The sequence below is a fragment of the Eretmochelys imbricata genome, chromosome 1 (genome assembly GCF_965152235.1).
Source record: "Eretmochelys imbricata isolate rEreImb1 chromosome 1, rEreImb1.hap1, whole genome shotgun sequence".
Classification (NCBI taxonomy): domain Eukaryota; kingdom Metazoa; phylum Chordata; order Testudines; family Cheloniidae; genus Eretmochelys; species Eretmochelys imbricata.
Window position 1 is genome coordinate 225,949,275 of NC_135572.1, and position 284,088 is coordinate 226,233,362.

The 284,088-nt window shown below is 47.6% G+C and overlaps 9 protein-coding genes, 1 long non-coding RNA gene, 1 other non-coding gene and 1 pseudogene across 16 annotated transcripts in view; 6 read left to right on the plus strand and 6 right to left on the minus strand.

Moving 5' to 3' along the window:
• The first annotated feature begins 34,722 nt into the window (after positions 1-34,722).
• On the plus strand, positions 34,723-34,794 carry TRNAE-UUC (transfer RNA glutamic acid (anticodon UUC)). Its single transcript has one exon. It is a non-coding gene; the product is annotated as a tRNA-Glu (tRNA).
• A 4,155-nt stretch (positions 34,795-38,949) lies between these two features.
• LOC144270562 (protein mono-ADP-ribosyltransferase TIPARP-like) lies at positions 38,950-42,156 on the minus strand. The gene is made up of 5 exons (XM_077827155.1): positions 41,855-42,156; positions 41,167-41,341; positions 40,494-40,681; positions 40,139-40,408; positions 38,950-39,394 (listed from the first exon to the last, which is right to left on the minus strand). Exons 1-5 carry the CDS (start codon positions 42,154-42,156, stop codon positions 38,950-38,952), a joined length of 1,380 nt encoding a protein of 459 aa, XP_077683281.1.
• An 11,245-nt stretch (positions 42,157-53,401) lies between these two features.
• On the minus strand, positions 53,402-59,936 carry LOC144270627 (TRPM8 channel-associated factor 2 pseudogene; annotated as a pseudogene).
• A 3,392-nt stretch (positions 59,937-63,328) lies between these two features.
• On the minus strand, positions 63,329-85,885 carry LOC144269299 (TRPM8 channel-associated factor 2-like). 2 transcript variants are annotated; one of them, XM_077824901.1, is made up of 8 exons: positions 85,770-85,885; positions 79,663-80,296; positions 75,231-76,222; positions 74,182-74,276; positions 73,012-73,225; positions 71,751-71,990; positions 68,041-68,378; positions 63,329-66,130 (listed from the first exon to the last, which is right to left on the minus strand). In XM_077824901.1, the coding sequence occupies exons 2-8, from the start codon at positions 80,277-80,279 to the stop codon at positions 65,876-65,878; spliced, it is 2,751 nt and encodes a 916-aa protein (XP_077681027.1). In that variant the 5' UTR covers positions 80,280-80,296; positions 85,770-85,885; the 3' UTR covers positions 63,329-65,875. The 2 variants fall into 2 exon arrangements, with proteins under 2 accessions (XP_077681027.1, XP_077681018.1); XM_077824892.1 differs by lacking the exon at positions 85,770-85,885 and having other exon boundaries at positions 80,163-80,298.
• A 12,321-nt stretch (positions 85,886-98,206) lies between these two features.
• FKBP4 (FKBP prolyl isomerase 4) lies at positions 98,207-124,545 on the plus strand. The gene is made up of 10 exons (XM_077824914.1): positions 98,207-98,404; positions 104,351-104,495; positions 106,202-106,344; positions 116,968-117,088; positions 117,576-117,732; positions 119,780-119,870; positions 121,336-121,419; positions 122,324-122,509; positions 123,045-123,284; positions 123,851-124,545. Exons 1-10 carry the CDS (start codon positions 98,321-98,323, stop codon positions 123,959-123,961), a joined length of 1,362 nt encoding a protein of 453 aa, XP_077681040.1. The 5' UTR covers positions 98,207-98,320; the 3' UTR covers positions 123,962-124,545.
• Positions 124,546-128,081: 3,536 nt separating this feature from the next.
• Positions 128,082-150,658, plus strand: ITFG2 (integrin alpha FG-GAP repeat containing 2). Its single transcript, XM_077807403.1, has 12 exons — positions 128,082-128,254; positions 131,933-132,028; positions 132,529-132,570; positions 134,654-134,831; positions 135,209-135,348; positions 136,006-136,154; positions 137,905-137,999; positions 142,858-142,911; positions 147,213-147,304; positions 148,803-148,920; positions 149,650-149,823; positions 149,990-150,658. Exons 1-12 carry the CDS (start codon positions 128,144-128,146, stop codon positions 150,139-150,141), a joined length of 1,401 nt encoding a protein of 466 aa, XP_077663529.1. The 5' UTR covers positions 128,082-128,143; the 3' UTR covers positions 150,142-150,658.
• Positions 150,659-161,832: 11,174 nt separating this feature from the next.
• On the minus strand, positions 161,833-185,220 carry NRIP2 (nuclear receptor interacting protein 2). The gene is made up of 6 exons (XM_077824995.1): positions 184,990-185,220; positions 173,097-173,276; positions 165,553-165,635; positions 164,941-165,068; positions 163,667-163,719; positions 161,833-161,925 (listed from the first exon to the last, which is right to left on the minus strand). Exons 1-6 carry the CDS (start codon positions 185,218-185,220, stop codon positions 161,833-161,835), a joined length of 768 nt encoding a protein of 255 aa, XP_077681121.1.
• Positions 185,221-196,653: 11,433 nt separating this feature from the next.
• Positions 196,654-202,800, minus strand: TEX52 (testis expressed 52). Its single transcript, XM_077827367.1, has 2 exons — positions 202,283-202,800; positions 196,654-196,912 (listed from the first exon to the last, which is right to left on the minus strand). The coding sequence occupies exons 1-2, from the start codon at positions 202,798-202,800 to the stop codon at positions 196,654-196,656; spliced, it is 777 nt and encodes a 258-aa protein (XP_077683493.1).
• Positions 202,801-207,873: 5,073 nt separating this feature from the next.
• Positions 207,874-215,674, minus strand: FOXM1 (forkhead box M1). The gene is made up of 8 exons (XM_077824925.1): positions 215,097-215,674; positions 214,296-214,444; positions 213,865-214,071; positions 213,070-213,198; positions 212,374-212,418; positions 211,341-211,419; positions 210,609-210,790; positions 207,874-209,868 (listed from the first exon to the last, which is right to left on the minus strand). Exons 1-8 carry the CDS (start codon positions 215,650-215,652, stop codon positions 208,807-208,809), a joined length of 2,409 nt encoding a protein of 802 aa, XP_077681051.1. The 5' UTR covers positions 215,653-215,674; the 3' UTR covers positions 207,874-208,806.
• On the plus strand, positions 213,211-227,677 carry RHNO1 (RAD9-HUS1-RAD1 interacting nuclear orphan 1). 4 transcript variants are annotated; one of them, XM_077824983.1, is made up of 3 exons: positions 213,211-213,244; positions 223,003-223,261; positions 226,962-227,677. In XM_077824983.1, exons 2-3 carry the CDS (start codon positions 223,094-223,096, stop codon positions 227,628-227,630), a joined length of 837 nt encoding a protein of 278 aa, XP_077681109.1. In that variant the 5' UTR covers positions 213,211-213,244; positions 223,003-223,093; the 3' UTR covers positions 227,631-227,677. The 4 variants fall into 4 exon arrangements, with proteins under 4 accessions (XP_077681109.1, XP_077681085.1, XP_077681101.1 ...); XM_077824959.1 differs by lacking the exon at positions 213,211-213,244 and adding an exon at positions 217,552-217,972; XM_077824975.1 differs by lacking the exon at positions 213,211-213,244 and adding an exon at positions 217,943-217,968.
• Positions 227,678-227,760: 83 nt separating this feature from the next.
• The window catches only part of TULP3 (TUB like protein 3), a 79,929-nt gene continuing 23,601 nt past the window's right edge, over positions 227,761-284,088 (plus strand). The window contains exons 1-3 of one of the 2 annotated variants that reach the window (XM_077824938.1): positions 227,761-228,415; positions 263,492-263,543; positions 278,055-278,217. In XM_077824938.1, the coding sequence (XP_077681064.1) occupies positions 228,375-228,415; positions 263,492-263,543; positions 278,055-278,217 (256 nt within the window). In that variant the 5' untranslated portion in view covers positions 227,761-228,374. Of the gene's footprint in view, positions 228,416-263,491; positions 263,544-275,094; positions 275,177-278,054; positions 278,218-284,088 lie in introns of those variants that run through there. The other variant, XM_077824945.1, reaches the window with a different exon arrangement.
• On the plus strand, positions 280,205-282,329 carry LOC144269370 (uncharacterized). Its single transcript, XR_013346909.1, has 2 exons — positions 280,205-281,085; positions 281,677-282,329. It is a non-coding gene; the product is annotated as an uncharacterized LOC144269370 (long non-coding RNA).

Genomic DNA, 284,088 nt, shown 5'->3' on the forward strand with positions numbered 1-284,088 from the left:
GGAGCGTGTGCGGTGGGCATGGAAACTGGGTAGTTTCTGCTGCAGAGAAGGGGTCACACTGGCTTATGTCTTAGCTGTGCGGGGAGTGAGCACCGAGTAGATTCTCCAGCTGGAAGAGGGACTTGTGGCATGATATGCTTGGAAGGAGGGGGTGGGAATTGATCAGTTCTCCTTTATTGGAGAGATGAGCTACATTGGGGCTGGATACCTTGGAGTGGGAGATGGGGGATCTCAGCTATAATGGTGGTTTACAAGTCTCTATTATGAATATTCATGGGCAGGGGGGCTATGCACATCCTGCCCCAGAGCACAGTGTGAAAACAGGCCCCTTAGCAAATAGTCAGGTCTTTGCTATCAGCCGTGGCTTTGCCTAGAGGGCATTTTACAGTATGGACTGGCTTTTAAACATGACTGTAGTTGTGTTACCCAATTCCTTGACCTTGAATCCAGCACAGGGAAGCAATAAGCACTGGCGAGCATAGGGGTCTTTTCTTCAAAGGATTCAAGGGAGTTTGTTGATATTTTATAGATCTATTAAGCTGTTGAGAGTCCAAACGAACTCCAGGTTGGCCCATTAGTGGGTGGGGGTCAGGGGTTCCAGGTGATGAAGAAAGGGTAGCCTAGGCCCTCTTGAAATGTCACATGTTTTGTGAGAAAATCAGCGTTCATATTCTTGGGTGGGTCAATGCAGCATGAGTTCCCAGGGGGCGGGTAAAGGTGTGTCAGTTTTTGGGATGGGAGGGAGGGACAGTTCTGGAGTCGGTTCTCATTTCATCCATTTGGGCTGGCCCAGCCCTTTCTTTGTGTCCCCAACAAATCAGAAGAAAGCAAAGGACCAGTTGCTACCATTTTTGTGGTCTCAGCATCTCAGGTACTAGCCACTTCTGACTTTAACTTTTTATTGTGTTGATGGAGCTGTAGTTAGAGCACTTTTTGCAGAAGGCTGCAGGTGTGGGGCGGGGGGGAGTGAGAATTGGGTAGTGTCCATAGGAGAGAGTGGAGATAAGACACGGTGGGAACTGGGTGGATTAAACAGCAGAAATCAGGGGTCACACTGGCCATGTTGCTTGTCCTTTGGCCGTGGAAGGGTCAATGGGGGATATCCGAGCTCTGTGTTTTCTCTCCTGAAGTTTGAGCACAGCCCCCACTAGTGGCAGAACATGGAATCTGACTCTGTAGCAGACACGAGCTGGAGAGAGCAGGTGCATCCCCAAGGATCAGGTCTGAGCCATTAGAATCAGGATTTCTGCTCCCCAAGGCAGGGACACATGCCCTGGGACCTTCTCTGGTCACATGCTGCTCAGGTGCCTACTTTCCTCCTTCCCCCACAAATCTGTAACTTGTGATGAAATAACCTCAAAGGATTTGTGGGGAAAGTTAAAAGGCTGAATCAAAAATTACCTGAGCACTCCAAGTCCCCCCCACCCCCAATCCTTCCCAAAGTCCCCCAGCTGTCTACTTCCAGTGGCACTCTCTCCCCAATGGGCCCTGGCTCCTTCCTTCCCCCTGACTAAATTCCTCCCCCCTACCCTGCTATCTGTGCCAACCATTCATAGGCTCACTGGCTCCTTGAAAGTGGTGGAATCTGCAGGCTGGTCTTGGATCCTAGGCCAGCTGGCTCCTCCTGCTGATGCCAGCACAACATGAAGCCCTGACACCTCCTATCCAGGCTCTCTCTACCCTCCAGAGGCTGTACCAGGACCAGAAGGCAACTGGAGCTCAGGCCTGGAGTGGGGGAGTGGTGGGGTAGAGTTAGGTACCTCAACCCATGGAAGGGACTGAGTTGAGGGGAGTTTCCAACCACAGCCCAGAATCACTCTGTGGGAGGGCATGAAACAGAGAGACAGTGGAGTGACAGTTATGGCAATGTCCTGCAATATTCTGGTCAAACCTTTTGGGATTAAACATAAGTATTTTGGAGGAGATGGGGCAGAGAAAGGAATGTGGCTATGGGGGAGGTTTGCAGATGCTCCCTTGCCCAACTCCGGTGTTAAGTGCAGTGCAGGGTTGAGAGCACTGATATATTTGAGAGCACTGATATACTCCCGATATATTTCACCCTTCGGTCCACAGAATGGCTGCTTGTAATATTCCCAGGGTTTGGGGAACCTCCACCCATTGTTGGGGCAGCTGACCTGTTGGGAAATGAAGGGACACCACACACACTCCCTAGAAACTGAATGGGAGGTGGGAGTGGGAGAACCAGGTTGTAAGTTTACACCCAAATGTTCTGGGATAACAAGGATAAAAAGGGGCATGGGAGAGTTCAGCCACAGGGGTTCCAAGGAGAGAAATTACGCAGGATGGTTGACAAACAACCCTGTGTGGATTTTTAACAGGTGTAGGCTGGCTGGCTTGCAGAAAGTTTATTATACGCATGGCTGAAATATAAAATTATAAAAGGTAATGGGAAAGCTGCTACTCAGGAAATAACCCTGTCCAGCACCCTAGTAAAACCCACTTCTTTAAGGGGGAGATCTGACAGTTGTGGCAATTTCCAGCAATATCTTAGAGCAGTGGTTCTCAACCGGGAGTCCACAGGCCCATGGAGGGGCCACAAGCCAGTTTCAGGGGTCCGCAAGCCCCGAGCCCCACAGGGCAGAAGCCCCTAGCCCATGGGTGGAGTTGGAGAGGCGCAGTGTGGGCATTGCTCCCCCAAACTGCAGTGCCTTAACCAGAGCAGGGTGGTCCCGGAGGAAGCTCCACACACCCCTCCTCTGCTCCCACCCAACCAGCTGGCCAGGTCAGAGGCAGGAAGCTGGAGCCAGGTAATGCAGGGCTGCTGCTGCTCTAGCTGGTACCATGGAGCGGGTGGCTGCAGTGCTCCCCCATCTCCTGCTGCTGCTTGTGGTGCCCTGGGCTGTGGCTGCAGCTGCCCATCAGCTCCCAGCCCCCTTTACTCCTGGGGAAATTCTGCAACAAAAAATTAAAAATTTTGTGCACAATATTTTACAATTCTGCAAATTCCTGCACATTTTATTTGTCAAAATAACACAATATAATCACGCCCGTTTCAATTATTTTTGGTCGTTTATTTCAAAATATCTGTCAGCAAGTACGTCTGTAACAATACAGACAACAAAAAAGATTAAGGAAATGTTTTTTGACAAATAGATTCCTTACTAGGCATATTAATACAGAACTCGGAGTAATAATTCATTTAAACTGCAGTACAGAACCATATTTCCCGCACCCCTCAGAAGCAGTGCAAAGGTTTGGGGGAGTCAGGAGTAATGTAGGAGCTGAGGGAGAGGGAAGTAATTGCTGGGAAGGAGACTGGGTGTGAACTTGGAGGGTTGTTGAGTATGCGTGGGAAAAGTATGGAACAGGCTTTTTGGGGCCACAGAGAGAGACTGTTAGGGAGCTTCCCCGATGCAGACCTTGGCTGACCCCTAGCCTCTCTGTGACAGGTTTCAATCGGTCCTCTGAGCCCCTAGGGGGCGATGGAGAGCTATGGTCCCACTGGCGGGCCTTAGTCACACCTTTCGGGCACTGGGGAATTAGCGGGAAAGGCGTGCTGGCCGGAGTCTGCAGCGCACCCCTCCGGCAGGGGGAGCACCAGCACGAGTCTGCAGCGCACCCCTCCGGCAGGGGGAGCACCAGCATGAGTCTGCAGCGCACCCCTCCGGCAGGGGGAGCACCAGCATGAGTCTGCAGCGCACCCCTCCGGCAGGGGGAGCACCAGCACGAGTCTGCAGCGCACCCCTCCGGCAGGGGGAGCACCAGCATGAGTCTGCAGCGCACCCCTCCGGCAGGGGGAGCACCAGCACGAGTCTGCAGCACACAGTTCTGCTACCCAAGGCAGGTTGGCCGGGGTAGGGGAACGCAGGCCCACCCAACTCCACTGCGTTCCAGCCCAGGGCCCTGACAGTGGCAGGAGCTGAAGGTCCCGCTGCTCGGTCAGCGGGGGGCTATCCGCACCTGCTGACCAAACACACCCAACCCACGGTGCAGTTCTGCCCCTGGGCTACTTCCTACCCGGTCTCTCAAGCGGGTCTCTCCGGTCCCTCCAGCTCGTCCGGGTATTCCGCTGCTGGTAGCTCCAGCTCCCGCTCTGTGTCGGGCTCACGCTGGCCCGGGCTACAGCCGGCCCCTCCAGGTCCTCCGGGTACTCAGCGGCTGGCAGTCCTGGTTGCCGCACGCCTTCCTCCTGGTCAGGTTCCTCCTGGCCCAGGGCCTCCCCTGGGTCGGCAGCAGGATCGCGAGGGAGCAGCCAGCAACCTGTGTCTGTCTCCCTCCCTGGTGCTCTCCTCACTGGGCAAAGGAACCCGCCATTTGTACTTCCTGTCCCACCCCTCCCCTTCCGGGGATTGGCGTAAGCTTGGTCTGGCCCTCCCTCTCAGGCTGAGAGGGTGGCTCTTTACCCTCTGGTTCAGAGGGAAGCCACCCTGGTTCCCTATACTCTCCCATTCAGTCAGGCACACCTGCTCCTGCTCCCATGTGTCCCTAAATCCCATGTATCCTTGCCCCCTGTGTCCACATGTTCCTTCACCCCCATTCCCCCTTCCCCATGTGTCCTTGCACCCCCTGTTCATATGTGTCCCTCCACCTCCATTTGTCACAGTCACAGTAAAATTGCCCCCCATGGGGTTCCCTGGGTAAGCACCAGCATTGTATGTCGCTAACGCCTATATATGCATATACATGGGAAAGGCTTTTGGGAGGGGTTGAAGGTGTGAGTGTGGAGTGAAAGATTCCTTTGCAGGTTGCAAGAGGCCACAGAGGGAGGAAGGGAGAAAGAAACAAGTAAACTCGACGATCCATCTAGATCCAAAGATAAGAAGCTGGCTCCAGCCACCCAAGGCCAATGCACACAAGCAGACTCTCTGATGCCAAGAGAGATGAAAGCCTGAATTCTAATCCCGACCAGCCATGAGAAAGGAGAATTAAGCTGAACAGAATTGCAGGGGCCGCAAAACCTAGTAAAACAGCGAAGGTCAGCGAGTGGGGAAAACAACAATCTTGTGTCCCTGAAGCCAGTGTGTTTTGGGAAAGCTGAGGAAGCCGCGAAAAGCTGGTTTAAACTGGTACAAAGAGCATGGGAAACAAAGGTCCCTGAACGAAATGCCCCCAGAAGAACCCAGGACTTAAAAATCCTCCCAAGAGCCAAAGCAAGTCGGAGATCAACAGCGAACCCTGGACGGCCTGTGCACAGGACAAAATTCTCGTCCATCCTTCCCCCTATTCTTCTTACATTACACCTGGACTTGGCCAGCCTTGGGTTGTGAGTGTGTGAGTATGAAAGCGGGTGAGGGCTCAGGCACTAACGCTTTCTTCCTTCCTTTGAGTGATGTGGAGAGAATCCAGCACTCACCGCTGTTATTTTATTAGTAAAGCTTTAAAACTTAGTCACTTGGTGTGCTCCTTCATCTCCTCCCCTAAAGATCCTGTGTCCTCAGCCTGATCACCTAAAGCCCCAGGCCAATTGGTAACTTAAATCTGTCACACACTCAGACACCATCTCCCATGTGGCCCTGCATCCACCCCATCCCCATGTGTCTCTGTGACCCCACTCAGCCATCCCCTGTCCCTATGTGGCCCTGCACCCCCTCCCTATTCCCGTGTGTCTCTGTGCCCCCACTAAGCCACTCCGCCATAATCATGTGGCCCTGAGCCTCCCTCCCCCTTTTGGCTCTGCACCTCCACTCCCATTCAGCCCCTTCCCCAATCTGTCCTCCCCCACCATCCCTTATGAGCCTCTGTCTGACCCCCCCCAGTAGCCCCAGACTGGCTGTCTCCCCATAGCCCCTGTCTCCTGACCTGGCCCAATAGGTGCTGTGAAGAAGGCTCTGCAGGCTCTTCCTCTTTCCTAGCTTGCTGGGAGAGGCTGCTGTGTTCGTTCATCACAGCGCCCTCTAGTGGGCCAAAGGTGGAACTGCAGATGTTATTTTCTGCTGAGAGCTGTTGCTGTGTTCTATTGCCACAGCACCATCTGGTGGGCAAAAGGTGGAACTGCAGCAAATTTTCAGCAGGTTTTTTCTGCATAAAAAATTTAAAATGTGCACTGCTCATTAATTATGTGCACGTGCAAGTGGTGCAGAATTCCCCCCCCCCAGGAGTACCCCTTTCACTGCTCACACAGCCAGTAAGAGTTGTCTGGGTGGGAGGGCCCGGTTCTGAGGCCAACAAAGCCCTCAAGGAGCAAATACTACAGGGGGGAGCCTCCCTTGGCACACAACCCCAAGCTATCCCTGTCCCTGCACCTGAGCTACCTCCTGCCCACACACAGCTACCAGCTACTCCCTGGCTGCACCCTGAGCTAACTCCTGCCCACACACAACCCCTAGCTACCACTTGCCTGCATGCTGAGCTACCCCCTGCCTGCACACAGCCCCTAGCTACCACCCTGCCTGCACCCTGAGTGGTTTTCAAACTTTTTGAACTGAGTTATAATTTTGGTTGCACTCCCCCCAACCCAGAGAGTCTGGGTGGCCTGCTGAGGTGAGTCGGGGCTGGAGATGGCACTCCCTCCTGGGGCTCTGCCATGCAGAACTGGCCTGAACCCCACTGGGCCCTGCCCCCTGCCATAGAAGTCAAACTACACCTGTGCCTGAAACCCCACCCCAGCCCACCTGGTGGCAGAAGCCCAGAGCCCTGAACTCCAGCATCCTGCAGGGCTAAAGTCCCAAACCTCCCCCTCACTGGTGGCTGAAGCCTGGAGCCCTGAGCTGTTCCCCACCCCTGCTGGACCATGGAATTTTTATAGCATGTTGGCGGGCGGGACTCAGAAAGAAAAAGGTTGAGAATTCCTGTCCTAGACAAATCTTATTTTTAAACCTTACTGAATAAAGTTTCCGCATGTTAGGTGTTCAATGTATAATAAAGGGCAAATAGTCATGTATTATTGTGAGATTGGCTGGAACTTCTTTAGGAGGAAGACAGAATTAATGCATTCTCTGGGAAGTACTGTGGGCTTCAAAAGATGATGCTGAACAATGTAGCAGATGCAACTGATCTTTTGGGAAATTATGTGTGAAGAGGAATGCCTAGGGAGTACTGGGGAGGAGGGGATTGCAACTAGCACTTAAGGACTCAGCCTTCAAAGCTTTGCCCTGAGAGGGGACCTTTTGTCTGCTTTGCACCTGTTACATGAGATCAGTTCAAAGACAAACTTTAAAGGAGTAACTAATTTACTTATGGAAATGCTGTTTCTGAGCAAAAGCTGTTATGAACTTGTGGCCACCAGGAAAACCCTGGGTGGGGTTTGGAGGACTGTTCACTGGCCACAGCCCTTGTTGGAGTTGAGGGTGATCTCTGGTAAGGTTCTTAGTATGTGTTTAGGTTCTTCTGTTGTTTTAAAATGTTTTCTCTGTGATGCTTTTACCTTAGGAATACATGTGCTTGCTTAGAAATAGCTGTGTGGTAGCTTAACTGTGACAATTACACTGTTTACCATCTCTGGGGATAAAAGTAAAGCAGACCAGATTAGGCAGCCCTGAATTTTCTGAGAAGGTCACAGTGTAGGCTGGGAGCTGTGCAGCCTGGAAAAGCCATGGTCAGGAAGGAGAGAGATATGGGTCCCCACCCAAGAGAGGTGATGGTTGAGGTGCCGGAGCAGGTGCCCTTACTGGCCATAGAAGGGAAACACAGGAGCCATTGCCCTGAATTGTGACAAGTGGCTCACACCTCTGTCAGATGTCAGTGCAATGACACTGCATAGATCATGGTGCTACTCCTCTACTTAATGTCAGCACTAAAGTGGTGCAACCAGCTACTGCACTGATGTCAAGGTGATTGCATGTCTGTGTGATGTCAGCACAGTGTTGCTGTAATAGCACAATGGGGTGTTGGGTCACTGTCATGGTAGTGCAACAGGGCTGTGTCAAAACATGACAGGATTACACTCTGGGATGCCAGCGCTATGATGCTGAGACAGAATATAGCTCATACTGTTCCTGACAGCTATGCAATGTAATGATGATGTACAAAATGGCCCTGCTGTCACTCCTCTGTGACACAGCAAACCGAAATATGTTGTCATCTCCACAATGCCAGTGTGGTACTGAACTGGCTGAGCAGTTTCACAGGTATCCTGGTGTTTGACAAAGCAGCTGTTCCTTAGTTGTAGATCTTTCCTGGCACATCGTAAATGTTCCTGGACTAGCAAAATGCCTTCCCCATTCTCCATGTTAACCCCCAATTTCAGTTGTAGGGAATATTTGGAGACATAGGACAAAAGGCTGTGTCATATTTCTCGAAGCTATGCTAAAGGCTTCCCCATACCATGATAACCTCAGCACACAAGGAGTTAGTTATGAGAGATAATGCTGCTTTTTTTAATTAACAAAATAACCACATAACTCCAGACATTCCCACTATGTATGATATTTTTTCTTTTGGCAATCGGTAATTTTTAAGCTACATGAGTCCAAAACATTGAAACTAACAATGTGAACTTTAACACCAAAATTTATTTCATTCTCAAGTTTTAATTCATTTATATCTACCTAAAGAGGAATTATGACAGTTCATCTCCTCAAACATGCTCCGGTATCCTTGTTTCATATGCTGGTCCATCTACTGGCCTCCCACAGACGGAATTTGGTGGCTTATCCACCTGTTGAGGCTCATTTTCAGGTTGTGCAGCTCAGTGGTCTTTCTGCAGAGGAAAAGAAGGGGCAGTCTGGTGTTGGTATTAGCAGACCCACCACAATTGCCTCCAATAGCTCATATACAATCAGCATGGGGCTGTGTTACCAGCAAATAAGCATGAGACAGTCCTTTGAAATAAGGAGACAAGAGATTTCCATTATCATTACTAGTTGTATTGCAGTAGCACCGATGGAGATCAGGGCCCCATTGGGCTGGGAAATGTACATACCCAAAATAAGAGGCAGTCTGTTCCCCAGAGAGCTTACAAACTAAATAGACAAAGAATATAGTGAAATAAAAGTTATTCCAGTTGTGTGGAGGGTAAATGGAGGGATTAAGTGATTTGTCCAAGATCTAAAGATACACATTGATAAGAAAGACACCACCCCCACAAAACTGTCCATTCACCACTGATAACACACTTTCCCGTCCATTGTAAGTTCCTGGTAATTGTTCTTGACCCTGCTAAAGTGTCTCTGTGCTTTTTTTCCAGTTATTGCAATAGTCTTTTTGGTTCACTCATATGGTAAAAACAGTCTCGATTTCCCTTTCATTTTCACCTGCATTTTGGAAGGATGTCCAAGTGTTATACCTTGGACTTCTTCACTTCACCTCCCCAAAAAGTTTTCATTTAGTAGGAGCTGTACTGAAATGAAGAAAGAATATGCAGTGTACAGGTGCTTGAAAGTTAAAAAATGCCAGAAAACCTTGTGTGAATATATAGAGACAAGGTGGGTGAGGTAATAGCTTTTATTGGACCAACTTCTGTTGATGAGAGAGACAAGCTTTTGATCCACACAGAGCTCTTTAGGTCTCATGCACCTTGTCTCACTAATATCCTAGGACCAACACAGCTGCAACTACACTGCTTATATCTGAACAGTCAGTTTTGAACTCACCCTTTTCTTGATATAACTGTGCTGGTGGAGGGGGTTAGGACTGGATTTCTCATCTTACTGAAATTAATTAGGAGGCAGAGTTAACACTGCATTAAGGTGAATGTGAGACAAGTTATCACCTTTCCTGCTCCTATTTTCAGCCAGAGACAGTTTCTGCAAGGCTGAATAAACCCTGCAATACACAGCTGTTTCCAAAGTGAAAAATCTACATTTCATTTTTAATGGAAGTTTAAATTTGGCAGAATCAGAGAGAATCCAATGTTGCAGAGACAATAAACACTCTGTGCAATTTGCTCCTTTTGATATTCTCCATCTGCTGATCCTCAAACAGGAATTTGTTGATTTGTTTGGTTTTTGCCTTTTTAAAAATTGTTTGAAGATTTTGCTATGTCAGTTTCGGGGCAATGTTATCAGGCTCCCAGGTACAGCCCCAAAGTAGCAGCCCCTGGCTATAGGGGAATGCATAGTGCAGAGTCAACAGAGTGCATTTCTCTTCTGAAAAATGAGACAGCAGTAAAGGCTCAGCCTTACTCCACAGATGCTGCTCTAAAATAGATCTGTACAAACTCCAGAGAAACTTCAATGGCGATTCATTTACACTTTGTTCATTTATTAGACCAGAATCAGGAGCAGAGTCATATCTGATAGCTTCAGGATGAGATTTTTGAAAGGTTCAAGTTACTTAGGAAAAAGAGGCTCATAGACAGTCAATAGGACTTGCTCTGCCAAGTCTCTTCAGTGGTTTAGAAAATCCCAGCCTTAATGACTAAAATAAATGTGTTCAGTCAAAAAGAGGGTGGCACCAAAGCTGGTTATGACTATTCAGATTTATGCACAGAAGAGGTTTTCCTTTTTCTCCCAATTTTTCTTATCTAAGTAAATAAATGCTGGGCTGTTTTGATTTATATTTAACCACATAATAAAGAGAAATGTACCAAACAACATAAAGAACAGGAAACACATTTTAATTTATATCGCTGAGCTATTGCTGAAGAAGCCAGAAGTTTTCCATTGCCTATGTTGATTTTCTGTCTCTCTGTCCATGGTTTTATCCCATATCATTGTGATGTCTGAACTCCTTTTAACTGTGTGACCTCAACACTACAAACAATATGGCCTAAGGTTAGAAACTTACTAGTGATATTATGAACCTCATAATTTGTGTACCCAACTTGAGACATCTTAATGGGGCCAGATTTTCAGTTGAATAGTTTTTAGGTCTGACTGGGCAAACTGTTAATAGATAGCTAGATATGTGGGGAGCTGTGGGTGGGTTGGGGGAAAAGAGTGAGTGTGGGAGATCAGGTAAAAAATGCTATTGAGGTGTTGTGGGGGTGTCCATGAATCATGAAACCCACCCCCAAAGTTAACTACAATGCAAGTTTAGGGGGCTCAGCATCTCACTGAATTGAATCCTTAAACTGAAGGGGGGACAGTAGTTCCATAGTTAAGGTGCAACCCAGTTCTCAATATGCACCCTAGTATCACTACCCAACAAAACAGACAAATAAAGGTCAATGGGGCTCAAAATTAGTCAGGAGCTTCCAGGTCCAAGATAGAATTTTTCTCTTAGGTTTTGTGCAAACTCTCTATTGCTCATTTCACCTGCAGATCGCACAGTGCTTTACAGAGGAAGGTGCCATGACCCTGGTTTTACAGATGGCGAAGTGAAGCAATGACGTGACCCAAGGTTTCATAGAGTGACAGTCGCTGAACCAGGATTCAGATTTGTGCCTTAACCACAGTGCGTCCTTCTCATACGGCATTCCCATCCATTCCCAAAGACATTCTCAGCTCCCTTTCCCTTGGTCCATTGCGCAGTTGCTTCATTCCACAGGTGTCCATGGAGCCTGTGCAGATGCCTGATTTTCAGAGGTGCTGACCTGAACTCAGAGCAAGTTGTGGATGCCCAGGGCCTGTGGCAGGGCAGGTAGCCCAGAGGAATGAGTTCCAAACCTGGTGCCATTACTGATTCACTGTGTGGCCTGGCGCAAGTCACTTTGTCTTTCTGCTTCAGTCTCCTCACCTATAAAATAGGGATGGTAATATTGGCCCTGCATCTCTCCAGGATTAATTAGTTCGTATCTGTACAGTGCTTTGGTGTAAAAAGTGATATCAGATGCCAAGTATTCTGAAAAAACAGGCTGTAGGTGTTTCGGGTTAGGCACTTAATATTAGGAGAGACATTTATAAATTCTGGCCTCCCTTTGCCTCTGTTCCCATCTATAAAATGGAATAATGATACACTGCTGCTCATAGGGGAGTTGTGAGGGTAAATCCCTCAGGCCTGGTCTACACTACGAGTTTATGTTGAATTTAGCAGCCTTAAATCAAATTAACCCTGCACCGTCCACACAACAAAGCCATTTTTGTCGACATAAAGGGCTCTTAAAATCGATTTCTGTACTCCTCCCCGATGAGGGGATTAGTGCTGAAATCAACATCGCCGTTTCGAATTAGGGTTAGTGCGGACACAATTTGACAGTATTGGCCTCCGGGAGTGTCAAGGTTCCTTCCCCACTCTGAACTCTAGGGTACAGATGTGGCGACCTGCATGAAAACCTCCTAAGCTTAGTTTTACCTGCTTAGGTTAAAACTTCCCCAAGGTACAAACTATTTTACCCTTTGCCCTTGGACTTCCACTGCCACCACCAAACTTTATCTGGGTTCCTGAAAAAACATAGTTTGGAAACGTCTTTCCCCCGCAGAATCCTCCCAACCCTTGCACCCCACTTCCTGAGGAAGGTTTGGTAAAAATCCTCACCAATTTGCATAGGTGACCGCAGACCCAAACCCTTGGATCTTAGAACAATGAAAAAGCATTCAGTTTCCTTACAAGAAGACTTTTAATAGAAGTAAAAAAAGAATCACCTCTGTAAAATCAGGATGGTGAATACCTTACAGGGTAATTAGATTCAAAACATAGAGAATCCCTCTAGGCAAAACCTTAAGTTACAAAAAAGACACACAGACAGAAATATTCATTCTATTCAACACAGCTATTTTCTCAGCCATTTAAAGAAATCATAATCTAACACATACCTAGCTAGATTACTTACTAAGTTCTAAGACTCCACTCCTGTTCTGTCCCCGGCAAAAGCATCACACAGACAGACACAGACCCTTTGTTTTTCTCCCTCCTCCCAGCTTTTGAAAGTATCTTGTCTCCTCATTGGTCATTTTGGTCAGGTGCCAGCGAGGTTACCTTTAGCTTCTTAACCCTTTACAGGTGAGAGGATTTTTCCTCTGGCCAGGAGGGATTTTAAAGGGGTTTACCCTTCCCTTTATATTTATGACACGCCCCCCAAATCTCAGCTAGGGTGAAACGCTGGCTGGGATTTCTTCCTGGAGCTCTAGGAAAAACAGAGTTAATAAGGCACATGCACCTCTAAATATACTACCAAGTACATAAAGACTAACAATATTTTCCACATCTCAAGGACGATTTTAACCAGTTGATTCTGGGAAACTTTCACGGGAGAGTGCATCAGCCACTTTGTTAGAAGCTCCTGAGATGTGTTGGATGTCGAAATCAAAATCTTGGAGAGCTAAACTCCACCGAATAAGTTTTTTGTTATTTTCCCATGGCGGTATGAAGCCACTGTAGCGCAACATGGTCGGTTTGCAGGTGGAAACACCGTCCCCAAACATATGGGCGTAGCTTTTCCAGGGCGTAGACAATGGCGTAACATTCTTTTTCACTGACTGACCAGTTGCTTTCCCTCTCAGACAGTTTTTTGCTGAGAAACACTACAGGGTGGAATTCTTGATCAGGTCCTTTCTGCATTAAAACTGCTCCCACACCACGCTCGGACGCATTTGTGATTACTAGAAACTGTTTGTCAAAGTCTGGGGCCCTTAGTACAGGGTCAGACATGAGTGTCGCTTTAAACTGGTTAAAGGCCTTCTGACACTCTTTGGTGCACTGAACGGCATTTGGCTGTTTCTTTTTGGTTAGGTCTGTCAGTGGGGAAGCAATCTGGCTGTACTGTGGTACAAATCGTCTGTAATAACCGGCCAAGCCTAAGAAGGATTGAACCTGTTTCTTTCACTTTGGGACAGGCCACTTTTGGATAGCATCCACTTTGGCCTGTAGGGGGTTGATAGTTCCTTGACCCACCTGGTGTCCAAGGTAAGTCTCTCTGTTTAGGCCTATTTGACACTTCTTAGCCTTAACAGTTAGTCCTGCCTCCCTTATGCACTCAAAGACTTTTTGTAGATGTTCCAGGTGTTCTGCCCAGGAATCCGAAAATATGGCCACATTGTCAAGGTAGGCGACTGCATATTCTCCTAATCCCGCTAGGAGACCATCTACAAGTCTTTGGAAGGTGGCGGATGCATTTCACAGCCTGAAAGGGAGTACATTAAATTCATACAGCCTGACATGTGTGGTGAAGGCTGACCTTTCCTTGGTGGATTCATCTAGCGGTACCTGCCAGTACCCCTTGGTTAAGTCCAAGGTAGAACTGGGCCCGTCCTAGTTTCTCTAATAGTTCATCTCTGCATGGCATTGGATAGTTGTCTGGGTGAGTTACAGGATTTAGCTTATGGTAGTCCATGCAAAAACGTATCTCCCCATCTGGTTTGGGAACTAGAACCACTAGAGATGCCCATGCACTGCGGGAGGGGTGGATTACACCCATCTGTAACATATCCTGGATCTCCCGTTCTATAGCAGTTTTAGCTTGAGGAGACACCCAGTAAGGTTGGACTTTAATTGGGCGAGCATTACCTGTGTCAATGGAGTGGTATGCCCGTTCAGTCAGTCCTGGGGTGGCTGAGAACGTCAGCGCGTAGCTAGTGCACAGCTCCTTGATCTGCTGTCGCTGCATACGCCCAAGGATCATGGAGAGGTTCACCTCTTCCACACCACCAGCACTTTTCCCTTCATAGTAGACACCTTCAGGCCACTCAGCGTCATCTCCTCCCTGGGCTGTAAACTGACAAACCTTTAAATCTCTGGAATAAAAGGGCTTTAGAGAATGAATATGGTACACCTTAGGCTTTCGGTTGGAGGTGGGGAATGCTATGAGATAATTAACAGCTCCCAGGCACTCCTGGACCGTGAATGGCCCTTCCCAGAATGCTTCCATTTTATGGGCCTGAAGCGCCTTTAAGACCATGACCTGGTCCCCTACTTTGAAGGAACGCTTTCTGGCATGTTTATCATACCAGACTTTTTGCTCTTTTTGAGCATCCTGTAAGTTTTCTTTAGCAAGGGCTAAAGAGGTTTGGAGGGTGTTTTGTAGGTTGGTTACAAAGTCCAGAATGTTAGTTCCTGGAGAAGGTGTAAATCCCTCCCATTGCTGCTTCACCAACTGTAATGGCCCCTTAACCTCACGGCCATATACAAGTTCAAATGGTGAAAACCCTAAACTGGGATGTGGTACAGCTCTGTAAGCAAAGAGCAACTGCTGCAACACTAGGTCCCAATCATTGGAGTGCTCATTTACGAATTTACGTATCATGGCCCCCAAAATTCCATTAAACTTCTCCACCACGCCATTTGTTTGATGGTGGTAAGGAATGGCAACCAAGTGATTTACCCCATGAGCTTCCCAGAGGTTTTCCATAGTTCCTGCCAGGAAATTAGTCCCTGCATCTGTGAGGATGTTGGAGGGCTAACCTACCCTGGCAAAAATGTCTGCTAGTGCTTGGCACACACTTTTAGCCCTGGTGTTGCTTAGAGCTACTGCTTCTGGCCATCGGATAGCAAAATCCATGAAAGTCAGTATGTACTGCTTTCCTCTGGGTGTCTTTTTCGGAAAAGGACCCAGAATATCCACAGCTACTCGCTGAAATGGAACTTCAATGATGGGGAGTGGCTGGAGAGGGGCTTTGACCTGGTCTTGGGGTTTTCCCACTCCTTGGCATACTTCACAAGACCGGACTTAGGTAGAAACATCCTTGGCCATTCCCTCCCAGTGGAATGACCCCCCCAAACGGTCTTTGGTCCTGTTCACCCCAGCATGGCCACTAGGATGATCGTGGGCTAAGCTCAAGAGCTTGCCCCAGTATTTAGTTGGAACTACCAACTGTGTCTAAGGATGCCAGTCTTCCTGGTGTCCACCAGAAAGAGTTTCCTTGTATAAAAGTCCTTTTTCTACAACAAACCTGGATCGATTAGAAAAGCTGAGAGGCAGTGGGTTGCTCAGTGCCGCCGTTCAAGCTCTCTGGAAGCTTTCATCTGCTTCCTGTTCGATCTGGAACTGTTCCCTTGATGCTGGAGACATCAGTTCCTCATTGGATTGTGGACCTATGCTTGGTCCCTCTGGAAGCGATGTAGAGGATGGGGCTGTTTCCATTGACTGTGAACCACTCTCCGCTGGGACACTATGTTGGGGTTCAGGCTCCAGCTGAGCCTCTTGTCTAGGGTTATGGGCTGCTGCTGGTTCAGGTTCGGTGGGGCCCTCTGGTGTTGAGGTTGCAAGTACTGGATTCAGTGCTGGCAATAGGTCATAGAATCATAGAATATCAGGGTTGGAAGGGACCTCAGGAGGTCATCTAGTCCAACCCCCTGCTCAAAAGCAGGACCAATCCCCAATTAAATCATCCCAGCCAGGGCTTTGTCAGGCCTGACCTTAAAAACTTCTAAGGAAGGAGATTCCACCACCTCCCTAGGCAACGCATTCCAGTGTTTCACCACCCTCCTAGTGAAAAAGTTTTTCCTAATATCCAACCTAAACCTCCCCCACTGCAACTTGAGACCATTACTCCTTGTCCTGTCCTCTTCTACCACTGAGAATAGTCTAGAACCATCCTCTCTGGAACCACCTCTCAGGTAGTTGAAAGTAGCTATCAAATCCCCCCTCATTCTTCTCTTCTGCAGACTAAACAATCCCAGTTCCCTCAGCCTCTCCTCATAAGTCATGTGTTCCAGACCCCTAATCATTTTTGTTGCCCTTCGCTGGACTCTTTCCAATTTATCCACATCCTTCTTGTAGTGTGGGGCCCAAAACTGGACACAGTACTCCAGATGAGGCCTCACCAATGTCGAATAGAGGGGGATGATCACGTCCCTCGATCTGCTCGCTATGCCCTACTTATACATCCCAAAATGCCATTGGCCTTCTTGGCAACAAGGGCACACTGCTGACTCATATCCAGCTTCTCGTCCACTGTCACCCCTAGGTCCTTTTCCGCAGAACTGCTGCCGAGCCATTCGGTCCCTAGTCTGTAGCTGTGCATTGGGTTCTTCCGTCCTAAGTGCAGGACCCTGCACTTATCCTTATTGAACCTCATCAGATTTCTTTTGGCCGAATCCTCCAATTTGTCTAGGTCCCTCTGTATCCTATCCCTGCCCTCCGCGTATCTACCACTCCTCCCAGTTTAGTATCATCCACAAATTTGCTGAGAGTGCAATCCACACCATCCTCCAGATCATTTATGGTGCTGGTTGTTCCGCTGGTTCCGCTTCTGGGACTGGTTCCGTCTGGGTCTCTGGGACTGGATCCACTACTGCTGTTGCAGACATTGGCCTGGGGTCTAGGTCCATCACTTCTGACCGGGTCCTGATAGAAGTTTCCGGAACAGAGCTAGGCGTCACGGCTTGTTTATTCCCACCCCCTTGGCCCGCTTCACATGATTGGCCAAGTCTTCCCCCAACAGCATGGGGATGGGCTAATCATCATAGACTGCAAAAGTCCACGTTCCTGACCAGCCCTGGTACTGGACAGGCAACTTGGCTATAGGCAAATTGAAAGAGTTGGACTTGAAGGGTTGAATCATCACTTGGATCTCTGGGTTGATTAAATTGGGGTCCACTAAGGAAGCATGGATAGCTGACACTTGTGCTCCGGTGTCCCTCCATGCGGTGACCTTCTTCCCGCCCACACTCACAGTTTCCCTCCACTCCAAGGGTATCTGGGAGGTATCTGGGCCTGCGGATCTCTGGTGTGATTCCGGTGCAATGAACTGTAATCTCTTGGGGTTCTTGGGACAGTTGGCCTTTACATGCCCCAGCTCGTTACATTTAAAACATCGTCCAGCTGACAGGTCACTGGGGCGAGGCAGGTTGCTGGAGAACGGGGTGGTGGGACGATAAGGTGTCTGGAGGGTTCTTTGGGAGGTAGGTGGGGCCTTGGGCGGCCCCCGGTAATATGGTGTGGTCTGGGGTTGTCCCTTCTGGTCTCCGCTCCAACTGCGACCAGTTTTCTTCTTCTCTGCCAACTCCACCCATCTGGCTCCAATCTCTCCTGCCTCGATTACAGTTTTGGGCTTCCCATCTAGGATGTATCTTTCTATTTCCTCAGGAACACCCTCTAAGAATTGTTCCATTTGCATTAGGAAGGGCAAATTTACAGGAGATTCAACACTTGCTCCTGATATCCAGGCATCCCAATGTTTCACAATGTGGTAGGCATGTCGGGTAAATGACACATCTGGTTTCCACCTTAGGGCTCTGAACCTCCAACGAGAATGCTCGGGTGTTATCCCCATTCTGACTCTCACCTTGGATTTAAACAGTGCATACTTGTTCATGTGTTCTTTAGGCATTTCAGCCGCCACCTCAGCTAAGGGTCCACTGAGCTGCAGCCTCAGCTCCACCATGTATTGGTCGGTAGAGATGCGGTACCCAAGGCAGGCCCTTTCGAAGTTTTCTAAGAAGGCCTCAGTATCATCGCCTGCCTTGTATGTGGGGAACTTTCTGGGATGGGAAGTGGTACCTGGAGAAGGATTGCTAGGGTTTGTTGGTATATTCTGCTGAGCCTTTACCTTCTCCATCTCCAGTTCATGCTTCCTCTCTTTTTCCTTCTCCTCCTCCACATGCTTCCTTGCCTCCATTTCCCTCCTGTGGGCAGCCTCCTGTACATCCTTCTCCATCCGCATGAGTTCTATCTGTCTTTCATGTTCCTTTTGTTTTTCATCAGCCTGAAATCTGGCTAATTCCAGCTTTTGTTGAGCCGTGGAGTCTGTCATCCTAACCTCTCTGTTTTTAACTAACTTTACACCCGAGGTTTAGAAATAAAACAAACAAAACTTGGCTTGTAAAATTTTGTTGTGCTGGAATAGGATACCTATTCTCTGATAGTGATTGTCAGAAAAAGACAATTCCCTTTTGTCTCTGCTCTGGCCCCAAATCAAAGCAAAAAACCTCCAGCTACTTGGAAACCTGCTTTCCAGCAGCCCAAAGGAAAAAAATTTCCTTTTCAAATCTGTACTCCTTGTAAAAAAAAAAAAAAAAATCAAAATCCTAAAAAAAAAAAAATAACCCTACCACTTTTGTCTCCGGGCAAATGGGTAGAACACTCCCCTATTTACTTTTAGGGGAAAAAAAACCTCAGGTTTGTGAAGACTTTGAATTTCCCTGCAGGAGGTTAACTACTCTGCCTCCAAGCAAAGAAAACCTGCAATTCACAAAGATAATCCCCTTTTGTCTCTGCTCTGGCCCCAAAGCAGAGAAAAAACTAGCTGCTTTCAGTTGGACCTCCTTTCCAGCAGCCCCAAACGAAAAAAAAATATTTCCTTTTTAAAATCTATTTTTCTGGTTCAAAAAATCTCAAATTGATCTCAAAAGGATTTCAGGTTAATCCCACCACTCTGCCACCATGTCAAGGTTCCTTCCCCACTCTGAACTCTAGGGTACAGATGTGGGGACCTGCATGAAAACCTCCTAAACTTACTTTTACCTGCTTAGGTTAAAACTTCCCCAAGGTACAAACTATTTTACCCTTTGCCCTTGGGCTTCCACTGCCACCACCAAACTTTATCTGGGTTCCTGAAAAAACATAGTTTGGAAACGTCTTTCCCCCCAAAATCCTCCTAACCCTTGCACCCCACTTCCTGGGGAAGGTTTGGTAAAAATCCTCACCAATTTGCACCGGTGACCACAGACCCAAACCCTTAGATCTTAGAACAATGAAAAAGCATTCAGTTTCCTTACAAGAAGACTTTTAATAAAAGTAAAAAAAGAATCACTTCTGTAAAATCAGGATGGTGAATACCTTACAGGGTAATTAGATTCAAAACGTAGAGAATCCCTCTAGGCAAAACCTTAAGTTACAAAAAAGACGCACAGACAGAAATATTCATTCTATTCAGCACAGCTATTTTCTCAGCCATTTAAAGAAATCATAATCTAACACATACCTAGCTAGATTACTTACTAAGTTCTAAGACTCCATTCCTGTTCTGTCCCCGGCAAAAGCATCACAGACCCTTTGTTTTTCTCCCTCCTCCCAGCTTTTGAAAGTATCTTGTCTCCTCATTGGTCATTTTGGTCAGGTGCCAGCGAGGTTACCTTTAGCTTCTTAACCCTTTACAGGTGAGAAGATTTTTCCTCTGGCCAGGAGGGATTTTAAAGGGGTGTAGCCTTCCCTTTATATTTCTGACAGGGAGCTATCCCACAGTGCACCATTGTGACCGCTCTGGACAGCACTCTGAACTCGGATGCACTGGCCAGGTGTACAGGAAAAGCCCCGGGAACTTTTGAATCTCATTTCCTGTTTGGCCAGGTGAGCTCATCAGCACAGGTAACCATGCGGTCCCAGAATTGAAAAAGAGCTCCAGCATGGACTGAATGGGAGGTACTGGATCTGAGCGCTGTATGGGGAGATGAATCCATGCTATCAGAACTATGTTCCAAAAGACAAAATGCCAAAACATTTCAAAAAATCTCCGAGGCCATGAGGATCAGAAGCTACAGCAGGGACGCAACACAGTGATGTGTGAAACTTAAGGAGCTCAGACAAGCATACCAGAAAACCAAAGAATCAAACGGACGCTCTGGGACAGAGCCCCAGGCATGCCGCTTCTACACTGGGCTGCATGCAATTCTAGGGGGGGCCACCAACACTACCCCACCCCTGTCCATGGACTCCGAGGATGGGGTACCCTCCGCCATGCCTGAGGATTTTGCGGAGGGGAAGATGAGGAGGAGGAGGAGCTTGGGGAGAGCACACAGCACACCGTTCTCCCCGACAGCCAGGATCTTTTTATCACCCTGACTGAAATACCGTCCCAACCCAACCAAGCCAGAGAAGGGACTTCTGGTGAGTGTACCTTTTTAAATATAATACATGTTTTAAAAGCAAACATTTTTTAATGATTAATTTGCCCTGAGGATTTGGGATGCATTCGTGGCCAGTACAGCTACTGGAAAAGTCTGTTAACGTGTCTGGGGATGGAGCGGAAATCCTCCAGGGACATCTCCATGAAACTCTCCTGGAGGTACTCTAAAAGCCTTTGCAGAAGGTTTCTGGGGAGAGCAGCCTTATCCCGTTCTCCATGGTAGGACACTTTACCACGCCATACTAGTAGCAAGTAATCTGGTATCATTGCATGACAAAGCCTGGCAGCGTATAGTCCCAGTGTTTGCTGGCATTCAAGCAACATCCATTCTTTATCTCTCTGTGTTATCCTTATATCGTTCATAGTAACCTGGTTGAAATACAGGAATTTAATTAAAGGGACATTCAGAGGTGGCTGTTCCTACTGGGCTGTTTGCCTGTGTCTGAAAAGAAATCCTCCCCGCAGTCAGCCAAGCGGTGGGGGGGGAGGCATTGGCACTAAGCAGTTCACGTTTGGCTAGCAGGGATCTTCCCTGATACCAGCCATGCAGTGGGGGAAGGGGTAAAACAATCATCCCAGAGAATTGGATGGGGGGGAGTTAGTTTGGTTTCTGCTGCTGCATGTTAACACGAAAACCGCAGCACTAAATGGCCAAGTCAGCGTGCTTTGCTTGGTATGGGAAAGGAGGGGGCTGCTGTTATGAAGGTTGCAGAAGCCGAAAGACTATGGCTTACCATGGCCGCCTGCAAGCCGAATTCCGTTGCCCGGCCCTGCGTGTGTGATCTCTAACACCAAAGCTGCAGACACTCAATATAAGATGCAAAATGTGACCTTGTACCAAAACCACACGTGCTATGTAATGTGAATAGTGTTGTTCACCGTGAAAGAGTATAGCCACTGTTCTGTAAAATGGATCTTTTTAAATACTTCACACCCTTTTTTTCCTCCAGCAGCTGCCAATGTTTCAAGCCTCCCTCCTCCGTCCCAAAGGCTATTTCAGATAAGGCGGCAAAAAAAACGAACACGTGATGAAATGTTCTCTGAACTCATGCAGTCGTCCGACACGGACAGAGCTCAGCAGAATGTGGGAGGGACACAGTAGCACAGTACAGGAAAGTGGCCAATGAACATGAGGACAGGAGGGACGATCGAGATGAGAGGTGTTGGCAGAGGAGGCATGAAGCAACGCTGGTGCTACTGCGGGATCAAATGGACATGCTCCGGCGTCTGATGGAGGTTCAGGAACAGGAGCAGGATCACAGACCGCTGCTGCAGCCCCTGTTTAACCACTCTCCCTCCTCCCCAAGTTCCATAGCCTCCTCACCCAGACGCCCAAGAACGCGGGGGGGGGGGGAGTTCCGGGGACCCAACCACTCCACCCCAGTGGACAGCCCAAGCAACTGGCATTCAACAAGTTTTGAAGTGGCCTTTTCCTTCCCTCCTACCCTCCTCCCACACCCCACCTGGGCTACATTGTGAGTTATCTCCCTATTTTTATTATCAATTAATAAAGAAAACATGTTTTTTAAATGATAGTGAATTTATTTCCTTTGCAAGCAAGCTGTGATCGAAGGGGGGCGGGGGGTGGCTTACAGGGAATTAGAGTCAACCAAGTGGGTGGGTTTTCATCAAGGAGAAACAAACAGAAGTGTCACACAGTACCCTGGCCAGTCATGAAACTGGTTTTCAAAGCTTCTCTGATGCGCAGCACTTCCTGCTGTGCTCTTCTAATCGCCCTGGTGTCTGGCTTTGCATATTCAGCCTCCAGGCGATTTGCCTCAACCTCCCACCCCGCCATAAACATCTCCCCCTTACTCTCACAGAGATTGTGGAGCACACAGCAAGCAGTAATAACAATGGGAATATTGGTTTCGCTGAGGTCTGAGCAAGTCAGTAAACTGCACCAGCATGCTTTTAAATGTCCAAATGCACACTCTTCCACCATTCTGCAGTTGCGCAGCCGATAATTGAACAGCTCCTTACTACTGTCCAGGGTGCCTGTGTACGGCTTCATGAGACAGGGCATTAAGGGGTAGGCTGGGTCCCAAAGGATAACTATAGGCATTTCAACATCCCCAACAGTTATTTTCTGGTCTGGGAAGTAAATCCCTTCCTGCAGCCATTTAAACAGACCAGAGTTCCTGAGGACGCGAGCACCATGAACCTTTCCCGGCCATCCCACGTTGATGTTGGTGAAACATCCCTTGTGATCCACCAGCGCTTGCAGCACCATTGACAAGTGCCCCTTGCGGTTTATGTACCGGTTGCCCTGTTGGTCTGGTCCCAGGATAGGAATATGCGTTCCTTCTATAGCCTCACCACAGTTAGGGAATCTCATTGCAGCAAAGCCATCTACTATGACCTTCACATTTCCCTGAGTCACTACCTTTGATAGCAGCAGCTCAATGATTGCATTGGCTACTTGCATCACAGCAACTCCCACAGTAGATTTGCCCACTCCAAATTGATTCCCAACTGCCCAGTAGCTGTCTGGCATTGCGAGGTTCCACAGGGCTATCGCCACTCGCTTCTCAACTGTGAGGGCTGTTCTCATCTTGGTATTCTTGCGCTTCAGGGCTGGGGAAAGCAAGTCACAAAGTTCCATGAAAGTGCCCTTACACATGCAAAAGTTTCAGAGCCACTGGGAATCATCCCAAACCTGCAACACTATGTGGTCCCACCAGCCTGTGCTTGTTTCCCGGGCCCAGAATTGGCATGCCACAGTATGAGTCTGCCCCATTAACACCATGATCTCCAAATTGCTGGGGACAATTCTCCAAATTGTTTTAGAGAAATCTGTGCCCATGTCCTCATCACTCTTGTCACCGTGCTGCTGTCACCTCCTCGCCTGGTTTTTCAGGTTCTGGTTCTGCATAAACTGCATGATAATGTGTGAGGTGTTTACAATGGTCATAACTGCTGTGGTGAGCTGAACGGGCTCCATGCTTACCGTGCTATGGCGTCTGCTCAGGCAATCCAGGGAAAAGGGTGTGAAATGATTGTCTGCCGTTGCTTTCATGGAGGGAGGGTTGACTGATGACATTTACCCATAACCACCTGTGACAAATTTTTGGCCCCATCAGGCATTGTGAGCTCAGCCCAGAATTCCCATGGGCAGTGGGAACTGTGGGATAGCTACTCACAGTGCACTGCTTGGAATGTCGACGCTTGCCACGGTCCTGTGGACGCACCCCGCCGAGTTAATGTGCTTAGTGTGGACACATGCACTCGACTTTATACAATCTGTTCCCAAAAATTGACTTCTGTAAAATCGGAGTAATTTCATAGGGTAGACCTACCCTTAATAGCTGTAAGGCTCGGATATTCCAACGGTTAGTCTGAATAAGATTTGCGGGCACACATTGGATTATGTGGCTCACAAGAAATATTGCACTGTTGTCTAATTGCCTGAGCACCGTCCACCCAGTGCACTGAGGTATCTAGTAAGTAATGTTGAACTGTGTGATCTTAACAAACAGAAAGCCTGGTCTACGTTTAATAAATTTACTTGTGGGTCCCAGTGTGGGGAAAATGGTGGGATCAAACAAAGACTGTATCATAATGCATATGCCCAAAGGAACTAAATTAAGGTTGCACAGTCAACCACAAGTCCTGCATTTAGTAAATTTCCAGTACTTGATTCGGCAACCTAAATACCTTCCTAGTAAGGTGGGGGGTCTTTAGGTGTAAAAATAGCTTCCACTGGAATGTGCTCAGGCCTGTGTGTGATTGGATCAATGATCAGTTCATGCCCAGGCCCAGTTCAACAAAACCTGTAACGGACATCGAGCGGGTGATTCGTTTAACTGCTAATGTGATTGTCCTTCTGTCCAGGAATAACGGCCAGTGGGATGAAAGGGAAGCTGCATTGCTAGAGAAGGGATCTTGGGTTCAGAACACTGAACTGCACAGAAAAATAAAGACGTCGTTTAATGCATTTATTTCCGACGTAATGTCAAATGTAATGGCTATTGCAGAGGTTTATCCGTTGCTGAAATGAGGATTACATTAAGTTCCCTTCCTGCACGATAGCCCTGGTGTTCTCCTGGAACCAAATGGGAGCTGCATTCCCTGAGCTCTGACCATCCCCAGCATGGCAGGACAGCCCCCTCTGGACACATTTTCAAAATCCGTGGCAGTCGGTATGTGAATGCACTGCTCTCCGCCTGCCGCCCGCCAGCCAGCAGGTAACAGACCCAGACCTGAGTACGGGACAGTGGCCTCTGGCGGTGAGATGAAGGGATGGGGGTGGCCGCCTAGGGGTGCGGGGAGAGCCTGGCCCGCAGGGACACCGGGGCGGGGGGCCCGCTGCGCAGCGCGGAGGCGCAGGGGCTCCGCCGCCTGGCGAGACCCACCAGGTCCCGGCCCGGAGCCACGGTGCCCGGGCGACGCGGGCCGAGCCGCGCTCTGGGGACCTCCCCGTGGCCCGGCCCAGGGACCCTCCCGCGCGCAGCCCCGGCCGCGGTGCTGAGGGGCGCCGGCAGGCTCGGGCGCATCCCGGCAGAGGGCGACGTAGCCCGTCGCCCGCCCGCCGGCTCCGTGCGCGCCCGGGGGGAGACCGGCCCCGCCGCGTGTGCTCGGGTCACCAGCGCGGCCGGGGCCTGCGATTGGAGCCCCCTGGCTCCGCAGCCGCGCGCGGTGGCCCTGGGCACCCGGGGCTCCCTGCCCACGGCTCGTCTCGCCCCTGAAAGGATGAAGAATGAAGGGCTGAGAAGTGGGGGGTGGGAACTGGAGCCGGGGACCCCCCTTGGCGGCCTCCAACCCCCTGAAATCCCAGCCCCCGGGAGGGACCCGGGCCAGGGCTTGGCGAGGGGCTGCCCCACCTCTTCCCTGGGATGGCTCCCCGCCGGGCTGGGGTGACTCAGCCTTCCCAGCCAGGGGCCCTTGGAGAAGCCCTTTGAACTGGAGCTTTGATGGGGCCCCTTGGCCCCTCCCCGGCGAGGAGCACAATGGCCTGAGCTCCGGGTATAAGAGGCCCGCGAAGCGGGGAAGCAGAGAGCAGCAGGGAGCCCGAGAGGGAACATGGACTCTGCCCCGGAGCTGCAGGAAGCCTTTGCAGCCATGACCCCAGAGCTGTGGGAACTCATCCCACTCGCGCTCCACCCAGCACAGCGCGACAGCAGCGGCGGGGGCGGCCAGCCCCTCTGCACGGGGCCTGCTGGCTCCACGGGTGGACTGGTGGCGAGAGCGGGACCAGGCCGGCATGGTTCAGGTGAGCCCTCCAAGGGCTGGTTGTCAGGAGGGGAGCTGGGGGCCAATGCACCGGGCCTGGCTCAGGGCAGTTCTGGCAGCATCGCTCTGCGGGGCTGAGGCTCAGTCTGCTCTGCAGGGCTTTGCCCTGTCCTCCCTCCAGCTGACTGGACAATGGGGCTGCCACCACTTCCCCCAGGGACTCTGTTCCTCAGTCGCATAGATGCCCACTGGGAGGGAAGGATTCCTGACCCCCAGCCTGGAATGAGAGCTCAGCTCCATCCCCCTTCACCCCGAGCTCTCTCAGCCTCTTCAAGCCCCCCAGGCAGTGCCTCTACCTTCCTGGGGTTTGCGCCTTCCTCTGACCCTTCTCCTCTCTTCTCCCTTTGGATTTACAGCAGGGATCGACTCCAGAGAGGGATGCATGGCTTTGCCCCAGGTCCCGTCCATTGCTGCTGGGCCCCATGTGGTAGCTGCTGCCCCCAGCAGGGATCCCCCCCACAGTCAGTGGGGAGGGCAAGAGAGGAAGAAGAGGAAGAGGAACTTGTACAGCAGGAATCAGCTGCACATCCTGGAGTCCTTCTTCCATCGAGAGAAATATCCCAACCTGCCTGAGGCTGAAATGCTGGCGGGGATGACGGGACTTACCTACCAACAGGTACATCCAGCCCCTCACTCTGGGGCTCTGGTTTCTCCTCTCTCTGCTTAAGGGACAATTTGCGTTCTGCGGTTTCTACAGCCAGGGCACCATAGGGAGCCATAGCAGAGGGTTGGGAGAGCAGAGTGGTGCTGGGGTCTCTGTCACTCAGAAAGGTGCTGACAGTGGGTCTGGAGGTACTGAGGCTGGGAGGACAGTTTCTGTGACCTGGACGGAGCAGGGGAAGGGGGGGGGGCATGTGAGAATCTTTCATCCAACTGGAAAGCAGTGAAGGATCCTTCCCTCTGTCCCTGCCTCCCATTCTTCATTCAGGGCCACAGAGATCTGCTGTTGGACACAGGACTCCTCCCTTCTTCTCAAGGCCTGGGGAGGGGAACAGGTTATTTCAAAGCCTCTCAGGAGGAGGGCAGAAGGGAGGATAAAAGGGACAGACATTGAGGGGTCCCTGAGGTTCCTTCTCTGCCAGCAGCTTCTTCAGCCCCTCTTCTCTCCAATTCCAGATCCGGATTTGGTTCCAGAATAGAAGGGGGAAGCACCGGAGACTTTACACTGGAGATGGGACACCTGGGAGCAGCCTCTGTACCCTGCAGGTGAGAGCTTGAGAGCTACACACACACACAAACACACTCCCAATCACCCCCTCAGACACACGCTGAGTGTCCCCCAACCACACCTCCACTCATCCACAGAGACACTCAGACAGCGAGACACCCCAAGGAGCAGACACCCGCTCACACCTGCCAACAGACACACGGGCACTCTGGGCCTTTTCCACAAGGGTTATTCCCTGGTATCTGGCCAGCACTTCAGTGACACAGGGCCAGATCCCCAGCGTGTGTAAAGCCGGGCAGCTCCAGCGAGTACAGTGCAGCTACACTGAGCACCAGGAGTTGGGGCCTGGCCTGTGAAGTGCTGGGAACCTGCTGAGATCTTAGCATTACACTGATCTCCCTCTGGGCTGTTCCTTTCCTGCCCTGTCAGGTTTGTTGGGGGCTGGTTTATGGGCCATTGGAACCCGTTGAAGAGTCAGATTTCTCCCCTCAAAGCATCCCAGGTGCAAGTAGATTCACCACCTGCAAGTCCCCTTGGGATCCTCTGGGACAGAAGAGCCTACAGAAATATCCAGGACAGGGCTATTAGTGCTGCTAGCAGTGAAGAGAGCTGAGCCCTGGGGATCAATGCAGGGCTCTGGGCTCTCTGGGTTGTGATGAAATGTTCTGCTTTCTCTTCCCTACAGACCCAGTGCTGTGCACGCTCCTGCAATGATCCATTCTCCCTGTTTCATTGGCCAGCACTTCCTGGATCCCCAGGACCTGATCCAGGGATGCAATGGGCTCTGCAGGGACCAGAAAGCTCTGCCTTTGACTCCAGAATTAACCTGCCTCCCCTCCAGTCCCCTTCCACGCCTACGGACTTCCAAGCCTACAACACATGGGCCCCACAGACCAGCATAGGAACCTCTCCCACTGCTGTGCACCCTGTGACCATCAACTCCAGCTTCCTCCACTTCTCTCAGATTCAGTCCATGGAGTCTCTGGAGCTGTCACAGTTGATCAATGCCGGTGACTCTCTGTTCTCTTCATTCTGTATGGATTCCCAAGGGAATTCGCAGTGGGGGCCCAACCATGGGGATAGCCAGCCCTGGTGACACAGAGGGAATAACTTCAGCCCCTTTGTCTGGACTCCCCACTGGCTGTTTCCCAGCCTGAGTCATGGAGTTCTCAGGCTCATCCACTCCCGAGGAATATCTGACACTCTTCACTAGTGAGACCACCAAGACTTCTTCAGACTGGAAGATGAGATCTGGACAGAGGGAGAGGGACAGAGATGTGGTTTCAGAGTTTGTACAATGCTGTGCATACGTGCATTTCTTCAGTGATATTTTCCTGGTGTGACAATGAACCCATTATGTTAATTTGGTTTTGTTATTTTCCAGTAAAACAGTTTTAAATAATCAGGTAGTGGTTCTGGTTCTATTCCTGAGCTGTAAACAGGTCCAACTTCCAGAACTGCTAATCACCATGAAAAATTAAAATTCACACTCCTGCTACCCCCAGAAAGGACAATATAATTTGTGTGGGTTTCCGAAGACTGCAGTGTCATGAACCTATCCAATCTCCTAGCCACTGGCTAAGGTTGGGTTCTGTGAGAATGGGGGGAGTGGGTGTATTTTTGAGAGTCTGTCATAGTGACTCAGGTGTATAATCTCCAGACATTTACTGATCATAATAACGCCATCTGAGGGCCATCTGAGCTAGGCTCCTTTGCTAAGGCCCTGAATCAAAAACTTCACAGAGGCAGCATCACTGGGGCTTGGAGCAGAAGTTCTGAACCATTGAAGGGTCTCTCTAATATCTCTTCCTGCCCATTCCCAATGTCTTTTCCATGATCTAAGTGCTGCCGCCTTCTTGTTTCCCGGTGGGTCTCCCTGTTCTGGGCTGGGGGAGAGGGGCTTTGACTTTCTCCCCCAGAGATAAACTTTCAAGGATGGCAGCTGAAGCCCCCACGGATGAGAAGGAAGATGGGATTAAGGTCCTTTCTGCACTGGGATCAGAGCCAGACCAGCCACAGCCTGTGTGAAATTTGGCTTCAGCTAGAACCACGTTGCGGCCAAGTCCTTATGGCGGTATAGGCAGAGGTAGAGGACTGTCTACTCTGTAAATGTGTCCCCCACCCCAAACACAAGCCCTCCCTGATCCTGCAGACATGTGCTCCACGCTCACCTGCTTCCCTCGTGCCTGCTTCACATTCCAAATTCCGTGTCAGGTTCGGGGAGGCTGGGGCCTGGTGGGATACCTGGCTCTGGTCATTTGGATGCAGTGGGATATTGTGGTTAGAGCAAAAAAGGAGGGCGTGGATCTTAGTGAGAGAAGGAAGCCGTCACCATGAGACACTCCAATTAGTCCCCGTGTGGGTTCCCAGCTTCTGCCCTGTATTTCCCTAACAGCGAGCTAGGAGCCAGGGGCGGTCTTTGCATCCCACATAAAAGAAAGACACATTCCCCCTGAGCCTCTCTCCATGGTCCTGACGCGGCGCAGACAGAGAGACCTCGGGGAACGTGCTTTGCCAAACACCTCCGGTCTCTGCTTCTTTCTCTGTCTGCGGGAGAACTCACACACAACCTGTCTCAGGCATTAGCGGGGCCCATGCTCGTCCTGCCCTGCCCCCAGAAGCACGGGAAATACCCACAGACTGCCCGAGGAAGGAAGGTGCAGTGGGAGACAGGGAGTTAGGTGCAGAAGTTCAACAAGTGGAAAGGATCGTAGAATATCAGTTCGGACAGGGCACAGGGTAGCTATGTGCTGCAGAGGAATCTGGAAAAGCCGCTCTACTCTGGTGCTACCCTTCATACTGGCCATTCTCCCCCTCCCTGTGTCCAGTCAGTAGCTCTTCCCATGCAACGGCAATCAAGCGCTGCACTGTACCTAGGGGAACTCTAATATGGTCCTCCTTCGACATAGATCCCCCCCGCGCCCCAGCTTCAGCCCACAGCACGATTTCTGCTGCCCGGGAGTGAGAAAAATACCTTCTTCCCCAGCTCAGTGTTACACTGCCAGAACCAGACTGCCAGATGCTGTGTGTAAACCTGAAAGGAATTAGCTGCTTAAATCATTGCTTTACTATGAACCATTTATATTACAGTAGATGCCTACGGGCTTAGGCTCTGTAGTGCTGGGATCTGACCAAACAGAAAATGAGACAGTCCCAGCCCCAGAGAGTTTACAATCTGATTCCATAGGGACACAAAATATGAGACCCTCTAACATGGGACTCTAATTCAGGGGTGCTCACAACAATTCTTTTGGTGGCCTCAGAGTGCAGCCACCAACTCTTGCGGGTGGCTGTTGTGACAATTCTTCCTAAAATACTTAATTAACTTTCGGAAAAACAAATCAAAATGCACAGATACACCTCCAAATCATTGTAATTTATTTATGTACAGCTTTTTTGGGGGGGGGTTGAAAACTCAATAATACAAATAATGTACAGTTGTCTCTATTCTTTACTGGACCCAAAAAGAATAGACACAAAAATAAGGGTTTTTGCATATTCTTGTCTTTTGTTGTTCTTGCTTTTGCTTTTTTGGTTGCTTTTTGTAGACTTGCTAGCTAGTAAGTCTGCTGCTATGAAAAATGATGTTTGTATGTTGTTAATATCACTTTTCACTGCCTCCCAGCTTGCTAGCAAGTCTGCTGCTATGAAAAGTGATATTAACAAGCATACAAATATAACTTTTCACAGCAAATTTACAAAGCTCTGGCAAGTTGTAGGACAAATTAAGCTCTAGATGGGGAGGTGGGTAGCGACGCAGCAGGGGCCAGGGTGATGGTTGGGGGGGAGGGGCTGGAGGAGGCAGTAGGGCCAGGGGCAATGGGCTGGGGGAGGCAGTGGGGCCCAGCCAGTCCAGACTGAAGCCCTTTGACTAGGGACCAGAGCCTGCTGCCCCATGGCTGGAGCCTGCCGCCCACAACCTGCCACTGCAGGCCTGAAGCCAGAAGCCCGCGCTCCACCAGCCCCAGGAAGGTGGGGAACTCACACCGACTGCCTGCTCCTCCAGCATTTCTGGCTCCAGAGCGGGGCAGGACCCGACCCCTGCTGGTGGCCCTTGGGGAGGGTCACTGCTTCCCTCCCCTCCTCCACCAATCACTGCCCAGGAGCCTGTGGCTGCAAGCCTGTGGCTGTGGCTGTCTCTTAAGCAGAGAGAGGAGAATCCAGAGCCCCAGAGAGAGGGGTTGGATGTACCTGGTGGCAGGTGAGTCCCATCATCCCCAACAGCATTTCAGCCTCAGGCAGGTTGAGATATTTCTTTCCATGGATGCGCAGCTGATTCCAGTGAACGTCAAAAAGTTGTTGATCCTTTCTGCTTAGTGTTTCTGCAATGTTGGATTCCTTCTGATTCTGCCAAGCCTGAACTTTCATTACCAAAGGAAATGTAGAGTTTCGGCCACCACTTTGAAAGCAGCTGTGTGTTGCATGGTTTATTCAGCCTTGCAGAAATTGCAAACAGCAGCCGGAAAGGTGACAGTTTGTCTCATCTTCCACCCAATGCACTGTTAACTCTGCCTCCTAATTCATTTCGATGAGGTGAGAATTCCAGCGGCGCCCCCTCCCCAGCGCAGTCCTGTCAAGAAGGGGGTAGTTCAAAGGTGGCTGTGATGAATCCCAGGTATTCACAGACCAGATTTTCTGGCATTTTTAATCTTTCCAGCGCTTGATCTGGCAACCTGAATATCTGACGGGTAAGGCGGGTTTTTTGATGTACTAACAGCTTCCCTTGGAAAGGTCTCAGGTGTGATGCGATTAGCTCCGTGCTCATCTGATGCCCCGGCTGAGTTCAGCAAAGCCTGTCACAGAAGTTGAAGGGGTGATTCATTTCGCGGCTGATGTGATTGTCCTTCCCCCCAGGACTAAGGGCCAGTGGAAGGGAAGGCCGGCTGCGGGGAGAAGGGGAAAATAAAGGAGGAGCTCAAGGCATCGATTGCACGTGTGACGTACAAACGTGGTGGCATGTGCGGAGGTAAAAGCCGCCGGCACAAGAATGGGAAGCGGCCTTAGCGCCGCGTGGCCTGGGGGCTCTCAGGCGGGAGCTGCCCTCCCTGGGCCTCGCCCGTCACGCCACGTGCAGCCTTTGGGACCGGGCCCATTTTCCAGGCGCTACGTCATTCCTCTTCGCATGTCCCGCCGTGTTTCCGAGCCCTGGCAGCCAGCCTCCTCAGGGGCCGAGCGCAGGGGAGGGCCACACCGCCCCGCCAGGGTGACAGCGCGGGAGAGGGCTCAGACCGCAGCCTGGCCCGCAGGGACACCGGGGCGGGGGGCCCGGTGCGCAGCGCGGAGGCGCAGGGGCTCCGCCGCCTGGCGAGACCCACCAGGTCCCGGCCCGGAGCCACGGTGCCCGGGCGACGCGGGCCGAGCCGCGCTCTGGGGACCTCCCCGTGGCCCGGCCCAGGGACCCTCCCGCGCGCAGCCCCGGCCGCGGTGCTGAGGGGCGCCGGCAGGCTCGGGCGCATCCCGGCAGAGGGCGACGTAGCCCGTCGCCCGCCCGCCGGCTCCGTGCGCGCCCGGGGGGAGACCGGCCCCGCCGCGTGTGCTCGGGTCACCAGCGCGGGCTCCCGTAACCTGGGGGACCCGGGTCTCTGCCGGGTGCCCTGGGGAGGGGGTTCCCGGCCTCATCCTCCCCGGGGGGCGGCTGTCCCCACCCCAGCACGTGGGGCTTTCTCGGCGCAGGGTCGGTGCAGCAGCCGCGGCAGGCTCCATTCTTGCGCCAGGCCACGTTGTGTCTGGCGTTGCTGGGGAGATGGCGCCAGGACCGCCAGTTGCAGCTGAGCATTTTGACCTTCGCCTTTGGGAGGCCGGCTGTCGGAGACCCCAGGGCATGGCCACGAGTTAAGTCCAGGGGATGGAAGGCCGTAAGGGTGAGGAGGTCTCCCTGCTGTAGGCCTAAGGGCTTCTTTTCAACCCCCCCTTAACAGAACTCAGGCCTGGCTGGTTTGAGTAAGCTCTTTTGCTCTTAAAACAATGTTGCAGCGGCAGAGCATGCCTCATAGTGTAAGGTTTGCTGATGCCAAGTTAAAGATAACAGGAGAGACAGCTACAAGGCCAGGCAGGATGTGCTGGTTGTTTAAGTTGCTAGGAATGCTTGTTAGAGGTTGCGGGAAATAAACATTGTTGTAACCCCTATAAGGAAGGCAGAGCATTTGTGCAAAGCTTCGATTGGCTGATGTGTAGTGCAGCAGCATTAAGGAATATAAAAGTGTGTGTAATGACCTGCTCTGATGTGCAGGATTTGAGATTCTATTCTCCCTGTACCTTGGTTGCAGCTGCAAATAAACTTTTTTGCTTCTCCACCCCGTTGTGATTATTGGGTGACACACACCGGGCAACGAACCCCTGCAGTTGTTTGCCTCTGGCGCTGGGTGCCGGCAACAAGGCAGACCCCGACTACAGTGCGATTGCTGTGCTGGCCTGGCCCCTGGCCCTCACTGAGAAGCGGGTGAAATCAGCCTCTCCTGCTGGGGCGTCTCCCTCCTCTGTCTCCACCTCCCAAAGTCAGGACAAACTGATGCCGTAGCGGTTCCTCTGAAGAAGATCAGAGGGAGGGAAATGGGGACCAGAGGGGTCATTACCCAGGCTTGCAGATGTGGTAGGTGTCAGGTAACCATTCTCTCAACCCAGAAAGGGACTTGGCTTAGGGAGATTTCTGGCCAGCGGGGGTGTGGGGAACCTCTCCATCATTCTCTTCGTCTTGTACTTTACTCTTTTGCGTACTTGCCTCCTAGTCTAAAACACACTATACAATATGACACTGTCCCTGTGGGGAAGAGGAGGGAGTGCAGTGGGCAGAGGGGATTGGCTCCCACTTCCATCAGCATCTCCTTCATCCCTTTCCTTCTGCCCTTCCAGGTGACCATGTGGTTCCACAATCAGCCAGAGCAGCACAGGAAGTGCTGATGGAGACGAAGCCTCTGAGGGGTGCTTCTCTATGGGGCAGCTGAGTCTGAGGGCTCTAGACCTACAAACTCCCCAGCACAGGCTCGCATGCCCACACCTGAAAGCACAAGGGCCTGATCACTTCACAGTACCGAGCTGTGAGAGTGACACATTTCTGCTTGTCACTAGGGCCTGAATGCCAATGTTCACAAGTGTCTGATGGACAGTCTAGCCTCTGCCCATAACCCCTATGGAGGGAGATCTCTGGAGCAAGGGAGCTGGGCAGTGAGACACCAAATAGGGGGATCTGACTTTGTGTTAGCCTATTAGTGGATATTGGCAGAGGGACAAATGGTGAAAGGGTACAAGGGGTGAGAGGGAACATTTAATACAGCTGTCCCCAGGCAGTTGTTGGTGCTCTTAGAAAGCTGTGGCCAATCTATTCCATGTTAATGCTGGGTTTTGAAATGAGCTGAATGAACCTGGGACAATGCCTGGCATTCACTAAATATCTATTAGTTAGATATGGGCATGTGTGTCTGAGATTGTTAGAGATCAGGCATTGCTTCAGCATCCGGCAAGGTGGTGCTGGGCTGCTGGACACTGCACTGATCACCAGCAGGTCAGTTCCAGGGTACTTTGTACAAGAATAAACCCAATGTTTTGCCCAAATGCCTCCTCACAGGTATTTCCATTTTGTCCCCCTGCAGTTCCATTCCTCCCTTCCTATGGCCCTTCACCAGAGTGACACTGGGGCAGAGTGGCTGCCATGTCCTGCCCCAGAAGTGGCTGCATTTCCGCAGATGCCACATTCATCACTGGGGCCTCTTCCTTGTGGGATGAGGCTCAGATCTGCCCAGCTTCTGATTCAGTCTCTTCTTGTCTCATCAGGTGTGATGAAGTTCTAAATGCAAAGCATGATCTGGGTTTATTTTTTTAAATACCTCCCATATGGTCTAGCGGTTAGGATTCCTGGTTTTCACCCAGGCGGCCTGGGTTCAACTCCCAGTATGGGAAGTTTCACTTTTGATTTATTTGGGGATTGGTCCTGCTTTGAGCAGGGGGTTGGACTAGATGACCGTCTGAGGTCCCTTCCAACCCTGAGATTCTATGATCTCATCCCCTGCCCCACCAGCCCTGCACTTCCAGGCATGATCAAGAGATGCAACAGCCTCCCCAGAGAGCAGCAAGCACCAGGAATACCTGGGTGGTGGGCAATGACCATCCTCATCCAGAGGTTCAGCAACCAGCTTCCTACACTGACCATCCCCACGGGCAGCCCCTGCGATAACACTCAGAGGGCTCTCAGCAACCTATGAGCTATTGCCAGAATGAGATGCGGGGGAGCTGTCACTGCCACTGGATCCTGGTCTGATCACAACTGAGCTCTAAAACTGCTACTGTGACTATTCGATCTCATGACTTTTACCCTCCTGTTACTCTCTTTTTCTCCACAGCCCTGTCTAAGGGCCATAGGTTCTCTTGAGGTTTGGGGTCACAGCCCCTGTCAGTGAGGTAGACACAGAAAAGACACAGACATTTTAAAAAAATCCTGCCTTGGCCAGAGAAAAAATAACACAGACCCAGGGCAGCTTCCACTGGGTTACCATATTTAAGAGGGGGTCTTATGCTGTACCCCTATGGCATAAGACTATAAACTCTCTGAGGCTGGGACTGTCTCCTTTTCAGTGCTTGTTCAGAGCTCAGCACCATACGGCCTTAGGCATCCACCATAATATGATTGTTTAATAATCAGCAAACAGTTTGAACTGCAACACACAGCAGCTGGCAGCCTGGTTCTATCAGAGTTACTGCTTTAGTGAAGTTACTACTACGCCAACAGGAGAGCATGAATTGTGCTGTGGGCTGAACTTTGTGGGGCCTATGTAATGGAAGAACCATATTAGAATCCCAGAGGGAAGGCATTCCCTGTCTATATCAGTGAGACCAGTTGCACTGGGTGTCAAGCTGCCTGCAGTGGCTCAAAAGCATGAGTACCAATGTCAGGGCAGACTGTTAGGAAGCAGGGCACAAACCCCAAACTGGTTGTGAGTTTATACTTAGATTACCCCAACCAATTATTAAGTGTAAACTCCTCAGGCACTGTAACAGCCTAATCATGGAGTCACAGACAGTCCCCTTCAGTACTCCAATGTATTTTGGCACCCTTGTGAGCGTACTTTTGTGGTAGATCGTCCCTTACACCAAGAACCACAGCAATATTCAGGCCACTCCCAGTCCCAAAGGACTAGTCATTTACCCCAGGTCAATTAGATCTCACACCGAAGACAGCACTTGTAACCAATCTGATAATAAACTGTCTCAAGATTCATTAAATAGGAACAGGAAATAAGAGAGTTATTTCCAAGGTTAAAGCAGGTAAACAAAGAAACACAAATTCATTCTAATCTTGAGTTTCAAAAGGTAATAGGGCCCTAAAGCCCAGGCTTCCGCCCAAGCCTGGAAGTGTACACATCATGAAACAGCCCCACAGCCCAAGCCCCATGAGCCCGAGTCAGGTAGCATGGGCCAGCCACGAGTATCTAGGTGCTGTGTAGACAGATCCTTAGAATCAAAGACAGTTTCCCTGGCTATTAAGTTAACATGAACTACAATCACTATTGGACATCTCTACACACCCAGCACATTCAGTGTCTGAGCTGCACCCCTAACTGTGGCAGTGCTCAGTGAGTGTCACTCCAGAGGACTGGGCTGAGAGCCAATCCCGAGGAGATCCTGCATCTACAACAACAGGGATGGCTGCTGCACTCAGCATGGAGTTAAAACTCCATTAGGGAACACATGGCTCATTGGCCAATCCAACTTTTAGATCCACTGGGATTTGTAGGAAAAAATATTCAAAAAAGATCGAGATCTAGACAGAAAATCCCCATTGTGACGGTAAGGAAATAACCCAACAGGAAAAGTCTCCCACTCCAATATTAGTCTCAGTTGTACCTGGTCAGGCCCCAAGAAAGGTGGGGTGTCAGGTGGTATCAGTGTCTTGTAGAAGCAGCATGTCTTTGGTGACACATCAGACTGACAATTGGCCTGCCTTGCCTTCAGGTACGCCTGCCTCAGCTCCTTGATCTTAGCACGGCACCGCTCTGTGTTCCTTTCTTGCCCCTTCTCCTCCAGGCCATGAGAAATCTGTCCAGAGGAATCAAAGTTCCTACAGCTGGAGCGGAGCTGCAACTGCACAACCTTCTCTCCCCACAGAGCCAGTAGATCCAACAACTCCGGTGTACACCAAGCACAAGAGTGTTTGCTGCAGGGAGCCAGCACTGTCAGCTGGGAAGACAGCTGCGATGTGAGCTGTTCACGAGGAGCAAACAGGAAGTGGAATTTCAAAAATTCTCAAGCCTTTAAAGGGGGGAGAGGCATATGCCTGTGTAAACTGGCTGCAGGGCAGCGGAGTTCAAAATGATGACCAAAGTGGTCAAGATGGGCATTCTGAGACGCCTCCTAGCGCCCTCTTGTGGCGACATAAGAAACACAGAGTCCATTGCTCTAACTACATCACAAAAAGCTCTATGCCGCTCGTCGAGGTGGTTTTATGATATCGGCGGAGCAGGAGACCTAGATCAGCGGGAGAAGCATTTCAGCGTGTACCTCCACTGTTTTGTTGACGAAAGCTGACTTTTCTCGACAAAACTGTATAGTATCCTAAGTGTGTTAGCTTTGAGGTACCTGACTTGACACTTTAAGAGGATGCTGACTTTCCAAAAGTGCTGAGCCACTGCTCTGTGAAAATCAGGCCTTTTTGAAAAAACGTGTCACCTGCAGAGCACCTCAGGTCAGTCCCTTTTGAAAATGTAGGCCCCAAATCCATGTTTTGGCACTTAATCGTGATAGGAGAATTTTTAGAGGTACCGAGTACCCACAACTTACCTTGAACTCCCAGTCACTTGGTCCTGCTCAGCGTGTGTTGAGGTGGAGGTGGGGGACACTGGGCTGGACTAGATGACTTCTGGAGGTTCCTTCCAGCCATATATTTCTATAATTCTACATAGCGTAACTTCCTAGACTACATTAATTGTGATTGCTGGGGTATTAAATCAAATTAAGTAACAGGTTTAATGAACCAAGTGTTAGATAATGTAGCTCACACTGATATCATGCAGTAAACAACATTCTTAGCTCTTTAATTTTAAAGACAAGAAAATAATGTAAAGTATAAGGCAAGTGATCGCAAATTATGAAGGCAAGGAAACTTGGCAAAGAAAGTAATTATGTTAATAGTACAGTGTGAATTAAAGAGTTATTGCTTACATGAATAAATGAGCAATCCACAGGTTCTCAGGCATTAGGACATATTAACTCACTAACGACTGGCCAACTCCTAGGTCCCAAAAACTGAGGATCACAGGAGGTTTCCTGCAGGGGCAGGTGACATGTTATCATTGGGAGCAAGGCCTGAGCAGCCAGAAACGTTCCCTGATCCTTGACATTGGGGGGTTTCATGCAACAGACTAAACACAGCAGATGCTTACAGCCACTCTGCCTTTGTATAACGAACCTATATGTTAAATAATTACAAACACATGAGAGCACTCTGACCCATGGTGAATATTCTAACAGTACTTCTAAATTAGTCTTACACCAGAAAACTTAGCAAACACTACAGCAAGCCACTGTGCAAACAACTGTTGACAAACCAATTACCCGCAGGCTGAAGGCCCCTTTAGAAGGTGGAAGAGAAGGTGAGTCATGAACAAAGTGGTGACTTTTTGTGAATCACATACTGCAGTCTACAAAAGCAGTGAGAGGTCACGGAGGGTGATGGATCGTATGGTGTAATAGAGCAGCTTCCAGGCCAGAGCTTGGAGCAGTGTCTGATGGCACAGCCTCCCGGGATGTTTGCATTTGGACAGATAGTGAAGGTGACAGGGGTGAAGTTGAACACAGGGTGGGTAAATCTGCTGGAGATTGAATAGGATGGGATGGGACAGAGCTCTTTTGAAACTAGATGGCCTTGTTTTCCACATACACTGGGAGGGTCACAGCTGCTGCTCAGAGTGGATGTAGAGTGGGTTTTACAGAGCAGGTTGCATAGGAAGGCTGTAGGTGACAACAAAAAGTGACCCCTGTCCCCACAGGGGGAAGTGGAGCCTGATCAGAAAAGCTGCGTCAGCAATCTTTCCTAATGAGCCGTTCCTCCCCCTTGCACTATCAACCATCCACTGCTACGGGGTCAGAGAGCATCTTGTAGCTGATCAGGAAGTAGGGGTAGCACTGGCAGTTGTCAGAGATCACATACACTTGGGTATTGCTTTTGCTGTTGACCCAGGAGTTGAAGAGCTGCCCACCAGGCACCACGGGCAGGGGGTGGCGGAAAAGTTTATGCCCAACAGCAGTCTTGCCCACCAGCACCTTGGCCAGGAACATGTAGCGTAGCCCGGCCTTGCTCGCCTGGCCGTGGCGGTGTGAATAGATGGCACTCTTGGAGAAATAGCAGCCCCTGCCGTAGATTGGGGCATGCAGCCTTGAGAAGCTGGGGTCAAAGTTGTTCTGGCAGATGGGCTCCAGGAAGTCAGCAGCACTCCCATAGAAGAGGTGCTTCTCCAGCTGGTGTTTCTCCTGCAGTGAACATGCATGGGACATGATGGCCTTCTTCCTGAAGGAGACACAAAGGGAAAAAAAGCAGGCTTAGATCCTGCCCAGAGGGGATGTTTGGGGAAACTTAGAGGCCTAACTCCCCCCAACTCCCTCCATCTCCACTTACTCAATAGATAAAGGCCAAAAGCTTGAATGGGAAAGACTTAGGGGGTCAGTCTTCCCCAGCCCTCAAGGATCCATCCAACAATGACACAAGTGCATCCAATACTTGAGCAGATTAGGATCTGCCCACCACTGCACAAATAGTCACATTCAAGTGCACTATCTGCACCAGTGCACATGCATGGACCCTGCAAACAACCCAGTGCACTAGGATCCATGCACCCATTCCCGAGGATGCATCCAAATATGCAAACTCCAGTGCAGCTGAATCTACCTACACTCCAGCACAAGGAATTGCCAAATGAGAAGCAGTCATGCTCACGCTGGTGTGCTAAAATCCCACCTGAGGAAACGAGCACTAATATTCACACCCTCGCACACTAGCTCCTTCAGTCATACTCCTATGAGTGCACACCTTAGCGCACTAGCTCCAGGGCTCATGCTCCTAGGCTTCCAGCGCCATGGGTTCTGCACCCTAAAGCACTGACATTAGGTTTTACACTTCCTGCCGTGAGCATGGTGAGCTCCACACGTATAGGCACTAGCTCCAGCATTCCCCCTCTGGCACTCGGGCTAGGACTCTCATGCTCACATATGTACGCATACAAGCACAATCTCCCCACAACATTTCTCTTTATACCTGGTATATTTTTCCCAGAGATCATCGTTCCGGATTCGGTAAATCCCCAGCACCAGTGCCTTTTCCTCTGAGACAGACTGATGGAAGAGAGCACAAACTCTGTGGTATGCAACCTCTGTTGGTAGCACCTCCATCTTCAGGAAAGCCTGGCCATCTGGTGGCTTCGGGACCCAGGCAACAGGATAGGATCCACAGTAGCCATCCTTTGGATTCTCCCCGAGGACGTCAGAAGTGGAAGGAACTGTTCCCCAGGGTCTTCTTGGGAGTGTCCTAGGGAGATAGTGAGACAAGAATTAATCTCCTCTGAATGCTGTTATATTCCTTTAGGACCATGGTTGCCAGGGGAGTCACTTACATCAGATGTGGCACCATACTGAGGAGGGGACGGTAGGAAGGTCGGCGCTGGACCAGGCGGACGTATCCCTTATCCCGGTTCCATTGCACACGGCGCTTCAGATCCACAATGAAGAAGTGGCCCTGGCGTTCAAAGGTGTAGCTGTCCTTGTCTTGCTCATAGGCAGCAAGGAGACCTTGGGAGATGGGCTGAGGGGGAAAGGAAGAGAAGGGTGTACAGGGAGAGTGCTCCAAAAAGGAAAGCCAAGGACCCACACACACACTGCTCCTTAGGCTGCCACCTTCATCAATAAATCTTTAGCTATCTGGGGAAGCCAGAGGCAAAGATCTGCCAGTATCCAGCCTGTCTTCATCTTGACTAACTATGACCTGGTTTTAAACCTTTCCTTTCCCTACAGCATCCTTTAGCCTTTTCAGCCTGGTTTTCCCTCAGGCCATAGCAGAGAAACTCCTTTCTCTTCCTGCCGATGAAAGCTCCTTCCCCATCCTCAGTATCTCCCCTCCACAAACCTTCTCTCCTCTGTCTGTGCCCCTCAGTGTGTCTCCCCCTTTGCTGTTGTTTCTGCTTTAACTACAGTATGTAATTCCCTTGCATACCTCAGTGAGGCATTGTTGGGGAAACGCACTGTATGATATACATGACGCAGGTTGGATTGCCGTTCCCTTTTCCTCACCTCCTCATACTTCTTCCAATTGTCATTGCTCTTCCAATAGGCCGCCCACTCTGTGGGGAAGTGGGGATTCTCCTTTGGATCAGAGGTGTTGGAAAGTCGCCGCACTTTGTCATAGGGTCCGATGAAGCAAACCAGCTTCATGGAGTGCAGAAAAATGCTCCCAACAGCACCGCCTCTGTGAGCGGGAAAAGGATACAGTAAACAATAATTCCTCCATTACCTCCTACTAGGAGAGGCCAGGACTGGAGGAGCTAGCAGCTTCCCGTGCACCCAGTGCTCCTGCCCAGTTCTCTACAGCACCTCCTGCTGGGTGAAGCCAGGACAGCAGTAGGGTGGGAGCTCCTGGCAGCCAGCACTGTGGCCTACACCGTAGCTCTCAATTTGGGATCCACACTTCTAGTGCAAATTACCCCTTCTGTAACCTTAGTTTCTTGAGTCTATTTCTGATGTAAAATAATTTTCAACAAGAAAAGTGAGGGGAGTCCCACACATGTGGGACATAAGGGACCTGGGGAGTGGAATGAATGAAAGTGGGGAAACGTGCGAGGTATTCCCTATGCTGCATCCCAGATTGGGGCAGGGACTTGAGACACCATGAGCTCCCTATACTCAGCACCTCTCCCACTGTTTCCTACAGCTCTTCCTGCTGGTCGATTCCAGGACTGGAGTTTGGCTTCCCATCACTTACTTGTCCACAAACTTAATCTGCTCTTTTCCAGTGTCGCAGTAAAGTTTCTCTAGGTGCCGCTGAGCTGACTCGCTAACACTCTGCCAGGCTTTGCTGTCCCTCCGCCTAATCTGCCAATGGTAGGGATAGTGGGTGTGGTGGAGGGGGCAGCTGTCCCCCTGGGTGCAGCCCCCCAGCAGGAAGCGGTCACAAATCTTAATTTCATCTCTTGGATGAATGTGAAATCTGACCCCATTGTCACCACCCAGATACTCGGAGGCCTCCTCGGGGCTCTGGGAGCTCTCTCCCTTGGCCGTGCGCATGCGTTTTTGGGGTGGGCTGTTGGGAATGGTACTTTCACTGGCTGAAGAAGCAGATGTCTGAGGGGAGCCAGAGCGCTCTTCATGGAAGGAATCCAACTCCTGGGAGAAAGAGTAATTTTGAAATGTAACACTGAGGCACAGAGTAGCTCAATGCAGGGCCTCTAGCTTGAACCCCCCACTCCTACTCTGCATGCACCGATGCCACAATGGGGCCTCTCCTCTGATATATCGCAATAAACCACACACACACAGTCCTCCCCAGGGACCCCAACTCCTGTTCACACCTCTAACTCACACACACAGTGCTCTACAGTGGATCCCTATCCCGATATACATAAAGGTAACTTGGCCCTAAATCCACAGGATGGGTCACCCCTATCTGGGACTTTAACCTCCCTTTCAGCACAAATGTAGCTCCCTCCCGTGGGACCCCAACCCTGCCCCCCAGAGATCTTTTCGTCTCCTGGGGGAACCAATTCCCAGCATGGCACAGCCTCTGCCAGCCCCTGTTCCCCACAGAGATTCCCATTGGCAAACACCTGCTGGGGCTGACTGGGGGAGGCACTTCTTGTCCTCAGTTGGCCTGGTAGCCCTGTGGAATTATTCTGCCCCATCCCTCTCCCTGTGGCTCAGGCTGTAGCCACCCCTCCCAAACGCCTGGCCAGCGTCTTGCTGCGTCTCTTTGAATATGGGAATTCCGCACTGTGCAGGAACAAGGGGTTTAGAACATTGGAACATGTTCTGCTCTGATTGGTGGGAATGGGGGGGGGTCCTCTGCTCTGATTGGTGGTTTACGATTAGTGTTTAATAGGTGTAAAAAAGGATAGGAGAAAAACTTGATCCCACTTTTCTTGTGACTGGGCAGGAGGGTAAAGTCCAGCTCTACCTTAGGTATATTAAAATGAAGTGTAGAGTCTAAAGAGGCATTACATGCCTCTCTCTGTTACATATCAAAAGGTATAATACAGTCCCATGTGTATATTAATGAAGGGAGGAGCATGAGCAAGCATCTCTCTTCCCTTCTGCTGAGTATTCAGTGGGCTAGTATAATCTACACGTCCCAACTACTGCCATCGCCACCAAATATTAAGGAGTCTGGTAAAATACTTTTTCCCATTGGGACATATTGTCTGGGGATTGTATAGTACTCCAGACCCCTGAAGAATAACTAGGATGGGTAATGCTAGAACGCAAAAGGGAAGAGACCCGGGGTGGAAATGGGATTTGAGGATGAAACAGTCAGTAGTTTCAGCCCTAAAAGGTAGGTTTTTGTAGAGCTAGATTGTATTTTGATATAAAAATGGATGTAGGGAATTGTAAAAGGGAGGAAGGAGAAGAGTTTTACAAAAACCAATATGAACAAAATTAAAACACAAGTAATGAGAAGAGAGAATACTTTCTTTTACTTTAAATGTGTGGTTAACGCCAGATGACCAGAGAGTGAAACTGACCCAGAGCAGAAATGAAATTGACCTCATGTAGGGTCATTCTCCAAGATGAGTGAGGGGCAAAGGGTAAATAAACAGCATAAAGAGGGACAAGAGAAATACATTAATTTTTCTTACATTTCTTTCAGAGTTAATAGCCTAAGGGGGTAGTTATAACATAAGGAACAATTATTTTTATCCTGATACCATCCCTTTAAACAATGCATTGACTGTCAGAGCCTTATTTAACTGCTTCCTGTTTGCTTTTTTAGGCCTCAGCTCTGTTTGTTGTGTAAAGTTCTAATAAAATATTCTGTAACCCTTTGCTAATTTGTGTCTCTCTGTCACCTTGATGGACCAGCAAAATGGGGAGAAGTTGTTTAACTGGTTCTTTTCTTCAAACCAGAGGATTCTGATAACAGTGATGTTACAATTCAGGGTAATGACCTCATGTGGAATTTGTGATGGCATTGGTGCTATAAGGCAACTCAAATTCTTACTCACAGTTTCCCCAGTGCTTGGCGTTTCCAGAAAATTTTGCTGCAATTATCATTTTTATCATGGAAATGTGAAGAAACAAATCAAAGTTGCTCTGAGTTTATTGAGCGTTTTGTACTTTCAAATCAGTGCATTTAAAAGAGGGGTTCATCCAAGGAGGCATGGAGAGCGCTCTGTGAAAACTGAGTCTGTAGATGCTAATTACCGGTTAGGCAGGCACCGGTTTGAGGTCGGGATATCTGCAGTGGGTACCATGGTGTATGGCAACACATAATATGCTGCAGGGCTCTGTGATCAAGGTGTCGAGTGTACTCAAGCTCACTGAGGGATTTGAAAAGAAATGATTCCCAAACCGTGCTGGACACTTAAATGGTATGAACAGGCTCATTCTGTACTCATGCCACCAGCACAATGAGTTAGTTAAGAGAAATTCTGCTGCTTCATTGTGGTGCAAGCTGTGGTGGACCATTGCAGACAGTTCTTGGATGTCTGTAAGGGTTGAGCCGGAAAAGGGTATGATGTCAGAACTTTTTAAGTCTGATTTTTTTTTAGGCATGGACATAATGGCACATTCTTCTCTCCTCACAACATTGACATCCACAGTGTACCCAACCCTACCGGTATTTTGGGGACCCTGCATACTCTCTGCTTTCTTGGTAACAAAGCCATACATAGACTCAACAAAGCCAGATGAACAAAGGCTTCACCACAGCGTTAACACCTCCTTATGCCCACCTACACATGTTGATATTGGTGTTACAATAACTGCATGCTGCAGTCTCTACAATATCTGTGAAGGTGGGGCAATACAGTTGACCACATATGGGTTGAGGTGGCTGCATTCCTTGCTGCAAATGTTCAGCAGCTAGACAGACAGACTAGGGCACCTGACACTGCAAGTTCTGCATTCCAAGCACTCATGGGAGAGTCTGTATGAACAACCCTTTCTGATGGGCTCTCTTCCCCACAACCCTGACTCCTGGAGAAGAACAGCCGGTCAAAGCTGCTGAAGAAGGCAAGCAGAGCTCTCCCCCTCACCACTCCGGAGCCAGAGGAGTTTTCAAGATGGGAGGGAGCAGCTGTCACCTTCCTCACAGGAGGGGAGCTGGGGGCAGAACTAGCTGATCAGCGCGATTCACCGCTGGGCTGGGGGAGCACAGAATTAATTGATTAGAATGTTGGCTTTTTTGGGAAGCTGGAAGCTCTGAACCATCAGGCAGCCAGAGAGCTCCTGCAGCAAGGCCAGAATCACCTTCCTGTATGAATCTGGGGGAGTTGGCAGCACCACACCTGTCACACACACGGAGGAGGCGAATGCAAAAATCAAAAGACCAACAATTATGATATCCTTTTTTTTTTCAAAAATCCCATCGTTTTGGGGGCCAGGCATGATTTTTCACCTTGTGGGGTTGGCAATGCTGGCATCTGGTCACCCTCTTTCCTCTCACTGCCTGTGACATCTGCCCAGCACCGTTTTTTAAATCAAACAGATTTTTTTAGTTTAACAAACTGTCATTTCTATAAGAGGAGAGAAACCTGTTTCAAAATAACAAAAAGCAAGCATGTTTGGCCTACCCATTTTACCAGGAAAGTCTCAATTTCATCTTTGAATTTCCATCCTGGTGATAAATTGTATAGTCAATTGCTTGATCACACTTTGATTCATTATGAAATATATTCAAGTCCCCTAATGACCAATGTCAGTCAGGTTTATTGCTCTAAGCCAAAAATAATATAGTGCAGGGAAAAGGTTCAATAAGAAAGCAGGCTCCAGGAAGCTGTCTTGTGCGGCATTGTTACTCTCACAGCCTGCTCCCCAAGTTGCACATTTCAGCTAGGGGTACTTATATGATGATTTTACAAGTTACAGAACTTTTTGCCTGTCACTAAAATCCAGCCCATCAGTTTGTCCCACTTCCTTCTCTTGTTCTGTTCCTTTTCTCATCTTTCTTTTGGGTACTAGCGCTGCAGGTACCAGTCCGTGAAGATACCGTCCCCAGCAGCTTGTACCGAGACAGAGAACAAATGTATCTTGATTTTGACAAGTTTCCTAGCAGCGTATGCCAAATGCTGAGTTGTGCTATTGCAGGGAATTGTGGGATGTAGCTCAGCATGAGTGAACAGAACTCTGGGAAAAACAAAGGCAATTCAGCTCTTAGAACTTGCAGGCATTTGTAGAATGTGGTATTTTCTAACATAACATAAATGTGTTGGCCACCAATCCTTATTCTTAGGACTATTTTAGCCATAATTTCACCCTTACAGTTATATTAATGCCTATTTGTATTATTCCTGACATCCTCCTGGTTTTGTATTTATCATCTTTTTCCTCCCTGTCTCCATTCTTCATCCGATCATTTTCAGTAACAAACTCTACTTTTTCCAACCACAAATTAAATACAGACCCCATAGTCATTTAGAGTAAAGGCCAGAGAGGAAGAGAAGAGGGGAAATTATTGTGGTGTTTGGTTCCCTAAGCTTTAAAAGGGGGAATGTCTTTCCCTCTTCCATGGCTAAAGAGAGGGAATTGATGCAGGGCTACAGTTCAAGGTGGTGGGGGAGGACAAGCTAAGCAGAGGGTGCCTATATCCCCTGTGTGATGCAGAGCCATCACTCAGATTCATTCTCTACCATTCAGATGCCAATTAAAACAATTGCAGAATCTTGGATCAGTCATAAAGTGGAATTATAGAATCATAGACTTGTAGCAATGTTGGGCTGGAAGGAACCTTGAGAGGTCAACTATTACATCCCCCTGCGCTGTGCTTATCTTCTTTTCCTTTACGTTTGTAACTGGTCGCTTACTGGGAAAGATACTGCTCCATTGGATTCTCTGGCCATTTTGGGAATGATATGGCCAGCTGCTGGGAAAGCTCTTCCTTAATAGGCCACCCCCAGGCCTTAAAAAAAAGGAGCCAATTTTTTCTGCACCTGCTGAGAAAACTTTGCTGCCCATAGATTCACTTTGAGTCATTGTCTGCTGGGACGTGGCACAATGTTTGGTACTCAGAAAAGATTTGAATGAAGGATTCCCATCCAAAGGCCTTTTCCAGCTGAAGGTCAGAAAAGAAACAAAACAAAAACATAATTTAAAATACAATTCCCTTCCCTAGTATTTTAGAAAAAATTTCCTGAACAATGAGTAAGTCTTTCGCTGCTGGGTGGAGCAGGCCCTGATCTTCACTTGGAATATTTTTCTTTTCTTTTTTACAAATGTGGCTGTCTGAAAAAGTCTAAGTACATGTACAAAAATAAAAATAACTCTTTAGCACTATTAAACTAGTTTGCAAACACTTCTTTAAAGAGCTTTCTATTTTCTGCTTTAATTCTATATATTCATATGAAAACACACACATAGACAGCTTGTTTATATAACATCTTTCATCTGGAAGGATCTCACAGCACTTTAGAAAATACCTACCCGTCCCTCTTTGCACACACATCCATCCCTCTATGCACACACACACAGAGTCATGGAGGAATCCCTTCTCCTGTCACTGAAATGCAGGCATCTGGAACACATCTGTTTGTACAGCATCACTCCAGTTCATACTTTAGGCCAGAAAAAGATGCAGAAGACTGTTTACACTGCAGGGTGAATGACAGCAGAACAGGAGGTTGGCAAGGATAATCAGAGCTAACATACTCTTGCAAAGACAGCCATAGTAGGCTTAGGGCATGATTTTAAAACCTTCTGACTTTGTGGGTTACTGTTAATGTTTACACATCTGTTGGGTAGTCACAACACCGACTGGTTTTGCATGTAAATTTGATACTTCGCACTCACCAGAAAGAATGGGCACAAATGTATGTAATATTGCAGCAGTAAAATTGGAGGTCAGGTTTAATTAATTACCCAGGGTCCCAGGCTTGTATTGCCTGCACTGAAGACTATGCTGCTGTGGCTTCACTGCTACCGGTACCCACGCTAAATAAATTAAAGCTAGCTCAGGTATGTCTTTGTGTGCTGCAATCACACAACCTGATGCAATGTAGACATGCACATTGTATTAGCTGACAAGCTGTGCTAACTCAGGCTGTATGGGTATGTCTACCCAGCAACTAGACCATCATGGCTGACCCATGCCAGCCAACCTGGCTCACGGGATTAGGGCTGCAGGGCTGTTTCACTGCTGTGTAGATGTCTGGGCTTGAGTTGGCGCTTGGATTCTAGGACCCTGCAGGGTGGGAAGGTGCCAAAGCCCCGGGCTGGAGCCACGGGCATCTAGCTGTTCTGTAAACATGCCCTATACCTCCTGACAGGCCAGCCAAATCAAGCGAAAAGCACCACCACACTTGAGGAAAGGGGTTGTGTGTGTGGCTGCATGGAAGGGATGCAAGTTAGGGGCAACACTTGGGTTATCACTCGAGACAATTCTGCAGTGAAGACAAGCCCTCAGCATATCTGACCCCTGTCTACCTTTGAGTTAAAGCTGTTTGCTTTCCAAACCAGAACATCTTTTCAGGTTTTGTTCATACGGGAGAACAGGGATCAAGCAGCTTGTTTGAGCGCAGCGCTGCAAATAATAAGAGACAGTGGTCATCTTTCCTCGGGCAACATCTCTTCCGCCTGCGGAGATTGTGGAGATACGGAGATCAGCCTAGTTGAGAGTAGCTTAGCTTCAAACCCACTGAAACTGCCATCTTTCATAAAGTTAGAGATGACTGCCATCTTTCATAAAGAAACAAACTGTGAGATTGTAGCAGCTTCTTTTGTGATCAGATTAAAACAGATCCCCTAAAACAGGTACAACTATGAAAATTGGCAAGTTTTGGTCTCAGAGGGCTTCTACTACCTATTACCAACGCTTCAGTTAGAGCACAGAGCCATTAGGACCTACTTTCTAACAGGTGTTTCATTAGTGAACTGTCATAAAGCTGCATTTGCTTTCTAAACAACTGAAAGCAGCATTTTGCTGATACACAACACACCACTTTCCATCCTGCTTTAAGAGCTTTTGTGCATGCATATCTCCAGAGCCACATTATCTACCAAACTACCTAAAGCTTGACTGAATGCCCTAATTTAACATAAGGTCCCAATGGACCAGCTCTATTCTTTCCGTCCCCATTCACCATGGTTCACTCCCACAGCAGTAGGTGCAATGATGCATAGGTTAACTGTTATCCTACATCTGCCTGCCACTCTCTCTCTCTAAAAAACTACTGTATTCTTCCCCTGAGCTGGCTGCATTTCAGTATCAGGTGATGTGACATGTATAGAGGAAAATCTGAGTCACACAAGTAATCCTTACTCACATGGCTAGTCCTCTGAAGTCAATGGAATGATGCATATAAATAAGGATCTTCAAGATCGGGTTGTAACTTTAATGCACTAGGGTCCCTTTAGAAATATTGATCGTAGAGAAAGGTAAAATGTTATGATTATTATTCTTGCCCGTAGCTATTTGAACATCTGCCACAATCCTCTCTGGCCTTGGAAAAGTTGCTGGTTTGACTGCCAGTTTGGCTATGGCTGTCAAGATCTGCTCCCAGAGGAAAAGCAGAGTCTCTTGGTTCTCTATATTGCGGGTGTCATCAGCAGGTACTGTCAGGATGATGTTCCAACTAGCCAGTTCAGCCCACGGAGCAGGGTAGTGACGGGCGGTGTCCTGCCAGGCAGATATGCTGGTTTCCCCTAATTCAGCATTTAAAGCCAAATGTCATTGGCTGAAAAGATTTTTTATACATAAATAAAAGAAGGACGGCTCCACCAAAACCCACCCAATAGAATCATCCTAACTTCATAGTCCCTCTGGATAGGGTTGTTTCTATCACACCAACTGGTAGACTTCGTGGAGATGTATTATAAAACGTGCTGGGGACTGATTAGCTCCAATGACACCCTCATGTATGACACCCACTGTTTGGCTGAAGAGTGGAAACATTTTTAATACCAAGCCACTTCAAGTGAGGCTAGGAAGCTCAGATACGCAGATGGTGATGATGTCACAGAGGTGGGGGGTAGACAGACCGATAAAATAGAACTCCAGGCTAGGAACAGAACACTTTCTGCAATGAGTTTATGGGCAATTCCCCTGGTGCAACATTTATCCCTAGGACTATGCTGTCTTCAGCTGCAGACGATATAACATGCGACCGTGGAAAATGCAGGAAAATGTGGCCAAGTCAGCAGCATGGAAATATGTCTTTATTCTTTTGTCTTCAGTTAGGAATAGTGTCCACTTATTAAGCCTGAAAAAGAAGCCTGCATAGCCCCTTCTGTGGTGACAGATATTTGGCCCAGTGTTCATTTCTCTGTCACTAGGACGTAGATGAGGCCACCCCACCGACTAGGGACTTCCATCTTTGCAGTTTCAATGTTAAACTTCTGATGACCACAGGAGGGCGCTTCAGCTCCTCTGCATCCCCGAGGTCATCAGAGTGACAGCCAATCTGCACCTGGAAAAGTTAGGGTTCAGCTAAAGGCACCAGAGAGGCAACAGATTGGAATGGTTCATCCCTGAACCAGGGGTGTAGACAGGGGTGGGTCTGGGTGGGTCGCAGCCCATGCCACTTAGCATCCAGGCCCACGCAAATCACGCCCTGACCCCACTCCCCAGCAGGTGCACCGGTGGGGCAGAGCAGGGCAAGACCCCGCTCACGGATCCTGCTCTCCAGCAGGAGTGGGGGCGGGGGGGATCGGGGCATCTCCACACCCTGACCGCATTTCTCCAGCAGGAGGGGGTCCTGCAGGCAGAAGGAGTGGGGAGGAACCCCCACTTGTCCTGGCCCAGGACCCCACAAAACCTCTGTGAGGGGAAGCGGCCCCCCGTCATTGCCCACCCACCCAAAAGCCGGGGCCCACCCAGTTTTCCTATCCTAGATATGCCACTGCCCTGAATTTAATATATATTTACCCAACTCCCATAAGCAACACACTCTTCTTTCCATTGGCTAGTGCCAATATTACACAGCACAGGACCTGGTTACGCCTTGGGATAGGCGAGGACACTTCACGTTGACTCAGATGAGAGCAGCATGGAGGAGTTTGAAGGCAGAACTGAGCCCCAAGCATCTAAACCGAACATTCCAACTAGGTTTCCACAGAGGAAGCAGAATCCTCCTTCCCTGTGCTGATTTACAGGAGGCTTTTCCCTTTGGGGGTGCTTCCAATGTGACTAGGCTTTTGTCTACAGTGGTCATTTGCCCCACCTGTGCCCCCTCACCGGCATCACTGCACTGATGCAAACACTTCATGTGGATAGGCAAAGCCACTATTTGGACCGGTGGAGCTTACCCCTGCTGGAAACAGGGGTAAACTGCACCAGGGCAAATGACTGCAAAATCTGCCGCAGATTACCCTATCTACACTAGGAGTATGCAACCTCGAGGACTGGCCATTGATGGCTGAAACTGGGGCAAATCCCCAAGGCCTAAGAGAACACGGGATCAAATATTATGCGATCCGTGATCTTTTTTTCTTCAGAACCACAGTATTCCCATCTTGTGACTATGCTGTCACCTGTGTGCAAGGAATGTGACTGTGATTGTCAGAGTGGAGTGGGAAGGCTCCTTGTACATCCACTCAGGGACAGGCACAATCTGTTCCATAGTTCCTCCTATTGCTGTCCCCTTAAAGGAATGGAATTGCCTGCCACAGTATAGCATTATGTGGGTTTTATACCTTTCCCTTTACCATTCGGTATGGGCCACTATCGGAGAGCGTTAGACTAGGTGGAACATGGATTGAGTCTGGTGCAGTTACTCTTATGTCCTAATAACAAAGTCCAATAAATCCTGAAGGAAAACAAGTTATTAGAATTAGGAGGCCTGGAGATAAGAGAGGATGGAAGCAGAAGACAGAGATAGACATTTTCAAATGTGAGGGGGAGGCTATAGATTTATGACTGGCAGTGGTAGCTACATCTCTTCCATTCATAGAGACACAAGAGTTTCTGCAGAGAAAGCAGCCTGAAGAGGAGGAAAGACTTGGTCAGAAGTGAAGTGCCAGATCTATGTGGCCTGGTGGGAGTAGTCTAGAGCAGATGAAGGAGATCATAGATGATGTGCTGGGTTTGCATATTTTGGTGGAGTAACTTTTGAAAGGAAGAAGCACGGCAGCGTGGCCTCAGGCAATGGAAAGAGCCACCTTCCAGGATTTTGATGGCATAAACATGAGAAGCAATTGCTCATGTATCTGGTGTCAGTACAGCAAAAGACAAAGTGCAAGTGTAACGCCAACAGACCCCAGTCGTCAGTGAGCAGGATCAACCCTAGGATCTCTGGAGTTTAGTGCATGGGCCTCTACCGCATGAGCTAAAAGCCAGCTGCGTGGTAGCTAAGGCTGTGGAGCAGACTCATTTTCTCTCTCTAAGTGGTCTCAGTGCCACTAGATGGGATAGAACACCACACCCACGAGGTCTGTGGGTTACACAAGGAAATGAGAATGGTTTGTCTGATTGTAATTCAGAGCAATGGAAAGTACTCACCATCAGATTAGCCCTGATGGCAGTGGAGGGGAATAGCAGAATGGCTTTTTTTCCTGGAGGAATATAGAGTCCAGTGCTTCTCCATGCCGTCATGCCTATAAGAAATCACAGCAGCTGACATGACAGAAACACAGGTAGATCATATGATAGGGGTCATGACCTTCAGAGTTAAGGATGAATAACAGTTTCCATCCAGATTTACGGATTTTGCATGCGCTTATTTTTCTGAAGCTTTTACTTTGGGTGGGTGAAACTTTCCAAGCGTGGTCTATGGCTGAAGTTGAATTTTTCTGATATGTTTGAGCAAAATCCCTTTTGCCTCTTTTGAGTTATGAGAGAATGAAAACTGTACACGGGCTCTTCAAATTACACCCTCAACACCCATGCGACCCTGTTGCTTTGCACAGGTGTAACTAATGGCATAATTTACAGACCAGGTGGCCCTGCAGTTAGAACTGAAATAACAAATCTGTCTGTGACACAGAAGGCAGAAAAGAGCCCAGGCCTAAATCTTCAAAAGTGACTAGTGATTTGGGATGCCTCAGTGCCCAACCTGAGACACCTCAACTGGGCCTTATGTCCCTAGAGCAGGTGCTGAGCATGCCAGCCAAAGCACCCAACTCCATCCAGAGGCACTGCAGAGACAATCTGATGAAATACAAAGAAAGAAAGAAAGAAAGAAAGAAAGAAAGAAAGAAAGAAAGAAAGAAAGAAAGAAAGAAAGAAAGAAAGAAAGAAAGAAAGAAAGATGTGTCCTACCTTCATTTCTTCCATCTATCTGAACAGTCACAGGATAGGCCAGGGGAGTTTCTAAAGGATTTTGACTCAGGGGAGGTGCTTATTTTTGGAATTCAGGGAAGATATTGTACAGCTCTGCAGCTAAGTGGGTTAAAACTGCTTCCTCAAACTTCCCTTTGATGGGGTTTCTGCACTGACATGGGGGACTCCACCAGCCAGGACCAGCTCAGCTGGCTCCTTCTGAATGGAGAATAAAGGTGGAGAGTCCTGAGCTGGGATCTTTATGAATGCTGTCGAATCCTCCCCCAGCTTCTTGATCCATGAGAAAGATGGGGTTTTAGAGCCTCTTTTTTCTTAAGGTATTGCTGAAATTGAAAGAGTACCCAGCGAAAGTGGTAATGGGAGGAAACATCTTCAAAGCATACAGCCGGGTATTTCAATACCGCAAGGATTTTCTCCAGGATTGCAATTCCAAACTTGTTCAATATTTGGTTGCTGGGATACTCAGCAATGGCATGATGGCCAGTATTGCCTGTAGCCCATGACCAGGCCTGTCCCCTGATCAGCAGTCTACCTCCTTCTGCAACAAACTTCTGCATCTTTTCTGCCCCTCTGTCACTATTGGCTGTGCAGCAATACACACACAGGTTGTCCTCCAGGTCTGCTAGCTCACACAAGATCTTCTCCTGACTTAGCAGAGGGCAAAGGTTTTGCATGTTGTTTCCAAGGCCAACTTTCCCTCCCTTTTCTGCTTCCAGCCAGTGGATAGCGTTGAGGATAAAAGTTTTCATTGCTGGTGCATAGAGCTGTTTCTCGTGACTGGCTACCACAGCACGACCCCTTCCATAGTGAGCAGCTGCAAGAAATGACTGATGGGAGTCATCTAATCCGACAGGGAATGCTAAAGATCCATGGATCAGCAGGTGAGAGGGGACATTGCTTTCTTCCACCTTTAATTCAGTCATTCCTTTCAGAAGACCCTCTAAATCATTTTTTCTATTTAATCCATGCCTGGAAAAACCAGAGACATCCTTGTCATCGAGAGTGATTTATAATCAAATAATAATACCTAGCTAGTATCTTGCCCTTTCCATCAGTAGATCTCAAAGCACTTCACAAAGAAACTCAATGTCATTATCCCCATTTTACAGATGGGGAAACTGAGGTGCAGAGAGGGGAAGTGACTTCCCGAAGGTCACCCAGCAGCAGAGCTGGGAATAGAATCAAGGTCTTCTGAGCCTTAGTCCAGGGATCTATCCACTAGGCAACACTGCCTCTCCTCTGCCTCTTCCTAAAGGGTGAAAGTAATACTCAATCGTGTATTTTTTTGTCCGATGTATAATTAACTTCTATGATTCACTGTTTCAGGATATAACTGAGACAAATACCTTGATCTCTTTTTAAAACATTTGAATATTACCCTAGCTAGTGTTAATATTAGGAACAGCATCTGCAGTGATATTAGCAATGTTAAAATGATGAGGGCTATCAACTGCCATGGTGCATAGCATAAACTGACCACTAGCTGGTATCAGGAAGGAAATTCTCACATACACAGGCAAGGATATCACTGCACAACTATGTGACCTATTTCCTATTCCATCATACTCTGAAGCATGTGCTTTAATCCACAGTCTGTCTGGCTATCCAGCTTATTTATACATCTAGATTTTTATAAAGTCTCCCATCACCATGGTATCTGAATAGCTTCCATAAAAAGGCAGCCTCATTAGAGGCCAAGCTCTGAATGAGCATGGATACCCTGTAAACCCCATAGATGATCCCTTCAGCTATGATGTGGAGCACGCTGGTGAAAGGTGCTGTTTGAGAGACCCTTGTACTGCTGCTGTGTGGGCTCCCCAACAAGCACCACTCCTCGGCTGTACATTCACTTGAAGCGTGGTTTTGCCCTGAAAAGTGACTGCAAAAATAGCACCTTTTTACTCAGCAAATCTGCTCCTGGAGCATAACCAGAGGCCAATCTACTTATTGTAATGACACCGCTCTCAACTCGTGTTCACCCTGCTGAGCCAACACAGCTCCACGAGAGGGAGCAGGAGTCTCTTCTTCCTTGTGACTCATGAGCAGAGTCACTAGCTGCTGTAAGCTCTGACAGCAGGGTCAAATTCCACCCTCATGTACACGTGTGTCCTCCGTACTGACTACAGCTGGGCTCCACGGGGTCACTGAAGGTAGAATTTACCTGTGGACTCTTGATTACTGCTAATGATGGTTGAGAAGGAAAAAGCCCAGCTTGACTCTCAGATCCCAGGCTGAGTATGTGAGGCAGTTGTTTTACCGGTAAAGTGATCAAGCACCTTTGCTCTGGATTCACGAAGGGTCAATAAAGATGGGGCTCAGTGGTTTGCACATTAGCCTCATAAACCCAGGGTTGTGAGTTCAATCCTTGAGGGGGCCATTTAGGGAGCTGGGCCAAAAATGGGGGATTGGTCCTGCTTTGAGCAGGGGGTTGGACTAGATGACCTCCTGAGGTCCCTCCCAATCAGTGGTGAGCTGGAACTGGTTGTTAAATTTAGAAGCCTTTTTAGATCCAGTTGTCCTGCGTGGGACAACTAGTTCTAAAAGGGCTTCTAAATTTAACAACCCGCCAAAAGTGGCTCCTTAGGCGCCGACTCCGTGGGTGCTCCGGCGCTGGAATACCCACAGGGAAAATTTGGTGGGTGCAGAGCATCCACTGGCAGCTCCCCTCATCCCCGTCCCAAGCTCACCTCCGCTCCGCCTCCGCCCTTGAGTTACGCTCCGCCCCGCTCTGCTTCTCCGTCCCCGGTTTCCCGCGAATCAGCCGTTCGCGCAGGAAGCCTGGGAGGGCTGAGAAGCAAGCAGCAGCTTCGTGCTCAGGCCCAAGGAGGTGGAGAGGAGGTGAGCTGGGGCGGGGGGGGCGCGAGAAGGTCCGCCCGTGCCGCAGCAGGTAACCTGGCAGGGGGAGGGGCACAGGGGAACCGCTCCCCGCCCCAGCTCACCGCCACCTCCCTAGGCCTGAGCAGGAAGCCGCCGCTTGCTTCTCAGCCCGCCCTGGCTTCCCGCACGAACAGCTGATTCTGGGGGAACCGGGGGGCGGAGAAGCAGAGCAGGGCGGTGCGTTCAGGGGAGGAGGCAGAGGCAGAACGGAGGTGAGCTGAGGCCGGGTGCGGGGTGGGGAGCTGATGGTGGGTGCTCTGCACCCACCAAATTTTCCCCATGGGTGCTCCAGCCCTGGAGCACCCACGGAGTCAGTGCCTAAGGCACCACTTTTGATGTGATCAGTGGGGGGAATGGCCGCTCCCCCTGCTCCCCCCCAGCTATGCTACCCCACCCCTAGGAGCCAGAGAGACCTGCCGGATGCTTCCTGGGAACCGCCCCAGGTAAGCACCTCGGGGACTCCCCACCTCGCCCCCCGACAGGTCCCTCTGGCTCTTAGGGGCGGGGTGGGGTGGGCACCCACTACGGTGGCCCACGAGACCTTCCTGCCTGGTTCCGGGGGCAGTCAGGGGGCAGGGGAGGGGGGTGGATGGGGCAGGGGTCCTGGGGGGGGCCACAACTCCCTCCTAGGGTGAGGAAGGAACCAGTTGTTAAGATTTTGGCAGCTCATCACTGCTTCCAACCCTGATATTCTATGGGGTGGAGTTTCCACCTATTATCTTATGTGATGGGACACGGCATGAGGAAGAGAAGGGGGACAAGGAAGTGCATGTAGGTGAAAGGAATCCATGTCCCAAGCAGGCCCGTAGCCAGCCATGCAAACGTGTGTGTGTGTGTGTGTGGTTCAATCCTGCCTGCCGACGAGCGGGATCTGTTGGCGTTACAAGTGGGGGCTCGTCCGGGATTTCAACTGGAAAGTCGCTGAAGCTCAGGACACGCTTCCTCAGCTAGGGGAAGTAGGTAACTCACACACCTCCTGGGTATGGTGTTCTGTCCCATCTAGTGGCATCGAGACCACTTAGAGAGATTAATGAGTTTGCTCTACAGCCTTAGCTAACAGCCAGTTGGCTTGAGGCTCATGCACTAAACTTCAGAGGTCCCAGGGTGAATCCCACCTGCTGACAAGTGGGGTCTGTCAGAGTTACATGTGTGTGCACATGTGCATTCATGTATGTGCCTAAAGAGTGGATCTGTGATGTCAGGGAGCACAAGGGTTGTCCCCAACTTCCATGTTACAAAGCATCGGGAAGGGGAGGGAATAGATAGGACCATTCTGTTCCCCTTGGCTTGGGGAGGGAACTCTGTTGGCAGGATCTCCCTTTTCTCCTGGGGGGGCTGGATGCCGGAGGCTCTACTGCTGAATGCCCAAAGGGCAGGGTCTGAAAACTAAAGATACATTTGCATAATCAGCAGAATGATTTAGGGTCAGAGTCTGCCTCCCTTATGTTGAGTAGTACTTTAGTATGTAGGCAGGCAGATAATACCTGAAAAAAACCCACTATTACTTTTAATCAAAGCATCTGAAAGGCAGGGCTAGAGGACTGAGGAGACTGGCACTCCATATTGGGCATTAGGTCACCTCTCATTTTAGTATCTGAGAAATTAATGTGTTTTAAAGAAACACACGGGTGCTCACTGATGGTTATTTCTCTTTTTAAATAGTGAGAAGGTGCAAGATGCTGCAGTGAGGGAGACAAATAAATACCTACAGAGCTAGATTTTGATAGGAAGTTTTTCCTCTCTAGGCCATGAGTTCAAATCCAGCTCACCTTGGGAGCAAGGGAAAGGTATTTCCATCTGATATTTGTTCATTGTGACCTTTGTGAAATGGAGAGTTGATCTAAATCCATTTCATAGTGGGACAAGAGTGCATATCACCAAAATAGACATCACAGGTGGCCTCTTGTGGGCAGTCTCAGCAGAGACTGAATGTGCCATGGAGTCTGACCTCCCAGCTCACTCCAGAGTTGGTCCCTTGAGAACATGGGCTTGAAGCTCAGTACTAAAAGCAGGTGGTAGATTGTAGCTGCTCTAATGGACCGGGCTCTGGCCTTGGGCGATGTGGGCTCTGTTGGTGAGCACTGAATTATTTATTACTATTAATAAAACGATCAAGATGACCTCAACTGCATTGCATAATGCATGCCCTGCGCAAAAGGGCAAACCAAAGAAAAGATGAACCATAACAAAGAAGACCAGTAAATCCCTCATTAATGCTGCATACAAATCTGCATGTGTTTGCTTGCTTGGGTCAGACTGCAGGAGCTGCTGCTCTTTGCTTCCCTAAACGTAGAACAGTCAGAAAATGAAACCATGAAGGGCAGAGCAGATAAACATCCCACGCTGCACTGTTAAACACTACCACAAGTTCTGATTCTGTAATGTAACCAGATGTGGGATAGACAGTGTGTTTGTTATGGCAGCTGAGCAATCTCTCAGTATAACAAGCAATAAGAAAACCAAAGGTGCTTAAAGTTAATGGGTGCAGAAAAGGCCATGTACGCAAAAAGATAATTGTATGTGCACAGGGACACCGGTACGTGCATGCCTCTGTTGGAATTTGGCCTGAAATACAGACAGACCATTAAACGCTGCAAGCTCTCATATTCATCAGAAAGGTGGTGTCTCCCAGCAATCAGAATAATAAATTTCTTCAGTAGTCGGAATGTTTCTGAATGTTCCTTGGAAAAATATGGATGACAAGTGGAGCAATAGTCAAAGAAACTCAAAACCTCCAAATCTAAGTTTTCACATGGCATTTTAATTTAATGAAACTGGTTCAGTTGAATAAGAAACCTTCTGAGTTTTTTGGGGAAGCAATGGTTTGGTCAAAACAGGACAGACTGGAGAGAAAATGGTTCCATCTTCCCTTAAAAGTGGTCTTTGTTTTGATCAGAAATGTCCAGATTTACAAATTTAAAATTCATAGCTTAATTTAGACAAAGGCCTATCTTTTCACATCAAATCACAAAATTAAAAAACTTCATATGCTTTCAAGTAAAAAAACCTACAAGTTCACAACATTTTTGTGAAAAAGTGTGGGGGATAAAAAATTATTTTCAGAGTCCTGAGTATTTAGAGAGCACATTGCATTTACCATCACAGTATTAAAGGCTAGAATTCTCCCACTGCCAGATTATCTCTTAAGGCAACTATACCTGAACCTAGGACCCCAACATGTCCTGAAGCCCAGACCATCACTGAACCCAATCACTGGCAACGGCCACATTGTCTCTGCCCCAGTCTCAGTGGCCTCCCCCTCCCACCCTCCTCATCCAACAGCAACAGATGTACTAGGACATTGGTTACTTTTCATACTACAAGGGCATATGAGTTTTGTGCAGACTATATCATGCTTACAGAGCATTAATGTCATGCCCAGGTGCCAGGAGTCCAGCTCAATGGTTAGAACCAGACTGAGGTAGCCAGAAACAGGAGCCAACACTGAGGCCCAGAGTCAGAAACCAGGAGTAAGGCAGGAGCAGGACAGGAACAAAGCCAGAACTGAAGCAGGGCAGGGACAAGCATGGTCACAGCTGCAGGCTAAAGCACTGAGCAGCCAATAACCTGCTGTTGCTGAACTTGAAAGCTGGCCTTCTGGCTACCACAACCCAGCTGAGCTCATGAATCTGCCCAGAGGCTGGGTTGGCTAGTCCTCAGGCTCAGCTAAAGATGTTCAATCCTGACAGAAAGAGAAGAGAGGGACTGATGGGGACAGGAAGTGGACTTGACTTTAGCAGACTCTATACCCTCACCCGGTGTCCATGTAATACACCACTCTGACTGACAGAGAGATCTGAAGCCCAGAACTATAGTTCTAAACGTACAAGCATTTACTGCTTGAGTTAAAAAAAACAAGCCCCCTCATGGGCAGCTGCTGCAGGTATGTGGGAACCAGAATTCCCATCCCATGGAAAATTTCACAGCTGCAAACACTCTCCAGTAGTTAGGCACCTAAGCCAGATGAGCCCTTTCTCAAGAAAATCCAAAAAGGGAGCATCCCCTGTAAACCAATAGTCCACTGGTTAGAGACCTCACGTGGGCGCTGGGGCACCTGGGCTTAAGTCCCTATATTGAATCAGGAAGAGTGAGGATTTGAACATGGATCTCTAAAATCCTAAATGAGTGTGCTAACCCATCAGGCTATGGGAGTACAGGGGGGCACCTCTTCCGCTGGCAGTCTTTTGAGGGTGGGGATTAGGCATGCTCTGAGCCAGAAGTGAAACTAAGCCGGTAGGGCAGGGCCACTGAGGGGGGAGAAAAGGGGCAGCTTCCCCAAGGCCCTAAGGCAACACCTTCTGTTTGACACCATCTAATCATTCAGCAATTCTCCATGGGCCAGTTCTCAGCATTAGCCTTTGAATGACTGCACTTTAACAGTTGTTGTAGCTGTGTTGATCTCAGGAGATGAGAGAGACAAGGTAGGTGAGGTAATATCTTTTACCGGACCAACTTTTGTTGGTGGCAGAGACAAGCTTTTGAGCTTACACAGAGCTCTTCTTCAGGTGGGGATGTAGGCACAGTGCTGGGGTCAGAGTGCCATACCAGAGCTGCAAAAGTAAACAGACACTCAGTGCCTACTTGTCTGCTGGCTGTCAGTGTCCAGGTGGTGAGCCGCAGCAGCAGAGCATTTAAGGTACCCAGGGTTACAAAGCAGGAAGTGCCACAACCCCTCGCTGGTCTGGATTGCACCTCAAAATGTGACATTGGCGTAGTCTAACCAGGACTGACACACAGCCTGCTATTTTAACTGAGGTTTATACCTCAAGCTCTGGTAAAACACCTGTCAGGGATTTACAAGTGTGGAGGCTGGGAACAGTCCAAAGAAAGGTTATGGTTTTATTATTTTCTGTTTGTTTATTTTGGGAAGGAGATAGAGTAAAGGAAAGTGTACGGATGAGTAAACAGCAGAAAGAGCGAATGAAGGAGAGGGCTGGACACTTCAGGGCAGGTGGCTTTGGGGAAATTTGGGAGTGTGCTGAGAGTCACCTCTGCATGGAGTAACCAAGGCTGGCGGAAACCAGAGTGGGGCCTGCTGTGTTGTAGGAACAGCACGCTGAACCAGGGCTGCACAGCGTAAAGACACAAAGGATTCTGCATGCTTGTCTTCTGGTTGTTAGCCTCCAGGCTGTGAGCCACAGGTCATAGCCATCCCAGTCCAGCTGTACTAATCAAGGGCAGAAAAAGGAAGCAATTAACTTGCTGCTGAGGCTGGTATTAAAAAACTGTGTACATCAATGGGCTCTTATATGACTACTCACACTGTGGACTTTTAAATGTCCTCTCAGATTGGGACAAAGTAGGCTCTGGTCAAAAAGTGTGGGTGGGGATTCCTGGTGCTCACTGAAGCATATCACGTTAAAACACTGGAGGGGAGAGAACAGCAACTACAGATTATGGCCCCAGTCCAGCAAAGCACAACCCTAACTTCAAGCACATGACCTCAAATCCCACTGAGGTCTCTTTGTGTTATTTTCCTGTCCTCACTGGGGTTTGCAATTAGCCCACTGTTTACTCCCCACTCCAGATAACTAATGAAGGCTAGACCTAATAATGTACCCTATGGTTCTCTGTTACACACTCTTCCAAACTCAGGGCCTGATCCAAAGCCCAGTGAAGTCAAGGGGAGTCCTTCTATTGACTTCAGGAGGAATTCAGTCAGGCCCACAATAGTTTGTCATTTATCATTACCCTTTCCTTGTTTAGAGTTCAATCCTTGAGCTGGGCTTAAATCAACACACACCAATATTTATATCCAAGACAATTTGGATTCCTTTAGAGAATGAGATTTCATGAGACACCATCAAAAGCTTTCCTAAAATCCATAGTCAGGACATCTAGCACATTCCCTTCCTCCACTCACTTTGTAATCCTGTCACAAAATGCAAAAACTAGTTTTTCAGGCAAGATCTGTTCATTGTAAATCCATGCTCCCTCCTGAGGCTTAATAACAAGGCATTGAAGGTTATATTCACAAAGGGAACTTAGGTGTTGCAACACCTAACTCCTAGGCAACATGTCACCCAGTGGAATTCACAGCCCAAATGTGGAGTTAGGCACCTAAGAAACTTTGTGAATCTGCTCTTGAGGCTCCCCATGCATTGTATGGAGAGAGAGAGGCACCTAAGAAAGGGATTCACAGAGCCAGCAAGCTACATTAGCCAATAGGAAATGCTGAGGCCTAAGCTCCACCTCTCAAAGGTAGTTAGATTCACAGCCATGAACCCTCTCCTGGAGTTAAGTGCCTAAACCAGGTCAACCCAGTCTTGCCAAAAAGAGAGAGAGAGAGAGAGAGAGAGAGAGAGAAACAGCCCAGGTCAAATCTTTTTGGAGGCTGGAGAGCTGGGTACAAGCCCTTGCACCAAACTAGGCAGCATGGGGATTTGAACATGGGGATCGCATATCCCAGGCAAATGCCCACCACCGGGACACACTCTCTCCTGCTTTGTGAAGCCCACCCAGGCTTAAGCTTGAACAAGGGCACTGAGCAACTTAGTAGCATCAGGAGGAATCAATTTTGTACGTACCATCAGAAACATAGGTACCAACAGAGTTAGGTGGCTACTAAGCAGGGCCTTTGAGGATCTCACCTAACGGGGAACTTAGGTGCCCAAGTCTCTTTGTGGATCTAGCCCTGAGTGCCCTTGCAAATTTCCTTTAATTGTTTTGTTTTTAATTGCTTGTCATTCATATTTTTAAAAATACAGTAGTTACAGAAAATGTACTCTTGCCATCAATATTATGTTGTCATATGTGCGTGTGGTGCAGGGGAGATGTGTACATAAAAACATACAAAAATGCTAAAAAAACGTTACTGAGGTGGCAAAGTCAAGCACTCCAAAGATAGGAAAAGCCAGTTTTATTGGTGCATCTGTCCTGTCCTGAATGAGGTCAGAGTCCTGTGGAAAAAACTGTATGTGATCATGTAATTAAAGACAGTGTCACAATGAATGTGAACAAGAGGGCTGAAATTAAGGTTGACGTTCCCTGTAATAAATGATATACCTTTGATTAAGAAATCCTAGATTTAGAACCTAAATGATGCCTGACAATGTCCCTTTATCACTGTGGATAAATCAGTAAAAAAAACAAACAAACCAGACCCATAATACAGATTTTATTTTACTTGTGTTCTCTAACACTTAATACTCTCCAGTTCCCATATAACTATCTTCTTTCTGTTTACCTTGAATGCAATAAAAACAATATAAAGAAGTAACACATACACAGAGAGCAGTGACTCTGACTATCTGATTGAATGGGGAGAGACTGAGTTTAATAAAACAACAAAGGGGAAAACTCCTGAAAAGTTAAATACAAATTGCTGATGTTAACTACAGTAAGCAGAAGGAAAGGGGATGAGAATTAATTCTATGAAACTGTGACAAGAAGAGAGAAGAGTGCAAGGGAATAAGAAAGAGGTGCCATGCTTCATGACTGGCTGCCTCTGAATTGTTTCAGCTCTGCGGATCCCATTCAAGTCTATTTCACAGGCTCTATTGGAATCTTTCCATTGACTTTGGTAGGCCCTGAGTTACTGCTGTTCTAAACACCAATGTCTTGGTTCAAACACGCAGCAGTGAACGGCTCAGAGGGCAACCTTGAAAAAAATCTCTTTGGGTCTAATTAAAAGGCTGGTCATTGAAAGTGATGCTGTAACTTGTAAACAGTAAATGCCGGAGGGCCTTATTTAAAGTTGCTGGTGATAAGATTTTACAAGAGGCGCACCTATTAGGAAATCACACCGCTTCCCCCTCACCCATGCCTGTTTCCATCCAGAGAGACTACAAAGAGGAGGAGAATCTCTCCTGACTTCTGCCCTGGAGAAAAACTGACTGTGACCCTAAATTAATATCCAGTAGCATTCTTTGTTTCTCAAAATACCATGCAAAGAAATTGCATTGCCTCAAGGAAATAATTTATTCACTCTCTAGCAGAGGAGAGTTTCATTTAAGTAATACTATATTCAATCATTATTCCATCCACACTGGTGTGCAAGCTCTTGCTCTGCTTGATTCTAGCGTACCAGAACAGCATTGTTCCCTTTCACTGTCCAGTGCCTAACCTCCTCCTTATCCAAATCAGGCCTCTGTCCTCTCTAGTCCAGCCGTCTGCTACACAGGATTAAATCACTGATTCATCTAGCTTGTTATCCCATTTCCTGCACTCCAGAAAGGACCACAGGACCATCTAGTATCCCATTTCCCTGTCAGATAAGGTCAGACCATAGCTCACTCTCATTAAATATCCTAACTACGGCCACAGCCACTTCCACAACGCACCCGTTCAGTCATCTAATTACAACACTTTCATTCCTTTACGCTCTGCTGCCACTGGGTGGCCATTTCATCCCTATTGTGTATTATTTATTGCTCATTATTTATATTACCAGAGCATGTAGGCCCCCTAGTCCATAGCTCTAGGTAAGGACCAAAACCTCATTGTGCTAGGAGCTATACAAACACAGAAGAAAAAAAGACAGCCTTAGAGTGTAAGCTCTTTGGGCCAGGGACTACGTCTACGCTACCGTGGTAAGTCAACCTACGCTACGCAACTCCAGCTATGTGAATGACGTAACTGGAGTCGACGTACCTTAGGTCAAGTTATCACAGGGTCTACACCGTGGGCGGCGGGGGGGGTGGTTGATGGGAGAAAATCTCCTGTCGACTTACCTAACTCTTCTTGTCAGGAGTAAAGTACAGGGGTCAACTGGAGAGAGGTCTACAGTCAATTTGGCGGGTCTTTACTAGACCCGCTAAATCGACTGCCTGTGGATCGATCTCAGAGCGTCGATTCCCACTGTAGTATAGACCTGCCCCAAGTATGAGACAAGAGACAACAGATGGGCACAGACAAGCCGATGGGAGAGTACAAGGCAACAGTGAAACAGCATTGGTCAGTATGATAGTGTGTGATCTCAGCACACCACAACAGCCTACTACATTGGCAAGTTTTGTGTAGGTATCATGGCAAAAAGAGAGGTTTAAGGAGGGTTTTGAAGGAGGAGGTAGCTCTATGGATGTTTATGGAGAGTTCCTCCCAAGCATGAGGGGCAGCATGGGAAAAAGCACAAGGGTGCTTGTTTGAAAATTTAACAAGGGGATGAGGGAGGCTGGAAACATGGGCCAATCAAAGATGGGAGTAAACATTTCGATAGCAAATGAGAGATGATAGGTAGGGTGGAGCTAGGCCAGGAAGGGCCTTGAAAATAAAGACCAGAGGCTTCTGTTTGATGTGATAGGAGCCAAGAGAGGGATGCAAAGAGAAGATGACATGGTCAAACTGACAGGCTAGGGATGAAATTCCTCCCGAGGCAGAGGGTCAGCACAAGCCCTATGCACTAAGTAAGTTCTCAAGGTTTACATGAAATTTGGATATCACATAGGCCTTTGCTGACCCTCTGCACGGAGGAAGGGAGGGGATTTCATGCAGAGAGCAACAAGCTATGGAATTCAGGGCAAAGATAGGGAAATAGTAAGTCCATATCCCACTGTCCAGTGAAGAACAGAGGTTGTGGATATAAAATCGGAATCAGTGTGTTGGCATGATCATAGAAATGTCAGGCTGGAAGGGACCTCGAGATATCATCTAGAACAGCCCCCTGCACTGAGGCACCATTAAGTATACCAGCTAGACCAATGAAAACTCTGGTACAGCTTAAAGGAAAGGCTGTTGGATTAGTTTTGAAGACGAAGTGCTCAGATTTTATTTCTTCCCAGGTTCATGTAGCTTCATTGGGTTCTCCTCCCAGTTTGGTAGAGAAGCCAGTTTCAAGGAGACTTCATCCTTGATGGGCCAGCCCCAGGCCAGAAAGAAAGGAGCCAGATTCTTGTTCACCTGCTGAGAGAACTTCTCTGCCCACAGGTTCATCTTGGAGAGGTTGTCCTTGGGGACATTGGGCATTTTCTGGTAGTCAGAGAAGAGGAGGATGAAGGGTTCCCAGCCAAAGCCCTCCTGCAGCTGAGGGGCAAGGAAGAGAAGTGTTAAAAACACGATATTGGTCCCCGAGTATAACATGAGAGCCTGTGCTTGATCCCACCTCAGGCAAAGCCTCATGATGCAATCAGGAATAGTAATGACCATGTCATGAATATGGAGACAGAACCCTTCACTGATCTAAATTTAACCTTTGTGCCTCTCAATTCACAGGCATTCATTGTTCCCTCGTGGAAGACATTCTCATTTTAAAATGAAAAGGAGTACTTGTGGCACCTTAGAGACTAACCAATTTATTTGAGCATGAGCTTTCGTGAGCTACAGCTCACTTGCATCCGATGAAGTGAGCTGTAGCTCACGAAAGCTCATGCTCAAATAAATTGGTTAGTCTCTAAGGTGCCACAAGTACTCCTTTTCTTTTTGCGAATACAGACTAACATGGCTGTTACTCTGAAACCTGTCATTTTAAAATGTTACCTGCAGATACATTAGACAGGGGAAAAACCTATGAAGGTGACAAACCCTCATGGTTCTGGGCATAAGACAACTTGCCTAAGGACAGGAAGAAACATCTCCCATAGGCACACAATTACATAATAGCTCAGAGACCCAAGCTGCAGTTGCTAGCAGCAGCAGCCTGGTATCACAGCCCCAGGAACCTCCCTGCAGTCTGGTAGCGGCTAATAGATGCGGCGGAGGGTAATTTGCACCGAGGGAAGGAGAGGACTGTCAAGAGAGGAAGGTGGTATAAAGTCTGGGGGGAGGGGGAATGGAGGATGGGAGAGGGGAGATTGTAGGTGGGGCATACTTTGGCCTGGAACAGGATTTCGGGGGGTTATTTTCAAAAATAAAAATAATTGAGGAATTAGTTCAAAGCAAAAGGGGGCTGGGCATGGGCTGGGGATTAGGGTTAACGATCAAGGTTAGGTTAAATTAGAGGTGACAGTGGGGGATCATACAGAAAGCGTGTCATATCCTCTTCTCTTCTTCTTGGCCCGTGTGAGGTCTATTTGGGCCCTAATGACCTTACAATCTAGACGCGTCTTATATGTATGTAAGGCATCTCCAGGGTACTATACGAACACTACTAAATGATGGAGGGAGAGAGGGGGGATTTACACCGTCCTCTGCAGCATCTGGTGAGGCCACTGTCAGAGACAGGACACTCAACTGGTTGGCCCTCAGCTCTGATCAGTACGGCAATTCCTATGTTTCCAGACTGGGAGTGCTATGCATAGGCCCTGGCTTCTTCTCCTCTGCTGAGAGGCAAGAAGAGCCTCAGGGGCTCTGTGGACTGGTGGCAGGAACAACGCTGGCTTGTTTTCACTGCCCAGCTCGGGAGGGCTTGCCAGCACTGCTGCCTCTCAGTCCAACCAATGGCCACTTGAGGGACGGTGGGGGAGAAGGGGAAGGCAGCTGAACCACAGCTCCCCCACTCTCATCTGCAGTACTTACCTGGCCCCCACTACCCTAGTAACTGAGCACCTCACAATTGTTATCTCTGTATTTCTCCTCACTGCACCCTGTGAGGGAGGGCAGCAGTGTTATCCCCGTTTCACGGATGCCACAGAGAAACTAGGGCCCAGATTCTCCAAGGTATTTAGGCACTAACCACCTATTGAGTTTAACGTGCAAAGAACCAGAGCAACAGCTCCTGTTTTCCTGCCCAGAAGGGAGATGGGCTTCGCCACCAAGGCAAAGGAGCCAATGCCATCTGCCAAAGTCCTGCAGCAGAGAGCGGGCCTGGAGAAACACTATGGCAGACTGAGCCATCCATATGCCTGCTGGGTGCTTTATAGACCTAGGACAAGTCCAGCTCCTGAGCAGATGTTTGTGTGGGCTGAAGACTCCAGACTGAGGATGTTTATCTCTCAAAGAGATCACTGAGTGCAATGAAAACACTCCATCTCCAAACCCGCCTCTCCCATAGTTACCTGCAAGTACGTCTCCAGCGCAGTCCACACGCTCCAGTCCTTCAGCTGAGCCCCTTTCTCCAGATAACCTGTGACCCTCTGCTTCCGACACTGCGGCTGGAGGGCCTGGTGGGCTCTGTCCCTGGGGATCCCCAGCACCTTCTCATGCACATAGACAGACCACAGGTTGCAGGTGGCCTCAGTAGTGTGAGGGGGGAATTCCCAGCCTGCTCGCTGCTGGTTGTGTCCTAGCTCGTGGATTGGGCCCCACAAGCCGGTGGCTCGCATGTGTTCCACATTCACCATCTCCTTCACCGAATCCAGGTGGCCCATGATGGGATAGCCAGCGTGCATCCAGCCTGGAGGGAAGACATGGGGAGTGCTCACCCCAACACCAAACTCTCAGACACGCTTAGGGCGCATTTGATCACTATGGATGCTGTTTTACTAAATTATGACTAAGTAATTCCTACCCATTTCCATAGGGCCTTTCCTCTAGCTGAGGAATAAGGCCCTCAGTGCCTTAGTTATCTGAGCACCTCACCATCGCTAATGTTTTTATCCGCACCATACCCCTGTGAGGCAGGGCTGGGCTGTTATCCCCATTGTACAGATGGGAACCAAGGCACAGAAGGCTAAGAGTATGTCTGCACTGCAATACCGCTGCAGCTCGTGCAAGTGCCCCCGAGCTAGCTGTGATCTACCTAGCGCAGGTCCCGGCGCTGTGAGGCTGCACCACCCTGGGCTTCAGTGCGGGCTGCACAAGCCAGCCCTTCGCCCTGGATTATTACTCACACAGGTAACCCACGCTAATGTCTGTGCTGCCGCAGCTACACTGCTCCAGTACCTGAGCTAGGTAGATGAACGACAGCTTGGGTAGGTCTGCATGAGCTGCAATCACACCTGGTGGATGCAGTCTAAGTGACTTGCCTAAAGTCACACAGGAAGGCTGTGGCAGAGTAGGGAGACCCACGTTCAGTTCCTGAGTGCCCTGGAAAATGCATTTTCCTGAAGGGTCCCGAAGCACTTCACAAACCACATACACTATCTACATCTGCATTTCAAGAATCACTTCGCCTGTCACACAGTGTCTCCTCTCGGGAGGAGCACAGGAGCTGTTCAACTGCCCCCAACAACATTTTGCAAGAGCTCAAGAAAAAGAGGCAAAACATTAGTCCATTAGAAATCCCTGAGGAATTTTAAGTCAGCAGAATGTGATCACCCTAACTGGCAGCCGCCCAAGATAACAGAAGTTAACACTAAGGTTATTTCCACACTAAATATTTCCATGTCACTTAACCAGGGGTCAGGAGTTTAGCGTTTGAGCACAGACCTTGTGCTGACTCTCTGCATGGTGAAGAATTTCACCCAAAGTGCTGCTCTGAAAAGTGACAGTAAAAACAGCCTCCTGAGGCTCCATATTTCAAATCTAAGTGACTCTAGATCAGATGTGCTCCGTTTACAAGTAAAAATGTGCTCTGTTTTTTTCCAGATGCCAATATTGCAACTCGTCCTGGACTCAGAGTCAAGCTGGGTTTGTTCCTTCTTTTCCATTCTTTTCTTTTCCATTACAGTTTAAATTCTTCCCTCAGTGACCCTGCTGAACCTTATTTTCAGTAGCTTTGCATAGGTGTAACTATAAAGCCCTATCGCTGAAATTTAATCAACAATTCTGTTGCTGAGACAGATGGAGGTTGTAATCAGGAAGGCCAAAGCACAACTGGAGTTGCAGGTAGCAAGGGATGTGAAGGGTAACAAGAAAGGTTTCTATGGGTATGTTAGCAACAAGAAGAAGGTCAGAGAAAGTGTGGGACCCTTACTGAATGAGGGAGGCAACCTAGTGACAGATGATGTGGAAAAAGCTGATGTACTCAATGCTTTTTTTGCCTCGGTCTTCAAAGACAAGGTCAGCTCCCAGACTGCTGCACTAAGCAGCACAGTATTGGGAGGAGGTGAGCAGCCCTCAGTGGTGAAAGAACAGGTTAAGGACTATTTAGAAAAGCCAGACATGCATAAGTCCATGGGGCCAAGAGTGCTGAGAGAGTTGGCTGATGTGATTGCAGAGCCATTGGCCATTATCTATGAAAACTCCTGACGATTGGGAGAGGTCCCAGATGATTGGAAAAAGGCTAATGTAGGGCCCATCTTTAAAAAAGAGAAGAAGGAGAATCTGGGGAACTACAGACCGGTCAGCCTCACCTCAGTCCCCGGAAAAATCATGGAGCATGTCCTCAAGGAATCCATTTTGAAGCACTTAGAGGAGAGGAAGGTGATCAGGAATAGTCAACATGGATTCAACAAGGGCAAGTCATGCCTGACCAACCTAATTGCTTTCTATAATGAGACAGCTGGCTCTGTGGATATGGGGAAAGTGGTGGATGTGATATATCTTGACTTTAGCAAAGCTTTTGATACAGTCTCCCAGAGTATTCTTGCCAGCAAGTTAAAGAAGTATGAATTGGATGAATGGACTATAAGGTGGATAGAAAGCTGGCTAGATCGTTGGGCTGAACAGGTAGTGATCAATGGCTCTATGTCTAGTTGGCAGCCAGTATCAAGCGGAGAGCCCCAGGGGTCGGTCCTAGGGCCAGTTTTGTTCAACATCTTAATTAATTATCTGTACGATGGGATGGATTGCACCCTCAGCAAGTTCGTGGATGACACTAAACTGGGGGGAGTGGTAGATACGCTGGAGGGTAGGGATGGGATTCAGAGTGACCTAAACAAATTGGAGGATTGGGCTAAAAGAAATCTGATGAGATTCAACAAGGACAAGTGCAGGGTCCTGCACTGAAAACGGAAGAATCCCATGCACCGCTACAGGCTGGGGACCGACTGGCTAAGCAGCAGTTCTGCAGAAAAGGACCTGGGGATTACAGTGGACAAGAAGCTGGACAGGCATCGGCAGTGTGCCCTTGTTGCCAAGAAGACTAAAGGCATATTGGGCTGCATTAGTAGGAGCATTGCCAGCAGATTGAGGGAAGTGATAATTCCCCTCTATTCAGCACTGGTGAGGCCACACCTGGAGTACTGTATCCAGTTTTGGGGCCCCCACTACAGAAAGGATGTGGACAAATTGGAAAGAGTCCAGCAGAGGGCAATGAAAATGATTAGAGGGCTGGGGTACATGATTTATGAGGAGAGGCTGAGGGAACTGGGCTTATTTAGTCTGCAGAAGAGAAGAGTGAGGGGGGATTTGATAGCAGCCTTCAACTGCCTGAAGGGGGGTTCCAAAGAGGATGGAGCTCGGCTGTTCTCAACGGTGGCAGATGACAGAACAAGGAGCAATGGTCTCAAGTTGCAGTGGGGGAGGTCTAGGTTGGATATTAGGAAACACTATTTCACAAGGAGAGTGGTGAAGCACTGGAATGGGTTACCTAGGGAGGTGGTGGAATCTCCATCCTTAGAAGTTTTTAAGGCCTGTCTTGACAAAGCCCTGGCTGGGATAATTTAGTTGGGGTTGGTCCTGCTTTGAGCAGGGGGTGGGACTAGATGACCTCCTGAGGTCTCTTCCAACCCTAATCTTCTATGATTCTATGGACACCCTTAAGGACACAGAGAAGCACCAGGAGGGACTAAAAACATTTAGCTCTATGCGGGTTGCATGTTTATTTGACTCATTGCATTTGTCTGAAGTTTCAGTTTAATAAAAAAGCCTAGAATGAATTAAAGTTGCTGCCTAAAGCCCTTCTTTTGGAAACCCTGCTAGGACCATGCGGCCATACACCCACCAGCTGAGATCTGGACGTCTGTTACAATCCTCTCTGGCCTTGGGAACTTCGCTGGTGCCGCTGCCAACTCAGCTATAGCCAGCATGATCTGGTCCCAGAGGGTCAGAAGAGGCTCTGGGTTCTCTATATGGCGGATGCTGTCAGCAGGCACAGTCAGGATAATGTTCTCAGTAGCTAGTTCGGCCCAGGGAGCAGGGTAGTGCCGGATGCTGGCCAGCCACTGGCATTTACAGGTCTCTCCTGTAGCAACATGGAAAACACATTAAATGTACCCCAGTCTCTCAGTTACACTCTCTGAGTGTTGGCTGAAAATATGTGACTTCATCATGAATTCCTCTCAGGAATAATAGTACTTGGCATTTATAGAGCACTTCATATTTTTTAAGTGCTGGATGGGCATTAATAAGTTAATCCTCACAGCATTCCTAGGAACTCTCACTGTCCCCAGTAGTGTCCACCTGGGGAACTGAGGCACAGAGATTAAGTGACTTGCCCATGGCCACACAGTAAGGCTATGGCAAAGCCAAGGACAGTACTCAATTCGCCAATTTCTCAGCCCATTGCCTTAAGCACTAGATCCTTCCTCATTTCACTGCTGAGCCTCCTGTCTAGTTATTATGTAAAGATAGGTGATGAGTCCCCCCACATACATCCAAACTTAGTCATGCTATTTAAGTACGTTATGGGAAAATCAAGTCCATGGCTTGTGAAAAGTGGGTCCCAAATCCACTTCATTCCTCCCCACAAAAAACCAAAGCAAAACCAAATCAATACAGGATGATTCACAGGGGACACCTGAGTTGCTGTCCACATTTCTCTAAGTGACTTCTCCACCGAGTGAGATCAGCAGGCATCAAATAGCAACACACTGGTTTTGTTTGGACTGATGAAGGAAAAGGAAATTTCATAAACCAATTAAAAGAAGACTGATGGGAAATGCAGCAAGCACATCAAAGGGGCGGTTGTCGATTTCTATTGTAGTGACAGGAAATGGCCACACACGGGCAGCAGAGGAAAAGGAGAAGATTGAGAAAAGGGCTGGTGGAAATCTTTCAAAAGGGCAATAAAAAGTTGACAGTTTTCAGCAAAAAAGATGGTTTAAAAAACAAAAAAGAAAGAAAACAGTCCCAGTTTGTCATTTTTCTGCCAATTCTGATTTTAACCATTTGGACTCTGGTTATATTTAATGCTGCATATTTTGGCTTGGGTGCCCACACGCACCACATTGAGAGGGGAAAGGCCCCAAGGGATGAACACCTACCCAGTCTGAAGTAGGGAACCTTGACTGTCCCTTCGACAGTGATGGGCACTTTGCCCAGCTGGCTTCCTCTTGGCACAAGGATGTAAATGAGGCCGCCCCAAAGGCAGGAGACTGACTGCCTCTGGCAGCTGACCTGGCACTTGCGTATCACCATGGGGGCCCGTTTCAGCTCCTTTGCAGCGGTGAGGTCATCAGAGTGACACCCGATCTGCACCTGGGGAACATAAGGGCGGGGAAGAGCAGGTTCAAGCGCTCCAGGCTCCAGATTGCAGCCCCACCCCCTCTGCCTTAGGGCCTGTCTGCAGTAGAGCACACACAGCTGCGGGGCACTGATTGCAATCCAGCCCTGTCGCAATTGCTGTCTGACTGCTGCATGTGAAACAAGAGTTCATAAAGCTCAGTGTAGCTCATAACAGGGAAGCTGTACCCCTCACAAAGCCATCTACAGCCTAGCATTAAGGTCCTCAAAGGTATTTAGGTGGCTTGACTGATTTCACTGGGAGTTTGGCACCTTTGAGGACCTGGGCTGGAATGCCTCCCTCGTTAACAGTCTCAGCACAGGGGCCATGGATTGACAGGGCCACAGTGGCTGAACTCCCCCGTACCCTTAGAGGTGTCCCTTGAGAGCAAAGAGGAAGCAAACTGGAGAAAATACGTGTGGGTGAGATGCTGACTCAGCTGTTGTCTCTGGCATCCCTAGTTAGGGAGAAATCCAGTCTCCAGGGCTCATTGCACCAGCATCTGAGTCCTGTAAGGTAACACAGGGGTGTCTGCAGCTTATTATTGCACAAGGTCCTGCTGCAGTGTCAGTGGCTGCCTGGTCCCCTCCCCACCTTCCCTTGCTTCCCTGCACTGCTACAATGAAGCAGAGATAGCTTGGCGAGCACATCACCTTGGGGAGCAGTGAGAGCTGTGAAATAATCCAACCAACAAAGCAAAATGGGGAGGCAAAGAACAGTCAAGAGAGGGCAGAGGAAATTGTGAGGAATTTTTAAAAACTTAATGGCAGGAAACAGCCACAAGGTGACAGCAGAGGATAAGGAATGAGAAAGGAGCAGGCCTAGGCATAATACAGACTGATCCTTGAGAACAGTTTCAACTCATCTCGCTGATATGGGTACCTCACAAATGTATCCATGTATAAAAGCCAGCCGGGTTAACAGAAATTACCTGCAGACCAGCACTGGTCGCCATGCAAGGAAACGTTAACACTGCTGTGTTCCCATCAGGTAGGTAAAGTCCTGTACTCATCCATGCTGTTCCACCTGTAGGGAATCACAGAAGATAGGTCTGAATACACAGCACTTAGGCTCAGGTCTTCAAAGGCATGCAGGCACCTAATTCCCAGTGAAAATAATGGGAGTTAGGCACCTAAATACCTTGAGGACTGAGGCCTTACTCAGCACTCCTGGCCCCTGCCCATTTCCATGCTTAAAGTAATGCAGTTTTGATTTGCCAGAGTGCGAAGAAATAATCTGATGTTTTTCTTGCTCAGAACTCTCAGAATTGGCCTGTATGTTACCAGACTTGCTGACAATGTGCTGCTTGACTGAAAGCGTGAGAAATTTTAGCATAAGGGGCTTTTTCCCCCTAGCCCTAACTAAAGCATGAGTACCCTGACATTTCACTATAGTAATACTTGTTTCTAGACAGCCACCCTAGGGAGTTGCAAACATCAGCTGCCCAGCAGAGACTGTAAAGCTGTGATAAGCAGCTGAGTTCAGAGCTCTTTATACTGCCCACGCAGAAACCCTCCCTTAACTTGGAGTTAAGGTTGATCAAGTGTATTTCAGCACAATTACTTAGTGCCAGGTTGTCGAGCCCCTCCTCGACTGAAGGTCATCGGACTACCTGTGTGAGTAAGTGTGCAACAGTGTGAATAAAGACTCCACATCCAGCCCAAAAAAAGTCTATCACCAACTAAGCCACCACTCACACCCCTTACATCATACACTCACAGACTGCAACTCCACAACACTGTCACTTCTAACATGGAACCACTCCCAGCACACACACGCAGTGCCCCATAATCACAAGCAAATGTACAAGCTTGACACCAACCCATCAGATTGGCGGAAATAGCCTGTGTTATATGTGTTATTGGCACATGGGGAAGTATGAGTTTTGGTGTGACAGTGCAATCTCAACAGGAGTGTGTGTGTGTGACATGTTTTCCATGTAATTCTACATGGGGAAGGTGGAAAGACTGCTCCTCTCACCTGTATTAGTGCCATCGATTTCCAGGGTGATAGGGCAGCTGGATGGGAGCGTGCAGACCCCATCGGTGGGTTTCTGAACCAGGACAGCACAGTCCGTCATGGTCTGGGACAGCTGTGTTGCCAGGCACAGCAGGGCTGCCTCCTTGGAGTTGCTCTTGATTGGGTTCTTCTTGCTGACCTGCGGGATCCCGCCTCTGCGCAGCACTTTGAGCAGGATGCGATGGAGTGAGGAGAACGCCGGACAGTCTTCAGCTGGGATCCTCAGGAAGGCAGAACAGTCCTGCCCTAGCCTATGCAGCCAGTCTGCCAGGGGGGCTCCGAGTGCCTCCTTCTTTTCCACGTGCCTCTGGAAGAGGGAGAGTGCCTGACGGAAGTGGTAGTGATGGAGAAGCTCCCCCGGGAGCAGCGCTGGGTATGTATCTGCCTTGAGGTTCATGCCCAGGATGCTGATCCCAAAGCGGTTGAGGATTTTGTTGCCAGGGTATCCGGCAACGGCAGCTTGGCCTTGATTCTGGGAGGCCCAGTACCAGGCCTGCCCCCCAATCAGCAGCCCTCCCCCCTCCGCCACAAAGGCCTGGATCTTCTCCGCCTCTTGGTCGCTGTGAGAAGGGCAGCAGTAGACGCTCATGTCGCTCGCCAGCGATGATACCCGATACTTCTGGCCCTCCTGGGCCAGCAAGGAACACAGCCCCTTCAGGTGGGCAGCAACCCCAACCAGCCCCTGCCTCCCAGCATCCAGCCAGCGTACAGCATTGAGCAGGAACCCTACCAGCTTCGGGGCACACAGCTGGCCCTCATGAGATGCCACCACCACCCGGCCCCGGCCATAGTGCGCTGCAGCAAGGAAGCAGCAGTGGGAGCTGTCCAGGCCGAGTGGGAAGGCCAGCACCCCATGCACCAGCAGGGGGGAGGGCACCCCACCCGTCACTATATCCAGTTCCGACACACCATTGAGGAGAAGCTCTACATCCTGGCTGAGATTAGCCCCGTGCCTGCAAAATCAAGAGGCACCCCTGTTTAGGCCCAATCCCGACATCCTTTATACAATCACAGAATCATGAGGGATGCTAGGGGCACCCAACAGGCCACCCCTAGCCCATCTCCTCCCCTGCCCACGCTCTATGGTGCTGCCCTTCACAATGTTATAGGGATTCTGGTGCCAGGTGGAGTTTTTCTGAACTCCCCAGTTGCTGCAGTCTCAGCCTTAATTTTTAAAGAGTCCATTTGTAGCCTGCAGAGTTGAGCTTGAAAATGTGTCCCAGCTGTGATCTAGAGGCTCCGAACCCAGGAGACCAAAGAAAAAGAACCCAACCTTTAGTCTGTGTTTTGGGTTGTTTTAACTCTGATTTCTAAGCCAATCTCCACTGGCCTGATTCATGATTTTTGAACCCCTGGCATTGGCAAAACCATGAGGCCTAGCATGCCTAAGCCACCTCAGAAATGCATTCTCTAGTCAAGCCTGAAAGATTTGCCAGTGCCTTTTCCTTAACTATCCCACTGCTACTGCTCAGAAGAGAGGACTGCCTCTGTCTGTGTGTGTGTATATATAGAATCTCAGTGACTCAATCTGAAACAAGTCTCTGATCTCTGTAAAGCGTAGCCACCCTTTTCCTATCCATTAACCTCTGCTTCCCAATGCTCCTATTTCGCTTCACTCATACTTCTCATTTTACCCTCTGCTGCCCCTGCATGGCTCTTGCTGTTAAAGCCGTGTCGAGTGCTTTCGTTTTATTTCCCCCTTTGCTGTATCATTTTACCAAACTTCATTTTCCCTTTGTCACTTGTGATGAATCTGCTGCTATTTGGAACGTCTGGATTTTCCACCCAAACGAAAAAACCAATCACTTGATAGAGTGTGAGAATAAATAACACCCATGTGTCCATAGGGCAGGAATTAAAAACCCTGGGCTCCTCATTTGATTTCTTCTCCCAGCTTCTTTGCCACACAGGACACCAATCCCTGTGGCATGTTGGTGGCCTTAAAGCTCAGTTTTATTTGCTATGGGTGAAAAGCCAGAACAAGGTGAATGCACCTTTTAAGCCCCACTTAAACTCTCAAAATAGGGTGAATTCCCCCCTAAGTAGAAATTCCCAAAGCACAATCATCTCCATATAACTTTCCTGAGAGGAAAATCTCACCTCCAGTGCCCTGCAGGTGAGAACATGACAATCAATCAGCAACTTGTAATAAGTAACTTAATTACATTAATTTGTAGTTGTGTCCTGAGTACCTTTCTGCATCCTACAGCAAAGATTCTCTTTACCTTTGTAGGAAAACAAACCCAGCATCTAAAGAGCAACAAAACCAGTCATGCAGCTGGAAGGGAGAAATGGAGTTTCATTAACAGTGCTAGGGAAGGGGAAGGGACTGGGGCGACAAAAATCTGTGGGGAAAATTTTCTTACAACAGCTGTGGATTTAACTACATGAAATGAAGTGGCCACATAGTGAAAGCAAAGCAACAGTTGTGGTCATTAAAGACCCCATTGCACTTTGTGCAAGTCAGAAGCCCAGATTCTGAACTGGGCCAGGCACAGCTTGGGAGTGGGGGCAGGAAGAAGATGGCTGGGCACGGCCTGGATTCTGGGGCCAGCTGCGAGCTTGTCTGGTTTCTGGTGTGAGCCCAAAGCTTTACACCGATTGTTCTTGGCCTGATGCAGTCTGCCGGGCTCCACCCACAAGACGGCTGCATTTCATGTATCATCACAACACATAAAGGCTCCATCCAACTCCTGCCAGAGCCAATAGGAGACTTCCCGCTGACTTCAGTGAGAGGCGATTGAGACTCCGAAAGCATGGTGCGTTATCCAAGTAACATAAGGAATACTCGGTGTGTTTTCTAAAGCACATTCATTAATTAGACTTTTTTAAATATAGAAGCATAGAAATGAAGGGCTGGAAGGGACCTTCAGGGGTCATCTAAAGGCAGGACCATCTAGACCAGTGATACTTAGACCTCAGTGGTTCAGGAGCCAAATTAGTGATCAACATTACCCAAAACAGCCACAGTAGCGTGAATTCATTGAATCACTTATTATAGGACTATTCATATGTAAACAGTATGATGGGGAAATATTTGTATATGAATATTATTCTCACAGCAAAGACGTTAATAACTTCATACAAGTTTATAACTTAATTGGTTGAAAACATTGTAAAAGCATCCTGACTGGTTAATAACTTAGACTAGTTAATAATTAAATCACAGAGTTGTAATATCATGTGCTGCAAAGAACCTCAGGAGACACATTAAAGAGCCACTTGAGGCTCGCCAGCTGCAGTCTGAGTGTCACTGACCTAGACCATCCCTGACAGGCGTTTGTCCAGCCTGTTCTTAAAAACTTCCAGTGATGGGGATTCCACAACCTCCCTTGGAAGCCTATTCCAGAGCTTAACTATCCTTAGAGTTGGAAAGTTGTTTCCTACTATCTAACTGAAATCCCCTTGCTGCAGATTAAATCCATTAATTCTTGCAACTCTTTTTTAAATAATACAGTATTTCAATGAACCTGCTGGCTTGCTACTCAGTACCCTCCCCTCACCTTGGCTGAGCAGCAGGGAAGGAGGCTAACCAGCGAAGGACGCTGGGTTACTCAGTTCAGTACTCAGCCAGTAGAGAGCTCCATAATCCCTAGGGGACTGAAGAAAGGAAGAAATGTCCTGAGGGCTGAGAAGGCCTGGCTCAGGTGGGATCCAGGGGGACAAGCTGCCCCTGAGAGCTGGGCAGGGGAACAGCTAGTTGCCTGTTGTTGGCAAGAGAGCTGTGGCAGCAGCAGGGGCATCCCGAAGCTGAGGGATGCATTGTGTTCCTCCTCAAACAGCTTAGGGCATGATGAATGGCTCAGCCCTAGGGTAACCAGATGTCCCCATTTTATAGGGACAATCCTGACATTTGGGGCTTTGTCTTATATAGGTGCCTATTACCCCCAACCCACGTCCCATTTTTCATACTTGCTATCTGGACACCCTACAGGCCCCACTCTCTGTTCTGCCTGAGGTGCCTGCAATGTCACACAACCCTGGAGTACACAGCTGAGAAAAGAGCAAGGTCCAAGACTGGCTATTACTGCTCTCCACATCCTGTGTGCAATAGGCTCCCTGGAGCCTACCAGGCAGTCAGTGCTCAGTGCCCACAGACATGACCCGCTCACACCCTCATGGCCCTGCTGATATTCTCTCTTGGGTGGGAAGCAGTCATTTCGGATTCCATAGCTTAACCCAGTGCCAAATGACTAGCCAGGACACCTCTTTTTAATTTAGGGTTTGATTAACTAAAGGACCCCCCCCATTCCCTGCTGGGATAATGATCTGAAACCCCCCCCTCCGTCGGATATCTGAAAATGGGGTGTTTCTCCCCTTTCCCGGGAATTTATGTAAATCTCTCTCGGCTGTACTTTACTGGGGCAAAGCCAATAATGGGAAAGTTACTCACGGGACGATCAAGGGGATCTTTGGGATCTTTCCCGAGACTTTGAAGATCCCTGGCTGCACTGTATTGCCGGTGAAGTACACACCGGCCACACTAGTCACTCGGTTCCCAGGGAATTCGAACAGCACCTTCTCCACACCATGTTGACTAGCCCAGTACCAGGCCTGACCTCCGATGAGCAGGCCCCCACCTCCCTTTACAAACTGGACCAGCTCCTCTGCCCGAGCATTGTCATAGGCATCTGTACAGTACACCCCGAGAGAGGCACTGAGCCCCACGCCAGGCTGCACTTTAGTGCTGGACCTTAGGAGCAGCTGAGAGAGGGGATCCAGGCTCCTTTGGACTCCAACCTGCACCTCTGGGGAGGGTCGGAGCCAGTCCACAGCGTTCCTAAGGAACCGGGAAAAGTTGGGATTCTTCAGGATTTCTTCGTGAGAAACGACCACCATCCGGCCCTTCCCATAGTGAGAAACAGCAATCAGAACCTGCTTCTCAGGGCTTACCAACACCGGGAATGCAGCATCTCCTGTGAGCAACAGCTCACAAGGAACAAAATCTCCAGTAAAATCCCACTGCCCAACTCCATCCACCAGCAGCTCATAGGTGGCAGCGGGCTTCATCTTCAATTTCCTTTTATCTGACAGGAAAGAAAAGGATTATTAGGGTGTGGCTCGGCTGAAAATTGACTGTCAATGACCACGTTAATTGTCCCATGAGGAGCCCCCAGCAAATGGGCTTTGTTTACAAAAGAGGGTGTCAGCCCTGCAAACACTGGGGGCTGGCTTACAGCAGAAAATTAGATCAACCCTGCTATGTTGCTCAGGGGTATGAAAAATCCACATCCCTGACTGGCGTAGTGAAGCTGACTTAGGGCCCCATGTAGACAGCACTAGATTGGGAAGAATTCTTCTGTGAACCTAGCTACCATCTCTCAGGGAGGTGGATTAGCTACAGCGACAGGAGAACCTCTCCCATCGGCACAGGTGATATCTATGCTGAAGTGCTACAGCAGAGCAGCTGTGCCGCTGTAGTGTTTCAAGTGTAGACAAGCCCAGGGTACGTGTACACAGCATTTTGGAGCCTGCAGCAAATAAAAATAGCTGTGTAGACCAGGGGTGGCCAAACATTTTGGCCGGAGGGCCACATCAGGGTTGCGAAATTGTATGGAGGGCCAGGTAGGGATGGCTGTGCCTCCCCAAACAGCCTGGCCCCCGCCCCCTATCCACCCCCTCCCACTTCCCGCCCCCTGACTGCCCCCCTCAGAACCCGCAACACATCCAACCCCACCCCTGTTCCTTGTCCCCTGACCGCCCCCTCACGGGACTCCCCACCCCTAACTGCCCCCCCGGGACCCCACCCCCATCCACACACCCCCATTCCCTGTCCCCTGACTGCCCCGACCCCTATCCACACCCCTGCCCCCTGGGACTCCCACGCCTATCCAACCCTCCCTGTTCCCCGTCCCCTGACCACCATCAGCCCCGAACCTCTGACCCATCCAACCCCCGCTGCTCCTTGTCCCCTGACCACCCCCTCCCAGGATCCCCCACCGCTAACCACCCCCGGGACCCCACCCACTATCCAACCGCCCCCCCCCCCGCTCCCTGTCCCGACTGCCCCGAACCCTATCCACCCCCCTGCCCCCTGACAGGCCCCTGGAGACCCCCTGACCCTCATCCAACTCCCCCGCTCCCCACCCCCTTACCATGCTGCTCAGAGCAGGAGCGGCAGGCCAGAGCGTGGGCAGCGCAGCGAGCTGAGGCTGCAGGGGAGGGGGAACAGCGGGGGAGGGACCAGAGGCTAGCCTCCCCAGCCGGGAGCTCAAGGGCCAGGCAGGACGGTCCCGCAGGCTGGACATGGCCCGCGGGCCACAGTCTGCCCACTGTTAAGGAAAAGTTAGCACATGTGATTCCATTTTGGTTTGGGGCCCACCATTGTTTAAATGCCAGCACGTCCTACACTAAGAGGAGTGATCCTTAGATACTGAATCCCTGTGAAAATCCTCCTCCTTGTCTCCAGCCTGCCTTGACTCCCAGTATCTGGTTTTTGTCAGTCTTTAACTTCCTGTCTTTTGGCCTTGATGTGAGGCCTCCCATTCTGATAATAAAAGTTACTGATGCATGGCTTTAGGACCATGCTGTGTAATTAACATACTGGTATAGCACGAGGAATGCACCAAGCAGGGATAGGTGGTAGACAAGACAAGGGTTTGTTTATTGGCTAAAGTTTCCGATGCACGAGGGCAACATGCTTTGCTAAAAAGTATATAATCTTTGTATAATCTGTATTCAGGGTCCCCCCCTGGCTAGCAGGGGGGCACCACGCTTGAGCGTAATAAACTTAGTGTCTTTTGGGAACTCTGCAGTTGTGGATTTTGTTTCTGTGCCTCAGCCTAGATTCAAACTGTGCATGACCTATCAGGTGTAATTCGCAGCATTGGTGTGCGTGTCCTACCAGGTATAATTCGTAACACCGCCTCTGGTGTAGATAGTGCTTTGAAGTTGCGGCTCAGGCTCTGAAGCCTAGGGATGGGGATGGACTTCAGTGCCTAAGTCATGATTTCAAAGCGCTGTCTACACAGCTAATTCTAGAGCACTTGCATGAGCCCTGCTAGCCTGAATCTCTCAGCCCAGGCTGGGACACTTGCTTCCGCAGGCTCCAAAATGCGGTGTAGACAACCCTCAGGCTCTCCATTGTCTCTTTGCCTTCTCCCTTTCTGCTTCTCCAGCACTTTGTGGACATATCACCTTTCTCAGAGGGTGGGTGAGGGGATTTTTTTTTGTCTGTTTGGGGTTTTTTTAAGCTTTGTGTTTGTCATTTAAACAGAAAGACATGACAAGAATAGAATCAGTTCTCACCAGAGCAAAATATTTAGACAAGGAAAAAAAACTACAGACCTAACTAATCCCACTACACATCGGGGAAGAGGTAAAGCAAAAAATGATAAACCCAAGCAGCAATAAAAATTTCCCATTCAGACTTTCATTGTGGTATAGAGAAGAGCCACGAGAGACTGCTTTTGCTCTCGATTTTACATGAAAGATGCTCAGATATTACAGGGCCAGGTGGCAGTATAAACCCTGAAGATAGATAAAGAGATCAAGAGATAGCCTGATCTGCAGTTAAAGAATTAATCCCCAGGAGACATGCTGTGTATTACCTACATGCAATTTAACAAATTTTTCTCCTTTATCAGGCAGTAGAGAATTCAGGTAAAATGTTCAAACACAAGGTTCCAAAGTTAGGCACCTAAATAAAAGTCCCCTGATTTTCAGGAGGTGCTGGTCACCCATACATGCTCCTGAAGTCGATAGGAGCTGTGGCTGTGGTCTGCACCTTTGCATATCGGGACCCTTATTTAAGTGCCTATATTTAGGCAAAAAGAAAAGGAGTACTTGTGGCACCTTAGAGACTAACCAATTTATTTGAGCATGAGCTTTCGTGAGCTACAGCTCACTTCATCAGATGCATACCGTGGAAACTGCAGCAGATTTTATATATACACAGAGAATATGAAACAATACCTCCTCCCACCCCACTGTCCTGCTGGTAATAGCTTATCTAAAGTAATCATCAGGTTAGGCCATTTCCAGCACAAATCCAGGTTTTCTCACCCTCCACCCCCCCACACAAATTCACTCTCCTGCTGGTGATAGCCCATCCAAAGTGACAACTACCTGGATTTGTGCAGGAAATGGCCTAACTTGATTATCATGCACATTGTGTAAAGAGTTGTCACTTTGGATGGGCTATCACCAGCAGGAGAGTGAATTTGTGTGGGGGGGTGGAGGGTGAGAAAACCTGGATTTGTGCTGGAAATGGCCTAACCTGATGATTACTTTAGATAAGCTATTACCAGCAGGACAGTGGGGTGGGAGGAGGTATTGTTTCATATTCTCTATGTATATATAAAGTCTGCTGCAGTTTCCACGGTACGCATCTGATGAAGTGAGCTGTAGCTCACGAAAGCTCATGCTCAAATAAATTGGTTAGTCTCTAAGGTGCCACAAGTACTCCTTTTCTTTTTGCGAATACAGACTAACACGGCTGTTACTCTGAAACCTATATTTAGGCACTCAGCTTTGAAAAGACTGGCTGAAATGTTAATCGAAACAACCTCCATCGCTAAGCCAGTGCTCCTTCTTACCAGACTGTCCAAACAGCAAAGCTTAGGGGTGGGGTGTTTGAGTCGGTGCCAATGAGCTCCTGCCACTCAGGAGCCCCCAGTGCTGACTCAGTGCAGGGTGAAGGAATGCCTGCGAGAGGAAGAAACCAGCAGGCTTTGGGGCAGGGCTGCCCTCCCCACTGTGTGATGTCCCAAGCAAACACTGAAGCTGCACCTAGCTGGCTTTCACAATCAGCCACTAAACGGTCAGATAATATTTGGCTGCCCTGAAAGCAAGTCACTCATCTGCTAGCACCAGTTTTGGTTGGAGGAACAGGATCTTCCCTCCGGATTCGTTTATCACCTGCTCCAAGGGGCTCAGAAATGGTGTCCTAGCCAACAATCAAGGACCTATTAACCCATTGCTTGTCCTTGGACATGCAAGGAACGTCCTCCATCTTGCCCAACCATACCGGAGATTTTGTTGCTGTTCAAAACCTTTTTAAAGTGATTTTAGTAATTGTGAGCAGTACTGATTAATCCTAGGGAAACCGTGCCCAGTCCAGAAAGTTTAACCATGCTTGCTGGTTTCATTCTGAGCTCCACCTTTGCCACTCTGGGCTTCAATGGGCCCTAAACTAAAAGGTAGACTCCAGAGTTTGAAACCACACGCTATGAGAAAAGTTTGACACAAGCTGTGAACTGAAACCAGCAAGTTTTGCATGACTCCAGTTAAGTGATTGGCCCAAGGTCACACAATGAGCCAGTATCAGAACTAGGGACTGGAAGGCAACCAAGTAGACATTATTCTCTGGGCCTGATTGTCTACTCCATCACACCAGTTTTACACTGGTGTAACTTCACGGACAGATTTACACTGGTGTAAGTGAGAGGAGAATCAGGCTCCCTGTCATTTACTCTAAAGACTAAACGGTCAGATTATGTATCCTTATTCAAACTGAGAAGTACCCTATGCGACTATTCATGGAGTAAGGTATTCCTCATGTTGGGGTAAGAGTGGCCCTAAATCTGGCCCTAAATCCTTAGTCTGCACTTCCTCTTGTTTTAAAGTATACAAACTGACACGAAGCCCCTGCCCCTGCCAAGGGATCTGCACACTCAGACTCTTGCCCAAAACACTGCATGTCACTGCAGTGTGGACAAGTTGGGAACTGTTTTAATAATAGCTCCATTAGCCCACCGATCATAACTTAGATTTCTTGACTTTCATATATGTAAAAATAAAGTTTTTATATCACATTTGCCTTCCCCCCACCCCTTCATTTAAAATGAATACAGGGCTGCAATCTCCATGGGCTCTCAACTAACCTGGCACCTTTTACCAGCTGTATTACAATTATTAATTATTGTATAGCTTCCAAAGATGTGCTGAGTGTCTCACAGAAGACAAAGAAAGGCTCTGTCCCTACCCCAAAGAGTTTCCAGGTTACAACTGAGGTCTATACAGCACCTAGCACAAAGGGGTTGTGGTCCTTGACTAGAACTCCTAGGTTCTCCAATAATACAAATAATAATTAATAATCATATGACACGAGCTGGGGAGTTCATGGAGTGAGGAAGGGCCAGGGTGACAGCAGTACCATCACCTTCCTGGGGCAACCACACTAAAAACAGGGGATTCTTTTAATGATGCACAATCTCATCCAGGTCAGTTCTGCTCTTGGGTAAGAAGAAAACCCTGATAGGTGAAAAACATTTGTCTGTCAGCCTGACCTTAGGAGTCACCCCAGGGATTGTGAAAACCACAATCACAGAAATGTGAAAGATCTGGTTCACTATTAAATCACACCAAGCGCATCCCATCTTACCCCTCCTCAGCCAGTGTAAGACTGTGTCCTAGAGTATTACCCAGTGCTTTGGGCAGGCCAGTTTTAAAACAACCTCTCCCCTTTAGGAGACTAATCCACTAATAAATCTTTCCACAGCCCTTTTCTCCCCTGGCCCTTCACATGGAGGTAGAAAAAAAATCTCAGTTCCTTCTCACCTACTCGGGTCCCAGCAGGGGGAATCACTCACTCACATACAGAAGTCTCTGCTTCCTGCAATCCAATAGTCAGATTAATGTTTTGGACTTCAGATCCGTCCCAATTAGAGTCCTCTTTAGGAGGAAATGAGGGGAACGGAAGAGACAGAGAATGACGGAGCCAGAAGGGAGGAGTCAGGGGAGGGAATTCCCAGCCTCTCCAGCTGGTGTCAGAATTCCATGAGGGTAGGCTGTCAGTGCGGCAAATCCCACCCCACAAGCATGTCACTTAAAACAGAGGAGGTTTTTCTCAAACTGTTTTGCTTACTTCTCACTCCTCTAGTAAGACACTGCTACTTCAGATCTTGTCTCTATTCACTGTGCTGTTTCAGGATTGCTAATGTCTCCTCATGCAGTGAGCATCATGTTAAAACCAAGCAGTAAAAGTGCATACTCAAAAAAGGGAGCAGAAAGAGGTTTAAAGAGCTTGTTTTTGTGCAAACAAGTTGGTTTCCTTTTCTTGCTGGTTAAAAGCAACAGCCCTGTGGCTGTAAACTGCTGATTCATTGGACAGAGGAGTCCAAGAGTAGGTCTGCGTTGTGCAGATTCATAGATTTTAAGGTCTGACTTCCTGCAGAATACAGGCCACAGAATTACCCAGTAGCTCCTGTACAGAGCCCAGTAACTTGTAGGACAGAACTTATCTGTTTGGATACTCACAGTGGCATGGTGCGGAGATAGAATTTCAATTTAGAGATGCAATCAGGAAAACAGGAATGAATGAGCCTTATGCTTTTGATCCAGTGCAGGCAGAAGAACTAGAAACAGATGAGCTCTCTGTGCAGAGACAGAAGAGAGAATACATAGTGCAAAGCGGAAACACTAAATACATCTGAGGGCTTAGGAGGGAAACTTCAGCAGCCAGGAGTGTGTGTGGTGGGGAAAAAGCAGCAGAGGGATGCTGTGTATTTGCGTGGAGGGAGGATGGTGGAATAGAAGGAACCCAGGAGTCTGAGCTCCTGGCCTCCTCTGCTATAAATACTAGAACTCCCACTGGCTGCAGGAATGGAACAAAAGAGTCCTAACTACCAGACCCCTGTTCTAACCACTAGATAATTGTTCCCCACAGCACTCCCCACAGAACCCAGCAGTCCCTGCTCTATCCCAGTGGCAGCAGAATCCAATAGTCCTGATACACTTGCTCCAAACGTTATATTGCTCCAAACACTATCTATCTCGCCATCACTGTGATTGGAACAGAATCAAGGAATCCTGACTCCTACTTCCCCCAGACACACACCCGGCTCTAACTACGAGATCACACTCCCCAAGGGCTGGAAATAAAACCTAGGATTGGGCCTAGGTAGGTTTGTAAACTCCGTCAGATGAACAGCTGCACCTAAGAGTTTATAAACTCTGCTGTCACTTATAAGAGGCCCTGTATGTAAGCAACCATTCCATGCCAAGGGTTCACTGTACCACAGATGAGCACTCACTCTCCTCTCAGCCCAGACACACAGACAGATGGTATTTAGTGTCAGCCCTTCCCATAGGGCTGTTCCTCTGTCCTGGTGTAGATGGTGACAAGATAGAGTATCAGAACCAGTGACACAGCAGCTCCAATCTTCAGGAAAGACAGAAAGAGGATTAAAAATAATCTGACAGTAGCCCATGGCCTCCCCTTTCATCTGTTCACTTGTCCCAACCACATAATAGTCATTCTAATACACGGTCACTAACAATAAGTGTACTAATAAATTATAATAAATCAAAGAAATCAGTAAAGATAATAACTAGTCTAGAATAACAAACAAAATTAAAGTGATGGGAAAGATCAGAATGAATAGTAAATACTTTACTAATACTAAATTGTTGCTAAAAAGTATAATTGCTAATGGTGAGCAATAAAAATAATGAGGGTAATTCTCAGAATAATGAGAATAATGCTCTTATTTCTACTGGTAATGTCTCCTTAATTCAAAAGTAAAATGTCATTTACAACTACTCTAATAATCCTAATAAATCATTAATGATCGCAGATAGTAAGACAAATCTGGCTAGTTTCCCAGGCAGTGACGAAGCTCTGGGCCCCGAGCGGGGATGAGGCAGCTCTGGCAGAGCTAGGAAAGAAACAAAGCAAAACACTGACTCGGCAGCTCCTGGGACTCTTGGGCCATGGGGTTCATGCACTGAAACCCTGGACTGAAACAGGGATCAGAGAATCTTTATCCCCAGTAACAGTCACACTTGCATCCGATGAAGTGGGTATTCACCCACAAAAGCTTATGCTCCAATACGTCTGTTAGTCTATAAGATGCCACAGGACTCTTTGCCGCAGTCATACTTGTAGTTACAGCAGCTAATGTGGGATAATACCCTGTAATGGGTTGTGCTCACCACCATGCACCTCCTGCTGATTGCTGGGGCGGGGGGGATTTAGCTCTGTCCATCAGCAGTGTGATGTCTCACTCTCAGTCATTGCTTCTCCACCGTCTCCGCTGTCTGTGGGGACCTGCTTCGCTCCCAGACAGCATCCTCTTCAGGGCACGGCCCTCCATCTGTGCCCCAACTACATTGTCTCCCCCACTTCCAGGGGAACCAACAGTCCTTCAACTGGCCTTTCACTGCAGTGGTGAACTGCAGCCCCTAGTCCACCCCTCGCTCAGGGGCAAACTGCAGTCCTTTGGCCGGCCACTTCCTTTGGCGGCCAGTGGGGCAAAAGGGGTGGCGGGCAGGCCCACCCACTACTCTGGGCCCCACGCCGGGGACCCTATAGCTGGCAGCCACTCATTGCCTCTCCTTCCCCTCTGCTGCTACCTGCTTTTACCTTTTTGGTGACAGTAATGTTCATCCATATGGGTACATCCAGTTGCAAACAGAATGTTAAGGTGTAAGAAAATTAAGTTTGTACAGAATAAATCTTCCCAGGCAATCTTAATTGCTTTTTAAAAAGTAGAATTTCAAAATTAGTGGATGAAATAAATGCAGCAGAGTCCCTGTATTTAGATTTTTTGAAAAAAAAAAAGTATATTGGATTTCATGAAAACTTAATTGAAAACTTCATTAAAATGACTTAGACAAAAAGAACAGGAGTACTTGTGGCACCTTAGAGACTAACAAATTTATTTGAGCATAAGCTTTCATGAGCTACAGCCCACTTCATCAGATGTATAGAATGGAACATATAGTAAGAAGATATATATACACATACACAGAAGGTGGAAGTTGCCATATGTATATATATATATATATCTTCTTACTATATGTTCCATTCTATGCATCCGATGAAGAGGGCTGTAGCCCATGAAAGCTTATGCTCTAATAAATTTGTTAGTCTCTAAGGTGCCACAAGTACTCCTGTTCTTTTTGCGGATACAGACTAACACGGCTGCTATTCTGAAATTAGAAAAAAATATTATCCTATGGTTGGAAAACAGGTTAAAAGACCATAAACAAAAGTAATGATAACCAGTACCTAGTAGAGTACCACAGAGATCAGTGTAGAATCTAGTCTTATTTAAAATGTACATTAATGATCTGGAAAGGGGAGTAAACATCAGGTCAGCAAAACTGGTAGATAATACAAAATAGGGAATAGCTGTGCATGGCACTGCAGAAAGAGAAAAAAACATTAAGGGAGCTAGAGAGAAAAACAAGAAGAAAATAACAAAATGAGATTTGACATATAGTTATCACATGCCACCTTGTTGCGTTAGCCCAGCTATGTATATTTAGCTCTTCTAAGCCCTGATTTAGAAAGGTGTTTAAAATTAGTCAGGAGCTTAAGCACCTTGCTGAACCAAGGCCTTAGCCTTTTCTCATAAATCAGTCCCTCCAATCCCTGATATTTTTTCTCTTTTCTGAACTCCCTTCAGCTATAATGTGTTGCTCAAAGCTGGAGGCAGTATTTCAGGTGTGCTTGAACAGCTGTATAGAGAGGGAGTACTTGTGGCACCTTAGAGACTAACACATTTATTTGAGCATAAGCTTTCGTGAGCTACAGCTCACTTCATCTGTAGCTCACGAAAGCTTATGCTCAAATAAATTGGTTAGTCTCTAAGGTGCCACAAGTCCTCCTTTTCTTTTTGCGAATACAGACTAACACGGCTGCTACTCTGAAACCTGTATAGAGAGGAACTCTCTGCTCCATGTCGTTGTTTATGCTGCTCAAAACTGGCCTTTTTTACTATTATATCACCTTGCAAAGTTGTGTCTAGATTGTTGCTCCCTCTCACCCCTACTTCCCATTACGTATCTGTTTCAGATATTTTTTTCAGACGCATTAGTTTGCATTTTTCCAAGCTGATTCTTATTTGGTTAGTTTACGACCATGTTTCTAATCTCTTTAGGTCCCTGTGATAGGTCTTACCCCCCATCACCTGCCAGGCAAGCAAATGCACCCAATTAATCAGACTCCGCACCTGTCATGGGACTCTCCATGGAACTCTGCCATTGGCACTGGTGCACCTTCACGAAAGTGCTACAGTGGCCCCGTTGCAGCTTTTCAAGCGTAGACCTGCCCTCAGTCATCACCTGTTTAGATCTTGAGTAATTCCATTAACTCTCATGGAGTTATTTTACATTTACATAAATGTAACTGAGAGCAGAATTTGCCAGTTCTAATGCAAAAAATCATTTTAAAACAGGGAAAATGGTATAGCTGTTTCCATCAGTGGTTCTCCAGCTGTGACCTATGGAGAACAGAGAACAGGCTGGGCCCATGCATACGTGCTAAATTCTGTGCAGCCCCATGTGGAACATTTCTCAACAATGAGAAAAAGTCACTGATTTCCCCTTCGGGGGTCCCCCAAATAGGGTTACCACCTTTGAAATGCAAAAAACCCAGCACCCCTCTGCCCCCCCAAGGCAAACCAGCTGCAATTCCAACCCCCAACCACATGGCAACTCTGAAACCCTCCACTTCAACAGCCACTAGAGAGATCTAGAGAGAGTATCTAGAGAGAGAATACATATAGGTAAGATTGATAACATCATTTTCTTTCTTAAACTGTGGAAGTGGGAACACTGCAGCACCTTTAGCTGAACACAGAAACTTTTAACATTAGATATCTTAGTGTATTGTGATGATAATGCAAACCATTAGACACATGTAAAAATGAAAAAAAACCTGGCAGCTTAAATTATTTTTCTGGCAAATCCATATTTGCCAGAAAATACTGGCCAAGTGGTAACTTTACCCCCAGGCCATGATTACAGGTGAAGGGACCCTTTTACTGCATACCTCAGCAGAAAGAGGATGTGGGAGGGAATATGGGGAACTGGGTCCATGATAGGAGCCAGGGGGACCAGGCAGGGAGGAGGAAGCAGTCAGGTGCTGATAGGGTTGGGGTGCTGTGGAAGACGGATTGTTGGGGGGGGAGCAGACTGGAGGGTCAATGGGGGTGAGAGGAGTCAGGGAAGCTGGAGAGGGCTGTTGGAGGCAGTGGGAGCCTGGAGGTTAGTAGGGGTGAGGGGAAACCAGGCACAGTCTCTCCCACTCTGTCCCTATCCCCATCAGCCTCCCCCAACCCCTCTGCCTGTTGCTCACCTCTCTTCTCTACCAGCCATCTTTACCCTGCACTTGGCAGTATGCCAGCAGCAGGAGCAGAGAGAGGGGAGGTGGAGAGGGTGCTTGAAACTGACACCACAGTGTCCCTTGGCAGCCAGGAGGAGAAACAGCCGCTGTCTGCTAAATGCATCACACAGGAGATTGCAGCTGAGATGTAGGCGAGCATGCTGGACTGCCACGTGTGAGGCTTAGTTACATAACCCTAGCAACTTATGGCAGTATACATACGCCCCTGAGCGACGCAGTTACACTGATCTCACTCCCAGTGTAGACAGCACTATGTCGAATGGAGAGCTTCTCCCCCAGCATCGCTACTGCCTCACTCTTGGGGAGGTGGAGTACTTACGCTGAAAGGAGACCCCCTCCCATCAGCGTGGGGCCATGTTCTGAAACAGATTGAGAACCTCTGGCTTATGCTATGTGGGTCAAACTTGTCCATTCCCAATGCCCGAGCACACAGGCATCCCAGTAACTTGCACAGGCTGCTTCGGAGGGACAGAAAGAATCCTACCCCACTGCCCAGCAGCTGGGTGCACAGCCCCAGCTGGGACTCGCTGCAGTCCGTCCTACTGCCCACTGCATGCCCCATCTGCTGGACTCATTGGCTATACTTCCATCATTCCCCAACCTTCCCTGCATCCCACGGAGTGTGATGGAGTCTCCCAGCATAGCTTTTCCACACAGCAGAACCAGGGAGTTTTCACTGCTTTTTGGCCCGTAGGGGGCTGATAATTATGGTCCTACATTGTAAAACACCTTTGCATTACTGATTGAGACTTGCTGTTGGTCTCACTGAAGTGGGCTGATGCTTTGCCATTGACTTCAAAGGGCGCAGGACAGGAAAAGGGTATGCAAAATGCAATTAAATAAAAGAAAAATGCTTGAAACAAAAATGATGCATAATTCAAATGTACAGGTTTCAGAGTAGCAGCCGTGTTAGTCTGTATTCACAAAAAGAAAAGGAGTACTTGTGGCACCTTAGAGACTAACCAGTTTATTTGAGCATAAGCTTTCGTGAGCTACAGCTCACTTCATCGGATGCATCTGAAGAAGTGAGCTGTAGCTCACAAAAGCTTATGCTCAAATAAATTTGTTAGTCTCTGAGGTGCCACAAGTCCTCCTTTTCTTAATTCAAATGTAGTTTCCTTCACGTTTACAGCATTTTGTATTGTAATAGGCCAAAGTATTTCAAAACGTATTTGATCTTTTGAAACTCTGTCTTTATTGTCTGCCCCTTCCTCACTTTTCCAGTGGTTATAGCAGTTGCCCACACACTAGTCCTCTTCCACTTTGGACATAGGACTGGAAGAATCTTCCTGGATCATTGAGTCCAGTCCCCTGTTATCATAGACAATCCCATCATATAATCCCCTTCATAAATTTATCAGGCTCCTTCTTAAAACTAGTTAGGTTTTCAAACCCCCACAACTCCTGTTGGGAAGCTGTTCCAGAAGCTCACTCATTGGATGGTTAGAAAACTTCTCATTTCCAACCTCAATCTAGTCATAGCCAGTTTATACCCGTGTGCCACTTTGACTACTGCACACCTGTCCTCTCCGGTATTACCTTGCTCCTCTTCCAGTCTGTCCCAAAATCAGCTGCCAAACTCCTCGTCCTCACCCGGAATTCTGTTCAAGTCATCTCCCCTCTTTGAATACCTCCACTGGCTGCCTTTGCCTTGCATACTTCTTGTCTTTTCTTTTTGAGGGCCTATATCAACCGCCTCTGATCTGTATCTTTCACAGTGGGCCTGAATCCCTTTTTACAGGAAGTCTCTTTTACAATGTTCTAGCAGTATAAACAGGTCTTAAAGCATGTAAAAATAAGCAACAGGGCCTTTGTCTCTATTTGTGTCTCTGTGTCATCCCTTTCACTACACCAATGACACCAGCTTCAAGGCCCCCTTCATGTTCTTCTTGCAGTCCTGCTTCCTTGCTTTTTTCCATGATATTCCCTATGTCTGGAACAGCCAGACAGCACTTTTTCACCAAGCTCCTCTCCTTACTTCTTCATTTCTACCTTTCCTAAATTCTCACTTCTAGCATGTCAAACCAAGTGAGTTAAATTGGTGCCATTTCTGCATGTAGCCTGAGCCCCTAATGTTCTCTCCCCCAGGTTACAGTTTATAGTCTAAAGTTTAGACCACCCTTACGTTCTTTTGCAGTATCAGTTTTTGGCAATAGTGGAATTGCCCTTTCTGAGCACACACAAATTCAGTAGTGCCAGCTCTTGTGAATTAATTGCAAGTCACTGGCTTTTGGAGCCTGCAGGAGGAGCTCTCAGGATAACATGAGAGTCTTCTCCATTCCTGCAATTTTGATGGCTGCTCCAGACACAGCAGCAACACAATGTGACTACGGGAGGAGTGGAGCCTAAGTCATCCCTGCTGCAGCTGAGCCTTGGCAGCACTCCCCTAATGCACACTGCTCATGCACAACACACTCCGCTCCAGGACTTCTCTTGCAAGAGCAGCTGGTAGGTCCCAGGCAGAGAAGAATCCCTGGAACAGCAGAGAGGGCAGAAAAGGTGGGGGCAGTTGGGGAAGTGTTGCTTCTTGCAAAAGGCGAAACCAGTCCCATCGTGTGTTTCATGTGACATTATCACTTATATGAATGATTGATATAAGTAGTGACATAGAAATATTGTCATTATATAGGGTCATTTTTGGAACATTACAAATACTTTAAATATGAAATTGCACATTATTCATGTGTTGAATAATGTACAATTTTATATTTAAAAATTATAAAGTTTGTGGGGAGGACAACTTTATGATTTACAAAAACAAAGTTTCTAGAGCTGGGAAGGGGGGGGACGGGAGAAAACTACTGGGATCATGCTCTTCCCACAATACATCCATTCCCTTCTAGATGTAAGAGCACTACTGCTGAAGGCCCTGCTGTTACAATAGGTGCCATGTGGGTACAGTAGTCCCCCAACCAGAGATCATTGCAGGGTTGAGGGGCCTAGCCAGATTGTAAGTCAAAGGCAAACCTAGCAACCGTCAAAGGAGAGCAGTCAAATATCACGTGGTGTCAGCGAAAGTCCTTTACTGAAGGAGCATTTGTCTAAGAGTTCAATACAAACATTCATCCTCTGAAATGCAATTCCCAGATGCAGTCAAATCACAGTGAATGAAAGAAGGAAAGACAGAGTATATCACCAGGGAAATACAGAATGAAAAGATTCTAGGAAGAAAGAAAATAGTGATTAGGTACCACCCAGAAGCCACAACCTTACTCCATTTACTCATTCCCCCTCAAATAATATCATAGCTGTGTGTTTGTTTGGCTAGGCATGTTCTTTCACAGACGCTGGGTTTGCAGGCTACACCCATATATTAAGGAAGAAGACACCCTGGGGTTACACTAAGGTTACCTCTCCCTCCCCCTCCCTTTAGGGCTTAGAACAGAGGTGGGCAACCTATGGCCTGTGGGCCACATCTGGCCCGCGGGACCCTCCTGCCCGGCCCCTGAGCTCCTGGCCTGGGAGGCTAGCCCCCGGCCCCTCCCCTGCTGCCCGCCCTCCCCCGCAGCGTCAGCTCGCTCCCCCGCTGGCACAATGCTCTGGGCGGCCAGGCAGTGCAGTTGTTGAGCCGCAGCCTGACCCGGTGCTCTGGGTGGTGCAGTAAGGGGGCAGGTGGTGTTGGATAGAGGGCAGGGGAGTTCGGGGTGGTGGTTAGGGGGTGGGGTGTGGATAGGGGTCGGGGTGGTCAGACGGCAGGAAACGGGGGTTGGATGGGGCAGGAGTCCCGGGGGGGGCAGTCAGGAAGGAGACGGGGGGTTGGATGGGGCGGCAGGGAGCAGTCAGGGGCAGGGGTTCCGGGGGCACTCAGGAGACAGGGAGAAGGAGTGGTTGGATGGGGAAGGGGTCCCAGGGTGCAAGTCAGGAATGGGGGGTCAGTTGGATGGGGCGGCAGGGGGCAGTCAGGGGTGGGGGGTCCAGGGGTGCTCAGGGGACAGGGAGCAGGTGGTGGTGGATGGGGTAAGAGTCCCGGGGGGGCCATCAGGGGACGGGGGGGACTCGGAGGGGCAGGAGTCCCCGGGGACCCATCAGGGGGAAAGAAGCGGGCGGGGGGGTCGGATAGGAGGCAGAGGCTGGCTCACACCTGGCTGTTTGGGGAGGCACAGCCTCCCCTAACCGGCCCTCCATACAATTTTGGAAACCCGATGTGGCCCTCAGGCCAAAAAGTTTGCCTGCCCCTGGCTTAGAACGTAGAAGAGGAGATCAGTGGAAACACTAATGTAAGGCAATCTAGCTGGCTGTCAGTCTCTTTCATGAGGTACCCATCCACCCTGGGTGAGCCAAGCAGGATGAAGAAGCAAAAAAGAAAAAGTGCCAAGCAAAAAAGAAAAAGTGCCAAACAAAAGCTGTTTCTGTTTGCATTCCCCGGCGGATGCAGAGCGGTGTGGTTGGAGGTGGGTTATCTTGTCACAATGACTGTTATTTGCAGCAGGTGTCACTTGCGAGGCAGAGCTTTCCTGAGAACGAATCACACCAGGAGACCTGGGGACTGATGAAGCTGGTGTCAGGGCGCTGTGTTGCTACTGGAGTCGGATGCCGGGGTGGGGGCGTGGGTGGGGAGCCGGATGCAGGGATTTCATACCAGGGCAATGGGCCTGGCGGGAGGCAGGGCAGCATTCTCTGCACGTCTCCTGCAGACACCAGGAAGTGGCAGCAGAGGGCACTGCCTACTGGCTAGGGTGCTGCAGCGCCAACCCCCCCCCCACGCCCCCACACACTTAGGGGACGTCTGAAAAGTGTGAGTGGAAATGGGAAGAGAATGTGCAAGAAATCTCGGGAACATGCCGGCACCCTCATGCTGTGTGCAATAGTGGGGGCCCAAAATGTGCAGCTGACAGGAGAAATTGTAGAGTTGCTGGTTCGGACAAGGAAAAGGCAAACAAACCCTACATTAATGTAATGGTAAGAATGAAAAGTTAACATGAAATCAAGTATCCCAAGAATATTGGCCTATATACTGATCGCTTGTACATCAGTGCAAATTCAAAGTAACTCCACTGAGGTCAGTATAGTTACTTACTCCTCATTTGCACCAGTGCGCATGAGATCGGAAGTTAACTACGCCATATTGCAGCTATTGTGTATATTTACTTTCAAACAAGGCATTACTTTTTGTGGGGGCAAAACTGCAATAAATTGCAGGTAACATTTTACCCCGCAATGGATTGCCAGGAAAAGGCAGTCACAAAACAGTAGGCACAATTCACTGTAGCTGAAAAATTGTGCCTGCAAAAACAGAAGTCTGGCTAGCAAACAGGCCTTTTAAGAGGGAGGGTCAGTGTTGCTATGAGAGTGTTTGCATTTCTTGTTTTTGTTTGTTTTATTTTAAAGTCACCATTTTCAGAGAGAGCACTAAACAGGAAAGTCAGGGAGCTGAGTTCTAGTCCTGGTTGTGCCATTTTCTCACTCTGTGACCTTGGGCACATTACATTTCCTCTCTATGCCTGTTTGTCTATCTGTAAAATGACCACAGACTTTAAGGCTAGAAGGGACCATTGTGATCATCTAGTCTGACCTCCTGCACATTGCAGGCCACAGAACCTCATCCACTCACTGCTGTAATAGATCCATAACCTCTGGCTGAGTTACTGACATCCTCAAATCATGAAAATAATTTTAAAGTTAAGACAACTAAATTTGGAAGAAAATTAGGGCTTTTCTACTACACTTAAAATGTTGTTGTAACGCAGCGTCATACGGCTCCTCCTTTTTAAAGTACTTTGAGATGTATGGATGGAAAGTGTTATGTAATATATACATGTAAAATATGATGAATAATAGTTAAAGCGATTTTTAAATGCAATATTCCAGGATACCACCTCCTCTTCCCTGCAAAGAAAAAAGGGTGAAAAAAGGATTGAAAGAATTGAATTGGCTTCTGTTACCTCAGATCACTTGTAATTCTTTTCACTTTCAGGCAGAAGCCTCTTAACTGGTCCAGGGCGCAGACAGACAGGCATGCGTGTGAAATTTACAAGAACTGCCCAGTGGACACCTATGGCAATCGGGAATGACTGGCCGCAATAAGAGAGACAACCTGGGTGAGGTAATATCTTTTAATGGACTAAATTCTGTTGGTGAGAGAGACCAACTTTCATGCTTACATGGAGCTCTTCTTCAGGACTGGGAAATGTACTCAGACTGTCACTGCTTAAACAAAAAGAAAAGGAGGACTTGTGGTACCTTAGAGACTAACCAATTTATTTGAGCATAAGCTTTCGTGAGCTACAGCTCACTTCATTGGATGCAAGCTCACGAAAGCTTATGCTCAAATAAGTTGGTTAGTCTCTAAGGTGCCACAAGTCCTCCTTTTCTTTTTGCGAATACAGACTAACACGGCTGTTACTCTGAAAACTGCTTTAACACTAGGTGGAACAGATTGTGTAGCACAAGTGCTTAACGCATTTCAAGGGACAAAATAAATGTGTTAGTCTGTAAGGTGCCACAAGTCCTCCTTTTCTTTTTGCAGATACAGACTAACACGGCTGCTCCTCTGAAACCATTCAAGGTGAGATGGCCTGTTAAGATGTGTCCAGGGAGGAAAGAAAGGGGAGGAAGCAGCTGAGGGGGGTGGTGGTTAGTGGGTTACAGATGTTGTAATAAGCCATAAATCCCCTGTCACTGTGCAGGCTGTGATTTTTAACAACACGGAGGACTCTCTCTTTCAGCTGCGGGATCCTTCATGCAGTGTGCACACACAGCCACAAAGCTTTGCTCGCTACACACCTGCCTCCGCTCTTCTCCCTCTTCGCGGCTCCCCGCCCCTAGGACTGTTAACCGTCGTTTTTCGTGCGCTTGTGCCGTGCGGACTTTAGACCCGGCCCCCGGCGCTCCCCTGCCTTTCACTAGAAGACCCTGCTGTCCCTCTAGAAACTTCTCAGTCCCGCCTCCTGTCGCTGCCGCGCCTCTGCGCCTCGCTCCTGCGCTGCTCCCCGCCGCCGCCGCCACCCCCACCCCCTGCTGCGGAGCGAGCCGCGCCATGACTGCGGAGGAGATGAAGGCGGAGGGGGCTCCCGTGGAGGGCGCGGACATCACCCCCAAGAGCGACGGGGGGGTGCTCAAGGTAAGGCGGGGGCTGGCTCGGCGGGGGGTCGGAGCCCGGGGAGCAGCGCGGGGACGCACGCGAGCGCCCCCCCCCCCCCCCCCGGGCCGGGCCGGGCCGGGCCGCGCCGCGGGTGGGAGGGGGGGGAAGGTGCAGCGCCGGGGCCCGCCCGGGCGGGACGCACCTGGCAGCAGCCGGCGCCTGGCCCCCGCCCTCCCCGCTCCAGAACTCGAGGCCCGGCTGCCGTGTGAACGCTGCCCCCGCGCCGCTTCTCCAAAGGCCGGGCGGGCACCAGGCTACCAGCCCGTCTTGCCGGGGGCTTGTACAGCCTCCGCGGCTGCCTAGGAGCCTCTGCTCTTGCTGCGGTCCCTCCCGAGCGCGCGGCCACGTGCGTGTCTGCAGCCGGCGGGCTCCGGGGCGCAGCATAAGGGGCAGCGGCGGGCTCCGTTTAGCAGGCACGGGGCGAGCGCGGGGCCCCTCTCCTCCCCCCCGCGCCGCGCACAGACCGGGAGTGCATCGAATGGGTCCAGCACCAGCCCTGCCTGGAGACTGGGAGGCAGCTGGAGTTGCACGTTACAAGGGATAGGGGCCCAGACACGCCCGTGGGAGCCAAATGCATCCCCTGGAGAGACTGCAGGCTACATCTTTAGCTGGTGTAATGGGTCTGGTTTTGCAGAAATGCGAGGCGCTCTGCTGATTTACTGCAGTTGAGAATCTGACCCTAAAGGTTCCAGAAGGGGGTGCTCTATCTTGCTGTGAATGGCCTCCCCCCAGACAAAGATGGAACACGGCATGCTTGGACCTCTAGTCACCTGGGGCCCCACCTCCCTGCTTAAAAAAAAAAAAAAAAAAAAAAAAGAGGGGAGGCTGCTATATATCAATTTTGTACAGATTAGATGTGGGCTGTTGGCAAGCTGCAAATGCAGCCGTCAGCTGGGCCAAGTCCCTGTGCCCTTGCTTTAAGAGGCATGGCTTATTGCCAAGCTGACTGCAGTGGTGCTTCCAATCACTCTACCCAGAATGGCAGAAATCTGACTTCTCTTACTCTCTGAATTTACAAACCCTGTGTAGCTTTCTTTCTTTCTTTCTTATTTATTTATTTCATTTTTTCTTTATTTGGTATTGCTTCTCCGCTTTCTCCACCCAGACTGCGGAGTAGAGCCCTGTACAGGACTTTTTTTTTCTTGCTCTTCCATTGTTTCTTGCATTTTTATCCCACTCCCACCCACAAAAATCTTAGATTCCTCAAGTCCCACAGGAGAGACCAATTCCCCCATGCTACTTAACAAAAAACCAACAACCCAAAAAACAGTCGGTTAATATAAATGGAATTCAGATGTATTTTTTTACATGGTGAACTGGTTAGAGGTTTAGTGTTTTCCTGCAAATTACTGCAGTCTGTTTCCCACCCCCACCCAATGCTGCCCACAAGAAAGTACTTTTTGTCTGTTCCCGCTATTACGGCAGCAAGACCCACGGGATCCCAGTCCCACTGTAGGGCTGTACTGCAGAATCCCTTTCAAAAGTCTGTTCTGGTGATCATGGTTAGTCTTGTTGAAATGTGAGCATGCTGGTCAGTCAGGGCACCCAGACACTGCACCATTAAAGACTATATGGAATGAAAGACTGTCCACCCTCCTTTTGGGCTGGGTGGATTTCCTTGGGTCTATCCTGCAACCAGATGTGTTAACGTAAGTGTATTTGCACTAAAAGGGCATTACTCTCTTAGCCCTTGGCCTATCTATAGTGAAAACCAGTAGACTTTTAGCCTGCTTTCCCAGACCAGAGCTGACATGGATTTTTTTTCTTAAAACAAAATCCTGGACGACCTAGGGGATCAAGTGTGTCCTCCAAGAAGTGTTCTGTTCATGGAAACAAGGGCAGAGTCAGGCCTGTACACAGTTTTTGTAATGGGGAAGGGGGGTTCATTCACATGTCATAGAAACTGCAGACACTTGCATGGTTTATTTGAAGTATACATAGAGTGTATGGGGATGGCTAAAATGCAGCCACTCCATAGAGTTAGCTGCACAGCTCAGATTGTTGTGTCCTTTGACCCCCTCCCAGTGCATGATGCCTGTTAAGAGTTTGAGATATGATGGATTTGGGTGACTGTTATTTCACAAACCATAAAATTGTACACTGGGGGTGTGGTTGGGGAGAGAAGGAAGAGTAGGAAAATAGGACTTAGACTTTAACAAGATCATTAAAGTGTTCTCCTGCCAGGAGGGTATGGGGTGCTGAGCAGAGGAGTGCACCTGAGGGATGCTGCGTCACCACTTACTGCACTGCCGTGGGCAAAGCAGCAAGCCACATACTTTCCCTCTCTGTTCCTGTGAAGGATGGTGCAAGATACATCTGACCACAGGAGCAGCTCTCAGGTTCAGGCTATGGACTCGGGAAGTAGCCTGCTGATCCAGCCTTTGTGTCTGAGCTCCCACAACACAAGGCCATGGCTCAAGAACAGTACCTTTTGTCCCCACCCCAAGCTTTCCAGTGGGTGAAGGGAGTGAAACAGGACCTGAAGGAAGTGGTGGTGGTGAAAAAACTGAGCGAAAAGGAGAGATGGAAAGACAGTGAACAGAAGAGTCATGGCATCCATGCCACGACAAGGTGTGAGGGAGACATGAAGTTCATCCAACAGTTTTTCAGGAGGCTTTTATTTAGAGAGAGAGAGAAAGACAGACATAATGGGCTCTCTTACATCAGTAGAAGTCCATGGAGTTACATTGGCGTGAAACCAGTGTAATAGAGTTGGAGCACCAGGCCCAGGCACTCCTATGAAGTCACTCCTGACCGTGTCTCCAGGGTGTGAGGGGAGTCAGTCCCTACTGGCCCAAATGCAGATACACTTTGGTAGGGATCATGGGCTAGCTGGCTGCATGAACTAGCATGAAGAGCACTGTGGTCTGCCTCTGTTCTTAATGCTATAATTCTGTAGTAGCTAAAGAGGCTCTAATAATTAGTCAAGGGGCTTTTGTGTATTGACTTAGGAGCAGCAGAATTGGGAGGGGTGAAACAATAGGATTTTCTCAGTGTTGGAGACCTGTCCAGATTCTTCAGACTGGCAGTTTGTGTGGCATAACCCCACTGAAATCAGCAGGCCTGACTCTGATCTCTCATACTGCAATTTTTCACTGGTAATAGCTCCCTAGATTTCAGTGCGATTGTTCCCGTTTCTCAGCAGTGTTAGATTATAATCAGACCCAATGGCTGTACCTTGGTGTTTCTGGAAGCAGCCTAGGAGTTTGGGCCCAGCACATGGGCTTTTCAATAAATTAACCTAAAAATGAGAGCGTAAGGAGAAGTTTAGTCATACTATGAATGGAAAAATTAAGGTTCTCCTGGAAGGAAAATGTAAACATTTCATTCGGGGTAGGAAATTGACAACACTGTCAGGTATTGCAGGTGAAACTTGCTATTGTCCAAACTGAATGAAGCACAAAAAGTAAACCATACATAGATTGTGCAAGGTCAGGCATGACGGATTTTTTTTGAGTGCCCAAGATGAGACATCTTAAAGGAACCTGACTCTTCAGAGTGGGTGTCCAGCACTTTCTGAGAGTGACCCCACTTCAGGGATATCTCAGATTGGCACCCCAACATCAATAGCCACTTCTGACAATTCAGATCTGGATTTTTTTTTTTTAAAGGGCAGGAGAGGGAAATCTAAATCTAAGATATACAATTGGTGACACCAAGGGCTACTTTCGTAATTTTCCAAGACCCAAAGACTGTTTTATTTCCATGTACATATACTTATCTAAATCCAAAAATGGAGGCCTACAACTGTAGCAGTTGCTTGAACTTCTGTCTTTCTTGACTGATGTCATGAAGTTGTTTGTCTTAGTTCACCAGCAATTTTTTTTTTTTTTTTTTTTTTAAGCAACCCTCAGATTGGGTAGGCGGGATGGCAGCTATTGGCCATCATGTAGTGGCTCACGGGCTGTATTTAGCCTTCGGGTTTCTCTCCCTATATAAATCTATACAAGTAAGGGATATTTTCCTCTTATAGCTGGCACTGGTGGCTTTCCATTATTATAACACTCTGTGTCAATTGCTGATAAGTCTGTCAGACTTTACGATTCTGGACTGAAACTTCCTATGCTTGTGGTCTACCTTAGGTGCTACAGTTCAGTCCTTTTCAAGAATAAAGCTGTTGGATGGTCATGCAGTGTACATTTTTTTTTTATTTTTTTTTTTAAGTTTTTTTTTTGGGGGGGAAGGGGGATGTTTTCTGACAGTCGTAGTCTCCCAGTAGTTGGAAGAGGGAAGTCAAAATTTGGGTGGAAGATAGTCCTGTCTCCTACTGTTACAATGAAAATCTGTCCTGATTTATAAGCTCTAAGGACAGTCTTCATTAGCACATGTGCAGGTGAGTTTGTACAGCTGTTGGCATTCTGGGTTTTGCTACGCTGCACTGCACATGCACCTGTCTCCTCTGAACCTCCTGTAGCTCTCCAGATACAGCTGGAACACAAGCAAAATGGAGTGTTCCATTCTTCCCAAATACCCTCTGGCCTAGTCGAAGTGCTGGACTAGTTCTAGTTCTGTCTTCTCCGTTTGCAGACCTTCCTGGTTCCTATTACTGGGTAAGGCCTCATACCCTAGGAGGAAAGCAAGTAATGTTTCCCATATTACCGATTGGGTAACAGAGGATCAGCGAGGTTGAAGGAGTTTACTGCTTGTCGAGCTGGGAATTGAGCCCAAGTGGCAGTGCTTCTTGGAAAGAATATGCCAAATCTGTGTATTTGGATATGTCTGCAAAATGGAGATATTCCCCCCCCACCACCACCACCTTTACAAAGTGCTGTGAGTCCACGGAAGAATGAGTACTCTGTAACCTAAGAGCTTTAACTGTCCCCAACTAGATAACACTTGGATTTGGGAATAGAACCCAGGCGTCCGAACTCCCCATCTAATGTTAGAACACGTCCTCACACAGAAAAAGAGAGGGCTTCTTTCTCATTCACTGCATGTACGCTTTAGTACAAAGTTCTACCTCTGTGGTTAAGACAGCCATAAAGCATATGTATAAGGAAACAGAATTAAGGTTTTGTGGATTACCTTATTTTTGGCACTTCCTAACTTTTGGGTGATGTCCCTTTAAAGTCCGGGGAATGAAAAGTTAGCTGATGGAGTGTCCCTTTTCTAAATAGGCACTATGCTGTGAAACAATTATGTAAGCAACTCTTTGCTAACATATTTAACAGTAGTTTGGTCAATGTTGGGATAGAAGTATTTCCATGAGTATGTCAGGGATTTCCTGTCAGTAGGGCTGAGAGGAAGTTAATCTCACTCATTCATGAAATAGGGAAAAATTGTGATGACCACCTTTCTCTCCCTGCCAAAATAACCCCCAGTGTTGGGCTAAAACGCTCTCTCCTAAACTTTCCCATTTTGGGTAAATCCTGTAGTTGGATTTACAGTTACCATGTTAAAAAAAAACAAACAAAAAGAGACGAAAAAAACCACCTCCATTGAAAACCTGATATTTTCACTTGCTTTCTTTCAGACAGTTAATGCATCTTTAAGGATGCAATTTTCAAACCTGGGTGCCTATAGTTAGGCTCCTAAATTTAGATGGCTAATACATATTTGGGTGCCTGATCTGTAGGTTCAAAGCTTCAAAAATGTTCTTCGTCTTTCAGAGCAAAAAGTACACCTACCAACCCAAAATAGTTCAAATGAAAGAATAGCTTATTGTAGCCAGGTAGTATTTTAGGGTGAATAGAACACAGTAATAGTAGTAATCTCCCCAGTTGGTATTGTCAAGGAAATCTGTATAGATACAGGGAAGCTGAGAGCTGTTTTCCCTAATTTCTAATCTAAAGAACAAAGCGTTACCTCTTAGGATAGTTTAGGACTGCCTAGTGTTACACACATGGCAGAGTTATGTGACTTTGTTATCCAAACTGTATTTTTTGTATCCAGCTCAGTATCACTTATTGAGCATATCTTTCTCAGGTTATCAAGACGGAAGGAACTGGGACAGAGTCTCCCATGATAGGTGATAAAGTGACTGTCCATTATACAGGATGGCTTCTGGATGGCACAAAGTTTGACTCTAGCCTGGACAGGAAAGACAAGTTCTCATTTGACCTGGGGAAAGGTAATGTCCCATGTTTTGTGTTTAAGAGTCTGTTTGGCACCATTCACACTGAGGCTCCATGTATAATGATTGTGGCTCCATATAATTGTTCCATAATTGCACATTTTAAAGCTCCTACATAATTGTGCTCCAGGAACTAAATGTTAATTTTTTAAATTATTCAACAATTTTTGAAGAATGGAGTGTAGTCGATGCAGCAATGCCTACCTAAGGGTTTGTCTACATGGAAAGTCATTCCTGATTAATTCTGCCCAATTAACTTTCTGTATGAACATTCCTAGTATGGAATAAGAATGCCTTCTTTCAGTTTTTTCAATGCACTTCCAGGGTGATTAAGCTAATTTGGAAGAAGGCTCTCTTATTCCAGAATAAGATCACCCACATAGAAAATTAATCATGAAAAACTATTCCCCTTTAAATAACATCCTATTGTAATATGGATTAATTTCCCCATGTAGAGAAGCCCTAAGAATGCAGATGGTCTGAAACAATAGCTTAGATAAGTGAACTGTTACATTCATCTCAGTGGGGAATTCACCCTGAACTGTAATGATAACTTAAAATATCGACACTGGCTATTTCACTCCTTTCATCCTGGAAGAAACATTAAGCAAGCATGCCTATTTTTGGTGGTTGGATATTGGAGCAGGTTGCAGTGGGGCAGCTGTCAAACTGTGGAGGTAGAGAATGAGGAAAACAGCCCCTCTGCCCCTATCCTTCTAAGTCATCCTTGGTCGAAAGGGACCAGGAAAGAAGAGAAGCATGCCTCAACTGTCTCCTTGATGCCAGAAGCCCAGTCACCTCTTCCACCATTTCAAAACCTCCAGCTTCTCCCAGACGCCTTGTTCCTAGCACTTACATTTTGTCAACCCAGAAATTTCAGCAGTTAAAAATTAGGGGACAGGGTAAAATTGACTGCCCTAAAATAATTAACGCCAGGAATAGGGTACCAATTGGATATGGGGTGGTGAATAAGAGGGCTTGATGGTGCCATGTCGTCGGAGGTTCAGGCCCCTATTTGGTCTCTGGCTTCAGTCCCCTTTTTGGTCTTTTCCCTCCTTTATAATTGTGTGTAACTTTATCTTTTTGGGGGGAGGCGTGGGTTGAGGGGAAGGGGGAGCGGGAAGAAGGCAAGTTCTAGGGATGTCTAAAGGAGTTAGTGCCCTAGCTGTCCTCAGCAGTAGCAGAGCTTCTTCTCCTAGATGTTTGTTTCATGTTGAAGGACATCTGGATAACATTTGTGCTGGCCTCTGCCAATTGATAAAGTACAAAGAGAAAGGACCATCATTGTGGATTGTCTGTTTTCAAAATATGAAAAATCTCACACTCTAAGACCTTCCTCTTCCAAGAGTTTATTATTATTATTATTTCACAGCACTTGGCAGCGTGACAGGAACTTCAGACACGCTCCCTGCTTCAGATGGCTTGCAGTCTGTGTAGACAAAAGATTGGGGGATGAGGGGAGCAACAATTTAGGGTTCGGCACTGTAGGCCAGATTTTGATTATTTCCACATTTTGACTTGAGTGGAATTAATCCTGATGTATACAAGCTGAAGTGAGAACAGAATCAAGTCTGTAGTTTCTATAAAGTGCCCAATCAACTTTTGGGTGTTTGTGTAAAATAAATATTAATGGTAATGACCAGTATCTCACACTTCTTTGATATGTGCCTACCAAGTGTATGACTGAGCTCTGATTTGTGCAGGTGAGGTGATCAAAGCTTGGGACATTGCTGTGGCAACTATGAAGATTGGGGAAATCTGTCGGATTACCTGCAAACCAGAATATGCCTATGGTTCTGCTGGGAGCCCTCCTAAGATACCTCCCAATGCCACACTGATTTTTGAGGTAAGTAGGGACTGTCATTGACTACACGTTGTATAAGAAAGATGGTGCATTTGCAGTAGAATGTAGGGAGTGCATCTTAACTCCACAAGGTGACGCTTATCTGTAAATTCCCTTCATTAGCTTGGAAGACAGGGTAGTCCGTCAGTGGGAACAGAATGGGATGGTCCTTGCCCTCAGAATCCAGGACCATCTCCAAAGGGCTGGAGGAGAGAACTGTGTGACCTGTTACTATTCATCTGGTCTACACTCTAGATCTGGTAGCAGACATAAGGGAGAATGACAGGATCCAGGACCATCTCCAAAGGGCTGGAGGAGAGAACTGTGTGATCTGTTACTATTCATCTGGTCTACACTCTAGATCTGGTAGCAGACATAAGGGAGAATGACATAGAGGTGTAGCTCACTCTAGGTTAGGATCGAAGGCAGTACCTTATTGGCAGTCCAAAATAATACATTAAAAGTGAAATACTCCTTTATATAAAGTGGGAGAATGAGAAATCCGGGGTTCTGTTCCCAGCTGCCATTGACTTCCTGTGTAACTTAAGTTAGGGGGTTCTGTAAAATGTGAGTAAGGGCTGGTGTACACTGGGAACTTACATTGGCATAGCCACATCTCTCAGAGGTGTGGATCTATACCGGCCTAATCCCCAGTGTAGACAGTGGTAAGTGGACAGAAGAATTTTTCTATCAATCTAGCTACCGCCTCTCAGGCAGATGGATTACCTGTGCTAACAGGAGAAACCCTCCCATCGGCATAGGTAATGTCTACACTGAAGTGCTGCAAGTTACCCTAGTGCTTTTTTACCTCAGAGGCATAATTAACTTTAGTAAAGCATTTACAAATTGTATATGTCTCCTATCGAAGGATCTTAACAGTGAAAGAAGAAAACTGGTTAAGATTTGAAGTAGTTGAAAAATGAAAGTTTAGAATCCACTTCCATTTTGCAGGGTTCAAATCAGACCTACTTTTCACTTTATTGAAACAACTATAAATTTTTCATTTACTCAAAAAGCCACTAACAGTAACAATGATAGGATAAATGTCTCTTCAAATCTTAGAGATAAGGTAGGTGAGGTAATATCTCTTATTGGACCAACTTCTGTTGATGGAAGAGACAAGTATTTGAGCTACACAGTTCTTGCTACAAAATTTCACACAACTTGAGAGACATTTTAGGGTTTTTAAGTCTAAACCAACTTTGTTCCAAAATTGTGACGAGCTCTAATTGAGATGTTCACAGAGTTCATCAGTAGCATTAAAACAATGAATTGTAGTTCTTCTGCAAGAATGAAATATCTTGCTAATCCTTAAAGTAATGTAAGGGAGCAGTTGCAATGTGGTCCAGAGTATACTGGTGATCTGCAGAGATGGATCCACAAAGGGACTTGAGCTTTGCAATCATCAGTGTTTATATAAAAAAAAAAAAAAAAAAAAATCCCTGGCATCCAAAAAGCCTGGATTAGTTGCCTGTGCTCCTTATACAATGCATGGGGAAAGCTGCTTGTCAGATAGGCATTAGGCCAGACAGAGAGAGAAGGCCTCTGTAGTTTAGTGGTTAGGATATGGGAGACCCTGGGTCTAGTCCACCTACCCCAGTGACTATTTAATTACTCGTTAAAAATGGAACAGCTTCAACAGGAGAGATGCAGAGAGGCCTGCATCCGACTATCCCATAGTTTAGTGGTTAGGGCACTCAACTGAGCAGTGGGAGACCCCTGTTCAAATCCCTTATTTCCATTAGGCAGAGGGTGGAAATGAACTGGGGTCTCCCATGTCCCAGATGAGTGCTCTAACCACAGGACACGAAGCTATAAGGGAGGGACCTCCACCACTTCTTAGTTTGAGTGGGCACTGATCTAGTGAGCATGCTCTGAGCATGCTTACTGCATTAGGACTCAAAAGTGAGGTAGGTGTGGGCAATACTTACCTTCCCCAGGTTCAAGGATCACATGAGGATTTAGACGGGGGATGGGCATCCAGACTTCTCAAGTGAGCGTGCAGCAGCGTGCCCGCCCAGAGGCAGGAACTTGGCACCTAGGGAACTTTTTCAGTGACACTTAAGTGCTGGGTGAGTTTAGGTACCTACAGGGTTAGGTGGCAGCCAAGCAGTGGTTTTGTGGATTATAGAGGTGCCTAAGTCCATTTGTGGATCTTGGCCTTAGTGCTGGCACTTTTCCCGTCGTCCTACTGCTACGGGTGTCCAGAATCTTTATTGCAAGCAGCCTGGAGGCTTGTAAAAGCAGTTGGAAACAGAAGGAGGCAACTTACCTGCCTCACGAGGAGCCACTCTTGCATAAGAGGAAGTGGGAGCAGCCTTCAAATATTGGAGCCACCCTGGAATTAGAGCCTACCAGCCACCAAGACCAGAGGAGTGGCTGGGTGGGGAGGGAATGAAGTAGTTGGGCAACATATCCGCAGTGAGGGTGCGAAGTAGGGGAACAGACTGGACAGGAGGGGAAAATTGACTCGTGTCAAAAGGAACAAAACTTAAGTCACTAAATCTTGTTCTTTGTATTGTAATTCTTCCTATCACAACTTTTTCCACGTGAGCAGTTGCTGCAGCTGCCATAAGGGAATTCTGGGTTTGTGAATAGAAGTGTGTGTGTACTGGGGGAGGGGGTGGAGTTGTTCCATGTGACCATCTTTCTATCCATGTGTTCGCCATACTTTGGGAAAGCTTTACCCTTGTTGGAAGGAATGTAGCTCCCTGCTTGGTTTGTGGGATGTTCTCAGCTGAACAGGAGAAACTTAGAATTTGAACTGAGATCCTTGCAAGTAAAAAATATTTTACATTTCTGTGGTGGTTCCCATCAGAGGGAGATGACTTTTTACAAAGTCATTAACATTATTCCATCTTACAAGAGGGAGGTGCGGGAGGAGAAGAGACACCAAAGCTAACAACTTGCCCACTGTCATAGCAATTCTGTGGCAGAGTGGGACTAGAACACAATCTCCTGCTCCCTGAAGACAATGCTGCCTCCCTTGTAAAAGCACACAAAATGCCGTTTTGTTTTTTTCCCCAATTATTACATTCATTTATTTAAATGACTCATCATTAAGAGGCAGGAGTGCAGGTCAAACAGACTCTGGTTCTGACTTAGTCATTCATTCTAGTTTTTCTAGAGGCAAGGAGGTTTTACTTGCCTACTTAACAAGGGTGTCAGACTAACTAGTTCAAAGCATAGTCTATGTTAAAGTGTTACCGGCATAGCCTGTCTGTTGAGGGATGGGGGGAGTGTGTTGCTGACATATCTATGTGGGCAAAAAAACAAACCTAGTGTATATGCACCTCTACTGGTATTAGTGTCTTCGGCTGGTAAAGCTTATTTTGCTTTGCTGAGCCAGCATAAGCTACATCAGCATAAGCAGTATAACTCTCTCTCTGCAAGAGGGCTTTGCTGCTTTAACTATACCAACATAGTTAATGTCAAGTTTTAAGCGTAGACCAGGCCAAAGTTCATACAGTGACTTCTAAAATGTAAAAACACTATAAAAGTATAGTCATTAGTTTGTCTTATTTAATGATCTTTTCAGTTCATCTTTAATGAAAAGTGGAGGCTGGTCAACACGGTTGAGAATGTAAATAAAATCTAGTGTGACATTTTCACATGTCTTTCCTTCACTCTCCCCTATTAACTTCTGCGCACTAAACCACCTGTCTGCATGGAGATATTTCTAGTGCAGAAGAATGATGGGGAGAGACTGTTGGGAGTGAGGGCTAGGTTGTAAAACCTTACTCCCAGTGATGAGCTTTTGCCCATGTGAGTAGGTCCACTGGAATTAACAGGGCTACATATGCAATTAATTGTTTTTGCTAATGGGAATAATGGGGTCACAATCTAGACCTAAAATAAAGACCTGGCAATCATTACTCAGGATCTCTCCCTCCAGCTAATTGTGGTTAATTTGTATGAGGTTATTGGGCTATGCATGTATACAGTGTATTGTTCCCTATAACACATCTTCGTGTGTGTCTGCAAGTGCATGTACACACAAGCAGAATTATAAAGATAGCCTGAGAAAAGGAAGCTACCTTCAATGCTGGAAGGCTTAAACCTCCACTGTTACAGTCCTCTAATGCAGGGGTGGGCAAAGTTTTGGCCTGAGGGCCACATAGAGTTTCCAAAATTGTATGGAGGGCTGGTTAGGGGAGGCTGTGTGTGGCTCCCGCCTCCGAAGCTCCCATTGGCTGTGGTTCCCCCCCTCCCCCCCCCCTCCACAGGGCCCCAGGGACGTGGTGCTGGCGGCACCATGGGGGGCAATCCTGCGGGATCCAAATCCCTGAGGGGCCGGGTCTGGCCCACGGACCATAGTTTGCCCACCCCTGGTTTAGCCCAAGGCAGAGTCTCTGCATTTCACAAGAGTTCAACTTAGTGACCAGGTATGGGTTTAGTCATACTAGCTGCCAGCAATCATGTGTGGCACAGTTAAATATATAAGTGAGAAGATCCTGCCTCTATTTGAAACCAGCTCTGTGGGGCATCCTTCTATTAACCTCTTTTTGATGTTGGAAAATTTAAAATACAAGTTTATTCCAAAAAAGTATAATGGACATGTTCACTGTCAGTACAGTATGAATGAGTAGCAACAAGCATGGAGCATCTTTGATAGCATGAACGTGATCTGAAACACTTCCTCCTTACCTTCCTAGCTCGTGAATATGAAAATCTGTGTCTCACTCCTCTAGATGCTTTGAAAGAGAACTCCACATGAGATTGACTGTATTTTATTTACATAAATTTTCACAAGCTGAGCTCAGGTGTTCCGCTGCCATTCTACTAAAGTCCCCAATAACACAGGTATAGCTGAATCTCAGCCTTTCCCTAATTGCCCATGCTTCCTTAAGTGGGGATCTGTGTAACATGTTATGGTTATATAGTTGTGAATAAACAAAAAAACCGGAACCCTTCATTTTATAGAAACAGCTGCCTGTTATTGTTATTAAAAGGCCTCTGTTTCTCCGGAAGGCTGCCCTGCACTCAATGCCCTTTCCTTCTCACTACTTTAAATAATGCCTTGATTCACCCTGCAGCATGATATAAGTGGCCTTGAATCACCCGTGGTGAAGCTAGAAGGTCCAGCTCCTCAAAAGTATTTAGGTGCCGAACTCCCATTGAAATCAATTAGAGTTAGGTGCCTAAATAACTTTGAGGATCTAGGCCGAAGTCTCTGTGGTGTCTGTGTTTCCAAGCCCAGATTATCCTTCCTAGCAGAGAGGTCTCCTCTTTTTCCCCCTCCAACAAACAGCACCCCCAAGGTGAATACAAAGCGGAAAAGGAGGATGCTGTCAGCTGCCTCTTTGTCAATACTGGGGAAGTGGTTGTGTTGGGGGCAGGGATGGAGAGGTGCACATCTTTCTTTCCTTCCTTCCTTGTGCAGTTTCCTAGCAGAAAATGATAGAGCCTTGGCCTGAGTTCATTTCTCCAAGCCAGGGATTCCCCCTTTTAAGGCAGGTCTGGGAGCATGTTTTGTAGTGTGAAGATTCCATCGCATACTTCCCTTCCTTCCCAGATGTTCCAGTGGGAGAAAAGGCAACAGGTTTCTTACCTAGAAACCATGCTCATTCGTGCACATTCATAGGAGCATTGGTCCAGAATTGGTCTCATTTGTTCTGATGAGGCAATCAAAAGCCTGGGACATTGCTGTGGCAACTGAAGATTGGAGAAGTCTGTCAATTACCTGCAAAACAAAGTACTCCTATGGCTCTGCTAGGAGCCCCCCTAAAACACTTCCCAATGCACACATGATCTCCCTCCCCTCCTTGAGGACTTTCCTAACAAAAAATGATAGTTTTGGGCTGAGTTCATTCCTCCAGGCCAGGGATTCCCCTTTGAAAGGAGATCCAGGAGAGTCCTTGGCTGGGTGACTCCATTGGAATGCACTGCTGTGGAGACCACAAGGTCTCTGCATGGATGTGCTTGTGGATTTGTAGGGATATGCATGGTCCCTGGCTTGGAGCTGTGGTCTGTTCCCCCTGATGGAATGTCTGGGGAGGAAGTTTACGATGGAATCCTCATAAATCTCCTCCCTCTTTGCCCCATCATGTGAGTGCCTCTCTCCCATGGTAAAAATCTGCCTCAGAGCATTTAACCTGGTTTATATCCCCAGGAGGGACTTTGATAAGAATACCAGTTGCATCAAGGAGATGAGTTTGTATTCCTCCCCATCCCACTGAAAAATGCTGCATTGTTCTGATCTACTAGCTCAAAAAATAAAATTGGCCCACTGTCTTGTATACCTTAAGGCCCAGGAGCCAACAGTACCCCGCATCCTCTCCAGGCACTGTGGGGATACCAGATCTTTCTGACTGAAATGTTTTTTTGCAGTTTATTCATGCAAAAAGAGAAGTAACATTAAAGCTCTGGTGAGAAAATCATTGTAATCATTTTAAGTGGCTCAGCTTGATTCTAACCCACTAAAGACTGCAAATACACTACAGCTTTTCTGCCTGGGAAGAAATGTTTGATCTTCCAAATGCTTGTGCTGAGCAGCCTGGGAGGAGCTTTTCTATAACGAAATAAGTTCCAGTAATATGATGCAAATGACTTTCCTGAGAGCCTTAGGGGAGAAATTCCAAAAAGCAACTGCTTCTCTTCTGAACTGAAGTCTGCTTTTCACTAACCTCAGCCTGCTCCTTCCTCTCCTCTGCTTCCCCTCACTGCTGTTATGCTTCAGACCCTTAGCATGAGTGCTCTAGTACCGAGTGTTCTAAGCCGTGAGTTGGGGCCTCCAGCCTTTCTTTTCCCAGTAGGAGACCTTCCACCCGTCTGCTTCCCCCTTCCCTGCTCTATATCCAGCTGACTAATGAAAGAGGGAACCATCCCCCAGACATAGAGCTCCCTACTCCTTGCCCTCTGCACCTGATCGTGATTTAGCTGAAGTCAGTGAAGGAATCAATAAGGTACTTAAACCAAAGTAAGTGAGTCCGCCACAGGGTTGCACTGACTTATTAAATCAGGTTCTAAACCCATTTAACTAAGCCACTGTAATGTTTATTTTTATGAAAACAAGGCCTCAGAATGTAAAGTTCCCTTTATTACCACCTGCACATTAGCCAGTTAATTGTGGGGTTGGAATGATGTTACAAAGTGATAATCTGCTAGCCAAAAGAAGTTGCATTCTGCAGGAGAGGGGAGCAGGCCCTCAGCTGGTTATAAATCCATTTCTTTGCCCTGTGCAGGTCCAGTGTGCTCCTGGTAGGCTGTTCTAATTTAGATCAGCTGGTCACAGTCCTCAATAGACAAGCTGAGAATTTCTAGAGAACAGCAGTGCTCCAGCCAGGGCCCCTCCCTCTCCTTACACCTGGGACAAGTGGGAAGGATGGTATAGAACCAGCTTTATGCCCACTGAGAGCTTCCCTCCCACAAACAAGGGGCTTCTCAGGTGGCTGGATAAAGCCACTAGCCAACCCTGTGATGCCACTTGAGCAGTGCTACAGGCCTGAATTGTGCGGAGACTCTGACCCAGGAAATCTTTCCAACAGTTGTTAGACATACCCAAAAGATTAAAGCCTTTAATGGCTTGGAATTAAAGCTAGTTATGAAAATCCAAACGAAGTGAGCCGTTATTGTAGAACAATTCTAATGGCCTGTGATGGGATGTTAGATGGGGTGGGATCTGAGTTACCCAGGAAAGAATTTTCTGTAGTATCTGGCTGGTGAATCTTGCTCATATGCTCAGGGTTTAGCTGATCGCCATATTTGGGGTCGGGAAGGAATTTTCCTCCAGGGCAGATTGGAAGAGGCCCTGGAGGTTTTTCGCCTTCCTCTGTAGCATGGGGCATGGGACACGGGTCACTTGCTGGAGGATTCTCTGCTCCTTGGAGTCTTTAAACCACGATTTGAGGACTTCAATAGCTCAGACATAGGTGAAGTTTTTCGCAGGAGTGGGTGGGTGAAATTGTGTGGCCTGCGTTGTGCAGGAGGTCAAACTAGATGATCATAATGGTCCCTTCTGACCTTAGTATCTATGAATTCCCTTTTCTGTAGGGAGGGGTGAATCCCTTCCTTCAGTATCTCAATCAGAAAGTCCCAGCTCCCCTACAGTGACATCACATGCCATGGAAAAAAGAGGGAGAAACACACTGCATTCTGGAAGAGGGTTAGTGGGAAACAGAAATGAAAGTGCCTTCTCATGACTGGCTTTGTACACAGTAGGTTCAGGAGTGTGCAGTTGGAGATTGAGCAGCTGTCTCCTCACCCCGCCAGCATCTGGCACTGGTCACAGGCTGCAGTCATTTCTCGTTTTTCCCTCCTCCTGCCAGATTCAATATGTATTCGAAAGTAAAACAGAGAGGGCTAGGACAGTGTGAGAAAAAGCTAGATAGATATATGCTAGCATAGGGTTTTGACTTTATGGAACCAGGGACAGAGGCTTGTCATCAGCAAAGTGTTGTGGAGTAAGTTGGCTTGTCCTAGTCTGGTCTTTCTCCCATTTCTCTCTGGTCAGAGTGTTAATCTGGGATCAGGAGCCCAAACAAGTTGAGAAAGAATTAACTGGAATCAGAGGCTGATCACAGCTCAAAATTATCCCTTAAAAGAAAGTCCCAAGAGAGAAGTCTCATCAGATTGTGCAAGTAGAACAGTGTTCTGTTGTTTACAACTGTCAACACCTTTCCAGATCCAGACATTCTGGTCTGTTCTGTGGGACTCCACCGCGGTGACCTTGGGCAAATTCGTTTGCCATCTTAAAACAGGGTGCATTAGCCTAAACAAGGCTGATTATAAACAACTGTGTTGCTCATTTATACTCTTTGTTTTTACCATCAGTCTCACTACAGCATGTTTATTGGTCAAAACAACCTCTTGTTACCACTGTCATAACATAAGACTTGCCATAGGCGATCAGATTGCTTGTCCATCTAGTCTGGTATCCTGTTTCCAACAATGACCCAAAACAGGTACCTCCGGAAGAATTATCAATTCTTAAAAATCTGGAACTAGACTCTCATGCCACACTATCATTGAGAACTCAGGTTCATGTTCCATCCAGGTCAATTTCCAATTGTTTGTGTTTCCCTTCCAGCCGCCTACACGCTCAGAGTTGGTTTGGCTTCACCCTTCTCTTCTCGGTACACCTGAAATGTAGTGTTTCCCAACCTGGCCCCCTTCACTTCAGGGTGGGCAAGGCTAGAGATGAGAGCAGCAAGGGTGCTAAGGCCTAGGAGAAGGATGATATGGAGGATGGGGGACCCTCATTCACGAGTCCATCGCAAGGGGAGAAGGAGGGCAAATGAATATAGGTTGGGAATCACTTGAGTTCAGCTGAGATAAAGCTGGACTGAGTCTCATCTCTGTCTAGACCCCTGAAGAGCTCTTCCTGGGTTTCCTTTGATCCCGTGGGACCAGCCCCTTGGAATCTGTCTCAACTGGGGCTCCAATCCTGTGCCTATTGAAGTCAATAGGAGTTTGTTCATTGATGCCAGTGAGAGCAAGATCAGGCTGCAAGTGAGCAGCTTGCTTCAGCTGACATAGCTGCACTTGATGTTTCTGCATGTTCCCCCTCACTCCCTGCTCTCTGTGCCCATCTTTCCCATTTCTACCTCTTCTTTTTAGTTCATGTCCAGCCCTGACCCAGTTAACATTTCTGTTCCCTCTAGAGTCCTGTCTGAGAGCAGGTCCTGGCCATGCCCACTCGTAGTGCACTGAGTTCCAGCGCGTTACCTCAGTGCCAAAGCAGCAACCATGAGCAAGTCCATCAGGCTTTAAAATGCTAGTCTTTAATGTTATCTCTGCTGTGTTGCCTGTGTTCCAAGGGGTTTTTGATGTAAACGCTCCCCCCTACCCCCTCCCACACAAATACACACTGCTTTTAAACAGCCTGTGAAAGGATGAGGGCTGGATCTCGCCCAAAGTGTCATCCTGACTTCACACAGCATCATTGTTGTCAGTTAAACAGTACATGGAAGGCAGAACTGTGTGATCACAAAGCTTGTTAATGGTCCATAGTATTCAGGCTTTTATGTTCTTTGGGGGCTTCCAGCCACTAGAGGGCTAGATATAATCACAAACACCTGAGCTGCCCTGACTCCATTTTGCAGAAGGGCAAGTGCACTCGTAGATTCATAGATACTGAGGTCAGAAGGGACCATTATGGTCATCTAGTCTGACTTCCTGCACAACGCAGACCACAGAATTTCACCTATTAGGCCTATTTACCACGAATATTTAATTACCAAAACCATGTTATCCCATCATACCATCTCCTCCATAAACTTATCGAGTTTAATCTTAAAGCCAGATAGATCTTTTGCCCCCACTGCTTCCCTTGGAAGGCTATTCCAAAACTTCACTCCTCTGATGGTTAGAAACCGTCGTCTAATTTCGAGTCTAAACTTCCTGGTGGCCAGCTTATATCCATTTGTTCTTGTGTCCACATTGGTACTGAGCTTAAATAATTCCTCTCCCTCTCCGGTATTTATCCCTCCTGATATATTTATAGAGAGCAATCATATCTCCCAGCCTTGGTTGTCTGATGCCTGAAACATACAGTCCTTTATGGGCAGCAGGATTTTCAAAGGCCTCTCTGCTGTGGCTTTTCCTCTCATGACTAGAGACTGAACTCCATAAGAGCTCTGTGTTGACACTACAGGAATTAATGTAAGGCTGTCCTTTTTTCTGCAGATAGAGCTGTTTGAGTTTAAGGGAGAGGATCTCACAGAGGATGAAGATGGCGGAATAATCCGAAGAATCCGTACGAAGGGCGAAGGCTACTCCAAGCCCAACGAGGGAGCCTTTGTAGAGAGTAAATCTCTTTCAGGGGGCAAATGCAGGACTATTAAAGGAAGTTGCCTTGTGCGTGGGTAGCAGGAGCGATGGCTGGCCACTAGGTAGCAAAGGAGCCATTCCAAAACCACCTCTCATTCTGCTGCTGGACAGCTTTTATCCTTCTACCAGAAACCTGACTTGGGGACTCAGGAGGCTTTGTAGGGCTGCCCAGGTGCCCACCCTCCTTGACAAGAAGAGCCAGACATTTTTCAGGAAGATAGAGAGCATGGGGAAGGTTCTGACGTTTGTTCAGTGTTGCACAAAGAAGAAAACCCAGATGTGCAAGTGAAAGGGTTTATTGGGTTTAGCACCAGATGTTACATTTGCTGCCCAGACAATCTTTTTAAGGGGAAGAAGTTGCTTAGTACAAGGAAGCCTGGCATTCTCCTGGTTCCCTCTGCTAGCTTCTCTCTTGCTGCTCTAGATACCCTCTAACCTGCCTGTGGGATTTTTTTGTATCTCAGTACAGCTAGAAGGTCGACATGGAGATCGAGTGTTTGACGAGCGGGAGTTGCGGTTTGAGATTGGAGAAGGAGAAAATTATGACCTTCCTCCTGGCCTGGAACAAGCAATTCAGAGAATGGAGAAGTCAGAGGAATCTGTGGTGTATCTCAAACCCAGGTAAGCATCTGCTGAACTCCAGTAGTTTCACTAGACCAGTGGTTCTTAACCTGGGGTGCATGCACCCCCTGGGGGGTGCAAGATGCCCTTTCTGGGGGTGCGAGACATGCCAGATTTTTTTAAAAGGTAAATCATCGAAAACACAAATTAAGCACAGGCACGTAAGTATAACTCCTTTGTTTCATCAAACCTATGTGTTTGATAAATTATACATTTTTTTTAACGATTACTGTAATATACAAACAAAAAATATATCTAGGTTTAAAGAACTGACCTACTTCAACGATTTTTGATAAAGCGTGCAAGAACATATTTTGATTTTTATAAGGAGTGCGAGAACATATTTTGAGAACCAAAGGGATGCATGCAGGCTGAAGTAAAGGTTAAGAACCACTGCACTAGATTGTGACTGTGGCCCCAGTACTTCTGTCTTTTGATTATTCTGGGCGTGTTTGTAGCTCAACGGAGTGGGTGTGTTTTTCTGATTAGTTTAGTTCTGCCCCCTCACCCCCCAAAATACCCTGGTCAAAATTTGGATGGCCCCAGAAACCTGATACCTGGGAAGTATCTAGCTAGCTGAAACTCCGGTTGAAGAAGCAGCCAAACTGGAATGTGGGTGGACATGAACTGCATTCCGCACTGTTGGGGTGGAAAAGTAGCATTGGCTAAAGAGTTCATGTAGGAACATAGGGGTTGCTGTACCAGAACAGAGCGATAGTCTAGCCATCTTCAGGGGCTAGGGAGAGGTGTAAAAACCACATGCTGCTCCTAACTATTCAGCACAAAACTGTGGTGGTCAATGCCTTCCTGCCCCCTCGAGAGTTGTTATGCTCTGAAGCACTTGGATTCACAGCCATTGTCATTTTCATCCCAGCCCTTGGGACTTCACATGCTGTTCCTATTTGTATAAATGTGCATGCCCTTTATTGACTCTTAATAAGCTGTTTACCTCAGTAATACTCAGCGTACAGTGATGCATGTGAATGAGCTGGGGGTAGAGGATGGCCGTTCTTGAGATCAGCCTTTTGGCCAGTCTGATGTGAGAAAATAGCCAGCTCACAGATGCTCAGGTTAGGAGAGAGGCTGTTAGAAAATCCCTTTGCTGATAGAACAGCTATGAACATTTTGTGAGGCCTTTGGGGAGAAGAAAGAATCTCTCTGCTTTCTCCAAAACAAGACCAGTTTCTGTTCAAACCCTGCATCCACCATGGGAGCTGTTTCGAAGATACACATTCTTGCGTGAGCTGAGAATGGCTGGGCCTGGAATACGGAGAGCAAGCTATTGCAGCTTTTTTGATGGTCCTGCATGTAAGTAGTAGTTCCCCTTTCCAAGGAAATAAGACAGATTCTGTGGAAAGGGGGAGATGCAGGCTTCATAGCAGGATTGCAAGCGAGAGAAAAGTTTGTCCTCCGTTTCCTGCAAGCCCTGGCTTGTTTTAGGTTTTGAAATATTTTAATGAATCTAGTGCTAGTGAATGGTGCAGGTTAAACAGCAGTTGGGACCAGAGTCCTCTGTTTATTCTCAGAATGGATAGAGAACAGGCAGCAGCTAGACATGCTCATCCAATCCGACATGCTGGCACCTGAGCTTGAGGGACTACCTTCAGATGGGAGGAGATAGCTCAGTGTCCAAGCTCATTAAATTCTTGGCCTCACAACAAGAGAGGCATCTTGTGCCAGTTACCAGTAGTTTTATGGTGTGGTCACATCCACTAGGAACTTAACTGAGACCAGCAAACTCATTTCATAGAGGCCATCTAACAGCCATGAGATGGTAGCGACTGCTACCATCGGGTGGCTGCTGACCCAAAATCGATACAAACTGGTAACCTATAGATGAAAGACTTTGCATTCCAATCCCACACAGTCACCCCGGCCGCACCCCTGCTGTTTTTAGGCAAAAACTGCTTGTGCCCTTGTGTATTTGGTAACACTGAGCAGAATGCGAATTTGGTGCATCTATATAGGCATGTTCTCTTGGCTTCTGCTTCCCTAACAGAGAACAGGTCTAGCTGGATTCTTTAGAAGCCACTTATTTCTCTTACAGCTACGGTTTTGGGAGTGCTGGGAAGGAGAAGTTTCAGATCCCTCCAAATGCAGATCTGCAATATGAAGTGAAACTGAAAAGCTTTGAAAAGGTAGGAACAAAGGGATGAAGTCCTGTTGGGATGGGGAAAGGGGTGTGTGTGAATACAGGCTCTGCCTGAGGGAGCAGGAGGAAGAGGTGAACTTTGATCAGCTGAGGATGGGAAAAATAATAAACCTATGGAAGGTGAAGTGGGAATAGGAATCCTTGGACGAAATCCCCTATATTCTCAGTGGACTCACATCTGCTTTGAGCAGCATCTCTCCTGCTGTAATCCAGTTCCCTCATGCTCAGTGGCAATACCTCCACCCATTCTTCCATGCCTTCCTTCCTCTCCTTACCCCATAAAAAGATGCAGCACATACTGATTGATTTCTGTAATGCTGCCTGCAGTTACTCAAGAGCCTGAGTACCAACCTCAGGGCAGACTGTTAGGAAGAAGGGCACAAACCCCAGACTGGTTGTGAGTTTATACTTAGATTTCCCCAACCAATTATCAAGTGTAAACTCCTCAGGCACTATAACAGCCCTAAGCATGGCGTCACAGACAGTCCCCTTGGGTACTCCAATCCATTTCACCACCCAGGTGAGCGTACTTTTGTGGTAGATCGTCCCTTATACCAAGAATCACAGCAATATTCAGGTCACTCCCAATCCCAAAAGACCAGTCACTTTACCCCATATCAGTTGTACCTTAGATCTCACACCAAAGACAATACCTGTAAGCAATTCTGTAATAAACTATCTAAAGATTTATTAAGTAGGAAGAGGAAACAAGAGTTATTTACAAGGTTAAAGCAGGTAAAGAGATACACAAATGAGTTAAAATCTTAAGTTTTGAAAAGTAATAGAAGTTTCTATAATAAGCAAGCTCTACACGACCTTTAGAGCTAACCCAGGTTAAGCACTGGGGATCTCTCACTTACACCTAGTAAACCTTGCCCCCCACAGTTCAAGCAGCATAGATTTCCTTCTGTTTGAGGTTTGATTCCTCTTATCCTTTGTGCTCTGAGGTGCAAGCTCAGCATCTTCACAGGGAGAGAGGGGTGAAGAGGCAAAATAACAAACATCCGTTGTCCTCTTTATCATCCCACAATAGTATGTCTGGTGTCAATGGACCTTTCCCATTGGGTAGGATGTAACCTCTTCTGTTGGAGATCAGCACTTTACACTAGTTAATGTCTTTCTCGTGTCTGGTGATTTACACAGTCACAGAGGCTCACAGTACAAGTGTTCAAATATTATCTTACAGTACGGGATACAGATGTTTTAAGTGAGATTAACGTCTACAACAACTCACAAGCATTTAGTAAAGTGTAAACACTGAACACAATCTTACAATTCTCATACCTGTTTTAACAATACTAACACACAGTTGAGCCAGACTGATTCCAGCTCTGTATTTGTCAGTGTTGAGTTGAGACATGGATACCTTGGCATGAACTGGCACCTGGTCTGCCAGCATCACAGTTTCTTCCAGTATCTGATGGATGACTGAACTGTTTCTGTCTGGACAGGCTAAGGAATCTTGGGAGATGAATACAGAAGAGAAGCTGGAACAAAGCTCCATTGTGAAGGAGAGAGGCACCCAATATTTCAAGGTAAGTTAGAGTCCTCCCTGCGTGTGGTCAGCATTGCCCAGTCCCTGCTACAGGTCAGTATTGGTGCTGGAGAAGACCCTGTTGCAGGGCTGTCTCACACATTGATGGCATGTTGCATGCAATGTGCTGCTGAAGATAGGGGTACTTATCTTAGTTTTTTCTCGGATGCTGGAGGATGGGCCTTGGAGGTTTTTTTGTCCTGTTAGGGAGCTCTCCTTAGTGTCCATTCTGCACTTTCCCTGGGGACAAAGAGCTGGAGGTGGAGCCTTGCAAGGTGTACCCACTTGGTATTTTTCTCTCTTATATGTCTGGGGTTAGTGACCCTGGGGCTTTTGCAGCTCTACAGGGAGTTCTCCTCTGTGCAGGAACAATGTGGCAAAGCTACAATGCTTGAATTTGCTGCTATGAGACAGTGCTGCACATGGGCAAGGTTCTGCCCACCGAGGGGGGCCTGAAGCGGCCATGTTACAGCTGGGGTCGCCAGGAGGAGTTTTAGCTGTCATGGCTGCTTTCTTCTTGGGGGCTTTCATGGCACACATGCCAGAGTGGTAGCTGCACTACGCTCAGAGAGTACAGCATGCTCCCTGCTCTCTGCATCTAACCAGTTGCGGCAGTGGGGGGACAGTGGTGTCCTGTCTTTCCCTGCTCTGTTTCAGACATCTGGCACTCATGGGGGACTGTGCTCCCCAGTGGGATTCTGGCCTGTTCCTGTGATTTGTGCACAACCACCCAGAAGCATATTAGTATGTGATTTTGTCTTCACGTACAGCACTTGTGTGGAGGTTGGCCACAGAAAATTTTCTCTGTTCACCTTAAGGTAGCTGTTCCTGGGTTGAAAAAGGGAGTAGGGAGTGTTGTGAAGAGGAGGGTGGAGCTGGACTAACTCCAACTTTATTGACTACAGGAAGGGAAGTACAAACAGGCAACATTACAATACAAGAAGATTGCATCCTGGCTGGAGCACGAAACAGGCTTCTCTGAAGAGGATGATGCAAAGGCCAAGAGCCTGAGGCTTGCTGCCCTCCTTAACCTGGCCATGTGCCATCTGAAGCTGAAGGAGTACTCACTGGCCTTGGAAAACTGCAGCAAGGTAACAAGGTTTTATACACCCTAGTGAGCAAAGTAGGCAGAGCATCTGGATCTTGCTGTAACTAGCTGGGCAACAGAAATCACTGTGGTGGGTTTGTGCCTCTCTTACCCTGCGTCCACCCCTGGGAAGGGCCAATATATCAAATTCCTCAATGGAAAGTATTATTCTTTTCCATCTTCGTTCCCTGGGGGGGATTTTTTAATAGCTTCTTGTTTGAGAATCTCTAGGCACTTTAGAAAGGAAGGTAAGCTACACTTTACAAATAGGGAAACGGAGGTACAGAGAAGTTAGATGACTTACCCAAGGTCACACAGGAAGCCAGTGACCCAGCCAGGACTAGAACCCACATCTCCTGACTCCCTGTCAGATGCCCTAGTTGCTAAACCACACTGCCTCCCTTTGTCTTACCAAGCCCAGAATTCCTGGAGTGTTTACCCTGTAAAATAAGCAAGCTCATCCCTTAAGTGTCTCCTGCTGATTGTCTGGCTGTATTTCCTGAAACCAAACTACAACCTGCTGCTCCCTTCCTATCCAGGCGCTTGAGTTGGACAGCAGCAACGAGAAAGGCCTTTTCCGGCGTGGCGAGGCCCATCTAGCTGTCAATGACTTTGAATTGGCCCGGGCAGATTTCCAGAAGGTGCTACAACTTTACCCTAGCAACAAAGCAGCCAAAGTGCAGCTACTAGCCTGTCAGCAAAAGATCCGGGAGCAGCATGAGAGAGAGAAGAAGATGTATGCCAACATGTTCCAGAGGCTTGCAGACAAGGGTGCCAAGGTAAGTGGTAGCACACCGCAAAACCCTGGGAGAACTGAATGGATACATGCGGGAAAAGAGGCAACAGGGATTGGGGCATTCTGCTTGCCATCTTCAGTGCTGCCAGTGGTACAAAGGGAGGACTCCCCAGCACCGCATCTGCAGAGAATGGAAGCAGCCCTCTGGTACCATGTTTGGCCGCGTTGTCAGAGCCAAGCAGCACAGGGAGTTGTGTAGATTGGAAATGTTCTTTTACAAATCCTCGTCATTCAGAGCCAAAATAGAGTCAGAAGCATGTGCATGTTGTTGCTCCCTGCATGACCCGGGCCTTGTTTAGGAAGCACTGCAAGAAGCACCACTTTGCCCAGGCCTCCCTAACTGCTCTTGTTTTCCTGGCTAACTGATAAAACTTTAGGGAAGCAGGGTGCATGGTCTCTGCATGAGAGAGCCTGAGTCTCAGCTGAGCCCCTTAGGGAGCCCAGATATCCTGCTGATGAGCACCAAATTAATCTCTGTTATAGTGATAAGCTGCTGGAATGGGGAAGGGGTAAACGTTTCGTTCAGTTTTTTCATTGTCTCCCATGTAGCCAGAAGCTGATACCCTCCAGACCAGTGGCAGCTGTAAAGATGACACAACCATGAAAGAAGACAAACAGAACGGAGCCGAAGATAAATCACAAGTTGATGCAGAAGCATAAAAACAAACCCAATTCCATTAGTTTTGTAAACTGAAGAATTTCCAGTGAATTAGACCTTTATTTTTCTATCTGGTTGGATGGTGGCTTCAGGGGAGCAGAGGCTGGGGCCACGACACCGCAGTCATTTACAGCTTCATGTGTATGTCTATGTAGGAAACTCGGTGGTGGCCCAGATCTGGTGTAATCCTAGGGACTTTATTTATTCATTCTAGCCCTCTGTTGTTGTCGGGAGGTCTGTCAGGATTCCTTCTGCTCAGTTTCATTTCACTCTGCCATTGGTGTGTCTCTTGTTTTGTGGTCCCAGCTCATTCTAATCCCAGTCCTGCTTCCTAAACCCATTTGATTTTTTCTTTTAAAGCAATCTGCCTTTCCCGAGAGAGTCCTCACCTGAGAGACTTATGAACAAATCACTGCACCGAATTTTTCTGCCTCCACCTTGCTCCTTGCTGTTGCCTCTGTTAAAGCAGAGACCCCCTCCCATGAGTAAGTGTTGTAACCCTCCTTCTATGCCTGTTCTTTGCACATTGCTGAAGGTGAAGACTGTGAAGTCAAAGCTTGAGCAATAAAGCAGAAAAACTCCCAAAGGTCAAATTTGTGTTTTTAAGCAGGATGTGCACAGCTCTACGAAAGAACTTGATTCTCCCAGCGTCCCCAAACTATACCAAGCCTTCCCAGTCATGCAGCTGCATCTTAGCCATGGTAGTTTTAATGAATGCCTGTATTATACAGTGTTCACTACATTCACTATTATAAAAGATTTGCTCTCTCCAGCCACTAATTACAAGGGGAAGAAATGCATTTCTCACTGTATCTAGAAATACTGGGAGTCCGGTTTGAAATCAGTGCCCTCAGCTTCTGCACATGGCATCTCTATTCATGGGAGCATTGTCAACAAACTCAGTTTCTGAAGCACCTAGCTGGGCCTGCATAAATACCCTTCACTGATGCATAGGTTTTAAAGGGACAGCAGCAGTGGTTAAAGTTAGACCATTAGAAATATGCAGGATTTTTAAATCTTAAGCATAAGCTGTTGAGAAGAAAGTAGCAAAATGACTCCTGTTAACTGTTCCACAGGGAAGCCCTTATGTGTAGTACCCCCCTCCCAACTGTGAAGTGTGCTTCCTGGCTGCAGGCATGGAATGTAGCACGGTTCTAAATTTATCTGCAGTTGGTTGTCCTGCTACCCTGAGTGAAACCAAGGGGAAGCACTTTCCTTTTGTAGCTACACAGTAGGGGGGGAGGAGTAGGCGGGTTCACTCTGAGGGCAGAGTTCTTGCAAAACCACAAATTGGATGTCTTAAGTGGAATGTCCACTTAGGCAGGACAGAATATTGGAGCAGACATCCTTCATTTAGATACAGGATGGGGATCTTTGCCTTGAGGGGAGAAGGTAGGTATAAATGCCCCTTTGTCCTTCCATTGGAGAAAGGGTGAGAGGGGGAGGAATAGAATGAGGTGGAGAAAGGAACAGCCCAGGATGAATTTCAATGAGGAAAGGAAAAAAATCTCACACACTCAGTTGAACCAATATGTACATTATGACTTTTATTGAAATGCATGTACAGTAGAACGTCAGAGTTACGAACGCCTTTGGAATAGAGGATGTTTGTAACTGAAATGTTCATAACTGAACAAACTGTTGTTCCTTCAAAAGTTTACAACTGCACATTGATTTATTACAGCTTTGAAACTTTACTATGCAGAAGAAAAATGCTGCTTTAATCATCTTAATTTAAATGAAACAAGCACAGAAAGTTTCTGTACCTTGTCAAAATAAAATGTTAAACGTTTCCTTTATTTTTTTAGTCATTTACATTTAACACAGTGCTGTACAGTATTTATTTATTTTGGTCTCTGCTGTTTGATTGCATACTTCCGGTTCCAAATGAGGTGTGGTGTTGACTGGTCAGTTCGTAATTATGGTGTTCGTAACTCTAAGGTTCTACTGTAACTGCCTTTCCTCCTGAATTGGACCCACTTTACAGACGTCGGGCCTGATTCTGATCTCACTTATACCCTGTAACACCACTGATTTAAATGTAATTACTCCTGATTTACTCTAGTATAAATCGGAGAAGAATCAGACTGTATGTGCACAAGACCCATTTCCTTTTGTACTGCAGTGCAGCCGCCTCTTGAGTGGAACGTTAGAAACACTATATGACAGTTTAGGACAAGCTATGAAGAACAGTCTCCCAACTGAAGTTATGAGGGGGAATTTCAAGGAAGTAGAATATAATGGGAGTTGGAATTTGGCTAAGAAACCAGAACAAACATCCCTGCTCTGATGGAAAAAATAATTGGGTCTTATAGTGTCTGTTCCGGTTAAGATGTATTCTGTTTTCCTGAGACAGCCACAAGATGTCAGGAAGAATAAAACCAGAAAATGAAGATACTGAAGAGGGATTTTTTTTTTTATTATTTTTTGTTTTTAAGAACAGAGTTTGCATAGTCCATCAGAAGAGCGCCCTCTTTGCTGCCTGGTGCCCATTGGAGATATATGACAGTCTTCTCCTCCCACTTACTATTCTGTAATTCCATTGACTTCAGTGATGCTAACTCCTCCCTGCTTGCAGCAGTGGGAGTAAGAGAACTGGGCCCACAGTGTCCCTACCCCTTGGAAGGTTTTGAATATTGACACACTTAATGGTTGAATGAGTGGTTTGAGGGAAGAATTGCTCTGTTGGCCTTGTGTGATGCGCCACAAGCATAAAGACAGCTCAGAAGAGAGAATTTCTGGTTGTATGTCATTAGCCTTCCTCACCAAAGACACCTATAGGTATCGTCAATTTAAAGGTGGGGAGACAGGTCAAGGCCATCCAGCCAGTCAATGGTCTTGGGCCTCAGGGTTTGTTTCCCCACCTGTAAAATATGAACACTGCCTGGATTAGACTCAGAGTTTCTGGACCTGCAAGCGCCTCCACAGAGCTGATTATGTAACATTCAGCATGAGAAGTTTTACACAGGATCCATAGCCCAAAACAGGAACAGAGTTCTACCATCTTTTATAATAGTACTTGTATATTGCTTTTCGTTTGTACCACTACACCTGCTCAGAGAAGTTGCTTCCACCACAGGACAATGCAGATGGAGATTTCAGTCATCTGCACTGTAGTGACTGCAGCACAACAACTCATAAGCATCTTAATGGTAGACCTCAATGTGCTTTAAAAAGGAATGTAAGTATCCGTCCCGTTTTATAGTTGGGGATGAGACCTGTGATTTGCCCCTGGTCATGCCGCAAATTAGAGAGCTGGGAATTTTAATTTCCTGCTTTCTAGTCCAGTGTTCCAACATATAATGCTTTCTGTGAGTAGCCTTATGGAGCACTACATGCCAGAAGCTGGAGTCACCAGGGTCTCATCTCTATATTGAAGTGAAGCTGGGCGCCGACAAGTGTCAAAAATGGCATCACGGGGCTCCATGATTTGTGGGTCTCGGTGACTCCAGAGCCAATGTGCTCAGTTTACAAGTAACAAGAGACGTATTTTTAACTGCGAGCCTGTCAGATTCAGCCTGGGATCTGAGAGTTTGAGCTAGGCTCTTCCCTTCTCATCCCCCCTTCCCCCGCATTGTTGATGTCCTCAGCGAGTCCCTAAACCCTGGTATCACCAAGCCCTGCTCTTCAAAACTTACGAGTCGAGCCCCCACAAGCTGAGACTGGCTCTCAAATCATGAGATTTTTTAAAATGTAACAGCTGGTGGGGTCGCTGCACCCTGGCTTCTGCACCACCAATGGTGAGGCGTCAAGCTCCTCTCCACAGCCAGCACTGGTTTTCCAGGGAGAGCCGAGAGCTGCCCTGGATCTCCTGACTCCAGGCGCTGGGGCTTTACGCAGACCCCTGTGACAGCCAGGCTCAGGCTGTAGGCCCCACCCCTGCGCGCAAAGGGCAGGTGGGGCTGGAGAGGTGACCCCCACCCCTTGGCCTGGGGGCGGGGGGGAAGGGAGGACAGCTCGGCCCCCGCCCTCCCCTGGCTGCGGGACTCCAAGAGCCCGGCTCTGCTGCCCCCGCCCGACCACAGGCTGGAACCGAGTCTTTCAGGGACCGGCCCGTCACGTGATTACGCCTCGCTTTCTCCCCCACCCTCGGTGCGCTTTTTGAGCCTGTGGAGCCTCCGTAGCACCCCGATGGTCATAGAGAGCCGGAGCGTCGGCCCGCCCAAGAGAGAGAGACCATCTCTATGGTCGCCGGGGAGATGCGGTCGGTCAGTTATGTGCAGCGGGTGGCGCTCGAGTTCAGCGGGAGCCTCTTCCCCCACGCCATATGCCTGGGAGACGCCGATAACGATACGGTACCAAGAGGCGTCGGGGCTTGGAGTCTAAGGCGGAGAGGGTGATGTACAGGGCGCATGCGCGGGAGGGTCGGGCGAGCGCGCGAACAGCTGTGGGAATCGGTCGCAGGAGTGGGCGGGGTCTGGCTCGGTATTTGCATAAGGGGTTCTGCCCGCGGGGGCCGCGTGGTGCGCTCCCTGGTGCTGCCCTTCGCTGGGCACCCTCCCTGCGCTGCGCTGCTCGGTGCTGCCTTCCCTCTGCTGCCCTCCCCCGGCGCCCTCCTTGCGCTGCCTTCCCCTGTGTGCTTGGTGCTGACTTCCCCCTGGCACCCTCTCTGCACTGCCCTCCCCCTGGCACCTGCTGACTGTGAGAGCTGACACCCTCTTGGCATGAGTGGGGCTGCACTGGTTTACACAATTCACATTTGGACCATTATTTCCACACCTTTAAGGGTTAGAGACGAGTTCTGGAGTACGAGGTGGCAGCCTCAACACAAATCCTGTGCCGCCCCAGTTTGACCGGGGTCAGACCGCAGCAGTGCAAACCCTTGGTCTGGTCACAGGAACGCCGTTCAAACACTCCTGTTCCTCTCATCTAATATGGAGCAAACAAACCCTACTGCAGTGGGGTACTTTGGTCAGCTGCCACCATGAGGCTCCCTGAGCGAAATTTGTGACCACCAGCCTTGATTATTACAACTCCTATTCAGGAACAAAGCCACTGACCCTGAAAACACTCACTTCGTACAAAATGCAGGAGCTTATCCACTTAGCAACACAGGTCATCATGAACATGTAATTTGTTTCCCTACTTAAACACAAACTATCTGTTCTAATCAAAACTGTAGAAGGCAGTGGCTTCATTTGGCAACTAATAGTCACCGCCCTCTGTGACGGGTTGGATCACAGAAACCCCCTTGGGACTGCCACCTGATGTGCCAAGACTACATCTGCTCCTGTTTTCCTGTCCTGTCAGCTTAGGACTTCAGTGCCCTGCCTGGTTTGAGCCAGACCCGCTAGCCTGCTGCAAACCCAGACCCAGGTCTGAACCAAATCCCCTAACAGCTGTAGGCTTAACTGAAAGCAATTTGAGAAGTGTTCTTGCCTTTAGCACTCAGGTGCCCAACTCCCAGTGGGGTCCAAACCCCAAATACATCCGTTGTACCCTGTATAAAGCTTATACAGGGTAAACTCATAAATTGTCCGCCCTCTATAACACTGATAGAGAGATATGCACAGCTGTTTGCCCCCCCTCCAGGTATTAATACATACTCTGGGTTAATTAATAAGTAAAAAGTGATTTTATTAAATACAGAAAGTAGGATTTAAGTGGTTCCAAGTAGTAACAGACAGAACAAAGTGAATTACCAAGCAAAATAAAATAAAACACAAAAGTCTATGTCTAATCAAACTGAATACAGATAAAACCTCACCAGTTCCAGTAAGCTCTCTTTTACAGACTAGTCTCCTTCTAGTTTGGGTCCAGCAATCACTCACACTCCCTGTGGTTACTGTCCTTTGTTCCAGTTTCTTTCAGGTATCCTTGGGGGTGGAGAGGCTCTCTCTTTAGCCAGCTGAAGACAAAATGGAGGGGTCTCCCAGGGGTTTAAATAGACTTTATCTTGTGGGTAGAGACCCCCTCCTCTCTCCTATGCAAAATGGAGTTTTGGAGTCACCTGGGCAAGTCACATGTCCATGCATGACTGAGTTCCTTACCAGCCAAGCCACATTCCTGGGAAAGCCCAGATGTGGATTGGCATCTCCAAGTTCATTGTTGGCTTAAGGGCTTCTTGATTGGACACTTACTGAGAATAGTCTTTTCTCAGGAAGCTGACCAACTGCTTCACTAAAACCTACTCAGAATCAAACAAGTACACAGGCAAAATTCATAACTTCGAATACAAAAATGGTACATGCATACAAATAGGATTAATAGATTCAGTAGATCATAACCTTTACAGAGATATGTTACATGGCATATGTAGCATAAACTCATTCTAGTTATGTCATATATGCATTCATAAGTATATTTTCATAAAACCTTATGGGGGGCACCATCACACCCTTTCTAAGCAATAGTTATATTTTGCTCGTGGAAATTATACTGAGCAAATTCCTAGCATAATGCAATACACATAACTGGAAGGGGCCAGGAGAGCTTGTAGGGAATGGCCAGCCCCAGGAGATATTTTTGAAATCCCTGCCACTTGGTGTATTCTAGTCCATTCCAAAGGCATAAGCATTATTTGTTTATATTACAGTAGTGCTGATAGGCCCCAACTGAGATCAGAGCTCCTTGGTGCTGAGTGTTGTACATGAGAAAGAGACAGTTCCTGTCTCAAAGAGCTTACACTCTAAACAGAGAACGGGAGGGGAAACTGAGGCACAAAGCAACAAAGTGACTTGCACAAGGTTACACAGTACATCAGTTGTAGAATCCCGCTCTTCTGAGTCCCACTCCAATACACTGGACAAATGTTTTATAAAGCATTTTTAACAGCTCCAAGGATGTAATCTCTGATGGGGCTTGTCAGGGTTCCCTCCCCACTCTGAACTCTGGGGTACCAATGTGAGGACCAGCATGAAAGACCCCCTAAACTTATTTCTACCAGCTTAAGTTAAAACTCCCCCAAGGCACAAATCCCTTATTGTCCTTGGACGGTATTCGCTGACACCACCAAGTGAGTTAGACAAAGATTCAAGGAAAAGAACCACTTGGAGTTCCTGTTCCCCAAAGTATTCCCCTGAAGCCCCTTCACCCCCTTTCCTGGGGAGGCTTGACAATAATATCCTCACCAGTTGGTACAGGTGAGCACAGACCAAATCCCTGGGTTTTTAGGACTCTAAAACCAATCAGATTCTTTAAAAAAAACCCAGACCTTTATTATAAAGAAAAAAAGTAAAAGAAGCACCTCTGTAAAATCAGGATGGAAGGTAATTTTACAGGGTAATCAGATTCAAAACACAGAGGATTGCCCTCTAGGCAAAACTTTAAAGTTACGAAAAACAGGGATAAACTGCCCTCTAAGCATAGGGAAAATTCACAAGCTAAAACAAAAGATACTCTAACACATTTCCTTGCTATTACTTACTATTCCTGTAATTTAGATGTATCATTCAGTAGGAGCTGGATTACTTGCTTGGTCTCTCTCTTTGTCTCCCAAGAGAACACACACAGAGCACAAAAACAAAGCTCCCCCCTTCCCCTCCCCCCGATTTGAAAGTATCTTCTTTCCCCATTGGTCCTTCTGGTCAGGTGCCAACTAGGTTAATTGAACTGATTAACCCCTTACAGGTAAGGGGATTCTGCACCTCTGGCCAAGAGGGATTTTATATTACTGCATACATAAAGGTTGTTACCCTTCCCTTTATATTTATGACAGGGCTGATTTAACAATGTCCAGGGAGGGACAGGGAAATCTTCCCTGATAGTTGAATTTGAATAAGGGGCTCCAGGGAACCCCCTTAACCACTACACTATCCAGTGGAATAGAATGTTGTCTTTTATCTTATGTCTCTACTGCTGCTGCTCTTCCCTCCTTCTCCTGTTATCTCTGATCTCCCCTTTTCTCTCTTCTTTTCCATTTTCTGCTTCCTGTTTTGCAGCTTTACATCTGAATTCTGGTTTCTTTTTCCCTCCTGGGGATGATGAGGGTGGGTGTGAATTTCCCATCATTAACATTCTTCCCTTTTCTCCAGCTGAACGAGCTAGTGGTGGGGGACACCAACGGGAAACTCTGCGTGTACAAGAATGACGATAGCAAGCCCTGGGCCGTGCGCTCCTGCCAAGGAATGGTCTGTTGGAGCAGAGTTTGCCACTCCTCTGCGTTCTTTGGAGCCTGTGCTGTTTGTTTGCCTGGAATGCCATGTGGGAATGGAAAGCCTTCAGAGAAGAAGGCATCAGGGCTGGTCCTGAGGCCCTGCACAATTGCATCAGAGACCCTGCTCCCCGCCCCAATCCTGGGCTCTCACACTCTGGGCAAGCAGTGCTGTCCAAAGTGCTGAACAGCCACTCGAGAGAAAGTTCTTGTTCCCTCCTCCATCCTCGTCCTTTCCCCCGTGTGCAGAGGGTTTTGCCCCCAAGCTCTGCGTGGGAAGGCCAGGTTCTGCCATTGGGCCTGGCCTCACTCCTTTGCCTGAAGGAGTGAGGTTAGACAGGTCCTCAGCCAGAGGGATGCTGACTTTGAGGATGATCCTGAGGGCTGAAGGATCACTAGTGCAGGCTTAGCCCAAAGTATTGATGTATGTTTTCTTTGCTCCTTCCTGGTTTCTGAAGTCCCTCTCTTTTCTTGCAGCTCACCTGCGTTGGCGTTGGGGACGTGTGCAATAGAGGAAAGGTGAGGGCATTTGGCTCCCACCCACCCCCCGCAGCAATGCTCACACTGGAGGAGGGAGATTGACCTTTGACATGTGCAGTTGTTTGGGGTTGCAGCACGTTTTAAGTGGGGAGGAGAGTCCCCCAGGTTCTTTCGCCGTACAGCTCTTCCCGGGTTCTGAGAGAGCTAGCGCTGCTACTGGTTTAAACATTGTCCCTCAATTAATGTCCTGTATGAGCCACAGACCGGCCTGATGAGTAAGCAAACCAACACCTTACTAGGGAAGTGACCTGCCAATGACTAGTGCATCTAACTTGTATGGGCATGTTTGACCCTGGAGTGTCCCACCCGATCCTCATGTGTACTACTTGACTGTGCTGGGCCCTGTGGTGCAGCTGTTGCCTGCCTGCCATTCACTTGTGTGCAGTTAAACTGGCCCTTGCAAAGACTGAGATGCAGAGCAGCCCAAGCGCCATTGCAGACTCCAGTCCGTGTAATAAGACAGCTCTTGCTGGGCCATTATCTGGGAGAATTAAACCCGGACCTCTGGATCCCATCATCTAAACTCACGTTCCATGGCTTAAGTGCTATAGCAGCCTCATGAACCATTATACACTAGAGAGAGAGAGTGTCACACTATGTGAGTGTGATGAATAGGAAAGGACTGTGACAGTTGAAGACTTAGGCCTGGTCTGCACTAAAAAGTTAGGTCGACCCAGCTGTGTTGCTTACAAGTGTGAAAAATTCAACCCCCTGAGCGATGTTGTTAAGTTGACCTAAATCTTGGGGAGGTAGATTACCTACACCAATGGGAGAAGCCCTCCTGCCAGCTGAGGTAGCATACACTAGATGCTCTTGTTATACCAATAAAATAAAAACCAGCAGGATCTTATTGAAGGGAAAAAGACAAAATACCACATTTATTGTGAATACAGAAAGAATCATAGTAAGCAGTTAGTCATAGCTATAACATTCCATTCAATCTCATATTTATTCACACATTCATTCATACAAACACACACACAGGTTCTGCAAAGTTGTTATCATAGTTACCAGCCTTAGAGTTGCTCATGCCAAGCCACTGGCCAGGTGGCCTGGACATGAGGAGGGAGCAGGGCCTTGTCAGTTGCTCATCTGATGCTCCTGGAAGTTGGTTTGCAGAATCAGACCCCAAAGTTCTCACTTTTTAGAGTCTGTTTTTATAGGAATTTCTTCCTATGCCAGTCTATGGGAATTGCTTCATCATGCTGTTGCTGAATCAATCAGCAGAGAGCACATTCCTGACGGCTCCGTGCTGCTAGATGTTATCTTGTTCTTTGGTTCTCCCATTCTTGAGGCTGTTGGGTGGATTCCAGTCTGCCGTCCGGGGATCCTCTGGTTATTTCCACTTGACGCCTTCTTCAGCCGATGGACACTGGATTCGTAGGCTGGCACCTCCCTGATCATTCGGTTATTATCCACACCAAGCATCCATCCACATACATCCTCTGTCTCTATTTTAATCACAATTGTTAATACAACAAAAGGGCGGGGAGTCTCTGGGTGCTGTTTCTGTTGTTACAGAGTATTGCTTTGAGTCTCTGTCTCTGTGAATTGCTTCGAGAACAGACTCTGTCTTAGAATGTACTAACGCAATTAGCAGCTTGCAAGTTTCACACAGAGAGGGAGCGAAACAGTGCCAAAAACCAAGAGACCTCTTAATTAGTAATACCCTGGAATTTAAACTATGGGGAATCAAACTCATTTGTGATTTTAATACAGAACTTCTGTAATATGATCCACCACTCTAGCGGTGCCACTGCTCTAGCGTTTCAAGTGCAGGCAAGCCCTTGGTCTGGCAAAGGTGACCAAGACGGTTGGATGCTTTGGCTCTGCTGCACTGCTCTGTACTTTCCAGACATCTCTCTGTGAGTGCGAGCTGGCTCTGGCACAGTAGCCCCTGCACTGACCACACCTAGCCAATCACTAGCAATTGGCCCTGCAGACAGAGCTCGCAGTGTAGTCACAGTTCATCTTGATGGCCCTGCCCTTGCCCCCATGGGGGACTGTTGCAGGCAATCTCACCACCTCTTCTATTGATTCAAGGACTCCCCTCTCCTCTCAGAATCTGGTTGTTGCCGTGAGTGCCGAGGGCTGGTTTCATCTGTTTGACCTGACTCCTCCATCCTCAAAGCATCCAGATGCGTCTGGCCACCATGAACCCCCACTGGCAGATGAGCAGAAGCCGGTGTTCAAGCAGCACATTCCTGCCAACACCAAGGTCATGCTGATCAACGACATTGGTGAGTATGTGGGATAGAAGGGGGCAGAGCAGGAGCTCAAGCACATGGCGATGGTAAGAGTAGAACAGGTGCATGGGGCTCAGCAGGGCAGTGCATGTACCAGGACATGAGGGAAGCAGGAACCCAACCCATCTTAGCCCTAGAAGAGAGGAGAGAAGATCTTGGGGCTTTTGGGGTGCTGCAGTTCATAAGCTGTTGGGGAGCTAGGAGGTCTGAGATTTTTCTAAGGTGCCCTTCACTGTGGTATCTGAGCCCTAAGGATCTTTGGGATCATGGTACAGCGGACGCTTGTGTGACTCTGTGCTAAGTGTGCCTGCAGGCAGTGGGTCTGTGATGCCTTGATGGAAGCCATTGTTGTCTCCCTGTGTCCCCTGCAGATGGAGATGGGAAGTTCGAGCTGGTGGTGGGTTACACGGACCGTGTGGTGCGAGCCTTCCGCTGGGAGGACCTGTCTGAGAGCTCCGACCACATCTCCGGCCAGCTGGTGCTGCTGAAGAAGTGGCTGCTGGAGGGGCAGGTAGGAAGCAGGGTGCCCTAGATGGAGGTATGTTGAGTATGGACTTCAGGAGCTAGGTCTCCCAAAGGGCAGAGCCCTCCAAAGGAAGAGGAGCCAAGCCCCAGTCTTCTGAACAAAAGATCAGCAATGGGTGCGTCAGGAGTGAATTTCCCCCCAGGGTTTGTGCGGTGTGTGCAGGGCAGCTGACAGGTGCAGGTGATTGGGTGTCCAGTCAGCTGCTTTAACCTTGCTCTGCTCTCCCTGAATCCAAAGTTGCCAACCCTCCAGGATTGTCCTGGAGTCTTTAATTAAAGATTATGTCATGTGATGAAACCTCCAGGAATACAGCCAGCCAAAACTGGCAACCCACTATGGTGTTTCCATTCTCTTTTGGGGAAAAAGGATTATGTCCCCCAACATGGGACTGGACATGTCATCTCCTTTGTTGAACTCGGTTCAATGCCTGTCGACTTTCTGGCAGAAACCTGCTTTTCCAGAGAGCCTGTTGCCTTGGGGGTGATGGGGGCATTCGCTGGATGCTGCCAAAGTATTGATTGGGGACACACTCTCTCTCTCACACTGACGCACACACACACACTCTCTCCCTCTCTCCCTCCCTTTGGGAAGTGTACAGTCCTTCCACTCACAATCCTGCTTACTGTTCCTGGGCTGGTGCAGGTGGACAGCCTCTCTGTGAACCCGGGCCCTGATGGTGCCCCCGAGATGATGGTGTCCCAGCCGGGCTGTGGCTACGCTATCCTGCTCTGCACCTGGAAGCCGGACCAGCAGCCCCTAGCAGAGGGAGGAGACAGCTCTGCAACCAGCAGGTGGGCATTAGGATCCAATGGGACAGACATAGAGGTGCAGTTTTACAGACCTGCCACAAGGAGGCATGGTTGCACCACATTCTGATTGCTGATTACACTCCATCTGCCCCCTTTACTTTGCATCCTCCTTCACTGCCTGCCCTCCTACTCCTACCCCTGTTCTGGGAGCATCCACGTGCTGTAAGCCCACCTATCTTCACCCCCAAAACCCTGGTGCTTGAGTGCTCCCTGCTTTGCTCTGCCATGGACTGAACGCTCTGGCTCCGCTCCCTGCATCATGCGTTTGCATGCAGGGCAAGGAGGTGCCACTGGGGTGTGGAGGAAATGGCTTGCAAGATCCAAAAGTAGTTGGGGAAGCTTGGGTGCTGAGTTGACGGAAGTGGATGGAAGCCAAGTGAATGCCAAGATAAGGGGAGGGAGGCTCATTGGGGGCCTGATCAGTGGGAGGGGGAGCCAGTAGGAGGCCCAGTCAGCCCTCTGAATCTACAGCCACAAGGTGGGACTTTTCTCTTGTGGTTTTTATTGTTGTTGTCCATGCTCCCAGAGGTGTCAAAAGGAAGCTTTATAAATTGAATCCTGGGAGTTAAACAGAAAAACCCCATTCGTTCATCCAGTCTGTCTCCTTGGGACCAGGGCAGGCTTGTTCCCTCCAGAACCTTCTTGTGTCCTACCTAGCCAATTTCCCAAGTGAATAAAAGGCAGCCTTATAATATAATCATTTCTCTGCTGTTCTGGGCCTCAGGCCTAGTCCCTGCCAGTGGCACACAATAGTCTAGTCTCCTGACGGCTGAAAGACTTTGGCCTCATTTCATTGTTAGGTTTAGAGTGCAGATGCTGGGTGGTGTTGGTGGCCCGGGATACACAGGAGGTCAGACGAGATGAACTGGTGGTATCTTCTGGCCTTAAACTCTCTGACTCTATAGCGAGGGTGACTCTCAGGATCTTTCCTTTCCTTGTCTGAAAACTGGTATTCCCTTGGCTTTTCTGCTATCTCTCAGCACCTTCTCAGGTGTCTAATTTTTTCCGCCAATATCATAGAATCATAGAAGATTAGGGTTGGAAGAGACCTCAGGAGGTCATCTAGTCCCACCCCCTGCTCAAAGCAGGACCAATCCCCAACTAAATCATCCCAGCCAGGGCTTTGTCAAGACGGGACTTAAAAACCTCTAAGGATGGAGATTCCGCCACCTCCCGAGGTAACCCATTCCAGTGCTTTCCTAATATCCAACCTAGACCTCCCACACTGCAACTTGAGACCATTGCTCCTTGTTCTGTCATCTGCCACCACTGAGAACAGCCGAGCTCCATCCTCTTTGGAACCCCCCTTCAGGTAGTTGAAGGCTGCTATCAAATCCCCCCTCACTCTTTTCTTCTGCAGACTAAATAACCCTAGTTCCGTCAGCCTGTGAACTGTGAGTGGTTCAGAAAGGCTCTTAGCTAATTCCTTCCCTCCCCATGATGCACGTATGCACTCAGATTTGCCACATAGGCCCTTCCCAGGTATTTATCAGCAAATAAATACAGTCAGGCAGTTGAAAACCCTGTGCTTTCTTAGTGACTGAAACATCCCCCCGATGGACTGATCTCCCCTGCCCGTCTGCCCTGCTGGGACAGGAGGCAGTCTCCAGAAATCAGTGTGTATAAAAATTCCTGCTCTGGGATTCAAGGTCAGTGACTAGGGAGCTGCTCCGGGATTCTCTCTGGCTGGAATCCCTAACCCTTTCCCCTCTTATCTCTCCCTTCTCCCTAGAGAGGCCCCAGTTCGGGACGTTATCCTTCACCAGACGTCTGGCAGGATTCATAACAAGAACGTTTCCACTCATCTAATTGGCAGCATTGGCCGAGGTAAGAGGCAGAGGCAGAGCCTGCAGCAGTGCACAGGGCTGAGACCATAGACTTTCAGCTATTGATTCTGTTGGATTCTGTTAGAGGATGGGGATGTCACATAACTAAATAAATAAATCCAGGAGCAAATCAGATGCCTGGAGGTGAATACCTAGCAGGTGGCCACAAAATTGGAGAGAAGCCTGGTCCACACTAGTCAGCTCCCAAATTACAGACTGGCCCCAGGACGTTACGATAGCTGAACAGTTTGCATTAGACCAGGGGTGGGCAAACTATGGCCGTGGGCTGGATCCGACCCGCCAGCTGTTTTAATCTGGTCCTTGAGCTCCCACTGGGGAGCGGGGTCTGGGGCTTGCTCTGCTTCGGCGCTCCAGATGGGGAGCAGGGTTGGAGGCCGTTCCACGTGGCTTCTAGAAGCGGCGGCATGGCCCCGCTCTGGCTCCTACGCATAGGGGCAGCCGGGGGCTCCACTCTGCATGCTGCCCCTGCCCCAAGTGCCACCCCCGCAGCTCCCATTAGCCAGGAACCACAGCCAATGGGAGCGGCAGGGGTGGTGCCTGTGAACAGGGCAGTGTGCAGAGCCACCTGGCTGCATCTCCTCATAGGAGCTAGAGAAGGGACATGCCACTGCTTCCAGGAGCCGCCTGAGGTAAGTACCGCTTGGAGCCTGCACCCCTGAGCCTCTCCCCACGCCCGAACCCCCTGCCCCAGCCCTGATCCCCCTCCTGCCCTCTGAACCCCTCGATCCCAGCCCAGCACACCCGCCTACACCCGAAACTCCTAATTCACAGCCCCACCCTAGAGCCCACACCCCCAGCCAGAGCCCTCAGCCCCCCCTGCACCCCACTCCCCAGCCTGGAACCCCCTCCTGCACCCTGAACTCCTCATTTCTTGTCCCACCCCAGAGCTCACATCCCCATCCAGAGCCCTCACCCCCTCCCGAACCGCAACCCCAATTTTGTGAGCATTTGTGGCCCGCCGTACAATTTCTATTCCCAGATGTGGCCCTTGGGGCAAAAAGTTTGCCCACCCCTGCATTAGACTCTTCTGTAGCCCCCATGCCCTGCCCTTTGCAGCTTCCTCCACTGGAGCCGCTCCCATCTCCCACCCTGTATAGCTTACTCCCATGCTAACATCGTCCTTGATCCCTGCTTTTGTGCAGCTGTGGCTCGTGCTCCCTGCTGCTCAGCCTGTGCCACCCTCATGCCTTCACGTCAGCAGCTTCAATCCTGTCCACTGAGTCTGTTCATCTGCCACCCTCATTCTGCCGCACACATTCCCTCCTAGCAGCCCCTGTCCTGTCCTACACCTCTGCCCACTTTTCCCTTACCCTGCGCAGCCCCAGTCCCATCCTGGGCAGTGTCCATGCTCCAGTCCTTGCGCAGTTTCACCTCCCATTTTGGTCTGTGTAGCCACCGTGTCCAACCTCTGGACAGCTGCAGGCTCCTCTTACCCCCTTCTGTGTAACCATCCCTCACACACAGCCACCGGCTCTCCTCTAGCTGCACGCACCTTCCTGCGTGCTCTGTGGGTTGGTCCTTGGCTCCCTCTCCTAGACTCCAGCCTAGCAGAGCTGCTGTAGACTCCCTCCTTCATGGGGGCCGTGCTCGAGGAGGCATGAATTGTCAGGGCAAGTCACATTCTCTTTTTCTCTACTGCTGCGCTTGCCCTGTGCGGGAGGGAGAGGGTTAACCCCAACCATGCTGTCTGAGGAAGGTGTGGGGTGCTTTGCGGAGCTGGAGCAGTGAAGGGTGCTTGCATCCTCAGCATCAAATCCTCCCTGATCTCAGCACGCAGGGCTCCCCTTCGGCCTGTCACGTTTTCAGCATCTCAAACACTGCTCCAAGTACTGGGAGCACCAGGACATGAAATCAGTTATTTCACTGCATGCAAAGCCCCGGACCTCGTACTGATGGGTGGAGCCTGCTGGCAAAGGGAGACGTGCAGAACAAGGGGAGACAAGGATCCCTGGTGTCAGAGCAGTGCCAACTGCTAGGGGCTAAGGACCTACATTTTGTAAAGGGGCTTCAGGAAGTGGTTTCTGTCAGCACACATCTCGGCGTCCAGCCCTACCTGGCTTTCAGTATCACTTTACAAACCCTGATGTGACTGTACATGAGAATGTTGCTTACTTGACATGAGCTGTGACCCAAAAGAGAGTCTTGTCTCCCTGCTGGGGTGTGTGTAGTTAGCTAACACCCCCCTGCCCCCAGGCTGGCCAGCAAAGGTGCTGCAGTTCAGTGTCCCAGTCTCCCACAGTGAAGTTGTGTTCCTGCATAGTTACCTGGTGGCTGAGAGAAGGGGGAGCTACATATCAGCACTGGCTGGCTCTGGGGAAGCTACATATCAGCATGTAATCTGTGCAGTCCCCCAGTCAACTGGACCCTGCTTATCCTGTCACTGTCTTTTCAATGACAACTTGGTTTTTGGATATAAGTACTAGACACCCAGACAAAACAGCGTTGTGCCAGGCTGGGAGAACCACAAAGCAACGCTGTCTAGAAGCAGAGAGCTGGGTGCGCCAAAGTTGCTCCTTGTGTCGGTAGCTGCTCCTCTGTAAAGTGGGCGTTAAACCTCAATCACTAGGCAATTGCACACCCTTCGAGGGTGATTCTCCCCATGCGCACAGTAGGTGGCTTAGCAGTTACACCGGTTGGATCTGTAAGACAAGATGTGAGCTGCAGAAGGAAAGTGGCTGAGTCAAAATGGGCATCCTTAGCAAACTGCCCTGCACTTCCTCTCCAGCTGGGTGGCTGGGTAAAGATAGTGTAAGTGGCTGGTGTGATCCCAACAGCAGAGCTGGTCTCCAAGGGAACATCTACATAGCAAAAAAACCCCCCGGGAGCGCGGCTTAGAGCCCAGGTCAGCTGACTCGGGCTAACGCTATGGGGTAAAAATAGATGGTTTCAGAGCCAGGCTCCATCCCGAGACCGAACATCTACACATCTATTTTTAGCCCCATAGTGCAAACCCTGCAAGCCTGAGTCCGTTGATCCAGGCTCTGAGACTTGCTCCTGCAGATCTTTTTTCGCTGAGTAGATGTATCCCAAGGGACCCCACTCAGTTACAGTATTTAACAGTGCCAGTCTCCATGGCTGCCCCTCTAATAGATTCCCTGGAGAGACATATGCCCCTTTCATGCCACCCTCCTGGCATTGCCTTTTAAAAATAAAAGCATTGCCCAGCCTGCGGACGATGGGAATGGTGCTGTGTTTGCCTTTGTGTATCATGGCACTCAGTTACATGGGCACAGTATGTGAAAGTCACTGAGTAGCTGTGTCCAACCAGCCAATCAGCTGGTAAAGTGGGGCTCCCAAGCATCCAGCCAGTGCTTGTCAGGAGGGAGCAAGGCTGCTTTGCAGAGTGTTGCCCTAGTGCAGACTTGGGGGGAACTTGGCAGTGGCGTGGGACTGAGAGCTTTTCCGGAGAGACAGCGTTCCTCTGCAGATTTGCTCAACGTTTGCCTTTGGGAGTGCTTTGTGCTCACTTTCCCAGACAGCCAGCTGATCCTGTTCCACCTTGTGGCCTTCCCCACGTGCCCCCAGCCGCAGCACCAGACTGCATTCAAGGGCAAGGACAGAGGGGAGGGGATGTATATTTGCAAGGCCTCTCCTGCTCCCCAGCGGAGCTGCTGCCTGCACTTGTGCATTTCTGGAGAATCAAGGGAGTGTAAAAGAGGCGATTAAACCACAGGCACCCATGGACCTGTTGCTGCAGCTCACATTACATGGGGAATCCTAGGATCAGTGAGCAAAACCAGCCAGTCCCACTCCCACTCACATGTAAACTAGCTGTTTAAAATTCATTGCTTTGTAATAGCCAGGGATGCCCTACAAGGGAAGGAAAGAGATAAAGAAAATAGGATAGTAACAAGATGGTGAAAGTGTGGTAAATAACCATTATGCAAAGTTTGAAGGCTGGGCAGAAATGTCTCCTAACATCTCAGGCTAGATACCTTCAGGCCCTCCTGCAATACCAGTGCTATTCCACCTCCCAGTCTCTGTCCAAAGTCTGCCACATGTGTGGGTTGGCGATGGTATTGTGGAGCAACATTCAATAGTCCTTATTTACACAACGTCAGTGAGAGCAGAGTCAGACTCACTGTTGTTAGCTTGGTGCAGGCCCTTTAACTCAGGGGCAATCTCCAGCTCAAGTTGTTAAGTCACAATTCTGGGGAGAAGTGGGGAGACAGTCAAGCGGAGCTCTTTGGGCCCTGACCACCCTCAGCCTCCCCTCTGTGGGCTTTGGGTAGCAACTCCAGCTGAAGGGGGTGGACCATGTTAAAGGTTCCTCTTGAAACTGCTGCTGTCACAGAGCCCTTGAGAGGGAGACAGGCCAGGAGGGAAGGTCTCCCTCCTTGGCGGGGGGGGGGGGGTAGGGGGAGAAGAGATGCCAATCCAGGATTCTCTGGGCCTTGTGATCAGTGGCTAGGAGTGGGCAGGACTGTGTGTAATAGCAGATCAAAATACTGGCCAAGCCCAGGGAGAGGAATCAGAAAGGGGGGGTGCAAAAGGCCAGAAACTGCAACAAGGACCCTCCGCTTGGGAGGGTAGATTCACTGAACCCCTTCCTTTCCCCTTCCCCCTCTGTGTTGTTTTCAGCTGGTCCTCCCCCTCCAAAGAGTCAGAGGAGATTGTACCACAGTGACCCATCCCTCCAGGAGAGCAGGGGAAGCAGATTCCTCTAGCTTGTCACACCCTGCCTGACCACAGCCCTGGTGCTCCATATAGAGCGGGAGAAGGCGATCGGGATGGTGGGCCGACGGTGAGAGATTAGGGAGGCTACAGCCAAATGTTGCTGCTGAGATCTGGGCTAGACAGCAGCATGAATGACATGTGCTTCTGTTCTGTGTCTGCAGGCTGCACTAAAGCGGATGCTGGCTCGGGCCTCTTTGCCCTTTGCACTCTGGACGGTAAGCCCCACTGCTGCCCTTGGATCAAGGGAAGAGGAAAGAAGGGATTGCCAGGGTGTAGCAGAGGCCAGGGCTGCCCGGGGGGTAAAGTAGGGCAATTTGCCCCAGGCCCTGAGCCCCGCAGACGGCGGGGGCAATTTCGGCGGCAATTTGGCGGCAGATCTTTCAGTCCCTCTCTTCCTCATTGGGGGCACTTCAGCAGCAGCTCAGTTGCTCTGCTTCAGTCTTCTGTGGCAATTCGGCAGCTGGTCCTCCTGCCCTCTTCTTTTTTGGGTTTTTCTTTTTTTTATTTTCCTTCGCCACTTGGGGCAGTAAAACTAGCTTTTTTTTGTGGAAGGGGCCCTGGAAATTGCTTTGCCCCAGCCCCCCTGAATCCTCTGGGCAGCACTGGCTGAGGCCTGTTACCACTCCAGAGCAGAAGCATGGGGGTAGTTCTAAGGGCACACCGGAGGCTCAGTGCTACTGGATTTGGGATGGGATGGAATCAGGCCTCTGACGTACCCTTAGAGCAGTGATATTCAGACTGAGCCTCGGGAGCCGCAAGTGGCTCATGTGTCTCCTGTATGATTTAATTATTAACCAATCAGGATGCTTTTATGATGTTATTAACCAATTAAGTTATCAACTTGCGCAAAGTTATTAACTTATTTACTGTGAGAATAATATACGCTAAATATTTCCCCGTCATACTGTTCAAATATGAGAAGTCCTACAGTAAGTGATACAATGAATTCACACTACTCTGGCTGTTTTGGGTAATGTTGATCACTACTTTGGCTCATGAACCACTGAGGTCTGAGTAGCACTGCCTTCGAGACATGCAGGAGGATTTGGCTGTCGAGGCTGTTGCACTGGCATTATTCCTTGTCCTCATCTCAAATACATGCTTTCATGTGAGTATGTTATGGGGAGAGGGCTAAAGGTCCCCACCTCTCCCTGCACAGGCCTTTGCTCTTGTGCCCACAGGAGCTGAGAGAAGAGGCATCACCAGAGAGCCAAGCTCTGATTCAGCCAGGTGTGTGAGCACAAGGCCAACTCTAAGCACGTGAGCAGTCCCATTGAAGCTAGGCATGTGCTCCAGTTTCTTGCTGAATCAAGGCCTTGCTCCAGGGGTTTGTTCTCTACAGGGAAACGGAAATGTTTTTTCTCAATGAATTATTCCTAGCAGTCATCTGCACTTCGCTAGTGGGCGCCTTGCATCCATGGATTTCAAAGCACCTTATAAAGATTAATTGCTGAAGCCACGCAAAGCTGCCAAGGGAGGGAAGTATTAAATCCACTTCACAAATAGACAAACTGCGCTCTGGAGAGGGCAGGTGACTTGCCTAAAATCAAACAGCAGGCTCTTAGGAGAGGTGGGACTAAGAACCCAGGTATCCCCTGACTCCCAATCCACTGCTCTAACACTCCCTGTATGAGACGCCAATCATTAACAGAATTTAATGGTCACGGTCACCAATGTTGTTAGATGTTCGGCTGCATGTGTGTGTTTTCCCTGTGTGCTGTCCCAGCCCTCCACAGACAGTGGCACAGCAGATCTCAAGCGAACTGCTCAATGACCACAAGATCCGTTAAGGTATGAAGGCACCCAGCCAGGTTTACTGTCGACGAAGCACAGTAATAGCACCTGGCAGACTCTATGAGGATACTAAAACACATATGCCCATGACAATGGACGCAGCTCAGTCAGTGGCGGGACTTTCCACTGCCCCCTAGGCTGCCCAAAGACACTCCTTTTGAGACACCATTTTATATATCCGTATAAACAAGTTACATATTGCCCCTTTAACATAGTTAGTTGATACCCTCTGACGTAGGCAGTTACCAACCATCACCTTATACATTTCTATTTATTACACTGTTATCCTGACCTTATATTTAGGAGGGGTCAATGTGTTCCTGTTATTTTTGGGGAATGTTTTTGTACCATCATTGATATTGGGATGTTCTGGTACCACTTTTTTGGACTGCGTTTCATGAGCACTCTGTGCCTAGCACTATTTAGGAATGTTTTTGCAATAGCCGCCCTGTTCTGGCCAGGTTCTGTGAGCTTGCAAGCAGGCAGCACCTGTCATTTGCTGACAGCCTGACTTCTGCTAACTTTGCTTTATATCAGCAAAGCTTGCCCGCTACTTTAGCTCAGGCCTCATACCAGGCCTCTCATACAGGGGCTTATATTTTAGGCTCTCTTCTACTACATTGGCATACTTCCAAGTCCATTTGCACACTAAGCTGAAATGCCATACAAATAATGCCATCTCTGAAAGCCTCTGGAAAAGAGCAGGGAGGCATGTTCCTGACACTCTTTGCAGTGGTTGGGTTGCTGCCAAAAGCAGCAAGGTAAATGAAGTCGTGGCAGAGGCAGTGGTGTGTAGTGGACTGAGCATGGGCCTGGGAGCCAGGTTTCCCTTGTCATGTCCCCTGTGATAAAGAAGAGACAGGATTCAGGTGTGATAAATAGAAAGGGAGGGGATTCTGTATTGAAGCTTTTGGATACAGACAGGATCCTGTGATTCTCACTGGCTCTTTAGGCAGTTCACCAGTCTGGGAGCTAAAGTCACTGTGCAGGGTCTCCCTAAATCCTGGCCGAGCCCAGCAGTCATGGAAGAGACGTGCTGACTATGCTATGGTCCTGAGTTCTAATCCTGGCTTTACTACTGACTTGTGTGGCCTTGGGCAACTCCCTTAACCTCCCTCAGACTCAGTGTCCCTCTCTGTAAAATGGGGCTAATGATACTTACTGACTCCACAGGGTGTTGTGAGAATTAATTAGTGTTTATTCCGTGCTTTGTCTCACAGACACACCTCCTCTGTGAGTCACAATCTCCTAGCAACATCCCTGTGCCAGCTACAGCAATTGCTGACATGGGAGAGAAATGTTAGGAAAGTATCAAGTGTGTTTTAGCTTCTCTTAATGTAATTTGGCAGCTGGGAACATAAAGGAGAGGCAGCTCCATGTGATCAGCCAGCTCTCTGCAGTCCCCAGCTAGAGCTCCCCAGATCCCCAGGGATCCATGGGTCACAGCTGGAGAACCTCTGGCATAAGCAGTGTCTGATTTGAGATGTTAGGGCTCATTGTGTGTCTGTATCTTATTCTGAGAAAGCATTTCAGTCCATTTCCCAGCTGTCTCAGAATTCAATCCAATTATCAGAGCTGCTGCCATTTTTCCTCTGAATCTCCAGCTACTGCTGACAAGCTAATGGGTCATCATCGTTTCCGGAGATGAGAGACAGCACTTTGTGTGTCAACCATAGCCTGCACTACAGGGCTGCCTGTCCCTGGGAATTTGCAGATGGAAGCCTCTGGATGGGGCCCAGCACGTTGCTGGGGGACACTATGGTTCCCAGTGATATTCTCACAGGGTTAGGCTCTGCTGCATATCATAGGGATAGGGGATGTTGGCACGTCACCTTGCTTTGCTCTGAAGTCTGCTCAGCTATAAACAGAGTAAGCCTGTAATTCTTGAGGTGGCCTGGGCATATTCAAACGTCCTCCTCCCCAGGGTCAGAGCATGTTTGACTCAAATACTGAAAAGTACCCCTGGCAGCACAGCCCCCTCACTGCCCCCTCCCCCCCATTCCCTGCAGATCCAAGGCGCTAAATCCATGGTACGCCCACATCTTGAATACTGCGTACAGATGTGGTCTTCTCATCTCAAAAAAGATATATTGGCATTAGAAAAGGTTCAGAAAAGGGCAACTAAAATGATTAGGGGTTTGGAATGAGTCCCATATGAGGAGAGATTAAAGAAGCTAGGACTTTTCAGCTTGGAAAAGAGGAGACTAAGGGGGGATATGATAGCGGCATATAAAATCATGAGTGGTGTGGGGAAAGCGAATAAGGAAAAGTTATTTACTTGTTCCCATAATATAAGAACTAGGGGCCACCAAATGAAATTAGTGGGCAGCAGGTTTAAAACACATAAAAGGAAATTCTTCTTCACACAGCGCAAATCAACCTGTGAAACTCCTTGCCTGAGGAAGTTGTGAGGCTAGAACTGTAACAGGGTTTAAAAGAGAACTGGATAAATTCATGGAGGTTAAGTCCATTAATGGCTATTAGCCAGGATGGGTAAAGAATGGTGTCCCTAGCCTCTGTTTGTCAGAGTGTGAAGATGGATGGCAGGAGAGAGATCACTTGATCATTACCTGTTAGGTTCACTCCATCTGTGGCACCTGGCATTGGCCACTGTCGGCAGACAGGATACTGGGCTGGATGGACCTTTGATCTGACCCAGTATGACCATTCTTATGTTCTCATGTGGTTAGATGTTGTCTAAGCGTCTCCTTCTCCCCTTCAGGAACGTTGAAGCTCATGGAGGGGGCGGATAAGCTGCTGTGGTCTGTGCAGGTCGATCACCAGCTCTTTGCTCTGGAAAAACTGGATGTTACCGTGAGTGTAAATGTGAACAGAGCAAAGACCAGAGCTGAGAGAGGGTGACTGGGGGTGGAGACACTGAAAAGCCTCTTTGCCACCTCCCGCACAGAAGAGAAAGCAGGGCATCCTGGGATTGTCCCATGTTCACATAGAAAGCCCAAGAAAATGGAGCCTGTACCACATGCACTGTAGTCACTCAGCTAAGAAGCTGGGCTCTGACCCAGAGGGCCCAGTATTACACTGTAGTCTTTCCTCTTCCTTCCTTGCTGCCTGTCCTGTTCTCTGAGTTGAATGATTTTGCTCCTTCTTGTTAGGCGGAATAAGGAATGGGATGGAGAATAATATTATAATGCCAGTGTATCAATCAGTGGTGTAGTCTGCTGTGGATATTGTGTGCAATACTTTTCACCCCATCTCCAGGAGGAGGGTGCAGAACTAGAGGGGGTTCAGAGAAAGGTGATGAGAGCAATCAAGGGCCTGGGGAAACTCTCCTGTGAAGACAGGTTTAAAAGATTGAGATTGTTACCTTGGCAGATAAGAGGGGACATGCTGAAAGTATGTAAAATAATGAATGGCCTAGAGAACGTAGATCTGTTTTGTCTGTCTCATAACACAACAGGGGGGACATTCTATTAAATTAAAATATGGGAAATTCCAAACTGAGAAAAGGAAGCACTTTTTTCACACCATGAGTAATTAGACGGTGGAACTCACTGGTACATGAAGTTGTTCAAGCCAAGAACTTAACAGAATTCCAAAAGCAACTGGACATTTATGTGGCTCTCAAGAGCATCCAGAGTTATAATTAATGATGCCACACATTTGGAAGGAATGTTAAACCTTGTGCCTCAGGGCTTAAAGTGTTAGACACCAGAATAAGACCTGTATGGGGCAGATTTCCTCCAGCATTCTTGCACCTTCTCCTGCAGCACCTGGTGCTGGCTATTGTTAGAGTCGGGACACTGGGCTAGATGGATCTTGGGTCTGATGCAGTATAGTAATTCCTATGTTCCTGTTCTTTGGAAACCCTCAAAAGCCTGACTCTTCCTCCGCAGCGGGAGGTTCAGACTGAGATGCTTGTAGGCGAATAAGGCAGCTGGGAAGTGTTTGAAGCTCTTGTGGGGGAAGGAGGAGGAAGCAGTCGCTAGTAGGGGGTCAGGATGCTTGTCAAGGATTGAGGTGGGGAGAATGAGGGGTTGAGAGCACACAGGACGGGGGAGGAAGTGACTGGTGCCATCTATAGTTTATATTGTAGGGTAGACTGAACCTAGAGAGGCCACTGGCTCAAGGAGAGCCCAGATGCCTTTTCCCTAAGAACAGATTATCGGTATCCCTTATCAGGAGGCTATCCAGCTGTGTGCTGGGATGCTGCATTAAACACAGGTTATATCAGAGGGGAGGAATGGATGCTGCTTGCTGTGGGTTGGTGGGATTCCTGTGTATCTCTCTAGACGGCTGACGCTTGTGCTAATCAAAGCTCTCCCCACTCCCCCTACCTGTCCGACTCCGGCAGGGCAACGGGCACGAGGAGGTGGTTGCCTGCGCCTGGGACGGCCAGACGTACATCATCGACCACAATCGGACTGTGGCCAGATTCCAAGTGGACGAGAACGTTAGCGCGTTCTGTGCCGGTGAGTGGCCTGCCTGGCGCCTGCATCTGAGACGCGCAGGCCTGGCTGTGACCTGAGCTGCTGACTGCGCTCCATGAACTATGTCACTGCTGCGCTGGGAGAGGCAGAAGCCCCTTGATTCTGTATCCTGCCCTGCTGGGTGGGTGACTGTGTGGGGAGCCCAGCTGATCTCTTCTTCATATTGCTCCGGGGAAGAGGCCTGGTGAGAGGGAGGGATGCTAGGAGACCCATCCCTGAAGAAGCACAGGTTTCCTGCCGGCCTGTGCCACTTTTACCTCCTGCTGACCCCCCGTGGGTGCTGTGCCCCTGCAGTCAGCTGGTGAGGCCCTGTCCCATCAGGGTTTTTTCATTGGTTTTCTCTGTTCTCCCCCAAAAGGCACGTCTGCCCACAGCTGGATTGCTCAGGCACTTGCTGCACAGCCAGCCTCCTCCTGCCACCATGTGACTAAGGGTCCATCAGGGAAATTCTGCACTCTAGAGTCCATGTCTCTCAGTGCAGTGCAGCTCACCACTGCACTAGCTGGTAGCCAGAGACTTTCTACCCCATCTTAGATCAGTAGCACAGTTGGGCACAGAGGAGAGAGTTAGGCTACTCCATTGTGTTTGCCTTACCCCATCCTGTGCCTTCTGATCTCCCATGGCCTCCCCCTTACTTGTCTGCCCAAGTTACCTCTTCATTTCCTCTGCTCTTCACTAACTGCTGGTGGCTCCCTCCCTGGCTTTTCCCAGGCCTCTATGCATGCAAAGGAGGCCACAACAGCCCCTGCCTGGTTTACGTCAGTTTCAACCAGAAGATCTACATCTACTGGGATGTGCAGCTGGAGAGAATGGAATCCACCAACCTGCTGAAGATACTAGAGACCAACCCAGAATACAGGGACCTTCTGCAGCAGCTGGGCGTGGGTGAGCATTGCATAGTCTACAGACGTGCAGCGAGAAGGGGGATGGGACGATGGGATAATGGGAGGATCTGTACGTGGTGGTAATAGCTGGGGCTCCTAGGTACCTTACTGGGGCTAAAACGCTTCTCACTGGTGGTAATACTGCTCTTTCTCTGCCTCACTCACAGAGGGAGATGATGTCTCGGCTGTCAAAGATCTGATTCACAAGACCCTGTACTTCCCAGAAAAGCAGCCACAGAACAGCCCTTGCCAACATCGGGGCCCTGCTGGAGCAGACTCCTCCAGTCACCCCACCAGTGCCCAAGACTTGTGTACGTAATAGCACCTCTTCTCACAGTAGTGACCCTTCTTTAGGTGTTGGCTACAGTCGGTCATTCATGTTGCACCAAGCTCAGTCTGTATCCGGGATCAATGAGATCCTTCCCTCCTTGTCAGTCTAGGCTTCCAGCAAGCTAGCAGCAGCAGACAAGCCACCGTGTTAGAATTAGCCTTCAGGTCAGGGCTGAGGTAAGGTGAGCGCTCGGATGCTGGTTTTATCATTGAGGGGTGGTGAGTTCATTGCCCCTTTAGTTGAAGCAATGAGGGTCCAGTTCCTTCTGTTCTCTGGGGTGCCACCATTAGAATTAAACTCTCAGCAGCCATGTTCTCTGCTGGTCAAAGAGTTGTGCTTGTGAAGGGAAAACAGAGAGCAGCAAACTTGAGTCTAGTCTTGGTACGTTATTTGCGCAGTCCCTGTGGAGCTGATCCCCTGAGTTCCTAGCAGCTTATGAATGGGGGATTCGCTGGGGGTAGAGAGGGCTTTTTGATTGTTCTGGATTTTTTATCACATGTCCATATGCATGAATCACTAAATAGACCTGTTTCAGAGTAACAGCCGTGTTAGTCTGTATTCGCAAAAAGAAAAGGAGTCCTTGTGGCAGCATTACCCCTGCTTCAGTTCTGACACTCCCCTTGATCTTAGGCCTCCTCTCACAGCAGCAGCTTCCATTCACACGCACAGCTGATTTGTTTCCCGTGGTACTAATAACAGGGAGGTGTGCGGCTGATGCCTGAAGAAAACTAGGCAGCTCCAGCAACAGTGCTGGCAAAAGGAACCCAAACTGCTCTTGCTAGGAATGCAATCAGGAGAAAGTTGAATCCTCATTCTGGTTGGTCACATAAAGACTGTGGGCCAAGCTCATCCCTGGGATGACTGTTTATACCGAGCAGTCAAGAACTGGACAGGAAATCGAATCCATTCTAAACGCTGTTCTCCGAGGATGACCAGCCTTGCAACCAGCCACTGCGCCTTGCGCATCTTTAGCAGCTGCACTAGCACTACTCAGCCTTCCACCACTGGCCCCCTGGGGCAGCCAGAAAGAGCATCGTTGTGCTCTCCAGCCCTGCACGCGCGTAATAGCTAGGAGGAGCAGGCACTCCTCTTTCTGCCACGGCCAAGCTTGGGGGCACGCCGCTCCAGGCCCAGCGCTGCACAGGGGGAAAGGTGGTGCTGCAACTCCTGCAGGCGCTGCCCTGCTCTCTCCAGCCCTTGTGCATCTCTGCCTGCTTTGCCTCCTTCAGTCCCGCGCCAGTCTCAACTCATTAAGACGAGACCAGCAGGCAAACCTGCTGCTCTGCATCCATTATCATCTCTCATCCATGCAATGTTTTATTCAACACGCATAATGGCTGGAGCTTTCCTCCCACGCCCCACCACAGAGAGATTTGGATCTGACTCAGAGCAAATATAATTAATTCAATGATAGCCCTTAGGAAATGATAACATGTAAGGATCCCACAAGCTGTTGGGTTCCTGCTGTGCCATGTTCTGAAGAACACCCTTGAGTACCTCAGCAGGGAGACTGAATTCCCCACTCATTTCAGGGGAGTGGAAGTGCCTGCCTGCTGGGGTAGAAGCCTAGGGTTGGAACAGACAGACTTGGGTGGGGGTGCGGTGTGGAGCATCGGATTATTAGACAATAAACCTTAGCTCCTATGAGTATGTTCTGTCCATAGATCTCAAAGTGTTTTAGAAAGGAAGGTTCTCCTCATTTCTCAGATATGGAAATTGAGGCACATAGGGGTAAAGTCTCCTGCCCCGGGCCACAGCAAGGAGTCGGTGACAGAACTGGGAACAGAAGTAAGTTTTCCTAATTCCCAAATCTTGTGCCTTCTCCACCAGACTCTGCTACATGGCTACAGAGAAAAAGGGTTTTCTCTCCCCCATGTAACCAGTACAAGGGACAGCATTATGGGTATAATTTTCAAAAGTGCTTAAGGCCCAGAAATCAGTGGGGGTTATGTCCCTGAATACCTTGTAAGGGTCTGGGCCTAAGTGACTTAAGAACTCAAGCCCCATTGATTTTTGAAAATATTGCAGTCTATAGACAGGGAAGGTTTGGGGTTTTGTGGCACAGACTGAAACCAGGGCTGTAGGGCTTAGAATCATCTGTTGGGAAGAATCAACTGGTCTATGGGAAGCATCTGGTAAGGGGATGAAGCCTTGGGGATTGTTATCCAAGGGTATGTCTTCACTAGAACATGCCCTAGAACACAATACTGAGCAGGACTTTGCAGGTGCTGTAAACAGGGACCGGCCATGTTTCACACCATGCCAGCTGGTGATGGCGTAGTGGGAACCACTCCTCAGGGCTGTGTTTTTAACTTTCTGTCAGTTTCTAGCGGATATGAGACCCCACAAGGTTATAAAACATGCCATAGTTTAGCACCCTCATGCTACCTCCAGGTTCCAAGCCTGTTATGGTCTCCAGCCCCAGCACAGTCAGGCCTTGCAGAAGACTCAATGATCATTATTTCCAGCACAGCCAAAACTCGGCACTCCCAGCATGGCTTCTGAGGCTGAGCATTGAACAGTAGTATAATTTCATCTCTGTAAAAGTGGTGGAGAAAGCTCCTGCCACAGATGTTGGTCTGATCTAGGGTTGCCAACTGTCTAATCACACAAACCCAAACACGCTTGCCCTGCCCCTTCCCCAAGGCTCCGCCCCTGCCCTGCCCTTTTGAGGCGCTATCCTGCTCACTCCATCCCCCCTCCCTCCATTGCTCACTCTCCCCCATTCTCACTCACTTTCGCCGGGCTGGGGTTGGGGGGAGGAGGTGTGGGCTCTGGGCTGGGGCCGAGGGGTTCAGCGTGCGGGAGGGGGCTCTGGGCTGAGCCTGGGGTAGGGGGTTGGAGTGCAGATGGGGGGTGCAGGGAAGCAGGCTCTGGGAGGGAGTTTGGATGCAGGAGGGGGCTCTGGGCTGCGGTAGAGGGCTGGGGTGCAGGAGGGGGTGCGAGGTGCAGGCTCCACCCAGGAGGCACTTACCTCTGGCAGCTCCTGGTCGGTGGGGCTAAGGCAGGTTCCCTGCCTGCCGTGGCCCTGTGTCACTCGCAGGGCAGGCAGGGAGTCTGCTTTAGCCCCGCTGCGCCACTGGACTTTCAGCCCCTAAAATGTCCCGGTTTGGCTTCAGTAGCCTCTGGGAGATAGGGCGTGATTCCGGGAGACTCCTGCTGAAACCGGGAGGATTGGCAACCCTAGTCTGATCCCAGGGAACGTTCACCCAAGTCCCTGGAGTGGAATAAAGTGGCAAAAATAGCTACATTCCTCACAAGCACCCAGAGGAGCTCTGAAGGAGCCTATGCTGTTACAGAGGGGGAGGAAGGTTCTGCTGCATGTGTCAGATATTTTCTCCCTAGCTGTGCCTGTATGGTTTCAATTTGTTGTATTTTCAAACCAGTGAAAGTGGCATTGAGAGAGACTCCAATGGAGCTGGGCTCTGCTAAGCAGATTTTCTACATAGGCTTCCTCAGTGCATCTCTGCCAATGCACCTCTTTCCTGACTTGTGGCACCCCCTGCTATGTTACTCCAGAGTATGGAAGGCCAATCCTACAGGACTCTGATGATTTTGTGATGTGGGCACATAGCCGCTTGTGACAGAAATGAGCCCCCTCCCTGCATTTGGCATGCAATTACACACAGAAATATACATACTTCCAGTTCCACACATGCTCTTTTGCAGGGGCATCCTTACCCATATGCAAACTATGCAGCTGTGTAGGGCACCAGGAAATTTGGGGCACCAAATTGTGCCAAATTTCCCCGTGCCCTATGCAGCTGCGTGCTGCTCCAGCAGCCAGCCCGATCCCCCAGCCGGCTGAGCTGGACAGGAAGGCTGCTCCCGCCCCGTGTCCACTCCACCCCTTCCCCATAGCCCCTGCCCTTGCCCTGCCTCTTCCTGCCCCTGCTCCACCCCACCCCCACTCCACCCCTTCCCCTGAGCTATGCCCCAGGGGACTGCAGCAGGGGTTGGGAGCACCTTGCACTCAACGGGCAGCGGGAAGTGGAGTGTCCCGGCCCCAGACTGCTCCGCTCTGCTGGCTCCCAGCAGCGCCACTGGTGAGTGCTGGGGGGCGGTTCCCCTCTGCCCCCCAAGGCTGGGAGCCAGGGGAGCAGGGCGGGCTGGGGCCGGATCACTCCACTTCCCACCGCCCTGTGAGTGTGGGGTCGGGCGTGCCCTGCAATCACCAGGCAGCAGGAAGTGGAGCAACCCAGACCCAACCCTCTCCACTGGCTCGTGCTGAGGGGTGGTTTTCCCCCTGCCCCCCAAGCCTGCTCCTGTCCCCCACAGATCTTGAGCACAGCCTGCCCCCCACCCCCACCCCCCACCAGACGCCTGGGGCTAGCCCCGCCGCAGGGGGCTGCATAGGGCACTTCAATATCTAGGGATGGCCCTGCTCTTGTGCTCATGTAACGCTTCTTGTGTGGGTGCTTTCTCACACACACACACCCCCAACATAGAGCAGTCATGAAAAGACTGTTCTACACAGATATAGCCCTGTTTCTGCATGGCCACAGCTTGGTGCCGCTTATCAGGCTCTGGTCCCTGCATATCCCACTTTGGTGGGCAGGAGTTGCTAGCAGAAACATGTCCCAGCTCTGATTACATCTCATTCTCCCGATGGGGCCCCAGTCACCAAAGGGTTCCCACAGCTGGCTACCAGGAACACTCCATTTGCCAACGCCAGGGTCAGGCTGGCAGAGCTTCCAGCTGCTCTGAGCCCAGGCTGTGGTAGGGCGGTCAGCGGGCTATTGTAAAGCATTCCCAGCCACCTGCCTGCAGAGCAGCTGTTTGCAGAGCCGGGTCAATAACAACAGAGAATGACTTGGTTCTGGCTGCCCGCTTGAAGCAGAAATCTTTATTATCAACAGAGGAGACAAGGGAGCACAAATGGCTGCATTGATACCATGGGTGCAGCATGTTCATACAAAACACAGCCACTGCCACACAGGTCAAACTGTTGCCGAGGAAGAGAGCCAAGTGTGGCTGCTGTGGGACAGGAAACTGAGGAAGGCAGGGAGGGGCTCATGCAGAGAGATGACCCTTTGATGGGGACCTGCTTCCAACCAGACTGGGCAACATGTACCCAAATGAATGCCGGGAAGGGCAAGTGCGAGCCATTCAGCATGACGCTCTGACCTGGGACCCCCCCTCTCCCACTGATGAGCTTGGTAGAGAGGTCACATGGGTACAAGCACTTGAGCACCTGCTGCCAAGGACTGCATTGTCCAAAAGACAGGGAGGGCCTCATTTACAAACACAGTGCTGTAAAGCTGGTGGTCTACTTCTTAAGCAAAAAGAGTTTTCATCCAAAAATGGCCCCAATCTAAAATTTTCATGCAAAATTGTCCATTTCACAGTTTATCTATCTGTCTTCCATTTCTTTTGATGTTTTTATCATTTTTTCCCTTTTACCCTCTCTCCTTGTCTTTTCAGTCATTTTCAAAAATCAATCCCCCCCCCCCCAAAAAAAGGGGGGGGGGAGAAAGAGATATGCAGGGGGAAGGAAAAACTTAAAAACTGAAGAACAAAAATATCAAAAAATTTTGGAGGGTGAAATTGTTTTTCCATTTTTTCAACCAACTCTAGATTGTTCCTAGCACTCAAAGCCAGTGGACGCTCCTGTTTACTCCCTTCTTTCCCCTGTTACCATTACAGGCACAGGAGGATAGGCAAGGATAAGAACCCCTTGTACAAAACAGGAGCATTGTCTCCTGCTGAGAGAACCAGGGCAATCTTATATTGCCTTTGAGCCAAGAGACACCTTCTCCCTCTCTTCATGTCCCAACCCAGCAATTGATGGTAGCAGCCCCACATGAGTCTAACTGCCATAACTTCCACTAAAATGTGGCTCTACGATGAAAAGTGACTGACCATGGCCCCTTCTTCCCAGGGTACATTCAAGTCATGGTTGCTGCTCGGACCACTTTTTGGCCCCTGTTCGCCCTGCAGAGCGAACATAGCTGAGAGAGGGAGTGGGATTCTATTCCTGCCTTGCTAAGTTATGATCAGTGACATCTGTGCAAATCCACTGGTGGCACGCGGACTCCACTGTGTCACCGAGGGCAGAATCTTTATCACAGGTGATGACAGAGGAGAAAGAACGAGCCGAGCTTGACTTAGATCCCAGGGCAGTTTGCAGGGCTGGCCCAGATCCCTGCAGGAATATAGGCTGCTAACTTACACTGAAATCAACAGAAGTTAGGATCTGGACCTTACCGACCCCAGTTCATGGTGCTCAGTTTACAAACAAAAAGATATTTTGTTCCTGAGAGATGATAAACATGGATGCCCATGACGCTGCTTTTAACAATTTTCAGAGCCCAAATGACCTTTAATACTTCTAGATGCTTCCCAGCTGAACACCATCGAGGCTGCAAGTCTGTGCCAGCAACTGAGAGCCCACTAGCTCCTTGAGCAACGGGGGGTTAAACAGCACCCCCGTGGTACGCGTGTGCGTAACCAAATGTCTGGCATTTAGAGATGCTGTAGCCTTCTGAGTGCTGGCTGGGATCGGTGGCTGGCTTGATTTCCAATACTTTCAGAGCCCTGTGGGGCACAACCCAGGACCGTGATGAGCAGCGTTTAGGCTGGGTGCATGAAAGCACTTTCTAGGAACAGCTTTTGGCTCCCGTTCAGAATGATACATTTCTGTGTATAAGAGTCGCATCTGCAGTGACACTGACTTGGCTCCGTTTAGCCCCCGTACTTCAGGGCATGATCTGATCACTAATGGAGGTCAGGAAAGACGCTCCCCCGGTGGTATAATAGTGCACAATTGTGTGCAGTAGGGGGATGTCGTGCCTTATTCTGAAGCATTATTTCGGAGCCCGTGTTGGAGGCAGGAGACCACACTAGATGGCCAATGCTCTGGTCAGGTAATCATAGAGTTTAAGGCCAGAAGAGACCACTAGATCACCTAGTCAATAAGTGGACCGTGGGCCAAATCCATACTGCCAGGTGCTTTTGAACAGACCGCAAAATCTTTTTATTATTATTTATTATTATTATTTTCTCTGGCTCTTGACTATATTTTGACCAAGAAATTTGGACCTTGACAAAAAATAATTGACTGCCCCCCCAAGTCTAGTCTGACTTGCTGTACCTCACAGACCACCAGCACCCACACACTAAACCCACCAACTGAAATGAGACCAAAATATTACAGCCCACAGAAGACTAGACTATAATGTGCCAGAGGCAGAGAAAAGAAGGGACCAAGTGCACCAGTGCCCAAGCCTCCTGCAGTGGCAGGGAAATGAGTAAGTGAGATATACCCAGATAATCTTGGCAAGCAACCTGCACCCACACATTGCAGAGGAAGGCAAATCCCCCTGTCCCATAAGCTACCTGCCAATCTGACCTGGGGGGATCGGTTAGACCCTGAGCATGTGAGCAAGACCCAGCCAGCCAAGCCCCTGAGAGAGAGAATGCTCGGTGCCACTTCAGAGCCCCTGGCCCACCCTGCCAAGGGTCCCATCTCCAGCCGTGGCCATCCCTCATGTTTCAGAGGAAAGAGATAAAAAAACCTCCCAGAATACACTGGGGGGAAAAGATTGCTTCCTGACCCCTTTAGGTGATCGGCTGAAGCCCTGAAGCATGCGCTTTAGGAACACAGGACATAAACCAGAAGTGAGCTGTGGGGCTGCTTAGCTGTGCCCACTGCCCCAAAACAAGCACCCCCACCATACAATCGCACTCATAAATTCATCTTGCTCTCTCTTGAAACTAATGCATTTGTCCCCCCCACCCCCACACAACTCCAATTGGGAGGCTGTTCCAGAACCTCACCCCTCTGATGGGTAGAAACCTTCTTCTCATTTCCAGCCTGAATTTGTTCATGGCCAGTTTATAGCCATTTGTTCTTGTGCTAGCATTGTCCTTTAGCTTAGCGCTTCACCCTCCCTAGTAGTGACCCCCTTAATGTATTTATAGTTCATAGTAAAATCCTGCTTCAAATATTAATTCTTGATTGGTTTTCCTGTCCAGTGGAAGAGGCCTTTAGTCTTTGGTGCCTTTCAGGAAAACAGGGATGACTAAGCACTGGCAATGGCTTGAGGAGAAAAAAACATCTGTGAATGCACGTGAGCCTTTTCCAGAGTTAAACTAGTATTAAGCCATCATCAGCATTGCCAACCCTAAGCGCTCCAACATGATGCGTCAGGCCCCGGAAAATCATGGGATTGGCTTGAAAAGCATGAGATTTGACCAGGAATCTCTTTGGGCTTCTTTTTATTTGTCACCTGGTTTTTGAAACTTTAGTTTTTGAGTTATTGCACCATGAAACTGACTTTTTTTAAAAAAAATCAAGCTGAGGTTCTCATGTAATCAAATGACTCCAGGAGCTGGGGCTTGAAGAAGAACACCAAACCTTATGGTGAAATGGTGAAAGTTGGCAACGCTGCCTCGTTTGTTGCTGTCATGGGAGGGCGGAGTCCAGCAGGGGAGAAGGGCAGAGGTTCCATTTCTGATGCAAAGGAAAGGAGGCATTGAGAGCTCGGGTCACACCATGATTCAGTTCCCAATGAAGTGGGGGAGCAAAGGAAGGGGCAGAAGGGATCCCAACCCATTGTATTCAGGCCTGCAGCTCTCGCTGCTTGTATTGCTGCTGCCCTTTCTGAGTTGGGGCTGGGTCAGGGTTTGGCAATCTAGACTGTGCTGGGGGGAAATGCTGCAGTAGTTATCTACAGAAAGGTCCACAATGTTCAGGGAGAAGGTAAATGCCAGAGGGCACAGTGCTGAGTGACCTAGAGGAAATACCAGACATTTACCTGACACAGTAGGGAGGAGAGTGGAAGAGCATGTCTGCTGCCATGATGCTGATTACAAATTGGGGATTAGAGTCCCCCACGCACTGATGTAGGAATCAAGCAGAAACACCCTCAACACAATTGGCATGGAGACCGCATGCAAGCACGTGAACATGTATGATTACTAAGGGAGGAGGAGAGGAGAGGCCAGAAAGGCAAAGGCACAAAATCAGGGAATACTAGCAAAGGAAACAAGAAACCATCATTATAATATTTATGTGGGAAGCAAGAAGATGGCAGAAAAGGGCAGATCTGCTGCTTACCGATGTGGGGGAGAACAAACAAGCCAAAGGCAGCAGTTGAAATGGTTCATTATGGAAACGAAGGGATTACAGAATAGCAAGATAACCTAAATGTATTCACAGTCGTAGGGCCTGGTGAAATTCACCCCACCGAGCAATCGGAATTAGCAGAAGTATCAGAACTGAAGAAATGTGAAGCCAGTGGAAGGGCAGAGAAGGAGCAAAGGATGCTTTGAAGGAGAGCAAAGGAGGGGGATTCCCAGGACTTACAGATGAGTAAATTTATCTGCAATACTTGGCATATTGCTCAAACAGCTAACAGAGCATCCAACTACTGAACACCTCCACAAAAATAAGTAATAAATAATAGGCAAAGTAAATTTGTCAAAGAAAAATCATGCCAATTTACCATGGGACCCAATCCTACTGCCATTAAAATCAGTGCAAAGCTTCCCATTGACTTCAGTCTGAGCTAGAGAGAGCTCTTAGGTTTTGTTAGTTTCATGAAATAAACTTAATGGATAAAGGAAATGCAGTGGACATAATAGCTATTGATTTCAACAGCTTATTTGATACATTTCCACAAGCCATCCTCTGAGTGAAACTCGAGAGTTGTGGACTAGATGAGTTGTTACAGAATGGGATTTAAAAATGAATAACACATTTAACAAATTGTATTCATTCAAGAGTCAATGTCAAATTTGAAGGAGGTTCCAATACCAGTCAGTATTGTCATTAAAGATTCAGATGCACAAACAATACAGATCCAGGAGGGACTGCAGAGGGATAGGATCATAATACAGGACAATCATGACACATATGAGACAAGGCCTTTAAATCATTGGTATTACTCAAGAAAGACATGTAAAGTGCTTCACATAGGAAGGAATCATCAGATGCACAATTGTAAAACAATGAACTAGGCAGCCATGCTACAGAAAAAGAGAGAAGGATATAATGGGTGATGAACTGAATAAGAGTCAACAGTACAACACTGCCATTAAGAGGAGCACAAGCCATTCTGAGTCGCATTGACAGGAGTATTATATGTAAAATTAGCAGGGTAATTATTCCACTCTTCTTAGCACTGGTTAAGCCTCAGAGTCCTGCATCCAGTTTAGGGCAACCCTTTTACCAAAAAAAAGACAGATAAATAAATTGGAGCGCTCAAATGAGCACAGGAGAAATAATAAAATGTTTGACAAGTGAGACCCACAAAGAGACCCAATTAGGTCCAGGGAAAAGATGGCAGAGAGGGGACGTCAGAACCATCTACAAGTGGATGAAGGGATGTTATGAAGAGGGCTGGCATCAATTATTCTCATTAGTCGCTGAGGAGGCAAGATGTAACTGGGCACAAATTGTAGAACAAAAAATTTTAGTTAAAGATTAGAAACAAAAATTAACCAATACATCCATTTGGGAATGGTGTGAGCTGCCCAGAATGGTGGCGGTGTATCTGTCTCTTGAGACTACATAGTCATCTATCAGCGATGCTTTTAGGGTAATGAAATCAGGCCCACATGTATGGAGAAGAAATGACTAAGTGACCCACCAAAGGTCCTGTCCGTCCCAGATGAGTTCGTAACTCTGTGACCTGAGCTGATACTGGGAATGGGTCAGGTTCTTTGCTTTCATGCAGGAGATGTAGAGTCAATGGGGTATGGAAGTCCAGTGGTTGAAGTTGATGGTGTCTCTGTGTCAAATCGCCAGGGTCCAGGCTGGAGGAGGAGAGTCAATGGCAGGTGTAGGCCTGGAGTTCATATGGTATCTAAGTTGAATCCCTGGAGCTCAGAGTGAAGAAGCAGAGTTGATGGGTGTGTAAATCTGGTGACTGGAGCTCATGGCTGGTGGGGTGTCAGCCCAATTACTACAGTTAACAGGGAGAAACTAGCACTTGAGCTCATACAATACGGAGTCTAGTAGCTAAGGCTGGCCTGGCCAGGCCTGGCGCCTATGTATGCTCAAACGCTGCCAGAGTGTTTCAGCTCAGCATTTCCTAGAAGTCTTCCTGCTTTGAATGAAAACTCTCAAAATGCAGTGATTGCAATTTAAGCTGCTTCCAGTAAAATCCTTCCAATCTGCTCAGAGCCAGTGCAGGGTAATGAAATCCAGCTCTCCAGAGGACAGGGAGGATTGGCCACAGGGCCCTTCCCATTCAGCAGGGGATTGAGAGGCCCCTCCTATCCAGGGAGATCTGTGGCCAAAAGGGAAGGGAAACTTTTAAAACAATCTTCAGAGGCTTTAGAAGAAGCCATCATCTCTCTGCAGGTGGAACCCCTGGAGACTGCTCGCAGTGACACTACCTATGTTATAATACATGGCAGTGTGAAAAGAAGTCACTAAAAGGGCAGAAGCAGAAACCAGTGAGAGAACGGGGACAGAGAGAAATGAGAACAAATATCCACTCAGCACATGGGGACAAGCAGGAGGGTCCATTGCAGGGAGGAAGAACTCTCCATACAAGAGGCCAGCTTGCATCAACAACAGCGGACAGCACCTGGCTCCTGTTTACCTCCTCACTCCCCCATGGACGCCTCAGCGCAGGACTCAGCAAGGTCCAGGTGTGTCAGCCCCAGCTGCTGGTTTCCCTGGTAAGCCACAGAGTCTCCTCCCTGTGGATGTGGGGAGCCGGCCCATCACTGCCCATGCTCATCAGAGGCATGTAAGAAAGGCAGCTCTTCACTCAGGGCTTTCAGCCTCAGGACTCCTTCCTCCAAGTCAATGCAGCACTAATGGGGGCAGACAAGAGCAGGTTACCCATAGTACGTATCAGTCACAAGGTATCAGCAGGGTACGTGGGCTGCATGGCGTCTATTACCATGGAGAAGCTGGAGCGCATCTAGTAATCAGCACCCCCCTCTTCCTTCCCTCTCTCCAAGCCAGATTTTGGACAGCACCCTTCCATCAAATTCACAGCTGCTCTTCCTAAAGAAGCTCCCTACCCTCGGCCTTCTCTTCCTTCCATCCCCCTAACACATCTGCACCTCTTCTTCTGAATATACCTCCATTGTTCCTTCCCATCCCTCGCTGTCGCTCCCTCCCACTCCCCAGCAAGGCCCTGCTCAGGTGGTTGTCTCTCACCTTGTTCAGCACAGCCGCCTTATTCGCACATTGTATACATGGCCCTTCTTAGGGTGGCCAAGGGCATCATGCCCTCCTCCATCACCTTCCATTGGTTTTGAATCCAACTCCAACCTGGCCGCCTAGCTTCCAAATCACCCTCCGCTCCCAGCCCCCTGCCTTCATTCCCTCTGCTCTGCCACTGGGTTCCTCTCCCATCCCTCCACATGGCCACCAGGGTACACTGACTGTTTTACCTCCACCTACCCACCCTGTGCACCTGGTTCTGTCTCTTCCCCTCCCTCCAGTTCATGGAGTCATTCAGCTCTCAGCCTAACACCAGCCCACTCATTGAGTGACACTCAGTGCCCTTCCCCATTGCTTTCCCTTCCCTCATTGCTCCCTGCTTCCTTCCTCCATTTTCCCACTCACCTTTCTACGCTCCCATTCCTGCCTCTTCCCAGCCCCATCTTTTCCCCCCTAATGGAATGGTCACCCCCATTTACCTGCCTCCTCCATCTTTGCTGCCTCCTCCTTGCCAATTTACAAGGCCTTCGCAGGCCTTCTTAGCATGGTTATCATTTGGGTTTCTTTCTGCTTGCCCCCACCCTGGCCTCTCCTTCGGTAGTTCTCCCTGTTCTGCCTGCAGGACAGGGGCTCTCCCAGCCCCAGAAAGCATTCCTTCTCCTCCGGAGCATTTCTCTGATGTTTTCAGTAAGGGGGGCTGTGTTTAATGGTTCCTTGCTGAAGAGAGCTCGCCAGCAAAGTGAGACAGGGGGCTTTCTCTTCAAGCTGTGCCAGGATCTAAATTGCAGGCTGTGTTTCTGGGTCATTTAGTGATCAGCACCCACCGGAAGGGAACGGCCGGCATAGATGCTCTTTGTTCCTGGGTTCTGGTCCCTACTCTGGGGGGAGACAAAACCCCTGAGAGAGATTTCCCAGCTGAGCCCCCCCTCCACAGAACAATTCCAAGTCTATGCACTCCGTGCATGGACAGGCCCATCCTCCTGCATGATGGAGACTGGAGGGGCTCTTCAAGATCCAGCAAAGACACTCTGAGGAAGGGGTTACTTCTGAGAGATGAAATCTCTTCTCCCCATTTCCGCTAGCAGAGTGTTTCCCCTGCTCCCTGGAAAGACACATCAGAAGTGGGAGATACTGTAGGTCTCCCAATGGGGCTGCACAGGCCTCTAGCCACTGCCTCATCCAATAAGGTTTCCAAATGACTGGAAAGGGGTTCAATTCTCATGAGACTCATACCAGCTCAGAGAGTGCTGTAGTCAGAGATCAGGAGGCGGGTTTGGCCATCAGCATCGCATGCTTCCTGCAGCCCCAGCTTGGGGTCTCGTCGAGACGTCCCACCACACCTACATTACGTTCAGATGCAAGGAGAGGGAACCCATTCCTTACCTTGAGAGACAGCAGAGTCTGGAGGCCGAGACAGAACTCCACCATGTCATCATCTGGGGAAACAGAGAGGAAGTGGGTCAGGCTCAGGCACAGGTGTTTTCTGACTGTCTCCCTTATGCAGCACTTGAGTGACTGCCTTGTACCCATGGCTGGAACTTGCTATAAGTTATCGAAACTCTGGCATGTATGGGGTCAGCATGCTAGGCACAGCAGAGTGTGGCCACTCCATCTTCCCAGATGCCTAAACGCTGTCCTTTCCACAGCTGCAGCCTGCAGGGGTTAAGTGCTACTCTAACTGCCTGTGCTCCTACAGACCAGCAGCCATCAGAGAGGCCAGAGGAGCAGTCCGACTCTCCCACACAGAGAGGAGACAGAACCAAGGGTGAGGAGAACTAGAGAGGAGAAGGGGACAAGAATAAAGTGAGCTGGGGTCAGGAGAGGGAGAGAAACCAGAAAAGAGGGAAGAATGGGTGTGGCAGGGGTATAGTGAGGCGGGCAAGAGACAACAGAGGAGCATGATCAGGAAGGGGACTGGGAGTAAATCAGCGAGCTGAGGAGAAGAGGACAGAGAGAGGCAACGGGAGAAATCAGGGATGGATGAGAAGACAAATAAAATGGGGGAGAAGGGACGGAAAGAAGAATCAATCTGTTATTTTTGTTGTATGCAGAGGTTCACATACCTAGAAAAAATGCAGCCTCCCTTCCACCCCCTCCAATGCCTATTAAATGGGCTTCATTCCCTACTGCTCTTCCCAACAAGATCCTGCCTCTGGACACTGGCGGGGGCTCCCAGACTCCTCTACAATACATTTCTGCAGCCGGGGACAATGATACAGAGACATCCATGGTCCCTAGAAGGAATGGATCTCCAGGTTTCAGCTGGCCAGACTCATTCCATCCAGTTGGGGGCAGTAACACACATGCTCTCTTTCAGTCCCCCCTGCCCCCTGGGAATTGTACACGGAGCAGGACAAACTAATCAATCTGGGCACTTTTAGGAGACAAAGCGAAATGGCCCACAATGGGGCTGCGGCCTGACAGCACATCATCTCCACTGCCCTTCAGCCAGTGCCCCCATTTGCCAGAGCCTCCTTGTGGAGGGGGATACAGCAAGATCAAAGTCTCTGCATTGTACACGGGACTGTGCCTTGGCCCAGCCCCGTGGGTCATGTGACCTTCCCCCCAACCCCTGCTCCTAGATGATCCATTTAGGTGTGCTCAGCAAGGAAGGAAGAAGAGATCTGGAAAGGGGGAGGAAGCTCTGCTGTGCTCACCCACGACCAGTGCTGAGCACGCCACTCTCTCCTGGCCAAGCTGCACCTCCACACACTCCACCTGGCCAACGACACTAGGGACAGGAAGGGAGAGATCCCCATTGCCAGCATCGGACACTTCCTCCAGCCTGTGAGACACAAGGGATGTTACTGCCTGAAATGAGCATGAGGGGAAGAACAATAGGAGCTCCAACTAGTTACGGGCATTTCACAGTCTCTTTGGAACTGGCCTGCAAGAGAGGGGATCTCACTCATATAATGGGGATGTCAGAAGCCAGATTCTCCAGCGGTAACCCACAGGCACTATGGGGCTGGGTTCCACTGAGCAGGTGCAAAGCATCAGCTGGTCATCTTGGGATATGCAGTATCCACAGCCAAATTGTTACCCCTCTGCCAATGCCCCTAAGTCCTGCCCTGCAGCCTCCTTGCTATTCCAGTCCTGGGCTCCCCACACTCTAAGCAGTTGGGTGTGAATGCAGGGGTTCCCGATGTGAATGGGAGTTGGGGTATGAATTGCAAGTGGTAATTTCAGATTCAGAGTGAGCACAGGTTTTAATGCCCAATTCCTTGTTTTCTATGCCACTCCCCATCTCTTCTGCACCAGGCTCTTACCCCAGCCGTTTCAGACAGCTCATGGAAATGAGGTTTTGCTGGCAGCCAGTGTTAACAGCAGCTCTCAATACCTGACCTTGGCACTAGAAGAAACATAAAGGCAGGTTAATTAATACAGGCTTAAACTGACACAAACCTTACAAAAACCCCTGGCAATAGTGTGAAAATCCCTAAAAACTAGTGACAAAAGAACATCAGAAGGTTTGGGGTTCAGATAAGCATCCACAAGTTGGGGTGCTCCTGGGAACCCATGGAGGCCCCAGCAAGACTCTGTGAACTCCATTCCACCAGCATCTTCCTCTATTTGTCTTCTTATGAGAAGCCCAGTAACCTGCCACCCCCTTCCCTTCTGGCATCTTTAGGGAAGGATGATGGGTCTGCTTACATCTCACTATAGCATCATCCCTTGTTTCACTCTCCCTTCTGCCAACCCACTGAGCCCCTGCCACATTGTCTTGCATTCTCTTGCCACAAACTGTACTCTTGTTTGCTATCCCCCTGGAGTGAATTCTCTCTCTTCCCTCCAGCTCCAGTTCCTGCGAGTACTGGGAGAGGGTCACGGGGAAGAGACAGACTACCCTACCCTGGAACCACTGCAGCATTCAGGAATTAGAAGGGGACAGACTCTTTCCCTACTGTACCTCCTCTCCCCTTCGCACTCAGCCAGGGAGCACAGAGGAGCAATCACCATTTGCCTCCTGCTCACTCCTCCCCACAGCCCATGGTAGCATTGCTTTCTAACCTTGCGGCAGTAGCAGTTCTCAGTACTTGGGAGGGGATTGTAAAACCCAGGGTTGTCAGGAGCTGTGTGGATTGACACTGGAATCAATAGGAAACATGATCAGAGAAAAACGGGACAGAATTACAGAACATGGTGAAGGAAAAGTCATATTAGCTCCATCCAGTCCATCCATCTTGCCCCCAGCCAGTGCAGGCCTGTTTCAAGAGCCTGCTCTCCAAGGCCTTGTCCAGGACTCATTTTAAATGAGCCAAGTGATGAAATTTCCCCCCTTTCCCTTAGGAAGACTCTTCTATAGACCAACACATCTTGCTGTCATGAAAATTTCCCATATATTTTGCCTGTGTGTTAATTTTCTTCATTTCACTCTGTGAGCTAGTGCTGTGGGCTAGCTGGAGGCAACAGCAATCCTCCCAGAGCTCCCCTTAGGGACAGCTCTGTACTACCTCCAGTGCAGGATTGCCCAGTCTAACCCTGAGTATGACACTGGTAGTGATCTACTGCTCTGTGCCAAGGGAGCTAATGGAGAGAAAAGGGTTAATGAAAGGGGGAGTTCATAATTTCTCGATTTCTAAAGATCAGAGGGGTAGCCGTGTTAGTCTGTATCCACAAAAACAACGAGGAGTCTGGTGGCCCCTTAAAGACTAACAGATTTATTATAAATCTTATAAGAAGTGGTTTTTTTACCCATGAAAGCTTATGCCCAAATAAATCTGTTAATCTTTAAGGTGCCTCCCGATTTCTAAACCAACTCTTTCCAAGCTTGTTATAGAGACTAATCCTCCCGGAGGGCTAACTCAAATATGAGATTTCATTTTGAAAACAAACAGCCGGTGAGTTGTGAGAGAGAGAGAGAGAGGAGAAAATAGGCTGTGAGGGAAAAATACAAGCAGCTAAAATGGGGTCATAAAATAAACAGCAGTCCGAGATTTAAAAGTATTAGTGATGAACTCAAAACAATGTGTGCACAGAGAAGACCAGAACTACTGAAACTGGAAACCTCCAGCCTATCTCAATGAGTAGCTCCCCTTCTAAACATCCAGGTATGTTTGAAGTAAATCAGTCCAGGGAGTTTCACAGTTACAAAGGCTTAAATCTGGCACATTCTCCACTATAATCCCCAGTTTCAATAATAAACACACGCAGTCCTTACATAGCACTTTTCACCTTCAGAATGATTTACAAACATTAGCTAATTAATCATAACACTCAGCACTTCATAAATATGAGCTATTTCTCACAATGCCCCGGGGAGGCAGACAATTTAAGTGACTGGACCCAGGTCATAGAGGGTGTCAGTGCCAAGATAGATTTCAAGGAATCCTGACTCCCAGCATGATGCTTACCCTACCAAACGGTGCATCCCTCCCGTTGTGCTAAGCAGTCATTTGGATGCTAGTCAGGAAAACACGGGTGTCCTGCGAGGGAATGGGGTTGGAAGGTGCTGAATGGAGAACATGAACCTCTATATTCCAAGCCCAGCAGCAACATGCCTGGAATGTAAAACAAGGCAGAGAAACCAGCCCCAGAAGAGGCCCAAAGCACTGAGTCTATCAACCAGTACACGCTAGCACAGAAGTATCCCTCCCATTCCAGCTCCGTGGCAAATGAGCAGTCCTATCTCATGCTGCTGAGCAGCCGGGCCTGTTCTCTTCTTGTGATGAATTTTTGCATGAAAGGACTGAGAGACCCAGCCAAGCTGCTGCCTATTCAGAGCACAAACCTACTCAGCTGTACTCCATTCATGCTCACCTCCTGCCTCTTTGTACACAATAGACATGGGCACATGGAGTAGGATGTTAAAGCCTCACAGAATGAAGCTAAAAGCCCTCCTGAGGCTGACAGGGCTGCTTCCCTGGAAGCTACTGCTGCCAATTACTTCATACAGGTCCCAGACCTTCCAACCCTCTGAGGTTAAGCACCAGAATGTGCCCGGTAGAGGAGCCCACTCTCCAGTGTGCTCATTCCCTCTCCCATGGCCCCCCTCGGGTCGTGGCAGCATCTGCCTATGGCAAAAACTAGTGCCCTAAACTTAAGGCAGCTGGAAAGAGAAGAGGTGCCACAAGGACTCCTCATTGTTTTTACTGAAATGGGAAGAGCCAACCATCTGTCCCTGCTGTGAACGCTCACAGAACTGGACTGTACCCAGAAGGCCAAGTTCTGACCCAACCGCATCCAGATTTCTCTCTTTTTTCCTTTAGAACGCTGAAAAGCTGTCTCGGCCACAGAATGCTCACTGAATGGGGTGTTCATGAAACACTGACACACCCACCCCAGGACCGGGGGGACGTTATGTTAGGGAAAGAAATGGGATAAAGCATGAAGTGAAAGGGTGTGTTCCAAAGGCATCTGCCTTCACATATATTATACCAAACTGTAGCACAGGGGAGGTGCTGAATCCTGCCTCCTGACTGGCTAGTAGGGTGCACAGTGCTATCTTTATGATGTGTCATGTATACTACAATAGAGACCAATGACTGTGAAGATTGCAATGGGCTGGCAGCATTTGGCTGAAACATTCCATCCCATTAACAGGTGTTGATGCTGCTGGGAAAGGCTTAAATAGGTTCTGCTGACTAACTGAGGCAGGTAGCTCATTGCTCCATCCAGATAAAAGGGAAATGGGTGTGGCTTTCTAGGAACAGAGGATCTAGGGTGTGGGCTGAGCCATCCTGAAAGAGGAACCCTAGGAGCAGCCAAGCCGCAGAAGGAGGCTTGAGCTGCACTTTGTGTAATGTTATGATTAATTGCTTTATTAATAAAACCAAACTCCAGGAAGGGGTGAGCTTTTGCCATTACACACGGGATGGACTTTGTTTTAGAGTGTGGTGGAAAGGCAGTTTCTTAGAAAGTTAACTATTCACTAATATCCACCAGATCAGTGATGTTTTGAAGGACTGGACTGTTTCCTAACTGTCTCGTGAACTCATTATAAGCCAGAGGATAATTCCTGTCCTAGAGGAACCCCTAATGATAACACAGTCTGGGTGAAAGAGCAGATGAGGACTACGAGCAGACCCGGGTTTCAGGCCTTCCTCATAGTCATTCAGAACACCCGGTTGAAAAGAGACCCTGGCAGCTCCAGTCAGCACTGTTGAGTGTGCCATTAAAAGTCCGGTTGATGCAGGCTGGCAGGCTCCCTACCTGGCTCCATGTAGCTCCCGGGAAGCAGCTGGCATGTCCCTACGGCTCCTAGGCTAATGGATGGCCATGGGGACTCCACAGGCTGCCCCACCCCGAGCGCAGGCTCCGCAGCTCCCATCGACTGGGAACCGCAGACAATGGGAGCTGCGAGGGCGGTGCCTGCCGGTGGAGGCAATGCACAAAGCCCCCTGGCCCCTCCACCCAGGAGCTGGAGGGACATGCCAACCATTTCCGGGAGCCACCTGAGATAAGTGCTGCCTGGAGCCCGCACTCCAATCCCCTGCCCCAGCCCTGAGCCCCCTCCCACACCCATTCCCTCCCAGAGTCCGCACCCCCTCCTGCACCCCAGCCCCCTGCCCCAGCCCGGAGCCCCCTCCTGGACCCCAAACTCCTCATCCAGCCCCACCCCAGAGCCCTCACCCCCTCCTGCAATCTGAACCCCTCAGCCCCAGCCCGGAGACCCCTCCTGCACCCCAAACCCCTCAGCCCCAGCTCCACCCCTCAGCCTGCACCCCCAGCCAGAGTCCTTACCCTCTTCCGCACCCACCCCCTTGCCCAAGCCTGGTAAAATGAGTGAGTGAGGGTGGAGGAGAGCGAGCGATGGAAGGAGGGGGAGATAGAGTGAGTGGGGGTGGGGCCTCGGCGCACTGGGCGGGGCAAGGGTGTTCGGTTTTCTGCAATTACAAAGTTGGCAACCCTATTCAGAATTACTATAAAACTTTAAATCTGCAGCTATCAGATGCCATTATTATTTATTCAGTGTTTATTAACCAAATTTCCAGGAAAGAAAGGAGGGGAAGGACTTTTTAAGAATCAATCATTTACAAACAGCTATTTTTGCAGAAATCATGTCAGTTTCAAAGCCAGCCAGCTGCTTCCATCAGCTGAGCTCTGTCTTGTGGCTGCAGCCCAAGCTCAGCACAGAGGAAAAACAGCCTCACACTGTGGGCTCCTTCAGTGTCTGTTTCCAAATGAACAATACACAAAAATAACGTCTTGCTTTTGGTGTGCAGATGTCAGTCACGTGACTGACTTTCCAAAATGCCTTGCAAAAACTGCAGCTGGCAAAGCGTGTGATGAAAAAGGGGCACTTTGCTATTGAACTGTCTGAAGAACTCGCATAAATCAAATAAACAGACGCCACAATGACTCTGCAGCAGAAACTATGTTTATTGGGCACTGTCTGTGATCTCGGGAACCAACCAAGGCCCTAAAAGCAATTCAACTGTGTAGTTGCCTGAGAGTGAAAATAATGGTAGACTGAGGATCCTCACATAATAATTACCATTGACTATCTGCAGTCAGCTTTATTTCCAAGTATATGCCAAGTACTGCAGCCAAGGGACATTATGAGGACACACGTCACCCCACATAATATTCTGTTTGCTTGCTTGGCTCTAATCTAGAAAGAGTAGCTCTGAGCTGAGGAATGAGTTTCACACAGATTCTGGCACATATAACAGGCTTTCCTGGGGATGTGCTCAGTCTCTCTTAAGAACAACATCACAGCTAGGGTGACCAGATGTCCCGATTTTATAGGGACAGTCCCAATTTTTGGGTCTTTTTCTCATATAGGCCCTATTACCCTCCACCCCCTGTCCCATTTTTTCACATTTCCTGTCTGGTCACCCTAATCACAGCTGGCAATAAATATTTCTCCCAGACCTAACTACTTACACAGAACCTGCAACCTTCCGGTGACTCCCTCGAAAGCTACAACAACTGTTTCCATGCACGTGTTTTCATCCCTGAAGTGAGTTAGAAAAGTTGCAGGACCAAAGGAAATGTGTACATTTCCTCTAGAGGAGTTTCTGTCTTAAGGTGGAAACACCAGAAAGCTCTGTGAATAACACTTTGACTACCACTAAGCAGAACAAAACAGGCCTGACTACAACAGTTTTCAGCGCTTCAGAATCACTGATGTGAAGGGGTTACACATTCTCTGGGGTTTTCATGGAAATTCAGACTGCCCCTCACAGGATGGGCTGGCCCTTAAAGGGCTCAGCCTCATCTTTGCGTTAGCAGATGCCTCCCCCCAGGTGTTGGGCTTTAAGGCAAATACAAGGGAGTTGAGAGGGAAAAGGAGACCTGCAAGGAAGCGGTGCCCATGCCCAGGATTAGGGATAGGGTTTTGGGAAAGCACTGTTGAGCCCAACAAGTAGCTGAAGAAACTGTGGAGCTGGGACAGACTCCATTTAAACCAAAGTGATGCTGGTGTAATAATCCAGAGCCCAAGAAAGGGTGTTATTTAATTTGCATGAGAGCCTGGGTGCAGCTCTTGGGAAGCCCAAAAAGGGAAACTGAGGCAATGGCAGGGTATGACGCCAAGGTTGGTAAAAGACTCCATTACGTGTTGCTATGGCTGTATTTCCCTTCCAGCATAAGACCAAAAAAATTCCACTCTCATTCTCCATTTATGGAAATACATAGACTCTCTGATGTTAAAATAATCAAACCCCTTTATTCACCAGATTGAGGCCTTGACTACCTTGGGGCTTGAGCAAGCAGTTTAGTTACCCATATATAGTCCAACAACTCAAGCCATGACTTTACACCAGTGCAAGTCCCAGTTTGCTCTATTGCAGTTATGGCAGCATAGCTACTCCAGGGGCTAAAACTCAGCGTAGATAAGGCTGAGTATCTCTAACAGCAAGAGTCTGAAAACAAAACAGACAAATAATTAGTTACGTGGGCCTGAGATACTTGGGTTTAAACTTTCCAGAAGATGGTGTGTACATTTGTATACAACTGTGGTACCTGAGTGTGCTAACTGGAAGTGCAAAGACGTATATTTTACTGAAAGTCTTGTCTTTGAATACAAGTATACTAAGGGATTTAAAGCTAGCCCCTGAAACTTAAATGTAGCTTTAAAATGTATTTTCATAATCTAGTCACCTAAAATTTACCAAAAACTGGATCTATCCAATGTGTTATCCAATAACTTTAATCACACAGCATTTGACATACTTAAATGGTGGCTCAGACATACGTGGGCACCCTCTGGACTTGCTTCAGAGCTTGCAAGGGGATGCTGGGGGTGCTATCTTCAGGATGACCTTCTTATATGGAACAATTTAAGAAGAAAGGCACTACAGAAGCAAAAGTAACACCACCTCCGTGGAGCTGTTTAATGTTTGTGGGTTCAACTGAATGAAGAAATCTTTTGAATCCTTACTAATTGCTCACATACAGTCAAAATGCAGCACTAGGTGAGCTCCCTGCTCCATGGGAGAAACCAAAATAAAGTAGATTCACATTCAAGCAGGGAAAGAAAGAAAGAAAGAAAGAAAGAAAGAAAGAAAGAAAGAAAGAAAGAAAGAAAGAAAGAAAGAAAGAAAGAAAGAAAGAAATCTGGCCACTGTTAGAGAGGAGATCCTGGACTGGATGGACTCTGGTCTGATCCAGTTTGGCAATCGCTATGAGACAGACACAGAAAAAGGGATGAGGAATGGCAGGACAGGAGGGAGAACAGAAAGGTAGCACCTCCACTGCTTGGGTCATTTGAAATGAGACTGGACAAAAAGCACGAGAGAACAGCCTGTACTTAACATTCTGGCACTGGTTCCCTGGGAGTGGAGCAGGTGGGATCCAGTGAGTATTTTCTCTCACTAATATAAGTGAGTGTATAAAAGTGGCACTGTGTACTTGCAGAGGTCCTTACCTTGCAGTGTACGAGCAGGGACACAGTCTCTTTCCTTCTGTCGTTCTCTTTCTTTTCTGCCCTGTCATCCTTGTCCTTCACCAGTGGGGATTGAACCCATGTGGTATATTCCCTGCTCTCCCCCCGCAGCTTGTTCAGATTGCCCTCCAGGAGGCGCCGTTGTACCACACTGTGGGGCTGCTGTCTCCACCACAAAGAAAAAGGACACTCTCAGCAAGGTATTGGGCTAGGAGCCAGAAAATCACCACTACTGCCAGCAGCTCTATTAGCCCAGGGAAGCCCAGGGAAGCAGTCTGCAAACGCTCTTTGGGCCTGGATGATCCACATACTCTCAGGGGCAACACGGCATGGGTGTCCGAAGTGTCCTGCTCAGTCTCCATCCCAGCCCCATTGCCTCTTCCATACAGTAGCATCTCCCTGTGGTTTGTCTACTTCAAGTGCATCTCAGACAGCAGCCCCTGCTTTAAAATTAAATGCAGTTGACTGGTTGTCTCTGCCATGTCCTCCCCCCCGTGGCCTTGTCTCTGGAGAGCTCAGTGCAGTCACGACAGGAGAAGAGCCTCCTGACACACCATCTCCGAATACACATCCAGTCCCACAGTGAGTCAGTCTCACACGCCTCACACCCATTTACCTCCACACGTACCCTACCAGACATGCACATGCAGACACACAGAACCCAGCCCTATCACACTCTGTGATGGGGCAGGTACCCACACAGGTAATGCAAGAGTTAACTGGAGATAGAAAGCACTTAGAGTACCTGGCTGCACCTGGAGGGTGGGCCAGGCCTAACTGAAGATGAAGCCCAGCTGGGGGAAGAACTGGGTGGTACTCATAAAGGAAGAAAGCCCTGAGGCAAAGGGGCCTGTAGGGTGAGAAGGGAAGAGCTGGTCAGCTTGTGCCTATGGTGTGGTGGAAGGGCTGGAAGAGAGGCAGCTATACAGTAAGCCGAGGGAGGGGACAGGGCTGTGGGAAAGGGTCTGAAGGAAGAGCAGTGTAGGAAGAAGTCCAGGGAGGAGTGTGAGGCAGCAGACCTTTGCTGCTTGCTATGGGGTCCTTGGACTGCAACCCAGAGGAGAGGGAGGGCCTGGGCTCCATCCACCACTGTTCCACTGAAAAAGGTGGTGTGGTAACACTGTGAGGCAAGGGGGAGAAAGGCTGTTGAATTGGAGCTGGGAGGCACTGCTCTGCAGGTGAGTGGGAGGACAGGCCTGTAGAGGCCAGGAAGGGGTGAAGAGTCTGGCAGAGTATCCCTGGGTAGGGGTGAAGAGTGATATTTGAGTTCATTGGACTCTTTGCCCGCCCTGGGGGAGGGGTGGGATGAAGCATAACTTGGCTGGAAGGAAGACCACTGCAGGGCCAGAGGGGCTGTTGGCAGGGGTGCTAGAAAAGGAGAGCCTGCTAGGTCAGGCCCAAAACAGGTGTGCTAGGGGTGAGTCCGCTCTTCCAAACCCTCCCACAGAGTGACCCCCCCCCCCCACAGCATAGCCTGGTGCGGCAGCACAAAGGACACAGTAGGATACAATCCGTGCCTCAGAGTGATGTGTGGGTGCAGGGCTGTAACTGGGGCAAGTGGGGCACAAAGTGTAGGGTGGAAAAGTGGGGATTGGAAGAAAAAAGTGGGGGGGAAATGTAACTGCTTGCTTCCCACTGATATGTAACTGTTGATGGGGGGGGGGGCATAATTTAGAGATTTTGGGGGGGGTAGGTGACTGCCCCACTGAGATCTTCAAACTGTGGGGTGTGCTCTGGGGGGGTGCAGAGCAATGGTGGGGGGGAGCAGTAACACTGGGGGATGTGCAGCAATACCAGATAGGGTTTGGGGAGGGAGTGTCACCTGCATCCCCTCACTCACTTCAGTGGGCCACTCAGCCTGTCAGGGTTGGGGTGGGTGCAACCAAAAACATTGAGGGGGCCATGTGACACTGTTCCCACCCACACTCACCCACCCACCATGTCTGCTCATCCTGGGTGCTAAAAATGCCTAGTTATAGCTCTGGGTGGGCGTCTTCCTCCCCAGGCTTACTATAAACAGAGTTTCTAGGGTATTTTAAGGCCTGCCTGGCAAAAGAGATGCTTCTCCCTCCCAGCAGTGGCAGGATGTCTCACCTCCTGCAAGGGGTAATGGCAGGAGGGCTGCTGGAAGGCCACATTCACTCCTTAAGGGGAGCAGCTGCAGCCAAATCAATGGCCAAGTACTTCTCCTTATCCCCCTTCTCCGCAGGATAGTAGCAACTTCTGCTCTTCAACTCTGCCTAGGCAGAGGAGGGGGTGGGAAAGAGCTACTTGTCAGACAACATTGAATACCTTGGTAGGAGGGGGTGACTGCTGCTTCCAAAGGGAGCTCACTTCACCATCAGGCAGCTGCTGAAGTCCTCATCTAGTGTTTACTCTGTCCCTAAGTAGGGACTGTAAGGGCTGAGTAAAATCCAGTAATCAGGGCAGCTAATCTGTGGTTCTGCCTGCTTTCCATGTGGTGGGGACCATAACCCTTCCACCTGGGATCTGATGATTCTGACCTGATAAGGGAGATCTCAGTAATAGCTGCATCGGAAGAGAGAAGGGCACCTGGATCTGGCCAGGCTGCTTCCACCTTCCTCTGAAATATCCAACTCTCTGATTGTGGATGTTTAGGCCTGAGGGCTTTTTTACCACCATGCAGTGTGAATATCTGAGAGGGAAAAGGCCTACTGAGTCTATCTACCAACAAGTGCAAGATACACTGTAATGTCCTTACAGAGAACATATCCCTCTGCATCCCATTAGTTGTCAATTTGATCTTGACCATAAGGCTATGTGAGCCTTTAGATTAAACCTTAAATGGAGCCCACTGTAGCTCTAATTTAGCAGCTTCCCCAGTGATGAAAGCAGGTCTCTCGCTCTATAGTCTCGACTCTGCCAACAATGCACTGTGTGGTCTGGGGCAAGACATTCAACCCCCCTCCGCCTCAGTTTCCCTATCCATAAAATGGGAAGGATAATAGCTTTGTAAAGTGCTTTGGGATTTTTAAAAAAAACACCATCTAAGGTTAAAGAATGAAAGTAATTACACCCTGCATCCCAGTCTACAAGCTAAAAGGGAGGTCTGCTATTTCATTTTATTCTCTAAATATTCCAGCTCGGTGTAATGAGGCTTTAGATTATAACCCAATACCAGTCAGGCTGCCAGCTAAGACTGGGGCCATGGGAAAAGGGCAAGGGACTCCATATTCCCATCCTCTCTTCCCCTTATACTCTCGCACAGTCTGGCATCCAACGGGCTTTTCTCTCCCTCTCAGGGAACTTTCCCACAGGAAGCGCAAGCCCTCTCCAGCTGCTACCTCTGTCACTCAGGCCAGGAGAGGGTCAAGCATTGATATGGGGAGCTAAGCTTTGGGACAGCAAGGGCATCTGTTCTGAACGCAGAGAACATGATCATCTCTGTCTCCTGCATCACTGAGGAGAGCTGGGAATGAAGAGGAGACAGGACAAGAAATGCACCGTGAGAGAAAAGATGAACTGGATAGATGGTGAGTTGGGAGGTGAGGGGAGGAAGAAGGCCCAGCCAGGGATGGCTGGGCAGTGTTCCCTGTGGAACTCATCAGTGCTGCTCCTTAGCCAGCAGAGGTTGAAACTAGTTCAGTGAACCACAGCACACCCATTTTCCCTTGCACCTCCTGAACTGAGAGTCCCACCTTGGCAGGGCCCAAGCTCCCAGAATCCCAAGTGTGGGGACTAGCAGCACTGCCCTGCCAAGCAAATACACCTTTGCTAGCAATCAGAATTCCCAGCTATGATGTAAAACCATTGCACGTGGCCGAGTTTCACAGTTTTATTGCTCGTCTTATTTTTCAGCTGTTGGAGTCATGTGATTACTTGAGAATCTCAGCTTTCTTTTCTCTGTTTTAAAATAAGTTTCTAGCCCTCATGTTTGCAGAGAGAAGCTGAAAAACATGAAGCAAGTGTACCGTAAAAGCAGAGATAAACATTCCAACCTTTATTATTTAAAGAAATCTCAGGATTTTTAAGCCAGACTTGATTTTTAAGTGCTTGGGATCGGTAATACTGAAACATACATAAGAATGTCCATTCTGGGTCAGACCAATGGTCCATCTACCCAGTATCCTGTCCTCCAACAGTGGCTGGTGCCAGATACTTCACATATAGAGAACAGAGCAGGGCAATTATTGAGGGATCCATCCCCTGTCGTCCAGCCCCAGCTTCCAGCATCCAGAGGTTTAGGGACATCCAGAGTGTGGGGTTGCTTCCCTGACCATCTTGGCTAATAGCCATTGATAGACCTATCCTCCAGGAACTTATCTCGTTCTTTTTTGAACCCTGTTATACTTTTGGCTATCATTACAATCCCTGGCAATGAGTTCCACAAGTTGACAATGCATTGTGTAAAGAAGTACTTTTTGTTTGTTTTAAACCTGCTGCCTATTGATTTCATTGGGTGACCCCTGGTTCGTATGTTATGTGAAGGGGTAAATAACACTTCCTATAGGCACTGACTTTTATTTTTCCCCTGGGGTGCTCCACCTCCACTCTGCCCCAAGGCCCCATCCCCACTCTACCCCTTTCCCTGAGACCCACCCCCCCCCTCGATCTGTCTCTTCCTGCCCCCGCTCCACCTCTTCACACCCCTGCTCCAGCCCCTTGCCCAAGGCCCCCGCTCGCTGCTTACTGCTCTCCGCCCTCCCCCAGCTGCCGAACAGCTGTGGCTGGTGGGTGCTGAGCACCCACTATTTTCTTCCCGTGGGTGCTTGAGCCTCAGAGCACCCCTAGAATCAGCGCCTATGGCACGTATTCACTTTCTCCACCATCACTCACAACTTTATAGACCTCTAGCATATCCCCCCCCCCTTAATCATTTTTTCCAAGTTGAACAGTCCCAGTCTCTTTAATCTCTCAGATGGAAACTGTTCCACACCCTTAATCATTTTTGTTGCCTTTCTCTGTACTCTTTTCCAATTTTAATATACCCTTTTTGAGACGGGCTGACCAGAACTGCACACGGTATTCAAGAGGTGAGTGAACCATGAATTTATATAGAGGCAATATATTTTCTGTCTTATCTGTCCCTTTCCTAATGGTTCCTAATATTCTGTTCACTTTTGTGACTATTACACATTGGGTGGATGTTTTCAGAGAACTATCCACAATGACTCCAAGATCTCTTTCTTGAGTGGTAACAGCTAATTTAGACCCCATCATTTTATATGTATAGTGGGGATGATGTTTTCCAATGTGCATTAGTTCACATTTATCAACACTGAATTTCATCTTCCATTTTCTTGCCCAATCACCCAGTTGTGTGAGATCCCTTTGTAATTCTTACCTGTCTTGAGTAGTTTTGTATCATCTGCAGACTCTGCCAGCTCAATGTTTACCCCTTTTCCAGATCATTTATGCATATATTGAGCAGCACTGGTCTCAGTATAGGTTCTTGGGGGACCCTGTTAACTTCTCTCCACTGTGAAAACGGACCATTTACTCCAACCGTTTGTTTCCTATCTTTTGACCAGTTACGGATCTGTGAGTAGGACCTTCCCTCTTATTCCATGCTCTTATTCCTTATTTTCCTCAAGAGCCTCTGGTGAGGGACCTTGTCAAAGGCTTTCTGAAAAGCAAAGTACACTATATCCACTGGATCACCCTTGTCTACATATTTGTTGACCCCTTCAAAGAATTCTAATAGCTTGGTGATGCATGAGTTCCCTTTACAAAAGCTGTGTTGACTCTTCCCCAACATATCATGTTTCATCTATCGTCTGATGATTCTGTTCTTTACTATAGTTTCAAACAATTTGCCTGGTACTGAAGTTAGGCTTTCCGGCCTGTAATTGTTGGGATCGCCTCTGGAGCCTTTTAAAAAAATCGCAGTCACATTTAGCAATCCTCCAGTTATCTGGTACAGAGACTGATTTAAGCAATAGGTTACATACCACAGTTTGTAATCATGCAATTTCATATCTGAGTTCCTTCAGAACTCATGGATGAATATCATCTAGTCCTGGTGACCTTTACTACTTAATTTATCAATTTGTTCTAAAACCTCCTGTACTCGCACCTCAATCTGGGACAGTTCCTCAGATTTGTCACTTAAGAATGGCTCAGGTCTGGCTCACATCCTCTGCAGTGAAGACTGATGCAAAGAATTCATTTAGCTTCCCTGCAATGGCCTTGTTTTCCTTGAGTGCTCCTTTAGTACCTCTATCATCCAGTGGCCCCACTGATTGTTTGGCAGGCTTCCTGCTTCTGGTGTACTTAAAGTTTTTGCTGTTAGTTTTTGTGTCTCTTGCAAGTTGCTCTTAATTCTTTTTGGCCTGCCTAATTATTCTTGACTTGCCAGAGTTTTTCTATTTTCCTTAGTAGGATTTGACTTCCAATTTTTAAAGGATACCTTTTTGTCTCTAACCACCTCTTTTTGTTGTTTAGCCATGATGGTTTATATAGTTTGTCCCTATTATGGTGTGTTTAAAGCATTTCCATGCAGGTTGCAGGCATTTCACTCTTTTGACTGTTCCTTTTAACTAGCTTCCTCATTTAGCTTTTTGAAGTTAAATGCTCCTGTGGTGGGCTTCTTTGGTATTTTGCCCCCTACAAGAATATTAAATTTAATTACATTATGGTTGCTATTACTGAGTGGTTCAGCTATATTCACCTCTTGGAACAGATCCTGTGAACCTGTTAGGACTAAATCAGTAATTGCCTCTTCCCTTGTTGTTCCAGGACTAGCTGCTCCAAGAAGCAGTCATTAGTGGCGTCTAGAAATTTTCTCTCTGCATCCCCCCCCTGAGGTAACATGTACCCAGTCAATATGTGGATAGTTGAAATCCCCCATTATTACTGGGTTTTCTGTTTTTGTCACCTCTCTAATCTCCCTGAGCATTTCACAAGCACCATCACCATCCTGGTCAGGTGGTCAGTAGTATATTCCTACTGCTATACTCTTATTATTCAAGCATGGATTCTATGGTACTATTGGATTCATTTAGGATATACTGATCCCTGGTACTTGAGGTGTCTGTGGGGAGGAGTATTTTGGGGTGCTGGCAAAGTAACACCCCATTCTGAACTTCTCTGTGACATCAAGATCTCTCAAACTCTGCAGGGGAGAATCTGCCCCATGGCACTTATTCACCTCCCATGATCCAGGAGAGAGTCAGAAAGCAGATCAGGAATGAGACAGAGGTGCATGTGTAACCCACACACCTGCTGGGTGTGGTGTTCTGTCCCATCTAGTGGCACCAAGACCACTTATAAAGAGAGAGTAATGGGTCTGCTCTACAGCCTTAGCTAAGGGCCATATGGCTTTTATCTCATGCAGTAGAGGCTCCTGCACTGAGCTCCAGAGGGCCCAGGTTCAATCCCGCCCGACGACAACCAGAGTCTGTCGGTGTTACACATGGGGCTATGGTGTTACACATGTGGATAGACCCCCAGGCTCAGAACCCAGGTCGCCTGACTCCATTCCCAGCTTGGCCATTGGCCGGCTGTGTGCCCTCTAGCAAGTCACAGCTCCGTGCCTCGGTTTCCTCATCTGTAAAATGGGGCTAATGATGCTGACCTCCTTTGTAAAGCACTTCGAGATTAAAAAAGCTATATATGAACTAGGTATTATATTATCATTTCCCTGCCTGTGGTACCATGATCTACAGAGTTCACAGTGGGTGATGATTTGCAGCCAAAAATACATCTTCCCACAGGCACATGAAGTACCCAGGGCTGCTGTATGTTTCATGTCACTCCAGAAGATCTAAGGTCTGCTTTTCCTCTCGCCCCAGTATAAATCAGGAGTGCCTCTACTGAAGTTAGTGCAGTCACACCAGTGTAAAACCAGAGTGAGTGGAGAATCAGGCCCTAGAGCTGGCTGACTAGTACAGGAAGAGATTCACAAATATTTTCACACAGTGAGTTCACCACGGCAGTTACTGGTGGGGTCATAGTGTTCATTGTTCAAGTATTCATACAACTGCTTTTGTTTGTGAGAATGGTCACAAATCCTAAAAGTTTCATGATTTTATCACAAATCCCAACCTTCATGTCTGAAAGTTTGTCATAATTTACTCACTATTCACCTGTTTAAAAATTTCAGTCAGCCAATGGTGGATCAGATACAATAACATGTGACTTAAGTGACCAATCAGGGTCAGTTCATGAACAATTTTCAAGCAGAAAAAAGGTCTACATTTGTCTGGTGAACTCTCCATGAAAAGGAGTCAAACCACTCTACAATGCACAACCAGTCAGAATGGGTCCCATAGCTAGGCAGTGGTACAAGTTCCTAAACATGAAACTACATTAGGCCAGGGGTTCTCAAACTGGGGGTCAGGAGGCTATTACATGGGGGGGTCAAGAGCTGTCAGGCTCCATCTCCACCCCCAACCCCATTTTGCCTCCAGCATTTTTAATGGTGTTAAATATATAAAAAGTGGTTTTAATTTATAAGGGGGGTCGTACTCAGAGGCGTGCTATGTGAAAGGGGTCACCAGTACAAAAGTTTAAGAACCACTGCCTTAGGCTGTAGGTTCTTCAGAGCAGCGACTGTATCTTCCTATGTGTGTATTCGAGGCTGCATTGTGCTGCATGATGATCTCCCTCTGGATGCTACCACAATAAATCGTGTCTTGGATATGGTCTGATGGATGGTGCAGGGGGAAGGTGAGACATGTTTCCCTATAGTTTCTGCCCTCTGCTGACTCGGTAAGAAGCTGCCCTGAGTAGGCCAAGAGTGAACTCTCCCCATCCTCAGTTAGAGGCTGTAGAAATATAGGAACAATAAGGAAAAAGGTGGGGTAGGTGATAACTAGATATTGCTCCCTGAGCTTAGGCTGTCAGCTGATCCCCCTGTATCACATAGAGAGTTAGAGCTTGTACATTGCCCTGCGGGGTGAGTGTGACAGATATTGCAACTCCAGGCAGTCTCTTTGGGGACCATTGTATTAAATGTATGACTGTTTTCTGAATGATTGTGTTCTGCTCCATGGGAGGGGGTGGCCACAGCTCCTCCAGGAACTAAAAACAGTGGGGTGGGCTGATTACCCCAGGATTGTAAATGGCTCCAGAGAAGCACGACTCCATAGGGTGTCGTCGTGTACTGGTTCAAAATGAGTTTTCCAGAGACTCAAAGAAAAGGTTTTTGATGTAAAAAGCTGAGCTTGAATGAACATAGGCCCTTCATTTTGCTTCAGCAAATGGACAGGACCCTCTGACCAAAGGGGCAACCAGCACTTGCAGAAGGATTGGAAGGGGATGTTGGGTCCCATAAAGAAGATGGGCTATTCCTGGCATGTTTGTTATAAGTGCATAGGAACTTTTATTGTCTTTGTTTTCTGTGATACTTTTGTCCTTAAAATGTAGTCTGCTGAGAGAACTGCGTGGTAACTCGTAATGGCTGGCACTGCACTGTTCATAGCCCTCTGGGAGAAAGCATAGCACAGGGGCTGGCCTGTAGGCAGACTGGTTTGCTGGGGATATCAATGTAAGGCAGGGGGCTGTGCAGCCTTAATACCCACAGACAGAAGGGAGTGGGACAAGGGTCCCTGTCAGAGACAGGTGATGGCTGGAGGCCGGAGACCTGACTGGGCACCATAGGCGCCAACTCTGTGGGCACTCCAGGGCTAGAGCGTCCATGGGGAAAAATTAGTGGGTGCTCTGTACCCACTGGCACCCAAGCTCCCCTCCCCCACACCCAATCTCCTCCTCCACCTCCTCGCCTGAGTGCACTGTCCCCACTCCTCCGCCTACCTCCCCAGCACGTGCTGCCGCCAAACAGCTGTTTGGTGGTGCTTAGGACTTTCCAGGAGGGATGGGGGAGGAGCAGGGATGCGGCGTGGCATGGTCAGGGGAGGAGGTGGAGAAGAGGCAGGATAGGGGCGGGGACTTGGGGGAAGGGGGTGGAAATGGGGGTACGGACTTTGGGGAGGGGGTGGAATGGGGGCAGGGGTGGGGTCGAGCGCCCACTGGGAATGGTGGAAGTCGGTGCACATGCTAGGCACTCCTAGAGTGGACCATGGATAGGAAATACAGGTGCATGTAGGGGTATGTTTATGACAGATTGTGATATGGAGACACTCCCTCATAAGGGACTGTGTTGTGTGGGAATCTGGAGATGTGCCCTGGAGGGGGAGGGTGGGTCTTGGGAACCCAAGACTCTGCAGCAGTTCACTAGAGACACATTTTTTGGTGTGTTTTATTAAAGTTTTATTCTCTTCTCATTCTTTGGTTTATTATCTAATGAACCCCAAGATTGTTACAGTGCAGTTCCCTGAAATACTGACCGAGATCTCTAGGTTTCAAGGAGAGTCAGTGATGGTCCCTCTAGCCTGCTCCCCTGGGGGCTGGGGCTGTCAGGAGATGCCCCTGTTGAAGGGTCACCGACTCTCAGCTGTAACTCCCTCCGTCCCAGCGACAGAGATGGTCCGTCCCTATCTTGCCTGTGCAGCCGGCTCTCCGTGAGCTACTTGCCAGGGCTGGGAGAGCACAAATCCGGGGGCCCAAAGAGCCAGGCCTGCTGATCCCCAGCAATGGAATTTCATGTGTCCCTAACCAAGTTGTAGGGCTGGGATGGCTTGCTTACATACATGGGTGATGACCGCGTTTTGTGAGCAGGGAGGGGTTTCCCATACCAGAGCCGGTAGCAGAGTGGACACCGAGGCTGATGTGGTCTGAATGTGCGCTCTAGGGAGAGCTGCGCAACGGACTCGGCCTGCGTGTGAAGCTGGTGAGGGATGGTCCCAAAGCAGAGACACAGTTGAGTCTGACATGGTGCTGATCCCCAGCCAGCATGTGGTGGGATGGTTGAGCCCAAGAGAATCAGAAATCAATATTAACCTGTGAGATTCATTTCCGTGCAGCCTGGAACGCCTAGGAACTGGATTCCCCCTAATGCCCCGGCTCCCAGGCAAGACAGCACTATCACTAGTAGCAGTGAGGCCTAAAAAGAGAGCAGGAAACTTAGAGGAAAATGCCCCGCAGCAGAGAGCGTTGACCCAGTGCCCCGTACTTGCCAGGCCGAGGGGCTGCCCCACCTCACTAGCAATCAGATCACCTCAGAGCCCTTGATTTCTTTGGGTCTGGTCAGTGACTCCAGGAGCCCTTACCAGTTTGGCAAAACAACCTGGAGCTTGCAGGGGAAAGGGGCTGGAAGCAAAGCCATGCGCTCCACCGGGAAACAGGATTTCAACCCAAATCCTGGATCAACTTGTGGTACGCTATGAAGAACAGTGGGTAGTGGGGAAAACTGACAGAGTGCAATGGGAGGGGGAAGATGTACTTAATCAGGGGGGTATCCCGGGGGAAATCATTCCCTGTCCTTGTTATACATACCCAGGGGAAATCATGCCTGGTCTCCAACTTCTCCCCAAACTGCTGGGGCACATCCCCTCACCCCCTGGGGAAATGTGTCAAAGCAAATCCAAAACTGGGGAACCGCACAGAAAAGCGAAAAGTTTCAACACAAGACCCCAAAGTTTCGGGATTGGTGGGTGGGTTTATTACAGAATATGAGAGGGACCACTTCCATATTAGATCATGCAGGAGTCAATGTAGTGGTTCACGTCAGTCCAGCATGTAAACAGACATGTAAAACATACACAGAATCCCCATACAAGTTGCATGTATTTTTGTACTGTGGACTGGGAGCTGGATCTGAGAGCTAGAGGGAATCCCCTACCTTCTACTTTCTCCTGGCTATGGAGGGAGTTAGACCTCATGAGGATGACTGGGGAGAAAGATGCAGAGAGTGGGGGACATCTCCTTTCCCTTCACCCACCCCAGCCCTATAATGACTCTGATGGGCTGTTTGTTGTGCCTGGACCTGTGATTCTTTTCCCAAATTAGGGGGATGCCCTGGTATCACTAGGAGGAGAGGAGCCCGTTCCAAACTGGGTCCCACTTGACTCACCAGATCCTTGGAGGTGCCCAACCTCTTTAAGCCATCCAGGGGCAGCAGGTCAGCAGAATCCTTGTGCACAAACTGGGTGGCCTGTTTCAGGCGCCTCTTCTGTTGCAGGATGGCTTTATCCTGCAGCTCCACCTCGCGCGGCCTTCTGTCCGGATCCTGAGCGTCTTTGCTCTGCTTTTCCTCCCCATCCTCTGGCCCCACTTCCTGGGCACAGGTCTCCCTCGTGCTCATGGTTAAGAGTCCAGCTGGGCAGGTCTGTCTTGGGATGGCAGAGCGCTCTCTGGGCTCTCTCTCTGGGCTTGTCTGCCCTCCTATGACTCACTCGGGATCTCTGCTCTCCCTTGCTCCTTCTCTCATCTGTCTCAGTTATAACTGCCCCATCGCTGTAGTACCTACGCACCCTTCTCTCTCTCTCTCTCTCTCTCTGGCTTTCCCCCTGTGCCCAGCTCCTTTCCTCCCTCCCTTCTCCTGCCCTGACTGCAGCTCTGCCTCCTCCACCCGGTGGGTCCCTGCTGTAGCAGAAAAAGCCCCACGTCAGAAATCAATTTCCATAAATTGCAGCAGAGAGACGGTAAGATGCTTTGGCTGGAAAAATCCAGCAGCAGAAGGATGGCCCTGCTGCTGGGGGTTGGACTCACCTTCCTCCTTCTTTGTCTGTGAGCGTGCACACACGCTGTCCTGTTCTCCACTGATACGCCAGAGAGATTGTAAATCTTTCTGTGGCAGGCAGGCTGTGCTGCTCAATGTCACTGAGATGCGTCAAAACCCCCGGCAGAAAGTCTATTAATACTGGAGAGAACATACTTTGCTCTAGGAGATGATGCATTGCCTCTGTAAATGGGGGAGAGCTTTAACCTCCAGGGTTCTGGCAGGCATGCCCAGTCTCTCTCCTTTGGATGGAGAGTCACACGATTGGGACAGTTTTTAAACCTGGCGCTGGAGGATTTTACTGTGCGTTTCCAGTGAGACGCAGAAGACTTGCTTTTTCACTCACACTGGCGTGACTGCATTGGGCCGGATTCTGATCTCACTGGAGTAACTCCACTGAAGTTAGTGCAGTTGTATACATGTAAAATCAGAGTGAGATCAGAAGCAGGCCCACTGATGTCAGTGCAGCTACTCCTGATTTACACCAGCATGAGATCTGAATATTTTTTTTTTTAATTTCACCTGCTAAAATTGTTGCCGTTTGAGAGCCAGGCTCCAGGCCCTGGTACAAGGGGCGGGGGACACTGCAAGTTTTACCCCTTCCTCTGTCCTTCCATCTCTGCTTTGAATTGTCAGCTGAAGTCTGGTCTCTTTTGATCCCACTGTATTGGCAAATGTAACGCGCTGAGAGTCACTGAGTGCATGATTCTAATTTCACATGCACAGGAGCAAATCAGGAGTATTTCTGTTGAAGTCGACAGCGTTACGTCAGTGTAAAACTGGTGTGAATGAGAGTAGAATTGGGCTCTAGATATTTAATTCTATATGGTCAAATGCTGAAGTCCTTATTCAGGCAAACTCCTATTGATTGCAATGGGGTGACTCTTCATTTACGCTGCTATAGATATTCCTACCCAACTCTGAGGAGGCATTGGAGTGAGATGCCTACAGAGGATAAAAGCTCTACTGCTAACAGCTAAAGAAGATTCCCCTTTAGCTCAAGTGTCAGAGGCCTGTGGTTTTTGAGCTAAAGTTTATGGCTGCTTACCCAGAAGCCACAGCTCTACCTCTGCATATGCAGCTATGGACTTATGCCATGCTCAGCACCTGAGAGGCGCTGAGGAATTCTTAATCAATTCTTTTGTTTGTGAGTAAAATCCATGGGAAGCTGCCAGGTGGGAATTCATTTCACCAACACATCTAGCCAAGAAACAGGAGAGGGAAAACATTGGCGCCATCCCTCCCAGCAGCATGAGCCGGGATAGCTGAAGAGTGAAAGTCCCTTCACTGGAGTTCCCCTCTTCCAGAAGATGAAGGTGCGGGAGACAAAGTGAATAGGATTCTCCCTCCACCCCACTCTGAGATGTGGAGTTCAGGCAGCTGAACTTTGAGAGGCCAGAAGAAAAAAAGCTGAGAACTTCAGTGTTGGAGAGTCCCCCTGCATTGTGCCTTGCAGTGGGGACTGCCAACAAATATTGTGCCTGATAGTCATAGATATTGGCGATGAGAGACCCATTTAATCATTCTGCCCATCTCCCAGGGGCCAATGAAGCACTGTTCCCAATAGAACATGGTCTAGTGCTTTGCCCAGACTATTTTAAAAGTCGCAAGACATGAGGTTTCCACCACTTACTGCCTGTGGGAGGCTCTTTTACAGCATCTCACTGCTTGGAAGGGTTTATCTAGCCTAACCTTCTTAACTCCGCCCCCAATTCTTTTACCACCTTAAAGAATTCCTCTCCATCTTTGGGTTTTTTTTTTTTTACCCAATTCAAATATCTGTAGACTATTAATTTGTCTTCTCTTAGGACCAGCACAGTCCAGGGGGAAGTTGGGTCAAAGGAAGCTTAAAAACATCTTTGCACTATTCCACCTCTGAGTTGCTACAGGGGTCAAAGCAATGCCCAATGTAATTTAGGCAGTCCAGGGGCCATCTCTACATTATACCAGACCAGCCTCCCACAAGGCACAATGGTCATACCAACATGTGCTGTAGCCCCATTCCCAGCATGCCCCCCATTCCCAGGTTCTCGTGTAGGGTGAAGGGTTGCTTGTGTTGGCCCAACAGTGTGACAGACATGGCCACCACAAGCAATATATTTGGGGACCATATTGTATTACGTGTATGAAGGGTTTATGTACCATTGTGGGCCAGGAATTGTATGCAACTCTGGTGTGGGGAGGGTTTCTTTTAGCTCTGCCAGGAACTAAGAACAATGGGGGGTGATTAAGATGAATTGCTCAGGTTGTAAACACCTCCCGAGAGGTACCATCTCCTGAAGAGGTGATATGTGCTGTTTCAAACTGGATTTTACAGAGACCAACATGCAAAGAAAGGACTTTTGGCGTAAAAAGGCTGTGTTTAAACTGACTCAGGGCCTTCTGTCTGACCAGCAAACAGACAGGACAGGGCACCAGAAGACTGATGGGTGACTTCTGGTGAGCTGTTAGCATGTCTATAGGAACATTTATTGGGTTTTTTTGTTTTCTCTGTGATGATTTTACCTTGAGAATAAAGGTGCTTGCTTAGAAAGAGCAGGATGGTAACTTGTAATTGCTGGCAATACACTGCTTGTAGCCCTCAGAGAGGAAGCAAAGCACAAGCAGACCGGCTTGTTGGGGGGTATCACTGCAAAGGCTGGGGACTCTGCAGCCTTAAAACCCCTGGTCAGAAGGGAGTAGGACCAGAATCCCTGACCAGAGACAGGTGATGGCTGGAGATCTGAGACCTGACTGGGAACTCCTGGAGTGGACCATGAGGGGGGCAATACAGGCCCAGTCACCCTGAAACTGTGACACACAGTGTATGTGCCAAGGGCATTCTCCCCCAACCCCCTTGAGATGCTGTTAACAGCCCCTGTATACCACCAGGGCAGAGCTAAGGTAGGGAGAGAGAATCTTACTTAGACAAGCTACACCCATTTCCTTCTTTTAATCAACTCAGCCCTCTGCTCTTCTTCCCCACTCTCCTCCCCTTTGCTTTGAATTCCCTCCAATTTGTCAAATTGGATAATAAAATACCTTCCTCCCTACTGCTCTGCAAGTGATGAGCAGGCTACAGTGTTTATAACCATGGTCATGTTTGGCATGTTTCCTTGAAATATCTTCCCAGAGGTACATAACAATATAACTTAGCTAGTAAACCAGTGGTTTTCAACCTTTTTTTCATTTGTGGCCCCCCCCCATGTTAAGTGCCTGCTCTAAAGCCTGGAGGCGATAGAGCTTTTCAACCCCCCATAAGAATTTTTTAATCATATTTTTTCCTAATCTCGTTCTCATCAATGACGGAACCATTTTAGCTGAAACTTTCCAAAAACATTCAGCCTGCAGCACACACCCAGCATGAAAAACTTAAGTTTGAAAGGTGAAAGTTTGGCAAAATTATAAGCAACTGAACACAAGCCCTTGTGGAACTGTCGGGCAACTTTGACTACAGGGGGCACTATCAACTCCACCTAGAACAATACTGCACTTGTTCTGCATTCTGTGGTGAACTGATTGGGTCACCGGCCAGGGGGCTATGATCATTGTATTGCCAATCCTACCCGGGCAAAAATCATAAGTCAGGCTCCAAAAAAACAAAAAGCTTAAAATCATTTTATTTTAAATAATAAATTGGGGGTTGTTTTTCTTTGTCTTCTGGTTTCTGAGGCTCTAGGTCCTACTTGGTTCACATTTTTCAGCTTTTCTTTGCAACCATGAGGGTCAGAAATGGACTTTTTTAAAAACGAAAGCTGGAGATTCTCGTGTAATTGTTTGCCTGCGGGAGCTGGGACTTTAATAAACACACCAAATATTGTGAGACTTGTGATAAGATCGTAAAAGTTGGCAATAATGGATCAAAACCACGCCACAGTAGACACCCCTCCCAGCACAACAAAGACAGATAGACATCTTAAGTGCTGATCTCCCACAGAGCTGGGGGCAGAGTGGTAGTAGATTGTAACTGCTGGATGCCACCAACTAGTGGCAGGGTGGTGCTTCTGGGAGCCAGCCATCTTCTGTCTGATCACTGGTCTGGGATGAGTTCTTAGAAAAGTGTAATGATCCTCATTTGCAGTGGTCTCACCAGTCACAAAACACTGGCCCTTAAGGCATTGGTGTCACCTCATTTGAAGATGTTATTTTGTTCACCTTTGTTGTTGAATGCTAAATATATAAAACTTTGTTAGTTTTCCAAAACTTTAAAGACTTTACTGTCTGAAGGCATGAGGACTGGTAAAGGTTGCTCTGTAACTTTATCAGCAAGATGAGCCCAGGTGGAGGACAGACTGCCAAGCAATGACATTTACAGACTGTCAGGAAAGAGCTGCTGAGCCGGAGGGCACCCATGAGGCCTTTGAAGCAGGAGGAAGAGAAAAGCGACTAATAAGGGCACAAAGTGAGAACCGGGGCAAGGGAAGGGATGGGGGGGAGCTACAAAGGGTGCAGCCTTACATACACCAACATATCAAGCAGGAAGGAGAGCGAGGAGTTGGGATCAAGGAGGGCAGGCACTAAAGAAATACCTGCTCCACTGTGAGATTGTCCTAGATAGAATATAAAAGTCCAAGTCAAAAGCAGGTGGGAGGACTGAGGGCAAGAAACAGGCAGCACCACACCTGCTCCTAGCAGCCCAGTGTGAGTCTTGAATATATCCCACTCCAGGAGAGACCACTTCCTTGGCAGAGAGTCCAGAGAGTAATGGAGTGCCAGCTGGAGAACCTGCGAACAAGGCTATAAGAGAAGGAGTACTTGTGGCACCTTAGAGACTAACAAATTTATTTGAGCATAAGCTTTTGTGAGCTACAGCTCACTTCATCTAAGGTGCCACAAGTCCTCCTTTTCTTTTTGCAGATACTAACATGGCTGCTACTCTGAAAGGCTATAAGAGTGTGGCTAAGGGGAGAGATGGCGCGAGCACAGAGAGACAACAACCAATAGGAGGTGGAGAACGGAGCAAAGAAGAAAATGCTCAGGAGAGGAGTTAGAAAGGGGAACGTGGCTGAAGAGAAATGGAGAGAAGCATTGTCTGGTGTGTCATGTCTGCTTCCAGCCAACAGGTGACAATGCTAAGAAGATAGATTCCTGCTCCAGCAAAGCATTAGTATTAAAGTACCAGGCCTCAGGATGGGTACTGTCAAACTCTCCCAGCCACAAAGAATTCTCCCTCTAATTATTTTGTTCTGCATGTGGAATGATCATAGAATCATAGAACTGGAAAGGACTTTGAGAGGTCATCTAGTCCAGTCCCCTGCACTACATGATAGACTGACTGAGCATAAATTTAGTTTGCCCAGATAAAACCATGTTAAAATGGAGTTAAGGTTGAAAGTACATATCAGTAATTGAGGGTATAATACACTACAGGGATTTTGTAATTACCCCTAAACCAAGCGTTTTAGGGCTTGTCTATAAGGGGAAATTAACTGGACTATGCTATTCCAGAACAGCTATTGCACTTCAAAATTCACACTTTACCTTAATCTGAAAGAATTTTCAAGTGCAGAAAAGCCCCAAAACCCAGGAAATTCAGAGTTAAAGAAATCTAAACATGTTAAGCTATGGAAAAGCACATTTAAGCCCCTAAAGAACCTTAACTCTCATCTGTAATGACCCCATTTAAGAGCCATGTTTATTCATTTAGATTTATACAAAAATTAAAATGGAGTCTTATGATTAAAGTATTTTAGTGTTTGTGGTCCTAGATTAGACTAAACTAATTTTTAAAAATATTAGATTTTTTTTCTCCCTCATGATGGCACTACGTATTATTCTCTTCAGGTTCTTTTACCACATCCATCACTGTGGTAACCAATAGCCTGATGTTAAAGTGTGGCATATATAGCAATGTACAATGTAAGGCTGCTTTGTATGTATTGCACCTTTACTTGCACAGTGTGTCTTTGTGTGAGACAATTCAGGACGGCAGCTGTTACGGAGAATGTCACTCTCTGACGTACACATGGAGACTTAATATTGGTTCTTTCTCTCTTTGTTTGCTTTTATGCCAGATAAGTCAGCAAGACTGAACATATATTTGCTCTCTGCAGAAGGTTGCATACAGAGCAGGTCAAAAATTCCAGGTATGATTCACAGCATTTCAAAAGATTTTTGTTTTTTAAAGTGTCCTTTTTTTTTTTTTACCAGCCCCCTTTCCCCACAAATGACCAAAAAAACAAATTAGCTCTGAAAGAAAACTCTCCCCCGCCCCCAGTTTTGGCATCCCCCATCCCATTTGCCTTTTTCCTTTTTGCAAGTGGAAAAAAGGAGACAAAAGGGACAGGAAAGAGCTTCAAAATAAATTTTCTTCAAGTTCTATTTGTGACCTTTTTAGAACATATATTATTACTATTTGTTTATTTAACGGGTTCACAAATCATAGCCTTGTAAATAGCAGAATCAAATCAATCATACAATAGTGAGCTTTTGTTTAAGGAGACTATAGAGGAACCTTTTTAACAGGATGTTACTGTATTACAGAGTGAGCATCATTACAACACCCCTGACATGTCATTTTTATTGATTTTATTAAACAGAGTGACCTCTCTGATTACACATTTCACAAACCAGGCATGTCTATCAAATGTTAATATTTTAAAAAATGGACAGGTGTGCTAGTTTTTTTGAAGGTGAATGTACTCTGAGTACTGTGTAAAAGATAACCAAATATCTAAGTGTCATATGTGGACTTTATTTTTTTTTTGTTAGGAAAGTTGTCTGCAAAGATTGATACACATTCATTATAATTTTTTGTTTCCTAATTGACCAGATGCCATCACTTCTATTAAAGTGAACTTTCTGTACAAAACAGATTCTCTAGCAAGCTGAGAGATATAATGCCTGACTTGAAAGTGTTGTCACCATGGAAGAGTGGGACAGTTAAAATTAGCTTTGATCTCCAAATAAATTAGAAAAGTTTCTTTTCTGAATGGTTGGATCTTGCTATCTTTGAAGCTCCCCAGTTTGCGATTTGGGTTAAGATCTGGATTATTTGCAATGGGTATTGTTGGCTAGGGGGAAAAATTATCCTGTCTCTAGTTTTAACCCAGACACATAGAGTAGCCTTTGCTAAAGGATCGGTATCCATTTTTAAAATTAATTAATCCATGGTAGCCTAGCAATGTTTCCACTGTCACAACTTTCTTGTTCACCAAAGACCTAGTATTTGGCTGAGTTTACAGCAGTCCCAAGTCACTGTTGCTTTGAGCTGACTGGTTTCGTAGTACCATAGAATATTTGGAACAGATAGTTTAATAGGTCTGCACAAAGTATCTGTACCCATTCTTGGTCTTTTCTTATTCCATATAAATTCAAAGAACATCCTCTGTATTCCTGCTAGGAAATATCTGGGGTGATTATATGAAGATTTTGAAACAAGACAGACAGTCCAGATCTTTTTTCATTTACTGAAGTAGTGATTTGACATTTAAGTCATAAAGCTCTTCTAGGCTGTTTGAGATTTGAGTTTCCAGGTGTCTTATAGAGTTTGTTGCCCATTTGTACCCATGTGTTTTCCTGAGGAATGACTTTTCAGAATCTAGCTAATTTATAGCTAGCACTTCAGATTTGGCAGAATTTACTTTAACTGCAGCTGCTTTCCCAAAGTCCTGGATTTCTTTAGAAACTAATTTTAGGGCAATATTTGGTTTAGATAAAAATAATACTACATCAGATGCATATATAAAGCTATTTTCTGATGTGTTCCTTATCCTCTGTGCAAAAGGCTCCATGGCCCGTGCAAAAAGTAAAGGAGACAAGGGACATCCCTGCCTGGTCTCTCTGTGTAATTCAAACAGGAGCTGTAACCCCATTAACTCGCACAGCTGCTTTGGGGCTGGTGTAAAGAGCAGATATCCATTTAAGGAAAGTGCATTTGCACAGGACTTGAAACAGGCAGTTCCTATCAAAGGCTTTCTCTGCGTCAAGAGATAATAAGAGAAATGGATCTTTTTTAGATCTGGCATTCTGGATGGTTCCAAGTACTCTCTGAATGTTGTCTGACATTTGTCTATACTTAATGAATCCAGTCTGATCAGGATTTATATAATCTGAGAGCATGCACCACAATTGGCTAGCTAGTATTTTTGCTAAAATCCTTATGCCATGATTCAACAGTGCTATGCGTCTACAGGAGCTGCATAAAGTAGGGTCTTTTCCAGCTTTAGGGAGAAGCACTACAGTAGCTTCTTTCATAGGTTGTAGAAGTTCCTCCCTTAACAGAATGTCACTGAAGGTACCTTTCAAGGCACCCACTAATACCTCCTTAAATACCTTGCAAAAAGGTAAGGTGGAAAGCCCTCAGGTCCTGGAGTTTTACCACTTTTCACACTTGCTGTTGCATCTACAATTTCTTCATCTGTTATTTCTTCCTCTAAAATTTCTTTATCAGTTTTGCTCATCTTTGGCAAGCTGTTACTTCCAGATAACGGTGAATAGCTTCAGAGCTTGGAGTATCTAAGGTTTTTAGTCTGTTTTTTATCATAATAACACTTGTTTTGTTAAGGTATGTAACTATCTTTTGCTGATTGTTTTTAATTGGTGGAATAATATGTTGCTTTTAAATCTCTTTAAGCTTTCCAGCCAACAGCCTAGCAACTTTTATTTCCTTTTTTATAAAACATCTGTTTTGAATATCTAAGGGCTTTTTCAGTGGCATCTGTCTTCAACATACATGTGCTGGAAGAAAACACACGGCCCCAGCAACTGGGCCACCTTTAGAAGAGGGAGCTTTTGCAAAACCGTCTGTGAGCTGGGGGAGGACATTGGGACATTTTCCCTATCAGGAAAACTCAAGCAATACACTAGTATAAGATAACAGGAAATACCCTGATATGGGGTCCTTTGGAAGTGTGGGAGGTGCTTTATTTATTTATCATATATGTTTGTGCAGTCTGCTGGAGTCCATACTAGTTGGTGTGTTCCAGCTGGCTAGGAATGTCTCAGAGCATTCTAAAGAGGTTTCATTGTTGCAATGAATGTTCTAGTATGCACCTAAGTTGAATTCAACTTGTCATAGTGCTGTGCAGGAGAGCAGTGGATAGAAGAATGCTGACAACTAAACTGGTTAGACTGGTGTTTTGACCTCATTCTTTGGGATTTTTGTTTAAATATTTAACTCTTAAGAAACTGAATTAGTTTCTGCAATTCTTCAGGACACACAATATACCCTGCTGTCAGCTGACAGGGACAGTTCTAACTATATTGTACTGCCATGAGGAGTAAAAAAAACAGAGCTATAGCTTTCCTGGGACAGATGTTTCCACAGGGATTTCAGCAAGTAAAGTAGATCCTCTTGGTTCTGTTTATGTTGGAGTCCCCGCTGCTGGGTGCTGGAGCCCTGACAGCTGCTTTCACCTTGGAGGGGTGATTGCTCTTTAGTATAATGAAGTCTTTCCCTTCCTTAAGGAGCAAACTCCTATTTTTGCTCCATCTGCCAAGATGCAGGAAGCAATTGTCATGAATTAACTTTACTTCCCTAACACAGTGAGTGCCAAGGCCCTTCCCATCAGTCCAGTATACTGTAGGAGGAATCCCACTTAGGGTCGGCAAGAGAAAGAAGTCGCTTGACTGGAGAGGACTGGTCAGTTGCTCTCCCTTGGTGTGTGTTGTGCCTTTTTTTTTTTTCCCAGTCTTAGGGCTGGATTTTCAGAGGCGCTAAACACCTGCAGCTCTGACTGACTTCACTTGGACTTGTGGGTGCTCAGCTCCTTTTGCAAATCAGGCCCTTAAAAAGATCTCCTTCCCTTAAAGATAAGTCACAGCATACAGGGCTACCTCGAATCTCTCCTAAATGGTGGTCTCAGAATTCTCACATGTAGCATCTCTGTGGAAAGTGCTCAGCCGTAAGAGCAAGGGAATGTTACACAACTGAATCATTCGGTGTGATGTGGTCTGAAGTATTTGCCTAGCCTGTGAGAGGAGGCGGAAGAGGGGAGTTACCACCAGTATGCCAGCTCTTCCTGAGGCAGGAAAATAAAATACTGACTCTGAAGATGGAAAGTTTGATTGACGCAAACCCTGCCCACATATAGAAAGCTGCGCAGCAGGTGGAATGAGCCTGCCTCGTGGTTGCATTCCACCCCTCAGGCAAATGTGCCTCATGAATCCTCTGCCTAGGTACAACCTTCCCATGTCAGGCAAACTCTCTGTCCCATTGGACCCCATGCTAACTTGTCCCTTTGCCCTGATACCCACCTCACACATATACCCTAAGCTCTCCTCCTGCTACAGAATCCCTTCCCTCAATGCCAGCCAGGCCTTGCACCCAGTTACTGACCCTCCCACTCCCCCATGCCAACCAAGCCACACACCTTCCCCCTACCATTGACCGAAAGACCAAGCGACACACACTGACCAAGCTTTCGTCCCAGTAACAGGCCACTCCCACTCATTGTGACCAAGCACTGCACACTACCTTGTTACAGTTCCCATCCACCACAAATCAAACTGAAAGATTCAACCCACCTGCTCAGCATTTTATACAAGAATCAAGGGCCTGATCTCTGATGTGGGCAACCTTGAGAAGGGGCAACAGGACTTCCTGGTTGCAGCTGGGGATACCTATAAGCTCAGCACCTACCTGGTTCACAGATGGAAAGAGAAGGAGATCTTCTTGGGCAGGTGCCAGAGACCCTAGGGCTATCGGAATGGAGGTCTGCTCAACAGTAAGCATCCAAAATCCAAGACGCAAAGGGAAATACGGGCAATCAACATGACTTCATACTACCTAAGTGCTGCAGGTGTGCCTCAGTGCTGGGGACTCCCAAGCGCTGTGCTGTTTTAAATCCAAGCTGTTACATTAGTATTTTTGTGGCGGAGGTTCCTGGATGATGATCTTTGATATCAAGTAGCAGAGGTATCTTGCTGTTTTGGGGGTGCCTGATCGCTGGCAGATCCTGCCTGCATCACCAGTGCACACTCAGTATTTGGGGTGCTGGTTGCTGTCCTCTGACATAATGGCTTGTGCAATCCCACATAGTTGGGTCCCCTGCCGATAGTCCCCAACAGCCCCCTTGAGCCTTAGAGTTATCCCCTCTAATGTTGTGGGTTCTGTTTGCTGGGAGTGTTATGGTACACTGTTTGTCTCCCAGACACGGCCAACTCCTGGTGTTTCTGCAGCAACTCTTCATAGACTGGACTGCTATTCCTCAAGGCAAGTCTCAGTGCTGTCTCTTGGTAATGGGGTTGGAGACTGGGGCAAGACCAATCCCAACAGTCTCTAGTTGCAGGTCTAACTGGCTGCAGCTGGACACAGAGAGATTGCAGGCCTCTTCCTGCAGTCAGGTGTCTGTATCTGTCCAAAAGGAAGGGAGGATCAATGTGTTAGTTTCCAAACAGAAAGGTACCTTGCTGTTTTATCCCTGACTTAGCTAGCTCCCAAAGGATTGGAGGGATGGTAGATTATTAGGGCCCCAACTGTAAATATTAATTCTCTCTGTAGAAAGGGGCAATATACTTGGTTACCATGCTGCGCTGGGTAAAGGTCTCCCTGTCTGCTGGAGAACATTCTTCAAGACTGATCCCAGTCACAGGAATGGAGCACCTGCTCCTAGAAGTACAGATCTACTAGCCATTAGCATGATCCCCTGATCAATACTAGGGAGGAGTGGTGTCCTGTCCTACAGCCAGGCTTGGCCTGAACCTCCTTGTCTGAAAGGAACAGGCATCTTCCAGGGGCTCCAGCAGGCACAGCAACATGTGCGGGCGTGCCAAGCGGGGAGAGAACAACAAGAGAATTAAGGATCTATAGTACTTAGAAAATTTGGCTTTGAGTAATGTTTGCCAGTCACTCAAATACCACTGAGACCATGCAATTGTTAAAGCTGCTTCACAGAAGTATAATGAGGAATAATGGTATGAAACTCAGGAACTAACGTTTAGGCCAAATATCGGGGGGGGGGAGAAACTTCTTCGTGGAGAGATGCATTAGGGCGGCTGTAAAATAGTCTCCCAAGGGAAGTAGTGGAAGCTTCATCCCTTGGGATTTCTAAGCTAGGCTAGACACAGCACTAGGAAATCTACTGTACTTGAAACAACCCTAGCTGCAGAGATGAGCTAATATGTTTCATCCTTAATTTCTATGATGTGAGTGCTCTCTAGTGGTCATTCTATGTACAGGTTTCAGAGTGGCAGCCGTGTTAGTCTGTATCCACAAAAAGAAAAGGAGGACTTGTGGCATCTTAGAGACTAACACATTTATTTGAGCATAAGCTTTCGTGGGCTACAGCCCACTTCATCGGATGCATAGAATGGAACGTATAGTAAGAAGATAGATATACATACAGAGAACATGAAAAGGTGGAAGTTGCCACATCAGCTCTAAGAGGCTAATTAATTAAGATGAGCTATTATCAGCAGGAGAAAAAAAACTTTAGTACAGGAAATAATTGTTGGAACTATTGTGTTCAGCATGAATCTTTAACAGGAAGTGCGGGGTGTCTGAGCCAGGCTTCCACAGCAGGAAGAAGTTGCTTGTTGGTGGGGTGGGGCTTCTCTCCTGGAGTTAGGATTTTCCAAACTCTCCCACCCCTTGCTTTGGGGTGGAGAACACTCCTTCAGCCTTTGGAGAGGTGGGAATATACCCAGGAGTCACTCCAACACCATTGTCAGCAAACAAACAGTCCAAATGGCTCAGCAACATTGGTGCTATAGTCACAGATCGTGGCACCTTCTTTCCCATGGGCTTGGAGGGGATTCTTGCATGCAGTCAATTGTAATGGGCTGGGGGAGTGCTGAGGTAATATGTATAACTACTACACTCTCCTTTTTCCTGCACTGCAGCTTACTGCTCTGCAGAAGCACAAATCAGAAAAGTATAAAGAAAAAATATACACAGAGTTAAATCTCAGACCTATGAACATAAGAATGGCCCTACTGGGTCAGACCAAAGGTCCATCTAGCCCCGTATCCTGTCCTCTGACAGTGGCCAAAGTCAGGTGCCCCAGAGAGAATGAACAGAACAGGTAATCATCATCTGATCCATCCTCTGTCATTCATTCCCAGCTTCTGGCAAACAGAGGTTAGGGACACCATCCCTGCCCATTCTGGCTAATAGCCATTGATGGACCTATCCTCCATGAATTTATCTAGTTCTTTTTTGAACCCAGTTATGGTCTTGGCCTTCACAACATTATCTGGCGAGGACTTCCACAGGTTGACTGTGTGTTGTGTGAATACTTCCTTTTATTTGTTTTAAACCTTCCTTTTATTTGTTATGGTGTGCAAAGTCCCTGGATGTCGGTGTTAACAACATTTGCCAATCCACCTGAGAGAGAGTGCCATACAACTTCTTAGTGAACAACCATTTAATATGTACACAAATGTTTGCAAACAGTATTTTTGAATAATTTCTTAAACAAAACTATTAGAGGGTCAAGCTAGTGATGTTACTTATCCAGGCTTCCCCATATCAACTTTTATACTTTGGTACACACATGCAGATACAAGCTGTAGCTCACGAAAGCTCATGCTCAAATAAATTGGTTAGTCTCTAAGGTGCCACAAGTACTCCTTTTCTTTTCACAAAATGTAGGTGTCACCTAGATTCTCCAGAGCACAAGGAAAACGGCAGCCTCTCAGTACCCTGCCAAACACCTCAGAATCTCCTCAGCAAAACTGTCAGAAGCTCCATGTAGCCAGCAGCAATTCCAGACCCATAGCCAACAGTCTCCACAGTTTCTAGAGCTACAGTTTCTGTCCAAAGCTGCACAGGTATTAGGACACAGCCTCCACGGCAGACACATCTCTTGGTCCTGCATTGATCAGTCACTAAGTCCGGCAGGCTGTCTGCAACTCCCATATTTATAATCCTTTCCTCCTGAACTCTGATTGCTCTGCTCTCAGAGGATGAATGTGTGGTACCTGCAAGACTGCCTGCCCTTAATGGAAACTTTCAGTACAGCTTTAGAAATAGCTCCTAAGTACATTCAGTAAGTACCACACTTCTCTTCTAAATATCTGTGTGGTCTTCTAAGGTGCCCTGCTCTCTGCAGTTGGTGGTTACACAAGCTCCTAGGGTATGACTACGCAGCCCACAGCACTGAGCCTTCCAGCCCAGGTCAACAGACTCAGGCTAGCAGGGCTTGCTCCAGCACTCCAAAACCAGCTGTGTAGACAGCTCTTTGAAGGTGTGGTTGGAACTCAGGCTCTAAAGCCTACTCCCCTCCCTAGGCTTCAGAGCCCAAGCTCCAGCCTGAGTCATAACTTCAAAGTGCTGTCTATTTTCAGAATGCCAGCGCAAGCCCCCACTACCTTGAGTCTGTCAGTGTAGGCGGGGAGACTTGCTGATGTGGGCTGTGTAGACATGCCATGGTGGCCACACAGCCAGGCTGCTTCCTGTACCTGCTGCACGTGTCCTCTCCTGTAGCCCTCTCCCTGAAAGGCATCCTCATTCTCAAGTAGGAAGAGACCTTGTCAGCAGAGGTGTGGTTTTCTGCCAGGTCTTGGGCCAAATAATGTTGTGCTGGGGTGGGGATGGAGAGACCATCCCCTAGCCAGCCAGGGCTCCAAGGGCAGGGATGGTGTTTGCAGCTCAGCTGCTGACATGCGGAATGTTGGCTCCACATTGGGAATGGCGTTCCTTGCCAAGGATTAAAGCATGACTCGAGTGAGTGCTCAGGGAACTCAAGCCCAGGGTGCTCGGCTCTGTAGGGACTAAGCTTTCTCCTCAGTGATAAGGTTAAGCCTTTTGGAGAGAACTAGGCTGTCCTTGGCAGAGACAGATTAAGATTTATTGGGACCCTGGGCACAAAGAACATTTGCCCCCCACCCCACTCCTCACCATGAGGTATTGCCCCCTGCTCCTTTTCCCCCCACGACCCTAGTCATGCTGGAATCCTGAGCCAGACCATGGTAAAAGCCGCCCAGGGAACCCGGACTGCTGTGGGGAGCCCTGGAGAGGACATGGACCAGGGACTGCTTTTGGGCCCCCCACCCAGAGCTCCCCACAGCAGCCCAGGCTCCCTGGCTGGCTCTTACCATGGCCTGGCTCCAGCTTCCAGCCTGCCAGGGGGTGGGTCCCGGGGGGGGGGGGGAAGATGAGAAGCAGGGGGCAGGGCCACAGTTCTGGCAACAGTGGCCCCCCCACTTCTACACAGGTTCTGGTACACCTGCAGGAGCCCCTAAATTGGCAGGGGCCGCTAGGCATGGACTGCATGGGTCCATGCATTAATCCACCATTGGTCCTTGGAGAACTGAAGACAGCATCAGGTTGGGTAGCAGGGAGTACTGAGAATTGTAGTGCTAGGCAGGGGAAGGGGCTATTGGTCACTATTAACACAGGGTTGCATGTGGGAAAGCTACATGAATTCCCGGCCATAACAGGCTCCATCCTTCCTGTTCTCTGCCAGTGATACAGAAAAGTGTTGTCTCCTGAGGGATAGCCTACTTTGGTCTAATTCTGATTGTTGGGCTTGATGCGGGGATGGCTGGGTGGTGTTGGTGACCTGTGATACACAGAAGGTCCAACTAAATGACAGAATCATAGAAATGTAGGGCTGGAAAGGACCTTGAGAGGTCATCAAGCCCAACCCCCTGCGATGAGGCAGGACCAAGTAAACCTGGACCATCACTGACAGGTGTTTGTCTAACCTGTTCTTAAAAACTGCAGTGAGGGGGCCTTAACTACCCTCATAATTAGAAAGATTTTCCTAATATCTAACATAGCTGATAGTCCCTTCTGGTGTTAGAATCTATGACTCCATTATCCCTGAGGACCAGGGCACTGATGACTGTTGCCTAAGATCACACAAATGACTCGGAAACAAGCACTGTTCTAGCGCTGTGCACAGTCCATTGGACCTCAGCTGCTCCTGTGGAGGGGAGACACCAGAAGTGTTATCACCACAACGTAACCCAGGAATTATAAAATCAGAGTCTATAAAATCTGCCCAGCTCTCCAATGCCAGACAATGGGCAATGCTGGATGCTTCATATGCAGTTAGAAAAGGAGTACTTGTGGCACCTTAGAGACTAACCAATTTATTTGAGCATGAGCTTTCGTGAGCTACAGCTCACTTCATCGGATGCATACTGTGGAAAGTGTAGATCTTTTATACACACAAAGCATGAAAAAATACCTCCCCCCACCCCACTCTCCTGCTGCCAATAGCTTATCTAAAATGATCGCTCTCCTTACAATGTGTATGATAATCAAGTTGGGCCATTTCCAGCACAAATCCAGGTTTTCTCACCCCCCTGCCCACACACACACACAAACCCACTCTCCTGCTGGTTTTGTGTGTGTGTGTGTGTGGGGGGTGAGAAAACCTGGATTTGTGCTGGAAATGGCCCAACTTGATTATCATACACATTGTAAGGAGAGCGATCACTTTAGATAAGCTATTGGCAGCAGGAGAATGGGGTGGGGGGAGGTATTTTTTCATGCTTTGTGTGTATAAAAGATCTTCTACACTTTCCACAGTATGCATCCGATGAAGTAGCTCACGAAAGCTTATGCTCAAATAAATTGGTTAGTCTCTAAGGTGCCACAAGTACTCCTTTTCTTTTTGCAAATACAGACTAACACGGCTGTTACTCTGAAACCTGTCATATGCAGTTGGAAGCCCACCTACCACCAATCCCTTGTGAGCTAGTGGTTAGGTTTCCATGCCCTGCGATGTGCTCCACAGCAACTGATGGGGCACGCGAAGTCAGCACTCCTTACCGTTTGAAGTCCTGAGGAGGCAAAATATTTCCCTGGCTGTTTAGGGGGGGAGCTCGGCACTCGCTCATCGTCTTCAGTCGCTTGCATTCTTGGAGCTCTTTCTGTATTTGGGCCATAGCTCTTTCCTTATGTTTCTGGTTGAAAAACAGAGCTCCCTGTGTGATAAACTTGAGGTAAGTGTTCCTGTCCATCTCTGAGGGAGGAGGGACAGGTGGCTGGGGCATGCAGTATGCCCTGGGAGCCGTAATCCATCGCCACACATTGCTGTCATAAGGTATGTCTGGCCTCGAAGGGAAGAGTGGTGGCAGCCTCCCTACATCCAGCCAGGTGTGATATCCCCAGATGTGCCAGTGGCTAGTGTCTTCCCAGGGGCAGCGCAGTTTCTGATGAACTTTGATCTTGCTGTCTGTGCATGGTGGTCTTGCAACTGCCAGTTTATGATAAGCTCTTGGGGAAAACCCTGGCCATGCGGTATGCCTCTCTTTACACAAGAACTCACGCTCTGCCCAAGTGGTCATTTGCAAAGAGATCCCAGATGAGGCCTAGCTGGGAAAAAGCAGGGAGAAAACATCTGATAAAGCCAGCCCTCAGTAAAGATCTCTAGCATCCCAGTATTCTTGTCACAGCTTGCAGCTCCTAAATACAGTGGGCAAAGTCAGGAACAATTTGCAGTGTTCAGCTGTAAACTTTCCCCACCCAGCTCTGGGAATGCCTCAGTCCTGCCCTGCAGCCCCCTGCTATTCCAGTGCTGGGCTCCCCACAAGAGAGAAACAAAACATTTCCGACTGCTATAAACGGAGAGTAATGCAAGGCTTAAAATACTCTCCACCTCACCCACTGTCCCAGTAACTAGCAGGCTGTACCGCCAGAAACTTACAGAGTCTCCATGGGGACAATCTCACTAAACAGCACAGTCCAGAGATATCTGTTTTCCTCCAAGGGAGGGGGGAGGAGAGTCAGTTCACATCTATCTAAGAGGGTACCTGACATTAGAGGGAGCATCCATACCTTCAGTTTACTTAATGTGAAGGTATGTACCTTCTTGAGGGACCAAATGACCAGGATGCTGTCATTATACAGTTTTCTGCAGTTTGCACTCTCTTCCCTGTGCTGACTGGCTGTTTGCTCCATCCCTTCCCTCTCCTCTGTAACCCCTTCCACCCGCTTCCTCACTGTCTCTACCTCTCCATCCCCCTCTTGTCCTTTGTCTTCCCAGCTAGCTAATCCTCTCCTAACACTGAAAGGGCTGAAATAATAAAACAGATTTAAAAAATGGTGCCATCTCATCATTCACTCTGCTTTGCTCTATCCCTCTCCCCTGCCCTTTGTCTACCTTCTCTATTCAGGTTGTAGGCTTCTTGGGGGCAGGGGCTATTGTTCAGTTTGTACAGTGCCTGGCACAAGGGGGTGCTCTTCTTAGTTAGCCCCAGGGCACTACCATAAGAAATGAGAAATGTTTAAAAGTCACCAGCATTGCTGTAAACAGCACAAATTACAGAAGATTCATTGCAATGGGGCATGCAAGCACAGAGCTCCCACGCCCACTCTGCAATGATGTGTCCTGCACAGCATCTTACCTAGCACTGCATGCTCTCTGCAGGTATTGTGCACTGCCACTCTGGGGAGAAAGGAAACCAATTCCCGCTCTAGGCATCTATTCAGTTCCTAGTTTGAAATGAACCCTTCAGGAAATATGATCTATCATGGACTAGGGATGATACACATAGGGTTCTAGAAAAATTGGACTTAAGCCTCTGGAGTGCAAAAGAAAATGAGATCTTCTCTGTCAATGTGGAATTCAATACAGAATTAAGTCCCCGGCCATGGAAAGGCCATTCTCTCAGATCAATAGGTCTCTTCCATAAAGGAAGAACTTCAGGAACAAAAGTAATATTTGCTGACTGTAAAGAGACTGTCTTGCCATAAGCATCCTTCCAGACACCTGGAGAAGTCACTGTTTCTTTTCATGGAACATTTTCCCCAGGCAAACTGGGCACAAAGATCTCACCTTCTTGGGCATCCCAAAGGGCTTTGAGGTGACTCTCTTCTCACAGACACAGCCCATTTCCTATTTAAGGAAGTCCGCAGAGCTCGAGCTCTGTGTGGTATTTGTGTATCTACTTGTTGTTATAGCAACTATAGTACAGTCATACTTACCCACCGATTTTCTATAAAGCTGATGGCAATAGAGCACAGTTCAGACTTTCCCCACAGACGTTTACCTTCTGGGATTTGCAGACAGATAATGATGCCTAGGTCATAATTTTGAGAGACATTCTAAAGTCCTCCTTCAGGGAAATTACCAGCCCAGCTCCAGAACTGCAGATGGTGGGGTTTCATTTAAACAAAAACAAAATGCTGCAAAGTCTGAAAGAATGACAAAGGCTAAAAAATATTCAAAAGAGAAAAACAAGGAGTGGCTGCTCAACACCTCTGCAGGCCTCACTCCTGGTCTCTCTCTCTTCCTTCCATGCCTTGCTCCCCCCCTGCAGACCTAGGATTTAGCTTCATGCTCTCTTGTTTTCCCATCTACCTCTGGGCCTTTGATCTCCTCCTACCGGAGAGCTGCGTTGCACAGATCAATTTCCACAGCAGCCACTTGTGATGTCATGTACAGAGAACTATGACTTCAGCTGGAGCTGAAGCAGGAGCATTTGAACTAAGGAATCTTGAAAGGACATTTGTAGGTAAACTAAAAGGAAGAGAGCCCCGTTGGCCCACTGAGTGTTTTTCAGTTTCAGAGTAACAATACCTAGCAGTTAAATAGCACTTTCATCACCTCAAAGCACTCTAGAGAAAAGTTTATCTCCTCCTTAGAGATGAGGAAACTTGAGGCTCCCCCAGAAGTTATGGACTTGAAGCAGGAACTATTTGGTTAGATTCTCTGGACTATGAAATACAGGTAAAACTAGATAATCATAAGGGTCCCGTCTGGCTTTAAAATCTCTGAGGCACAGACAGGTGAAAATAAGTGGGAATAGAACTCAAGTCTGCTGCCTCTCAACCACATGCTCAGTCCATTAGAACACAGCTCTCTGACAGGCTTCTTATATGCTTAGCTCTTTGCTGCCCATACAGACTGAGATTTTCAAAAGCACTTAGCATTGGTCTAATGCTACTCCCATTGCAGTTAATGGCTAAACTCCCTTTAGGCAAGCACTACATTGCTTTTGAAAATCTCACCTTTAGGTCTCGTGCCTTTCTACTTAGACCCATCAGAACTTAGCTCTTCCATTTGTTATTTCAGTGTGAACTGACTAGTGAACTGTTGCATTTTTGCTCTGAAACCAGTGGGAGCTGATTGTATCTCCTTTTCATTTTTGCATTTTCTATTTGAATGCGCATTAGTGAACAGAAGCTGCTGCACCTGGTATAACTCCCCTCTGGTGTGTGCCAAAAGGGAGCATGCAATCACAGATATGCTTTTAGGCTGTATTTGTAGATATCACATCATGGAGTGTGGGGGGTGGAGGGGAATAACAGCAGTGTGATCACACTTGGCATATTCTATTCTGGACAGGGTAGATGGAGGGGAGTCAGAAAACAGCAACAAACGTGATTATATAGAGTTTGGGAGTGACATCTGAGGAAGGATTCGAACCTAAATATGTAGGTCTTAGGCAAATGACCACTAAGGAAGAGGCATGAAAGAGCATAACTGGAATATTTGAAAAGGTATATAGGTAAATATGGACTTTTAAGTCTCAAGTGGAGGAGGGATATCCAAAACTTGTGTAGAATTAGTTTTCTAAAGACAGGGGAGATATACTTAACTAGCAGGCTGGTGGACCCCAAACATCTTAGCAGGGAAAATGCCCTAACCATGTGAACTATTTACCTTCCACTAATCTTCCTAATGGAAACGATGGAAGCCACATGGTTGGAGACAAGATCAACTAGACTACAGAAAGCACAATTGGGGAAACAGTCCTGCATTGGCCCCAAGGACATGGACAACCTGGAACCTAATATCTTTCATATTTACTTTCTATAATTTTCCCTTGTGGAAGAAAAACCCTACAGTTCATAAATCATTAGTACACTAATTAAAATGGATAGGACTGGGTCACACTCAGCACTCTATTCTCTGAAGCCATAGACAAAATTCTGAGAATGGTATCTGATGGAGCTGCAAGGGTTTTGTCTCCTTTCCAATAAAACAAAGGGATGAGGGGGAAATGGTGTTATGAAGGTGGAATCATGCTAGGGAAAGCTTAGACTGGACCCTAAAGTCCCACTGGCTAGCACCAGCCTTTGTGGTTGGAGGGCTACTACCAAGTATTGTTAGAAATTCCTGAGATTTGTGTCCCTCTAAATGCAAAGGCTGGTGCTAACCAGTGGGGCTTTATGGTCTAATCTAAGATTTCCCTAGTATGATTCCACCTTAATAAAAATACTAGTCTCCCATCCTCCCGTTGTTTTATTGGTAAGGCTACAGAGCCCTTGCAGCTCTATTTCCCAAAATTAGATTTCAGGAATAAAGGGGGAGGTGGGGGAAGGTTATCAAACGCTATATAAAACAGAAAAAAAAAATTTCAAGAAGTTATTTCCCCCCCCCCCCCCCCGCTGTGTTAATCTCTGGAACTCAGTGACATAGGATGTCATTGAAGCAAACAGCTTAGCAGGATTCAGAAAAAAGATTAGACATTCATATGGATAACATCTAATTGTATAAGAGTGCTTCTCCTATGGGCATATTATTTTTTAATTGTCCAGTGTGGTGTTTCTTGCACTTTACTCTAAAGCATCTGCTACCAACCTCTCAGAGACAATACACTGAAGCAAGGCTCAGATCCAGTATTAACATTTTCTATTAAACATGCTTTGGTTAGAATTCCAAACAGTGGCTTGGTGCTAGCCAGGTGTCTCCTAGTCTTTTACTGGCGCTCCTACATGTGATACACTGGTGGATCGTCTCCCTGCTCCATGGGTGGACACAGTTGCCACCGTCTCCCTTCTTTCCTGGCTATTTGCTGCTTTCCTTTCATCCCTTGCTTGTTCCTTTTTTTCTACCTCACCCTTCTATTTTTGAAAAATTTATGTTTTTGCTCCCCCTGGCCCCTAAAGCTAAGCTGCATTTAAGATGGGGAGAAGTGGGGAATGGTGACCATATGAAATCATGATCCTGGAGTTCTCAAAGCTGAGGAAGAAAAAAGCTAAGAGCAGCAGCTTACTGTCTGGGTCTTCAGCTCTGGACAGCTACCAGAACAGATCCTAGGAATCTCCCACAATTGTGGGATTTCCCCAAACGTTGGCAGGATGGAACCCGATTCATCCTTCTTTCCCCTTCCGCTCACAGTTCTTTTCCACCCCACATACCTCCTGAATTAGTCTAGGGCTTGCTTTCAGAACTGAATCACAGTGCTAGAGCATGAATATTAGGCAATGGAAATTAACTCCTCATTGCATTGTCTACCTTGAGTGAATTGTTAAAAAGCACTCGCACCAAGAAAGAAAGTTAGAATAGCGGTGCCGGCTCTGACTTTTGAAAGCAGCAACGGCAGCACGTGGCCCAGCGATCCCACCCCCAGTTTATACACAGTAAATGGAAACGGTTTGGTTGAGGTATGTCTGTGTCTTATTTTGTTTTTGAACAGAGGCCCCATCTAAAGTCCTTCCAGGGCACATTCCTTCTTATTACATAAACTCCGGAGGACTGAGACCAGCTGCCCTATTACACACTGCAGTGGAAGATACACAAGTGAGTTTCAAGAGACCGCATATTTTTAAGTGAAGATTTTAACATCCATCTTACAATTCCTCTCCACCACTTCAATTGGAATAGACACACACTTGCAGAGGGGTGATCTTTCAACCTCTGCCCCTGCCAACACTCAGAGTGTCCTATGCCAATGTGTTTCTGAAGTGAAAAAAGACCAAAAATGGCATCTTAGGCATTCAACCTGGTTCAGGGGGAAGAGACAGGGACAATGCTTCAAATCAAGCCTTTTACCACCCATTTCTATGCCCATAAAAGTTCTAAAAGAATAAAGTGACATTTATAATTAAAAGCTAATTTAAGGAATGTACAATATTTACAGAGTCATGACAGGCAAGGCATCTCAGAAAAGTGGAGCAGAGTGAAAGGAAGGGAATTGTACGAGGGAGTTGTTGAGGACAGAGCCAGGAAAGGCTTGGGACTTTCCTCCCTCCAGTAGGTGTACTTTGGAGGGGCCTATCCTCATCGCCTCCAACCCCTTGGATGGCAGGGTGATTCAGCACCCACCTGGAAACCTTCCCTGACACCTTTTCACAAGGGACTCTGTTTCTCCACTTACTCAGGCCTGAGGCAAGACCAGCCAATAAGCCTCAGCCTGTCCCAGACCAATATTTATTGCAGCTCATAAATGAGCTCATAGCAGCCAATGGGCCTGTCTGTTTTCCAGCCAAGCAGATCTCAGCACAGCCCAGTATTCCCAATGGGAATAAGTCAAAACCACATTATGGGCCCCCGCATATCCCATCTAAGCAAGTCTCAGTAGAGCCCAGTGTCCATTACAGCTTGGGAATAAGCCAAACACAGCCTATCTCAGTTCAGGAATAAACTGAGACCAGCTCATCTCTTGCCCCAGGATGTCATCCTCTAGGCCAGAAAAGCTGATATCCAGCAGGATTTTGCTCAGGCTGTTGTTCATGGTGTCCAGAACCAGGCCCTCCATGAGAGACTGGTTCTCAGGAAGTCCAGAAGCTGGCAATTCCGGGGATGATTGCTTGGTGGATTCAGGATTGGAAGCAGGAGAGCTTGTGAGGGGCCCGGAAACCATGTCATTGGACTCTGTTTGGAGAAGCTGTTGAGGGGAGTCAAACAAGGAGTTTTTAAGTGGAGTGCTGTTGAAACCCAGCAAGTCCAAGTTCTCTTGGAGGGATGTGAATGGCACCTGAAGGGTTCTCACGGGGCTGAAATCCAGCTCACTGCTTTCCTTGGCAATGGGTGCAAGTCTCCAGGAGTCAGGGCCCCCCGTTGGTGGCGTAGCAGTTGGGATTTTGCTCGGGGTGGAGGAAACTGGCAGCTTGCAGAACATCTCCTTGACTGGTGTTTTAAAGGGGCCACCCTCCTCCTGGGAGCAGCTGAGCTCCAGAGACTGGGTTTCCTGCAGGAAAGGAAAGTCCAATGTCAACCTGAAGGAGTCAGAGCCACTGCTCTCTGGCAGAACCAGGACTGGCTCTTCTGAGCAAGGTAGCACTAGGTGCTGTTTCCTTCTGGACCTGCCCATCTTCCGCCTCTTTATAATCACTGTGTCAGATACGCCGCGGGGCGGGGACTTCAGCACAGGGAAGTGTTTCTCCCTCTTCACACATGGTACTGGGAGCAACAGGCCTGGCTCTTCATCAGACTGCATTGGTTCCTCCTTTATAGACAAGACTGGAGGGAATGAGGGCAGCCATTTGTCAGGACAGCAGTCCTCCTTCTCCTCCTTTATACACAGGGCTGCAGGGAAAGAGGCTGGTGCTTCACCAGGCTGGGAGTTGTTCTCCTTTACAGATTGGGTTGGGGCAAATGGGGACGGCCTTTCATCACAGTGACTCTTCTCCTTCACAGGCCCCGTGGGCAAGAATGAGGATGGCTCTTCAGTCGATGGCAACACCTACACGGGAAGCACAGAAGTGAGGAATGACACACTACAGTGAGTAAGCAGGGGTCTAGAGAAAAAAAAAATCACAAGGCAGGAAACGCAGCAGGAAGAAGAGGGGCAGTAGAGCTTTGGGATCAGGCGGAGGGGGAAAGGAAGGCACATTGCTGAAGTCAGTAGCAATAATGTGATTAGATAGAGAGGAGCCAGCAAAGCGCACGGAGTGGATCTTGGCACAGCACCAACAGATGGTGTCCCTAGAGAGCAGTATTTCTGGGGAAGCGCTGTGAACCCAAGGAGTGTTGTGGTTGGGGGATGCAGGTAGTGAGGAGGGCTGGGCGCTTCTGAAAGAGGCAAAAACCACTCTCTTCAAAATGTAAAGGGAGACCAGAATGGGTCAAGAGAACAATGCAGTTCCATTAGGAACTGAATGAAGGCTTGAAAAAAGGAGAGAATCCATGTTGCTCCTGTCTCTGGTTATTTGTAGCTGGACAATAGAGGAGTCGTTCATTCATACTCAGAGGAGAATGCCTGTGTGAAGTAAAAAGCAGCCTACCCATGACAAGACAACTAGAGGAGAACAGTCACCTTAGGAATGGGGGATGGAAGGCAGGTGCAGCCAAGCGCCAGCCAGCACCAGTCCCACCACTGCAAGCATGGATGTTTGACAGCAGTAGCGAGAGTGGGCAAAAAAACCCTGTGGAGAGCAGGGGAGACTGGCACCACAGAAGCCCAAGGCTAGCAGAATCACTAACCTTTGGAGCAATGCGTACACGCTTGCTGCTCCGGATAGACTCTGAGCCACTGAGGGAGGCTCCCTGGGCCATGGGCTGAGGCACCTTCAAGGAGGACTGCAGGATGAGAGGTTGGCTCACAGGAAACTGGATTGGAACCAGGTAGGAGCTGACGCGAGGAAGCAAAGGCTTCATCTTTCGGCCTGGAAGGGAAGAGACTGGATCAGCTAGCGTCTTGCTCTGGGGAGCCTCTTCATCTCCCCCCACCACAGGCCAGGCACTAGACAGTTATTTTCTGGGAATGAGGATGGTTCAAGCTCCCCATCTCTTGACTAACTAATTCCAGGGAGGGGCTCACCCCACCCCTGCCTTTTCTGCATAGTTATGGGGATGCAAGCCCTGAGCCGAAACCCAGCAGAACCCAGGAGCTCCGAACAACCACCCCCAACTCAAGGTGTCTTGGGTCGGGATACTGCTCCCCACAGAGCTCAGCTCCTACTCCCTTTGAGCACCGGCCTCTGTATCAGGTCTCCCCCCCACCCCCAGACGTCTTCTCTCAGATGCAGTAGCCCTGCCCTCAGCTCCAAACCTGTCAGACAGGAGCGGCCGTGGCAAGCCTGCGAGCAGGCAATGCTGGACAGCAATTTCCATTTCTTTTCCTACAGGCTGGGAATGGCAGTTCGGGATCAAGCGCCCATCACCCTGGTTAGGGGACTGGCTGTCTTTCTGTCCAAGACAGATGCACACACTCACGTGCATTCTGCGGCTCAGTTTTGTTGCTGCTGTTGCCCCCTGTGTTCTTCTGGAGTTCTGGAATGTGTCGTTTTTGCTGCTATGGTCATTGGGGGATAAGAAAGAGGAAAAAAGAGAGTTAAAGAGAAGAACCCATCTCTGTTCGACTGCCTCACTTAGGAATGTGGATCCAGAGGCCTGTGCTGAGCTAGTGCCGAGAGAGCAACTGTTACCACCCTGAGACCGTGTGCCACCTGCCATTGCATGCCCATGACATCCCTCTGCCAGCTGCCACACAAAAGCCTTGTGGAGGGTGAGCTGGCATGATGGAGCTTCTCCAGCTGTGGTCTCTGCTGCAGGAGAAATGACCTGATTTTGGTGTCCTCTCCGCCTGAGGAAAGGTGAACAATACAGCTTTACAGCGTGTAGTGTCTTTCATACAAACCATAGCCCAAAATGCTCAAGTGGAACAGCAGAGCGAAAGAGGAATTGAAGAGGGATGCGGTTGGAAAGGAAATGGAGACAAGTCTGGCTAGCTGCTTGCACATCTGTTATCACTATACTGCTGGAGGTGAAGGAGGCAGCACCAACTTCCATCTGGCCAAGAGTCACGGTGCTTCCAGGGAGAAGAAAGGAGTACACAGAGATTTTGCCCTTCCTGAAGCCACAGCCCAGAAAGGAGAGGAGCTGCTGCCAGGGAGGGTTGTACCTGAAACTTCTGGCTGGGTTTGTTCTCTGGAGACACATTTCATGCCAATATGCAGCTGCCGGCACCTCGCTGCGCCTATAGATATGCGCAGGCAGCTGTTATATACTTCTGCAAATATCCATCCATCATTATCGGGACTTCACCAGCTAGTGCATTTTCTGCAGCAGTTAGAAACTTGGCCCTCCATTATATCAGGCATGCCTCCTTCCCCAAAAAGGTGTGCAAGGAGCTATTGGACTGGCAGCTGCGGTGACTCATTCCCCCTCCCCAAGCATCCTGTCCTTTCCTGCAATCACTGGCAAAAGGAAAAGCAGCCCAAGCCCCGAGCCAGAGGGAAAGTCTTACTGATTCAGAGTACTCAGGCGATGTTGGTGACCCCGCATCCAGCGGCTGGTGGCAGCAAGGCATCAGGAGGGAGAAAAATAAGAGGAAGTTACCAACCAAAGGGGGAAAAAGTATGGGACATTAACCCTTGCACAAAGTTCCCAAGTAGGAACATCCAGCTGCCCACCCACCAGGGAGAAAACACAGGAAGCGTTCACCCTGCCTGCTCTGAAAATCATTGTAGCAAGAGAAGGTCTCCATTCCTTTCACAAAGGGACCCCTTCCACAGCCCCCAGGTGACACAAGGCAATTCTGCCTGCATGGCTGGTCAAACACAACTATGCAGTGCATTAAAGGCCCAACCCAACTCTCATTTAAGTCAATGGGAGTCTTTCCATTAGCTACTATGTGAGTTTGCATCAGTCCTTTGGAAAGTAGCTGGCTGAAAGCTTATTCTACCTCTTTCACTATTCACATTGCTACACTGCACCTGGAGAGCCCTGTTGCATCAAAGGTGCTCCAGCCCATCCAGGCTACCTCCCATTTCAAAACAGGGAACTCGCTACTTGTAAAGTTAATAGTGACTTTGTTCTCTAGAAGTTGGACTGAGGCCACATGCCAAGAGGGCTTCACCTCCCTGTTGAAATCAGATGCAATCAGATGTCCCTCTTCCGGAATTGGGAAGGCTACCTGTTTTCCTTCCCAGGAGCCACTCACCTTGAACACTTGGTCCAGCGTCAGATAGCGATTGGCATCAGGGTGGATCGTCCAGAAGGAGATTTTACCATTGGCAGACGTCTCCCGGACAAACATATCGTGAAGTGATAGATTGTGTCGAATGGAGTTCTAGGTGGAGAGGAAAGATCTTAATGTTTTTGGTAACCAAGCACAGGTAGGCCCCTAAGACACTACAACCCAGGCAGGGGAATGCCCCCCTGGCAGACCACGGCCCTTCATGCTCACCTGGTACCCAGTTATATCCCCATCACTAAAGTCCCTTAGTGCCCCCGCCAAAGATATTCCAGCTTCCTGCCCAGTAACCAGCCAGCCCTCTCCCCTGCCTGAGAGGAGTTGAGAGAGGATGCTAGGGTATTTGAGATGGAAAACGGAACATCAGAAATTGAAGAGGGCCCTTAGTTTGAAACTATTTTCCATCCTGTTTCATGGGCTGCTTGTTCCTTTGGATGAAAAAAAAGCAATTCTCCAAGCAAGCAGCCCCCTCGTGTGAGGGCTGGTCCATACTAATGCTGTAAATCAACTTAAGTTATGCTATGTAACTATGTTCGACCTATAGCAGTGTCTACTGCTGACTTCACCTCCCCAAAAGGCGGGAAGGTGAGTACAAATCTCAATGGGAGAGCACTCTGCCATCAACTTCACCAGACCTGCTAAATCAATACCGCTACATAGATTGCAGCAGTGCTGATTTAGCTGGAAGTATAGACAAGCCCTAAAACTCTGTTGCCCACACCTAGGGGTGGAGTCAGATGCATCCTCAACAGAACATGTTACCTTCCAGCCCGGCTTGGCCACATATTTGAAATAAGGGAAATGGTCCTCAATCCAGGTATAGATATCCTTCAGGGTCATGCGCTTCTTCTCAGTGCTGTTGATGGCAAACTGGATCATGGCCATGTAGGAGTAGGGGGGCCGTTCTGATACCGGGTCCTGCCACAAGGAGGAGGAGGTAGCAGTAGCAGCAATGGAGTCTTCTTCAGTCTGGAAGAAAAAAGGAGGAAACAGTGTGAAAGTTGCAGGAGCCCAGGAAAGTTCCAAGGAAGTTCCTCTTAGCCGGAGGACTCTGCTGCACAGATCAACTTGGCGGAGGCTCAGGTTACCCAGATTTTGTCATGTCTGCTCCCTTTGAGTGTTCTCACCCACATTCCTGTCTTCAGTTTCCAGAGGTTTACTCTATTATGTACCCCACCATCTCCCTCCCTTACCTTGATCCTCTCCTGCACAGGTGTCTGGTTCTCCTTCTCCATCTCTTGTTTCACAGTACAGGGGCCCAGCCCATCAGAGCTCATCTTCCCTAGCCATTGGATGTTAGTCAGACTGTTATCCAACCCGCTGCTCGTTGTCTCTCCACTGCCTGCAGGGAAACAAACGAAGAGCCCTGCTCATTCACCTGCTGCCATCCCAGATACCTAAAGAGAGGCCCCAGCCAGGTCTCCCAAAATGGGCCCAAGTTCCCCATCTCGAGCTAGAGGCACAAGATGGAGCTCTGAGGCTAAAGCATCTTGTGGATCTAGCCAGAGCTCCTGATTTAGCTGTGGATCAGCCCAATTGCTGGAAAGGCTCCAAACCTAAAAATCCCAAATTGGATCTGAACCTCCATCTGCCCTGGCCCAGAGCGAGTGCTGAGCGCAGTGCTTAAAAAATGTCCCCAGATATTTACTAGCCAACAAACTAAACATCTTTGTCCCAGGCAGCAAAACCCTTTGCTCCTGTAGTTCTGACCCCCTCACCTCCCATTCTGTCAATGTGCCAAAGTCTTGACCTGTAACACACCCTGCAAACTCTATGGGAAACACCATGCCCTAAGATCACTGATTTTGACTTGGATTCAGTATCTGAACCCCTGTCACCATATGTAGAAGGCTAATATACTAACCAGTTGGGCTGCTTAAAATTTCACATTTTTCACCACTGAACTCTTCCATGTTGAGCAAGGCACAGGCCTCCCACACCCACCCACCTCTCGTTGCACTTAAGAGGCCAACAAAAGGGAACAGCCTACGTACTGTTTCCTTCCTGTTCTTGTCCTCCCATGGAATTGGCTTGTGGAGACCACAGTACTGCCCTTTCCACAGTTTTGTCAGGGTTTTGTTCGATGTTCTTCTCTCCACCCTGACAATCTGCTGGTCTGGTCCCCTTTGTTGCTGTGCTCATCTCATCCTTTGATTGGAGCTTCTGCTGAGTTGCTGCTGAGCCTGTGGGGCGAGAGCTACCCCCACTGCTGATAAGAATGAACTTGTTGGGCCCATTGCTGCCACATTCTTTCCCCTTGGCTGTCAGAGCCTCGATGATACTCTGGATGTCAGCATCGGGAGGGATGATCACCACCTGGGTGTTGGGCATGGTTGGGTGATTAATGATCTTTATTCCTGCTGGGAATTTCTGGGTGACACACTCCACTCTGTCCCTGGGTTTGTCCCCTCTGCTATGCTCCTGCTTGGGGGCTCCTTTACTCTCCCCATCCGGTTCATCTCTTGCTGGAGAGTTGGATGCATTGCCATCCGGGAGGGACAGTTTTCGTCTCTTGAGAATCAGGGGCCTGCGAGGGCTGGTCCTCATCATTGGTCTGTACAGTCGCTCTCCATTGAAGACTACAAGAACAGACCCTGCAAAACATAAGACAGAGCATGAAAGAGGAGCTGTGGGCCTGGAACATATAGGAAAGGAATCAATTCTCTCTCATACCAGGTACGCAATCAGCTGGTGTATGAGGGGCTTTCCACTCCATAGAGTCGTAGTCCCAAGGGTGGAAGATTCCTCATCACCTGTCTTGTGACTAGGGGACAGTCCCTATGCCCATAAAATTGCATACTACATCCATGCCAGGGAAAAGAAGAACAGATCAGAACAGACTGTTGGAAAAACAGCCAGCACTTTCTTCCCGCCTTATTTATCGACACACACCATCGTGAAAACCCCACACAAATGACCAGCACCAAGTAAATAATTTGCATGATAACTGAGGCTCTCAAACCACACCCGTGAGGTTAGTGTTATCATACCTGTTTAATAGATGGTCAACTGCTTAAAACACCATAAATTAGGGGGGTTTTAACCCATGGAAGCTTGAAATAGATGTATTAGAAGCCAGGCACTTCCCTTAGCACTGTGCAGAACTAAATTAATCATCCTCAAATAGCACAATAAACTGCCTAATCTGGACTTTATGGATGGTAAATAATTTTAAAATTTAGAACTGGGGGGATAAATGGCCAGACCAGAAATAGTGATTTGGAGAAAAGATAATTGGTTGCCCTTATATGAACACCGGTTGCAGATATGGGAGTTGTGGTGAGTGGAGCTTAGCTCTTGCACAGGAAATCTTCTGTGGACCGACAGTGCTTGCACTATGCATATTGCGTATGGTAGATTAAGCATTAACCAAAATGGAGAGGATTTCACATCAGTGGAGCCTATCCAGCCTGTTAGTGTCACAAAATTCTCAGAGAGGGTCGTTTGTATTGTCATAAAAGGGCAAAACCAAAACAGACAGAAAAATAAACTAGTCCCCTTCCTACATGATAGAGGCCAGCGACACATCCAACCCCGGCCTCTTTCTAGCAGTTAGAGATGCTCAGAGAGGCTCGCCAACAGGTATACTCCACATGTTACAGAGGTTAGGACGACTGTCCTACCTGTCACTTAGAGACCCCTCTGTGAGGTTACGGCAACGCCCGCGGTGTCACGCAGAGAGTGCCAGGGGGCCAGGGTCAGAACCATCCCTCTCAGAGAGCGCAAGAGAGTGATGACAACCCCGCAGGTTGCCCAGAGAGCTCTGTGGGAGGAAGCAGCTTCCTAGAGCGCCCTGGACACCACTGACAAAGGCCTTGCAGCCTCCTGGCTGCCTGCGGGGCGGGAAGGAACAGGCCAGGGCCATGCCTACAATGGGAATTCTCACCCGTCCCTTCCCCCGCCCCGCCCTAACCCCAAACCTAGCCCATCCCGTGCCCCAGTCCCTGCTCCCCCACCCGTGCTCCCCGGATGCCTGCATCCACCGGTCCCCGGTTCCTCTCCAGCCTCCAGCCCAGGTTTTACACCCTCTTCACCCTGTCTCCCCCCCGCACCACCTACCTTGCCACCACAAACCCCACTGATCCCCTTTTCCTTCCCTGACCCCAATAAATCCCCTCCCAGCCCCCACAGCGAAGCCCCTTCCTCCTGCCTGATCCCCGCCCCGCGGCCTGGCCCTTCGGCCCCTCCCAGCCCCACTCTCACCCCGGTGTCCGGGGGGGAGGGAGTCGCGCGCCCCGCTGCCTCCCCGCAGGGACCCGGCGCCGCCGGGCTCCGCTGCTGCGCTCGGCCCACGGAGGCCGTTCGTTTCGTTTCGCGGTTTGAATTTGGCGCCCGGCGGCCCGTTGGCGTCACGTGCGGGGACGGGGCCAATGGAGGTCGGGCCGGGGGGCAGAGCGTTCCATCCGGGGCCGCAACTGGCCAATGAGCGGCCGCGCCCGGGGGCGCCGACACACTGGTGACCCCGGCAGGAGCCGGGGCCGGACGGGACGCGAGGCGAGGCCGGTTCTCTCCCTCTCCGCGCGGCGCAGCGGCCTTCCTGAGGTGCCCGGGCGGGGCAGGCGCCGCTGGTCTCGGGGCTGAGCCCGGCCCACGTCCCTTCCTCTGCGTGGGGGGGCTCCAGCTCTGCCCCCCCTTCCCCGCGGGCTGGGTCGTGCCTCTCGCCTGGCCCCCGCGCGCCTTTGCCCGCCTCACGCCGCCCCCTCTCCCGCTGGAGCGGCTCTGTGACCCCGGTGCCTGCGCTGCCCCCCGCCCCAGCCAGGCCGAGGACCCGTCCAACGAGCGATGGCGGCTGGGTAACCTCTGCCTGCGTACCGCCCGCTGCTGAGCCTCTGGGCTGCGTGTCGGGTGTCGTCAGCTGCCCGCTGGGTTGGTGTGTGAGAAAAGCCCGCTCGGGCGGGGCGGGGCCGGGGTGGGCAAACTACTGGCCTCGGGGCCACGTCCGGCCCTGAAGCTCCCACCGGGGAGCGGGGTCCGGGGCTTGTCCCGCTCTGTGCGTGCCCTGGCTCCGTGTGGCTCCCGGAAGCAGCGGCGTGTCCCGCTTCTGGCTCCCAGGCGTAGGGGCAACCAAGGGGTTCCGCACACTGCCCCTGCCCCAACCAATGCCCCTGCAGCTCCCATTGGCCATGGTTCCCGGCCAATGGGAACTACAGGGGTAACACCTGCGGACAGGGCAGCGCACAGAGCCACCTGGCTGCGCCTCCACCTAGGAGCCAGAGAAGGGACATGTCGCTGCTTCCATGAGCTGCTTGAGATAAGCTGTCTGGAGCCCCCAGCCCTGACCCCCTCCCACGCCCCAGCCCTGATCCCCCTCCTGCCCTCTGAATCCCTTGGTCCCAGCTCGGAACACCCTCCTGCACCCACAATCCCTTATCCCCAGCCCCACCCCAGACCCCACTCCCCCAGCCAGAGCCCTCACCCCTCCCACACCCCAACCCCCAATTTCGTGAGCATTCATGGCCTGCCATACAATTTCCATACCCACATGTGGCCCTTGGGCCAAAAAGTTTGCCCACCCCTGACATGGGGGGAGAGAGAGCACTGGCTTGTGTGTGTGTGTATGTAGAACAGTGGTCTCCAAACTTTGCAGGGTTGCACTCCCGCCTCTTGCCCCGTCCACTCCTGAGCCGGTGGGGCTGTGGCTCGGCAGGAGTGCAGACAAGGGTAAGGGGGCCGGGGCTGCAACTGTGGGTGGCGGAGCAGAGCTATGGCTGGGAGCAGAGCTGGGGCTTGGGTTGGAGCGGAGCTGGGTGGCAATCCCTCCTCACCAGCTTGTGTGTATGTGTGTGTCTAGCTAGTACTGGGGGGTGGGGGGAGTATAAAGTAGCTGGCTATATAAGTATATACACACACCCCAGCAAGGGTCATCAAAGGCAATAAGAAGTGGATCTTTAAATACAGTAAGAGAAAGACAAAGGAAAGTGTAGGTTTTTTACTTAGGAGGGAAGGAGAACTAATAACTGAACGTTAAGAAAGTGATGGGTGTATTGCTCAGTTTGCGTCAGTCTTCACCAGATAGGTTAATGGTGATCAGATACCCAATATAATTAATATTAAAGACAAGGGGGAAGGAATGCAAGCCAAAATAAGAAAAGAACAGGTTAAAGAATATTTAGATAAGCTAGATGTATTCAGGTTGGCAGGTTGTATTCATTTTACGGTATTTAAGGCATTAGCTGAACCAATCTCCGAATGGTTAGTAATTATCTTTGAGAATTCCTGGAGGCCAGGGAAAGTCCCAGAGGATTGGAAAAGGGCAAACATAATACCTATTTTTTTAAAAAAGAGGACTTGGGGAATTATAAACCCATCAGTCTAATTTCAATACCTGGAAAGATATTAGAACAAACTTATTAAGCAATCAATTTGTAAGCATGTGGTGGATAATAGGGTTATAAGGACTAGCTAGCATGGATTTGCCAAGAACCAATCATGCCAAACCAACTTCACTTTTTTCTTTGACAGGGTTACTGGTGTAGTGGATAGGGAGGAAGCTATAGATGTGATATATCTTCATTTTAGTCCCATGTGACATTCTGATGAGCAAACTAGGGAAATGTGGTCTAGATGAGATGATTATAAGATAGAGTGCATAAATGAGTGCAGCCTTGCAACCAAAGAATAGTTATCCATGGTTTGCTGTCAAGCTGGGAAGGTGTCTCTAGGGGGTCCCATGGGATTAGAACTGAGTCTAGTGCTATTGAATATTTTCATTAATGACTTGGCTAATGGAGTTGAGAGTAGGCTTGTAAAACTGCCAGATGACCCTATGCTGGGAGGGGTTGCTAGCACTCTGGAGGACATGATTAGAATTTAAAACAATCTTGACTAATTGTAGAATTGGTCTGAATTCTCCAAGATGAAATACAATTAAGACAAGTGTGAAATATTTCGCTTAGAAAGGAAAAATCAAATGTACCACTACAAAATGGGGAATAACTGGCTAGGTGGTATTACTGCTGAAAAGGAGCTGAAGGTTACAGTGGATCACAAATTGAATATGAGTCTACAATGTGATGCAGCTGTGGAAAAAGGCTAATATTCTGGGGACTCTCAACAAGAGTGTCATATGCAAGTCATGGGGAGGTAATTGTCCCACTTTGCTCAGCATTGGTGAGGCCTCAGCTTGAGTAGTTTGTCCAGTTCTAGACACCACACTTTAGGAAAGTTGTGAACAAATTGGAGAGACTCCAGAAGAGAGGAACAATAATGATAAAACATTTAGAAAACCTGACCTATGAGGAAAGATTTAAAAAGGGGGGGGGGGGGAGGCATGTTTAGTTCTTGAAAAAAGAAGACTTGATGGGGGAACCTGATAAGTCTTCAAATATGTTAACGGTTCTATAAAGAGGATGGTGATTGATTATTCTCTAGCCTGCACCCAAACTCCCTCCCAGAGTCCCTACCCCAGCCTGGTGAAAGTGAGTGAGGTGGGGGAGAGCAAGTGACGGCGGGAGGGGGATGGAGTGAGTGGGGCAGGGCCTTGGGGAAGGCGTGGGTTAGATTGCCCTTAAATTCAAAAAGTGATCTTGGGTGTAAAAAGTTTGGAGACCACTGAACTAGGGTTTACTTGGCCCTGCTTCATCGTCGGGTTGGAGTTGATAACTTCTTGAGGTCCCTTCTAGCCCTACATTTCTTTCATTCTGTGACTCTCTGATATAGCTGGCTTCATGTATCACTTGCTGGTTCTAATTCATATATTTTTAAAGAAATGTATATCAATTCTTTAAAAATAGCTGACTTGGAACCATCATGTGAGGAATAGAATCATAGAATATCAGGGTTGGAAGGGACCTCAGGAGATCATCTAGTCCAACCCCCTGCTCACAGCAGGACCAATCCCCAACTAAATCATCCCAGCCAGGGCTTTGTCAAGCCTGACCTTGAAAACCTCGAAGAAAGGAGATTCCACCACTTCCCTAGGTAACGCATTCCAGTGCTTCACCACCCTCTTAGTGAAAAAGTTTTTCCTAATCCAAACTAAACCTCCCCCACTGCAACTTGAGACCATTACTCCTTGTTCTGTCATCTGCTACCACTGAGAACAGTCTAGATCCATCCTCTTTGGAACCCCCTTTCAGGTAGTTGAAAGCAGCTATCAAATCCCCCCTCATTCTTCTCTTCCGCAGACTAAACAATCCCAGTTCCCTCAGCCTCTCCTCATAAGTCATGTGCTCCAGTCCCCTAATAATTTTTGTTGCCCTCCGCTGGACGCTTTCCAATTTTTCCACATCCTTCTTGTAGTGTGGGGCCCAAAACTGGACACAGTACTCCAGATGAGGCCTCACCAGTGTCGAATAGAGGGGAACGATCACGGCCCTCGATCTGCTGGCAATGCCCCTACTTATACATCCCAAAATGCCATTGGCCTTCTTGGCAACAACGGCACACTGTTGACTCATATCCAGCTTCTCATCCACTGTAACCCCTAGGTCCTTTTCTGCAGAACTGCTGCCGAGCCATTCGGTCCCTAGTCTGTAGCGGTGCATGGGATTCTTCCGTCCTAAGTGCAGGACTCTGCACTTGTCCTTGCTGAACCTCATCAGATTTCTTTTGGCCCAATCCTCTAATTTGTCTAGGGCCCTCTGTATCCTATCCCTACCCGCCAGTGTATCTACCTCTCCTCCCAGTTTAGTGTCATCTGCAAACTTGCTGAGGGTGCAATCCACACCATCCTCCAGATCATTTATGAAGATATTGAACAAAACCAGCCCCAGGACTGACCCTTAGGTCACTCTGCTTGATACCGGCTACCAACTAGACGTGGAGCCATTGATCACTACCCGTTGAGCCCAACGATCTAGCCCACTTTCTATCCATCTTATAGTCCATTCGTCCAGCCCACACTTCTTTAACTTGCTGGCAAGAATACTGTGAGAGACCGTGTCAAAAGCTTTGCTAAAGTCAAGGAATAACACGTCCACTGCTTTCCCCTCGTCCACAGAGCCAGTTATTTCGTCATAGAAGGCAATTAGAATATAGCCAGTTTATTTAAACACTCATTCTTATTACAGTTGCCTTCATTCTCCCTCCTATTAATTTTGAAAAGCTTACTTGCGTCTTGACTTAAACTAGATTGTAAACTCTTCAGGGGGCAAGGACTGTCTTCCTATGAGCTTGAACAGTATCCAGCACATGAAGCTCCAGTTCTGTCTGAGGTTTTCAGGAGCAACCCACATTACAAGTTATAATTAAAATATGGATGTGTTTGGTGTTCCAGTGAAAAATGTTGCCTTGAAAAGTCCACTTGCCACTGGGGGTCAGGATGATTTCCCTGACAACAGTGGGGGGCCTAAGACATGTTTCAACTACATTTAAACTTTAGTTTAAAGAAGTCTTTTACTCCTTATGGTTGCAAAGTAAATCAACTAAATGTGAACAAAGTGCAAATGTAACCAAATGCAGTGCCATCTTCTGGAGTTTGTAGATACAGCTACAGCACCTCTACTGTTGCTCAGACCTTTGCAATCAGTAAACTAACAAGATTCTGTTCAGTTTAATTCACTATACAGATCTCCTTGCAGCAGTGAATTTGGCAGGAATTGTGTCAGTTCCATGCTGCTGATGTTGTTTAGTGAAGCTCTTCCCAACAGCAAGGTGGCGCTGGATATATTCACAGTGCGGAGGATGCCCCAGTAAAACAAGTCTATGTGGAGAGGTGCGCACTACAGACTATATCTTGTATAGCAGCCAGAAAGCTCTAATGATTGTGTCCTCAATGGGAGTATGGCTTTGTGTGTGTGTATATACTATAAAACATGTATATTTCCAAATCGTATTACAATTTTTTTTCTGAGAATTTTGAGACTGATCAGAAGTGTGTTCCCTTTAAAAAAAAAAAAAAAAAAACAAAAATGTTGCCAGTTTGTATGATGGTTTCACATCCCCGTTTGCTTTCTGCAGATTTGGGTGCAGTTTGTCATCTCTTTCCTCTTCCCCTAACTGGCTCCACCAGGCATCATGAGGTTTCTTAGTGACTTTCTCACACCTTTTGATGCCTCCAAAGAAGAAATGCATCCGCCAGGCTCACAAGGCACAACTGCAGTTCCTTGAAACCCCAAGAGAGGGGCCTATGCATCACTATGGATCTCCACTGCCTTTGGCTGAGAACCCAAGACATGTTTCTACCAAACCTCTAGACCAGAATGCCTCCATGTCATGGGTAGGTGCAGGTTTCCTTCCCTTTAGTTTCTTACAGCAATTGTTCTCAGCATTCTTCTGCATATCTTAACAAAGAGCTGTTTGGACTGGATCTTGGGCATGCATAGCAAACACCCCCTTATTCATTTTTGTGTTCTCTAGCTGGTTATGGTGTTTGGGTTGCTTGAAATCCCAGTCTGGCAGTCACAAGCAGACCAAGTTGAATTGCAGATTGGAGTGCTCGCATCTGAATGGGATATGGTGGCTGCCAGCTGATAAAACAGAGTTCCCTGTCTTGTAAACTAGCATGGTGGCATGAAAAGGTTGGGATCCATATATGAGGGAGATTCTTTTTGGTTTTTACGGTAACTGAAAACCTTGGAAATGGAAAGTACAATACTTACTTTTTAGTTTTATTCTGTATTGGATTTGATACTTAAAATACAGCAACTATTTCAAATTGGGGGTGTAGCTCTCAACCCTCCAGCAACTAAATGTGACACCTTTCTGCTCAACTATGATACAAAATAGAGCCTGCATCTTAACTGTGGTTCTCATATTTAATATGCATTTTTTAATAATCTCAGTTTTGATAGCTTGCATTTCTGTGGTCGCATTTACACAAATAAACAGAGAATCTCCGGTCTCTGTGGGATGGAGTTAAATGTTGGGTTAAAATGGATGTTATACTTTGTAATGTATATGGTTGAAAGGCAGAGTACTTGATGTAAGGTGATGAGGCCTACTTCCAGAAATGCAGAGTGGTAAGGAGCAGGGTGTTACTTCTTACATTAGCCAGCCACTTGGTGAGAAATGCGGTCTGCTCCAAAGGCCAGTGTATTGCTTGGAAACAAACTAGTACGTGCCTGGGGTCAGTGTGAATCTGTTTGAAGATCAAGCCTTGTGCGAAAGTGGGGAGAGGATGTGTTTGTTTTCAAAGGCTTTAGCAGTGCCACATAGACTACAAACAAGAGTGAACAACAAGAGACGCAGCTGATTAGAAAAATTATCTTATCAAGTTGAGACACCAATAACCCCCTCTCCAACATGATAAAGGGGCACTACCAAGATAATTGTATTTACTAATCATGTTCACTTTTCACTGCTCATGCATTTTGTTGATGTCTTGCATTTCACTCGATTGGACAACTCTGCTCAGCTTTACTGTTATGCTTCATTTAAGTCAATGCTCTTTTTCTGGGTTGTCAACACCACAATGAACTCTTTAAAAAAAAAAAAACAGGTTTTTGATAATAACAAAATTAAAATTTCCGTTTTTCTGTTAAATTTTGTTAACGTGATATTACTTGGTTTCAATCAAAAGAAAATGTTGAGCCTGAAGTAAGCTGGCAAATAGATTCTCTGTACTAGAAATTCAAGGCAGGGTGATAAAGCAGGCTTCAGGCAGATACTATGGTAAGAGCATAGTGCAAATATCTAGATAGCATATTTTTGAAGCAGTAATCTATGTACCTTAATCCTGCCCTCCTTTCCATTTTTATGTGTGTTTAATCCTCTGCTTTTCCCCACACAGTTCTTCCAACATACCCAAATATTGTTGAGGGGGCAATTAGGTTTCTGGTCAATCAGTCCGAGGATACTTTTATCATGACATAACATTTTTTTTAAGCAAACGTGCAGTTGTTCAGTGGGAGCTGCCTGTCCTTGCAGAAGCCATCACCTCAGGCAGCTCTGCTAAATAACAACACTTAAGTCTCAAAGCTTTTTAACAAAGCAACCCCAAGGAGCAAGGATTCAAACTTGAATGAAACACTCCACCAGCCCCAGAGACCTGGAGTTATCTCTGTTAGATTTTAAATTTCTTTTCGTTGATTTTTTTTTTTTAAAGCAGAGCATTTTAAACATGCTTCAGGCAGTCAGCTCTATGGGTTCTAAAACAGTGAGTAAAACGGTTGCTGAGAGGAGGTAGAATCTGTGTGTATCTGGAACAATGGAAAATTTCCAAATGTACAATGGACTTATTTGGATACGTCTGAGGAGTATTTACTTAATAAGTAGTGTCACAGTTACTGGGCTAATGGCACCCCTGGGCCCTCCTGGTCTCTTTTGAGTGCACTGCTGCTTAGTTCTCAGACCTTGAGACATCACCTCTCTTGGGACGGACTCACACAATTTTCTCACTCTTAGACTGGGCCCTGAGTAGCCATCCCCTGTGTATCAACTGTGATTTCCTCACCACGTCTGCCTTATATTCAGTACTTGCAGTTTCCTCCCTCTGGGACCAAACAGCCTTTTAAAATTATTTATTTTGAACAAAAGTATTTCAGAGAAAATAGATCTTAAAATAATAAACAGACTGTGTGGACATCCAGGTGTCTTTCACATGGGAATCTTGGTAAATTTAACTTCTTAAAGACTCCTAAGCGGAGTCTTTCTTTGTCAGCTTGTCTCCTTGGACAACCCTCTGGCAACCGCCAACCTCTTCCCCCTCATAGGGCTTTTAACTGTTTGGTATCCTTGTGATCTCCATGCTCCCAGCCTGACAAAACAAGGCTTGCAGCTTCGCTGGAGACAGGATAGGATCCTCAAAGTCAATAGCTTTCCCTGTTTCAAATGTATGCCAGGATGTTCGTATTTGGGGAGCCATTATGTTGGCTTCCTGTTCAGTCCCCACTGAATTTAAACAGTATAGATATATGATATAAAGTCTCTCAATAACTCGGTTACTTATCAGTATTCTTTGATTACACAGCAACTCCACAACAATCACAACTAGTACCCAGGTTTCTGGGCTCCCCTCAGTGCTAGGAGAAAGTGAGATATATTAGGAAACGGAAAGTTTCAATCAGAACCCTGTAATGAAAGGGAGCTAACAGGAAAGATTGTGGGACTCATTTTTGAGAAGAAATAAATTCTATCTATCATAATACTTTAATAAACAGTGGAACTGGGATCTGCCATTTTTTTCTGTTTGACTTAGGAAATGTTCAGGATCTGAATGCATGACAGAGACTGGAGACTTACAAAGTTGTTGTTTACCTTTTATAATATAATCTTAGAGTTCAGTAGCTTGCTGCGCACTAACATCCCATGTGGACGCTGCTACAGTGCAGTGAAAGTCCTGGAGTGCCACAGATATAAATATGCAAACCGGATCACTTTATCAGTAAGACTTGTGTGTGACACTGACAGTCTTGCAACCTCAATCTGGGATCCAAGAATCTAGATGGTTCTCTACTACTTATGCATCATCATCTGTATTAGAGGTCCTGCAAATCAAATTCTGCCCTTAGAGAAACCAGTACAGCCTCCGTGGAACTCATTGAAATTTTGTAAACAATTTTGTTGATGCACAGGAAGGAACAGAATCACTCTTTGAACTGTGATTCTGCAGGGATAAGAGATTGACATAGCAGTTGATTTAGTTTATCACTGAAATAAGCAAACAAGACTTTGAATATATCTAGGGAAGGAGGTGCATTTATATATAGTCACTTTTCAGAGTAGATTTGTACTTTTAAGGCATATGTGAGCTTTCTGTTTTTCTCACTCATTTGGATAGTGTGATTTTCCATTCCAGTCATTACACTGGACTTCCTGCCAAGAAAGTAATAAAATGGCAGCTCTCAAACCAAGAAAGACATGCAGCAGGGGTGGGGAGTAGGGTAGATAGTGGTTGCCTTGTGAAGGAAGTAGGGGGTATGATGAGTCACCCTCTCTGAAGGAAAACAGTTTTTCATCATCTCTGTTTGGCCCCTCAGGTGTCTCCACAGTTTGAAAGCACTGTGTCAGCAGGCTCCAAGAGATGTCAGAAGCAGCACCATGTTGCCCGCAGCTTCCAGAGCTGGGATGATAGTCGTGGTTTCCTCAATGTGGGAGGTGTGTGTCGGAAACACACAGTCTGCAAATTTCCTCCTTTAATGTTTGAGGTTTCACAGGCACACTCCTATGCTGGAGCAATAGGGTACTCAGACTCTTGTGGTAACCCAGGGAATTGTGCAAAGACATGCCATATCCAGCCAAAGAGGGGCACTGCAGCAAAGCCCAGTACCTCAGTGGGCAAGCCTAGGAGCTGTGGAAAAGGGGCCTCTCAGTTTCCTAACCAGGATGCTGAGCCAGATGTTTTCAGTCCACCAGATCTACGGACTCCAGAGCTGCCCTCTGTGAGAAGCTATGGATGCAATGGTACTTTACCACAGATGAACACCCTCTCTCCAAATCCACACAGTGGCCTTGATCTCTGTGCTGATACCACTGAGAGCCTTGAGCCAACATCTGTACTGGTCAAGGATACCCCAGAGCATGAGTATGGAGTGAAGGTAACATGGAGAAAACGGTCTCACCTGATGAGATACCTGAGGGAGAAGGGGATGCTGAGCCCGAGTGACATCCTAGTTAAGACTGTAACTGCTGATCCCAGTCAGTGCTGATCCCTTTGGAATAGGACAGGTTGCCTTTGACTTGAGGGGCACAATAACTGAAATCCCTTTTTGCTGGCTCCAAAAGCAACGGGCATTGCTAAACCTAGCTGGGAGATCAGTGCCAGGATAAAGAGAAGAACCAGGACTTATACTGTAGGCTAAGACTGCTTGGTGCTGCAGAGAGAGGCTCTCTCCCCGCCAGCCCGCCTGAAGATCAGTCTGCACTGGATCGTGATGGGTGGGGGCGTGGCTTAGAGGTTCCTAGTCTCCAAGAGACTTTCTATACCCAGCCCCGGACGTTTCCTTCCTCCCTGCTCCTCGTCTTGGGTTTCCAGACCCTCCCTACGCCCGCCTGGGCCCTGCTCTCTTTGTAGGGGTGGGATGCGCTTTTCGCACCCTGCCCCAGCCGGGGTGAGTAAGCCCACGCTGGCGTCTCTGGGTCCAGCCCTGTTTGCCCCGCCCCGCGCGGCCATTGAGCTACCCCCACAGCTCCGCCTCGTCGGAGCCTCCGCTGCACAGCAGCCACCGGAGTGCCGGGCACGAGCCAAGAGGGGGTGGTCCTACCACCACCCTGCAATAGGCATGCGCGGATTTACCCCACTCCTTCCAGGCACCAGCCAATGAACGCTCCTGGTGTTGTGTCTTCGGCCAATGGCGCCGCGCCTCAGTGTCGGGTGCGGTTGCTAAGGGCAGCGGCGACGGCCGGGGCTAAGCGCGAGTGGCCAGGATCCCATAGCAACGGCGGGGGTGAGGATGGAGAGCGCGGGGGACCGGGCCGGGCCCCGCGGGGGCAGGTGAGACCCGGGGAGGGAGGTGCGCGGGCGGAGTGGCTCGGGGGGGCGGGGTCACCGGGGTTTCGCGGGGCTGGTGTCTGGGCTCTTGCTCCCCGTTGGTATCGAGTGAAGCGCCCCGGGCTCATCCGTCGTGGATGCCGCTGACGGTCCCGGCCAGCAGCACCGGGACACCCCCCCGCTCACCCCGCCCCAGCAGACGCTACCATCGCATCCCCGTTAAATGTTTCCCTGCCCCTCCCCCCTTTGTGTGGGAAAACCTCCCCAGTCAGGCTCTGCAATGGCCTCTCCCGACGGGCAGGGCCACTGGCTGTACAGAGCGCGGTGCAGGGCAGCAAATAAACTCATTGCACTCGGGAATGGCTTGGCTTGGTTTAGTTCATTACGGTATTTTAATCTCGGGTGTTAATTGTAGCCCTAGGGTGTAAAAGCAATAGACTGATGTCTTGGCGTTGGCGATGTCCCTGACTATGATGTACAATTTTTCAATATCGCAGTGAGTGCAGCTCAGCCCCTCACGTACAAAGAGAGCACTTACAGGAGAGGGGTTAAAATAGACCAGATATATTGAAAAATTCTCAGCACTTTAAGGTCCCTGTCCCCCGCAATATCCCCTTCTTTTCCTGAAATTTGTCACAACAGGTCTAGATGATGTGGATAAATATCTCTGTCAGGCAGCCAGACTACGCTCATGTTCCAGTAGTTGCTGCAGTGGTGGAGAATTTTAAGAAAAGGCTTGTGTCTCTACATACAGGTTGTTCCATTTTAATTTTATTAGTTTAATTAAGTTAGTACAAGGGGTGCAATATACTGCATTCCTGAGGGAATTCTATGCCAAAAAATAAAAATTCTGTGCACAATATTTTATTTATTGTGGATAATTTTTAATGTGGAGGCTCCTGCATGGCAGTGAGGACTGAGGAGCACAGGCTGCTGCCTGCACAGAGGTGGAAGATCACCGTGCAGCCCCCCCGACCCAGGAACTCAGTGGTGAGGCTGCACCCAATCCTGACATAGCACAAGGGCCGGGCCAGACCTGCCCCAGAAACAGCCCAGGGCCTTGCCCTTCTGTGCCAGGTGTACCAGTTGTGGGCAGGCCGCCTCAGCCCAGCATGAGCCAAGTGTAGAGGGGCTTGGTGTGGGGTGAGAAGGTTCTATGTGGACCAAACTGGGTGCGGGGGGGATCTGGATGGACCGGCTTGTTGTGGGGTTCTAGGTGCAGGGGCAATGGGACTCTGCAGGGGGGTCCAGGGTGGTTGGGGCTCAGCTGCGGGGGTGGGGGGGGGGAGAGGGGAGTCTGGATGTAGTAGGATGGGACTCAGTGGGGGGGGGGGGGCGTTACTTGCAGGGTCTGGGTGCTGGGGGAGTAGGGCTTGGTGGGGTAGGTGTTCAATAGGTCTGCTTAACGGGGGAGCTTCAGCTGCTGCTGAGGGGATGCTGCATGCCAGGCTCCTGATTCTCCCTCCAATCCCCTTCTGTTTCCCATCTCCTCCCCCTTCCTCTCACCACTGTCCCCTGACCCTATCCACCTCCCCTCACTCCCACATTTTCCTCCCCCTGCCCTATCCCACCCCCTTCCTTCCTCACTGCCTCTTCATCCCATCCTCTTCTCCCATTTCCTCTGCCCCCCTGCCCACGTTCCCTCCCCTTGTCCAGAAAACTGGATGGTTCCCAGCACACACAGAAGGGGAGCATGGCCAGCACTAGGATGCAGGAGGTGACATCAAGCTGTAGAGTCAGTGGAGCTGAGCGGCACCCTGCTTCACCCAGGCAGCTTTGGATAGCAGAAATGGGGGGCAGGGCACCCCGTATGCCCCCCCATCCCTCACCTCTAGGGGGGCAATGCCCCCTGCCCCCCCAAACTATGACCATAGGCGTCCCCAGCCTTTCCCCTCCCCCCAGTGCAGCTTCCCTTTTCTTCCCTGTCATTTTTTGCTGGGAATTAAATCTGTGGGGAGAACATAAGAATGGCCTTACTGGGTCAGACCAATGGTCCATCTAGCCCAGTATCCTGTCCTCCGACAGTGGCCAGTGTCAGGTGCCCCTGAGGGGATGAACAGAATAGGTAATCATCACCTGTCGCTCATTCCCAGCTTCTGGCAAACAGAGGCTAGGGACACTATTCCTACCCACCCTGGCTAATAGCCATTGATGGACCGATCCTCCATGAATTTATCTAGTTCTTTTTGAACCCTGTTATGGTCTTGGCCTTCACAACATGCTCTGGCAAGGAGTTGACTGCGTTGTGTGAAGAAATACTTCCTTTTATTTGTTTTAAACCTGCTGCCTATTAATTTCATTTGGTGACCCCTAGTTCTTGTGTTATGAGAAGTAGTAAACAACACTTCCTTATCTACTTTCTCTACACCAGCCATGATTTTATAGACTTCAATCATATCTCCCCTTAGCTGTCTCTTTTTCAAGATAAAAAGTCTCAGCCTTATTAATCTCTCCTAATACGGAAGCCTAATCCCTAATCATTTTTGGTGCCCTCTTCTGAACCTTTTCCAAATCCAATATATCTTTTTTTGAGATGGAGCGACCACATGTGCACAGAGTATTCAAGATGTGGGTGTACCATTGATTTATATAGAGGCAACATGATATTTTCTGTCCTATTATCTATCCCTTTCTTAATTATTCCCAGCATTGTGTTTGCTTTTTTGACTGCCGCAGCACATTGAGTGGATGTTTTCAGAGAACTATCCACAATGACTCCTAGATCTCTTTCTTGAGTGGTAACAGCTAATTTAGACCCCGTCATTGTATATGTATAGTTGGGATTATGCTTTCCAATGTGCATTACTTTGCATTTATCAACATTAAATTTCATCTGCCATTTTGTTGCCCAGTCACCCAGTTCTGAAAGATCCTTTTGTAGCTCTTCGCAGTCTGCCTGGGTCTTAACTATCTTTAGTAATTTTGTATCATCTGCAAATTTTGCCACCTCACTATTTACCCCTTTTTCCAGATCATTTATGAATATGTTGAATAGGACTGGTCCCAGAATAGACCCCTGGGGGACACCACTATATACCCCTCTCCCTTTTGAAAACTGACCATTTATGCCGACCCTTTGTTTCCTATCTTTTAACCAGTTATCAATCCATGAGAGCACCTTCCCTCTTATCCTGTGGCAGCTTACTTTGCCTAAGAGCCTTTGGTGAGGGACCTTGTTAAAGGCTTTCTGAAAATCTAAATACATTGTATCCACTGGATCCCCTTGGTGCACATGCTTGTTGACCCCCTCAAAGAATTCTAGCAGATTGGTAAGGCATGATTTCCCTTTACTAAAACCATGTTGACTCTTCCTCAACAAATTATGTTTGTTTGACAATATTGTTCTTTATTATAGTTTCAACCAGTTTGGCCAGTACTGAAGTCAGGTTTATAGGCCTGTAATTGCCGGGATCACCTTTGGAGACCTTTTTAAAAATTGGCGTCACATTAGCTATACTCCAGTCATCTGGTACGGAAGCTGATTTAAATGATAGGTTACAGGCTACAGTTAGTAGTTCTGCAATTTCACATTTGAAGTCCTTCAGAACTCTTGAGTGAATACCATCTGGTCCTGGTGACTTATTGCTGTTTAATTTATCAATTTGTTCCAAAACCTCCTCTAATGACACCTCAATCTGGGACAGTTCCTCAGATCTGTCACCTAAAAAGAATGGCTCAGGTTTGGGAATCTCGCTCACATCCTCAGCCGTGATGTCTGATGCAAAGAATTAATTTAGTTTCTCCGCAATGGCCTTATCATCCTTGAGTGCTCCTTTTGCAGCTTGATCGTCCAGTGGCCCCACTGATTGTTTAGCAGGCTTCCTGCTTCTGATGTACTTTAAAAAAAAAAAAATTTGCTATTACTTTTTGAGTCTTTGGCTAACTGTTCCTCAAATTCTCTTTTGGCCTTCCTAATTATATTTTTACACTTCATTTTCCAGTGTTTATGCTCCTTTCTATTTTCCTCACTAGGATTTAACTTCCACTTTTTAAAGGATGCCTTTTTGCCTCTCACTGCTTCTTTTACTTTGTTGTTTAGCCACAGTGGCTTTTTTTTTTTTTTTTTTGTTTTCTTACTATGTTTTTTAATTTGGGGTATATATTTAAGTTGATCCACTATTATGGTGTCTTTAAAAAGTTTCCACGTAACTTGTAGAGATTTCACTTTTGGGACTGTACCCTTTAATTTCTGTTTAACTAACCTCATTTTTGTGTAGTTCCCCTTTCTGAAACTAAATGCTACAGTGTTGGGCCGCTGTGGTGTTTTTCCTGTCACAGAGATATTAAATTTAATTATATTATGGTCACTATTACCGAGCGGTCCAGCTATATTCACCTCTTGGACCAGATCCTGTGCTCCACTTAGGACTAAATCAAGAATTGCCTCTTCTCTGGTGGATTCCAGGACCAGCTGCTCCAAGAAGCAGTCATTTAAGGTGTCAAGGAACTTTCTCTGCATCCCGTCCTGAGGTGAGATGTACCCAGTCAATATGGGGATAAATGAAATCCCCCATTATTATTATTGAGTTTTTTATTTTAATAGCTTCTCTATTTCCCTGAGCATTTCACAGTCACTCTCACCATCCTTGTCAGACATGAATCGTGACGCAGAATTCCCCCAGGAGTATTAATTAAATGTACTTACACTGGTATAGCTTACTGCCATATCGGATGGGGAATAAGCATAAAGATACTGGAACAAATTATTAAACAATTAACTTGTTTAAACCTAGGGGATAAAAAGGTGCTAAGTAATAGCCAACATGGATTTGTCGAGAACAAACCATGCCAAAGCAATTTAACTTCTTTCTTTGGGAGTACTGGCCTAGTGACTATGGGGAAGCAGCAGATGTGATATATCTGGATTTTAGTAAGGCTTTTGGCACAGACCAACATGACATTTTTCTAAGCAAATTAGGGAAATTTGGTCTAAACTAAATTACTATAGCCAATAATTAAAGAGTATTTATCAGTTATTTGTTGTTAAATTAAGGACATACAAAGTGTGATCTTGCATGGGTGTATCCTGGATCCAGTACTAGTCAATATTTTCATTGACTTGGATAATAGAGTGGAAAGTATGCTTATAAAATTTGTGGATGACACCAAGCTGGGAGAAGATGGCAAGTACTTTGAAGAACTGGATTAGAATTCAAAATGATCTTGATAAATTGGAAAATTGGTCTGAAGTCAATAAAATGAAATTTAATAAAGACAAGTGCAAAGTACTGCATTTATGAATGAAAACTCAGATGCATACAAAATTGGGAATAATTGTCTAGGCAGCATTGCTGCAGGCAAGAAGGTTCTAGTGGATCACACTGAATATGAGTCAAGGGTGTGATGCTGTTGCGAAAAAGGCAGATATCATCCTGGATGTGTTAACAGGAATGTCGTATATGAGACACGGAAGTAATTGTTGTATTCCACTCAGCACTAGTGAGGCCTTAGCTGGAGTTCAGCTTTAGGTATCACACTTTTAATAAACATGTGAACAAACTGGTGAGAGTCCAGAAGAGGACAACAAAAAGAAATTTTTTATTTTTTTTTAAATGACCTCGGAATAGTTGAAAAAACTGGGTAGAGTTAGTCTAGCAAAGAGAAGGCTGTGCGGGAACATAAGTAAATCTTCAAATATGTAACAGTTTGTTAAAAACACAATGGTGATCAATTGTTCGCCATGTCCACTGAGGGTAGGACAAGAAGTAATTGCCTTAGTTTGCAGCAAAGGAGATATAAGTAGGATGTTAGGAAAAACTTTCTAACTATAAGGATAGTAAGCACTGGAGCAACTTACCTAGGGAGATTGTGTGGTCCTCGTCCTTGGAGGTTTTTAAGAAAAGATTAGACAAACCCTTGTCAGGAATAGTATAGGTCAGGGGTAGTCCATTATTTTTTGGCAAGGTCCAGATTTCTTGGTCAATGTAAAGTCAAGGTCCAGTCTCCATAGAAACATTTTTCACACTACAGTAACAATTATATTAAGTAAATTAAAAGATTCATGGTCCATTCAAAAGTGTCTAGTGATCTGGATTTGGCCCACAGTCCACCTACTGACTAACCCTGGTCTAGGTATACTTAATCCTGCCTCAGTGCTGGGAGATGGACTAGATAATCTCTTGAGGTTCCTTCCAGCTCTAAATTTCTATGATTTTCATGGTAAACATATATACCAGTATAACTACATACACACCGGTACTAGTGTAACTATATTGGTTAAAAAAACCCCAGACCCCTAATTGACAGTTATACTAGTACAAAAATTGTGTGTAGACCAGGCCTTAGTATATGCAAAGCCTTATATTGGTGAGCTGTATGTGTATCCTCTAACTGTGTATGTGCGTAGGAGTGCAGTGTTTCAGCACTTCTGAAATACTTTAAGGAGGCAGTTGTAGGTAAGTAGAGTTGGCTAAGGACTGGTCCACACTACATAGTTAGGTCAGCTTAACTATATCGCTCCAAACTGTAAAGAATTTCATGCCCTATGTGATGTATTTAAGCCAGTGGTTCCCAAACTTTTTACGGTCACATTGTCCCTTACCCCTGTCCATGTCCCCCCTTCCTCTCCCCCCCCCCCTCGGAGCCAAGGCTTGGGGTGGGGGGGAGATGCAGACAGGGGTAAGGGGACAGAGGCTGGGGCCGGCAGCCAGGGCCCCAGGCCAGGGGCCAGCAGCTGGGGCCCTGGGTGGAAGGCCAGCAGCTGGCGCCACGAGCAGAGCAGGGTGGTGCTCCCTCCCTGCCCCCCGTGGGGCACTCCCTCGCCCCAGCCATGCCCCTCTTCGCCCTTCCCCCCTGAACGTTCCTCCGCACCTCCCTAGGGGTGTGCGCCCTGCAGTTTGGGGACCTCTGATGTAAGCCAACCTAAACTCTGGTGTAGACACTTCTAGCTGGATGAAAGAACCCCTTCTATCACTGTAGTAAGTGTCTTACACTACAGCAGCACAGCTGCTCCTAGTGTAGACATACTCTAAGACTGTGAAACTACAGTTTTGCAACCTTAGCCAACTTGGAGATTCATTTTACTTATTGGCACAAAAAGGCACAGCATGAACATCATCATGTCAAGCTTCCCACATATTACTTTCTGCTAAATGTGCTGGAGTTCTGACCTGGAGATACTATATCTATGAAATCAAAGTCTCCATGCCTCTGCAAATCTTTGGCATCGCTCTTGAGACTACAAGCAAGATGTAAATAAGATGTGTTTACTGTAATGTAGACACTTCTCCATTAGCAACTAGATTGAGCCCACTAATTTCAGATTGACTATCCAGCTAACAATTCCTCCTCTGTGTGTGTGCAGAACCTAGCACACTGAGGGCCCTAATCTTTAATAAGATCTATGTCTGCTACTGTAAATGAAAGCAGTAAATAAAAGAATAAAAAATAATCGGTGTTATTAATAACTCCTAATTTTGATTGAATTAGAACCAGTGGCTAAAAATTAGAGTTCTAGATCTCCTTAAAGTGTGGTTTTGCTTCAAAATGTGACTCTTAAACATCTTTATGGGTTTCTATATTTGTCCATTAGTAGTTCCATATTACTTTTTCTCAGTTTATAAATTGTTTTTATTGTAATTCCCAGCCATGTAAACTCACCCTGAGATCTGAATCAAGCTGAGTGTGTGTCTCTTGTTCCCCCTCTCCCTCAGATTGAACTTCAACAACAACAACCCTGTCCCAGCTGAGGTGCAGTATAAGTGTAGTAAAAGTGCAATTGAGGTACTTACCTAAGCATATCTCACCTCAGGGAAAATATTCTGCAAGTGGAATCTAGTTAACAATCTTGTTGCTAGTGTGTAAGCCAAGAAGGAATTCAGCTCACCTCCAAAGGGGTGTGAACATTGCACAGTGGCCAAAGAAGTAAAAGGTAGTGAATGTCACTGAAATAAATAGCTATGACCTGGGATGCATTCTAGATCCATTGAATAAAAAAAGCCCTTTTTGTAGTCCCTTTTTTCAAAGTCAGAACTGCACCTGAATAGTCCCTTCAGTTCCCCGTAATTCTTTTCTAAATTTAGAATATTGACAGTGCACTTTAAAGTAGACACGTCACAACTTTCTCTGTCCCCCTAACTCATTTAAAAAAATAATCTAAGCTTTCATTTTCACTATAATTGCAACTGAGACAAGGGACATGGTTACAACAGTTAAGATTTGTAGTCAACTTGCAAACTATGTTCCTGCAACCATGCCAAACCTTTGGGTTGCTCAAGGCTCTTGCATCTGTATTGGGATGTGATTGGGTCCTGTCCACACTACAAACTTTAACCGTGTTGTATCTGGGATAAGGTATTTGTAACTAGGTCGGCTGATGTGATTAAAGTTGTAGTCTTTGGATATTGAGAAAATTATTTGCCCTTCCCGAGAGAGGACAATTCCACTCTTTAAAACCTTAGTTCCTGAGTTGGGCCATACATTAACAACTAAAAGTGCTAGACTTGTAGAAGTCCATGCATGCAACACATGTTAAACTTCCACACTCCTTGCTTGCAGTGTTCTTATTCAGGTAAGATAAAAAAATGGACAAGGATCTAAGTCTCATGTCCCGGAGATCCTAACAGACTTAGCAGTTTTACTTACTACTTGTTGAGCCACCTAGCCTGGGTTAGAATTTTAATTTTGTTCATCCCTTCTTGATAACTTTTTGATTCTTTCATTTAAGAAATTAGATTTTGTATGTGGGTGTAAAACTTCTGACCTGTCAACTCTGAGTATCCTCTTTGGTGAGGAACCTGTGTGCTCCTCATGAATGTGGACACCCACAATTGTGTTTAATGTGAAGGGGCATAAAGTAAGGGTAGTGTGGAGGGTGAGGTGTCTATGCAGTTCTTAGGTTTTGAGGGAGTGGATGAGTAAAGGAACTGGCATTCTGACGGGAAGGCTGCTTAAATTTAGGTTTTTGGAGAGAATGTAATACTTGCTTCAAGCATTGTGTGGAAAGCATCCTTGCTTGAGCTTGTAGCTTCTGCACTAAACAAACCACAATAATTTTTAAAATAAATAGGTTTCAAAACAGCCATAAGAGTGGGACTATGAGTCATGTTGTTTAGTCTGGGCTAGGTACTGTATAGTTCAGACAGTTTAACTGCTGACTTCGTTGCTAGGAGAGAATGGTATTTGCTTTACTTTTCATTGGTTCCATGCTGTAATGGGGTACAGCGTCAACAAAAGTGACAGACTAGGTTTAATAATTCACGAAGGGGAGGTCATACTGGTCAGGATCCCAGGTTCCTGCATCCGATGAAGTGAGCTGTAGCTCACGAAAGCTTATGCTCAAATAAATTTGTTGGTCTCTAAGGTGCCACAAGTACTCCTTTTCTTTTTGCGAATACAGGCTAACACGGCTGCTGCTCTGAAACCTGAGAACTTACTGTTCACCTTCTCTCCCGGTCTTACTTTTAAATATATTTGTTTTGCCTGAGGCAGAGCAGCTCCAAAAACAAACCGAAGAAACAAAAAGGAATTTTTAATGGAAATTTGAGGGCTATCTCAGTGAAAGGACTTGAATAGTTGAGAGTGTAGCTGGTGCTCTCCTGCTGTTGAGTAGAGATTCCTTTATCTGGATGAAGCCTGAGGAAGTCTAGAGATAAACCTAAATTAGCTTGCTATTGAAAGCAGAGCATAGATATTTCCTTCACAATCCCCCAGCAGCAGCAGTGGTGGTGGAGAGCTAAAGGATGCCCTACCCTGAGTTATGTTGTGATTTAATGCTTTTCCTATAAATTCCAGGATACCCAGCAGCTGGGATTTCTCTCAAGTTTTTGAAATTTTCCAGCATCTGCATTTAGACTATGAAAGTGCATTGGCCGGGAATCAAATCCAAGTCTCCCACATGGGAGGCAAGAATTTTACTACTGAACCACCAGTGCTGTCTCCAATGAATGTATCTGGCAGGAAATTCCTGTTTTTTGTGCCCAAATATGGATTTTTTTTTAAAAAAGTGCTTGCTGGGAATGTCTGTATCTCAGCATTATGCAGAGTTTGGTACCTGGAATATCTGCCCCTTCTTCAAATATGAAGCCAGCTAGAATGTGAGAATAAGAAAATACTAGCTCTTTTGTCATTCCTTTACTCCTCTGCCCTTGCACTCCAGACAGGTTTGCTATTTGATAGCTGGCCTGTGTCCGTTTTGGGCTCTGTGGTATTCCTTTTAGGAGGACAGTGCGCCTTTCCTTGTATCTCTGCTTCATTGAAGAACTTAATAAAACTTATTAGAAGGAAAGGGTTCTTGTAGGTCACATAACAGAAGAATGAAGTCTCCCTCCAAGCATCAGTGCAGCAGCTTTATAGAGAATATTGCATATTCTTCTTTCCACTCCTTTCTGAACTGTATTTCAGACATGGGCTCCAGTAGTGGCTTTTCAAAAGCTGCTGTTCTATTTCCACTGGCTCCATTATCTTTGGTATCTAGTGGGTCAGTGTCAAGGGCACTTGGATTACTAATTGACACATCATCTAAACAGCTGTGAATTCATGACCGTTAAATCCTTTTATGCTTTTGTTGGCACTCATCATGTGTTACATGCACCAATTTCAGCATGTACTCGGACTAGCACCTTTTCTCAGACCTGTGCTCTGAACATACTCTCCATTTACCTGTTAGCCTCCAGAACCTAGACAGACTGTTTCCTATCAGAACTAGAAATGCATTCTTATGTACGATAGGGGGAAGTCTGTTTTAACCTCTTGCTGTATGATTTAGGGACTGTTGTAAAGTGAGATGGACCCTGCATTCTTCAGTGTTGTTTTAATGAGGTTAATTGTCTACCCTGGCAATTGAATGACAAAACTTTTGTCTTTCAGAGGAGTTAAACCCCTCACCCCGAAAGACAAAGGTTTTGCTGTGGCAAGTGCCACTGTGAACAGCACGTTGTTGGCAGGAGCGCTTTCCTGCCGACAACACGAACACCGCTCGTTTGGCATAGAAGATTTTTGTTAACAGGAAAGCCGACAAACCGCACCTACACTGCACGACTTTTAGCGGCATGTCGCTAAAAGCTGTGTCGTGTAGATATAGCTTTAGAAAGAGGTTTGATATAACCTCCAACTGCGCTAGACATAAGACTCCCTGATACAGGAAGCATTAGATATGTATATAACAAAATGCTGTAGGCATTGTATGTGATGAAACACAGTTACACAAGATACGTGACTTCACTGGAGTTATACCAGGGATTTTCCATATCTTCCTTTTTTAAGCTTGGTCTGAAGGCTAGATGCAGTGGCCGATTAACCCAGGGGTCCCGGCCAATTTGGGGGCTCCCCAGGAACATGTAACTCTGGCCCTGCTCCTCCTATGCCTTGGGGCTCTGCCACCCTGCTCCTGCTCTCCCCCCTGAGACCTTGCCTCCTGGCCAAGTCAGAAGCCAGAGTCTGGCTGTGATAGGGCAACCATATTCCCCCCCCCCCCCCCCGCTCCCCTCCACAGGGACCTGGCCTGAGCCCCTCCTCCCCATGCAGAGTTGGCCCTCCCCCCATGCGGAGCTGGCCTGAGTCCCTCTTCCTCCCTCCTTTCCCCCCGGAGAGCTGACCCAAGCCCCTCAGCCGAGCCCCTCTCCCCCACACCTCTGCGCAGAGCTGACCCAAGCTCCTCTCCTCCACCCCCACGTGCAGCTGACCCGAGGCTCTCCCTTTCCCCTTCTCATGAAGAGCTGGCCTTAGCCACTCACCCAAGCCCCCTTCCTCCCCTGCGGATGGCCGGAGCCCCAACACTCAACTCCCCCCCCCCCATCCCTTTTTGGCAAAACTGGGAATTTGTCCCATTTGCTCTTTCTAACTAGTGATCAGTTGCCAAGAGAAAATGGGACAAATGTCCAGATTTGCCAAAAAATCAGGACATGCAGGGTCAAAACGGGACGTATGGTCACCCTACGCAAGGGGTCCCCAAACTCTTTTGGTCATGCCCTGCCACTTACCTGGTCTGCACTGGGTGGGGGCCAGGAGCAGGGCTGCAGCTGGGAGCAGCGCTGGGGCTGTGTCTGGAGCTGCGGCCAGGAGCAGAGCCACGGCTGGGACTGGGGTGGAGCCAGAGCAGGGCTGTGTGTGAAACGTCTTCCTCCCTGCCCCAGGGGGGCTCACCTGGGTTCCCCCCCCCCCCCCCGCCATGCCCCTCCGAAGGGGGTGGATTTATTATAGTGAAAGAAAAACCCATTTAATCACTGTAGTAAATGACTATACTATAGTGGCATAGCTGCAGTGCTATAGTTCTTGTAGTGTAGACATGCCCGTAGCATGGAATTCCTGCTGACCTAAGTTTTCGTTGTCCCTATTTTACCACACTGGCAAATCCCCTGATTGGATTATTGAAGTCTTGGGTTCTAGTCTTACAGCATCACCTAAGTGCAAGACATTGTTCACACAAGAACTGCACTGTAATCATAAATAATATATAGAAATAGGAGGGAAATGCAAAAAAAATAAACAAACCACCCAAGTATGGGGATTGTAAACTCTTCAGGGTAGGGACCATCTTTTTAGTATGTACAGTACCTCGTACAATGGGGGCCAGATCCATGATTGCAGCCAATAGGTGCTACCTAATAATATGTGCTAAACAGTAGATGGCTTATGCCATTGCACTCTTTGGATGCTTGTTGCTCTGCACTGCTGCCATTTTCACAGGGTTGGGTTAAGTTTATGTAACCACTAAAACTTAAGGGCCCCCAAATAGATTTTTTTTTTCTTTTTGCCTAATCACTTCCTCATTGCTCTGCCATCCTCCTACGAACGCTTGTATTTTTCTCACTCTTCTGTTCATCTTTCATTTTCTTTCCAAATGAGGCATCCAAGCAAGCAACTTCTAGGAATCAGCTGACCATGTCCTGTTGCTCTGCCTTTGACTCACTGGTACAACCAGACCGCTCTAACTGCAGGACTTGGATACCATTCATCCTGCTTTAATCTATCCCTTTGTCCTCACAAATACCCTTACAATTTAGTTTTGCTTAGGCTGTCCCTACTGTATGTTGATCTCTCTGCCCTCTCCACTGACATATTTCTGGATCCTTGCAACTCGTGGGGGAATATTGCGCCATTGCACATGCACAGAATTCATGTCCCCCTGCAGATTTATTTGCCTTCCTGCAGAAAAATGACTTTCTGACAGGGAAGCAAAGGGAAGCTGCAAGAGCTGTCACGCACCAGTCCCTAGCAGCGCAGATACATCATTTCAGGCACCCAGAGCAGCTGACGGAGAGGTAAACTACCGTGGGGCTGGGGACACCCCAGTCACTAGCTCCTACCATGAGCCTGGATCAGCTGCTAGTTCCGTCTGCACTGGAGGCAGGAGAGGATGGGACGTCCTCTTCCCCTGCAAGGAATGGCTGGGGCTGTGTCAGAAACCTCCCCCAGTTGCAGGAAGCTCAGCATCCTCCCCTGCTTCCTGCCCCCATTGCTCCTCAGCTGTGGGGAGAGGAGTCACTGTATTGGGAGCTGCTCCACACAACCCCCGTGGACCTCCCATACTCAGACAACATCCGGACCTCCCATACCCAGATAGTGCCTTCAAGCCTCACCCCCATCCGCCCAGAACCCCCCAGCCCTCCATACCCAAACCCCACCCTACTGAACCTCAACCCCTGCATCTGGGGCCCCTCTGCACCCAAATCCCCGGCCTCCAGACCCTCACCGCTGCACCCAGACCACCCCCCACTGAGCTCCCTGCACTCAAACCCCCACCTGGATGCCCCATCCTCTGCACCACCCTGAGCCCCCACATCCAGACCCCCACACAACTGACTCCCAACTAGCTGCACCCAGACCCCCACTCCAGCAAGCCCCACTCCCCCAGCACCCAGACCCCCCTGCTGAGACTCCCACACCCAGAACCGTCCACTGAACCCCAACCACCTTCACCTGGAAGCCCCTGCAGAGTCCCATTGCCCCTGCACCTGGAACACTTCCCCCCCGCCCCCACGAGCCTCTTTGCATCCAGATCCTCCCACACCTAGACCCCATATTGAGCTGCCTGCACCCAGATTGTCACACACAGAATCCTCTCACTCCACACATGGATCCCCCCAAACTGAGCCTCTCCACACTTGGATCCTGCCTGGTTGAGCCTGCCTTCCCCACACCTGGTGTACCTGACACAGAGGGCAGGGCCCCAGGGTGTTTCTGGGGCAGGTCCAGGCCTTGTGCTGTGTCAGGGTTGGGTGCAGCCTCACCGCTGAGTCCGTGTCCTGGGGGTTGGGGGAGCTGCAGGATGATCTCCCACCTTCCTGCAGCCAGTGGCCTGTGCTCCCTACTGCCATACTGGAGCCCCTCAAATAAAACTTGCAGAATTTTAAAATATTGTGCTCATAATTTTTAATTTTTTGGCGCAGAATGCCCTCAGGAGTAAACTCCTAGATCAGTTACTGAAGTGAGCAGATTCCTCTTTTGGCTTCTGACACTTCTCCTGCATGGTGATGGATATGTTTTTACTAGGTGTGGGCATGTACTGCTAAATATGCTGTTTGACAGTAGGTGTCAAACTGCTCCTCCCAATACCAGTAACTCCTGGAGTAGAAGAGTTCCACTTGTATTGACAGCATTTTAGGTATTTTGCTACTGCAAGTGTTAAAGGCAGTGGACCTCTTTAATATCAACACAACCTATTTTCATCAGTGTTAGGGGGTGCTGGGCGCAGCCATGTTTGACACCTAATTGCCAGATATCACTCATTTTCAGCATGGATGCTTATCTGGAAGACACAGGCTAGTTTTGAACTGAACTGGGGCCCATTAAAATGGCACACAATGAAGTCTGGAGGTTTGGTTACAAAATGGTTGTCCCTTGTCCCAACAACATAATTAAAGAAGACCCTGCCATGAATACTATTAGGGTTAAAGCTGTTTACAGCTGAGTCAGAGTCTATTGACTTGCTTGCTTTTGTAATGTAGCTGCACTCTTACAGCTTGTCTTCATGTCTTCAAGCTGCAGCGGCTGTGGTGTTTTAGTGAAGATGCTACTATGCTGATGGGCGTACGTAATCCACCTCCCCGAGAGGCGGTAGCTATGTTGACGGGAGAGCGTCTCCCCCGTCTGCACTGGGGGTTAGGTCGTTACAACTACATGCTGGGGTGTGGATGTAGTTATACTGATATAAGTTTGTAGTGTAGACCTGGCCTTAGGGTATTTCTGCACTGCAATTAGACACCCATGGCTGGCCTGTGCAAGCTGATTTGGGCTCATGGGGCTTGGACTATGGGGCTGTTTAAGTGCGGTGTAGATTTTGGGGCTCTGACTGCAGCCTGAGCTCTGGGACCCTTCCATCTACACTCCAATTAAACAGTTCCTTAGCACCAGCCAGAGTCAGCTGGCAAGGGCCAGCCACAGGGTTTTAATTGTGGTGTAGGCACAGCCTTAGTGTACTGTACTTTATTGACTATAAAATGTTAGTTTTATTTACTGTTTCTAATAGCTAAGGTTTTTATAAATGTGAGAAAATACCATTGTTTTGACTTCACAATTTTTTTTCAATTCTGTTGAAAGAACATCTCAGAAAAGTACCCCCTAGGCAAATTACACTGTACAAATAGCATTGTAACAGCTTGATCCAAAGTCCATTGAAGTAAATGGAAAGGCTCCCATTGACTTCAGTGGGTTTAGGATGAGGCCCTAAGAGCATAATAACACTGCTAAGCAATGAAACAGCCAAGTAAACAAATAAGAGAACTCACCTTGCCATTGCACCTGTGGTGTAACGGTGGACAAAATCGCAAAGAAAGAAATGCACAGATAAGGCTAATCCTTTATGTGCTAAAAGCACATATGGCATTGTTAACCATGCTTTCATAAATATAAACGGAAGGCTAACCACCTTTAAATCCCTCCTGGCCAGAGGAAAAAACCCTTTCACCTGTGAAGGGTTAAGAAGCTAAAGATAACCTCGCTGGCACCTGACCAAAATGACCAATAAGGAGACAAGATACTTTCAAAGCTGGAGGGGAGCTGTCTGTGTGTTGCTTTTGCCAGGACCAGAGCAGGAATGCAGGTCAGAACTCCTGTAAAGAGCTAATAAGCAATCTAGTTAGATATGCATTAGATTCTGTTTTGTTTAAATGGCTGATAAAATAAGTTGTGCTGAATGGAATGTATATTCTGTTTTTTTGTATCTTTTTGTAACTTAAGGTTTTGCCTAGAGGGATCCTCTATGTTTTGAATCTGGTTACCCTGTAAGGTTTCAGAGTAGCAGCCGTGTTAGTCTGTATTCACAAAAAGAAAAGGAGTACTTGTGGCACCTTAGAGACTAACCAATTTATTTGAGCATAAGCTTTCGTGAGCTACAACTCACTTCATCGGATGCATAAAGTGGAAAGTACAGTGAGGAGATTTTATATACACACAGACCATGAAAAAATATACATTGTAAGGAGAGTGATCACTTAAGATGAGCTATTACCAGCAGGAGAGTGGGGTGGGAGGAGAGAAAACCTTTTGAAGTGATAATCAAGGTGGGCCATTTCCAGCACATTTCCAGGGGTTAACAAGAAGTCTGAGGAACAGTGGGGGGGAGGGGGGGAATTAACAAGGGGAAATAGTTTCACTTAGTATAATGACTCAACCACTCCCAGTCTCTATTCAAGCCTAAGTTAATTGTATCCAATTTGCAAATTAATTCCAATTCAGCAGTCTCTCGTTGGAGTCTGTTTTCGAAGTTTTTTTGTTGAAGGATAGTCACTTTGAGGTCAGAAATCGAGTGACCAGAGAGACTGAAGTGTTCTCCGACTGGTTTATGAATGTTATAATTCTTGACATCTGATTTGTGTCCATTTATTCTTTTACGTAGAGACTGTCCAGTTTGACCAATGTACATGGCAGAGGGGCATTGCTGGCACATGATGGCATATATCACATTGGTAGATGTGCAGGTGAACGAGCCTCTGATAGTGTGGCTGATGTGATTAGGCCCTATGATGGTGTCCCCTGAATAGATATGTGGGCACAGTTGGCAACGGGCTTTGTTGCAAGGATAGGTTCCTGGGTTAGTGGTTCTGTTGTGTGGTGTGTGGTTGCTGGTGAGTATTTGCTTCAGGTTGGGGGACTGTCTGTAGGCAAAGACTGGCCTGTCTCCCAAGATTTGTGAGAGTGATGGGTCGTCCTTCAGGATAGGTTGTAGATCCTTGATAATGCATTGGAGAGGTTTTAGTTGGGGACTGAAGGTGACGGCTAGTGGTGGTTTGTTATTTTCTTTGTTGGGCCTGTCCTGTAGTAGGTGACTTCTGGGTACTCTTCTGGCTCTGTCAATCTGTTTCTTCACTTCAGCAGGTGGGTGTTGTAGTTGTAAGAATGCTTGATAGAGATCTTGAAGGTGTTTGTCTCTGTCTGAGGGGTTGGAGCAAATGCGGTTGTATCGTAGAGCTTGGCTGTAGACAATGGATCATGTGGTGTGGTCTAGGTGAAAGCTGGAGGCGTGTAGGTAGGAATAGCGGTCGGTAGGTTTCCGGTATAGGGTGGTGTTTATGTGACCATCGCTTATTAGCACTGTACTGTCCAGGAAGTGGATCTCTTGTGTGGACTGGTCCAGGCTGAGGTTGATGGTGGGATGGAAATTGTTGAAGTCATGGTGGAATTCCTCAAGGGCTTCTTTTCCATGGGTCCAGATGATGAAGATGTCATCAATATAGTGCAAGTAGAGTAGGGGCATTAGGGGATGAGAGCTGAGGAAGCATTGTTCTAAGTCAGCCATAAAAATGTTGGCATACTGTGGGGCCATGCAGGTACCCATAGCAGTGCCGCTGATTTGAAGGTATACATTGTCCCCAAAAGTGAAATAGCTATGGGTGAGGACAAAGTCACAAAGTTCAGCCACCAGGTTTGCTGTGACGTTATCGGGGATACTGTTCCTCACGGTTTGTAGTCCATCTTTGTGTGGAGTGTTGGTGTAGAGGGCTTCTACATCCATAGTGGCCAGGATGGTGTTTTCAGGAAGATCACCGTTGGATTGTAGTTTCCTCAGGAAGTCAGTGGTGTCTCGAAGATAGCTGGGAGTGCTGGTAGCATAGGGCCTGAGGAGGGAGTCTACATAGCCAGACAGTCCTGCTGTCAGGGTGCGAATGCCTGAGATGATGTGGCGCCCAGGATTTCCAGGTTTATGGATCTTGGGTAGCAGACAGAATACCCCAGGTCGGGGTTCCAGGGGTGTGTCTGTGCGGATTTGTTCTTGTGCTGTTTCAGGGAGTTTCTTGAGCAAATGCTGTAGTTTCTTTTGGTAACCCTCAGTGGGATTGGAGGGTAATGGCTTGTAGAAAGTGGTGTTGGAGAGCTGCCGAGCAGCCTCTTGTTCATATTCCGACCTATTCATGATGACAACAGCACCTCCTTTGTCAGCCTTTTTGATTATGATGTCAGAGTTGTTTCTGAGGCTGTGGATGGCATTGTGTTCTGCACGGCTGAGGTTATGGGGCAAGTGATGTGCTTTTCCACAATTTCAGCCTGTGCACGTCGGCGGAAGCACTCTATATAGAAGTCCAGTCTTCTGTTTCGACCTTCAGGAGGAGTCCACCTAGAATCCTTCTTTCTGTAGTGTTGGTAGGAAGGTCTCTGTGGATTAGTATGTTGTTCAGAGGTGTGTTGGAAATATTCCTTTAGTTGGAGATGTCGAAAATAGGATTTTAGGTCACCACAGAACTGTATCATGTTTGTGGGGGTGAAGGGGCAGAAGGAGAGGCCCCGAGATAGGACAGATTCTTCTGCTGGGTTAAGAGTATAGTTGGATAGATTAACAATATTGCTGGGTGGGTTAAGGGAACCATTGTTGTGGCCCCTTGTGGCATGTAGAAGTTTAGATAATTTAGTGTCCTTTTTCTTTTGTAGAGAAGCAAAGTGTGTGTTGTAAATGGCTTGTCTAGTTTTAGTAGAGTCCAGCCACGAGGAAGTTTGTGTCAAAGGTTGGTTTTTTATGAGAGTATCCAGTTTTGAGAGCTGATTCTTAATCTTTCCCTGTTTGCTGTAGAGGATGTTGATCAGGTGGTTCTGCAGTTTCTTTGAGCGCATGTGATACAAGCTGTCAGCATAGTCTGTGTGCTATGTAGATCAGAGGCTCGTTCACCTGCACATCTACCAATGTGATATATGCCGTCATGTGCCAGCAATGCCCCTCTGCCATGTACATTGGTCAAACTGGACAGTCTCTACGTAAAAGAATAAATGGACACAAATCAGATGTCAAGAATTATAACATTCATAAACCAGCCGGAGAACACTTCAGTCTCTCTGGTCACTCGATTTCTGACCTCATAGTGACTATCCTTCAACAAAAAAACTTCGAAAACAGACTCCAACGAGAGACTGCTGAATTGGAATTAATTTGCAAATTGGATACAATTAACTTAGGCTTGAATAGAGACTGGGAGTGGTTGAGTCATTATACTAAGTGAAACTATTTCCCCTTGTTTATTCCTCCCCCTCCCCCCCCTCACTGTTCCTCAGACGTTCTTGTTAACTCCTGGAAATGTGCTGGAAATGGCCCACCTTGATTATCACTTCAAAAGGTTTCTCTCCGCCCACCCCACTTTCCTGCTGGTAATAGCTCATCTTAAGTGATCACTCTCCTTTCAAAGTATATTTTTTCATGGTCTGTGTGTATATAAAATCTCCTCACTGTACTTTCCACTTTATGCATCCGATGAAGTGAGCTGTAGCTCACGAAAGCTTATGCTCAAATAAATTGGTTAGTCTGTAAGGTGCCACAAGTACTCCTTTTCTTGTTACCCTGTAAGGTATTTACCATCCTGATTTTACAGAAGTGATTCTTTTACTTAAATTAAAATTCTTCTTTTAAGAACCTGATTGATTTTTCATTGTTCTTAATATCCAAGGGTTTGGGTCTATGTTCACCTATGCAAATTGGTGAGGATTTTTATCAAGCCTTCCTCAGGAAAGGGGGTGTAGGGTTTGGGAGGATTTTGTGGGGAAAGACGTTTCCAAGCGGGCTCTTTCCCTGTTATATATTTGTTAGACGCTTGGTGGTGGCAGCAATAAAGTCCAGGGGCAAAAGGTAAAATAGTTTGTACTTTGGGGAAGTTTTAACCTAAGCTGATAAAAATAAGCTTAGGGGGTTTTTCATGCAGGTCCCCACATCTGTACCCTAGAGTTCAGAGTGGGGAAGGAACCTTGAAACATGCACATTTTTCATATTTTGTTTACTGTTATCCTATTACAGTATTGTATTCTGCCTCCTTAATCAGAGGTTTGATGGAGCTAGTAGTTGCTGGTGGCCATTTTGGCCTTTGTTTTAGAAAAGTTCAAGAGTTTAACTGAATAGATTTTTTTAAACTGATTTTGGTAAGCTACTGCACTCTGCGTAGGTAAGGCGTAGCTTCTAGCCTTTGCGGCTCCTGAGAAACTAACTTAATGTGACAGCATGGTGTAGTATTCTTACTGAATCTGCAGATAGATGGGAAGAGAAGCAGCTATAAGAGCCTAATCATGACAACTCTGTCAGTGTTGTTACCTGTTTCATTAATGATCATCATAGCAGAAACATGCAGCCACTTTGAGATTTTGGGTGAAGCATAAGTAGAATATCACACCTTTTCCCCCAGTCTGATCCCTGATTTTAAGATTTTCTATGTTTGTTTTTCTCATGGGGGAAAAAAAACTTTAATATTTTAACTAGTTCTGTTAGGTGTGACCTGAGGTATGCCTGGAACTCAACCAAACACTAAAACATTGCCAAGAACTGTTTTACAATATCTTGGTACCTTTGGAATTGTGTTTTTAAAATTAAATCCAGTCAGAGTTTGTTCCCTGTCCCCCTAATATGTTAAGTAGCTAAGTCTCCAGTACAAAATGATGGCCTGAAATATTTCTGTTTTAAAATAAAGAAAAAAAAAAGATTTATTGTAGCCAAAAATCTTTTGTAATTGTAATTTGTAACAGTTCTGATGGCTCAAATAACCAAACAAATTTTGCAAAATCTTTGTAAAAGGGTCTTCTACCAGCTCTAGATTCTGGACCTGCTCCCACAAGAGTTTATGGCAAAACCCCCATTGATTTAATTGGGGAAAGGTTCTGGTCTCTGTAAAATCCAAGCCCCAGGCTGAAATTTGTTCTTGATGTATAACTGCTTGAAAGCAAAGATCTTTAATTGAAATGCTGGTTCAACCTCAGTTTACAGTGTTTAAAAATAGGTGTGCAGTTCTATAATCTGGGTCCGTACAGAACTGATTATGTAGAATGCTTTGTGGCAATCCATCTAAATATGATCGTGCTGAGAATATCCGGTATCTGCCAATGAGAGAGTTGTTTTAGTTCTGGGAGAAGATCTGACACTTCTCACTCTTGTTGCGAGCGCTGCACATCTTCCCAAGAGTGAATTAGTAAAATTACATCAATCATATTGTAAACTAATAGGCTTTACAGTTTGAGATACTGCCTTGCTGAGATTAGTCATGGGTATTGTGAAGAAACTTTTGTAAAACACTTTTATGATTAAAAGTATTGTTTATTTTTGTTAAAACTTTGTTCAAATATCTCTACAGATTCAATTGTCTTACGCTGGTATCAAATAAGTAGAGTAAGTCACAAATAAGATCATATTATTAAATATGTAACATCATGGAGAGTTGAGGTAATAGGACTGATGACCTATTCCTGTTAGTTAACTCAGCTCTTTATTTATTGGAGTTGCTTTTGTTTGTGCTTCTATGCTGACTAAAAGTAAACTCTAATAGACAACCCACATCCAGCTTATTACTCTTATTCTCTGATTCCCTTTGAATGCTGTGTTTATTGCTCAAGGAGGTGTAACTGCTGGTGCCACATTAATATGACCTCTGATTTGATGCCCTGGAAAGTGATAAGGAGTGCTGTGGTAACACTTGCTGTGAGATTCCTGAAGTGACAGTGCTTTTATGACAGGAATGTGCCATGAGATCCTAGGAACTTTAACTTCCCGTGCAGAGAAAAGTGGAACTATGTTAAGGTGCCCTGGGATTTCTGTAAAACAAATAGCGCTCACAGTGGAGACCAATAAAAGAGTTTACCAGTCAACAGCCCAGTTCACATTCCCATCCAAATTGAAGGATGTGCCAGGACAGACAAGAATTTACATGACAGACTGATCCAGTTTGTTGAATTAATTAATACGTGACAGGACACAGTCAATTTTGAAATCTAGTCACTTTTCAACTCCAAATCTAGTTGGTTTTAAAATGCATTAAGTGACACCTCACCTGAATTCCCCTTTCTGATTATACAGAGGAAACAGTGAAAATATACATGAGTGCTATCAAGTGCACAAAATAAATAAGCTAAAAAAACCAAGGGAAACCATTATTATTATTTGACCTCTCATTTAATAAATTCATAGATTTTTAAGGCCAGGGGAGGGGGGCATTATAATTATCTAGCTAGTCTGATCTTCTGCATAACACGGGCCATACACCCTTACTCAGTAATTTCTGCAGCAAACCTATAACTTCTGTTTGAATTATACCAGACATTATAGAACTAGTGTTGCCATTTTGGCCCAAGTGGTTAGCCGGTATTTGGGCTGTGTTTTTTCAGTTAAGAGAAATCCTAATTGCAATCCTGTTTATTTGCAAGGAATAAATGCAAAGTCCTGTTGTAGGGCCACTCTCACAACTGCTTCTCTCAGTTTCTGCTGGCTTTCTGCCTTACATAGCTATATTAAATCAATCCCCTAGTCCCTGTATTTGTAATCAGTCCCAGGGAAAACTCTGAGCCCACACAGTTTAGCTCTGCTTAGCTTGTCATGCAGTCCACTGCCTTGGGTGGTAGCCTCATACTGTTTCAGATATCACTACACAAAGGGATATTTAATTGTTCCTTCTGTTTAGTTTAGCAAACCCAGCAGCTTTAATCAGGTATGTAATTGTTTATAGATCAAAGACTTGCTTGATGGCAGCTATTAACACCTTTCAGCATAAAAATACTTGGTTTTGATTTAAAGACTTCAAGAGACAGAGAATCTACCACATCCTTAATTAAGGTATTCCAGTAGCCATTAATCCTCACAGTTAAAATTTTTTAACCTCATTGCTAGTCTGAATTTGTCTAGCTTCCGCTTCCAGCTATTGGATCTTGTTATGCCTTTGCTCTGTTAGATTAAAGAGCTATTCAAAATCTCTTGCCCACATAAATACTTGTAGAACAGGATTAAGCCAACTCTTTAATTTTCTCTTGAATAAACTAGAATGAGCTTCTTAAGTATCTTGCTATGAGGCATGCTTTCTAAATTTTAAATCATTCTTGTAGTTCTTTTCTGAACCCTGTTCAGTTTTTCCACAATCCCTTTTGAAGTGGACATAACGTTTCAGTAATGATCTCACTAACTGCATATTCAGTGGTAATACCATCAACCTATTCCTGCTTGATATTCTGCTGCTTATATATCCAGGATTGCATTAGACTGTTAGCTACAGAATGCTATTGGGAATTCTTGTTTAATTGGATATTCTTTATAACTCCTAAATCCTTTTCAGTATTGCTACATTCCAGGATACAGTCCCCCATCTTCTAGGTGTAACCTGCATTCTTTGTCCCTTATGACGTGTTTTCATACAGCCAAATACAAATGTTGTTCATAAGAGCCCATCTTACTAAGCAATTTAGATAGGTTTGTATAACTAACCTGTCCCAATAATTATTTACCATTTCACCAATTTTTGTTGTCTGCTCATTTTACCAGCAATGATTTCATATTTTCTTCCAGATCATTGATAAATATATTGAATAATATTGGGCCAGAAAAAGATCCCTGCAGAACTCCACTAGGAACACCTCCATTGAATGTGATTACCCAGATACAATTAGTTTTTGTGATCTATCACTGAACGAGTTTTTAATGCATTTATTATGTTCTACATTGATTTGATATAGTACTAATTTATAAAAAAAATTATAGTCTTTATGTGCCATAGTGAAAATAGATCAAGATAGGAGAGAGACGCTCAAGAGATTTAGTTGCTCTCTTCACTAGTATCAACCGCATATGATGTGGCATCACATCATCTTATCAGCATATAAGATTAGTGTTGAAAGAGACCTCAGGAGGTCATCTAGTCCCACCCCCTGCTCAAAGCAGGACCAACCCCAACTAAATCATCCCAGCCAGGGCTTTGTCAAGATGGGCCTTAAAAACCTCTAAGGATGGAGATTCCATCACCTCCCTAGGTAACCCATTCCAGTGCTTCACCACCCTCCTAGTGAAATAGTTTTTCCTAATATCCAATCTAGACCTCCCGCACTGCAACTTGAGACCATTGCTCCTTGTTCTGTCATCTGCCACCACTGAGAACAGCCTAGCTCCATCCTCTTCAGAACCCCCCTTCAGGTAGTTGAAGGCTGCTATCAAATCCCCCCTCACTCTTCTCTTCTGCAGACTAAATAAGCCCAGTTCCCTCAGCCTCTTCTCATAAATCATGTACTCCAGCCCCCTAATAATTTTCATTGCCCTCCACTGGATTTTGTCATTTGTCCACATCCTTTCTGTACTGGGGCCCCTGAAACTGGATGCAATACTCCAGATGTGCCTCACCAGTGCCGAATAATCACTTCCCTCAGTCTGCTGGCAGTGTTCTTACTAATACAGCCCAGTTTGCCGTTAGCCTTCTTGGCAACAAGAGCACACTGTTGACTCATATCCAGCTTCTCATCCACTGTAACCTCCAGGTCCTTTTCTGCAGAAGTGCCGCTTAACCAGTCAGTCTCCAGCATATAGCAGTGCATTACTCTGCACTTGTCCTTGTTGAACCTCATCAGATTTCTTTTGGCCCAGTCCTCCAATTTGTCTAGGTAACTCTGGACCCTATCCCTACCTTCCAGTGTATCTACCTCTCCCCCCAGTTTAGTGTCATCCACGAACTTGCTGAGGGTGCAATCCATCTCATCATCCAGATTGTTAATGAAGATGTTGAACAAAACCTGTCCCAGGACTGACCCCTGGTGCACTCTGCTTGATACCAGCTGGCAACTAGACATCGAGCCGTTGATCACTATCCATTGAGCCAAACGATCTAGCCAGCTTTCTATCCACCTTATAGTCCATTCATCCAATCCATAATTCTTTAACTTGCTGGCAAGAATACTGTGGGAGACCGTATCAAAAGCTTTGCTAAAGTCAACGTATATCATGTCCACTGCTTTCCCAGTACCCAGAGACCAGTTATCTCATCATAGAAGGCAATCAGGTTGGACAGGCATGACTTTCCCTTAGTGAATCCATGTTGTCTATTCCTGATCACCTTCCTCTCCTCCAAGTGCTTCAAAATGGATTCCTTGAGAACCTGCTCCATGATTTTTCCAGGGACTGAGGTGAGGCTGATGGGTCTTTGTTCCCCAGATTCTCCTTCTTCCCTTTTTTAAAGATGGGCACTATATTTGCCTTTTTCCAATCGTCCGGGACTTTTCCCAGTTGCCACGAGTTTTCAGAGATAATGGCCAATGGCTTTGCAATCACATCAGCCAACTCCCTCAGCACCTTTTGGATGCATTAGATCTGGCCCCATGGACTTGTGCATGTCCAGCTTTTCTAAATCGTCATTAACCTGTTCTTTCACCACTGAGGGCTGCTCACCTCCTCCCCATGCTGTGTTGCCCAGTGCAGCAGTCTGCAAACTGACCTTGTCTGTGAAGACCGGGGCAAAAAAACCATTGAGTACGTCAGCTTTTTCCATATAATCCGTCACTAGGTTGCCTCCCCCATTCAGTAAGGGTCCCACACTTTCCCTGACCACCTTCTTGTTGCTAACATACCTGTAGAAACCCTTCTTGTTACCCTTCACATCCATTGCTAGCTGCAACTCCAGTTGGGTTTTGACCTTCCTGATTATACCCCTGCATGCTTGAGCAATGTTTTTATACTCCTCCCTAGTCACCTGTCCAAGTTTCCACTACTTGTAAGCTTCTTTTTTGTGTTTAAGATCACTGAAGATTTCTCTGTTAAGCAAAGCTGGTCGCCTGCCATATTTGCTGCTATTTCTGCACATCGGAATGGTTTGTTCCTACGCCCTCAATAAGGCTTCTTTAATATACAGCCAGCTCTCCTGGACTCCTTTCCTCCTCATATTAGCCTCCCAGGGGATCCTGCCCATCCATTCTCCGAGAGAGTCAAAGTCTGCTTTTCTGAAGTCCAGGGTCTGTATTCTGCTGCTCTCCTTTCTTCCTTTTGTCAGGATCCTGAACTTGACCATCTCATGATCACTGCTTCCCAGGTGACCATCACTTCTGCGTCCCCTACCAATTCTTCCCTGTTTGTGAGCAGCAGGTCAAGAGAATCATGGCGCCTCTTTGGTTCCTCCAGCACTTGCACCAGGAGGTTTGTCCCCAACACTCTCCAAAAGCTTCCTGGATTGTCTCTGCACTACTGTATTGCTCTCCCAGCAGATGTCAGGGTGATTGAAGTCCCCCATGAGAACCAGGGCCTGTGATCTGGAAACTTCTGTTGGTTATCCGAAGAAAGCCTCGTCTACCTCATCCCCCTGGTCTGGTGGTCTATAGCAGACGCCCACCACGACATCACCCTTGTTGATTTTGCCTCTAAACTTAACCCAAAGACTCTCGAGGCTTTTTTCCAGTTTCCTACTGGAGCTCTGAGCAATCATACTGCTCTCTTATATACAGTGCAACTCCTCCACCTTTTCTCTCCCGCCTGTCCTTCCTGAACAGTTTATACCCATCCATTATAGTGCTCCAGTCATGTGAGTTACCCCACCAAATCTTTGTTATTCCAATCACATCATAGTTCCTTGACTGTGCCAGACTTCCAATTCTTTCTGTTTGCTTCCCACGCTTCTTGTGTTCGTGTACAGGCACCTAAGATAACTAGCCGATTGCCCTACTTTCTCAGTATGAATCAGGAGGCCTCCCCTGTTGCACCCGCCTCCTTGTGTTTCCTCCCGGTGTCCTACTTCCCCACTTACATCAGGGCTTAGGTCTCCATCCGCAGGTGAACCTAGTTTAAAGCCCTCCTCACTAGGTTAGCAAGCCTGCCTGCGAAGATGCTCTTCCCTCTCTTCATTAGGTGGACCCCATCTCTTCCTAGCAATCTTTTTTCCTGGAACAACATTCCATGGTCGAAGAATCCAAAGCCCTCTCTTGGACACTACCTGCGCAACCATGCATTTACTTCCACAAATCGATGGTCCCTACCTCAGCCTTTTTTTTCAACAGGGAGGATGGACGAGAACACGACTTGTGCTTCAAACTCCTTTATCCTTCTTCCCGGAGCCACATAGTCTGCAGTGACCCGCTCAAGATCATTCTTGGCAGTATCATTGGTGCCCATGTGGAGAAGTAGGAAGGGCTAGTGGTACGAGGTCTCGATCAATCTCGGCAGACACTCCGTCACATCCTGAATTCTAGCTCCAGGCAAGCAGCACACTTCTCGAGTTTCCTGGTCTGGATGGCAGATGGATGACTCCGTCCCCTTAGGAGGGAGACCCTGACCATCACCACCCGTCGTCTCCTCTTGGGAGAAGTGGTCGTGGAACCCCCATCCCTAGGACAATGCATCCCATGCCTTCCAGTCGATGGGGTCTCCTTCTGATCCCTTCCCTCAGATGACTCTTCCAAACCATTCTTAGCCATAATACCTATACAGAGAGCCTGAAAACGGTTTCTTACTTCTATCTGCTTTGGGGATCTCCTCTTTCTTCTGGAGGTCACATGCTACCAATTTTCTTGGTCTCTAGTCCTTTAACCTTCTCTTCCAATATAGAGACCAGCTTGCACTTCATACAGAGGAAGTCGCTTCTATCCTGTGGGAGAAAGAGAAACATGGTACATACTGTGCAGGTCACAACAGCTGATTGTTCACTATCCATATTGTCTTCCTTCTAAGAGCCTCTTCAGATGTTGTATTTATTGCTCACAGAAACCTGAAAGGCAAAAAACTCTGTGGGAACTCCCCCCAGGCAAAATCCCTCTGTTTGTGTCTCGTCTGTTCGCAGCTCTCTCAGTTCACAACCATGGTGATGGAACGTGGCTGAAGGGAGAGAAAGAGAACTGATTTTTTATCTTCTTGGGGTTTGTCTGCACACAGTTTCTGTACAGGTTTGATTAAATCAGGTTTTTTGCACTGATTTTCTGTGCGTAAAACAGGCTTTATATTCTACCTGTCACTATGGTGTCCAAGCACCTAAAGGGACAAGAGAAGAAATGTGTGGTGTTCCTGTCCTCAAGGAGCTCAGCAGCCAGACAAACAAAAGTGTGGGCAGATGAAGTTGATTAGGAGAATATTCCTAGTGCACCCCACCCCAATTCCAATAAATACATCCATAATACATGCATGCATAAATTCATTCATTTAGATGTGACCAGGATGAAAAATCTGTATTGGTATTGATTCAAAAACAGAAGGTCTGGGGGTCCTTTGTTAGAAAACTTAAAAATTCTTGTTGCCATTTACTGCATTTTAAAAGATTTCAGAGTAACAGCTGTGTTAGTCTGTATTCGCAAAAAGAAAAGGAGTACTTGTGGCATCTTAGAGACTAACCAATTTATTTGAGCATAAGCTTTCATGAGCTGCATCCGATGAAGTGAGCTGTAGCTCACGAAAGCTTATGCTCAGATAAATTGGTTAGTCTCTAAGGTGCCACAAGTCCTCCTTTTCTTTTTGCATTTTAAAAGAGTTTAAGATTATTCTGAAGCTAGATTTTATGCAGTCTCTCACTTATGTATTGGTCTTTCCCCCAAAGGGAAGGGGAAGCCAGCAGGGTAATTTAGACCTTTTTGCAGAGATGAGTAAAGAGCTGTGAACAGGCTCCCCCTTCAGCTCCTGGAAACCCTAGCGGATAGGCTCTCTATGAATTACGCAGCACACACAGTCCACCAGGGTACTGCCATCAGATTTTGTTATTGCTGTTTATGTTCCAGGTACATCACAACACAGCAGCAGTTGTGTGGAGCCCCCTTCTTCCTCCCTGGCTCAGCCTTTTATACTGCTTGCTTTTTCTTGGAGCTATCCAGCTGGTGAGCTAATTACCTCATAAACTCATCTGGCTCCCTACAGTTGCAAATGATCCCTTCTTCCCTTCCAAACCCAAACTACCTAAGCCCTTCCTACTCTAACTACACGCAGTGCTCTGGGTGTTTTAAGTGACCAGGGTGCTGGCTTCAAAAGGGCACAATTATAGATCTAACCGCACCCTGTCACAGGCTTCTGCCTGGGACATGACTCCTATCAGGAATTGCTTTGCCTACCTCTTGGCCCCAGGAAGTACTGGATGATTTAAAAAGTCAGTTACCATTCTAACTATGAAGATGTTTCATGATTCTGCTTAGACCGAAATCACTGAGGTGTTAAACATGATCCCAAATATCCACTGTAAAATTACTCTGCATCAAGGAATGTCTATACCCCATTGTTTTGTGAAGATTATTTTATTCATAGAATCGTAGCAATTAAAGGTAGAAAATAAACATCATCATTCAGTCCATCTCTTTGGTTGAAGGTAAGTGCCCTAGAGAGTTGTGAATAAATTTTCAAATTCAAGATAAGTGTATTTGAAATGTCTTGTATCAGTATATAGTATAAAGCCCTTACTAGAACGTGTGTAAGTTTTGTGTAGCGGCTTTTGGGGCCAAATTATGTTTCCTATCTAAAAGATGGCATGTTATTACTAAATTTTGCAAATTTTATTCCTTCTGAGCAAAGCAAGAGGGTAATTCTTTATTTATTTTTCAGTTTATAAAACTGCATCACCCAACTCTCTCAGGGAGCTGTGTGCAGTATAAAAGTGCTTGTGTTGAACAGTATCCATGCACAACCATCTTCCCACCTTCGATGAACTTACCCCCAATCAGGCAAAACTCAAGGACTTTATGCTCTACACATAGACTTGGGGGACCAAAGTGAGAAGTGAATTCCAGTTGAAAATCCTCCACCAAGATCAGTCTCCAGGCCCCACAAGTTATTGGGCTTGCTGCTGGAAACCTTGGGTGAAATTCTATGGCATGTGTTATGCAGGACATTGGACTAATTGATCATAATGGTCCTTCTGGCCTTTAAAATCTATAAATCTTAATGAAATCAAATATTCAGTGACAATCTTAACTGAGTAGCATAGCAAAATATATAAAGAATGTTTATTGTATGGAAGGTTGCGTTGATATTCCAGTTTGTATTGTATATTGTACAATTTGATAAATAGTATATAATTCCATTAAATAGCCCTACATTTAGAGACTATTTTATTGCATGGTCAACTACTCAGAAGTCAACAAATTTCAAAGTTCAAATTGAATGTGGAATGTTAACTCTGCCGTTTCTTGCATATGTATAACACAGCCCAAAGCTAATTACATAATCACATACTGTTTTCAAAATAATACACGATTTCCCCTTTTTTAAAAAAAACAGCTGGGAACATGTGCATGTTGTAATACTTCTTTAATTTTAGAATACTACTTGGTTATGTATAACTGACCTCTTACTTAATGGATGCTGAATCTGGGAGTTATATATGTTACAGGTAACTATGTATACCAAGAATAGTTATGAAAGAGGCAATTGATTTCATATTATACTTCATCCATTATCAACAAATTTATCATCCAAATTCTTATTGCAAAATTTCTATTTCTGGTAATGATGTAAAAAGCAGGCTGGGCTCTGATTTCAGCTGGAGTTTTTGACATTGGCAGTTAAAAAGAAAAATTTCTTACTTATCATTGGAGCATGTTTGACCTGGAAGGCAGTGAGGAAGACAACATGGAATCCCACCATTTTGCTGTTTTTCTCATTTTTAATGTCCAACCACACTTTAATATGCCTTTTAGTAAACGTGCATTCTGCATTCTTCTCCATCCCTACTTGGTATCCATGGTTATTCTTGGTCTCCACTTCCATTCTACACCTTTGATTATTGCCCACCTTCTCCAGAGCCAGAGGCATCATTCAGCTCATAGGGCAGTTAGAGGGGGTTCCTTGAATTTAGTGAAACTGAAGAAAGGAGTCATTGGGGGCAGTTTCTTTGTAATGTGATTGGGACACAACAGTGACCACAGTACCGTGGAGAGATTTGGAGTGAATATAGCATGTGCTCTGTTGCAGAGGGTTAGGGAGAAAAAGGGGAGGGGAAGTTACTCTGAATACTGACACGTCACAAGTACCATGGGCTAAGCTAGGAATTGCTTTCTAGACCATACTCCTGTATTCAGGGCAGATTTGTTGTTTTCCTCATTTCCGATAGACGTTTAATTGCTCTTACTGCAGACAGGAGTGTTATGTGCAATAGGGTATGATGTGTGCAATGCAGTACTTGTGCACTGATATGTCAGAGGAGCATTTGAATATGTTGTTTCTATGGATTTGGTTGGAAGGATTCCCTTTTGAAGCTGGTTGAGTCAGGGGCTGAATTAGTGCACTGCTCGCATTCCTCATTGATATGTGGGAGTGCCTCCACATAGTCTTTTTCTGTTAGATTAGTATCAGCAGTTTATCCATTTGAGCTACTAAGAGAAAAAGTTAGTGTAGGAAAGGAACAAGGAAGCTCTGTTTTCCTGGCTGTTGGGTTGGACTTTCCAGACAACCAGGGAGTGGGAAGGAGTCAAGGGATGGGCTAAATAAAAAGTGAGACTTTTTTTATATTTACCATATAGATGCTCTGATACCCCCTGCCCTCTTCTACGATTCACGTGGATTCCTCTATTCTGTGATGGGAAAGGATTGCTGGGCTCCTTCACTGCAAGTCCTTTTCACAGAAGTGCTCTTAATCTGTTAAAGGTGACCTGAAAAGGAGACAAAATTGTTCCTGTACTTTATGATGCAAAAAGATGACTTGTGAAAGTTTTTCTTTTTGTTTCTTCCTTCCATACCAGGGGTGGGGGGATGTTGGAATAACCACCCACCCACCTCCATCACACTTGGTTTTTTGCATGCCTTCTACATTAGGAAAATCAGATCCTGACTTTCTTCTTGTTATTGAAGGACTTGAATCATCACTGGAGGACCAGAATGGAGACATCACAATAGATTGATCCTGACTGTTATCACTTCCAACCCTTAATTAAGTAATGAGGAGTGTTGAATGTGAGGGCTAGTCTATTCTGCAGTAGTGGTGCTGTTCCAGTCTTCAAACATAGCTATAAAGTTTTCACTTAACATAGGTTTTGTTCGAAAGTAGACACGAACAACATAATTAAAAATTATTTTGATCCCCATTGAAAATTGGGGTAATTGCAGCTCAGAGAGATCATTCCCTATTCTTCACTGGCAGCATTATCCAGCTAAAAATAAATGTTGGGATCTCATATGTCTAACATAAAAAACAAACAAAAATCTTTCGAGGTTGCATTTTTCCATCACAAAGAAGCAGTGAAGAGTGCAAACATAATGTTAGTTTGTGTCCACACTGCTATTTTTTAAATAAAAATAATTACTTAAGACAATGTCCAAAAAGAAAAGGGGTGGGTGGGGGTGGGGGTGAGAGAAAGAGAGAAATGGAAAAGTGACCTTTATCTAATACCATGGTTCTCAACTAGGGATACACATACCCCTGGGGGTAAGCAGAGGTCTTCCAGGGAGTACATTAACTCATCTAGATAGTTGCCTAGTTTTACAATAGGCTACATAAAAAGCACTAGTGAAGTCAGTACACACTAAAATTTCATACAGACAAAATAAGAAAGTAAGCAATATTTCAATAATGGTGTGCTGTGATGCTTTTGTATTTTTATTAGGGCTGTCAAGCGATTAAAAAAATTGTGATTAATCGCACAATTAAAAAAATCACGTGATTAATCGCACTGTTAAACAATAATAAAATACTATTTAAATATGTTTGGATGTTTTCTACATTTTCAAATATACTGATTTCAGTCAAAACATAGAATACAAAGTGTACAGTGCTCACTTTATATTTATTTTTTTATTACAAATATTTGTGTTGTAAAAAACAAAAGAAATAGTATTTTTCAGTTCACCTCATACAAGTACTGTAATGCAATCTCTTTATCATGAAAGTTGAACTAACAAATGTAGAATTATGTACAAAAGAAACCTGCATTCAAAAATAAAACAATGTAAAACTTTAGCTCTGACAAGTCCACTCAGTCCTATTTTACAGCTTCTAACCAGTGTGTGTTTTGTCCATGCCAAAGGTAACCTTTTCTATCACTAGTGTGTTCTGTATGTGAGCATGCCAAGTCTTCATCACCCACCGGATTTCCACATGGCAGCTACTGCATATCTTGCTGTATTCAGCAAATGTGTTACAAAAATATCAATTGTTTAAATTGTGTGCATCCTTCAACAGAAAGCCTAAATCTGTTACTATAACCATAGCAAGTATCCTTCAGGTCATTTGTCCCTCTCTGTGCCTATAATGTCCCTGACTGGCTCTTTTATGCTACTTTTCTGGATAGTCATCACAACCTTCTCCATGCCCTCAATTTTGTACTCAAGATGCTACCTATTCCTGGCTCTGCACCTACTGAGCTCAGGATTCACTTTCTATCTGAGGCTATTATCAGTCCAAAGTCATTGACCTAAGTGAGGATTTCTCAAATGTTTTATGGCTAAATTACAGAAATAGGAAGTGTGACAAAATAAAAAGCAGTTAAACACAGATAACCCTCAGACTAAGTTCATTAAAATATGATTAGATGACACTCTCCAATTTGTCCACATCCTTTCTGTAGTGGGGGGCCCAAAACTGGAGGCAATACTCCAGGTGTGGCCTCACCAGTGCCGAATAGAGCGGAATAATCACTTCCCTCAATCTGCTGGCAATGCTCCTACTAATGCAGCCCAATATGCCCTTAGCCTTCTTGGCAACACGGGCACACTGTTGACTCATATCCAGCTTCTCTTCCACTGTAATCCCCAGGTCCTTTTTTGCAGAACTGCTGCTTAGCCAGTCAGTCCCCAGCCTGTAGCAGTGCATGGGATTCTTCCATCTGCATTTGTCCTTGTTGAACCTCATCAGATTTCTTTTAGCCCAATCCTCCAATTTGTCTAGGTCACTCTGGACCCTACCCCTACCCTCCAGCTTATCTATCTCTCCCCCCCAAGTTTAGTGTCATCTGCAAACTTCCTGAGGGTGCAATCCATCCCATCATCCAGATCATTAATGAAGATGATGAACAAAACGGGCCCCAGGACTGACCCCTGGGGCACTCTGCTTGATACTGGCTGCCAACTAGACACTGAGCCATTGATCACTACCAGAAATTTTTTGTGTGTTTCACTTAAGCTCAGAGCAGATTCTGGCACAATAGAAGAACTTTCAAATTCCTTCTTAGCAGGCAAGCTGCTATTCTCAGCAGAAAAAGGCTAGGATTTCCCTCCCCTGTCACAGCCTTCCTCACTGGCTACAGACAAAGCAGGTGTATTAGACCCATACTTTCCCTAGGACCTGCCTATAACATTAACATGCTTAGACATGGCTACAATGTTATTGCCTATTAAAATATCAGTGAGTAGCAAATTCCTAACGCCAACCACAACCTCACCTAACGATAGAACATTTCAGTACTGAAATCATCAATTTTTATACATCAGGTCAAATTCATATCAAAACTGGGTAAATACAGTCTTTTGCGTATCATGATTAGTGATCCTGGGCAATCCACAAAGAGGAAAGAGCTGGATTGAGGAGCCAGCGAGTGCAGAACTCTGAGATGTAGATATTTGTGGGAGAACCAGGACCACAGTGAATTACTTTGAAGTGTTAAGCATTGAAGCAGCAAACTGGCTCGTGACTCAGCCAATTTGCATCCGATGAAGTGAGCTGTAGCCCACGAAAGCTTATGCTCAAATAAATTGGTTAGTCTTTAAGGTGCCACAAGTACTCCTTTTCTTTTTGTGGATACAGACTAACACGGCTGCTACTCTGAAACCTGTCAGTATCGAAAGTTGCTTCAGTATTGCTTCAAGAACGTGGTTAATACATAGCTTAGTCTTGTCTAAACTGCACTATAAAAGTGAGTTTTTAAACATCTCAAAGGGCTGTTGTAACTGGGTCTCACAGTATGGTAAAAAGTATATTGTGGGATGGCAGTTAGTTTATAAACTTGTTTGTTCTGGAACCGTGTCTTGCTCTGTAGAGCACCACATACACTTACAGTGCTATGTAAATGATTTTTCCTAGCAATAATAGGGTTTTTTCTCTTTCCTTTTCACAGTATTTTTGAAGATGAAAGTGTGAAATTGCGACAGCTGAAACTAGAGAACCAGGTAAGTGAATCGGCAGTGCAGAGGCTGACAAGTGTCACTATAAGAGAATGGGCAAAACATCAGTCTCCAGGAATTTACAACCACATTTTACATTGAGTCTGAGTTTGCTGCTGCTTTATTCTGATAGAGAAGGAGAGGCAAATGTTTGCACTTCTTCCTTCCCCACATTGTGCTTCTTGGATGCACCTGATTCACTGCTGTGCTTTATATAGTCTTTACACCAGTGAAAAGTGGGTGTAAAACACCAGCATTTTACACCCACTTTGCACTGGTGTAAACAACTGCAAAAGGTGCAGAGCATCTCCTATTGCATGTGAGACCATGTGTGGAGTAAAACAAAGACAGGGTGATGCATGTGATATAAATGCTTGGAATGATGGATAGAGACAGATTAGAATTAATCGCTACCATTTGCCTTCAAGGATTTTCTGGTTATCATTAGTTTAGGGGTCAAGCTTGCCGTAGGTTTTGTTTTGATTTCCTTGATATTTTGTGTCTCCTGCAAGTGTTGTTTTATTCATTTCATTAGGATTCATTCATCACAAGACTGAGTGGATCAAAAGAGAGGAGGAGAATTAATCTCTGTAGGGAATTATCCAGTTTAAACATCAAAGCAGAAAGAAAAATACTCTCTAAACAGTAGAAAGAGCGACTGCCAGCAACTTTCTTTCTTTTTCTAAATACAACCCATTTTTGGCTTAGCATTTGATTTGGCAGAAGAGCAGGAATTGTATCTCTTTCCAAACAGCTGATTGATATGCAACTTGCTGAATGCCCAGACCACCATACCCTTTAGGGCACTTAGATAAACATATTCATACTTACTCTTCTGCCCTGTGAAATTTAAGATGAGTATAGGTTCATACAGAGGCGGATTAAGATTTGGTGGGGCCCTCAGCCAGAGCACGTAGTGGGGCTGCTCCCCACCCCTTCCGCCTACAGCCCCACCCATGGCCACATTCCGTTCCACCCCTTCCCCCTGCGCCCCCACCCTTGTTCCACCCCATTCCACTCCCCCACCCATTTGCTTCTTTCTGCCCCCCACAAAGACTGGAGAAGCTCTGTCCTCCCCGTCACGGCCCTGGGTGGGCAAGGAGTGAGAGCTCCTCCAACCCTTAGGCCACGGCAGGGAGTGAGAGCGCCTCCAGTCCCAGGCCGCAGCTGGGTCTGGGCGCTGGGACTTTGCCTGGCGCTTCTGCCAGGGAGCAGGGGCGGGGTGGGGGGACTTTCCTCACCCATATGGCGCTTCTGCTAGGGAGCTGGGTCAGAATGTGGGGGCTTTCCCCGCTCCACCCGGCATTGCTACAGGGGTCAGGGCATTGGGGCTTCCCCTGCCCCACCCAGCGCTGCTTCTGGGGCTCTGGGCTTCCGGCATCTGGTGGCGGATTTTTTCGGGGGCTCCCCCAATTGGCCAGGGCCCCTGGGCATGGGTCCCATAGGCCAAGTGGCTAATCCGCCACTGGGCTCATATATTTTTGAGGTCCGAAATCCATTTTGATAATCTAATCTCACTTCCTAACACAAGGCTTAGAGCATCACCCAATAATTCTTGTACAGAATGCAATAACTCATGGATGCACTAGAAGCATATATTATAAAAAGGCATCCAGTCTTGATTTAAAAACTCCTAAGGGATGAAGAATCTGCCACAATCTTTGGTGAGCTGTTCCAGTGGTTAACTGCCCTCACTTAGATATTTGTGCCTTATTTCTAGTCTGAATTTGTCTTGCTTCAGCTTCCAGCCATTGAAATGTGTTCTACCCTTTGTCTCTAGTATCAGATATGTTGTTTCTGTGTAGGTATGCATGGCCTTATCTAAGGGTATGTCTAGACTGGCAGAGTTACAGCACCGGCAGTTACATTGTCACTCAGAGAGCACTGAAGGGAAACCAGTGTTGTATGTTCACACTGTCAGCTGCCTGCGCGGTAGCATATTCACACGTGCAGCACTTGCATCGGTATTCAGAGCTGTGCGCCCTGAGCAGCTATCCCACAGAGCATCTCTTCCTCTTCTGCCGTTAAGAGTTGTGGGAAGGCGGAGGGGGTCACGGGGCATCCTGGGTTCTGTCCCAATGCTCTGTGATGCATTGGTTTGCATCCAGCAGTCCATGTGCTTCCATCCGCATTTGGCCATCTTTCAACAGTTTGTGTACTGCGTGCTCTGCCTCTTCGGTCTGCAGGAATGCATCTCGCACTGTTGACCAATATGCTGCTCGCTCTTACTAACATGTCACAAGTGGCAGTGGAGTTATTCCATAAATTACAAAGGCAAGAGGAGTTTGACATTGATCTCGCCACCTGTAGTAGCTCCGACACGAGATTGCTTGTGGCATTCATGGAGGTGCTGACCACAGTGGAATACCGCTTTTGGGCTTGGGAAACAAGCACTGAGTGGTGGGGTCAGATCGTCGTGCACGTCTGGGATGATGAGCAGTGGCTGCAGAACTTTTGGATGAGGAAAGCCACATTCATGGGACTGTGTGATGAGCTCGCCCCAGGCCTGCAGTGCAAGGATACGAGAATGAGAGCTGTCCTGCCGTCGGAGAAGCGCGTGGCGATTGCACTGCGGAAACTGGCTACTCCAGACTGCTACTGATCGGTCGCTAACCAGTTTGGAGTGGGAAAGTCGACCGTTGGACTTGTGTTGATGGAAGTGTGCAGGGCCATTAATCGCATCGTGATCCGAAATACCATGTCTATGGACAACGTGCGTGACATTGTGGATGGGTTTGCACAAATGGGCTTCCCTAACTGCGGAGGGGCGATAGATGGCACGTACATTCCAATTCTGGCACCAGACCACCTAGCCATGGAGTACATTAATCGCAAGGGGTATTTCTCAATGGTTCTTCAGGCACTTGTGGATCACCGTGGATGTTTCACGGACATTAAAGCGGGCTGGTCCGGAAAGGTGCCTGACGCACGCATCTTTTGGAACACTGGCCTGTTCAGGAAGCTGCAAGCAAAGAGTTTCTACCCAGACCAGAAGATCACTGTAGGGGAAATGGAAATGCCCATTGTGATCCTGGGAGACCCCACCTACCCCTTAATGCCATGACTTATGAAGCCATGCACGGGGCACCTTGACAGCAGCAAGGAGCGGTTCAACAACATGCTGAGCAAGTGGAGAATGACTGTTGAGTGTGGTTTTGGCAGTGTAAAGACCCACTGGCGCTGCCTATATGGGAGGCTGGACCTGGCTGATGACAATATTCCTATGCTTATAGCCGCGTGGTGTACGCTCCATAATATTTGTGAAGGGAAGGGTGAAAGCTTCACTTAGGGCTGGACTGCTGAGGCTCAGTGCCTGGAGGCTGAATTTGAACAACCAGAGACCAGGGCTTTTAGAGGGGTGCAGTGCGGGGCCATAAGGATCAGGGGTACCTTGAGGCAGCAATTTGAATCTGAAGTCCACTAATATTTGTTGCTGTGCTCGGGAGTGCAGTGTTTGTTATGCTAGGAGGTGATTGTGATTGGTGCAGACGATGCACTGTGAAGGTTTAAGAAAATTGCTTGTTGCTTTGCAGGGTTCTGTTTACTTTCAATTACTGGAATAACAATAGCTTTTAAACCAAAACAATTCTTTGATAAAAGACAACAAGCGGAGGAGAGAGACAAACAGAAAACACATCAGCACTGTGAGGGATGGGGGATGGGAGGGTCCTAGGACGAGGTGGGGTCTCGGGACGGTTAAAGATTTGTGTATATCCATGTATCATATGCAGCTTTGTCCTTTGGAGTACAGTGCCAACCTGCAGAGGGTCGGGTGTTGAGTGCAGTGGGTTCTGGGAGTCTGCAGGGCTGGACTGTGATGGGGGAGGCGTGGAATGCTGCGGGTACAGACTGGAACCAGGAGGTTTATAAGAGCGTGTTGGCGGTGTCTGGGGGGCGCATGGGAAAGAGTTTTGCAACAGTAGCTGCAGGGGAGGGTGGGCGCAGAGCTGCTTGGTTTGCTGCGCCAGTAGCGCCTGGAGCATATCTGCTTGGCGCTCCATAACATTTAAGAGCCGCTCCATGGCTGCGTTCTGGTGTGCCACGTTGTCCTTTTGGTCCCTCTTCTCGCTGTCCTTCAGTGCTTGTTTTTCGGCCGCACAGTACATCGTGACATCACGCAGAAAGTCCTCTTTTTAGTTTTTTGTGGCTGCTTTCTAATTCTGTGCAGCCGTTCAGCTGGTGATAACAAAGGGAGGCTGGGCTCCCAAGGTCATATCTGTGAAACCAAAATGCAACATTTTACAGAAGTAGTATTGTTTGCAACACCCAGACCACTGATTCGGTGATTTAAAACACAGCCACTAGTCACATACCTGACAGGTTTCAGAGTAGCAGCTGTGTTAGTCTACTCCTTTTCTATTCACATACCTGTCACTAATTGGCTGATTCCAGGCAAGCACACATGAGTCACAAGACCCCCAAAATGATGAGTAACCAGAGGGGAAATTGATGTTCCAGGACCATAGTGCACATGGCTCTTGGGGAGAGCCAGCACTGTAGGGGGGCCTTATAATCATTACTGTCCCCACATTTTCCACAGGCTGTGTTCATTATGGAAGATATCTCGCTGCTGAGGGTGAGCAGGGAATCGAGGGAGGGTCTTCTCCAAGACTGCGGCTTCCATCCTGGGCTTTATGCGCCTCGCCTATGTGCAACAAGGCCCCCCCCCCCCCCCCCACACACACACAGAGTGGCACAGGAAAGTTACCCTTAATGGGGCAAGAAACAAAGCAGCTCTGCCAAAGAACCTGTGACAGCAGCTTGCCCAGTATCACCATGAGAGTTTTATGGAGATCTCTGAAACAGATTCCTGTGAAGTGAGGGAGTCAATCAACACCCTGTTCTGCCATTCAGACTAGGCATATGGCGGTACACGCATCATACAGACACAAGCCTGCTTTCTGCAACCCTGCTGCCCCCAACAACTTGCTTCAGCGATTCCCAAAAATCAAAGCCACTTACCAGGGGTCTCCTCTCCTGTTTGCACTTCGCCAAGCTCTGACTGCTGTGACTGGCTAGCCCTCTCTGAGGTAGAGAAGGGCTCCTGGCTGCATGCATCTCTGACCTCTGAGTCATACTCTGCCTCTGGGTCCCCTTCCCCCTCCACATCCTCGTCTAAGATTTCCTCCTCCTGACTCTGCCCACTCTCAAATGGCACGTGAGCCACGGAAGTCTTTGCAGTGGAGGTGGGATCGCCACCGAGTATCATGTCCAGCTCTTTGTAGGACTGGCAGCTCGTGGGCGCAGCACCGACATGGCAGTTTGCCTCCTGCGCCTTGTGGTAAGCATTCCGCAGTTCCTTCACTTTGACCCTGCACTGCAGTGTGTCCTGGTCATGGCCCCTTTCTGTCATGCATTGTGAAATCTGTCCATAGGTATCGTAATTCCTATGGCTGGAGCGCAGCTGGGACTGCACAGCCTCCTCTCCCCAAACGCTGATGAGGTCCAGCAGCTCGGCATTGCTCCAAGCTGGGATCGCCTGGTGTGTGGAGCAGGTATGGCCACCTGGAGAGATGTGCTGAGACTACTGTACGCGTCACCGAGCAAACAGGAAGGGGACTTCCAAAATTCCCAAGGAATTTAAGGCGTGGGGATCATGGTTGGTCACCTGAGGGCAGGGCAGTAGAGTACAAACTGATGACCAGAGAGGTGAGAAGAGGCATTGTGGGACACCTCCCGGAGGCCAGTCACAGCGCTGTAATCAACCAGGGCGTCTACACTGGCACCGCAGCGCTGTACCCCCGGCATAGAAAGCTCTACGCCTCTCATCGGGGTGGGTTTTTTACAGCGCTGCAATTGCGCAGTTTCTGTGCACTAAATGGCTTGGCAGTGTGTGCACCGCGGGAGTTACAGTGCAGAAAGCTGCATCGCTGGGCAGAAACTTGCCAGGGTAGACAAGGCCTAAAGAAGTCCGTGGAAGAGTTTACGTCTTTGGTTGTACCACTCAGACCAAACAGGATTTCTCCCTCTATAGGTTCTACAAATAATGTATGATTAACCAACAACACCGGATAGAGTACTTACTTTGGATCTTTCTTCTAAAATAAAAGAGAGTACAATACTACATGTCATTTGACCTTGTTAGGCAATGGGGCTAACCTAAGTAGATGAATGGGAGTAGTTCACACCTCTCTGAGGTTCTGTTTTAGGCTCTTTGCAGACACATTTAAAGAGAACTGTATTGGTTTGCATTCAGAAAGTTCTCTGCAAAATTATAGTGGCTAGAGACTTGCGACAAATTTTGAAACTTCAGTCTGTTAGAGCTGTGCTGGTAATTAGGCCTCTTATTTAGGTATGTACATGTAGATTCAAATTTTTACCTTCAAATGCTTCTGAAAATTTTAGTCTATTTTTTTTAATAAATGGAAGCTTAAATTCTGCAGAAAGAAAGAGGCAAGCAGCAGGTTGCAAGGGGCACTGTGACAGGCCACATGCTGGTCATACACCTCTATCCCGATATAACGCGACCCGATAGAACACGAATTCGGATATAATGCGGTAAAGCAGCGCTCTGGGGGGCGGGGCTGCGTGCTCCGGCGGATCAGTGCATCGGCGTGTCTGGCTCTGACATACGGCTCTGAGCGGTGTGTTAAGGGTGCCGGGCCAGGGCCGAGGGGTTGGATAAGGGGCAGAGAGTCTCGGGGGTTGGTCAGGGGACAGGGAGCGGGGGGGGTTGGATGGTTCGGAGGTTCTGGGGGTGGGGCGGTCAGGGGACGGGGAATGGGGGCGTTGGATAGGGCATGGGAGTCCCGGGGGGCCTGTCAGGGGGTGTGGCTAGGGGGCGGGGCAGTCAGGGGACAGGGAGTTGGCGGGGGAGGAGGGTTGGGTGGGTCGGGGATTTTGAGGGGTCAGTCAGGGGGCGGGAAGTGACTATTAATAATGGAAAAGCTCGTGGCCAAAGCAAGTTCGATATCTCATGGTTTCACCTATAACGCGGTAAGATTTTTTGGCTCCCTAGGACCACGTTCTGTCGGGGTAGAGTTGTATATTGTGCACCACACACTAAACGGGCTTTTTTCATCTCTAATTTCTATAAATAGCTGGGATAAGCATTGCAAGATCTATTAAGCCACGTCGTTCATGGCTTAAACCGGCAACCAGATGATGCTCAGGAAGCAACTTTTTGCACAGCAGGGAGCTGCCTTTTATAGGCTTCCTGTGATGTGCCCAGCACACTTGTGGACACAATACCAACGATGACAATTATTAATAAATAAATGGTGTAGTATTGCACCCTCAACTGCTTTATTAGGGGTTTTATGTCTTCCCCTAAAGCACAGAAAACCAAACTGGATGGCCCATTGGTCTGCTATGTTATTCTAGATCTGATGGTGCTAACTCCCTGGGCAGCTTGCTGGAAATTTGCTAGACTCAGTGTTGTTGTTTTGTTTCCTGTGTTCACGGTGTTCTGAATTTCCAGGACTCCTGTGTAGCCTGAAAGTAAAATGTCATGGAAAGTTTTTAATGTGTAATGTTCCCAAAGTGTCAAATGCATCATAATAACCAGTGTCCTTTCATTATCTTATAGGGCACAAATGGAGCATAGTGCTCAAGTGTCTTTTCCCTGAAGTATATTAATCTTCATTATAATACAGGGATGGAAGAAAGAGTTGGATATTAGCCAAAAGTAAACAAAATCCAATTCTATTATTTGGACATCACATCAGTGTAAGCGAATTTTAAAAAGAACACTTAGCAATGTTGATTATAAAGTTGTTATGCCATCTCGTTCAAACAAAGTGAACTGCACTCTAGCAGCCTTAAATGGCTGGTTGGGGGAATTAGATTTTTATTGGTAAATACTGTTTTTACCATACACACTCAAACTGATGAAAAAATATTTCTATCTATAATCATCTACATTTACAGATAGGCAAAGGAAGAGAAATGCTGCTTGAGAACTTACTGCAGTCTCTACCTTAATGTGTATAAAATGTGGTGTTAAGCTAGCATTTAGTGCAGCTGGAGCAGAGGCACCATTTAGGTAGCTTTAATGTTCGAAATCTTAACATTTACGGTCATTAAATAATTATTGTCTGAGATCTCCTCCCCCATAATTCCACAACTGTGAAAATTTAAAGAGACACAAAATCTAAAACAATGTTTAAAAATAAATATTGATACTCTCTCTATCAAAATTATTAAACAAAAAGAATTATGCTAAGCCTACTTAAATAATACATTTTCCATGCCTTAATCAAACACAGAAATAGAGAGAAACCCTTTTAAAACAAATGACCTTAGTATCCCATTTTTTCTACCTTCTGGTTACCCAAAAGTTTCTGTTAAATGAAGGTGTGCATGATGAAATACTGTCCCATGTATCCAAACCCTGTTTTCTCGAAGTTTTGGTGTGTCCCATAAACTCTTTGTTAAAACAGAATTGTACTGTACTCAGGCCGTGTCTACACTATGGGCGCTACAACAGCATGGCTGCGGTGCCGTAATTACGCCACTGTAGCACCATCCTATAGCCGCACACTGCAGCAATGGAAGGGGTTTCCCCATCACCGCAGTAACTCCACCTCCACAAGCGGTGGCAGCTGGGTCAGTGGAAGCTTTCTTCTGTCAGCCTAACCATGTCTACACTGCGGGGTTTGGATTTTTCACAACTCTGAGCACTGTTCCTGTGTTGACCTAAATTTTAAGTATAGACTAGGCCTAAGATGGAAATAAACTTCTAGGCCAGCAAACACTAAAATGCTTTAAAAAAACCTGGCCTAGTAGAAGAATCAGTCAAGTTGCTCTTAGAGAGTTAGTTTACTGGTATCAGATACTGACCCCCAGATTCAGTCTCCAACGCCTATAGTAACTGGGTATATTCTTACTGCATGTATAATGTCTCTCTCGCTTCCAGAGTAGCAGCCGTGTTAGTCTGTATTCGCAAAAAGAAAAGGAGGACTTGTGGCACCTTGTACTTGCTTCCGTTCTCCTCTTCTGTCTGTCTGTCAGATAAGGGAAATGTCAATGACAGATTCTCTCTCATATTTATTTTGAGGATAATGTGTTGTTGACTCTTGCTGTCTTGCTCCCTGACATTTCCTTCCTTCATATTTCCTTCCCTCCTGCTCTTGGATGATTATGGAATATATTTTGGATTTTTTAGTCCTGTAACAATATACTGGTATGTTCTGTGATCTGAGCCTGGTTATATATTTTGTACAACTGCAGAACCAGCAGACCTGAATTTCTGGTAAAGGGTCCGACTACCAATCAGAAGGGTAAATTTGACCTTCAATTTGTATTTTCAAAGTTTCTCTAATTCTTATGTATGTTGTTTCTTCTTCCAAACCAATATTTTAATACTTATAAAATATATTTTTAATGTTCAGGCTATCCTTTGTGTGTAATGTTACAATAACAAACTAACTTGGACAGCACAGGTCTCAGAAGTAACCCAGTAACAAACCAGCCTAGAGAACATGACTCTCACAAATAATATTAGAATAACTGTAACCCATGTAGCCCATCTCTCAGGAATGCCAACTACGACAGCAAACCAGCTCATGTGCGGTAGCGCTCATGAAGAGTGCTAGGATAATGAACCAGCACATGCAATCTAGCCTTCGTATGTTATCATGCAATTAAAGAAACAGTGTGCACACTCCAGACCTTCTGAGGAAAGTTGCCAAAAGAGATAAAAAAGAGCAAAGGGCCAAGAACTGAGCTTTGCAATTGAGGATACGCGCAGGGAAAGAGCCATCACTAGAAACAAAAAGAGAGAGGGTAGTTTCATAGGTTCGGAGGGGAATGATGATAGAAGGACACCTGCCTCCAGGTGTCCACTTACTTTAAGGAGAATGTGGAGACTGAGAACTGGGGGCTATCATCAGTGAGAACAACCTTCAGATTGCTCTTAGGGTTACTAATGAGCACACAGGGATGATCTGTCTTTAGTGCAAGTGACTTGTACACATGTAGAACATCCCATTTGGCTCAGTGATGAGCTACAGTGTACTAAAATCTGATTCTCCACTTTCCTTCACAGACCTTGTAACTCTCCGTACCAAGCGTAGTTCTCTTCACAGTTACACGCATGCGTCCAGCAGCATTTTACCCTAATTCTTTAAGTTAGAACTTGTTTCCTTTATCACTTGTTATGACATCACAAGTGACATGGTTATATATGTTGACACTCAGGGCATGGCTACACTTGCAGATGTAGAGCTCTGGGAGTTAAATCAGCCTTCGGAGACCGCAGCAGGGAAAACGCTGTCATGTGTTTACACTGTCAGCTGCAAGCGCACTGTTGTGGCCACATTAGCAGCACTTGCAACACCACAGAGAGCAGTGCAGTGTGATAGCTATCCCAGTGTGTAAGTGGCTGCAGCATGCTTTTCAAATGGTGGGGGTGGAGTGTGACAGGGAGTGTGTTGTGTGTATGTGGAGGGAGAGAGAGTGGGTTTTGGGGGGGAGAGAGTGTGTCAGCATGCTGTCTTGTAAGTTCAGACAGCAGCAGACCCACCCACCCCCCTGCCTCTCTCTCTCTCTCACACACTCACAGCAGCAGCATTCCACAGTGATGGTTGCTTTGTTCCGGAGCAGATAAGCAGCCGGCTGTCAGAAACTGAGCTTTGAAAGGGTATATCTGCATGCCTGCAGCCGAGTTCAAAACAATGACAAGAGTGGCCACTTGACTTCAGGGGATTATGGGACATTTCCGGAGACCAATCACAGCGCAGTAATGCAACACCTCATTTAGACTGACGCCTGGGCGTTTCAGCCGGGGTGCAGCAAGCTTTATGCTTTTCGTGGAGGTGGATTACCAGGAGTGCTCCAGCTGCAGAGTCCAGGTGCTCTACATGCCTTGCCAGTGTGGACACCTTGGGAGTTAGGGCGCCCGGGACTGATTTAATGCCCTCTAACTTGCAAGTGAAGCCAAGCCCTAAGATTAGGATTCATAGTTCATTTGACTCTGGCTAAGTTTGTCATTCAGCTTTGTATCACAAGGAATGAGTTCACTTGGTATATCCAGTTCTCTGTCATTCAGTTAACTCAACACGAATGATTGAAACACCCTTGACTTCCCCTGTAACTCCTACTCCTTCTTGTCCTATCCATAGCCCCCAGTGTCTGGGAGCTGTCAGTTGTGAGTTCTCCTCTGGGGATGCCTGCTCCTATCAGAAAGTCCATTTCCTGTGCAAGTCCTGACCTGTTTTGCTGAATCACAATAATATCACTGAGTGCAATAGTAATGTCAGTTGGAAGAGTGAGTTCAGGTCAAGGATTTGAGAAATAGGATGTGGCAGTGTGTAGTGGGGTGGCTGCCCCACTCCAGGAGAGCAGGGGTTAAAAGCAGCCCTTGGAGAGGGTTGTGGCTGGGACCCAATTAGAAAAGAGGATAAGAGCAGGCATAGCTGTGGCCACACCCAATCAGGCCAACCCAAGCTGGACCTGATACAAGGGCTAAGGGAAGAGCTGGGTCAGTCTCACTCCATCCTTGGAGTGGGAAGGACCTAGCTGCCTGGGAACATGGGGTACCTGGAGCAGAACAGTGCCAGTGGGCAGAACCCCAAGGTAAAGGGCACTGGGGTCAGGGAGAGACACGAGGCCTGAGGCAGGAGAGACACCGGCCAGCAGGGGGTGCTCTGAGGCTGAGGAGCTAATTCCTGAGGCAACCAGTAGGAGGTGCTGTGGCGGTGAGTGCTCAACCTGTTAACACAGTGTAATTGAAGACTCTTATCACATTGTAATGCATAGGCACAAGGGAGCAGGGAAAGAGGTGTGGTCTCAAGCTTAACTTCGGCATTTTGTGATTTTTTTTGGTGGTGGTGGTGTTTTGAAATTTTACTAAGACACAGTTGCAATAACATGTTAACATACTACATAACTTGCTCCGATGTAGCATCAGGTTAATATTCAAGAACCTGGCTAAAGATTCTGGCTTGCTGACTGGAGAGTCCTCCTCCTCTGAGTATGTCAAAAAGGATGACCACATTTCTAAACACCCATTCTTTTTTTGGCACTTGTGTACATACTTGCTGTGATAGCTTTCCCATTACAAGGACAGTCAATATTTTGCTATACCTCAGTTCCATAGGAGGAGCAGTTACATTTTTCTGGTAATGTGCAATGCAAAACTTAGCTGCTAACAATAAAAAAGAAATTAATTTGTCATTCTGTTTAAAATGTAGATCCTTTAATAGGGTATTAAGTAAGCGGGTCAGGGGATATGTAGGAAGCTGGCGTTTTGTCATAAGAGGAATTTCTTTAATAATTCCCTTTCCCTTAGAGCAGTGGTTCCCAAACTGGGGTTCTCAAAATGTTACAGGGGGTTCTTGGGGAATTCCCTAATGGTGGACAGAACTGTCCTTAGGAACCCTGGGCAGCATGGGGCCAGTAGCCTCCAGTGAAGCCCCTGGACTTCCAAGAGCTAAGCAGATCAAAGCAAAGATATCTGTCACACATCTTTACTCTTCAGGACTCCTTATAAGAAATGGAAAGGGAGGTGGACATTTTTTGCTGTTTTTAAAATTAAATAGGCAGCTAGTTTTGTTTTTTAAGTTATTCTGAAGAACAAGTTTTAAGCTTTGTTGTAACGTGTGTTGTTTGCCTGGACTGCTCAAGACCTGAATGCTTGTGTAGGAGGAACTCTTTGAGTTGGCTTCTTAAATACCTTCATGCTGGTTCACATCTGATGCTCCTTGATGAAACATAGGAGCCTTGGCTTATAACAGGCTTATTCAAAGTGATACAAGCTACAAAATTGAGATCTTGGAAGAGTGTTGCTGTTTTCATAATGTAATAAAAATACTGTAATGATTATTATTGATGTTTAATATGCATGGCATAAAAAAACATTTTATTTCCAAGATCACTGCTTTTATAATTTATACTCAGGTAAAGGAGAAAATCCCTGGAAATATTCATTTTTAGGAGGGGGTTCATGAGACTTGACATTTTAGTGAAAGGGGTTCACAAGTTGTTAAACTTTGGGAACCACTGCCATAGAGAGTCCCACCCATCCAGATCAATTTTTGTCCAAATCCCTCTCCCTTCTTTTTATCTTTTTCAGTCAAAATTGTACATTCTTAGAAACCTTTTGTTCCTACTTGCTCCTGGGTCAAGTCCTCAAATATGGTTAAAAGTCTAGATAGAGCAACCTTATGTTAAGATTTCACTATAAAATATTTGAATTGTTATCCATGCAGAAGTAATACTACACAAATGTACTTCTTGGCATTTAATATGAAATTAGCTTATCTGTACTATTACACATTTGACATACCAAATTTAGTAACTGAAGATGTTTTTCAAAAAGACAGAATGTTTAGTCATAGAATCAGAGATGCTGGAGCAGGAGTGGGCAAACTTTTTGAACCGAGGGCCACATCTGGATGGGGAAACTGTATGCAGGGCAAGGGGTTGGGGTGTGGGAGGGAGTGCGGGATGTGAGGGGGTGCGGTGTGCAGGAGCGGGCTCAGGGCAAGGGATTGGGGCAGAAGAGGGGTACGGGGTGTGACAGGGGGCTCAGGGCACGGGGTTGGTGTGCACAGGAGTGCAGGGTGCGGCAGGGGGCTCAGGGCAGGGAGTTGGAGTGCGAGGTGCAGGAAGGGGGCTTAGGGTAGGGAGTTGGGGGACAGGGGTGCAGGAGAGGTTTGGGCTCTGGCCTGGCACTGCTTACCTAAAGCGGCTCCGGGGTGGCAGCAGCGCGCACCGGGGCCAGGGCAGGCTCCCACGCCACGCAACGCAATGCCACTCCGAGAAGCAGCCAGCACCACAACTCTGCGTGGCCTCTGGGGGAGGTGAGGGGCACAGGGCTCCATGAAGCTCCCATTGGCCGTGGTTCCCCATTTCCGACCAATGGGAGCTGCGGGGGGTGGTGCCTGGAGGCAAGGGCAATGCACCGAGCCCTCTGCCCCCCCTGGGGCTCAGGGACGTGGTGCCGGCCGCTTCTGAGAGCGGCGCAGGGCCTACGGCACCACGGGGGGCAGTCCCGTGGGCCAGATCCAAAGCCCTGAGGGGCCGGATCTGGCCCGCAGGCCGTAGTTTGCCCACCCCTGTGCTGGAGGGTCCTGATGGGTCATCATTTCTATCCTATCCATCAGTTTTAAATAGGTAAGTTATGGACAGTGATTAATGAAACCACCAGACAAGTTTTGTATCGCTAATTCTAGTTTGTGAAATGCTTCATAGTGAATTTTGAGTAAACCTGCTAAATTTAACTCAGTGTGAATTAAAGAGTTGTGGCAGTTTATATTGGATACAAAGACAAAAGATTGCTGATGGCCAAGAATTAGGTCGCAGTCTAAGGTGGTGCCTTGACCCCTGGCTGCCGGCAATGGAATCTGAGAGTCCAAGTGAGTGCCTCAGTCCAGAGTCTTCAGAATGATTCCAGGATGCAGACTTCACCGAAGCATGAAACCCTTATCAGAGCGCACCAGAGCTTTTCAGACTTCACAGTGGTTCCAATATAAAATACTTTGCCAATGGCCATGGAGGGACCATGCATTGACGCCTCCTCTCTAGTGTATGTGGCTATTCATCCTTCCTTCGTATCCTTTGTTTCTCTTACAGAGAGCTCTTCTGGAGAAGAAGCAGAGGAAGAAACGTCTTGAGCCCTTGATGGTGCAGCCAAATCCAGAAGCAAAGCTGCGTAGATCAAAGCCCAAAGGGTGTGAGGAGCAGACTCCCTTAGTAGAGACCCACACTCCTTTTCACAGCGATGTTGTCCTGCATGGTGCGTAGTCCTCCTGATCAACAGACATTCTTACTAATGCTAATTTGTTTTTACCTTGGGGTGATCACATTTACATTCCCCAGGGGAATGGGTGGCCAAGAAACTAAAGGGATCGATTTTGTTGGGTACAAAAGAAGAGCAGCATTCATTTGTTCCTTGTCACTCATCTGGTGCTAAGCAACACTGCGCTGTAAAAAACTATCAACCTGACCTGGACTCCAGTGTCAGATTAAATAATTAGGTTGGGAAAATCCATCCACCTCTGAATGATCTCTCCTTAGAGTTAGACCAAAGCCATCTGGCTGAACAGAATTACATGTGGAATTGTTTAGTTTCCTCACCTCCTGGGTACTTTAGTAGTGTTCCCAGAAATGTAGGGAGCTATACATCTGGAGCAGGAGAGATTCATTGGATTTTTCTGAAGCAGTAAGAGAAAAGGAGGACAGGGAATAAATGAATAGCAGCAAAATGCACTATCATGACAGACTTCTCAAAAATTGTTGTGACAGGCTGCTTGGGAAGGGGAAGGCAGTACAGGGGTTGATGAATATTGAATTTAGCTTTCTTAGTTTCTCCTGTCTCCACTGACGTTCCTTATACACGCTGGGTTTCAGCCACAGCCCAGTTCCTTCTGAAACTCTGAAGGAGTAAACCCCCCTCTGCTGGTGGCAGGGATTTTTGCATTCTCTTTCATCTCAGTCCTGGAATTCCTCTCCACTATCCTGTTAACTCACTCTAATCTCAAATTACAAATCCAAGTGTCGGGTGAGAGGAGTTTTTCAGAGTCTTGTCCCTGTGACATGCAAACAGGATCCATTAGATTTCTTGCCATATGGTAAGGAGGTAAATTTTGGGATCAGTGGGCCCTGCATATGGCAGGGAGGTGACAGCAACATAGCAGCAAAGTGTTGGTAGTAAGGAAAGCTATAGGCACTGAGAAAGCAAGGAGCTAATGGCAAGAGCTCAGTAGTCTCACAGCATGACAGTGAAATAGTGATAAGAAGCATTGGGAACAGTGACATAGCAAGAGAGTGTGATGAGCTCACAGCCCAGGGAGCCCCACACATGATGGGGCATAGGAGGTGACAGGGAAAACCCCACAATCCTGGGAAAGTATCGGAAAAGTACCACGAGAGGCAGGATTCTTGCAAACTATCAGGGAGGTAGCAGGGTGTGCCTTGGGGTTTTGTGATACACATTAAAGGGATACCATGAGCTAAAAAGGATAAAAATGAACTTAGTGGTTGCTCCTAGAAATATATTGTCTCCTGGCAGCCTGTCTCTTTAAATCTCTTTCCTGTTCTGTGGATCAGTGGCTGCAGATTGGGAGAGGAGTGAGAGGAGACTTCAGCTGTAGCATTTGCTGGACTGATAGCCTGCTTAGAATTACCTGGGAGAAAGCAGATTGTGAGAAACTTTCTGGTTGGAGAGCGTGCTTCTGAAATGAGACAGGAGAGAATAAAAACACCCCTGAATCAGGAAGCTAGATACTACAGAAGTCAGAGGGATGAAAATTGGATAGCTTCCCTGACCTTGAAGCTGCTTGTATATTTTCAGACCAAGAACCTTTAAAATGGAGTGAAGATTGTAAATGTGTCAGTAACCCAAAGGTAAAACATCTGAGTAAACCACTGTAGTTTTAAAATACAAAAAACAGCAGAAAACCAAGAAATCCAAACTGAAGACTGCACTTAAAACAAATTCTAGATGGTTTGGAAATGCGGAGTTAAGTACCCCAAACAACCTTCACTCTCCCATATCCCTGGCACATAGTGCACCCTCTGTGTAAAGTGTCTGTGACAAGAACTGCAGTATCACCAGCTGCTTTATATGGTTAACCTTGTGTACGTTGGTTCCACCAGAAACCCACGTGGCAGCTACATATACTTTGGCATCTTGTCTACAGCTGTGAACACCCTCTAGTTTACTGTGACTTACGTAGCAGATATTCTTAGCCTTGGTCTACACTAGGAGTTGAGGTCGAATTTAGCAGCATTAAATCGATTTAACCCTGCACCCGTCCACACGACGAAGCCCTTTTTTTTTTGACTTAAAGGGATCTTAAAATCAATTTCCTTACTCCACCCCCGACAAGGGGATTAGCACTGAAATCGGCCTTGCCGGGTCGAATTTGGGGTACTGTGGACACAGTTCGACGGTATTGGCCTTCAGGAGCTATCCCAGAATGCTCCATTGTGACCACTCTGGACAGCACTCTCAACTCAGATGCACTGGCCACATAGGCAGGAAAAGGCTCGCGAACTTTTGAATTTCATTTCCTGTTTGGCCAGCATGGCAAGCTGCAGGTGACCGTGATGGAGTTCCAGAATCGCAAAAGAGCTCCAGTATGGACCGAACGGGAGGTACGGGATCTGATCGCTGTATGGGGAGAGGAATCCGTGCTATCAGAACTACGTTCCAGTTTTCGAAATGCCAAAATATTTGTCAAAATCTCCCAGGGTATGAAGGACAAAGGGCATAATAGGGACCAGAAGCAGTGCCGTGTGAAACTTAAGGAGCTGAGGCAAGCCTACCAGAAAACCAGAGAGGCAAACGGCCGCTCCAGGTCAGAGCCCAAAACATGCCGCTTCTATGATGAGCTGCATGCCATTTTATGGGATTCAGCCACCACTACCCCAACCGTGTTGTTTGACTCCTTCAATGGAGATGGAGGCAACACATAAGCAGGTTTTGGGGACAAGGAAGATGATGATGATGATGAGGTGGTAGATAGCTCACAGCAAGCAAGCGGAGAAACTGGTTTTCCTGACAGCCAGGAACGGTTTCTCACCCTGGACCTGGAGCCAGTACCCCCCGAACCCACCCAAGGCTGCCTCCCGGACCCGCCAGGCGGAGAAGGGACCTCTGGTGAGTGTACCTTTTAAAATGCTATACATGGTTTAAAAGCAAGCATGTTTAATGATTAATTTGCCCTGGCATTCACGGCTCTCCTGGATGTACTCCTAAAGCCTTTGCAAAAAGTTTCTGGGGAGAGGGCAGCCTTATTTCGTCCACCATGGTAGGACACTTTACCACTCCAGGCCAGTAGCATGTACTTGGGAATCATTGTAGAACAAAGCATTGCAGTGTATGTTTGCTGGCATTCAAACAACATCCGTTCTTTATCTCTCTGTGTTATCCTCAGGAGAGTGAGATATCATTCATGGTCACCTGGTTGAAAGAGGGTGCTTTTCTTAAGGGGACATTCAGAGGTGCCCGTTCCTGCTGGGCTGTTTGCCTGTGGCTGAACAGAAATGTTCCCCGCTCTTAGCCACAGGGAGCGGGGAGGGATGAGGAGCTAGCCACACAGTGCGGGGAGGCAAAATGCGACCTTGGAACGAAAGCACATGTGCTATGTATGTAATGTTAACAGCAAGGTTTACCGTGAAAGACTGTAGCCACTGTTTTATAAAATGTGTCTTTTTAAATAACGCTGTCCCGTTTTCTTTCCTCCATTAGCTGCATGTGTTTTAAGGATCACAGGATCTTCTCCTTCCCAGAGACTAGCGAAGATTAGAAGGTGAAAAAAACGCACTCATGATGAAATGTTCTCTGAGCTCATGCTGTCCTCCCACACTGAGAGAGCACAGACGAATGCGTGGAGGCAGACAATGTCAGAGTGCAGGAAAGCACAGAATGACCAGGAGGTGAGGTGGCAGGCTGAAGAGAGGGCTGAAGCTGAAAGCTGGCGGCAGCGTGATGAGAGGAGGCAGGATTCAATGCTGAGGCTGCTGGAGGATCAAACTAATATACTCCAGCGTATGGTTGAGCTGCACCAAAGGCAGCTGGAGCACAGACTGCCGCTACAGCCCCTGTGTAACCAACCGCCCTCCTCCCCAAGTTCCATAGCCTCCTCACCCAGACGCCCAAGAACGCAATGGGGGGGCTTCCGGCCAACCGGCCACTCCACCCCAGAGGATTGCCCAAAAAAAAGACTGGCATTCAATAAGTTTTAAACTTTTAAAGTGCTGTGTGGTCTTGTCCTTCCCTCCTCTACCACCCCTCCTGGTGCTTCTCTCCTCCACCACCCCTCCTGGGCTACCTTGGTAGTTATCCCCCTATTTGTGTGATGAATGAATAAATGCAAATAAATAAATTCATGCATTTCATGAATGTGAAGCAACAATGACTTTATTGCCTCTGCAAGCAGTCATCGACCCTTGATATCAGCAGATCTTTGATTGCGTTGGCTACTTGTATCACAGCAGCCCCCACAGTAGATTTGCCCACTCCAAATTGATTCCCAACTGACCGGTAGCTGTCTGGCATTGCAAGCTTCCACAGGGCTATCGCCACTCGCTTCTCAGCTGTGATGGCTGCTCTCATCTTGGTATTCATGTGCCTCAGGGCAGGGGAAAGCAAGTCAAAGTTCCATGAAAGTGCCCTTACGCATGCGAAAGTTTTGCAGCCACTGGGAATTGTCCCAGACCCGCAACACTATGCAGTCCCACCAGTCTGTGCTTGTTTCCCAGGCCCAGAATCGGCGTTCCACAGCATGAACCTGCCCCATTAGCACCATGATGCCTGCATTGCCAGGGCCCATGCTTTGAGAGAAGCCTGTGTCAGTGTCCTCATCACTCTCGTCACCACGCTGACATCGCCTACTCGCCCGGTTTCGCTTTGCCAGGTTCTGGTGCTGCATATACTGCTGGATAATGCGTGTGGTGTTTAATGTGCTCCTGATTGCCAAAGTGATCTGAGCGGGCTCCATGCTGCCGTGGTATGGCGTCTGCACAGAAAAAAGGCGCGGAACGATTGTCTGCCATTGCTCTGACGGAGGGAGGGGCGACTGACAACATGGCTTACAGGGAATTAAAATCAACAAAGGGGGTGGCTTTGCGAGAAACAGAATGGCCCCCTCAAGGATAGAACTCAAAACTGGGTTTAGCAGGCCGTTGATTTCACAGGGGGAGGGAGGAGAAAATGAATACAAAACAAATCTGATCTATTTCTTGTTTTGATCCACTTCATCTATCTTTATATATCTTGCTGGCAGCAGACTGTGCAGTACGACCACTAGCCATCGTCATCTCCTGGGTGCTCGGCAGAAGACGGTGCAGTATGACGACTAGCCATCATCTTCTGCTGCCTGGAGGTTAAAAGACAGTGCACTGCCCGTAGGACTGAATCGCCATGAAATGAAACTTAAAAGGGGAATGACTTGGCTGAGTCACTCCCATGTTTGCCCAGGCACCCCTGACCTCATCGAGGTCTGTTAAAAGAGGACCCAGGACTATGTCGACGCCGGCTACCAGTCATACTGCACTATCTGCTGCCAAAAGGCAATAAACTGCTGCTGTGTAGCAATGCAGTACCGCGTCTGCCAGCACCCAGGAGACATACGGTGACGGTTAGCTGAGTGGGCTCCATGCTTGCCGTGATATGGCGTCTGCACAGGTAACTCAAGAAAAAAGGCGCAAAACGATTGTCTGCCCTTGCTTTCACAGAGGGAGGGAGGGAGGGAGGGAAGGGGGGCCTGACGATATGTACCCAGAACCACCCGTGACAATGTTTTAGCCCCATCAGGCACTGGGATTTCTACCCAGAATTCAAATGGGCAGCGGAGACTGCGGGAACTCTCTTCACTTAACGTCATCCCTGTTAATGTTATTATCATAGACTATCAGGGTTGGAAGGGACCTCAGGAGGTCACCTAGTCCAACCCCCTGCTCACAGCAGGACCCATCCCCAATTATTGCCCTGATCCTTAAATGGCTCCCTCAAGGATTGAACTCACAACCCTGGGTTTAGCAGGCCAAAGCTCAAGCCACTGAGCTATCCCTCCCCTGCGGGATAGCTACCCACAGTGCAGTGTTCTGGAAGTCGATGGTTGCCTCGGTACTGTGGACACACTCCACCGACTACATGCAC

What these genes read in the sequence shown, in the direction of transcription:
- LOC144270562 (XM_077827155.1), bottom strand. Translation starts at nt 42,156, where the DNA reads ATGCGCACGGCCAAGGGAGAGAGCTCCCAGAGCCCCGAGGAGGCCTCC. An exon ending in CAGATTAAGTTTGTGGACAA is followed by an intron (nt 41,342 to 41,854) that starts GTAAGTGATGGG and finishes TCCCGCTCACAG; the next exon opens with AGGCGGTGCTGTTGGGAGCA. An exon ending in ATTGGAAGAAGTATGAGGAG is followed by an intron (nt 40,682 to 41,166) that starts GTGAGGAAAAGG and finishes TTTCCCCCTCAG; the next exon opens with CCCATCTCCCAAGGTCTCCT.
- LOC144269299 (XM_077824901.1), bottom strand. Translation starts at nt 80,279, where the DNA reads ATGAAGCCCGCTGCCACCTATGAGCTGCTGGTGGATGGAGTTGGGCAG. An exon ending in AAGATCCCCTTGATCGTCCC is followed by an intron (nt 76,223 to 79,662) that starts GTGAGTAACTTT and finishes TTGATTTTGCAG; the next exon opens with GCACGGGGCTAATCTCAGCC. An exon ending in AATCGATGGCACTAATACAG is followed by an intron (nt 74,277 to 75,230) that starts GTGAGAGGAGCA and finishes GATTCCCTACAG; the next exon opens with GTGGAACAGCATGGATGAGT.
- FKBP4 (XM_077824914.1), top strand. Translation starts at nt 98,321, where the DNA reads ATGACTGCGGAGGAGATGAAGGCGGAGGGGGCTCCCGTGGAGGGCGCG. An exon ending in CTCATTTGACCTGGGGAAAG is followed by an intron (nt 104,496 to 106,201) that starts GTAATGTCCCAT and finishes TGATTTGTGCAG; the next exon opens with GTGAGGTGATCAAAGCTTGG. An exon ending in AACTGAAAAGCTTTGAAAAG is followed by an intron (nt 119,871 to 121,335) that starts GTAGGAACAAAG and finishes CTGTCTGGACAG; the next exon opens with GCTAAGGAATCTTGGGAGAT.
- ITFG2 (XM_077807403.1), top strand. Translation starts at nt 128,144, where the DNA reads ATGGTCGCCGGGGAGATGCGGTCGGTCAGTTATGTGCAGCGGGTGGCG. An exon ending in AGTGGCTGCTGGAGGGGCAG is followed by an intron (nt 135,349 to 136,005) that starts GTAGGAAGCAGG and finishes GGGCTGGTGCAG; the next exon opens with GTGGACAGCCTCTCTGTGAA. An exon ending in GACAGCTCTGCAACCAGCAG is followed by an intron (nt 136,155 to 137,904) that starts GTGGGCATTAGG and finishes CCTTCTCCCTAG; the next exon opens with AGAGGCCCCAGTTCGGGACG.
- NRIP2 (XM_077824995.1), bottom strand. Translation starts at nt 185,220, where the DNA reads ATGAGCACGAGGGAGACCTGTGCCCAGGAAGTGGGGCCAGAGGATGGG. An exon ending in TGGGCACCTCCAAGGATCTG is followed by an intron (nt 173,277 to 184,989) that starts GTGAGTCAAGTG and finishes TGGTGGAGACAG; the next exon opens with CAGCCCCACAGTGTGGTACA. An exon ending in CCCTGCTCGTACACTGCAAG is followed by an intron (nt 165,636 to 173,096) that starts GTAAGGACCTCT and finishes TGTTTCTTCTAG; the next exon opens with TGCCAAGGTCAGGTATTGAG.
- TEX52 (XM_077827367.1), bottom strand. Translation starts at nt 202,800, where the DNA reads ATGACCACTTGGGCAGAGCGTGAGTTCTTGTGTAAAGAGAGGCATACC. An exon ending in CCTCCTCAGGACTTCAAACG is followed by an intron (nt 196,913 to 202,282) that starts GTAAGGAGTGCT and finishes CCTTTTGGACAG; the next exon opens with ATACAGACACCTGACTGCAG.
- FOXM1 (XM_077824925.1), bottom strand. Translation starts at nt 215,652, where the DNA reads ATGATGAGGACCAGCCCTCGCAGGCCCCTGATTCTCAAGAGACGAAAA. An exon ending in ACAAGAACAGGAAGGAAACA is followed by an intron (nt 214,445 to 215,096) that starts GTACGTAGGCTG and finishes GTTTCCCTGCAG; the next exon opens with GCAGTGGAGAGACAACGAGC. An exon ending in CTGTGCAGGAGAGGATCAAG is followed by an intron (nt 214,072 to 214,295) that starts GTAAGGGAGGGA and finishes TTTTTCTTCCAG; the next exon opens with ACTGAAGAAGACTCCATTGC.
- RHNO1 (XM_077824983.1), top strand. Translation starts at nt 223,094, where the DNA reads ATGCCTCCAAAGAAGAAATGCATCCGCCAGGCTCACAAGGCACAACTG. An exon ending in AGAATGCCTCCATGTCATGG is followed by an intron (nt 223,262 to 226,961) that starts GTAGGTGCAGGT and finishes TTGGCCCCTCAG; the next exon opens with GTGTCTCCACAGTTTGAAAG.